The 288,358-nt window shown below is 42.3% G+C and overlaps 11 protein-coding genes and 1 long non-coding RNA gene across 20 annotated transcripts; 4 read left to right on the top strand and 8 right to left on the bottom strand.

Annotated features, from left to right (window-relative positions):
- Positions 1–11,602: 11,602 nt before the first annotated feature.
- On the bottom strand, positions 11,603–18,038 carry LOC121688180 (carbonic anhydrase 1-like). Its single transcript, XM_042067615.1, has 7 exons — positions 17,875–18,038; positions 17,370–17,567; positions 15,695–15,813; positions 15,238–15,330; positions 15,018–15,080; positions 14,745–14,900; positions 11,603–13,475 (listed from the first exon to the last, which is right to left on the bottom strand). Exons 1-7 carry the CDS (start codon positions 17,906–17,908, stop codon positions 13,356–13,358), a joined length of 783 nt encoding a protein of 260 aa, XP_041923549.1. The 5' UTR covers positions 17,909–18,038; the 3' UTR covers positions 11,603–13,355.
- A 4,528-nt stretch (positions 18,039–22,566) lies between these two features.
- Positions 22,567–28,925, bottom strand: LOC121688708 (metalloreductase STEAP1-like). Of its 5 annotated transcripts, none has more exons than XM_042068478.1 (6): positions 28,778–28,925; positions 28,056–28,188; positions 27,380–27,720; positions 25,050–25,216; positions 24,551–24,715; positions 22,567–24,441 (listed from the first exon to the last, which is right to left on the bottom strand). In XM_042068478.1, exons 2-6 carry the CDS (start codon positions 28,082–28,084, stop codon positions 24,211–24,213), a joined length of 933 nt encoding a protein of 310 aa, XP_041924412.1. In that variant the 5' UTR covers positions 28,085–28,188; positions 28,778–28,925; the 3' UTR covers positions 22,567–24,210. The 5 variants fall into 5 exon arrangements, with proteins under 5 accessions (XP_041924412.1, XP_041924410.1, XP_041924413.1 ...); XM_042068476.1 differs by having other exon boundaries at positions 27,380–27,728; XM_042068479.1 differs by having other exon boundaries at positions 28,056–28,905.
- An 833-nt stretch (positions 28,926–29,758) lies between these two features.
- On the top strand, positions 29,759–33,230 carry LOC121688710. Its single transcript, XM_042068481.1, has 5 exons — positions 29,759–29,968; positions 31,223–31,331; positions 31,446–31,565; positions 31,752–31,830; positions 32,170–33,230. Exons 1-5 carry the CDS (start codon positions 29,871–29,873, stop codon positions 32,259–32,261), a joined length of 498 nt encoding a protein of 165 aa, XP_041924415.1. The 5' UTR covers positions 29,759–29,870; the 3' UTR covers positions 32,262–33,230.
- A 15,953-nt stretch (positions 33,231–49,183) lies between these two features.
- Positions 49,184–51,586, bottom strand: dtx3l1 (deltex E3 ubiquitin ligase 3L1). Of its 3 annotated transcripts, none has more exons than XM_042068214.1 (5): positions 51,356–51,586; positions 51,114–51,198; positions 50,871–51,025; positions 50,253–50,467; positions 49,184–49,863 (listed from the first exon to the last, which is right to left on the bottom strand). In XM_042068214.1, the coding sequence occupies exons 2-5, from the start codon at positions 51,193–51,195 to the stop codon at positions 49,794–49,796; spliced, it is 522 nt and encodes a 173-aa protein (XP_041924148.1). In that variant the 5' UTR covers positions 51,196–51,198; positions 51,356–51,586; the 3' UTR covers positions 49,184–49,793. The 3 variants fall into 3 exon arrangements, with proteins under 3 accessions (XP_041924148.1, XP_041924147.1, XP_041924146.1); XM_042068213.1 differs by having other exon boundaries at positions 51,114–51,201; XM_042068212.1 differs by having other exon boundaries at positions 51,114–51,229; positions 51,356–51,585.
- A 12,777-nt stretch (positions 51,587–64,363) lies between these two features.
- Positions 64,364–71,849, top strand: LOC121688548 (soluble scavenger receptor cysteine-rich domain-containing protein SSC5D-like). Its single transcript, XM_042068211.1, has 9 exons — positions 64,364–64,449; positions 64,680–64,709; positions 66,185–66,499; positions 67,071–67,388; positions 67,631–67,945; positions 68,061–68,348; positions 69,815–70,138; positions 70,338–70,478; positions 70,784–71,849. The coding sequence occupies exons 1-9, from the start codon at positions 64,383–64,385 to the stop codon at positions 71,065–71,067; spliced, it is 2,082 nt and encodes a 693-aa protein (XP_041924145.1). The 5' UTR covers positions 64,364–64,382; the 3' UTR covers positions 71,068–71,849.
- Positions 71,850–72,905: 1,056 nt separating this feature from the next.
- Positions 72,906–73,087, bottom strand: LOC121688550. Its single transcript, XR_006024624.1, has 2 exons — positions 73,026–73,087; positions 72,906–72,992 (listed from the first exon to the last, which is right to left on the bottom strand). It is a non-coding gene; the product is annotated as an uncharacterized LOC121688550 (long non-coding RNA).
- A 13,360-nt stretch (positions 73,088–86,447) lies between these two features.
- On the bottom strand, positions 86,448–90,626 carry c1ql3a (complement component 1, q subcomponent-like 3a). Its single transcript, XM_042067736.1, has 2 exons — positions 89,900–90,626; positions 86,448–87,900 (listed from the first exon to the last, which is right to left on the bottom strand). Exons 1-2 carry the CDS (start codon positions 90,488–90,490, stop codon positions 87,721–87,723), a joined length of 771 nt encoding a protein of 256 aa, XP_041923670.1. The 5' UTR covers positions 90,491–90,626; the 3' UTR covers positions 86,448–87,720.
- Positions 90,627–94,142: 3,516 nt separating this feature from the next.
- On the bottom strand, positions 94,143–131,477 carry rsu1 (Ras suppressor protein 1). 2 transcript variants are annotated; one of them, XM_042067734.1, is made up of 9 exons: positions 131,328–131,477; positions 131,019–131,130; positions 130,147–130,197; positions 125,354–125,474; positions 122,138–122,256; positions 119,943–120,025; positions 119,149–119,263; positions 112,859–112,991; positions 94,143–95,590 (listed from the first exon to the last, which is right to left on the bottom strand). In XM_042067734.1, the coding sequence occupies exons 2-9, from the start codon at positions 131,125–131,127 to the stop codon at positions 95,488–95,490; spliced, it is 834 nt and encodes a 277-aa protein (XP_041923668.1). In that variant the 5' UTR covers positions 131,128–131,130; positions 131,328–131,477; the 3' UTR covers positions 94,143–95,487. The 2 variants fall into 2 exon arrangements, with proteins under 2 accessions (XP_041923668.1, XP_041923669.1); XM_042067735.1 differs by lacking the exons at positions 131,019–131,130; positions 131,328–131,477 and adding an exon at positions 126,802–127,638 and having other exon boundaries at positions 130,147–130,178.
- A 6,700-nt stretch (positions 131,478–138,177) lies between these two features.
- On the bottom strand, positions 138,178–196,081 carry cubn (cubilin (intrinsic factor-cobalamin receptor)). Its single transcript, XM_042068124.1, has 67 exons — positions 195,924–196,081; positions 194,907–195,036; positions 194,528–194,617; positions 194,250–194,288; positions 194,015–194,116; positions 193,747–193,850; positions 193,309–193,435; positions 191,683–191,851; positions 190,972–191,103; positions 190,117–190,212; positions 189,385–189,509; positions 188,685–188,871; positions 185,488–185,606; positions 185,141–185,375; positions 184,853–185,034; positions 183,856–184,018; positions 179,300–179,490; positions 178,904–179,060; positions 177,213–177,388; positions 176,606–176,771; positions 175,946–176,171; positions 175,632–175,762; positions 175,148–175,337; positions 174,758–174,918; positions 174,309–174,490; positions 173,947–174,103; positions 172,236–172,423; positions 169,627–169,786; positions 166,921–167,102; positions 165,503–165,677; positions 165,059–165,240; positions 163,907–164,063; positions 163,435–163,551; positions 163,210–163,323; positions 162,915–163,043; positions 162,568–162,700; positions 161,813–162,018; positions 160,701–160,885; positions 160,183–160,375; positions 159,733–159,930; positions 159,360–159,506; positions 158,831–159,021; positions 158,276–158,444; positions 157,907–158,081; positions 157,593–157,771; positions 157,079–157,288; positions 156,280–156,420; positions 155,857–156,044; positions 155,280–155,451; positions 154,823–155,026; positions 154,565–154,714; positions 154,319–154,440; positions 153,879–154,104; positions 153,595–153,782; positions 152,126–152,282; positions 151,706–151,855; positions 151,395–151,583; positions 150,040–150,169; positions 149,104–149,321; positions 146,444–146,643; positions 141,206–141,368; positions 140,840–141,048; positions 140,434–140,578; positions 140,047–140,228; positions 139,650–139,815; positions 139,114–139,349; positions 138,178–138,708 (listed from the first exon to the last, which is right to left on the bottom strand). Exons 1-67 carry the CDS (start codon positions 196,040–196,042, stop codon positions 138,601–138,603), a joined length of 10,890 nt encoding a protein of 3,629 aa, XP_041924058.1. The 5' UTR covers positions 196,043–196,081; the 3' UTR covers positions 138,178–138,600.
- A 332-nt stretch (positions 196,082–196,413) lies between these two features.
- Positions 196,414–203,418, bottom strand: trdmt1 (tRNA aspartic acid methyltransferase 1). Of its 2 annotated transcripts, none has more exons than XM_042067827.1 (10): positions 203,266–203,418; positions 202,493–202,602; positions 201,498–201,574; positions 201,214–201,285; positions 200,089–200,154; positions 199,561–199,630; positions 199,189–199,272; positions 198,699–199,027; positions 198,130–198,317; positions 196,414–196,743 (listed from the first exon to the last, which is right to left on the bottom strand). In XM_042067827.1, exons 1-10 carry the CDS (start codon positions 203,327–203,329, stop codon positions 196,643–196,645), a joined length of 1,161 nt encoding a protein of 386 aa, XP_041923761.1. In that variant the 5' UTR covers positions 203,330–203,418; the 3' UTR covers positions 196,414–196,642. The 2 variants fall into 2 exon arrangements, with proteins under 2 accessions (XP_041923761.1, XP_041923762.1); XM_042067828.1 differs by lacking the exon at positions 203,266–203,418 and adding an exon at positions 202,984–203,002.
- A 697-nt stretch (positions 203,419–204,115) lies between these two features.
- vim (vimentin) lies at positions 204,116–210,513 on the top strand. The gene is made up of 9 exons (XM_042067826.1): positions 204,116–204,805; positions 205,381–205,441; positions 206,712–206,807; positions 207,408–207,569; positions 208,224–208,349; positions 208,908–209,128; positions 209,324–209,367; positions 209,666–209,754; positions 209,993–210,513. The coding sequence occupies exons 1-9, from the start codon at positions 204,273–204,275 to the stop codon at positions 210,032–210,034; spliced, it is 1,374 nt and encodes a 457-aa protein (XP_041923760.1). The 5' UTR covers positions 204,116–204,272; the 3' UTR covers positions 210,035–210,513.
- A 52,425-nt stretch (positions 210,514–262,938) lies between these two features.
- LOC121688921 (calcium/calmodulin-dependent 3',5'-cyclic nucleotide phosphodiesterase 1C-like) lies at positions 262,939–276,362 on the top strand. The gene is made up of 4 exons (XM_042068833.1): positions 262,939–263,463; positions 270,496–270,549; positions 271,760–271,925; positions 276,317–276,362. The coding sequence occupies exons 1-4, from the start codon at positions 263,334–263,336 to the stop codon at positions 276,360–276,362; spliced, it is 396 nt and encodes a 131-aa protein (XP_041924767.1). The 5' UTR covers positions 262,939–263,333.
- Positions 276,363–288,358: the final 11,996 nt, after the last annotated feature.

Consider the following 288,358-nt stretch of genomic DNA (forward strand, 5'->3'; position numbering starts at 1 on the left):
GCAGGCCATCCGAACTCTGAACTCACACTATACTGACTTTGCACACATTCACTCCTCAGCACTCTCAAACATTTCCCAACTCTGAACTCACACTAGAACCCCCCCCCCACACACACACACCTACATGACTTTTAGCACTTTTACATCCCTCTCCCTATGCTACAGACCTTTTATTTATTTTCTTATTTCATCACACATCAAAACACACACACACACACACACATATCTGACTTTCTCCAACTTTTGCACATCTCCATAGAACTTTTTATTATTTTTGTTTTCTCCTCCATCTATCTACCCATGTCCTTGATTGCCTAGCCTTTCTGCGCGAGTGTTTCGTTGTACACACACACATACACAGTGGAACCGCTGGAGCTCGTCACATCACTTTGAGCACAGAGTAGGCCTAAGTCATCCACTGTTTTAATGTTACAGCAAATTCACTTGTTCAACTTGTTTGACAGAAAAAAATGACAAGTTGATCGCTGGTAGAGAATGTTGCCCACATAATTAGCATCTGTTTTTCAATGCTTAGCGTCATTGTAGCCTAAATTTAACAGTTTACCAGCTTGTGCTCTCTCCCTCACACACACACTCACACCATGCGTAGGCTGCATGCACACATGCAGACAATTAATAATGATTTATACGTATACTGTAGAGAGAGTCCTGTAAAAGTAGCCTATACTGTTTGTGAAGCTGTCTTACTGTAGAACTAAACATAGCCCTCTGATAAACTATTCAGAGATGGACATCAGAAATATCTTCCTGACCAGGGGCAGAGAGAAACAGTGAGGAGAGATGAGGAGGACGAGGGAGGTATGATAATTGCCCACATTAACGGTAACATTATGCTGGTAATAGCCACTCTGATTTTGTGTAGATTATAGGCTACATATGCAAATTATCACCAAAAGAGAAGCATCCTGCATAATATAAAATAAAGATTTTTGTTTTTGTTTGTTAGTTACTTTGCTTCCCTGAACTACTTGTTTTAAACGTGGATTGAGGTTTAGGTAGTAAAGAATCTGACTTTTTCTAATCTTAAATGGTTGCAGTAAGAGGATGTTGTTTGTAAATCTTTGAGGTGTGCATGTGCAAATAAATATCATTATATTGTAATCACGTATCTATCCTTGTATCTTTACCAGTGGTTTAATACAGTATGACAGTGACAATAATGATTTTGAAGCTTGTACCCGTAGGCTAGCCATTTATTTCATATTGCGTGCACATTTAATTTTTTTTTATGTATTTGGAGTTGGGGGCCTGCTCTAGGTCTAGAATCGCCCCTGACCAGCTTGTCTTTAAGAGGGGAAATTGTATATATATAAAATGTCCAGTCATGTGTTATACCAATATAATAGCTGTAATTAAACAAAATCGGTTAATGTGTTCTTTCATCAAAACAACTTGAAGGAGGCATGGGACGGCATGAAGATTATCACTGGCATGAAGAAGAGCAGCAGCTCTGTGGAGGGGGACCTGGACAGGGCGCACCAGTTGAACCACTTCTACAACAGGTTTGACTGCCCTGCTCCAGCTCCAATGACGGTGGTCCACCACCCCCAGCTGACTCAGACACGGCTCTGGTTTGCGTGCCTGCCCTACCCCCACCTCCCAGCCTCCCAGTCTCTCCAGCTCTGCATCCCGGTGACACCCAACGACCTAAGCCACCATCACCTCACGCCCAGCCCCCGCCTGACGCCTCCTTGTCTGTGCCTGTTGAGGTGTCCACGACTCTGGCAGCCTTAATAGGGACATCAAGGAGGTGGTCATCCCCCAGCCCCCACCCCCACACCCCCTCAATACCAGTGCAACACTCACCTCCATCATCACAGGCTATCGTACCCCCACCATCACTGGATATTGCACCCCTCCCCCACACGGCGATCACGATCTATGAGGTGACGACCTCAGTCAACAGCCATCAGACACACAGATCCCAGATGCACCCCTCCCCCTCCCCTCCTCTACACCCCCCATCATCACAACAGGTCTAGTGAGAGCCCAACTAAAGAAACTGCGCATCAATAAAGCAGTGGGGCCTGACAGACTGTGTCCAAGGCTACTCAAGGCCTGTGCTGCTGAACTGGGGGAGCCACTGAAGCACATCTTCAATTTGAGCCTACGCCTTGGACAAGTTCCAACACTGTAGAAGACATCATGTCTCACCCCTGTCCCTAAGAAGCCTAGTGAGCTTAATGAGACCTGTCGCTCTTACAATGGATCGACTGGTCTTAGGTATGCTCAGACCCCAGGTACGCCATGCACTAGACCCGTTACAGTTTGCATACCAGGAGAAAGTGGGCGTGGACGATGCCATCACTTATCTTCTACACAGGACACATTCTCACCTAGACAAGAGGAAAAGTGCTGTGAGAATCATGTTCTTTGATTTCTCAAGTGCTTTCAACACCATCCAACCCCTCAGACTGGGAGACAAGCTCTTGCAGATGGGTGTGGACGCTCACCTGGTAACCTGGATTACAGATTACCTGACCGAGCGACCACAGTTCGTCAGACTGAAGAACTGTCTCTCTGACACTGTGATCAGCAGCACCGGAGCGCCACAGGGAACTGTGCTCTCTCCAGTCCTGTTCACCCTGTACACATCTGACTTCTGCTACAACACCGAGTCATGCCACATGCAGAAGTTTTCTGACGATACTGCAATTGTGGGGTGTATCAGGGACGGGAAGGAGGAGTACAGGAGCCTGGTGGAGGACTTTGTGCAATGGTGCAAACTCAATCATCTTCAACTTAACACTTCAAAGACCAAGGAGATGGTGGTGGATTTCCGCAGGTCTAAGCCCACTCTGCTACCAGTCCCCATTGATGGGGTCAATGTGGAGGTGGTAAGCACCTACAAGTATCTGGGTCTCCACCTGGACAATAAACTGGACTGGTCAGCCAACACTGATGCACTCTACAAGAAAGGGCAGAGCAGGCTGTACTTCCTGAGGAGGCTGCGGTCTTTCAATGTGTGCAGCAAGCTCCTCAGGATGTTCTACCAGTCTGTTGTTGCCAGCGTCCTCTTCTATGCAGTGGTATGCTGGGGAGGAAGCACAAAGAAGAAGGATGTGGGGCGAATTGATAGGCTGGTAAGGAAAGCTGACTCTGTAGTGGGAGCTGAACTGGAGTGCATCACTTCAATGTCTGACAAAAGGACCCTGAACAAACTGATCAATATCTTGGACAATGAGTGTCACCCACTCCACAGCACTATTGTTAAGCAGAAGAGCCTGATCAGCTGGAGACTTCGCTCACTGCCTTGCACAACAGACAGACTGATGAAGTAATTTGTCCCCAGGGCCATTGAACTGTTCAATGCTTCACTTAAGGGAAGAGGAGAGATAGACTTCTCTGCATAGTCTGTCTGCCTCTTCACCCCCTCCATCATTTGGATACTGTCTGTCCACTAGCCACTTTTTACCACTGTCTTTCTGCCTCACTGTTTGCGTGCTATATTAGCACATTAGCACATATGCATAACCCCTCCCTCCATGCCACAGCCGAACTGTGGCCACACTTATACCTTTTCTTAAAATAGTTATATATATAGATATATAGATATATAGACTTATTCTTGCACTGTTGCACTGTTGGACTTACTCATTTGCACTATCACCATGACCACTATCACCATTGCACTATCACTGTGACACTCACTCACACAGAGCACCTTACCTTACCTTATTATGCACAGAGAATCACAGGCTCAGTCCCTGCCTCAGTCATTGCAAGCGCCTCTTGATTGATTAATCACCACTATGTGGATACTGTTTTTAGAATTGATTTAGATTAAGTGTTAGTATAATTTGTATTTTAGTATATTTAGTATATTCCTTATCTTTTGTCCTTATTGCTTAGTTGTGTTTTTATATTATATACTTTTAATTACTTTTTCTGCTGTTAGTGAATGTGTGTGTGTTGTCTGTATGCTACTGAGACCTTGAATTTCCCCTGGGGATCAATAAAGTATCTATCTATCTATCTATCTATCTATCTATCATGGTCATGCGATCATTGAGGGCAAACTTTTTTACCATTATGAGTGCACCATCCATGTACTTGCAGCGCACTTTATTGTCATAATTATCAGTGTGAATGCACGCATGTGAATGTATACACAGTGCTAGTGACTAAGCAAAGGATTCATATTATTGTGTATGAAAAATATTACATTAAAAAGGAAAAATGGTTGTACTTTTGATTTTTGAATACTTATGTTTAAAAAACAAGTAGGCTAGTTCTCTACTTCATCTCAATTATTTTGTTTCACCTTCATCTTTCACTTGTATTGGAGTAATATTTGACAAGGTGTATCTGTACTTTCACTTAAGTAAAGGAATTGCGGACTACTTAGTTCACCTCTGCTATTGGTTTTAACAAAATTATTTGTCAATATTTTGGCAATAGCCTATTTCTAAAATTCAACTTCGAAAAGCTTCGTTCACCCGATGCCGGTCACTGATCGCAATTTCAAAGATCGGGAAGGTTTGTTCAATCATTTTAAGTTTTAAATGCAGTAGCCTATCTGTCCCCTTTGGAATTATATCTCAGCCTATTATGAGGTCCAGTGCGTTATATCCTGGGATTCGGACGTGCCGGGTGGTTATGAGGAGCAATATGAGAGAGAAATTTGATGATCATTGATTGTTAATTTTGGACGTTAAGCCTCGTTAAGATTCGGACGTGCCGGGTGGTTATGAGGAGCAATATGAGAGAGAAATTTGATGATCATTGATCGTTGATTTTGGACGTTAAGAATAAACGCTTATGTCATCTTTGGCCAGGTGCGAGGGCTATCGAACGGGAGGCCCCTGGGCAACGGGCAACGGCCCAAATTTTGCTGTTTTCATGAATACAAAAGTTGGGTGACCCTCCCTCCTACACTAAAAAAGTTGGGTGACCCTCCCCTCAACAAAGAATAAAAAGACATGACCCTCCTCTATTTTCCTCCGGTGGTCCATTCCATAAATACCGAACGGTCCCTAATTAAACAGATATGTGCACAGATTTGAGTGTGCGGATGGTTTTTTTTCATCAGTTTACAAAAATATTTTATAAAATATTTAAAAGTAAGAGAGAAAGTGAGACAGAAAGAAACGGTGGCATGTTGTTGTGTCCTGTACTTGGAGCTAAGTGTGCGTCACTTTCTATTCTCACAAGCCTTTGTTGAAGTGATCACCATGTTGGAAGCTTATCTATCTGGGTGACAGCAGAACAGAATGAGGGTGACCTAGTTGGAGTGCCTGTACTCTGAACAGCAAGGGAACTCTCCAGAAGGAAGTCTCCCTTTCGGCACACCCTAGTGCTATCCTGTCCTCCACTCCTTGTCTTATCAGGGGCAATGGAGAACAACTGGGAGCTTTTCACCAACAGATAGTGAGAGAAACATACACAGGCAACTGGCAGACACCAGGAAACTAACTTATTTAACATAAATGGTATTGCTTTGTATTCATTTGTATTAATTGTGCTGATGTTTCTTTAACTTTTATAGTCTCCAGGATATTGAGTCATTTGATAACAGAGTCATTGGCCCAACCAGAGCATACAAATACAAAGAAGGAGCAAAAGAGATAGAGTGTAAAAAGATGGGTTTGTGGGCACAAATTCACCTTAATTTGCCCTATGTGCTTCTCATAACTGACCGAACAAATTTGACCACCACTTCACCGTTCCGCAGTAATGTCTTGTGAGGTCATGTGAGATCCATGCCCATCATAATACATAACTCTTGTTCTTGATGCATTCCCCACATGTTCAAGTTTCCCATCTGTGGATAGTGTGCAGCTGTTTTGATAAATGGCTTATACTTTAGCTGCCCAAAATCTCCAACATCCTGTTCTTTATGGCTTCAGTATCTAATGCACTGCTTGTTGACGGACATTCACTGTCATTTTTGAAGAATATTGTATATTTGCTTTAATATGGGGTTTGCCCTCCATTAAACCAACAATTCTTTTCTGTTCCACCACCACCACTCATATTACCCTCCTACTATATATGTCTTCTACAATCGCAAGAACACCTGATTGAAGTCAGCATACTCACAAAGGTCTCCATGAGCATGGTATGCATGACTGGAATGAGTGTTCCTGCAACTGAGACTTGAGCTTGAGTTTGTAATAGGGATTCCGCTAAGCCCCTTGTTGAGATTAATTGAGTGTTTGTAAACAAAGTCGTTCCCTCTCAGACTATATTGCTCTCAGAAAGCTAATATTCTTTCTTGGTCTTGTGTGACCACCAGTAAGGCAAATATTTGCATTTGTTGTAGTAACTTTCAGACATAACAAATGTTTTTTTAAAGGATTTGGTTAATCTGAAGTGGCTTCCAGAGGATTCATTTGTAATAGCAATACAGCTGATGTTTGAAGCTATTCTGTTTCAGCGGAGATGCAATTCCCTAGCACTGGTACATATCCTTTAGTTCACACGGATATGAGCCTGAAAAAAAAATACAGACGTGTCTTTGTAATGTGGTATTCTCAACCAAGATGGTCAATCTCTTTGGCTTCCTCTTTCTCCTCATCACCATGTGAGTGTGGGAAAGAGGTTGAACAGAGATAAATGGTGTTGTTTATTCAAATTGTCATCATTGTGTACTTTGAGTCTGAAAAGGGGTATGTTTTGTACATACCTAGACTGATATCATTGCCCTGCTGACTGTGGACATATTATACTGTAGTGTGTGTGTGTGTGTTCAGGGGCGCAGGAGCCACGGGGGATGTGGGGGATATGTCCCACGCAGTGCTGAAGAGACAGCCGTCGTCCCCCTCACTTTTGATAAGGAAAAAAGCCTTATAGGTACGCTAAATAAATAATAACATATAGGATTTGCGCTAACTGTAAAACTCCCCATTAACAGCATCACATCACTAACCACAGCCATCTACAGTACTGTAAGACTGCTCAATCTCATATTCACTCTGTTGGATATTTGAAGCCAGTTTGTCTACTAACAATCATAAAATGATCCAGGCTACTTGCTTAGCATAAATCATTTATCATCATCTTTATTTGAGGCAGGCTGGTATTCGAGGCAGGCTTTAGACATGCATTTCGTTTGGAGCGGCATGCATACCCGTAGGCTATCAAAAGCATTTTCGGTTTGGTTTGTTGCAATTTTCTGTGTGTTCTGGACTGGTAACTTGTTAAGCCAACACTTGTTAAGTTCTAACGTTGCATACATATTAACTGCAAACACACAGTGGAGAGTTGATTTGGTTTATACCAGACAATTTAAGTAGGCCTAACTAGGCTATTTGATCATGTAGTCTATGTTTGGATCATAGGGATGATGAATTATTCATGGCTTCATAAAATATCAACATCCCATGTTGCTTTTTTCTACCATTAGCCCAAGTAGTGACCAGTATTCTACCATTGGCCCAAGTAGTGAAAACAATTGTTTGAAAACAATCAATGGTATTATCTTAATATTCTGGCAAGTTTAAAATATGATGGTCGAAAGTGGGCCAGAGGTGGCAATCCGATATCTGGAAATCTGATCTCACTATGGGTTTGTGTTCACAATTTGGTCCCCCTCACTTTCAAAATATCTCCTGCGCCCCTTGTGTGTGTGTGTGTGTGTGTGTGTGTGTGTGTGTGTGTGTGTGTGTGTGTGTGTGTGTGTGTGTGTGTGTGTGTGTGTGTGTGTCTGTATGTTTCTAAGAATGTTTGGCATGTATCTGTGTGTGCATATGTATGTGTGATATGTGATGAAGTATGACTGTGTGACTTACATGAAGATACTCTGACATCTCATGCTGTGACAGGCCATCAGATACTATGTTGCATGTGCTAGTTTGCAGACTTGCACGCTATTTGCACTCACGCACACACATACACACACACACAACAGCAATAATGAACCAACACACACACACACAGAGAGAGAGAGAGAGAGAGAGAGAGAGATAGAAAGCCTGTTGATGGAATCACTGTCTGGACACATGTTCATTTCACCTTGAGCTTTATGTAGACCCTTGGAAAGTCATGTGATTTCTGAAGGGTCCTTTTTAATGTGACCGGACAGCTCAAGGTGAAATGGCCAGCCAGTTGGCCAAACAAGCAGAGATATAATCAAGCATTATCAGATAACCAAACAAAAGCCCTTTATGAATTTGCACACCAAAGGTCAGACTTATGAAACTTTTAATTAAGCTGCAACGTGCCCACTGGCGTATCGGTGAAGAGGTCTTTGAAAGATTGAAATGTTTACTCTGTACACAGGATATTGCAAAGGATACTTAAAATTAGAGTGTGTGATGGTTGGGTCCCTGTCTACTTTTGATCTGACAGCAAAAAAAAAAAAGTTTCAGAAGTTTTCAGCTGAAAAAGTTATTCCAAAATTGCAGTGGCAAAGTATGTCAGGCTTCAAGGTCATTGTTGTTCATGTCCAGCCATAAACTCATTAGCAGACTTTAGACTAATGCAACATACAGATGACTTCCCCAATCATTTCCCCTTTGTCTATCTCTGTGGTTACTGTGATACATGGATAAAGCATATACTGCCAATCCTCAAAGCCACTGTTGATATGAGTTTTCCATATACTGGCTTTATGTGCACCTAGCCATAAATCAACTCATCTAAGGTCCTCACTAACATTTATACTACAAATCTGTCTATGCTAAATACAGCATATTAATGCCATGCTAATACCACAAACAGCTTAGTGAAATATTTCATTTTAGCAATGAAATGATGTTAAATCAATTGTACTCCTAGAGGATGTTGACTGTTTGTTTTTGGTTTTACCTTTAATGCACTAGTAAAAGTGCTTAAAGTGCATAATACTACAAGCACAACACATTTCTGTGGAAGTTGCAGGGCATTCAAGGGCATTTTAGACATAGAATCACCAAATAAAATCAATAGTACTGCCAGGGACTAGTAAAATAATAATTTGCATTTAAACATAGATGAGTATAGTGCAGATAATGCTCTCTGTTCAATGCTAGAGCTTGGAATATGACTGACCAATTGATTTTCCTGTGTCTGTGGTGTGTCTGGCTTGGCCACTGAGCCGCACTGAATCTGTGACCTGCCATGGCTGTGCCTGGCGGACACTGCAGCCTGCCCTTGCCTGTGGAGAGGATCTCGCTCTGATGAGTAGTCACAGGGAAATGCACGGTCAGGTCTATTGACCGTGCAGCAACCTCTGCAGCAGATCCATACGAATCAGCAGCTTTAGGCGTCTGTGTGGGTGGGTGGATGGGTGGGTGCTGTATTTATGTGTTTCTGACAGTGAGACATTGATGATGATTCAAAATAGCAGCTGAGTCTCTCTCTCTCTCTCTCTCTCTCTCTCTCTCTCTCTCTCTCTCTCTGTGCACTTGAGAGAGCCCAAAGAAGATAGAATTTGTAGTGTGCTTTCATGCAGTTACTGTATGTGACATATCTTAATTTATGTTTTCTTCGTTACTTACATAACATGCGACCATATGTCGACATGTTTTCATGATGCATGTGTTAGACGTCCGTTACTGTTGTCTCATCTAGACAAAGCAACCACAGATTGGGCTACATACTGTATGCCATCCTAACACACACACACACACACACACACACACACACACACACACACACACACACACACACACACCCACATACATGACATTGCACAGTAGGTCTGGCAGTGTGAAACCCACTGCAAATGGCGCTGGGGCTTGCAGCTCACCGTCAGAGGCTGAGCGTACCAGCTAGGGCCATGTTTGCCCTGCAACATGTGCACAAGCTGATGGCTACTGCACTGCTGCAGGAGTGCCTCTGCTACAGACAGCAGCTGTGCTCTTCTGCTCAGCCTCTGTCTCGAACTCTACCCTCCCCCACACGCTACACACACACACACACACACACACACACACACACACACACACACACACACACACACACACACACACACACACACACACACACATGCCTGAGTCACTGGACTGCTGAGAAGAGAGATGAAACCAATTCTTACTAAGGTTAGATTGGGTAAGATGAGAGAAATGTTGCAACCACATTACACTAAAAATCAGCGATATTTCCATTGGAACTGTCGTTATTTTATTTAGAAATATGCCGACACTATCTTGAAAGTGAATGCCCACACATGAAGGAAGGTAATGGGAAAAAAGTCTTGCTTCCCTCTTTGCTTCTACAGTATGTTCAGCATGGCCTGTCTCTTTGTTGCCGTAAACAACAGGATGTAGACGTTAGCAAAGACTGGACCAGGAAGAAACACCTTCCTCTATGTGTGTCGGGGTGTAGAAGTCATTTAGTTAATGTTTTGTTGATAAATTGGGTCTAAAATAATTATAAAGCATTGTTATTGGTGAAAGGTTGTTTTATTAGCATAATTGTTCAAAATTAATTCCATAAAGATTTTATTTTTTTGATAATAACTAAATCTTTATCATGGAGACGTGAAATGTACCCCAAATTATAAAATGTATTATAGAATGATCCATATATATATATATACAGTTGAAACCAGAAGTTTACATACCCTTAGCATACAAGCTGACTAACAAGAGGAATAAAAAATCATCTTTTGGAAATTGATCTTAATACCTTAATTTCTTAATTAAAATAGCCCACATCATATAAAATAATGGAAATAAAACCATGCCAATCTCTAGGTATGTTGAAGGGTATGCGATGATGTGGGGCTTTTTTAATTCTAAAGGCCAAGAGAACTTTATCAGGATGCATAGTATCTTGGATTCATGAAATAACTGGCCTAAAAATCTGCCTGCCTCTATGGGAATTTAATGTAGGGGTATGTATTATGAGCACCTGCATTTTAAGGAAGAACATTTATTTATTTATTTATGATACATTATTTATTCACAAAGAAAATTGGTGTCCTTAAAGGTTGGATTTTTCAATTTCCAAAAGTTGATTTTTTTATTCCTCTTTTTAGTCAACTTAAACATGTGTATGGGTATGTAAACTTCTGGTTTCAACTGTATATAAAGTGAGGATGACATTAGCTGCTGAAGCCTGCTTTGCAATCTCCCAGGTCTGAGGTGTTCTATTAACTGTAGATCTAGACATTCTGTTTTTACTCATATATTTGGACAGTTTGTTGGCTTAGGGGCCCACTCATTTGATATCTTGATCAAATGTGGCTGTACATGTTAAGATGCTCTTATCGCTCACTCTTCAGAAAGGGGAAGTGTTTGTGTGTGTGTGTGTGTGTGTCTGTCTGTGCGTGGACGGTGTGTGCGTCAAGGGTGCTGTGGGTAGATTTGTTTTCTGGTGGTCATGTGATGCAGCATGCCTTTAGTGCTTAACGAGTTAACAAGTTATGGCATATGTTCAGGTCATGAGACCTCCTTGCCATGGATTTGAGTTAAACATGTCAAAGACAATACGGCAACTTTCCCTTTAAGGTCTTACACGTGCATACTGCATCATGTGTATGAACATCATGTCAAAGGTTAGTCAGGAGATTGTAACATACATACTACATACATGTACATGGTTAAATTTACTTCAGGGTTGTATAAACATGACAAGAATTACTGAGTAGCTCTCTTTCCTGCCCCCTTTTATGAGGTTGTAGGTCAATGGAAGTAGAACACCAACTCCAGCATAGTCGTAAAATATCTTTATTGAAAACCTCCTCTTTCCAAAACAAGCAGACAGCATGATGTACTCAGTGCAAGTCGAAATTCATGATCGGGCACAAACTAAGACATTCTGACAGACACAGAGCAACATATGATCTTCACTTCATTTTCTTAGACGTTCTGCGCAGACTTCTGGTCCCAAAGGCTAACATGAGACTCTGAGGTTCTAAGGACCTGGCGCTCCTGTTAAGATGATCAAGCTTATCTTTTGGCAGGTTTACCACGACCTTCACGTTAATGTAGTGCTGGGCTAACACTAGCCACATTGCAACTGCACAAAGCAGGGGTTACAACACAAGGATGGATTTTACCCCCACAGGGAGGAACACAAGAACCCAATTCATAACAACACCCAATAACATTCACTTTCAGTTGGAAAAAATACAATTTTTAGGAATCATGGAAAACAAAGAAATGCCATACATTTGTTAACATGAACTGTCTCTGTATTGTGAAGCCGCACAGACATCTATTGCACTTTGCTAGTCTGTAGCAATGATAAAAATCATAAAAACAAACAAGAAAGGGATTTGGAGATCGGAGGCACAAAGAGTATGAAGCTTTTCATATGATGAAATGCAGTACCAACTGATGAGGGGATTCTATGCACCACATGGTTCTGTGTGTGTTTGTGTGTGTATGTATGCACACACACACATGTGTGTGTGTGTGTGTGTGTGTGTGTGTGTGTGTTTGTCTGAGTACATGAGTGTACATGTGCAAGTGTGCGCATATGGATGTGTGCATGCCAAATGGGGATTTTTGCAAGTTTGCTTGGCCAAAACACCAGAGGTTTGCTAAGCTGTGGTGATCCTGAGGAGGGCAGTCAGAGATTACTACGCTGGCACCACGGGGGCAGGCTCACCCCCCCCCCCCTCCCCCACACCCTCCCAGATGGCCTGACAGCTAGCTTTTGCTCGGAGCGATGGTGCCCTGAGCTGGCACTGCGAGCAGACATGGCTGTCCTCTCGCATCGTGCTCAGCGAAAACATTCACGCCTCATTGTGCTTAGTAATTTTGCTTTTCAGCTTCATCGCCTCACTACATTTGTTTCCTTCCTCCTCCTCTTTGCTTGTTTGCTTTTACATACTTTAACTACAAAGGGTCTAAAGATCCACAACAATGAGATTAATAATAATATATTTTAATAATAATATTTAATAATATATTTTCTTAGCAAAAAGAGTGTACAAATAAAACACTTTTCAAATATTGGCACCAAAAATGCAGAATCCTAGTAAACCTGCCACAGTGGGACTTGAGGAATGCCACATGTCAAACTAGCGTCCTTCAAAGCACTCAGGCTGAGCAACACCACTGCCTGGACCAGATGGACACGTGGGAGAGGGGATGATGCCTCGGTCACGTTTGGTCACTAGGATCACCAGATCACTTGATGAGTATGATCCATGTCTGTGATCCATTTTTGCTTATTTTTCTTCTGATCTAGTTGTAGTGGTCAGCCAGAGTGGGTTCCGTTGGCAGGGCTAAGGGGATTACTGGTCAATGGAAGCACTGGAAGCACGGACAGGGTTCCTGTGCCCCGCGTCGCTCTTGAAGGAGGGTGGGGCACGCCAGCACAGCTCACTGTGGAGGACGGATAAATGCTTGGAGTTGGGAGGTGGGGTGGTGGTTGCAGGGGCTGTCGCAGGGGGTCAACTGGAGGACGGCTCCTTGGTTGGGGGAGGGGGGTGGAAAAGAGTGTGGGCGTCTGGCTTATTGGAAGGATGCGCGGACCTTGCGACCCTTCAGGGGCTGCGGGGGGCGGTAGTTGTCCACCATGCAGCAGGGGGCTTCTCCATCCCCAGAAAACATCAGGTTGCGGAACTTCTCCATCTGCACAGAGAGAGAGAGAGAGAGAGAGAGAGAGAGAGAGAGAGAGAGAGAGAGAGAGAGAGACAGAAGCAGAGTTCAGGAGGAAGGAGGAAGAAAAAGTGAGTAAAAGACAAAGACAAATACAGGATGTGAAAGAGGAGGTAGAAGAAATAATGTAAGAGATAAAGACGGAGAGGAAAAAAGAGATGTAAAGAAAGTCCATCAGCTGTTTAATCTGTTCCCTCATCTGCTTGGTCTTTCTGGCAAGAGGCCTTAAAGGCAACATGCAACATATACTACCCAGGAGAGTTTTTAGCCTGGTAGCCCGCTGAATCAGTTTCTAAGTATATGGTATCAGCTGACTACAGACGGCCTCTCCCTATTACAAAATTACAAGATGGAGGACCAACCAACAGACATACAGACTGATATACTCTCTGTCCTTTCCATGTCACTCAGCCTACAGCTTTTCAGCAGGCCACTAAGGGAGAGGAAATTAAAAATGGCCACCAGGGGTTTGAACACACACAGAGTATTAGCTTGGCTTGGCTTGTCTTGTCTTGGCTTGGCTTACCCCCCAGAGATGGCCAGGCTTCAGTCATGAAATAAACATTTGTTTGGGGAGTGTTAATTTTCACATGGCTGCAAGATAGCCATCGGGTCAGGGAGGTGAGGGGGAGGAGTGAGAGAGAGAAAGAGAGAGAGAGACAGACAGAGAGGGAGAACGCCTAGCTGACCTAGTGTACTGTAGTATCTCCAGTGTCAGTTACAAAGACAGAGCTTGGACTGCTAGGAAGGTGAAGGAGGGCCCTCAGGCATAATTACATCTCTACTAAATCTTGCTCCTACCTAAACCTCATCTGGGCTACATTTAGATGCACTAAATATAGACAGACATTCTTACTGACTGAAGTCTGTAGAAATTCAGAAAATGATAACCCATGGGGTATTTTAGGCCACATGAATACATTATCATGCAGACCCAATTTCCAAACCAAACATTTGCATATTCATGTGGGGAAGATTTTGTAGGAGTAAGGCGTTTAGGAATATCTTTTTCTGGGCCATAAATATTTTCATAGTTCTTGTTTTATTTGTTCTAGAAAGCCAAAGAAAACCCGTCCAAAACCACAGAGACAACATCCAGAAACCACAACCCAAAGAAATGTGCTCTGAACTAATTATTCATGCCACGTTAGGCGAGAATTTGCAAATCTGGAAAAAAGGTTGTAAAATGACACTGTATAGTGGCAGTGTCTAGCAATGAATTTCACAGTGCTTTCACTGTACCTGACCAGGGCTGACACTGATTGACTCCTTGCAGACAATCCAGGTGACACTCTCCAGCAGAGGAGGTGTGGTCAGGGAACCATCGTATGTCCAATAGTCCAGGGACCCTGGCAGGAGTATGGTGGGGTCAAAGTTTGCAAAGGAAGTCTGGGTGCTCTGCAGGAACAGACAGAAGCAACAGAGGTAAGAGCCATGTAGTTGCAGTGACTAACTCATGTCAGCTTTAACGTATCAGTGTTTATTTGTGTTCAAGGCAGTCATAGTCTGTCGTACCTTAGCTTTGATGCCATCAAAAGCATCAAGAAGCTTCTGAAGCTGAGGATTGTCAGCACCAATCTGGATAAAAAGTAAACCATAAATCAAAAGTTTAGCTCGCAGGGCACAGACAGAAAATGAACATGAGGCAAACGTGGCAAACGTGGCAAACACAGTGCAAACGTGGCCGGGAGGGGGCGGGGGGGGGGGGGGGGGGTGGATTCCCACCAGCACCAACCTGAAGGAAGACTCCGACCACAGCCAGCCCGTCGCTCTGGCTGGCAGCCTCTCCAAAGCTGGGATACTTGGTGTTCCAGTGGACCAGATGCAGCTGAGGCAAGAGCAGAGGGCAACGGGTTCAGACACAGCAGCTCTCCAGTTTTTGAACAATTTGTTTTCAGTGGCTTGGATGGACTACCACAAAAAGACTGAGACTAAATAGATTTTTCTGTGTGAGGTACAGACAGACAGTACAGCACACAACAGGCAAGAGGAATATGTGTATTTCTTTCAACTATTGAGCAAAGGAAATGTAACACGTCTTCAAGTGTTACACCTCGAGAAACGGAGATCTATGTGAAAACTCACCAGATTTCTCCTTTTAACACTTAGAAATGGATTATGGAGAAGTGCTTCTAATTCTGAGGTCAAGTGACTTCAAAGTATAAGACACTTCAAAGGGGGTTGTGCCATACCTCAGCGGGGTACTTGGTTCCGGCTACAGTGTGTTCAGAACCTTTGTCGTCGCTGGCCCCCCAGTGGAAGTGGAACTGCTTCAGTCTGTAAGTGCCGGAGATTGGGCCCCCGGTCAGAGCTGCCCATGCAGAGAGGAGCCGAGAGATGAAAGACAAACACAAGTACATATCAGTGACGCCGGTCGCAACCCCCTCTGACTCATGTCCTTTTGTTCCAGTTCTCATTTTACAAAAAGAAAAAACACAAACTCATGCACATACACATGCATGCTCACACACAGATGCACAAACAAGCACACACACGCACACACACACACACACACACACACACACACACACACACACACACACACACACACATACACATTCACAGGTACCACATAAAACCCACACACCTACATATTAGACAGTGCTCATTCATTAACAGACAAGCACTGTAAATAAAGCACAGTTATGGGCTCATTTTCATCTGTTGTCCCTTGCCTAATGTAGAATAAAACGAGATTACCTATCACTAAGGGTTAAAGGAGGTTTCTGGGGAGTGGGGAATTTACTAAGTGGAGTAAACGTAACATTGTATTTTTCTACCCAGTCTTGATATACTACTATGGCAGATCAACTCCGTTGCTTTTTGGGAAGACAGAAAAATAACGATTCACCCCCAATCCCTGACTCAGCCATAAGTAAGACCGGAGAGCATGTGTGTAACAGTGTTCTGCTGAATTTCTCATAATACTGATCCCACACTCACACCAATGCAGGCACACAAGCACCCTCTCTCCCCAAACAGCCAACCCCGTGCTTCTTTATGTTAGAGGTATACACAGCCCCTGTTACATAACAACTACAAGGTCAGAAAGATAAAGTGCCAGAGTTAAGATTGTATATGCTACCATAAGCGTTACATAACATTATTATGGCAACATATCATAAAAAAAAGTGTTATCATAACTTTCTGATTTTACAAAGCAGTATTTAGGCAATCTAAGCCGTATTATCTTTATAGATATATTGTCAGTTCTGTTTTTAATATTGTTTAGGAAAGGCAGCAGAATTATTTTCATTAATATTAAACCAGTGTAAACAATACATGTGTAATTTTTAGATAAATCACTGAACATAATCATGGAACGGAACTGTAGTGTTTCTAGTGTTTTGTTAAAGACCTTTGTGTTTCTATTTGATCATTAAACAAAGTAGTGGTCTGTTGTTGGAAAATTAATGTTTAACTCGTGCACTCAACCCACATGCCCAAATCGTGACCTTCGGGTTTTACGCAGTAACAGGAAAAGCTTACAGGTCAGTGTTTGTCGCATTAAATATTTTTTCATTATCACCGGTTTATGAATCGAGCAATTAGCGAAGACATTAGATTCTTCTTAAATACTTGTCAATTACATTTCTCTGGACTACTTACAGCTAAGTGGTAACATTTATACACCTGTTTTTCGACGGTTGTTTTTTCATGATCAGTCGGTTCAATTCTGCTGCACTAGCTTGTCGGATTGTCAGAATAACAACGGTTGCCACATTAATAAATGTGAATTGAATCATCACCTAATACATAGACTACGGATTTCTGAGATAATTTCTATGAAGAGATTAACAGTTGACATGGCGCTTTAATAAGGCGTCGAAGAGAAGGAAATAAAGAAAGGAAAGATTTTCCACAAACTTGAGCTATCAGTGTCGTCGGCGAAGGTGACTTGAACAGAATGGCCATTGTTGAGGATGTCGATGGAGGTGGAGGGATCGTACTTCAGTGTGAGCGCCTTCAGTGCGGCGTCAAACGCAGCCTCGCCAGGTACAATGTCAATGGGAGACTGGCGAGGTCCATTTGCGATCGGGAAGTTTTCACCCCATGTGTCGGGTCCTGCAATAGGAAAATGGAACAATTGGAGAAAGAGATGGCGATACCTATTTTGTGCAGACAACATGTCTATAAATCTCTCTCTATTAATATTGCTTAAAAAGAGAATATTTAAACAGAATGTGCCGATGCAATGTCACAGGACATCTTACAATGTCAAAATGACATTTAGGATTGCAGACAATTGGGCAACCATACCAGGATCATTCATTCAGTCATGACCATAGGTTTTTAATTCATTCTAAGACAGGCTCTACTCTAGGCTATTAAGATGCCTTTGAAGTGCCAGTGTAGCCCCACCGCTTCTCACCGTTGTCTGCTGCGTATCCCCATCCGTGAGACATTGTTACCAATTGAGCGTTTTCTCAATGTAATGCAGTAATCTCCTGAATTGCTTCAGCCTTGTGCGCGCACTAACAGTCTCCGTAAATAGATCGGCGAGGCTGGTTTATATAGGGTCCGGCTGGATGGTATGTCTCATGCTGAGGGGGTTTGGTCACACGACCGCAACAGCGCAGGAGGAGTTTTGAGAGATCGATGCTCTCTCTCTCTCACACTCTCTCACGCACACAACACGCACTTCCAGCGAGAGAGGGAGAGAGAAAGAGAGCGTCTGTGTCGCTCCTTTCTAGTTCAGTTTAATTTAGCAGGCAAGGACAATGTTCTCCACATCAGTAATGTCTTAAATAGGTGGGTGATATATAAATGTATGAATGTGTCTGACTGACGTCTTGGACAGATTGATGTAGGCCTATACAGTTCCATCTACAGTATCACTGACATGCCACCACCGCCACTCGCTGGTTTTCATCTCAGCTGAGACGTGCAACATGAGCCGAGGTCACTGTGGACACAGGTGCTGAACTGCTGCGTAAAATCCCTTTACATCCACCACAGCCTCTCTCTCTCTCTCTCTCTCTCTCTCTCTCTCTCTCTCTCTCTCTCTCTCTCTCTCTCTCTCTAAGCCAGAAGAAAATGCGCAGAACATATTTGACATGCAACACACAGCTGTTTTTTTTTTTTTTTTAACATTTCAAATTTGTAGTTGGCTAGTGCAGGGAAGCCTACAATATTGTGGGACAACAAGGACACCCCCCCCCCCCCCCCCCCCAGAACTGCACTACCCTATCCTATCCATAGTGTCTATTTATTTACAAATGTACATACTGTAATTACACCATATACATAGCCATATTCTACTGCTCTTCATCCTGCACATACACTTATTCTTCATACTATTATAATACTGTCTCTGCACTACAATGGTACTGTTACCACACTGCACATAGTTGTACTGTACATATCTGTCTATATGGTTCATACTAAATATCCATATTTATTCAGTTTTTCTGTAATATATTCTGTTAATACACTGCATATATCAATATTGTTCTTACTAATATAACTGCCACTACATTGCACATATCTGTACATGTTGTTCACACATTTTTCATATTGCATAGCTTCTTTTTTTACACTTCTGGTTAGACACAAACTCCATTTCGTTGTTTCTGTACTTGAACTCTACACAATGACAATAAAGTTGAATCTAATCTAATCTAATCTAACATTGTGTACACTGTTATTAGTCATTTTCTATACTTCTTACGCATTCATGATGGGGTCATTGAAACCCCAATGCATCCTCGTCATGTGCTCAACAGATGTCAAACTTGTGGAGCTTTGATATTATTTAGAGCTTTCCTGTTACCGGTTTCCCCCCATGAATTTCAAAGAGCCATATATGCTTTTGACCTTATTAAAGTGCTCCCCACATGTACCTGCACTGTTATGCTATATTGCCATCTGGTGGACAGCTAATATTGGGGCCGTGTGGAAGTTGTATGCTGATCTGAACAGGTATTACTTTTCTTAAGCCCTAAACAAATGGATATAGACATGATGTGTTAAAACTGTAGGCCTACTAAAGGCTATAGGCATACAGTAACGGTAGCCAGTAACGGAGTAAAAAAAAACACGACACATTCAAAGTGGTTTACATTCGGAGCATGTAACACAATAATAGAGAAGAGTCCGTCGTTATCAGTAACTCTTGCACCACAATTAAGTTCTAAAACATTTATTTCAGACATAATTTACCGCTCAATGGTGTTTTATGCCCCCAACGTCGTGTTCCAGGCAGCGCTGCCACCACTGATTTAAAGGCACCTAATCCTAAACCTAATCCCTTCCACACCCCACACCTCACCACACACTATCTCCAACCTCCTCTTACAACCCACACTACCCACTACACACCTCTTCCACCCCACTTACCACCGTGCCCTTAGAAACAAACTGGAAGAATGGTCATTTTCAATACACAAACCACTAGTTTTCATAGGAGATTCCAATCTCAATAGGATACCCCCCTTCACCCATCCCGATATACAAATTGACAGTTACCCCGGAGCCACCACCTACCACTTTGCCAAAATTTTACAGAAAACCACCCCCTTTCCCCAAGTGACGTCGGTGGTCTTGTCAGTGGGTCTCAACAACAAGGACCACGACCCCAAAAACACCAGCATCAAACAGTTCCTCTCTCTCTACAAACATGCTTCTACAGTTTTCCCCGATGCAATCATACACATTCCACTTATTAATTTCTCACCCCGCCTTACTGCCCAACAGAAGGCCAATCTCACTCACATCAACCACTTTATAACTTCCCACTTCCCCCACATCCCCACTATCCTCCCAGACACCTTCCACACCACCCAAGATCACATACACTGGACACCCCATACAGCTCATAAAATCTTTACACACTGGTGCCAATATTTACATTTTCAATAACTCATGCAGAGTTAATTAACCCATTACATTTAGACACTCCCAATTTAGTTTATGTTATCACCTGCACTCACTGTCACATGTTGTACATCGGGGAAACTGGACATACACTACGCACACGCCTCAAACAACATCTGCACAACATACACAAAAATACACTCAACACTTACCTCGTCACACACTTCCAGACGCACAACATCACACACTTCTTCTGTGGCCTTGAAGCCAGGAACCCAGGCTGGACCATTTTACAGAGGAAAAGAGCAGAGAGATTGTGGATTTTAAAACTTCAAACACTACACCCAAAAAGGTTTTAATGAAAAATGTAAAACTAACTAACTAAAGTTTTAAACCACTCTGTGTCTTTTTTATAGCTCCTCTCTTTTATCTCTTCTTTTTAACTTTTATTTTATTTTATTTGACTTTTAGATGGGAATAGTGGGGCGAGAACAACTGGCCAGTGCATAATGGTCAAAACAACTACTTACCAAAAATACATTTTAATTCTAATTTCCTAACCCTAACCTTAACCCATGCCTAACCCTAGTGCCTTCCAGGCAGCATTGCGTTGTAAAGGTATCACTGTATATATCACTGTATATAGTGTATCCTATCTGATAGCATTCAGGGGGATCCTAAACAAGGTGGGAATTTAGCGATCTTACTTGTGCCTGTTGCAGCTAAGATGTGAGTGGGTGGGTGAGTAAAAGTGCAAAAACTGACTTAAATCTAGTTAAAAATAGCTATAGGGTGCAGTTATTTTGGGTTGAATATTGATTGCATGATCACGTAAAACAGATGATAGGCAAATTATATTGCTTTAGAATGTATTCTAGTTCAACAAAAGTTTGTAGCTAGCAGTTAGGCACTAGTTCCGCTTAAAAGAGCACTGACCAAATGCTACAGGAGAGGAAGGGTGGAGAGAGAAGACGTGTGCGTAATGACCAATCTGTATTTTTTGCAATTGGTATGTTGTAATTCGTATTCTACAACTTTCACAGTAAACGATGGCTCAAGAGTGGGTTATTGTGCAGGTCAAGCCAGTTTCCTGGCAATTCTCTGTAATCAAGTTTCTTCACTTAACTGAGATCATCTCACCTCTGCACTCCCTTTCTCAGTCAGATATGTAAAGGTGCAGTCAGAGATTTTGCAGAAAGTCTGTTTGTGGGACAGGCTGCCCCCACTTTGTTTCCAGTTTTCGGAGCCTGAGCTGCCTATAGAGACCGTTTTTTTTTTACTGTGTATAGCCTCATCGTGAAAAGGGCAACTAGCAGTCGTGAGATGATTGCTGAATGTGAGAAAAAATATTATGGGCTTGAAATCGTGTAAAATCCCTGACTGTGCCTTTAACCATTTAGTGATTACAAGTGATTATTTTGCACAACAGTAAGTGATACTATTGTAGCCTAACAATTTATGGGTGGGTGGGGGCAGGCATGTCCCCCTCAAAGTATAATGATTACAATCTTACTTTAAGCCACAGGTTGGGGCTAAACATGTGACTTTTGATGACATTGGGCAAATAGCTTTCTCTGTTTTCTCCCCCACTATTCCATTCCCATGAAGAAAGTAATTGAATGGGATGTACGCCATTTCCTACCTATGTCCCTCGTATGACTAAATGAAATTTCAAGACTTTTCCAAACCTTTCAATGAATTTACGCAAATCGTTGAGGTCTCCGTGTGACCCCTACAAGTTTAAAATATTTTGATGTCGACAGTGGGTCAGAAGTGGTGGTCTGAGATCTGGAAGCCTGATTTCACTATCTGGGTTTTTGTTTGTTTTGGTCCCCCTCATATTTGCTAGCTTAGTTCAGTTACCAACTCGCTGAGGTGGGCAGGGGGGCGCTTTTCATGTCTATGCCCAGGGGCACACTAGCCTTATACTTACAGGTATTGTAACTAAGAAATTCCATAACTCAGTGGTTTGGGATAAAAATGTAATTTTAATGTAGATGTTTTAATTTAATGTTTAAATATAATGATGCCCAAAAATATACAATGAGGCTGTGGCTTTCTACCAGAGCCAAAGATTTCTATATTTTATACTGCCATCTGCTGGATGTATTACATTTATTAATAATATCAATGTGCAACAATCTGATGACATTATTGCTGGGTAGGCTAGCCTATTGCTCACTGCAATTTAAAACTTTGACACTTCATATGTTTAAAGTTATTCAATTAAATATTTTATAAACGTAACAATTGAAAAATATGTCATTTATTTTTACCGAATGTAACTAGGGTAAAGAACAGTTCATGACATAATATACAAACAGCACTACAGAATGAACTGTACATGTTTTTACAAATAGCAATACAGAATTTAAACCTTTTTTAGAATAAATTAATTCTAAACATTCAAGTTCACATACTGTATCTCACCACCTTTTCCACAATTTTAAATAGTTTGTTGAGATCTTAATCACCTGTACCATACTTTGTTTGGTCAAAATATCAACAGCACCACAACGTCTGAGGAGTCCTGTTCAAAGTGCACCATTTGTGTGCCTGTCCCTCTACAAACATGAGCATATGGCATGATGGCTTTGCATTTTGGTAGCAGGTCCCGAGCACTTTCGTTCTTCAGTTGTCAGCGGAGACTTGGTCCAGATAGGTAACATTGAAGTGGTTTTATTCAACAAGCTTACCATCTTCACATCATAGACCTCTGAAGTTTGCCTACAAAAAAACATCTTTGCCCATATAAGGAGATCCGGTATCTTGAGATTTTTCCTATGGGAAAATAACATGGGAATTTGGAATTATCACTGTTAAACTCTCGCGGGGACAAAGAAATCAAAAATGCAAACGTTTTGCTCTACAAACTTTTGTCCTCAGCCTTCGAGTAGATACTGTGATCTCTGGTACGTGAAGGTGGCACACTTTTATTTTTGCTACCCCAGAGCTAACTTGCGAAGCAACTTCCCATTAAGTTAGTTAGCAAGTTAGCTCTGGGCTAACAAAAATCAAAGTGTGCCGCCTTCATGTACTGGAGATCACAGTATCCACTCGAAGGCAGAGGACAAAAGTGTGTTCAGGAAAACGTACTGCATTTCAGACTTTTTCGTCCCCACACAGGTGCGATCATTAAAAAATCCCCATGTTATTTTCCCATAGGAAAAATCGGATACCGGATCTCAAAGATGGCAGCTTTTTTGTAGGCCTAGGTCTATAAGGTAGGTCTATGAAGGGAAGAGTTCTGAATGCCTCATTCTGATCTCACTGAATCACATGTTTCCAAACATTCGCGGCCCATAAACTGGGTTTTGTTATTTCAGTGTTTTTGCACTGGTAGCTCACATACCCAGATACAGCACATGCTGAAATTAAATTTTCACAAGTCACCTTTCATATAAATAAAGTAGTCACAAACTTGAGAGTTAACACAGGGACAGGCACTATTTTCAAGTCTTTGTCAGTATGACACTGCAATTATGCTGTGTTTCATAGTTATTTAACAGATAATAACAGCTTTGGGGAATTGTGCAGTCTTCAAATATGCTGCTGATCATACATGTCTGAGTATAATCAGCAACGTATTTGAATACTACATGTTGTTCTTTACAAAAGGGGAAGAGTCTCCCCACTATAATGTCTCAACACCTTTTCACTCCATGGATCATTTCATTATTAGAGTATGTCTCTTATAGTGCATAAGTTGCTTTGGACAAAAGTGGCCAAATCTCATAACCATAACCATAACCATAACCAAGCATCATCATGTTACAGGGTCCCATAGGGAACATACACTATACTGATTCATTCCTTTTAGCTGAAGATATTGCCCATGGTATGATGTCCATCCTTCTGGCAGCTACATAATGTCCTTTCCCCTCTCACCCTTTCACTGGGAGTGTGGCCTTTCCCAGCCTCGGCGAATCTGCTCCAGCCTTCGGTCCAGACATGGCAGTGACAGCACCATCTTGACCAGTAACACAGCAGCAGGAAGGACAGAGGCTAAGATAAAGGATGGTGGCGTGTACCAGACATAATGCTTTGGCTCCACCCACTTACGCCAACCAAAGACCAGCGCGTGAGTTGTGCACAAGAGCAGAGCAAGATATCCCAGAGTTCTCTGCAAGGCAAACAGAAAAGTGTGGAAAAATGGCAATAAATTCCTGTCATAAAGGAAAAGATTATGAATATATCTGTAAAGGCTTCCCACTTAGATGTTCCTTTGCTACCTGAATGCATTGGAACTCTCTCCAGTTGAAAGACTCGCTGACAGATGGTAAAGAGGACATAGCAATTACTGCTAGGACTCCAAGTCCCAGAATTCCAAGAGAGACATAGATCTCCATCCTCCAAACATCATCTTCTACCCATGCATCATCCTTATTCTGCTGTACCTATGGGAACAATCAATGTCTTTCTGAGTCTAAGGCATTTTATATGATAAATCCTATTTGGATATATGCATGTATGCCATTTAGTTCTAAGACATTCAACCAGCAGCTCAGTGCATACAGTTGAAAGTAAAAGTAAGTAACAGGGTGTATGTACACTACATATCTGACTGACAAATAAGCTCAAATAAGCAACAAAATACCTGGCAAGATGACAACGTTTCTTTGCTTGACCACAAGAACATAAGGTCAGACAGCATAACACTAATAGTAGTATGCATATGCCTCATATGATGAGACTGAGCTCATCATCCGATTCCGGGGGTTTGGAGCTCACCTGCTGGTAGGCCCAGTTGAGGAGCTTGTACCTGTAGGAGCGCCTCATGGGGTAGCTGAGGCTGTAGATGGCATGGAGTGCGGCCAGCAGGAAGGACAGTAGGCCCAGCTGCTTCCTCACACACATCCACTTCTCCAACCAGCCCGGGAAGTGACCGTACTTAGTGCCTGCGCAATGAGAATGATGTGAGGACTAGAACAGTGTTTCTCAACACAGGTCGGGCTCTAACACAGACATGCACGCACGCACACGCACATGCACACATAAAGACACACGCAAACAAACACACATGCGTGTATACACACGCACGCACGGACACATACACGCAGATACACAGGGATGCGCACACACACACACACACACATAAAGACACATGCACGCACACACACATACACACACACAGGCACACTCACGCTCACACACACATACGGACGCACACACACACACACACACACACACAAGGACGAACACACTCACGCACGCGCACGCGCACACACACGCACACACACACGCACATACTCACACGCAGGTGTATACCCATGGGCTTTTTCTTTTCTCTGATTGTTTAACACTCTGTAAAGCACCATGAGACGTGCTCTATAAATAAAAATTCAATTGAAATTTAAATATTTGAAGACGCGAGATGTCAAGCTAAAGCTAACATTTTTCAAGGAAAAATGCCTAAGAATTTAAGATGCTTACAATATACATGACTTTTGGGAAGCATGCCTGTGTCATTGCTCTATCATAATTTCACTATTTAAAATCTAAAACAATGTAGTCTAGTGGTGTTCTTACTCATCTGCAAAAATCGCCTTTAAATGTCTTTAAATGCCTTAAAAAATACAGACTTGTTTCTCAGTAGTTTAGGCTGGCTGTGTTCCAAGAGACTTCGCAGACAGTGCTGCACACTGCTGTACAGGACAGAACCAGCATCTGTTTACACGGCTGACCAGTCTGCAGTCACTTCCTTTTCACAATGAGGTGTGTCGGGCCTCATGTGTCACACCTCTTCCCAAAAGTGACAGACTCACAACTTTCTAACCAGCCGTTGATGACTCATACTAAAATGAACTGTAGTTATATGGTTATAGTCAACGGAAAATACTCTGCATGGATTACCACACACAAGAACTAACATTTATAAAAATGAATATTAAATATTTGTCTCTACATGACTTTAATCGTGTAATTCCCAAACAGATGTCAGACTTTCCCAGTAGCTCTGTTTATGCTTGCACTCGACTTACGGTGTGAGAGTGAATTGAGCAATCTGTGGTAAATATTGCACCATATTCCCACTTTAGCGCATGAACACTATCCCGTCTGGTGAGACTGCATGCTTAACTTCTTGGCAGACGTGCATGGGCCTCCCTTTTCCTGAGACTGTGCCGACAATACGCCTGTCAGTGTGACCACAATGGCATGGAGAGAATGCAGAAGCCTAAATTTACACTTGCTGGAGTTTAATTGCTACTCGGAGAAGAGCCAGCCATGTGGGGACAGGGCAAAGGTCAGCGTAAAAGCCAAAACGGCTTTACTTAAATGTGCAGATGACCCGTGAGGCCCGTTAACATAGGTTAAGTTGTGCAAGTTCACCCTTATAGGAAGAATGCAGTACTATTTGGAACTATGTATCAATATTATTATTTCTCTTTGGTTTAATTGGCTTTGGAAATTACTACTGTATATCTTTTAAAATAGGTTAATGTGATGTATGTAAATCAGTGTAAATCAGTAAAATCAACCTACTATTACTGGCCATTCCCACTGTACTACTGAGCTACAGAAGTGATTGCTTTAGGCCATGCAGCTCGCCCTTATGGTATTTACAGAACTTGAATCTTTTGTGTTTCAACAGAATAGGGACTCTTTTTCTAAAATATGTCTGAGACACAATGGGAGTGCAATGGGAGAACAACAGATAGGCATCACTTACTTTAAATACCGGTATATGCGTCATCTCACCCAATCTTTGTGTGTGTGTGTGTGTGTGTGTGTGTGTGTGGGAGGGACTGGAACTGGAGGGGAGGGACTGTTATTTAGGAACAGAGGTGTGATGTACTGTAGGTGGAAGTTAGCAGCTGACTTCTTTCTTCCTTTCTACACACTCAATAAACTACTGTGTTCAACACTGTTCTCATCTTACCACATGCTCTCTCTCCTACATTCACCTTCTCCTTCAGTCTTTTGTCCTCATTTTTCTCTCTCTCACACACACACAAACACACACACACACACAAATATGTTTTGTGTGTTCAACAGATTTTTACCTCTACCAATAAAAATGCTGCCATGGCCTAGTATCACCCCCAAATGTACTCTCTCACCTCTGCACAGTTGCAAGATGGCCGCCAACACGCCAGGAAGATACACTGTGGCCAGCAGGGTGATGGAGGTCCACGGCAGCACCTTGTTCATCACCAGAATGGGAATCTTGTAGGAGTCATTCCGGCTTTGGGTTACCAGAGGTTGCAGGACGTCCCTCAGAAGCGTGTAGAGGAATGTGGAAACCATCAGGGAGGTCATGACCTTGAGAGGCAGGTGCCACTGTGGAAACAGAGGTAGCTCCTGGAGCTGTAGACTAGTGGGCAACTCAAACTCCTCCACAGGGTAAGGGGACAGCAGTGGGTGCTGCCATGGTTCTCTCAGCAACTGGGCCTCTTGCTGTCTACAGACCTGACAGAGAGAGATAGAGAGAGAGAGAGAGAGAGAGAGAGAGAGAGAGAGAGAGAGAGAGAGAGATGGAGTCTGTCTGAGACATTCTGTGTGGTGCAGTATAATGGTATTCTGGCACTGTATAATAGCCTATAAGTAGCAATTGACACACACCAAGAGGAAATGTTCACATGGACAGACATTACAGTGATTCAATCAGTATACAAACATGTATTTCCCTATTAAACAGAACATGATTTTATCAGTCTCTGGGACTCTTTTGTGTAGCTGTTTTTGTTTTGACTTGAAATACCTGGAATTCATAGACTGTATCCAGCTCTAACATACCTCTGTGTTTTGTGTAGGTTTGACATCATTTACAATCTCTAAAAGTTCAAGACAGTCTTTAACATTATCCGTCACTGTTGAATCTGCTTGTCTTTTCTCCATTCTTTTTTGTCTTTTACCTGGAAAGTGTATGCTGAGAAAGTATAGCAGTTAGCACTACAAGGCAAATGAACAGCACATGATGGCTAGGACACAGCTGGCACAAAAATAACATGACATGTCAAAGTACAAAAGACATAGCCAGGAATGTTTCTACAGGATTAACTTCAGTTTAATCTCAGTCACAATGCCTCTGTCGTTAACCTAGAGCAAAAATAATGTGAGGGAAGGGGTGTATAGGGTACTCAACTGTTAGGGTATTACTTTGAAGAGCCTAACATTTTGCGCAAAGCTTGAGATTTGCATGACATTGCGTTATTACTTGCTTATAACATGCGACTGTGCTGGTTAATGATATGAATGACAACTTGGAAAACGATAAGACCGTGAAAATATACTTAAAAATGCATAATAGCCTAATTCCCACCTGTCCGTTATCAATGATAGAACGAGTTATAGCCTAGCCTACTCTGCTTCATCGTAGATAGGCTACAGTACATTGTTTTGAGTCAGACATAAGTGGTAGGTTTCAATAATTATAGTCTACATGTCTTGCCTTATTGTTACTACCGTTCCTTCTGTAAGTAATATCACCCGCTAAGTTCATTTGAGATCTATCTTACCATCAGTTCTTCCATCAATTAGGACTGAAGTGATTTACAAACCAGCCACCCAACATCCAGCAAACTATCGACCGTGAGGATTCAGCTACCCTCACGTTGCTCACGATTTCACAACCTCTCAACCTCAAACCAAAGTTGTAAAGAGTGACGCAAATATCGTAGGGTTCTATGGCAAGCGATTTTAACATTTACCCGTTAATTTTGACTATCTGGGATTAACATTGTAGATATCAACGTCTTTCTGACTAGTCGCAATTACATTTTGGATAGTTGGAATTGTCATTCAAGATATCTGTAACGTAATTGTGACTAGTCGAAACGTCAGATAGAGATATCGGCAATTTAGTTTTGACTAGGCAAAACTGAATTACAGATATCTGCAATACATATCCAGTCTAGTGGGTAAATGTTAAAATGGCTTGCCATAAGGGTTCTCTCTCCGCCCTAATGTTGCCATCTACCAACCACAGCTACCTCCGTCACCTAGCGGGCGACGTTGTAGTTTCTTTTTACGCAGAAGCATCTATGAGAAGCATAGAGGGGCTCTGGCAGAAGCGAACTTTGTGACCCAAACGTAAAATTAACAGAATTGAAAGCAGCATGGATGTACTCTTTTACACCCAAAATATTTTAATTTAATAAATATTGTTTTTGAAGACCTGTTAAAGCTTTTCAATGATTTAGCCTGGCCTAAATAGGCTATTAAAAGGGTGCAAACTCCATAGTCTATAATTCAGTTGCACTGTTAATAGAATTGAATATAGCACAGTAGATGTATTTTTTTAAGTATTTAGCCACCTTTGTAAACATACATGTAGAGCAATGGTCAGTTTCCCAGTAGGCCTAGGCCATCCTACCTTTCGCACATAGCCTAAAGTCTGTCCAAAAACAAGTAGGCTATCTATGTCCCTCTGACGATTTAAATGGTGTTTGTCCCAGACTTATTTCGCAGAGGACTCCTTGTTAATTGAATTTGGGCTCTTCCCTTCAGAGGAGAGAGAGGGCACATGACCATCCTGTGATACCGAAGCTCCACTGATGTATAAAGCTGCCACCCATCTTAGTTTGTTTACCATTGGACAGATTGGACATCATGCATCTGACCCGCTGGCTTATACTTGGCACTGTAATTTTGGGAATTGTGGTAATCTGTGATGCAGGACCTTTTCATGCTCAATGCAGAGTGCAATGGTAAGGTCGGCTCACTCTTTTGTCCTAACTTTTATTACTACAGGCAGCATAAGGGCATTATGGCAAAATGGCTGACTAGGTGTTAGCCTTACTTTGAAACTGATCTTAGATAGCTGCTCTTCGATATTGTGTGCTTGAGAATATTTGAACCACTAATCACAGTGGTGAGTGCCTTTGAAAATATTGAAAATGAATCTAATAGCATTATGGCTGTGACATAAAGTTGCTACGAAGTGTCATGTTGCTTATTATGTGTTATTTTGATGTTGCTAAATGGCAAATTTGCCTAATTGAATAACTTATTGAATAACTAACACTATAATTCATTTAATTTGAATAGTGAATAATCTGTAATGGTAGGAAGGTCAAATGAGCTACATCATTTCTGCTTTTTTAGACTCTCATGTTGTGTATTTGCCTTTGCCTTCAACAGTGCAGGCTGAATGATTCATGTTCTTGGCTGTCTGCCATGGTCATATGACAGACATCCCTGTCACTATTAACAAGTCAATTCATAATAAGAAAGGCAATGTTTACATTTTTTTTTGGCAGCACAAAACAGTTGGCAGGACAGGATATGAAGGCCAGTGTGCTGGTTAGGCTTAATTTAGGCATCTGCAGCCCACTGTTCACATGATTCTATGAACTGGTCAGTTGTTCAACCGACACAATACACTTTTGTGTAGCCCAGGCCAGTGAAAATTAGTTAATGGATCGACGTCATGGATCTAAGCAGGATATGTCGATCCATGTGATTAGCCATTTTTTGAAGTGTGCAAGATTGTAAATGAAGTGGGCTTTGTCACATTGTTTGGACATTCATTCCAGGTTCAATAAGGTTTCTCATGGGATGGTTGTTGTAAAGTACATGATGATTTAACCATTATACACATTACAATTGCAGTAGGCCCATAGTGTGATGAATACTAAACTCAGGCAACTTCAGGCTGGTAAATATAAAAAATGCCTTTGGAAACTTAAAAGAAGACTTAAAAGAGCAACTTAAACATGTTACAGCTGTAGTAGATTCACAGTATGAATAAGACACTTGTTAGCATTTAGTAATGATGCTGAATCAATGAAAAAATCCACCAGATGGCAGCATTTTGATTCATAAAACTATGCACACATGGGCAACTTGCATTTGAATGTAATTTTGGTCTGTATGCCTCTCTCTCTCTCTTTCTGTGTGTGTGTGTGTGTGTGTGTGTGTGTGTGTGTGTGTGTGTATGTGTGTGTTGTTACTTGTTACAGGTACTTTGGCATACCTTGTAGATGGGTATATGAAGCTTTGGTCTCTCAGATTAAGAAGTGGAGGACGATATCAGGCTGTACCATGGGAGGACAGAAGTGTCTGTATAAGGTGTGGAATGCCAAGATGTGTGTGGCCAGCAAGTGCACTAGTGCTAATACATTTTGCCTCCAAGGCGTGTGTAGATATAATGTGCCTTGTTCTGTGTGATTTGTGCTCTTCCAGCTCCAGTCAGCTTCTTCCCACTTCATCGCAGCCAAACACACAACACCAATGAAAAGCCATGTCGATGACATCACCTTCCACTTAGTTTCATTTGGATTCTTTACGCATTGCAGTGTTTCTGTAAGAATTATTTTAATAGCTGCTAGAAACTGCTCACCCAACTGGTTCTCATTGGTTAAATTGGTAAACTTGACAGAGAATTTGAATATGCTATGCAAACCGTAAACTTCAATGTAAAAGTACTCATCAGCAATACATGTCTGGTTGGGAAGAATAATAACTCATTAAGCTTTCTTGTCATCTTAGGGACTGTCAGTGTCAGAGGCATGGTATGCCATCAAAGACCATGGAGTGAATTACTGTAACCTCTACAACTTAATGGATGGTAGGAGTCCTTCAGTCTGACCATGATCAAGTTTACCTAGTTTGTTTACTTCACTGTAAATTTATATTCAATAAGAAACTGGAAATTCTGAAAGAAACAGTTCAAGGCAGCAACAAAGTGTATCTTACTGACAAAAATAAGCATTGCGGTGCAATACTTGAGCTGATAAAGTGTCTACTAGATTAAATGAAAAATCACAGCAATCAGACTGTCAAACAATTTGATGTGATACTTTGCAGCCTCATGTAAAGGATAGCATCATACCACATTCCTCGAGGGAAAACACTGCTTCTTGATTTTCCTTTGTACCTTTTCCACATCAATTATTATTGCCCACAGGAAGTGGACTGACGCAGGCTCGCGGATACCAAGAGATCACCAGTGACTTCATGTGTACCCAGCGCTCCTCTGCCAACTGCACACTGTACTGAGGGAGAACTTGGACAGTAATCAGCCAATGAGACTGCATGACTGTAGTGGGAGACCAGTGTTATTGCTTTCTTCCCTCGAGTGATGGCTTGCATTTCATTGTGACTGCACAGTTTTTTTTACTGTTTCATTTATATGGTTTGTAGCTTTATTTTTACCTCTAGAATTTTGCTGCTTTATGTTGAGGGATGATATGGTTAGTAGCCCACTTAGTGTGTATGAACAAAGTCCCTCTGCAAGGACATGCACTGATTTCTATGCTTGTATTTCTCATGATACCTTTTTATTGACTAAGGGCAGATAAAGAGTTAAAAGTTCACAGAAAAAGAATGAAAATAAATCCAGCTTACTATTTTTGAAGTGAGATGCCGTCTTTGTGGAGACATCGTTCTTTTTGACAGGTAAACCGCTTTTTTACCCTTAAAACCTGCAATACTTTGGAGAAAACACTCCCAGCTGTGTGAATTGCTGGCCAGCTTTTATTAGGAGCGCAATATGCTCAGCTGGGCATCGCTATCCATCACTGCAAAGTGTGTCTGGTTGTGGGGAGACCGCTGGCCGTGGGCATAGATGTTTACCCACACCTCACACCTGGGCATACTACTGACCACTAGGTGGCAGTGTGTGCCAGTGTCTCTGTTGGCTTCAAGTTAATGGCACTGAATGTAATTTCGGTCTGTTGAAAAGTGGCTGTTGCTCAGCACCAACTCAGTTATGATGTAAAACATTTACGTTTAAGCGGCTTTTCAGAAGCCAAGGAATTCCCCCAGTTATAAATATGTCCCGGACTCTAAGCAGGGATAGTGTCACTCTCGGATTTGGGGCTTCATGTGGGAAAGCCTCTAAAATGTTGAGAGCCTTCCAGACTAGTGTCAGAAACAAGGCAGGTCATGACCTTAGCATCTGTGTGTGTGTGTATGTGTCTCTGTGTGTGGAAGAGTGAGTGAGTGAGTGTCTGTGTGTGGGTGGGTGTGTCTATGTCTGTGTGCATGTCTAAATATGTAAATGTGTGTGTGTATGTGTGCGTGTGTGTGCGCGCGCGTGTGTGTGTGTGTGTGTGTGTGAGAGAGAGAGAGAGAGAGAGAGAGAGAGAGAGAGGGTGATCAAGCTGCAGGGCAGACAGACTGACTAGTGTGTGTCACCGAGATGAAAACTCACCTCACTTGTTAAGGGGAGCGTAATGGGAAGCAGGTTCCTGCCACGAAGTAAAAGAAAAAGGTTTAAAATGCCAAAGAGAGCACAGTGGGCTTTCTATTAGGGTGGAGAATATTACAGAGATTTGTCATTTTTACAGTACCATTCCAGTGTGCTGAGCCTAAGATATTAGAGCTGAAGGGCAGCCATTCTCACATTTTGAAACTTTTATCTGTTTAAATGAAGTCCTCATGGGCAAGAGATGATAGACAGTCATGTCCGTTAGAGGAAGTAAGTGTGAGGAAATGACATTAATATAACCATTGAAATGTCAGAATAGATGCTTTTTTACATTTTTTACATTTTACCATTTTGTCACTTATTATTTTGGTTTGATTTAGATTGGACTTTATTTTTAATAAAATTATTTTTTTTTTCACATGTATCAGTGAGTCTAGTCCATTGTCTGCTGGAGTCTCTAACTGAAACATACTGAGATCCCTTGGGTGTCTCGGTCTCTTGAATCTGACAGTGTGTCTGTATCTGTGTTCAAGTACATAGTCTTACAGACAGGCTCTCTCTCTCTCTCTCTCTCTCTCTCTCTCTCTCTCTCTCTCTCTCTCTCTCTATCACACACATGCAGACACACATGCACACACAGTGTAACACTGTCTACACACACACAAACACACCACACACACACACACACACACTACACTACAGTATAAATGTATGTCCACAGTCAGCAGGGCAATGATATCAGTCTAGGTATGTACAAAGCCTTTTCAGACTCAAAGTACACAATGATGACCATTTGAATAATCAGCACCATTTATCTCTGTTCAACCTCTTTCCCACACTCACATGGTGATGAGGAGAAAGAAGAAGCCAAAGAGATCATCTTGGTTGAGAATACCACACTACATACACACACACACACACACACACACACACAAAGGCATATATACCTGTCACACACCTGAAGCTGAGACTCATGACCGGCAGTGAATGGCAGTGAGAGAGACTAAAATCTTGATGGCTGCTTTTCCAGCTGGCCGGTCCATGCACCACGTGGTGTGATGAAATTTGCCACCGCGGAAAGGGCGAAAAATCCTCTCAAAACCAATTAAAGAGACCAACGGCCCTGGGGGCAGTGCGTGTCCAGCTCACACGGACCCACAGAGGAAGTGGGGAGAGGTAATCAGTGGCCCAGCATTGAACAATATTGAAAAGTGGAACAATAACACACAATAAATCACTCCAAAGGCTACACCATGGTTACGCATGGGCTCTCAAGGACACACAGGTCGTCCTCTTAGGTGGCGCGTAAGTGAGTGAACTAACCTTGAAACCAGGAAGGGAGAGATTTTAAAATGTATGTCATTCTTTGATATCTTCATTCAGTCTTTTTTTCCTCCGAGCTCTGAAGTGCTGTGAGCATCTTTCCTAAATCTTGTCGCATTGTGGAAGGAGACTTAGTGTAGCTGCTTTCAGACATAGGTTTAAGTCTGCATGTTCTGCGGATATCAAGCGGATGGGTCTTATATCTGAACAACATAACTGTACATTTGGATCTCCGAACTTTGCCGGCTCTTACACTACTCCTAGTATTTCGGACAGTTTACGTGTCTTTGTTTGAAATAAACACAATGTTAATGATCTAATCCTGACTGGTCACAATTATTTAACTCTATCTCACTTTTTAATGCATAGCTGACTATCTGGCTGAGACAGTCAAATACAAACAAGTCAAACTAGACAAGAAAAACCCCGAAACAAAAAAAAAAAAAAAAAAAGTAATAGCACTTCACATTGATGTTCTCTAAATGAATGCATGAGGTTTTGACTGTGAGGAGGGTGGGAGACAGCGACGTGTCTGCAGTCAGAAGCTATTGATCAGTCTGCCAGTGGGCCTCTCATTTGCTGTGACAGCCCATGGGCTTGGTGGATGAGGGAAATAAGACTAGTGGGGTCCCTACTTGCGACCCAGTCAAGAATGTTGAGGATCACCCTGCCTCTACAACCTTGTGTGTGTATGTGTGAAGGGGTTTGTGCATGTGCATGTGAGTTTGTGTGTGTATGTGTATGTTTCCAAATGTGCATATGTGTTTCTGTGTGTGTGTGTGTGTGTGTGTGTGTGTGCGTGCGTGTGTGCGTGCGTGTGTGCGTGCATGCGTGCGTGCGTGTGTGTGTGTGTGTCTTTGGCTTGTGCCTGTAAGTATGGATATGTTTGTGTATGTATGACAACACAGATTAGAGAAACAGATAAACATGGCGTCTGGCTCCATAATATCATCATGCGAACGTCACTCCACCACAAATGGATTTTCAGATGCTTGTACACCACTGGCACAGATTTAATCTGAACAAAGGAGAAGTGTTGTCTGCCTCGGGCTCTCAAGGATTGAGAGAGAGGGAGAGAGAGAGATTCGGCTTGGCTTTATCTTCTAGTTCTTAGTGGTTTTGAGAGAATACCACCTCCTTCTTTTTGTTCCCCTTCAAATGAGAGGAGCAACCACTGTCACAGCAAACCAATTGACATATACTGTATACTATGAACATTGTATTTCAATTGCAAGGACTTAAGGTTTTTAAGCAAAGTTATTATATACAGTACAGTTAAGAACAACATTATTCATACCCCTGGAAAATATGGATTTAATGTTGAGTTTCTCTTGACCAATATGTTTGTTCAGACTGAAAATGACACTGCCACATGGCTACCACACACCATTTTTCATAAAAATGTTAAAAAAGATGAAAACGCTTCTTTATCTGATTCCATGTTTCTACCACATTGTCTTGCATGTTCTACCACCTTTTGGCATGTGAGTGTAATTTTCATGATTCATTGATAAAGAGAAAATCAACATCAATATTTGCCAGGGGTACGAATAATTTTGTTCTTAACTGTATGTAGCCGGCTTGTAAAAAATCTGTCTCTGCACTCACAAAGGCATACGCCTCACTGTGATATTGCCATAAAACCACCCAAACCACTCCGCTCTCCTGAAAACATTTACGGGCATTTGCCCTTTGTCGTTGATTTATGCAGCCTTTAATGTGGCCAAAGTAATGAGAGAATGTCCTCGGCGTTCCCATTTCCCTTCCTTGTGGCACGTTGTGAAGATCGTATCAGCCTCAATTAGGCGGCGTGGCAGAGTTTCCCCTCGCCTCCTCTGAGATCGTCCAATCGCTTGCTCACGCCAAAATACGACCCACAATCTCCTCCTCCCTCCCTCCTTCCATCGGTTTCCTTTTTTATAAATCTATGGCACGGTAATGAAAACCCGCACTCACATGATTTCATTTAGCTGCCGTACTAATGGCCGGGGAAGTAATAATTACATTCAAATATTAATTCCGTGTTTCAGATGGACCCATGAATCACTTGAGCCAGCCATGTCGAGAGAGGCCAGCCATTCTTTTCTCTTGCCTTGCGCAGCGGCAGACAAATTAAAATGACAAATAATTGCAATTTCTCTGCCGAGGGACGACCCATGGCAGTGTTTGGAAAAACACCTTTCGGCGAAAAGGGTGGGGGCTGGAGGGGGAGGTTGGGTTTAGGGCGTGGGGGCTGGGGGGTCTGATTGGAGGTGGTGATGGGGGTGGGAGAGAGAGAGAGAGAGAGAGAGAGAGAGAGAGAGAGAGAGAGAGAGAGAGAGAAAGAGGAAAGAGTGGACGGGTGGGTTGGTGGGTGGGAGCATCCATTTGTTATTCCGAAGTGGGAAAGAGGGAGAGTAATGATTGAAGTGTGTGTGTCTGTGTATCCCTGTGTGTGTGTGTGTGTGTGTGTGTGTGTGTGTGTGTGTGTGTGTGTGTGAGAGAGAGAGAGAGAGAGAGAGAGAGAGAGAGAGAGAGAGACAGAGAGAGACAGAGAGAGAACGAGAGAGGAAGAGTGAGAAAGACACATAGTGTGTGTATGTGTGTGTCTGAATGTGAGTAATTCTATCTGTGCAAGCACGCATATTGCCTGTTTATACATGTGTGACAACACAGACTGGAGAGCGAGATTTACGTGCCATTGTGTGCTGTAATATCATCAACCAAATGTCACTCTAGCACACATTGTTTTTTCAGATGCTTGTGTAATATCACTGCATGCACTGATTTCAAACATCACTATGCTGCACAGCACAAATGTTGGAATGAGTGCTGTGGATTTTAATAATACTTTGTGATTCTTGATGTCTCTTGAATGAGACACATATTAAAAAAGAGAGAACGAGAACCAAATGTATTCCAGTTTTTTTTATTAAGATGTCTCTGAAAACCGGGTATAAAAATTCACTGGAGGATAAGAAACAAATTGATTTTAAACACAGGATGTCACAAATGCAGAGAATATTTTAACATATATTGTTACAATTTTGCTTTGTTCAAAACTGTCCTCTATCCTGCCAATAAGTGTAAGTGGACGAAGTAAAACTTTCTTAGAGAAAACAAGAGAAAGAGAAAGACAGAGAAGTGGAGAGGAGAAAAGAGAGAGAGAGAGAGAAAGAGGATGAGCAAGAGAAAAGAGAGAGTGATACAGATAGTATGAAAAGAGAAAGAGAAAGAGAGAAGAAGAGGGTGGAAAGAGAGGGAGAGATGGGACTCATTACTCCTGCGTCGTCTGTGGCCCCAGAGAGAGCCTGTGTCAGCCTGTCCGCCACTACAGCGACAGCAAGCGTCCAAAAGAACTTCCTTCCTGTCAGCCGCCCAAGTCCTTCCCTTACTCCCCATAGTCAATAACTGTCCCGCCCAATCATGCTGGCCAAAACAATTACAGTGCCGTGGCCATGTCCACTTAACTCACAAACACTGGGCACTGTGTAGTCTTCTTTCCTCCTGTTAACAACATTGCGAGATCAATAAACAGCAGAGACTGGGAGACAGAACTTGACACCTAATTACTGTTGGACTGTGTAGATATTGTCGTTGTAATCATCACAGCCCAACAACCTTTGAGGGGAGTGCATGCAAAAATTGGCAGAGGTTAGAGTGACTGTATTTGCCATTTAGAGTAGCCAAAAATAAACTTTTGTTCCTCTCCCGGCTGAAAATGTCTGAATGTAATGCCACTTGTGCGAGCACTGAGTGCATCTGCTCTCAACAAAAAAAAAGGGAAAAAAAGTCCTTCACGATCAGAAGAGCTCTCATCAATCAAAGATATTGCATTCACAAGATAGAAAGATAAAGAGATATATAGAGAGAAAAAGAAAGAGAGAGAGTGGAAAGAGGAAAGAGAAAAGAACGTCTATCCACTCAAAGGCTTACAACAGCAGGACCCACAGGAGGCCTCTCAAAATGGGATCTGGATGTGGCCTCACTTCTACCCTACACCATGAGAGAGCAAGCACAAGAAGAGAGAGAGAGAGAGAGAGAGAAGGAGAGAAAGAAAGAGAGAAAGTGAAAGAGTCAGAGAGTGAGAGAGAAAGAGAGAGAGAGAGAAAGGACAGATGGAGATGGAGAGAGGTGTGCCATGTGCTCTCCCCTCCATGGCTCCACCTTCTCTCTCTCCCTCTCTCTCTCTCTCTCTCTTTCTCTCTCTCTCTCTCGCCGGTCCTCAGGCCCATTCCTCAGCTTCTCCCCCCAGGCTCCTGGCCATCCGTCACCGGCCGCCCGTGGGCCTGAATATCCTTAACCTCCACGGCCGGCCACCGTGAACCGCTTCTGCTGAGTCGGAGCGCGTGATTGCATTTCCGTGATGATGTCTTCGAAAGGCATAGAAGTTGAGGGATGAAGAGCGAGAGAGGGGGACAGAGAGAGAAAGAGATGGAGAGAGAGGAACAAAAAACAGAGGGAGGAGGAGAGAGGGAGGAGAGAGGGAGGAGTGCTGTTTTAAAGTGAAGGGCGGGATGTATTGCCGGTGCCATCTGGATGTTCCTGCGCAGTCCATCACTCAGAGGCGCTGATGGAACAACACAGGCCTCGTTTAGACTCTGCTTTAAATGCGAATGCTTGCTTTTCTGTGCCCCCCCCAGCCCCAACAACAACAACAACAACAAAAACAAGTAAAAAGAAAACATTCAAAGCCCAAGAAGCCAAAGTGCCCAGACCTAAAAATCTGCCACAAGCACAAGCTGATCAAAGTGTTGTGTGGGTGGGTGGACCCATATACACATAAAGATTAAGTGAAGAGAAAGTCTTCTAATGGTTGTTCTAATTGTTGTGCCTTACAATTTAGATTCAGAAACTCCGGCAATAACAGAATTATGACAAATTCTTTTAATGACTGTTTTGATAGATAGATCGAGTCTTTATTGTCCCATAGGGATAATCATTTCCAAACATCTTCTTTCATCATGTTCCATAGCACAACATATATAAAACACATATAACATGTAACACATATCCATCCACCCCTGTGACATATCTCATCCACAGTATATAAAAACACGTAACACATATATCCCATCCACCTATGTGACATATATCTCATCCACCCAGCATTACCCATCCCCATTCAGCACAAAGACACATCACATTAAGACACCCACATAGACACATCCAGTGTGAGAAACTAGCAACTGAGGTGATGGTGACAGTATTACAGCTTGTTCAGCAATGTGATGGCGGTGGGGGCAAAACTTTTTTTGAAAGTGGCTTTAGTCAGTTCAGTGCTCTGTATCTGCGGCCTTATGGAAGTACTGTGAAGAATTGGTTCAGGGGGTGGTCTGTGTCAGCTGCTATTGTATGTGCTAGGCGTGTGATGGCTGTGTCATTCATGTCTGATAGGCTGGGTGTGGGGAGACTGATTATCTTGAAGGCAATATGTGTGATGTGTGAGTTTGTTTTTACAGGTGGCGGTTAGCATTGTGTAGAAACAGGGTGAGAATAATAACATATCATAAAATATGTAAATATTTTATATTATATAAATATAATATGTAAATATCATAAAAAAAACTCATCATTGATATATAACATATGAAAGTTGTTGTTTTCATTGTTACGTAACAGAGAGATGACAGAGACCCATTCCACCAACAGTTGCCAAAAACAGAAGTTGTGGTTCATCGAAACAGAGCACCGTGGGTAGCCGACCCCATCAGTCACAGGCTAATTGCGGTGATTTGTGACGCCCAGAGGCCTCACTCCCCCTGACTTGCCCCATGCCAGGACTCGCTCCATTAATCACAGGTGAGCAGCTGTCACTGTGTCCGGCCAACCGGCCGTATCATCTGCCAAAAGCATAGATAACCCCCGAGAGCGTCGGAGGAGGGCTCTGGTCAAGTTGACCTGGGGTGGGGTATTGTGGGGGAGACGCAAGGTCACTGCCCTGCGCTAAACAGAGGCATGGCCCGGGTGACCTTCGTGGAGGTGACAGGTGAAACCACGGGTGGTGACATGATGCGCTGATTAAAGCGCTGTTAGCATTGTGAAACAGTCAATATGGAGTACCTGTGAGCCATATTGACAAGTTATGCAATATCAGTTTGCGCAGTAATGTATATATCAACACTGGACTAGATCACCATGCTCATTATCTCACCTTTAAGACAGTAATACGGTAGCTTCCCGTTCTCTCTTGATTTGCTTCACTCTGTATCTCATTCTCTTCTTCTACAGAAGAGCTATTTAGTGGCTCATATTATAATCATTATGTTGTCTCCACACCATTTAAGCCATTCAGGTATCTTCACAACTTCAGAAAGTAAGCTGGGAAGAAGATGAAGGTAAGGGTTGGTAAGAAAAGAGGAAGGAGGCAATAAGTAGTGATGGCAAGTGAGAGAGTGAAACGGAGGAGAGGTGAAAAGGGAATCTGAGGAAGGTAGAGAGAAATGAGGAAGTCGTGGGCATGGGAGTGAAAGATCGTAAGGAATTACGAGACAGTGAGACAGTGGAAGAGATGGGACAGATAGCGTGAGAGAGAGAGAGAGAGAAAGTGAGGGATTGAGAGAGAGTGAGACTGAAAGAGAAAGAGAGGGATGAATGCTTTACATTTATTGGAGCTGGGGGAGCGGGTAGAGCTGTCAGTGATTGGTTGGCACCATGGCCTGGTTTGAAGGTTATGTGAAGCCTCCATCATTAAGCAGACAGACTCACTGTCAGGAAGCATATCCTCTTTGGGTTTCCCCCCTGTCCTCTCCTCTCCGCCTCCTCTGGCCAATGGAGAAAGAAATGGACAGAGAGAGAGAGAGAGAGAGAGAGAGAGACAGAGAGAATTACTTGAGTCATTGTGAGGAAAATCCATTATTAAGGTATGAAAGAGTGGTTGTCTCCATTTCAGACATATATCCTCTTAAGGAGGTCAGCAGTCCTGAGCTTCATGTCAGAAATGGCTGTTCAAGAAAAAGTACCTATTTAATGTCATGTGGGTTAGACCATTAAATATGAAAAAATATGACTTATATAAGACTTACAAAGAATACATACCCATACATGGCAAATAGATAACAGGTAAAACTGTAGGTCAAGGTAATGGTTTGTAAATTTACAATATGTAAAAGGTTTGGTAAAACTGCAGCCATGTAGTAGGCCTAGTTTGTTTCAGATTGCTACATCCATCTATTTTGTAATAATTACTTGCTTAAACATAATCCCTTTCTGTCATTTTTTGTATTCTCCACCATGCCCTTAGAATCTGAACCTCCCACTCTTTCATAACATCTTAATTACTTGTCCTTAGGATCCTGTTCTTGACTGGAAAACTTCTTTCTCGAGGTACACAAGGAAAACAAGAGTCAAAGACTGGAGGGACCCATTCATGGACATTCAGAATCCAGAATGCCTTTGCACTGTGGTTTCCAGGAGTGACTTTAGTCTCAACATCCCTTCATGCCTCCCAAAACACCCATCATGTTTCATGTTTGTTTTTGCCAAAGTTGGCCTTGGTGCTGTGTGAGTTTACTTCACACAAGCAATATTACACCCATTAATTATTCATTTTCTCGCTGAGAAGCAAATCTTCCACATGGCGTGACCTTTTGGTGGCGGATCGCCAGCCCCTGTGTGTGTGTGTACCTTTCCTCATAATATCTCCTCAGCCTTTGCCCACGCGCACACATTTATAAAAAGACATTTAACATTAACTGATCAAATAGGGCCCCATCAAATAAAATATCATGGCATCAATTCGGCAGTGTACACTGGAAGGTCACTGATTCATCGATGAGATATAAGATGACAGGAGTTTTCAGTGAGTGGAGTGGTAACCCAGGACTACACTCTATGAATTAATAGTGGTTTATGTTTTAGTTTTGATTTGGATTTCTTTAAAGAGCACTATGATTCATGCTGTCATTCATCACTATGTGTAAGTCACAATATTAGAGAGTGGTAGAGGAAAGAAAAGAACTCCAGAGAGAGATAGAGAGAGATAAGAGAGGGCAGGAGGGGGAAGGGCAACCATCACATGATATATGAAAAGAAACATGATGGAAAAACAACATAAAATGGCTCTCAGCTCATTCAGTTGGAGAGTAATCTGGGGCTGTGTGACCTTCAGGTTGCCAGTAAGTTAGAATGAACACTCATTCACTCAAGCTAGTTCGAAACAGAAAGTCCAATGACAAGTAGAATTAATCGATTACAGAGCTGGCTGAACTTTTCCTCACTTTCACTAATTCATATGCCACTGACCTGAACATGGAAAAGTTATTGTCAATGCAATCACTATGCAGTCATGATTACTAATGCTACTTAATCTAGTACTGCTGGAGCTGTTGCTGATAGTAAACATGGCAGTATACTGATATGATAATACTTTGCACCACACTTAAATTTGCTTTGGGATTATGTTAAAGCTTGTTGTGGTCAGCTATGGTCAGGAAGTGCAAAATTGTAAAAGTCTCTAAATTCACACACAAATGTAGGACAAAGAGTGAGAAGACAGAAAAGATTGAGAAAGGGGAGAGATAGAGAGGGAGAGAGAGAGAGAGAGCACAGACGGTGCACATACGCTGTTCTGTTTGGTCAATTGGAAAGGAGGGAGAGAGGCCGGAAGAAAAAGGAGTGGGAGTAAAAGAGGAACAATGCGACGGCATCGATTAAACGGTGGCCACTGTGCGCGACAACACCTCTGCCCCCATAGTTGGGTTACCGTGGCAATTTGTCACCTAAAAAGCCATTAATCATCAGGCCGCAATCGGGTGTCCAGACTCCCAGATCCAAGCTTCTCCTTCTCTGCCATGGAAGCAGAACCTCACGTGTGTGTGCACCAACAGAACAGGCTCTCCAAACTATCTGGCCACTTGTGATACACTTCACCATGGCAGAGAAGGGCGAAGGTGACATGATCACCTCCCCTTCTCCTCTCACTCTCTCTGTTTGTTTGGTACATTTCCTCATAAAATACAATACCAGCTTGGTTTACTGGTTTGCAAAAGCGTCAACCGGAGGACTCCATAACAGCACTTCACAACAGATTTATTGGGATTTATATGGAGCCTGTAATCTTCAGCAGTGGGTCCAAATAAGAAGACAGGGTTGTTATGACCCGCAGGTCTGAAGTCAGTCTCTCGTTCTGTCTCTCCTCATTCCCTGTGTCTCACAGTGCAATATTGTCATTAAAAATGACAAAAGAATTCCTTTTTCTCCACATCAAAGAGAATGTGGATCTGCAGCATCAGTGTTTACAACATGGATGACATTAAACTGAACACAGACTCCCTTACACACACCACCAGGTATTATACTGGACATGAATGCACATTATTTGCTTTTAAAAGCTTATGACATTGAGAGGCACTTTATGCTTTCCTTGATCTCATCTTTTAGTCTTCTATATCAGGTCCTTTCACACTCATGTCTATGTCCTTATGTGTGTGTGTGTGTGTGTGTGTGTGTACCTTTCCGTATTTCTTGCCTTTCATTCCATTGCGATCCCTGGAGAGGCACGCTGGGCTGGGTGAAGTCAAAGCCTTATGCATCACTACAGGGGCAGGGAGCACTCATATGACCAGATTTCTATCTCAATAAAGACACGGCTCCATCACCCGCAGGCTGGGCTGGGCTGGACTGAGCTGGACTCTCACAGGCCCCACCAGTCCCCCTTCTCATGTGGGAGCCCAAAAGTCTTGGAGCTGGACAAAAGGCAGAGACAGCATATCTTTCTCCTCCATCTTCCGTCTCCTCACAGCCCTGTCTGCTGGAGCTGAACACAGAGAGAGTGAGAGAGAGTGAGAGAGAGAGAGAGAGAGAGAGAGAGAGAGAGAGAGAGAAAAAGAGAGAGAGGTGGGGAACAGACTCCCTGTGCTTATCAATGGGCCACATCACTTGTCCTTTACAAAAGCTCCTCTCTATAGGGGTGCCTGGAGGAAGATAGTATATACATGCTGATCAACTGTGAGTATGTGCTTTTGTGTGTGTCTGTGTGTGTGTGTGTGTGTCTAGTAGGTAGTAGGAACAAACACCATGAAAAGGCAGGCTTTGACCTTAGGGGCACTATGTGCACACAACTTATCCAGACACCCCATCTCAGACTCCTTTTGTTTTTTTCCGGCAGTCTGTACGGCAGACATGGGTCCATGGAGGCCTAGGCTGCATGACAGGTCTCTGTTGAGTGAGCTGAAAAGAGCACAGGCCAAACAGAGGACGAGATGATGATCTGGAGCCATGGTTGCGGCGAGAGCATAGATAAATGGGGCAGGAGAGGCCGCAGGCTGGCAGGGTCCATTCAGCAGCGAAGGAGTGGGCCAAATTCCGTCCGCAGCATCAGGACCAGATCAGCCCCCAAAGGCTCTCACCCAGACTGAGATCCATCCCCTTAAAGATCAGGACTGTATTTCAATTCTTTGCAGACAACACTCTGATAAATGAGGTGGAGTTTGAACGATTTCACTGTGATATAGGACAGATTTGATTGAAAGCGTCTGATAACAATGGTGAAACCAACTGTAGATGTTAGAATTGACACAACAGAACCCATACACTCTGTTTATGCATAGTTATGTAGTTTAGGAACAACAATGATAAGATGGCGTGTTTAGAGATATGCTTTATTGGCTTCCAATATTGCAATAACTGTACAACTGTAATGTTATAGACAGAAGAAGTAGCATGTCAGCCACTTTTGTCTCTGACCCCTCACTAGTGCCTTAATCCAGGTCCTAGTGTCAGTCCTATTCCCCTTCATCCTAGTCTAGACTCTAACCCCTCACTGATCCCTGTGTGTACTGTCTGTTGCTGAGCCAAGGTTAGATGCTGATGTTGATGCTGACCTAAGTTACACTTATTGATAATATTTACTTCTTGGGTATATCTTACATGTAAGAGGTCTTCCATTTTGTTTGGACTATGATATGTCTGTCCGTCTGTTTCCGGAACCAGTACCTCCTATTTGAATAAATACTGTAAACAGTTTAAATCATCCCTCTTTCTCTATTTTGCTCTTTTTAACACATATAGCCATGCGTGATGGCAACTTTTGTACAATAACTTCTATTTGCAGAAAAGGAACTTTTTCTCCATTTTTATGCTGCTTCAGATAAAGATGTCGCCTCACTCTTATGCTCCCTCTGGGGAGTAAATCGCTCCCCTCCGCCGGCGCGTGCTTCCCTATGAAGGTGACCTCATCTTTAACATCAAAAACATGCTGTGTAAACCAGGCCCCTTGTCACATAACTTCTCATTTCCGCTCCTCAACGGACCAGAGTGGTAGCGCTTCCTGTCGCCTCCCCGGCTCCGACAGCTGAAAAGTCCCATCCATCTCTTTGCCCAGATTTATTGCTCCATAAACCATTTCCTTGGTAAAATTGACTTCTCTCACCTTTGTGGCTGCACTATCTCTCTCACTTTCTCCCTCTCTCTCTATTTTTTAGCTTTCAAGGGACACAATCACCCGATGGCGGACCATCACTTTTCCCTCACGCCGACAGTCTTTATGGGGGGCAGTAAAAACAGGCCACATTGTGACAGAAATGGGAAGTGGCTGGGTCTGTGAAGCGCGGAGCGCATTGGATTTTGATGGCGCGCGGGGTCTCGGATGACACCTTGGCTATGAAAACCTGTGTCCCCCCTCGCCTGTCTGTTCCATGGTGGCTGGGCCCCCACCCTGTCAATGCTGCGCTCAGCTCCAGAAGCCCTCGCAAGGCGACAGACAGACAGGAAGTCTCCATTCAACAACACACACACACCAGCACTTTTGATTTGACGCGCCTGTGTTTTTCTCCTCCAGCTTTTCTTTCGTCTTATTTTTTTCTTTTTTTTTTACACTTGGTGACAATTCCACAATGCTGCCTCCAACTTTGAGTTCTTACTAAGGTTTCCACCCTAGCTGAGAGCAATGCAAGGATACTCTCTGAACCCTCTTCGAAAAAATGGGTAGTTAGACAAACAGACGACTTCAGAAACTAATCTTTATCACACCAGCACTTGGGGACACGACACACAGCCCCCACCTCCCCAAAGGCATTCCCCAGAGCGGTAACACTGGTTTAATAATCTCCATAGCAGTGATCAATAATTCACTAGAGTCTTGATGACTTGTTTGGCTGCACTGATATGGGTGGAATTGGAGAATGCCCCATGAGGTCAATTCCCTTGGGTGTGTAGGAGTTAACAGAGCAATTAGTTTATGCTGTTTCACAAATCATTAAAAACACTGACAAGATGCTAATACACTAGGGAACAAAATTTCAGCTCTCACCAATACAAGAGATACAGCCTCACCGATTGAAGTTGAGGGTTGTCAAAAAAATCCTTTAAAAAAGTCTAAACATGTATTTTCAGTAGGCTTACCAGATATTCTATCACATCATAATTAATATTTCATACGATTTATTTTGTGCAGACTAACGTGGGGCATGTAAAATGTATAGATTGTACAAGAGCAGAGAATGGAACCCTTTTATTGGAAAGAGTTTCCAGGAAAAAAAAGTTGACTTTTGGTGTTTGGTCATGAACTGTGAGTGGGAGAGTCAACGACATCCATCTTCGACGCCGGCAAGTCTGCACTTTTTAATTAACAGCTCCTGAATTTGCTTTGTCTTCTAAAAAGGATCAAGTCTAATTGTGCTCCAAATTAAAGGGCTTAATGAAAGCAGCTCTCGAGCCCATTCATCAAACCCAACACTAGAAACGGCAAACTGTTTAGGCCAGGTAGAGAGTAGAGTGGCACTGGAATCAGAAGTAGATGAACGGGAGAACTAGATTTCCATTGGGAGGTGCAGTTAGTTAACCCCCTGACAACAGTTAGGCCTGTTGGTTAGTTAGACCTGCTCTTTTAATATAGGTGTACTCCAAAGAGATGGTCACACACACACACTATTCTTCCACTTCTACAGCAAATAGAACTTAATTTAAATTAACCTAAATGTAACATAGTCCCTCTGAAATAGTTGTAATGACTAGCTAGCACCAAACTGAAGTTACTAATAATGCATGCTGGAATGAACTGTTGTACACCACATTTTGGACTGTAGCCTATGTGTGTGAGTGAGTGTGTATGAGTGAAGATTTGTCAGAGTCTTTACTGGTGGTGTTTTCTCACACTGACAATAAATTGGTTAAAACTCAGCTACCTCCAGAGACAATTACTTTTTGCTACTTTCAGGGCCAGGCTAGCATGGTGATTGTATTACAGTCACCATATAAGCGCACCACTTGTCATGGACAAAAGCCAGAGTAGTAAGACAGGATTTGGAGAGCACTAGAAAGCATATTTACACTTGAAGACTTCATCCTACACAGCCTGCCGGTCAATACCCACCCCCCACAAGGCAAAGCTCCAGTCACTCCTCTGGGTCTTTAGTGAAGCAAGAGGACAGTGACAGAGAGCAGGGAGGGAGACAAGGGAGCTTGGATGAAGGCTGAGGAGTGTTGGGATTCGAATGGTGGCAGGTGGTAGTAGTTGGGAGAGGGGTTTGGCTGAGTGGATGGGGGCAACAGGGAGGGTGTTGGGGGGGATTGGATAGCTGTCACAGCACCAACGGGCCTGACAGTCTGGACTGATGAGTTGGTGCGGCGCGTCCAGGAGAAAGTGGTTTAAGGGCGTCCGTGGAGATGACAAAGGCCTCTGTAATGGGCCCCGGGAATCCGATTAGACTTTATTGTCTGTGTGAAGCCCAGGCAGTAATTCAGTTTGAGGAGAACAGAAAGGCTTCCGTCATCGACAGGAAAGTTCACACTCTGCAATCTGGACGCATAACGGGCATATGGGGAAAAATAACAATAAGCACAAAGCTATACAGGCAGAAAGAGACTGGGACTGAGGCAAAGAGCCAGTCTCACAGAAAAGAAGTGCAGAAATCATAAGTCTGCTGACAATGAAACATCTTAATCCTGGTTGTTTTTACAATGACGACTTTTCACATTGAAAGGAGATACTGTATGGCATTTAATTAATATGGCACTTAAAAGTCAAGAGGAATATTGTGCATTATGTGTAATTGTAATCATACTATAGCAACACAATTCTCTGGCAAGTTTGAGAGAAAGTCGTGACCTTCACACAAAATGATATGCTCTTTCATTTGTCTTAAAGTTACAGGGTGCACTGTCAATTGCTTCAGTAATAACAGAGGTTGGCAAGTAACATCTATGATTTGTTGATTATGAAAATTAAATAATTCACTCTGTCTACCATGTCACCGAAGCATGTCCTGCCTTGAAACATTCAAAAGCAGTACCACCTCATACTAAATGTCCTGCTGTCAAGCTCTTAAGAGTTGTGAGTGTGTTCACTCTTGACAGGCACAGGGACAAGCACAGGTGACAACCTAACACAGAGAATGATGGCGGCCATGATTGGTGACACCACTAGAGGGAGTGACCAAGCAGCTGTCGAAGCTTCAGAAGACTGAAACTTCCCAGAGGAACATACCGAAGTGCTGAAGAAGTTAATAAACAGTCCATGACAAGAGAGTACATTGGTGCATCAGTTTTGCAGAGGCTGACTTTATTTCAGTGTTTGGTACGACCTGCATGTGAACATGTTTTGAATTTTGACTTACATCAGAGTAATCCCTAATGCAAAAGACATTTATTCACTACATTTCGGCCAATGGCATCTTGTCTGATCTCAGAGGACATTGAATAGCTTTGTAAAAACCTTACTTTGCTTCAAAGCAGACCAATAACCAAAGAGCCTGTAGAATCTACATAGTCATCCAGGTACAAAATTCACACCTCTCTCTCTCTCTTTCTCTCTTTCTCTCATAAATACAAACAACTAATCAGCAATTAGTTCAATATTTACATATATATTTACAAAGTAGCAACACATACAACTGCTCTAATATGGATTAAACAGCAATTGTATTTTAATACAACAGAGGAACACTTGTTTCCTGACATACCTCAGGCTGATTGTTGTTTCTGAGACTCCTCTAGACAAGCCAATAGATTATGAGGTCCTTTGTTTAATGGGCACTGTTTAATGAAATGGGCATTGTTTAATGAAACTGCGTCACTTAGTCACATTCCTTCCTGTGTGTTCTGTGTAAAGGTTAGGGTTGTCATCTGTCTGAAGGCTCTCACTTGATCCCCTTGTCTTTCAAGAGTTTAACCACTTTGGTGAGGTAGTCTGGATCTGGATAGCGAAGGCTAGGCAGAAAAATAAATGTGCATAAATGAATAACCAAGTCATTCCTCACAATTTAAATGCTTTTTCATTCATTTGTTAGATCAGACATATTTGTGGGCAACATCCTCTGAGATGTAGAGAAACACTACAAAAGCTCTAATGTAACAAAAGATATACCTACAGTAGATATCAACTATAGTTTGTATGCCAATCAGCTAGCTTCGGATAGTACACTAATATACCCCTAATACCTCTTCACTTAGCACAATATTGAATACATGCAAGTCAATGGCAACAAGTGGTTGCGGATGTAATGATCCATTCAAAACAACTCACTCCACACATAGCACCTTCAATTATATAACACTATAAAAAAATAATAATATAAACAATATGAGCTCTTATTTACCTCTCTGGTCCTGACTCATCACAGCTGGTCTTGAGTGGAATGTCTGTGGGAACCACAGCCTCCTCCCCACTGCTGTCAGTTGCTACCGTAAACAGCAGCTTCTGCTGAAAAGCTTTCTCCAGTAGTCGCACCACCGCGGCCCCTTTAATATTCTGAGGCAAGAAGGTCACTGTCTTCAGCCCATGATACTTCTCTCCTGGCCTGGGATGTTTCTCCTGTAGCATGTGGAAATATGTTCACAGACAATCAGGCAATATCATGAACTAACTCTCTGTTTTGTTAACAGTAGGCACACCAATCTGGCAAACCATCGGGACATTTACCTGACTACTCTGACTTCTTTATTCAGCTTCGAGGTATGCTGCTTCAGTTACATCATTTTCTAAGTATTCTAAGTAGTCATCTGTCTTTGTTTCCTTTTGGCCGATGGCAAAAGAGCCAACTGGAGTAACCAGACAAACCACAAGTTAGGATGGTATGGAATGTACCCATGCCTTCTAGTGTTTTGCTCAAGATGTGGGCGGAAATATGCAGTCATTTCCCTGCGTGCTTCATGACACACATACAAAACTATAGTATCAAATCATGTAGATAATCACATAACATTTTTAAACGTACTGTTTGTATTCCATCCGCAAATGCAAAGTTGATCTTTATAGTGTCGTCTTTAGGGTAGCCTGGCAGACTCTTTCTCTCATGTTGTAGGGTCATCTCCCCCTCTGGTTGGTCCCCCACAAGTTGAGTTCCATACCGTCCCTCAAGGTCCTTCTCCACTGTAAACAAACAGTGTATGAACATCCGAACAACAAAGCAACTTCATGACATGAGAAATAAAGTTAGCGAGACATGTGGTTACTTTACCTTGCTGCTCGACTGACAGAGGGCCCTTGCCATCGACGTAGCGGGTGCAATGCATCTTGTCCTTGCTCTGGGCAGTACCCATGGTCTTCTAGACTGGAGTGACCAAAGTTACTTGTCTTCACCCATAAATCAAGGAGAAAGAGAAAGGGAGAGCAACTCAAAGTCAAAAGAAGAATAACTTTTAAATATCTTTATTTTTCTTTTAATTCTCAGACTCAATAGAAATAAAGCCTTCTACTAACCTCAGCTGATACTAATTCAATTGGTTTCCTTCTTCTGTGTTCACTTTCACAGAGTGCTCACATACAACCACAGTCACACGAACACACACACACACACTCTCCCATGCACATTAACACACCCTCTTAGATCATTATCATAGTAGATGCTATTATCAGGTTTTGAATGACAACCCAGATGATCTGAAGTGGGCGTAGCTTCCTTCTGGTTTCGAGTTTGACCAGGAGTGTGTGTTGAGAGAGTCTGATAGAGAGAGAGAGAGAGAGAGAACAGGGTGTGGCCGAGAGAGGATTAACACCTCCTTAGTCTGACCAAGTAAGGAGGTGTGGTCAATGGCAAAAGTTTACCAGAGAAACAGATCATACACATTTTCTTCAGTATCGTTAACCTCCAGGAGATGAGGACTGTATTGGCTCAAAGTCTAAAATATCATGCATCATCAAGTGGGATGGCTATTTGGTCTGTGATTGTAAACTGTATTAATGCTAAAATGAAAAGCTGTGCAGAGAGCTTCAGAATACACCTCAAATAAATGTATTAAAGGATAATTCCGGTGTGATTTTGACCTAAAGTGTGTTGAAACATGATAACGAGTGTGAATGTATGTCTCATTGCTCACCTCGGCTTGTCCCCTGCACTCAGAAATCTGGCGCTAGTTAGCCAATGCTACCAACAGTGTTTCGTTGTGGTGCCTCGGGCATCGGCCTAGCCATGCAAATAAATCACTTTTACACCATTTACAAGGCTCAAAGTAGCTCCATACTTCATTGGTAGACTTCCGAGGGCCTTGCCATTTAAAACGAGACATAGACAACTTTTGAAAAAAGCACTGGTAGTTTATTTACAAGACGATTTATACAGACAGTACCTTAAGGAATTTTACCGTTAGACGCCATCTTGAATTTAGTCACGATAAGTCGAGCGATGTGTACGAACGAACAGGTATGATAAGGGATCAGATTCCAAAAATAATTCCGTGAAAATGCATGGATTCCAGTTGCTGCTACGGCTAGGCCGATGCCCGAGGCACCAAAACGAAACACTGTGTTGGTAGCATTTGCTAACTAGCGCCAGATTTCTGAGTGCAGGGGACAAGCCGAGGTGAGCTATGAGACATACGTTCACACTCGGTATCATGTTTCAACACACTTTAGGTCAATATCACACCGGAATTCTCCTTTAAGGATAGATAGATAGATAGATAGATACTTTATTGATCCCCAGGGGAAATTCAAGAGGCAACAAAACAGGCAATGGCTTGTTTAAGTTTACATATTTGTTTTTCTTTTGTTTTTGTTTGTTATGTCTTTATGGCATACCTCCATGTGAGTGTAATGTCACAAAGAAAGAGGCCTGGTGTCCATGTATTGAAACTTTGCTGCTCAGTATCAGTTTCTGTGCCAGCATGTCTATATCTAGTCTGTGAAAGCTTTGGTGCAGATAAGCCCATATGCTTTGAAATCCCAAGGATTGTGTCAGTGTATACAGCATTGAATGGATTTATCAGATTTCTCACCGAGGGGAATGAGAAGCGTCCACCAAAGACGGTCCACAGTGCTTTACTTGCTTTGCTGTAATGGCAGAGATAAACAACCCCAAGCTTACACAGGAAAGCCTGGCTTGATAAAACAAAGTCCTGGAACATCATGAAAAGTTATCTGGCTAAAACCACCATGGTGATGTTCTTCAGCAGAGTCTAAATCCACAAGCTTTTGGAGGGATATGTGACTCTGGTGAATTTTGGACTGGAGAGAGCTTAGTTACTTTCTTTTGATACACACTTTGCTTTGTCAGTTGAATAGAAGAAGAAAAAACAAAGAGAGAATCCGCTGATGGCTTGCTGACAGACACTACCTTTGTTTACCTTTTCTCCAGTTTTCCCTTCTCCATCCCTCTCTTTTCTCTTGAAACTGACACTCTGCTTCACCCCATCCCCTCTGTTGCATTTCAGGCTGTTTTCCGGAATGTTCTTTCCTTTCATTTCCTTCCCCCTGAGGGTCAGCTGGACGTCAACAGATTTGGCCCTCTCTGACGTCCCCACTATTCATCACAGTAACTGTCCCCCACTCCATTCCACTTTAGCATGCAGATTTGATTTGGCCCCTAAGCCTTCCAGACTATAAGGTGTGATCTATGTCTGTATTTGTGCATGGCGGGAGACGAGGGAACCATCAGAAGCACATCTCATTCCGCAGAGTCCATTCTCAATTGATATGCTCTCTGTAAGGTCCTCTATGGGGTTATGAATTTTTATCTTATATCTATGGGGTCAAGACCCCGCAAATGGGGGAAATGCAGGGCAGTGGATGTGTGTGGTTCTTTTGATGATGCTGGCTGACAAGCGCTGATAGAGTGGGGACTGCTGCTAAATTTTCTGGTGAAATTTGGTTCAGTGGACATTGAACTGACAACTATTAGTGGGTGAGATACAGTTGGGAATCATAAGGTCAGTTCTCTCTACCATTCTCTGGTGCTGAGTGCCTTCTGATGCTCAGGCTCCTATGCCCAGGCTCCCTCACAGATAAAGATAAACACAGACTGATCCACATATACACATGAACACACAAACATATAAACAAATACATTCACACACAGAAAAGGAAACAAGCAAACACAAATGCTCAGAGGTTAGATACAATTGATAAAGGAACACATAGTAATAAGTAACAATGCTAAGACAACAATTTCAACATTGCATTCTCAGATTTTAAGACACATAAATGCAGTGGGCTTGTTTGTGTATGTATCAAAAAGAGTGAGTATGAGAGAGAGAGAGAGAGAGAGGGTGAGAGAGAGAGAGAGAGACAGATACAGAGAAAGTAAAGATATGGCAGACTTATTAGTTCTGATGAATGGCATAATCATAACAATGAAAGGAAGGATAGGAAGAACAGGTTCTTAATGTTTAATTAATGTACTTTATGTTCTAATGTTGTAATATCACGATACAATGAAACAACAGTCCGTGTGGCTACAATTTCTCAGCATGATAACATCACCCCCCAAATCAGATGAATGAATCAGATATCACCATCAACACATCAGAGGCACAGTACCCTCAATCCATTGCATCATGCCTCGCTTAAAGGGCATTATAGCCCATATAATAGCCCGAGACTAATCTCATTCGTCCTTTGACTGAGACTCCACAGCCCTTGGGAACCCCCTTTTTCTAATAAACCAAGCGTCCCCTCCTCCCCTCTCTGGTCCGATTAAAGCAGCAGACAAGCCCCTGTTACCTCTTCACACCTGCCACTGTAAAGATCTCATTAACCTTGGGGGACATCACCACTGTCCTCTGCTCAGTCCTGACAGCTTATCAAAACACACATAACATAGACTGCACACAGGGCAAAGAGAGAGAATTAGAAGACCAGAAAGATAGAGGGAGACAGAGAGGGGAAAGAAGAAATATTCAAATCTCTGCTCATTTGGGAAAGTATCTCATTTAGTAACTTTTATGAGGTTGGCTCATTAAAATAAAATCCCCCTCATTGAAACAGTCAAGTGCAAGTGCAGTGGTATGGTATTATGTCTTTATGTTTGTGCTTAAAATTCTCTTAGGTCAGAGACAGATCCCTGTGGAGCAACAGTGAGTGCCAAACAAGCAGCAAAAAACATCCTCCCATGTTAGTTTTTCGTCCAATTGCTATTGTGAATTGAGAGATAAGAAAAAGACAGCAAAGATGATGTTGCATTGCACTGTGTTACATTCATCTATCAAGCACACACACTGATAGACAGACACACACTAAGACAGTCTACTGCACATGCCAGAACATTCCTTTAGGATTCTTTTTTTTTAAGTGGTTGGGGAGCTGTAGGGGAGATCAGCCTCTTCTGCTGAAATATCTAAGCACTGCTGTGTTTCTATGGCAACAAAAGAGTTGTGCTAGTCATAGTTTAAGCTTAAAAATGAAGAAATATGAAAGGGGGGAACCAAGGTTTTCCAGGAAGCTGAGGCAGGTGAAAAATGAGAATGACAGCGTGCGACCATCATTAAGCACTTGTGGGGAGGGCTGCCAGGTCTCGGGAGAAGCCCAGGTACAGCACGCGAGAACCTGTTCTCAACCCCTTATCCAAAGTGCCCCTTTGAGAAGGCCTACCCGTGGCCTTTTAATAATTTAACAATTAGTACAATTAGCCATCAACATTTTATGATAATTTATGAAATAATAATTCAGTTTGCGTCACATTAATTGATTGAACTTTTGGTGCGTTCATGATCTGGAAATAGGCCTATGTAGAGGGAGAGCAGATACAGTAGCTAACAAACGTTCAGAAAAAGTCCTGTTGGCAAATTTGAGGAAAAGTCGGTAAAGGGGCTATTTCACACAATTTGAGGGTGCTGAATTAAAATATTTTGTTTACCAAGCTCAATTTTGAGTTTTAAGCTTGCTAATTAGTATAATTAGCATAATTCACATACTTTCTGGTTTTGCCATCAGATATATACTCTTTATGTATCAGATATGTTGTGGGACAGGACAGGAATTACCCCAATGACCCTCAAGTAGCAAATGAAAATAAGCTCAAATTAAAATATAAATTGAAATAATAGCTAAAATTCAGTATGATGTTTAGAAGCAAAATATGGTAGATTCCTTGATAATAAATTGATAGAATAGTAGGTGACTGCTCATTTTTCTGTAGAAAGTATTTTGTCACTAACTATTATGAACAGTTGTCAGTCTTTACAGAGGATTTACACTGTATTTTTTTTTACTGTAAAGGCGACTGTGCTTGCCTAGTTAAAACATCTCACTGGTGCTCTTTCCTATCATTCAAATCCCAGCCATGCAAAAAATGGAAGAGTGTGCATGTTTGAGGGTTGCTGAAGAGTGCTATGGAGATTGCATTATTTGCAACAAATTTAGACTAGATATCCATTATAATGCAACAAAAAGAAACATTCTCCAGTGCATCATTACTGCATATGATGCTGAAAGGGCTTAGGACAAATCCTCAGCTATGAACTGATTAATGCCCCTGTACTGTAGCTATTGCAGATAGCGATGGTTATTTGTGAAATGGAAATAAGTCCTCCTCACTCAAGTGCTGTCTAGCAATGTGGAATGTCCAGTAGTGATCACTGCAAAAACTGCTCATTCAACACTGGTAATAGATGCTCAAGATCTAGTTATGTCTTTAGGGCACCCATCTGACTGCAGCACATTTAAGAAGTATGCAGGAAAGTTTGTAAGAAACTTTTGTATTGTTATTTGGTATTTGTTATGTGGTAGCAAATGATGTTGACTATCAAAGAAATAGACCTAATGTAGGAATGCACACAGATATTGCAACAGATACGCTCAGGCCAATTCAAACTTTTCTCATCTGTTGTTCCTCGTTGGTGGAACACACTGGGCAGGGTCATCCCTCTCCATTTTCAAAAAACTCCTGAAGACCCAGCTCTTTAGAGAACATATCCTCTCATAGCACCACTTACAACAAGTCTTGCTGATCCTAGCACTTACCACCCATCTTGAACTGACACTTAACTGTTTAAAAACAACACTCACTGATCCACTTATTCTTACTGTACTCTACCGTTTTTAAATTGTCCTAAAATTGTTGAGAGAATTGCTTTAAAACTTAACTGTTACCATGTTGTTAGTCGCTTTGATTAAAAATGTGTCAGCCAAATGTAATGTAATGTAATAATGGTGTAGGCCTATCTGATTAAGACCCAAAGAGTGGTTGAAATGTACTTATTAAATTACACTGGGAGCAAAGAAGACTATCTTCACTTTTTTCCCTTTGCAACTGTCAAAGAAATCCCATAAACACAGGAAGGCCTAGGGTAGCCTCTATCAGATGGCCTAAAGAGTAGGCTCTTCTGCATAGCATTAAGTGATGTTGCATGCAGTAATTTGAACACTGACCTTGATCTAGCCTACTTTGGCTATTTAAAGGTAATTTATTGCCAAAACATCACACAATATAAATGAGCTATAACAAACAATAAATGACTTAATCACACACAAACTACTATTTTACTGACTACAAAAATAATAATTATGTATAGGAAGTTTAGAAGTTTGAATTGACCAAAAGTGCACCAAATTCAACACAAATGACTACACTTGGAGGAGGCCTGCGTCCTTTCTTTTCCAGATATTTTAGGATTTGGATATCGCTTCAGTATCGAGTATCAAGATATTTATGGCAGGTATTGTATCAAAGTCATATTTTTGGTATTGTGACAACACTATGCCAGAGCCACTCTGTTTTCTAGATGTCGAGGATCGGAGGCTCTACCACCAACAAGTGAAGCTGCTCAATGGCATATTAGAAGAGCACATTATCAAGCTCTAGTATGGAGGCAAGCACACATACCAAATCCAGTGTTACTAGAAGTAAAATGTTTTTTACTTGACGGTTGTTGCTGACGGTAGATGCAGTTCTGCATTAGGCTTATTCCCGCTATCTAAGTTCATATGTACTGTAGGATATATTCTGAGTTAAAGGTTATCTGTGCAATTTGTTATTGTGATGAAATGCATTAAACACCATGAGTGACTCACTATGTTAGCAATAAAAATATGGTTGTGTTTTGATTAGAAATTCCGAGTCCTACTCAAGGAACTTCAAAGTATTTCCCATATAGTAGCCTTTTAGTAGCAATTCTAGACGCACCCTAGCGGCCGCAAATTACATTTGCTTCCAGGGCTAGCCTTTTAGCTCACAACACAGTGAAAGTGAAACTTGGAAAGTGGAAGTCTCTCCACCGAGTGATACTTACTAGGCTACATTAGATGCACAATCAATCGCGATTCGATGCAGGTAAAAAGTTACTATCAACTAGGTCAGTAACGAAGGTAATTTTGCAAATGTGGCGACAGCACACAAACTTGTGCAAAAACGTTTAGTAGGCTAGCCTATGCACTTGTGGTGATAGCCTACATTAATGTGAATTGCGGACTAACCAAAGAAAGTAAAGGAGATGATTTGCACCAAATAAAGGCTGTGGTTGTGTTTCTACAACATGTTAGCACAAAACGTAATTTTTATCAACTATGACGTCCATGGCATGTTTATATGTTTTTCATAATTAATCAAGCAGTGACATGTGGTTTAATGCATGGTAACATGACGTGAGTCAGACAGAAGATGAGCCTGTCTTTAGTATCTTATTCGTGAATCCTGTACCTCTCAGACACCCCCGGACCCCTGTGTTATTGCGATTAGGGTATACAACCATACTCTACCTGCACTTGATAATGCTTCTTTGCACTTCTGGTTGGATGTCAACTGCATTTCATTGGCTCTGTAGGCTACCTGTACTCTGTTAAATTACAATAAAGTTGAATCTAATCTAATCTATAGGTCCAAATCTGTTTGGGTTCAGTTTATGAAGTGTTGCTACAGCATAATACTGTTTGTTATTTATGGGGGGAATCAGTATTTTTGGTATCGGTGGGGTGGGGTCGTCGGTCCAGTGGTGGGCCGGTCCAGGAGAAAATTGCCAGGGCCGATTTTTGTTCCCAGTCCGATCCTGCTGCCATTTCTTCTTGAATAAAGAAAAAGAGAAGAAGCGATTAGCCTACATAGCGCGTTATTAGCCTACTGGAGTTGCACATGCTGGGCAGATACTCTCAGCAGTCCCATGTGTTTGCTTCAGTATAATGGGGGGGGGGGGGGGGTCAGAGTAATTCGTTACCAGGGAAAGTAACTATTTGCGTTACTGTTACAAAAAATAGATAGATAGATAGATAGATAGATAGATACTTTATTGATCCCCAAGGGGAAATTCAAGATATTGCAGATCGACAGACCTAGTTGACCTCAGCCTGTGTCATAGGTTTTTGTTGTGAGGCAGAAAGATCTAGCTTTTGCTGCTTGGAGGACTTTGCTCCGAGTCCTTCTTTGCTAGTGGATGGCAAGCTATCATCTGTGGTGGAGGTATCGGTGTTTTTGGCCACTATAGCTTTAGATGCGTATGTGAGATGCTTCATTAAATTAGAGTTGCTTACGACGAATGTCGACAAAGTCTTCGCTCCTGGACATAATGTACACATTACATGCACGTTCTTGCCTTGATGAATTTGAAGTAGTGCTTATATCTCCACCTTGAAAAGGCCAACTTTTCGGATTGCTCTTGACCTCTGCTGTTTCATCGAGCCAGGGTGCGTTTGGATTACACAGTTTATTCAATCAATGCATTTAACGTCCAGTAACGTTAACGGCGTTGTAACGATGGGAAAAGTAATTAGTTAGATTACCCTGTTAGTGAAAAAATAATGTCGTTACATAACGCCGTTCTTTTAAACGGCGTTATTCCAAACACTGGTCTTTATGAAAGACCAAGGCGATGAATCTCCTGATTCATGTAAAAGTGATGTTAAAGTATAATGACTGGTATTTGACTGCTTTTGCACAAAGTGATGCAACGCAGAATCACAATGTCTGAATCAGGAACTGAACCCAGGCACCCATGTCAGGCAGTAAGGTTACCACTCCACTTCTACTGTATGTCATACACTTATCTAGGTTTGATTTGTCTGTATCTCTGAACAAGAGGAATCAAAAGACTTGTGAGTGTATGTTTTGAAAGAAGGGTGAGGGCCTCTGAGACAGATTTGTTGTGGCGATGTGTGAAAATCTTAACATTATGATGAGGCGATTTTGAGAGTTGAAACACTGAATCTTGTCCTTCTTTACCCTAGTCATCTCAGCAGCAGATGACCATGGGCACATGAAGGCTCTGTCTGCAGCATCGGTGATTGGTCAGATGGCTGGTTCTTCTTGGGTCCGGTTGTGACTCAGCAGAATCGATGTAGCTCTCAGCATGTTTTCCAGCCATGCATTCCAGCCTGCTGCCAGCTCCAGGTATGTTGCACATTTCTGCTCTTATGTGCCATCCATGCACCCCTCCCAGGGTACCATATCACCTGTTTGGCACCTGACATGACAATCTCCAGGCAGTGGGTGATGTTAGCCACTCACCTCAGGCCTACATAACATAACCCACATGTGTGTTACCCTAAGGACGCAGGACAATTATGTCTCTGGCAGCAGGTAACTCATATATCCAGACACAGGTGACATTGGGAGTAATCTTTAGGGTCTGTGTCCATCAACCACATTTCTAACGCTGTCAGCGCCCTCAACCTCATTTTCAGAGCGCTTCATTCAGAGCCCTAACTCAATACCATACAATATGCTGAAAGAGCACTAAGAAGATATTTTGTAATAAAAGGAAACTGTTATGGTGACACTCAGTGTACTAGGCCATAATCCAACCCTCTGTATGCCTATAACCATAGAGTCTGAAGGACTACAGTCTTAGAGTAAGAGGAGGAACCAGCATCTCTCTTTTCAGGGAAATACCATCCCACAAAATATAAAGGTAATGTAGAGATCATTTTCTCCATCTCCCTCATGTACTAGTCCACATCTTCCACTTTATTAGATCTACAGATATTGGACATGGTGTGTGTGTCTGTTAGGTGGGGTGAAGAGACGGTGTGCAAACAACCCACCGAGAAGCGAACAATTACCCAACTAGCCCCTCAGCACCTCAGACACACAAACACGAGTCAAAGCTGCTCCTGTGCCGGTCCTGAACAACCTCTGTGGGTAAATAAAAGAGGCGTGACATTAATATAGCCTGGACAAGTGCGGTGGCTGGCCACAGTCTTAATCAATAGGCAGTCTTTTGTGCGAAAGCGAGGAACCCCAATTATCTGCCTCCCCAAAGGGTTTATCTCTGTGGCTGACCAGGTAGTTCAGTGGGGCCACTTGGCCAAGCAGGTTCAATACTTTGCTTTCCAGCGCTGTGTTTTGTCAAGTGACACAACAAAGCTGCTAATTGTGAGATGGTTTACAATGCTTCCTTCGCTCTGCTTGTGTAGCCACACACATTCACCCCACCTTTTTCATTCTACTTGAGTTTAAATCTCTAGCATGGGATTTGTATGCCTTGTTCACTTACACAAGGTAAGGGATTTCAGCCCTCTCTGTTAAGCACGAGATCCACTCCTAGCCTGAGGCGATTTTAGCAATTCCATCAAAGGCAGCGGTATAATTAGCAACAGTCTGATGTCAGGACTTACGAGCAGTCTGTTGTGAAAAATTAGGGGAAAGTGCCAAATAAATGGACAGCGCTCCCGCGAGCTCTGCTCGACGCATCTCGACAGACAACCTGATTCGCCCTGTCCGCGTTGCCAGCGGCTGCCTCTGATTTATCGGGTAATTCAGCTTTCACCAGTATGTCCTGGGCTAATTAAATGCATCGCACTCCATCCACAAATGTCACAATTGATTTGTCTTTGGTGAGCAGTGACTTTATTTCAATCTTCACGCGGGGAAGATGAGAATCACAGGAAAAAAAGAGTGTGTGTGTGCGTTTTTGGAGGGGGTATGGGTAGATTTTCTTTTTTCCACCCTTTCTTTTTTTTCGCAGGAGGGAGTGTAGTAGGCAGGTGTAGTCTCATTACACCTTGACATTGCTTCTTTGCAGTTAACCTGCACTCTTTCCTGCTTATCCTTCTGATCGATGTGTACAGTGTTGTGTAAAGAGTGTTTCTTCACTAGTCACACTGCACTTGCTGGACTGTAGCCTACTGTGTGTGAACGTGTGTGCATGTGTGTATTCTTGTGTGTGTCCACAGAACAACAAATCCTCAGAACAGCCAACAGTCACTGGGTAACTGAATGTTCTACCTCAGTGCAAGCAATGGGCATGACCAATCTCAGACCATGATGAACCATTTGATCCTGTCTATAGGCTAAAGTGGAGTGTATTTTAGGTCACTGATTTTCAGATTTAAGCCAAATGAAGAAAAAATACATCCATTCATACATTTCACAGCTCAGAGATAATTGAAGATTTAAGTTCACATTCAACAAAGCCAGTCAATGTCACAAGAGACATCTTACTCTTTTAAAAGAGTAGCAAGAAAACAGAATATCATCCTTTTTCAAGATCTTGTTCATCTCTTCTTCCATTCTGCTGTCTATCTACAGTACCTGAAGACTGATCAGCTGGAACACCATGTCAGTGTTCTTTCGACTCGCCACATGGTGGTCATGGCAACAAATTCAAGAGTGAGTCCACTTGAGAAGTGATGTTTGGGATTTCATGCAGCCCCTGTTGACTTTTCATCAGGACCACATGGCTATTTATGTTTTTTTATTGGTAGAATTCTTTCATATCCTGTGCCAACTTATTTCTGGTCATGTAAACACAGGAGATATTAACACACCAGACAATACCCCTAAGAGTGTTCGCTATAGGTTTGTGCTCTGGGTCAGATATACTGTATATCACCAAACTAGATTTGTTACCTACTTGTGTCAGTGCCCACTGTGGGGCAAGTCTGAAGTATGGGGCACGTCTGAAGCAAAGGTGGTCATAATAGCATTAAAGGGTGATAAAGAGAATCTGCCAAAGAAGAGACTTTTTGTCCAAGCACACTCCATGAAATAAAAATGGTTATGGCAAACTAACTTCACTAACATGTTTCAGAGGTGCAGACAATTCTGTACACATCACAGCATGATGTTGAGGGTCAACTTCCATGCAATATGCCAGTTCTGAACTATAATGGAGCTTCATAGAAGAAAAGGTCATTTTTCATTTAATTATTGTACAGGAAACTGGCCCCAAATCTGAGAAGAAAAGAATCTTTAGGCTCTACTGGGAGATGACTAGGCATCTTTGATAACAAGAGCACTGTAATGTGTAGCAGATGGCTTCATAGGAGGGTGAGGGATCTGGATAGAAGTATCACTGTTGAGCCTCTCAAACCCTGCTGAGGCCAGTGACAGTCCCATACAGCCCTGCTACATGGAAGACAAAAAGGTCCCCTGGAAGTCCTGCAGACACGTTGGCCTGCCTGCTAGCAGCTTTCCTGTTGTGTTCCTGGGCTGTGTTAACTGCACAGGAGAATGGTTTCACATACTGCACAACCCTACCTGCTGGCTACCATTGCACTCCTCCCCTAAACCTCACTCCAGTCTAGATCATGGTGTCAATCTAACTTGATTTGCATAGCTTTGTAGCTGGCATTAACCACCAGCAGCATAACGCGAGTTAGGTCCCACTAATGTTTTACTTGCTCTTACCCTATTTCCTCTTTCTTTCAAAAAGAATATATATATAGGAACCATGGAACAGTCTACTATTTTGCAAACAAAAACAAAATAACACTGTATCCACAAAAATATAGCATGAAGACTGCACCCATTCAGTCAAACAAAGAAATTAAAATGGATCATTCATGGTGTCCTCAAAATCTGTGGTTCTGTTAATTGTTCAGTCAAGCTTTTATCAAGTGGTCCGATAGATTATTAGCATGGGTGAACCCAAACAAATCTGTGAGCAACTCACAGGAACCAATCACATCCACTTATCTGGCATGGGGTGGGCTTTACATGATGACAGAGAGAGGCTTGCAGTTAGCAGTGCATTGAACCATACCACTTCTCTATCTAAACTGAGAATGGTCTGGTATTAACCAGGCTAATGCATCCTGTCAGCCAGTAGAACAAATTTTGTCCACGAAAGTGGCTTTAACTTTCTGTGACTGTCTGAATCAGGGCCATATATGGAAGTGGCCCAAATCAGAATTGAAACCTGCACTGTTCATACTTTTCTGACATGAGATATGAAAAGAAAGTAAAAAACTGAAAGAGAAATAAAAAACTGATTTGGCCTGTTAATGTGAACCTAGCCTCAGACTTTCATCAGTCTGCATTTACATCTGAGTAGACTTTTCTACCCCACACTTAGTAGCATTTGTTTTTATCAAAAATGGTTCATTAAAAGGCTTTAAGAATTGCAATTCCCTTTTTATGTTTTCCTTTTTGTTAATTTCTCTGATCTTAAGAGAGCTTATCTCTTACTCACTCCACTATGGCAAATGAAAACAGTTTGTCTTTCTTGTTTTGCTAACAGGAAAGCCACAAAAACCAAAGCAGAAGTGAAATCACAGTTACATGTATATAAATATATAAATGTAGCATTAGGTCAGTGTTGATTCAGTCAGCTACTTCACTGACAAAAGTAGGCTACTGCCAAAAATGCATGCATTCGCACTGAAGGGAGCTTCAATACACAAGATGTGGAGTTTTGCTCTCACCCTGATAGGTAAGGCACACTGGCAGGCATATGAGGTTTTTATTTTATACATAACATTATTGATAGAAAGCGAAACAGGAAGCCTCTGCAGTATTTTTCATGTTATTTTAAAGTGTATTCAGAGTATTCATTCATGTGTTAAAAACAAGTTGGCCTTGTGATGAAATCAGTAAATCCAAACCTATCAGGTAACTAATGATGTACATTAATATTTTTTTCTTTTAAAACACTTTTGACAGGTTACTTACTGAAATTATCAGGCACAACAAGTAAGTATTTCTCTATATATTTTGGTATGACTAACCTACTGTAAAAACTGACATTAGCCAGTGATTAAAATCTTTGTTTGAATGTTATTTTTCCACAATTAAAAAAACATGGCCCCTAGTACAGAGACAAAAGATCCTATATAAAACAGAATTCTTAGTTTAGGTTTTAAACTGAAGAAGGGTGTTTCATAAATAGGGTCAGTCAGAAGGACTTGCCATTTGCTGTTCTCAGAGCAATCAGCCTGGTTCACCTATTTGAGCTCAATTAACACCAATATAAGCTTTGGATCGTTCTCTCATATCTCTTTCTTTCAACTTAAAGGAGAATTCTGGCGATTTTCACATTGATCTCTGTTTCTCAAGGTCACTGAGTACTGTCGGTGCTACCTAGTTTGAGTTGCTGCAGCTAACAGCTACAGCAGCCAGTCAGTTACAGTGCTACACTCTGGGGGTATGAACATGGGGATCATGAACATGCCCCCAGTGTAGCACCATAGCTGTCTACTGTTGCAGCAACTCAAGCTTGGTAGAACCAATTTGTTTTGTTTATTTTCGTATCGACAGTACTCAGTGACCTAGAGAAACAGAGATCTACATGTATGTGAAAAAAAATCTCCTTTAAGAAATAGCCTTCCTATTGTCTCAGCCTATGAAATCCAATTTAAGTTCAACTTCATCTTAAGTTTTACTGTTTTCTTCTTTCACTGCACTGATCTGATTGGTGTATTCTTTAGCTCATAATTTCTCTTAAAAGGGGTTATTGTTTGATGTATAATTGGCTCGAGACAAACAAGACAAATCTAGTTCCTCTTTCCATTGGTTGAAGGCGTATTGTCTGACTCTTGATCTTCATTCCGGAAAGAAATACTGACTGCTACTCAAGTATGCATTTTGCAAGTGCATTAAGCAAGTGCATTTTGATGGGGCTGTGACTAACCAAAAAAGGGTGGGATACTCCACCCTCCTTCCCCAGTAAAACATGCTCACCATACCTCCTCAAATGGGGCAGATATTCAGATGTTTCCTTTTGATGTAATGGTGTAACCCTTCTTCATGTTGACCCATTAGTAATTTAATTTCAAGGGTAATACAATTTTTTAATAAAAAAGATGCGTTGGCCCTATTTAAAGCCACATGTGTGAACCCAGACAAACCTGCAGTTGCATTTGAATTTGCCCTGTAGCTCCGTCTGGCAATTGTATAATTCACAACGAGTTTTATGATTATATGACAAACTACTTTGGCCTTACCTCAACAATGGTTGCAGGCTTATCACCATCAAAGATAAATATACAAATCAAATTTATTTCTCAACCAAAAAGGACAAATGAGCTGTTGCTCAGGTTACTTCAACATAACATTCTGTAGTATTTGTAGTCTACGTAAATGTCTTCAGAAACATTTGAAGATTTTTTATATCAACTGCAATGCATTTAAAATGTCAAATTTATTTATTTATTTATTTATGTTACTAGGTGGTACACAAATCAGGGTGGTCAACGGGAACAACGGCTGCTCTGGTAGAGTTGAGGTCTACCATAATGGTGAATGGGGAACCGTTTGTGATGACTCCTGGGGCCTAGATGATGCTCGAGTTGTGTGCAGGCAGCTGGGGTGTGGAAGAGCAGTCTCTGCCCCTGTGGGTGCCTACTTTGGTCAGGGAAGTGGGAAGACTTGGCTGGATGATGTTAGGTGCTCTGGTAGTGAGAGCTCTATAACCGAGTGCAGACACAGGGGGTTTGGAGTAGAAGATTGCAGTGCCATTGAAGATGCAGGTGTAGTGTGTTCAGGTACAGTATGAACTATACTAAATACCTGCTGGTACTGACAGTCCTCTGTGATCTTAGGAAAAGTCATACACAAGAACTGATATAACACCGTGGCAAAATGTGATTGTAAAGTTAAAATTGGCATTATGTGTACATATGTGTATGTTATTTATAGTGCAGAGTGTACGAAAGACAATGGTTCATGGATGAAATTTAGGTTGTGCTTTCTCAAGTTTCTCCATGTTTACTCCTGGCGAAATGATGTTGAATGGTTTGGTAATCAGAGCCTACCAGGAACAGTTACTGCATTTCCATCTCAAATATATGATTTGCCATATGTGTGTCATTTTATAGTATATGCTTATAGATTGCACAAAATTGTTAAAGACGTTCGTTGAAATATCATTACATAGATTCACATCTGTACTGCACAAACAAAATACTTTTAAAAAGCCTGGTATAGCTTTTAAACCAGTTGAACTCATGCCAATTGGAATATCATGTTTAGGGCTTTTCGCAATCATGGCATGTTTGGACAGAGTAGTGATTGTGAATTATGATTTAAACAATATTTTTTTTTTATTATTTCAAGGTGATGTACCTGTGCTAAGGGTAGTCAATGGGGACAATGGCTGCTCTGGTAGAGTTGAGGTCTACCATAATGGTGAATGGGGAACAGTGTGTGATGATTCTTGGGACCTGAGAGATGCTGACGTGGTATGCAAGCAGCTGGGGTGTGAAAAAGCGGTCTTTGCCCCTGGGAATGCCTACTTTGGTCAAGGAAGTGGGAAGACTTGGCTGGATGGTGTCCGTTGCTCTGGTACAGAGAGCTCTATAACAGGGTGCCCGCACAATGGGTTTGGAGTAGAAGATTGCAGTCCCAGTGAAGATGCAGCTGTGGTGTGTTCAGGTACAGTATGAACTATACTAAATACCTGCTGGTACTGACAGTCCTCTGTGATTTTGGGAAAAATCATACACAAGAACTTAAGTAACACCTTGGCTATTTAAACCTCCATAGTTTTGATAAAACACTACTTATTCAATTAAATGTTAAGAATGCCCATGTCCATTTTATTATGTGTATATGTAAAAAGTTGAACCCCAAATATTGAAACAATTTGTTCACATTTGCATTTCCTCAATATGCAGTTGGTTCCAACATCAGGCTTGCCAATAGCAGTGGCTACTGCTCTGGCAGAGTGGAAGTCTACCATAATGGTGCATGGGGAACAGTGTGTGATGATTCCTGGGGCCTAGACGATGCTCAAGTTGTGTGCAAGCAGCTGGGGTGTGGAAAAGCAGCCCTTGCCCCTGGGAATGCCTACTTTGGTCAGGGAAGTGGGGAGACCTGGCTGGATAATGTTGGGTGCTCTGGTACAGAGAGCTCTATAACGGAGTGCTCACACAATGGGTTTGGAGTAGAAGATTGCAAGCCCAATGAAGATGCAGGTGTGGTGTGTGTAGGTGAGTCACAACTAGTGAGTCTGATTTGAACTGATCATACTGATCTTTTAGAACATTAAGAACAAGAAGACTTAAACCGTTTTATTCCTGGTCTTTATTTTAATCTGCCTTATAGGAATTATGAAGACACCAACTCTTACCCTCCATACCACAAACACAGCTGTTTTACCTGGGGAGTCAGCAGAGTTCAGATGTGCCATAACGTCCCATAGGCCGATGACTGCAAACTTCCGACTGTATAGAAATGAAATATCTACACAGACTGAGACAGCAGATAAGCAGACAATCACTTTCAGTCTTCCTAGTTTATCTTCTTCACACCAAGGCAGCTACACGTGTGATTACTATTACCAGAGTACACTCACTGCCAGCTCCAAGAGCAATGCGATCACAATTACAGTTGGTAAGTGTATACCAAATCATATACTATCGCATGATTATTGGCCAAAGGTTAAGCACCATTCATTGAGTATATGGAGTCGACATCTGAGGCCTTTTGTTTTCTTGTTTTTCTTATTAATACGGTGTATCTTCACATACAAGATAAGTTATCAGGGGTCAAACATTACGCATTATCTGCTTCATGTCAACACAGCGTTCATGTGGAATATCTATTTACTCTGGGGGTGGTTCATTAATATGAATATCTGCATTGGCAGTTTCACTTTCCAGTCCAAACATTATTGCGTCTGCAAGAGGCATCACCTGGGGTCAAGCAGTTCAGATGACTTGCTCCATCTCAACACAGCACTTGGGTGGAGTGTTCACTTTGAACAAAGTCTCAGGATCATTGATAGAAACAAAGAGAACCAGTGTCAACTCTGTCACCTTCACCATTCCTCAAGCAGACCTCTCTCATGAAGGCTCATACTACTGCCAGTATCAGACAACAGTATCAAGACGAACCTTTACTTCCCCACAAAGCAACACCGTCAGCATTTCTGTAGTAGGTCAGTAATCACTCACAAACTGCTATCACAGCACAAGTTGACTTGATGTGTTTACTGTTTAATTCAGTTTCTAAGTGTTAAGGGTGGTCCCCTCAAAGCAACATTGTTAGTATTTCTGTTGCAGGTATGCACAAACTGCTTTCATATTTTTGATGTTTACTTTAGGCTATATGCTGTGTGCACCTGAAATGTTTCATGCACCAGAGCCTACCCATGCTCACCAGAAACTCAATGCACAATACATTTGCATTTATTGTGGCAGTGAAGGTTGAGTGTATCTCTTGCTAGGGGTCGATGTTACTTGCCACTTTTGATAACTGGAATATTATGTGCATTCCCGTTATAAAAATGGTGACATATCTTTGAAACTTGAGTTACACATTCATTATCCAAGATTGTGTCAAATCACAATGACTGTGATTTGACAGTCATTGTTTGTGATTACTGCACTTGACTTGGAATAAGAATAGTAACTAGAATGAAAGCTGTCGAAGGTAATATGGGCTTAACATTAGCTAACCTACCTTATAGTAGTAGTATAGCTAATGACTAACTTGAATAACTTGGCTTATGAATATAAACTGAGGAATCAACAAGAATCATTTTTTACATTTATTATTTGCATTTTTTACATGACATTTATTGTCATCTTTTGCACTCAATAATGCACTTTTTTGCGCTCAATCACTGCACTCAACTCAGAATAGTTATAGGCCATTCTGAGAATACTATGCTAGATAACTCAATCTTATCTTCATCACCTACCGGCTAACTCCACCTACAAGCCATTGTGTGACGCATGCCGTAAGGAAAGTCGCACTCTTTGGTGGGAGGGGTTTAGTGATCACACCTGATTGCCAGAGTTACAAAAACTTCTTAGTGCCATTTTAAAGTATTTGCATATTCTGCTTATTTCTAGTGAACCTGCATCGACCTCGTATCAACTGCACTGCTGCAGATGGAGGGCTCTCTTGGGGTCCTCAGGGGCCAGAGATCACTAAGGGCCACAACTTCTCCATCGCCTGTTCCACCCAACCACAGTACCCTGGTGGAGTTTTCCATCTGAGTTTCTCCGGATCCAACCGCACCATGTCTCAGCCTGCCATCAACCACTCCACTTCCTTCTATTTTCCAGCTGCAGATTATTCCCACCAGGGTAACTACAGCTGTGTGTATCAGGTGGATTTATCGTCTCGTCAGTTCTACTCCACAGAGACAGACAGGCTAACTGTCACCATCAGAGGTACAGCAAAAACATGAACAAACATACGAACATGAGATTATTATGTATTTTGTGAAAGACAAATGTTTTTTTTATATTACAGTATATTGTATAATAATAATAATCATGAAGCCTACACTCAGAAAATGTGATGTAGTTTGATTTTATAACATGGCCTGTTGTAGCTCATAATGCGTATATGTATGATTGCACTCCACAGAGTTTATGGTCCCATTCATTGCTGCTGGAGTGACTGGTGGTGTAGTTTTACTTCTGATCTTTGCCTTGGTGTGCATCTTTTTGGCTAAGAAGGGACAGAGCAAAACAAAGGAAGCATCTTGGAAGTACACTAAAGGAAAGAGTACGTTTCTAATTGTTTTAGAAGTGTGTCAGCATAATCCAGACTCATTGGAATAGTGGTTCAGTTTAAAAGAGAGCAATAATGCTACGCTGCTGACTCACGCTACATTCATTGATAAACTTGTTTCAATCACTAAGACCTTCATACGAGTCTGTTCTGTACTTTTGAAATGCATTTGTGGAGAAAGAAACATCAGGGTGTATAAACTGTTCTAGTAGTTATAGCCTTTTCCACTGAAAAAACAGTCATTATTAATGTTCACATTTGAAATGTGTCCTTTTTGTTTTCTGTTCATTATGTCACAGCAAAAATGAACACCTATGGGAGCAGTAAATCAAAACAGAATGAAGACAAGACAGGTGAAGAAGATGAAGAGATTTACCTAGATCCGAACACAGAAGAGGATGACTATGAAAATGTAGAAATGGAAGACCAGGATGACTATGAAAATGTAGAAGTGGAAGATCAAGATGTCCATGAACAAGGAGAAGTGGAAGACCAGGATGATTATGAAAATGCAGAGGACTACATGGGTGTGGAGGAACTTGATACAGGATGTCAGGATGAGGACATTTATGCTAACTGTTAACATTAAATGATATTTGACTTTATGTGTGGATATCGGTGTGCTTAGAGGCGTTCTCCTAGTGGCAAACATAACAACAATTAGCTAGTTGCACCTGGAAAAATGTCAGTTAAATAAATGTAATGTCCTTTGAAATGTTTTCAGGTATTCTATTTTTCAAGTTTAATATTATATTTTATTAAGATTTTTCTTATTTTGAAGACATCACACAGCCCCACATATTTATTTCTTATCAAAAACGTACACGATGCCATGTTTGATGCACTTTGAGATAAAGCTGTAGGCAATACTTAAACTTTTGGGTAAACGTGTGGTGATAATATAATATTTAAAATGGTATACTGAATGTTGTATTCAACTTTTTGTTCAAGTTTTACATTTCTAGAATGGAGAATGTATGGATTTATGTACACTCTTAAAAGGAATGTGTTGTCACTATCTGGACACAGAGATGTGTTAAAAACAACACAAGTTGTGTTGTTTTCAACACATTTGTTTTAAGAGTGTACATTTATTTTGTGTGTGCAAGCATATATATTTAACATATTATCATACAATCCATTTGCACCAGTGCTTTTTGAGCCTATATTTAAGTAACTTCTTTTTTACAGGGTAATGTCAGCCAATGTTTATTTTTTCTGTTGAAATCCTTGTGGTTATCACACCATCCCTCTCCTCTGCTGCAATCAACATGTTCTATAACATTTAACTTAACATTATACAAATGTATTTGCATTAGTTTCCATATCTTAAACGCTTAAGCTGAAATAAACAGTTTTCAGATATTTTGTAGTGTCATTGCAGTGTTTAGGAATACTATCATGATAGGCAGTCACATCAATTAGGATCTAACTAAGCTGAGTTGTCAGTATTGGAGCTTAACCAGCAGATCACAATTATTTCACACTTCCTTGTTAATATCTCTGAGGGGAAAAGCAGAAGTGATACTGAGAACATTTTCTATGTTCTTTTTTGCCTTACCCAGACCACAAAGTCTAACTAAGAACTTTTTAAGCTTCACAAACAACATTACCTACCGGTAATATTGCAATTTGAGGTTCTGGGGTTACCAAACAGTTGAAATAAAATGATTTATTCACTTAAAAGCTATTTACACAGAGACAGTTCAATGTTTTTAATTTTCACTTGTATTTTGAGCAAATAGTGATTTTCAGAAAAGAAGCCCAAAGCACTTCTTGGAACTTACACAAATAGAAAGCCTATGCGGAGGTCACATGATGGAAGTGAAACCGATTAATCTTTTTTTAGCTTGCTGACTGTACAGTCAACCAATATTACATTACATTACATTACATTTGGCTGACGCTTTTTAACCAAAGCGACTAACAACATGGTAAACAGTAAGTTTTAGAACAATTCTCACAATTTTAGGACAGTTTAAAAAAACATTAGAGTACAGTAAGAATAAGTGCGTCGGTGAGTGCTGTTTTTAACAGTTACTTGTCAGTTTAAAACAGCTGGTGAGTGCTAGGATCAGTAAGACTTGTTGTAAGTGTTGCTATGAGAGTAGATGTTCTCTAAAGAGCTGGGTCTTCAGGAGTTTTTTGAAAGTGGAAAAGGATGTCCCTGCCCTTGTAGGAACTGGCAGTGTGTTCCACCAATATGTAGCGAAGGGTTAAAAACAGGGGCGTAGCACCAAATTCTGGGCCCTATGCACAAGTGGTGGCCATGCCCCCCCCCCCAACCAACCAACTAACCAACCACCGGCTGTAAGCATGAAGCATGAGGTTCACAACTAACTACTATCTAATCACACATTGAATTAATCTAACAACTCTTATATGTACTGTATAACAGAAAATAATCTTATTACCCAAGACTTCACTGAATTTCTGTTTTATTTGAAGAATGTTTAAAAGCTAGAACATGAAATGAATGAAAACACTTTTGGCTGAGAGAACAGCTATCTATACAAATTGAATACTTTTGGCTGAGAGAACAGCTATCTATAGCTAACTGAGTGTGATGCGTTTCACAAGTTAGCTTTGCTACTAATTTGACAGCCTTTACTCTTGAACCTATATAACATTGAGCCTACTAAGTTAAGCTATTAGCTCATAATCATTTTCGAATTAGTAGGCTATTGAAATGTTGTGGTAGGCTATAAATCAGGCATCATGTTATTTCTAATTTTGTGTTAATGCTGTTTTAGCACTGATAATCGCGGATTCGCGGTGGTATTGAAGTGTTTTGTAACCTTCAGGAGTTCATTTCATTTGTAGACTATTGCTTTCACATTGGGCTCACCTTTCTTGGGAAAGAAGGCTGTTAACACTTGTTTTCCCTCATTTCTTTTTTTTCTCCCTTTCTTGCCTCTCTTTTCTTTTCTGGGAACCGGATTTAGCTTTCTTAGACTTAGACATCTTCACACCGTGACCGTCTGCATCAGGGGCGGAGCCAGACATTGTAAACATTCGGGGCTTAGCCCATTTAATTTTTTTTTTAAATAACCCCTTAAATAATGACTTCTAGTGAATTTTGTGTAAACTAATGGACACATTGAGACTTACAAAATGTGAAACTAACATTCAACAGATTCAAGGTATCTGACTGGCACTACACTGTGTAAAATTATAGTTTTGGGTCTTTCAAGAGGCAATATCTGTTCATATCTGTTTAGCATGTACTTAGTTAATTAAGCGTTTCTTATGGTTTGTATATTATAGTATTTGTTTATTTTCATTAGGCTATTGTTTGATATGACATTATTGTTTATTATTGCTATTCTCCTTCTTCCTCTTCCCTGATCTCATCTGTGTGACAAATATATAGAATATCTTATACTATAATATACATAATATCATGATATAATTACAGTATGGCCAGTCATCATGATACAAGGGTATTTTAGAAGGAATGCATTATCATCTTGACATAGGCGTTTCTAAATTATATTAATTTTGTAATTTAGCAAGATTATTCATAGGTTTCATCAGGTCCCTTTACACAGGTGCATAAAATCAAGCACCTAGATTATGAATGCAGACTGCATGGTGCTTGATTAACACACTTATGGAAAGGGCCCTTTCCTCTCAATATATCATTGTAATGTTTTTTTTTTTTAGTTAATAATTAGTTAGGCAGCCAAAACAACTTAACATGACTTTTATATTTATGTGGACTTATAAGATCTGTGGTGGTGGATAGGATATCAACAAGGTTTTAAGGTAGGCTAACAGTTAACATTCTTTTGTGCAACATATGACACTGAAAAGTTGACATGGGCAGATAACTGTTGATGGGTTTTTCTGACATTTCAAAACAGTGTAGCCTAATTTATTACAAGACGAGGATCACTTTGTTTTGGGAGCTGGAATTTCTTATTCTGCAGTAGGCTTAGCTAGCCTATGAGAGTACTGAATTTGCCTTTTCCGCCGACGAACGAGGACATTTAACGTTAACGTTAAGCATTTAGGGAGCTAGCCAAGTAGAAGCTAGCCTAACGTTAGCCTGCCTAACTGACTGAAAGCTCTTAACGTGAAATCACCAACCTGAAACAACATCATCCGTCAGTTCACTGGGCGATGCTGTTGCTTGAACGAAGCTGGGTGGTCTTTTGAAAAACTTTCTAATATCCATAACGTTTCAACAACAACAAGTGTTTTATCACAGACTGTAAAAGTGACAGACTTCTGACAGAGCTTTTTGGAACACCGAAGCCATGACGTAGCGTTGTCAAGGCAGCATTTTCACTGGATCTAAACAAATCAATCTAACCATTGAAATCACCATAGCGGATAGCCCAGAGACCTGGCATATATTGTGTAGCAAGTCAAATTATTTTTCAATATTGGGCTTTGCAAATAAGGGATATATTTCCTCAGTAATAGAGCATGTTGTGACATTTATAGAGAAACCGAGGGGAAGTTATGTTGGAAATAAGAGTTGCCGGGAATTTAAAACACTAAAAAAAGATTCGGGGCTTTTGAAAAAAGATTCGGGACTTAAAGTGCGTATGTCAGGTTAAAAACATTTTTTGACAAATGAAGGGACATGAAGCAAGATAGTAGTGAGTAGGGATTTTTCGTGAAAAATCAACTTTAAATACAATAGAACAATATTTACAGTTATTTTTATAACTGAATTTATGAACATTCCAGACACAGTGATGACCTCATAAGAGGGAGTCCAGCAAAGTTGAGCTTAGGGGAGAATGGGTTTTAACTGCATTTTCTTTTACATTGATAAGGCCAAAAATGTTCTTTATGACATACCAGTGGTTCATAAGCATGAGCCTGACTGGTAGGGACAAAGTAAAAACTGAATAGGCTACAACATTTAGGTAAATCATGGCCATCAAATCATCAGTGAGAAATTGATTAGAGGTGTGAGCAGGATCGGATCACTAGTAGTATGTATCATGGCTTCAAAATGGCAGTTGTGTCATTTGCCATCACATAGGCTTATCATATACACAAGTAGAATCAGTAAGCAAATTAATAGCCTGTCTAGCTAACATTAGTTGATAAGCAGATGTATATATATAAAGAGCAAATATGTGGTAGCACATACACTGATGGTTTTATAGTCAGGTCTCTAAAGCATATATGCCCATGGTTGGCTGAACACAGAATAATGAGTTGCTTACTGATTCTACTTAGTTTAGGCTATATAATGGCCTATATGTGATGGCAAGTGACACAACTGGCATTTTCAAGCATTGCTACTTACCCATATCCTTTTCATCACATTTTAAGATCAATAATGGTTGCCAGTAAAGAAAATATGCATCAGGATATTTTTATGTCAGGCAGGTAGTAGACTCTAGCATGACATACTGGAATGAAGTCATGTTTTTGGCCTCATCAGTGTAAAAAAACCTACTGTATGATCCCTTATCCCATGTGTTTTAATTGACCAACTTTGCTGGACTCCCTCTTATGAGGTCATCATTGTGTCTGGAATGTTTCCTGGAATGTTCATTAATTCAGTTATAAAAATAACTGTAAATATTGTTCTCTTGTATTTAAAGTAGATTTTTCAAGAAAAATCACTACTCACTACTATCTTGCTTCATGTCCCTTCATTTGTCAAAAATGTTTTTTAACCTGACATACACACTTTAAGCCCCCTAAGCCACCCCCTAGCTTCGCCACTGGTCTGCATTGCCGCTTCAGCAGAATGAACGTTACTTCAAAAATGCGCCTAGCAGGGGAAGGCGGACTGAACCATTTCGTGCAAGGGAGAGGGTGCCTACCCTCAAACAATGTTGGCTTGGACACAATTTAATACATCAATCAACTGATGCATTTACCCAAAATATTTGCATCTATATTAGTTAACAACATTTATTAAGATCTTTAAATTAAGGAAATTATTTATTAAATAAAATTCAACTCCTTAGGGGCCCTCCCCCACTTGGGGCCCGGGTAATTTATTCCCACTTGTCCCCCCACTACGACGCCCTTGGTTAAAAACACTCAATATTACCAAGCAGACCTACAATATTACCAAGCAGTATATAAACCGTTTTTTTATGTAATGGTATGGCACAAAAGGAGTTACATGAATGGTTAATGAAGGAACACCTACACATACAGTATGGTAATATGGTAAGCCAGTTACATGTCTGCCCAGTTATGTACAATAGAAAACTGGTAAGCCCAACCCCTGAAAAACCTCCATTGTGCCATCATCCCTGCAGCACTACGACTGTACACAGCGCACAAAGCAAGGTCCATAAAGGCATGTTAAAGGGACTTTGGTTTGGAAAGAATGTGGTGGGGAGGGGGGATTCATACCAATCAACCGACAGTGTCATGACACATGAACCCTAACCCAAAACCTAACCCTAACCTCTAACCCTATCCCTAACCCTAAACCTAACCCTAACAAAAAACGAATGACGCTTAATGACAGAAGCGTTATGTCATAAACGTTTATGACTTGTTTATGACACTTGTTTATGTCACTCTTATGTCGATATTGTCAAGTAAAGTGTAACCGTATATTGTTCTATTGCTTAAGCCACCTATTGACAGGTTGTGACTAGATGTTTGTGGATGACAGAGCTAGTTCTTAAGCCTGTCATAAAAGGACTCTAAAGACTATTGGGGCATTTTGGGGACATGTGTGAATGGCTAAAATGTGGACGAAATGTTTTTCATAAAATTGGATTGGATTCCAAAGGTACAACAATATCTCTCACAAGGAATAAATGAGATCGGGATAGGAGAATCGATATGAGTGGGGTGGGGTGGGGTGGAGGGGAGGGGGGAGGGGGACACTATGACAAATGTTCTTCTGCCATCAAGTCCTCCGTAACTGAGCACAGCAGCCTCTTTTACACCCTGACAACAAATGGAGATATCAGCGATATTAGAACAGACAAGAGCTGCTTTAAGCTACTTGGCACAATTTGCTTTGAGTTAATAGTCTCTGCTGCTAGAGATTTGATAAGCACGGAGTGAAGTGAATCACATCCCCGTCCAAATAGTTCCACAGCACTTGTCACATTTGATCAACTCAGTGCTCAGGGAAAGAGGTTTGTGGTGTGTGTGTGTGTGTGTGTGTGTGTGTGTGTGTGTGTGTGTGTGTGTGTGTGTGTGTTAGAGAGAGAGAGAGAGAGAGAGAGAGAGATTTCTTGTATGCATGTCCTTGTTTATGATTTTTTGGAAAGGGGGAAAGTAGAAGAGTGAAATGTCTGTGATGTCTGGGAGGTGGTTTGCTTCTCTTCTCTGAATTGCAACACCTGATAAATTGACTTACAGTCAATCTAACCTATTGTACCCCCCCCCCCCCTCCCTCTATCTTTCTCTCTATATATATATATATCTCACTCACTGTTGATCTCATGTAACAAGGGAGAAGGTGGACCAGGGATGATCTGGACATGCTCTCCGCACACAATTCTTTTTTGTGGGATCAATCGAAATCCAGGAGGCTTGGGGCCTACCAGAGCCTGCTCTCTGTTGAGTTTTAATCATTCTTTGTGAACAGCTTGTTAAAACTAGTGTCACCATTTCACAACATCTTTTTCATTCTAGTCCGGAACAAAGAACTGCATAGCACATGTCCTTCATATGTGTTTATCTGTCCTTCACTTGACCATATACCATACCATCAAAATTAATTTGCAAAAAGATACCACCTAGTTGCCTGACAAATCATACCTCAAAGTGGCAAATTGGTGCATATAGTGTTGCTTTAATCTTATTCAGGCTGGTGAGGACTGCTACTGCTTTTTATCCACTCAGGATTTCCAAAATCAGAAAACCAGCAGCTGGACACCCCAATGAGACTGTTATGATGATGGATATGGCAGACCCATTTGACTTGTGAGCAAGATCAGTCATATCAGTGAAAAATCATCTAGTTAACAGCCCTGATTAGCACTATGCAACATTTTCTTTTTAATATCTCTAATATAATATTTTAGAATTTTAGAATCTTCAAATTCATTATGATGACATATGACCATGTGATGGACAGAAATCCAGCATTTGCACTTTATGTAGTTCTGTCTTCAAGGCCAGAGCACCCTATAAAATATATAATAATAATATATGGGGCAGCCGTGGCCTACTGGTTAGTGCTTCGGACCTGTAACCGGAGGGTTGCCGGTTCAAACCCCGACCAGTAGGCACGGCTGAAGTGCCCTTGAGCAAGGCACCTAACCCCTCACTGCTCCCCGAGCACCGCTGTTGATGCAGGCAGCTCACTGCACCGGGATTAGTGTGTGCTTCACCTCACTGTGTGTTCACTGTGTGCTGAGTGTGTTTCACTAATTCACGGATTGGGATAAATGCAGAGACCAAATTTCCCTCACCGGATCAAAACAGTGTATATACTTATACTTATACTTATACTATACTATAAAACAATTTAAGGAAAGACACTTTTAATCTCAGAGCCCATAATACATATTAAGATTTTATTTTGAATAATTAATTGTTGCGGAGGAAACATGTTCTGAGGGACACCAATAAAGAGGAGACTTGAACTGTAGTTAAATGGGTTTATGGTTGAGGGCCCTGGAGCTAGAGGGACATGACATTAGGTGGAAGGCTCAGTGACATTTCATCCCCCTGCCCCCAGTGCAAATGAGAGATCCCTTATCGGTTAGGGTAGCCATAATGAGATCACATGGTGATCATAAAATTCTTATTATATTTATTCATTATTTCAACAAAATAATTGTGAAATAATTTTGCCTAGCCATTTCCTATTAAGAACAGCTGTGTCTGCAGTCTTTGTGTGTTTATGAGTTTTTCTCTCGCTCTCTCTCTCTCTCTCTCTCTCTCTCTCTCTATCTCTCTCTCTCTCTGTGTGTGTGTGTCTAAGGTCTCCAACTTTGGGCTTTTGTAATACACAATAAGGCCAAATACAAAATAAATGTTAACAATATCGCAGTAGATAACTGTAAATATTAAAACCAGAGTTTTTCAATGCAGTTTTACAAAATGTTAAGCATGCATATTAAGTTTCTTAAAGCTGAGCTGTGCTTAAATTATTCAATGCATGATTTCATAACAGACCAATAGAGTAGCAAATAAATGCTAAATGTTAAATATAGCCTTACCTGTAATGATGTACAGTTTAGATCAAATTGGAGAGTTGGATTATAGGATGCTCCAGAACTCACACAAACGGAGTCTTAAAGGAGCCACACCACTTCTTTGACAAGCCACTATGGCATATGAAAGTGATTCTGTTGATGTTTAGTTTTGTTGCTACTGTGCTTGGAGGACAGCTGGTAGGTTTAGGGCAAAATTCAGCACATTTTAGTCGTATCGCAATAATGCTGATATTCGTGATCATTTTGGGTAGCCTACTATAATCATGATATCACATTTTCATGCCGTTTCTCTAGTGGCTGGTAAAAAAGTTGAGTGGCTGGTAGATTTTGGAATCCACCAGCCACAGTGGCAGGTGGAAAAAATATTGTGTGTGTGTGAGTGTGTGTGTGCGCGCACATGTTTAAGTTTTCTGTTAGAGGGTGTCAACTCTTCACACAAGATACCTTGTTTGAAAAGACACTTACAGATTAGTTCCATATGTGACTGTGGGGCACAATCGTTGATCTTTCCACTGATTAGTCTTTTCATGTCTTACCTCACCCCCCCCCCCCCACACACACACACACACACACACACACCTCTCTCTCTTTCTCTCTTTCTCTCTCTCTCTTTCTCTCTCTCTCTTTCTGTCACCCCTTAATTTGCAACTAGCTGTGTTTTGATAATAGCTGCCTATGATCTCTGATCACAGATTTAATAAACTACGGTATGTCTTTATTCACAACCCTGAGAAGTTATAGAGTGAGCATTTTTTTATTGAGTGCCTGGAGTGCCTATAGACTCTAACTGTAGTGATTCTTGTTTGGCGCCCTCAGTAAGTAGCACAACATGTCAGCTTTTATAAATGCCCCTCAGATATAATAGCACTCAGAAATAACCATATGGATTGATTTTGCCCTTCTTCCCTGGGTTTCAGGCCTAGAATCTTTTGATGCCTTTTTGCTTCTCCTGTTAGATAAATGATACACAACATATTCCCATGGCACTTTGATCAATTTGTATCGGTTTTTGTCTTTGAGACCCCTTTCTCAGTAATGGCACCAAGGGGTCCCATCCCTCTCACTCTTTCACCCCATCTAATTCTCTCTCTCTGTCTCTCTCTCTTCTCTCTGTGTCTGTTTCTATCATACACAGACATTATGCATACTGTTATACTTATATCTTCCCATTGAAATCAGCTGACTATTTTTTTACATCATTCATTCATCCACAGCTCATCATAGGGCAGTCAACTCTAGAGCGGGAAAATCCTACTGGTTACATCGTCTCTATTTTTCTTTCCCACAAACATTGTTGACAGAGGTATTTTTAGTGCATTGCTCTGGGTCTAATTCACTTGAAAAGAAAAAAGGGTGAGGTAAAGAGAGAAAGCATGTGGAAGCAGAGAAAGAGAGAGAGAGAGAGAGAGAGAGAGAGAGATGAAGAAGGAGAAGAAGTAGGATAGGGCTTTTCTGGGCCAACGTGACAGGCCCAAGACAAAGTGGGAAAAATGGGAACAGGGAATTTGAGTTGATTGTTTTACCTTTTAGTGCTAAATTTGTTCAAATGAGGTGTGAGAGATGCTCTGTGAGTCTAGTTTGGGTGTGCCAGAGAGAGTCTAGTTTGGGTGTGCCAGAGAGAGAGAGAGAGGACAGAAACTCTCTCAACAAGCTCTTCCTCTTCAATGCTAATTGGGGTGGTGTAGGAGGCGGATTGGGTCCCATTTGAATGTGATGGACTGCTAGTTAGCCAAGCAGGACAGAAGGAGGCATAGAACTGAGAAAGGAGAAATGTGATTGGTGTAGCAGGGGGGTTCTACCCGCAATCGCAGGGAGAATCCAACACATGGAAAAAACCCAGGTATGGGTCAGCCGCAGTCCTTCATTCATGATGTTGAGTCTGTATGAGTGAACAATATTATGACTATTGCCAGCCGTATGTCCTCTCTCTTCAATGCATTGTGGATTCTAAAGCATCCAACTCTGGGTTCAACTTTGTTGTTTGCGATTGTATAAACCTCAGTTGAGAATTTTTACGCGTACAGAGCTTAATTACGTTTCCACTGACATGGACCTGGCTGGTTGTAATCACTGAATGATCTGCATTAAGGTAACTGATATGGTGATATGGCAGCAGCCCTTAATGGGATTCATGTTTCATATCAGGGCACTGGATTAAGAGTGCAGATGAGCAGGAGTGGCTTTCATTTTCAGATTAAGGGTGACCTTTTAATATGTGACATTTTCACAAGACCTGCTCTCCATTAGCCCATAAAGAGGCTTTAACTGAGGTTAGCTAGTCTGAAATATATCCTTTTTGTTCCTTTCTGTTCTGGGTGATAGAAACAAAAAAGACTATTTTATTTGGTTTTATTAAAGCTATATATTGAAAGGCATGTAACATTTAAGTGTTTCATCAGCTCAACAGGATGGTCTATCAAGGTTGAAAACAGACAATAATGTTATCCACTGCACATCTGGATGAAACAAATCGAAGTGTGCACTTTGAGAAATAATAAGGATATCTTTTCATATCTCTTCCTGCATGTTTACCTACTCCACGCCTCCTGTGTTTAAATTTGCCTTTAAAAAGATTGTCCTCGCTCTCCTCCAGCAGTCTCTCTATTAAGTCCAGATGAAGTGTAGCTGCTGCATATGTTTCACTGTCCATGATCAAGCTTTGGCTTGTGTTGCACCACGCTTGTCAGTCACTTAAGACAAAAATACACCTTTTTTGACGACTAACTGCATAATATGAATATAAATGTGCAATAACACTGACTACCTGAACATCTGTGGGTACTCCACTAGGGCCAAACGAGTTAGGCTGATGGGTTGCACCTCTCAGTTATTCAGCATAAGATCTCCAGACTCAGTGGGTGTGTGTGTGTGTGTGGGATGGGGGTAGATGTATGTTTGAGGTGGGGGCGGCGTCTGTGCAGAGCCGTGCTGGTGGAGACAGACGCCCTAACGGGGCCTGTTGCTTTATTAATGAGTGCTCAGGGACGCGGGACGCTGCTAATGAAAGGTGCAACAAGGGCGTCTGAACAGGTGGCCTCTCAGAGAGGATTCTGGGTGATGGATGACGTGCCACGCTGGAGCAATTACCAACATAAACTTTGTTATCGTGAATATTACAGTTCTTGTGAATGTTACAAGAAGAATGAGGTGTGTTGGATAAAAGCACTGGTTAGTGTTTCTCTGGTTGTAAGTGGAGGTCAAGCCCCAAGCTTTGGCTGAATATTCTGTAATGTATCATAATCAGAATGGGGTATGTCTGAATTCTATTTATCACTCTCACATCACTCACAAGTCATCAAGTTCAAAACATTGGTTAGGGCCTATAAAGTAAGTAATACTAATAACACTAAACATCCTGGTCTAGATTCACTATCTATGAACAAAAAATGACTAGTGTCACCACTGATTGGCAAGATATATTTTATAGAGGTCCCAGATGGATGTGAGTGAAGCTAGGCGGAGCTAAGCGGAACGAAATTCATCTGGCGAGAGTCAGGTTATGGCCTTATGACGGTGTAATTGCACTGAGTTGCACTGTTTCACACGTTCTGATCATTTTCTGTCCACAAACAATAAAAGTAATGGAAGGCCCAGACCCTGATGACCCTCTTCCTTTCTTTTGCATAAATCTTTCTGTTTCCATCTCATGTCCTTTCCCTCTGCTTGACATCCTCTGCCTATGGGATACAAACTGAGGGGTGCCTTTTTGTGTCGTTTTTGAGCACATATCGTAATGGTATAAATCCTGATATAGCTGGGCAGAGCAGTACTATATTTGTTGTTATAACAGTCAATTAACAATATAATTAATTTCCTCAAATCACAGACTGACCTTAAGTGATTGTTCCCATTTCCATTGTTTATCAGTGAATTTCTATAGTTTTAAAGATGTATCCTTGTTTTGATAATGAAAGATAAATGCCCATAGAATTAAAGATGCACTCCAGCTATCAATTAATCCCTAAAAACGCATCTTAGTTCCTGAAAGACACATATTCCTATGTTTTTTTGTGAAATAATCTCTTCATGGATGAGAAAAGGCTATGCATCTTTACCACTCTGCCTCATCTCAGATGTGGGGAACTAACCCGCCCAACACTGTATACAACTCTGCTTGCTGGACAACACAGTTTGATGTAACCAAAGGCTAACAATGTAATGCTAATGTAAGTAACTCTGACATTCTAGCTTACTTATCTTGTAAAGCTAAAGAGCAGATACGTGTCCTCAGAAAACAATTTCTCCAGAAATTATTTGTGAAAATGTTGTCACCCAGACAATTAGGGACTGTTCTGATACATTATTTTGAAACATCAACTGCCTTAGCCTTAGTGTTTATACTCTTGTGATAAGTCTTGTAAAACATAAAAAAACACCTAATGGACATGTTAAAAAAGGTTAAAGTTGATACTTGTCAAATTGGGTCTTAAAAAACTTTTGTCTAAGTGGAATGAGCAACCTATAGGTTTGCTTGACACAAAAAATAGTCAGATCTCAGTATTGATAAATCATTAGTTTGTTGACCACTGTGTTGTGAATGCAAAAATCTAACTCAGGCCCTTGATCCATCACAAACATCAGCTATTTATGGCCCACAAAATCACATCATGCCAGCAACAACCATCTACAACACAAAACATTTTATCAATAATCTACTAGCACATACTGTGTTATTATCTAAGTTAAAACTTATAATTGATGTTCTTACTGTACCAAGTGCATGCTTGCACCAAGTTTTACCTTTAATTGCTATGAAATGGGTTCATTAATGGTAAGGTAGGCTAACCATAGCTAAGAATCTTTCCGATGCCTTCCCACTGGTACTGACCACAGGCAATTTGTTGACATATCTGAGGTTAAATGGCGAGGGCTGGATAATTGGAGGAAAAGGCCAGTCCTTTTCCAAAGAAACGTCTGCTGTGATTTCTCTTATTACCTCACAGCTGGCCTGCATGATCAAAGGAAGCAACTTGACACTATTAATAAAGTCACTGTAATCATCAGAAAATGGAGTCAAAAGTTACTGATGGTATTACAGGAATATACCATTTCATTGTCAATTTGGATACACATGATGGAGCCTTTTTGGGCAGTGTGTGTCATCTGCAAATGTATCTGACCGTGTGTGTGTGTGTGTGTGTGTGTGTGTGTGTGTGTGTGTGCGGGTGTGTGCGGGTGTGTGAGCAAGAGTTGGGCTGGAAAGAGCCAAAGGAGGAAGAGATGGGGAAGAGTTTAAGGGGAGGATATTCCAGCTCAAGTGGAGCACCCGTGGAGGGAGGAGGAGTAACAGGGGGAACAGCCGGCACCTCATTAGTGGGTCTGGGCTTGGGCAAGGGGATCAGAATGGCTCTGTATATCTGCAGGGTCATTTGGAGTAACACACACACACACACACAAACACACACACATACACACACACACGCATACACACATGCACCCACACACATGCACACACACACACACACACACACACACACACACACACACACACACACACACACACACACATGCACACACACATACATGCGCACACACACACACACACACACACACACACACACACACACACACACACACACACACACACACACATAGGCACAATCACAGGCACATGCAAACATGAAACAACCCACTCACAAAATTAAGCACACACCTAAAACACATACATGTATATGCTCATACAATGGCATGCATGCACATATACACATACAGAAGCATGATAATTCATTTACAATGCAGACAGATACACACACAGGCATCTACATACAGCATACTGTTCATTCATACACACTAACACAAACTAATGCACACTCTCAACTCACTGAAGATGCTGACACACACACACACATATTTTAATGGTATAAATTAAAATGCTAAGCCTCTTTGCACTGGGAAATTATTCTCCAAGGGACTACGAATGTTGGACATATGACCTGCTGTTCTGTTCCTCAAATCAAAAGAATGACTTCTCATTTTTTAAAGGAGTCCCAGTCCCAATCCCAGCCTGGACCCCGAGACATCCCAGGCCAGACTGGTCAACCATCTGGGCTGCTAACGAAGATGTGGAGGTGTGAATCTTATGTCTCCTTTGTCCTCCTCCCTAACACTTCTCTCTTTTGCTCTCTCTCTCTCTCTCTCTCTGTTTCTCTCTCTTGCTCTCTCTCTCTCGTGAGTTTCAGTCGGCTATCCTCGCCATTTTATGGCTCTTCAAAATTGTTTTGAACTGAGGAAGGAAAGCAAATCAGTCACTGAGATGGCATACAGTCTCAAGTACTGCTCTGTTTTAAAGGAGGACAGTCTCAGGAAAACAGTGAACTAGGCAAATAAATAAAAACACAGAGAGAAATTCATAAGCCCCAAGGCTGAAAACCCACACTCCAGTACTATCTCACACACACACAGAGAGAGAGAGAGAGAGAGAGAGAGAGAGAGAGAGAGAACACTGCAACATGCAAGCCTGTTCTAAATACATTGAATTGATAGATATAACAGGCATATTGTTTTTTGTTCCTGTAAAAATGTGCCAACCTCATTTGCCAAATAATGTCGCACAAACAGTTGCTTTATAAACCATCAATAAAAACTGGGAAGTCCCAGGTACCTCTACCAACTTAAGATTCGTCAGTTGTGAATAAATTACTAAAAATACTGTCTATAAACCTACCACTATACACATCCTATACACCTCCTACATACCAAGTCACAGGCAATATAACATGCCTGTTAAGGAAGAGCCGTGATTTGCATTTCCCAAAATTCTGATGCACTTTCTATTGTGTGAAACAATTCTACACCCACCAGAACAACTTTTCCACCTCGACAGAGTTTTGAGTGTGACGTTTTTTTATTATAGCGTAATATACTCTACATACATTGCTGTAGCACTGTGCTCTTTGAACATTTGTACATTGAAGGGGAGAGAAAAATAATCACTACACTATTTACATATAAAATAAGTAGCAATATCAACAGTCACTGTAATTCTTCAACTCTCAGTAAGATACATACACATTTACATATCCAAGCACTCAGTTTCTGCATAGGGCTTTCAAGATCACTTGAACTGTTTTTTCCCATTGTATAGCGTAGATATGTTGGTGGCAAAGGGGGCACGAGGACTTGGTCTTTACCCCAAAAAGGGGATTGGAACTTTCAGTACATTCTGAACTAGATACTGTAGGTCTACTGCAGGTAAAACAGGGAAAATGATGGTTGTGCTTTAACACCTGGCAACACAGACACATCTGATTGTGATGTACTGTGTTGATTTGTTTTTCCCAAGTATACAATACTATAATTATTCTCTTTTAGGGGCCCATCCCAATGGCACATATTCATAATACAGATGTATTAACAGCATGTATTAGTAGCTATTTCATTAGTGTTCCAATTGTGTTGAACAAATTCCTCTTCGTAGCTTTCAAAATGTTGGTTTAAAATATTTTCAATAAAAAATAAAAGGAGAAAAAGGACAGAATCAATAGTAACCTCATCTATAATGAGCAGCCTATTGTTGAGGTTCACTAATATTTAATGTTTGAAAGGTTACATAGGAGTCTCCTCAAACTCCTCAGAACGATGTCAGAGTTGCCAGGTGTGAAAACATCATATCCTGTTATGACAAATAATGGGTATATTCAAGTTATGGTTGCCTTCACTGTCAACATTATTGCACATATTAATTTTAGACTCATATATGATTAAAAAAAATGGTAATTCTGGTTCATTTTTTTGTCAATTCATCTACAGGATCAGAGAGGCCTGTTCACTCACCATTGACTTGTTTTGGTGACTGACGGCCAACAATATCTGCTTGACTTGCAAACACTTGTTTTGACATTTCTGCCGGTAGATATGTTCTCCCCAATATAAACAGTGCGACTATGAGCCCCTCGAGTAGAATGCTTCTGTCCCGCCCTCAACTCTCATAGCTTTTCTGTCCGCCTGAGGATGCTCTGCCCCACCCACCCCTGCTCACTAACTCCACTGCATAGTGGAAGGGGTGGTAGTGGGGCTATAGGCCAAGGGAGAGAAAGACAGAAAGAGGGGGAAACTGAAAGAGAGGAGGGGAGGGGGAGATAGAGGTCCATGGGGGGCTGAAGCATGTGACACGTCTCTTAATCAGCGTAGATGATGAAACCGGAGAAGGTGCTGTATTTATTATTGTTGCCTCCATGGGCCTTGCCGCCATCCAGTTTAACGTAGACCTCATCCCCCGGCTCCAAGTGAAGGACGGCACTGTTGCTGGCGTAGTCATAGTTCTGATCAGCATCTTGAGCGATGGCACTGGCTCGCACCTGTGAATGGACATATGAATTGAATAAAATGCTCCATTCACATTCCTTAATTTTAAAATACATTCATAAATATACTTGCAACAGACTGATTCAAAATCCAAGTGACCCATGAAAGATCTGTAATTTTAGGAGGATATCCTCCCGAATGTCCAATGGAGGTTGAAGAAACCATTTCAGCACCATGGCCAGCGCCATGATAATTTTTTTGTTCAGTTTAATACATGCCTTCAAAACAGAGAGGTACTTAAACTAATTGTTTGTTCAGTTATTGGTTACTGAGAGGTATTGGCTACTTTGTAGCTATAGGCCTCCACAAATTCCTCGAATTGATTTACATTAGAAATAAAGCAGGCAGCGGTATCTTGAAATTGATAAGGTCTTTGCCATCAACGCATATGCTAAAGGAAACGTTGATGAGGAGATTTCACATCATCAAGTTTGGGAAATATGAATTAGAGTGCGATCCTTGCTGATTAATTTATTTAATATGTAACGTAACAGACAGTATTTCATCACTTGAAAGCATTTCCAAAGTTGCGTCCCAGACTTTCGGGAGGTAAAATGTCGCTTTCAGGCTTAGATTGCAAGTGTAGGGAGTCTAAAACTGTTTGTGTGAGAAAACCCTTGTACTTTGCTTTTGTGTGGTTCTTGGAAACTCAAAATTAAAATAAGACAATAGGCCTAGAGTGGTTTTATTTCAGTTGTGTTTTGCTTTTTAAAAACCGACAAAATATCCTAATTGCGACACTTACTGTAATAGGCTAGTCGACCTGTGGATTAATCTATTTTTTTTGTACAGTAATTAGTAATAGGAAATGCTAGAACCACTGGGTTTTTAAAGGCATATATGTGATTACATCAAAATAAACAAAACGTCCATAGAAATATCTCCCTAAATTAGACACGTTTAACCACAGGCTTTGCCTGTCACATTAGCAGGGTGTAAAGGAAATTAGATTTAGCCCTCCACAGACGGAGCAGAGTCCCTTGTGCAGCGAAGCGGTCATAAGGCTGACAGGGAGGAGGGCGCTGAGAGGGAACGCTTGACGGGGTCGCTTCTTGAATCGTAGACAGAAACAGTCCCATAGTGACGCCGGGTGTCCCCTCTGAGTGTGTGGATTAGACATGCCTTCAGGCAGTTGTGTGTGCATTGAAAAACAGCACCGTGGCATTCTGAGAAGTTTTAAAGGCTGCTTTAAAGGTTAGCCTACTATAAACAGTTTCTCCACAGATGGTTTGACTCATGTCTGTACAACACATTAGTATTATCATTATTATTATAAGTATTATAGTTATTTATTACCATGTTTTAATTCAATGTTATTTTCATTCATGGGGTAGGGGTGGGGGTGGTGGGTTGCAAATGACACCTGTAGTAACAGTGGCCAAAAAGAGACTTTCCTCTCACTTCGCCATACCCTTACTGCTAAAGACCTATTTTTTATATATAGAATTAGGACACTCATAATAAGTCAGGATAGCCAACTTATGCTTAACATAGACTTAAAAAAGGTGGATAGTGACACGTGGGTCGGGAACGAAAAGGACTTTCACTCTCAAAATGTCCCGCCACGCTTCTGTAGAACCAGAAATGTATATCCTCAGCATTAGCCTATATCTACATACAAAAACACTCCTGGTTAAGCCGATTTGCCCGTTACAGAAAGAAGTCACAAGAGGGGAATGAAATATGCTGTACAGTTCCATTCGCCACAGATGAGAAATTACACTATTGTCACATGCCATGACAACTGTAAAACCAACAATTATTGACCAAAACACCCTTTCATGTGGGAATGACATATACTTTTTTGATCTCGGTTTCTAACAAAACATTTGCGCACACTTGGGTAGCCTACATCTCTGCGCAGCACGGGTAAATAAATGATTAATTTAAAGTAGGCCTGTGCTTTCAAAATATTTTTTTAGGATCGAAAGTGGGCTGTCGAACAACAGAAAACAGATATATAAATGTGTACAGCCTTGCAAGGTAACTTACCTGTGTGTTCTTACAAAGGTCTGCCCACATGCTGGTGCCATCCCCGCCGCGCATCAGTACATGATAGGTGAAGAAATATATTCCCGGAATAGAACAGGTGAATTTTCCAGTTGTTGGATCGTAATGGTTGCCCAGGTTCGTGACCACGTCGTCGAATTTTAACACCTCATAGCCCTCGTGTTGCTTCTTAAGGCCTGCGTAAAAGGCGATTTTTGGAACAGTACTGTAAGTCGCTGCGCTGATCGCCCCCGCCGCGACATTCGGTCCTGGTGGCCCAGGTATTCCGGGGCGCCCCGGATCTCCCTTTTCTCCGGGTGGACCTGGTGGACCAGGTGGTCCCGGTTCACCAGGTGGACCCCGAGGTCCCACCTTTCCCGGCCGCCCCGGTTCCCCTTTCGGACCTTGTATAAAAGTAGGTAAAGACTGCATGAGGTTGTTGTCTCGTACGGTGTCTGCAGCTGCCGTGCTTGTCGGAGACTTGGTGCCGTATGGATCGCACACCATCCTGCAGGTGCCAAGCATCTCATAGTGCGCCGAAGTTCCAGCTGAGTTGACCAAGACCGGGATTAGGATCACCAGCACCAGGACCATGACGACTCCTAGCACCCCTGCAGCGATCAGTCGCTTCCTGCCGACTAACCTGGTCAGCGCAGGGCGGTCCTCTTGTCTACTTTTGGGCGAAATTTTGCTGGTTGATGGGGACCCTTCTAAGAAAAAAAAGAGACCCAATTTGCTTTGGCGTTAATGTTAATCACCCTTTTTGGGCCAAGCCCCAATCGTTTTTTCTTCCTCCTCCTCACTTTTTGTGCTGATGTTTGCTTATTCTAGTCTCACCAAATCTGAAAGTTCAGCCCTCTTCAGGCTTGTCGCGATCCAGTCGTCAGTGATTTAAGAAAAAACACTGCCTTCAGCATCTCTCCGTGTCTCGGCGCCAAAGCTCTCCAACCACGTGTGGGTGCGCCTTGTAAAGATTAAGAAAATAACACAAACTTCAGCGCCGGAAAAGCGCGCTATCCCAAATCCACTAATTCTGGAGTCAGACAGAATCCCCCTTAGCCTTTTTAAAGTGTACCACTGCGTACAAATACCGAGTTGGATAGCTGGGGAATAACACAAGGGAAAGGCGTTAGTTTGCTTTCAGGCGGAGGTAGATGTCATCGAGATCTGGAGAGCTGGATGTCTCTGCCTGTTTAGAGTTGTGAGCGCAGCGCCTGAGCAGAAGGGAGAGGGAGGGAGGGAGAGACCGAGGCGCGCAGTCTTTTAAGAGATGGAAATGCTGCCTGCCCACTGCCACCCTTGCCGCTATTTTGACACATTTCCCTGCCTGACAGCTGTGGAATCAGTATCAAGGCGAGCGCTTCACTATTAGGCAGAGGCATGCATCACGAGCAATTTAAACGCCTTTTGTGATTAGTGATATTAGAATCGTGATTATAACCATGTGCTTAAGAAGAGAGTTATAAAAAGAACCGACAAACACATCACAAAGACTAAAGGGACCGATAATTCGTCTGGAAAGGTTACATCAGTCATCGTTTTTTTGTGTGTGTGGAAAGTGCAGAAGGAAGTCAGACTAGTTATTGATGACACATTAATCAAACCTGTGTTCTAGGTCAGCGCACTTAGAAAATATCGGAAATGTTTCTCTATAGCATTGTACAAGTCCCTGAAAATGAGTTCTGAAGGTAGGGACGGATCATTAAAATGACATTTCTGCCAATATCAAACTTTACAAAGATTTATAGCCCCGCCGGCGCGCACACACAGATAATTTTGTCCACACACACAAATAATTTAAAACCATTGCTCACTAACTTGAACAGTGTGTATTCTTCACAGATCTGAAGAAGTCGTTATCGTTAAAGTCGGTGACGTGTCAGGGCATTTTTAGTTGCATTGTTTGACATGTGGGCCATAGGATTACCGTGAGTGAGTCAGTACAAAAAATCTGTGTGGCTTTCTGGCTTTTATCTCTGAAAACTGATTTCGACTCCTGATATTCACTGAATTTCGCAAAGTTGTTATTTTGTTAAGAACGATATGAACCCGTTACATTTGCAGAGCCCTTTAATGGGGTGGGGCATCACATTACATGTAAGCTAGGCATAGCCCCCTTGTATGCCCTGGACACCCATGTAATGCCCACCTAGTCTCGCTGCCCATTAGGTGGCATGGAGCATGCTCCCCAGCCGATCGCAACCGCTCCAAGTCTCCCTCGGTCCCATAAATCAAGCGCGAAAAATCAATGGATTTCGTTAGCAAGGGAACCATTGTGTCCTTGAGACAGTGAGTTGCATAGAGAAAAGATGCAATCAAAAGCGAAAGAAAGAGAAAAAAACACATCTGCACGGGAAAGTGAAACAAAAGGCTAAAAAGTAATCAGAGTGACCAAGAAAAACTATACAGACTGCATTATCACATTTTTGAGTGGAGGTGAAACAGTGCTTTTCTGAAAAGGTCAGTTAGTAATTGTTGTGAGTGATCTTCCATAATGAGCCATTGCATTAGGACTGGCATCCATTTGAACCTTAGGAAGAAGATAAAATACATTGATTCAAAGAGAAAATGTTTGAATTTTGGTTACAAATGAACAGCCAGTTTATATTTTCACTGTGAAACTTGATCCTCAATGCCTTTATATCCTAGGGTTGTAGTACAAGTGTGTGTGTGTGTGTGTGTGTGTGTGTGTGTGTGTGTGTGTGTGTGTGTGTGTCCATATGCGTGTGCATGTGCTTTTGTCTTCGCCCTAAAAGAACATGATGTGTACAAGTAACAGTCAACTGTTGGAAAGCTCAAGTATGCTGAAGAATAGAGGGAGGCAGGGAGCAAGAGACAGAGACAAAGTGAAGGAGAGAAAGAGAGAGAACACCTAAATATCTGCAGGAAAATGTGTGAGGCACCCCCTGCTTCATCCTCTGTGCTTCCAAATTGGGCCTGGAAAGGTGGACAGATGTGCCTGCTGTGTGTGTGTGTGCGTATGGAGAGAGAGAGAGAGAGAGTGAATGTGGAGGATAGACAGGGCCCCTCACCGTGTCTTAGACAGATTAATAAAAATTCAGAGGAGCCATGAGGGACGAAGGTGTTTGTGACGACACCTAACTTAGGCGCACCACCCTTCTCCATCCCTGTGAACACACACACACACACACACGGATGCACACTTGAGTGGAGACAGAGTGCTCAAAGGTCAGCCCTCACACATCTAATCTCCCGTCATAGCCTGAGAGGTCCATGGCATGGTGTCCTGTGGTGGGATCACTTCTGGAGGTGTTAGATCCCTCATCCCCGTTTCACCTCACGGGCCTCTCTTCCGCTGCTTAGCTCTCCTCCCACCTCGCCACTCGCTCCTGTCTTTCTTCTTCCTCTTCACCCTTCATCCCCTCGTATTTCTCAGAACTTTTGTCCTCCTTTCTCCCTCTCCTTACTCCAGTTTGTGCACACTCTCAATCATTCGATTTTTTTTCTCTTTGCTTGTGCTTTGCTTCCCTGAGAGTTCTGTGCTATAAAACTGTTATCCAAAATGATCTCAAAACGCTTAGGGATGCTACATTGCAATGTTCCAAGAGGGGACTAGGTAGCAGCAGGGGAAGTAGATATCGTAAAACTCCTTTCTACTAAATATCTATTAGTTTTGGGGGGCTCCCAAGGTGATGTAATTGATGGGGGGAAACAATTTGAACTTACAATTCTTGAATCATTGTTGAGGTTAACACGATATGACTAAGAGTCATAGAGGTACAGTATATGGTGGGATTCTATTTTTATATACATCATCATTCATCCTGTTCTATATGTATTGTTGTCCTAGTAGTATTTCTGTATTTTTCTAAGGAATAACCTGTATGGTATCATAAAAAGAGCCAAAACATTTTGTCTTTATTATTTTGTCTGCAGAAATATGGCATTGTGCTGAGTCACTCGTCACAGGTCTGAAGGTAAACGTGATGCTCTTTAGACCCCAGAACTTCCTCCTTTTCCCCAGTCTTTGATGCTTAGTCTTTGATATCCTCCCCCCACTGCGATAGGTCATGCTATGTGACAGACCGATATGCTATCCTGCACTTCCTTTCAAACACCTCATAAAGAAAAACATTTGTATCAGGAAGTGTTCAATGCTGCCTTGGCCTATTTCACTCTATGGGGTAGAATAACATTATCCAAACACTGTTCGTATTCATCAAGATTGCTTATACAAATCAGAAATGAAACATTGAGAACAGAGAAAAGGAGACAATCTTCCATGTGGATTGCACAAAAATGATTGCTTTACTTGAAAGGCAGCTAAAAAGTAGACATGTACAAATACATACGTGGGTGGCACAAAGTTCAATGGCACAGAGTTAAAAATGATTACATTTGGTCATCAGAGTGTTGATGAAATGTTTCCGGACCCTTTTCAGAAGGCAAATATTTATTGTAAAATAAGTGTAACCTGACCTGATTAAATCATTTGAAGTCTGGAATAAACACAAAGTCTTACTGTTGTCTCAACTCAGACACATTCAGAAAGTAGTGGCCCAACGAGAATATAATGACTATACCCATGTCCCGAAGGGCTTACCCCTCTGTTGAACTTGGCCAATGGACATGACCAGTCCATTGTTGGAGCAACATGTCTGCCATCCAAAACAAAACGGTGGAGCTGGGAGTATGCAGAAAACAAGCAATTTTCAACATTCCATCAAGCGAAACCATTCCGATCTGTCTGTAATGGCTGACAACACCAAGCAGGGGAATGGGCAGGAGGCAAGCCCCCCCCCAACCCGGCCCTATCCAAACCCCCCCCTCCCCAAAAAAAACCTCCCACCCTCTTGGGAGACTGCACACAAAAACCTCTTCGCAGACGGAGTTAAGATCCCCTAAACCCCGACCAAAATCCCCCTCTGCTTATGCAACAGCCTTGCCGAGCAAAGCCCGGGTGCGGCGAGACGGAGGCAGTGACGGTGGTGGTGGTGTTGGAGGAGACTGCTCTAGTGAGAAGATGGCTTTTCTGATGGCCTTGTTTGTGTGGGGCTCGGATCAGGCCGGGGTGGGGAATCAGATAATACCCTCCACCTCTCCAGAGAGGCCTAGGAGAGATGCTCTTGTGTGGCATATGCAATGGATACCAAATAATTAGCACCTCCAAGAGCAAAACAAGATCTTGGAACAGAAAAACGAAAGTTTGCTCAACTTTTACAGCATCAGCAACATAAGGAATTGCAGGACTTGTTTCATGGTGCGTGGAGGTTAATCTCTGCACAAATTGCTTTGGCTTCATTTACAGACGTTTAGACTTGCGATTGCTTGCATTCAGCTGAAGGCCACTCGTTACAATAGGGGTTGAATAAGAAGGTTCTTTTGTAAATATACAGACATTTGAAAAATAAAGGACTGCTTGAAGCTTTGAGTGACACAGTGAGCGGCAGTTAAAAAAACACAATAAAGTGTAACATGATTAATACAACACATACAAGCCGTACAAAATGTAGTTTTTTTTCTCTGTGTTTGTTGGATAAATAAATAGAAAAAATAATGGGGAAGGCACATGCAGTGAGGTCCAGCGAGGACAGGCTCCGGCGTTCGTCTTGGCCATTCGTCGGTCCCCCTCACTTGTTCTTGGCGGCCAGCGGCTTGCGGCTGATCTTCTTGGTCTTGTCGTTGTTCTTCTTGGGGGGTTCTGGGTTGGCCTGCATGTGTCGGCCGTAGAGACTGTGGAGAGAAGAACACACACGTTTCAGGGTCCACACCTCAGCTGGGAGGAGGGGGGGGGGGGGTATTATTGAAAAGCTAAACTGAAGCTAACAATGTGGGAGAGGAAGTGCCCGTGATCTCGCACCGCTCTACTGGATCCACAACAGATCAGGACCATATCCACAATCATCTGACATCTGGCTATAAATCACAAACTTTGCTCAGGTATGTGGAGATCTGATATATCTTGCTCTTGCTATTAAAGCAGTACATTAACATTACAATTAAAGCAGTACATTAACATTACAATTAAATTGCTAGAGCCAGCAGCTAATGCAGCCAGGCAGCTACAGTGCTCCCAGAGTGTAATGCTGTAGCTGCCTGGCTGTAGTGAAATGTACTTCGGATTGTATCAGAAATCAAATTGATTGAATGAGACAATGCATTAACAGTACAAAAAGTACAAGAACTAAAGGCCAATATGCTGTGATACAGTCATGTAAAAAAATATTAACATCTGACCAATTTCTAGCATTTCGAAAATATTTTTCTTTGATTTAGCGTACACTTTGTTGCAAATAATTATGAAATTAATTCTGAAAAGCATGAATACAGTCATCCTATCACCTTTTAGGATTGGAATTAGAATTGATGCACATCAATATAAATGAACAGTTGGGAGTGAAAACGCCCATGGGCCACCATCATATTTCCATCGTGATGCTACATCAAATGCTGTTCGAGGCGTGGAAACCAAACAAGATCTCATTGATGATGCAGCGCAGGCAGATTCATCCTCCACAGCCTGCCTGTTCAGTTCAGGGCTCAACAGAGCCAGCTGTGTGCTATCCTGCAGCAGAGAAGCGCTCCGAGCACAGAGCTGCCATTATACTGATATAAGGCCCCAGCACATACGCCCTAAGAGGCCAAGGGGAGAGGAGAAGAGAGAGAAGACAGAAGAGATGTAGAGAGAGAAAGAGAGAGAGGGCGAGGGGGGGTCAAAAGAGAGAGCAGAGGGAAAGAAGGAGACACAGAGAGAGTGAAAGAGAGGAGACAGGCAAACAAGAGGACAGAGAGACTGAAACGGGTGAAGGAGGCTACGAGCCATTTCCAGTCCACTGCGCCTCTCGGTGCGAGAGCCACTCATGGCTTCTGTAAAGTGACAAAGAGGAGAACCGAGCGAGCAAGACAGAGAAAGACAGAGGGGGGAGGGAGAGAGGGAGAGATAGAGATAGAGGGAGGGAGAGAGGGAGGGGAGGGGAAGGAGGGATGGAGAGAGAGAGAGGAAGAGAGAGAGAGAGAGAGAGTAGACATAAGCCTGAGAGGGTCAGTAAAACGAAAGCTGGTGCAAACACGGTCAGAAAACAGGGAAATAAAGAGCGCGGAGCATCAAATAATGAGTGTGCTGCACGTGTGCACACTCACCAACCACAGAGCGGATCAGAGAGGGACAACTGAACTAGCCAAGAGGGTTGTGATTCGTGGCGAGGGGGGCCTGGTGGCAGAGTCCATGTGCTGGCTGTAGAGGGCACTGATTGATGCGCCACACCGCCACGCCCCACTCCGGGCCCCGGTAATAAGTGGCACTGATTGGATGTTGACAAAGTGGCGTATAATTAGAGTGGCTCTGGAGCAAGCACAGGCCCCGTCAGGGATGGCCCTTCCGCGTAATTAAAAACTGCCATTAAACAGGGGGCCAAATAAATCTAATTGCAGCACAGGGAAAGGTCAAGTAGCACCTCCTAGTGTGCCTAGTGAGTTCATATCAAATATTTACCACAGCATGGAGGCGGTGTGTGTGTGCGGTGTGTGTGTGCTGTGTGTGTGTGTGTGTGTGTGGACTGAGGAAAGAGATCCATAAATACACACACAAACATCTTATTTGTCTTTAACACACCAAGTAATGCAGAGGAACTGATAGAGCAATTCGCACAGACATTCCCTCCACTTCAGGCTCAGATATACTTTGGTGGACACGGATATGGACATATGCACATTGGTGTTTCAAAAGTATTGTCATTTTACTGTTGCAAATTGCCCCTCACACACAAGCTGCACATCTCTACGTCATGTGAATCTACAGCAAACAGCTACTGAACAAGCTACATTTGTTTTACAGGTCTCTCTATTTTCTCTACACTTTCTCTTCATAGACTTTTATTCCTCCATCTAGATAGATAGATAGATACCTACAGTAGCTTTGATTATCATTGCTAGTAATCTAGTAAATAATTTGCTGAAGCAGGAGTTAATGAACATTTCATTGCATACAGACCGTGCGGATAACTAACTTGTGTGCAGAGACCATATGCAGACCGTGTCCGCAGAGGTACACTCTCATCTTAAACCAATGCATCCAATTTCACTCAAAAAGCCATAAAACCGCTCAAGTTCTAATCTTTTCAACTTTAGAATTCAGAAAGGCAGACCGAAGTAACCATACAAACTTCTTACTGTTTGAATCTTCCTCACTAAAATATACTCCTCTCAAACACGGTATGTGTATAGGCCTATGTATATTGACTATATCAAGTGCATGTTTAGAGAAAACTATCATGAGCATTTTGCCATCATTTTGAAAATGACACACACACACACACACACACACGCAGCCTTCCGGCAGACATGGGCAGCTTTCCCTGTGCACCAGTGACGATGGGCAGGCAGTGTTAAATGTCTGCTGAAGTGCGCTGGAGAGGCTGGCTGCTCTTTCTCTCCAGGGCTGCTTGGCTGCTTGTCATGACCCAGCTTCAGAGCTCTCCCCTGGGGCCCGCTGGGGCCTTAGTGCCCCACCCTCCTCCCCTCTCCCTACGCCTGTCTGCCTGCCTAGTGCCCCGCCCTCCTCCCCTCTCCCTACGCCTGTCTGCCGGCCTAGTGCCACTCACAGTGCAGGGCAGCGAGGCACAGAGAGAGGACCACCCCCAAGGGGCAGGCACTACAGCAGACCCCACAGGGACCTCTCAAGACTGAGAGAGCCAACCGTTTGACAGACAGCTCTCCATCTCGGCCTGCCAGAACACGCGCGCACACACACGCGCGCGCGCACACACACACGGCAAAAATTCTCTGTCACGATGCAAGCTATGCAATTTTTTTTTTTTTTTTTTTTTTTTTTAGATATATTTAATAGGATTAAGCAGATTCTTGGTTTCCAGGCATGGCAGAAAATGTTTAATTCAGCGTGGTTCAAATCAAGTTGCGTTTCATGGAAGATGCTGATGCAGAGGCTCAGTGCACGTCATCTTTCCTTTCACATGGGACATGAGACCGAAATGGAGAGAATGAGGTAGAATGAGAAAAGAAAGAATGAGAGAAAAGAGAAATGAAAGAGAAGAGAAGGGAGGGGCCGAAGAGAAAGATGCCAAAATCCATCTTGGCAAAGCAGGGCCGTGTCAGTGTCCAGTGTGAGCAGACAGAATAATTCATGTTGTTCGATATGTAAATGTACATGTGTCACAACAATCCAAGTTTGTTTGCACAACTTCATCACCACAAAAGAAAATGGTCCATCCCAGCAACAGAGATCAATCAGCAAAAGATGGATCACCTCTCTAAACTGATTGATCACGTGCCAACACCACGACTCTCCTCGATAAATGTGATTTGATGATGGGGAAAACTGGGGTGTGGGTGTGTGTGTGTGTGTGTGTGTGTGTGTGTGTGTGTGTGTGTGTGTGTGTGTGTGCGTGCGTACACACTTTTGGATTTGGTGTTTGTATTCACACACGCACACCAATACACCTGAGCCGTTGCTATGGTAATCTTTACTTCTACTTCAAATATTTAGTCATGGTACTACCAACCTATAGGATAGAGAGGCTACACTCACAAGAGAGCTGAAGGTCTATGGGCTTCTTACAAGGTTTCTTCAAGAGTTGCACATAAACAGCTGTATGAGAGTGGGAGTTGTCCAGGAGAATAGTTGGGATGACCATTCTATTGTGAGTAGGGGATCTCTGGGTTAAGATGGCTGGAAATCACTGATAAATGTATTAATTTCTTAAATGTGTGAATTAGAACTGTTATGAAGAATGTTTATGTAATACTGCAATTTCTTTTAAATCAATAATGACATTTAATTGGAAGTGATGAGATGTTGTGGAGATCATACTGTACATAAAGCACTGGGTGTGTTGTTTATGTTAACTTTGTTAGATTTGAGTATAGGGTTTTATATCTGTAAGCATTCTTTATCTGTGATAGGATTGACCCTGCTGTATTGCTGTGTTAATGTCTCCACCAGAGTATTCATTCAAGAAGGTGGACGGGTTTATTTGGGAGCGTGACAGGGCTGACCGGTGTACTTGTGTTTTGTTGTGTTGTTGTTTTTTTGGGGGAGTTGTGTGTGGGGGGGGGGGGGGGGGTTGATGTTGGTGCGGGGCATATTTATTTGTAAGTGTTTGTGAGGGTTTATTTGCGGCCATGACAGGAGTGACTGTGCTCTGCCCCCGAGGTGCTCTTCTGCCTCAGGGGCTGCTCGGGCTAAATGTGCCGGGAGGGATCAGTGCTGACAGATGCACGTAGATTTGTGCGCCCCGGCCGGGAGTAAATTGGCCCTGTTTTACATCAAGCTGATACGTACGTGTGTCTGTGTGTGTGTGTGTGTGTGTGTGTGGAGGGTGGGATCACTGAAGCGTTTTTTTCTCTGACAGAGTCCCGGCGGACTGACATGGCTGAGGAACATGCTGGGAATACTGAAGAAGCTCGGAAAGCACATGCCAAGAGCCGGGCTAGTCAAGATAATCGGTGGAGCCAGAAAACCGTGGATGGATTGGGGAGGAAAACTGCTCTTCAGAAAGCAGCAAAAGCCCTCCTCCCCGAGCACTTTTATCACTCACAATTATATCACAGTGGACCCCTTTCACTTGATGAGCAAAAGTGTCTTTAACTCCTCTAAATATTTGTTCCCAGTGCCTCTCCTTCAGATGATTTTCCACCAAGCACTCGATAAGAAATAGAGACAGGGATCTAGAGCAAGAGAGAGAGAGAGAGAGAGAGAGAGAGAGAGAGAGAGAGAGAGAGAGTGTGAGTGAGTGTGTGTGTGTGTGTGTGTGTGTATGCTTGTGTGTGTGTGTGTCAGTGTCTGTATGTTTGCCCTGGGTTGATGTGGTCACAGCATAGCGTTGTTATGCCACCAGTCCTTCGTCCCCAGCACGAGCTAAAAAGATTTCCCATTCGCCTGACTAACGCCCCGACGAGCACTTAGGGCCAATTAAAGCGAGCGACTGGAGCAGCCCAGTTAATGGAATCTGATTCCTGATGTGGCCTCGCAGCTCTTTACCTCCTCCAGCAATTCCACTCGGGTTAATTAATCTCTGTTACAGACAGCGAGGCCTGCAAGAGTGTCTGAGTGCCCACACATGCAGACACCTTATTCAAGCCTAAACCACAGAGCATTTAGAAATCCACTTGTGTGATATCGACAAGATAGCAAACTGCGCTAACTGGGAGCGCATACACTCACACATGCACTGTACACTTAGGACATGCAATATCCACCTCTCTGCTGTATCTGCTTAAGAGTTATATTTTAAGTGTAATTGCAGTTTAAATGAGTGTGTGTGTGTGTGTGTGTGTGTGTGCTACTCACATGATACATGTGACAGAGAATGGATGAACACTGATCAGGTATCAGCCTAGCATGTGCTTCCCCCATTTCCCAAAATCTTTCCGGAAAATTCCGATCATCCAACCCTAAGTTCTTCCTTAATGAGCTTCCCCTGTCCATTGCAGGGCCACTAAAGCATAGTCAAGCTTTCTAAGCATTTTCTCACCCCAGGGACTCCACTGCCAGAGTACATATGATAACTACCACCATATATCAAGACAAAATGTATGTGCATGCACATACAGCGTATATATAGAAGGACGTATACTGTACTAGCTTCTAGTCTATGACCCAGCCCTCAAACAAAGCAGCTATTACTCATGTTACATACAGCCAATGCTGGTAATTATCCCCATGACGCCGTTATTTCTGTGTGTTAGTCGTTATCCTCCCATTCATCACTTATGCCGATTACCTCAAGTGAACTTATTGATTTGCTCATTTACAAGATATGATGAGGATTTACAAAAAAAAAAAAAAAATAAATAAAGATGTCCTCCTTTAAGGGCTTTCAGTAGAGATGCGATAAAATGTAGGCACTGGAGGAGAAATAAGAAAAAACAAAATCAATATCCGGGACTGGAATGAAAATCCCAAGGTTTCCAGAAGGGCTCGGTGTGCCCCAGATGCGAGGCTGCCGCAGACGCAAACCTTGAGCATCTCTGAGTGGATGACAACATCCCTGTTACCTTTAAATTAATCAGGCACGGCAAGGTCCTTTATATTTAAAGGTCAATCATAGTGCAGCAGAGGCAAGAAGATATGTTAATTTACAATGCTAATGTTAATGTGAAATAAGATAAAGTTATTTTTTTCTCTTTCTGAGAACAATACAAGCTATTACAGGCCCTTGAGGGTGTGCTTAGAATTATCCATGGCCATGAGTGCTTGTGTGACCCTGAACAAGGGCAGTACTAAGCCCATAAATAGGCAAATGTGGAAAACAATATTATTTGTACAGTGTACACTGCACAAACATTTAGTTGTGTACTAGCAATGTCTTTTGTAACTAGCAATGTCTTTGAAGCTTTTTGTTTCCACAGTTGTGTACAGACAAACATAAACTACAGCGTCCAGCACATCTTGGACAGGGCAAGTGAAAATCCATGGCCCTGCTTGAAAAGATTCAATGATGATAACACACTCACATGACTCACACACACAACTATCACCCCCCCACCCCCGGCCTACTGTTTTCATGCTCATTTGTTATGTGGGTAATATGACAAAAAAGAAAGTAAACCTGCTCAAATATGTTCAACATCCAGTATTTACTGAAAGGTGCATAATTTGAGGTGCTTGCCATCCAGTGGCAAATTAGATGGGTAAATTTACCCCCTTCATAAACTTTTGTTTATACTCAAAGATTTTACAGTAGGTCTTTATCTCTGACCACTTTCAAGCCATGGCCTTTTGAAATTTTTATTAAAAAATCCAATGGTGTTGCTTTCTTAACCCTGACACCTAGTTTGCCAGGTTTAAAAAAGTTATAAGAGGAAAATATTTTTACTTGATGTGAAACACATACATAGGCTTACCTGTTTTTATGCTTTTTTGTTTGTTTGTAATATTTATTTTATCCTTATTTTATTTATAAGCTAAGGTTGCTAGCACAGGTGACTAAAAATAGACAAAAAGACTTGCACTTTCAGTTTGTAGTTTTGTGTTTGAAAATACAGTATTTGAGAAAAACATTGCATTTTAGGAAATAGCTGTTCTTTTTTTGTATTATTATTCTTTAACACTGACATGGCCCTCCAATCAGATGACATTGGCAAACGTGGGCCCCGGCTTATTTGAGTTTGAGACCCCTGCCTTAGGGGATGATGGAACATGAGCCTCTAGTAGCACGTGGACATCCACAAAAGAGCCCGCCTCTGCCACCACCAACCAAACCAACTTCACCAGAATAGAGAGAAGGAGCACAGCTACACAACTACCGAGCCGGCAAGAGAATCACAGTTGACGACCCCAATCGGAGGTTCAGTGCAGCATTGTGCATTGTGCCTAGAAACCATTCAGGAGTTGGGTATGAGGAGAACTAACTGCAATGGTCTCCAAGACCAGCAGACTAATATATCTGCAATGGGGGGACCTGTGGGTGACATTTAACACAGTGGCGAAGTGCCTGGCAGGGGGTGGAGGGGGGGGGGGGGGTGCTGGTTAGGGAGTGGATTGTGGTTCTTCCCCATACGGGGGCCACTGGTTGTTGACTCTCTCTCTCTGCGACATGCCACGCGCTCACCCCCCTCTAATGAGCCGTCTGATTGATAACCTATAGGAAGCCAGCACTGCAGAGAGGGGGCAGGCTGCCAGGGCTTGGACTAATGAGAAGTGATGAATTCTCTCTCTCTCTCTCTCTCTGATTTCGACCCTTCCCTAGTGCATCTATTCTTCTCACAATATAGTTATAACTTTAATTGTAAACTCACACCAACGGTATCAAACACAACAAGTGTATTTGAAGACCCAAATACAATCTCTTTCTCTCTCTCACACACACATACAGAATTTGAGTTCAAGTCATCCAACAAGTGTACCACACACACACCACACACCACACACACCACACACCACACACACACACACACACACACCTTTCCTGGGTGGGGCTCTTTCCCTTGCGGCGTGTGGCTGCTGTCTCCTGGAGCCTTCGTCTCTCAGCTGTGCTGGAGTCTCATTAGCGAGGCCCGGAGAGGCTCAGCGCTCCCGGTACAGCTAACACATGCAGGCTGGCCATGCACAAATGCACACAAGCCCCGGAGAGTTAGGACTGAGCAACGAGGAGAGACCCAATTCAGCTAGTGTTGAAGGGTGAGAGATCACCCATCTACACCCCCCCCCCTCTCTCTCATTCTGTCTCTCTCTTTCCCCCTTTCCTTTGGGTGTCTCTTCCTCTCCTTCCCCTCTACCTCTTATTCTGGGTCTCTCTCTTCCTCCCTCTCTCTCCTTCTCTTTCTCCCTCCCTTTCTTCTGAGTGGGTTGCGCTGAGTTATCAACAGATGCTAATTGACCGACAGCACCTTGTCCACTGGTCCTGCATGGGAGGCCTTCATGAAATGTAATTCAGTTTAACGCTGGCACACTCAAGAGCCCCCAAAAGCCTTTCTCCTGTCACCGCATGCTTGAGCGAAGAGACATTTGAAGAGAAAAAAAAAAATCCTCTCTCTCGCTCTCTCAGCGTGTCCACCACTCTCACTCTCTTTTCTCCTCTCACCCTCCTTCTTTCGCTCTGAATATATGGATGGTTTTTAATAGAGGAATTTCATTTGGTTCTTTGATACTTCAGAGTTTTAGGCATCTTGCATTGCTGCTTGCTCTACATGCAAATGTAAACGCAGTCCATGCAAGAGCAGTCATCGCTCCCTTTGTCCTTTGTGCAGAATAATACATATATAGAGATCACGTAGATCAGGATATATAGATCAGGAAGTTAGACATCATGGCCTAAGCATGGCAATGATCTGTAATGAGGGCAATGAGGTTTGGAAAAAGAGGGTAAATGGAGGAGTCTCCTTTGAATAACTGGTGTACAGTAGCTCTATCTAATACTCCTGAAGACGGCAACTCTTCATAACGAAACACAGAGACAGCAATTCTATTGTATGTACCTCTATGTAGTATGTACTGTAAGCCAAATGCACACTAGGAAAAGTCACAAATTGGTCACTCATCACTGGCAACACGCCGCCCACCTCCCCTCTTTTACTCTGATACATTCTGTTATCTGCAGTAAAATCTGATGTCTAAATATCCAGTTCACATACTTTGTGAGCCATCTCTGCTGCTACACTGATGCCAAAACAGAGTAGGGTTCTTGTGCACAGACACTTGCATTGTGTCCCCTGCCACGATTGCACACTAAACAGCCATTGACTGCATCAGCCGTCTTTGTTCGTCTGTGATTCCCATTGTAGCACTCAGCATATTGTCTCCACTCTCTCCATTTCTCACATAGTCCCACAGGTCTCCGCACTCCGCTCTACTCTTTCCTCTGACCGTCTGTTCTATTCACTCTGTTTTTCTCACCTCCATCTCTCTCTTTCTCTCTCTCTCTCTCGCCCTCTCTCTCTCTTTCATGGCCTGCATGCACAGTTCTTTCTATCTGTCTGTTTTCTTGCCACTGGTTCCTCTTCTCTCCCCTACAGCTCATTCTCTACCTCTTTCCCCTACTCTTCACACACCTGTCTACCTGTTTGCTTACTCGACTGCCTGCCTGCTGCGTCTTCTCAAAGTCTATGTGCTTTCCACCCCTTCTCTCCTCTGTCGTGTCCCCATCCTTCCCTGGTTCCTGTCTCTTTCACTTTTTTTGTCCCACCCTCTGATTCTCTCTCTTTCCCTCTCTCTCTGTGATAGGGTGAGGCCGCAGACAGCTGGGCTGACAGAGGGGTTGCCCAGGCTGTTCTCCAGGGGTGCACCCAGCCCCACACAGGGGACACGCAGCCCTCTGAGACACTGACGAGGAGACCAAACCTGTCTGGATGGCTGACACGGACGATGAGTCAGGCAGAACAGAAAACACACACCAGCACCCAGTCTTTTTCTCAGAAACATTCTAGGACACACACACACGCACGCACACGCACACACACACACACACACACACACTCCTTTTCCCAATATATAGAGCTTTGGACAACAAACACACACAAGCTCTCATGCATTCACAATCACACATTCCAAGCTAGAATGATGGGCATATGAGCATCCAAAAAAGTTCCAAATAAATCTTTTTTTTTTTCTACAATGCCAAAGTGAAATATGCCTGAGATCTATGTGAACAAAGCTGACTAGCACAAAGAAAGGTTGTTTTACATGACATGTAGTACATATGAAGCTGATAAGATGTAACTCCTACCCCCACACCCTCGAAAAGCGTGGGAGAGACAGAAGACAGGAGGAAGAATAGGAAACACACACTACAAGAGGGCGGACTAGGAGGAAGGTACCGGAGACAGGAAAGAGACCCGGGTTAGAAGAGAGAAAAAAAAGAGATAGAATACAAAAAGGAGAGGAACAACTATAGGGGAGGAGAAAGAAAAGAGGATGGATAACATTTACATTTTTCTAGTCAAAGTGTGATTAAAGGAGATAGTAGTAGGAGGTATAAGGAAGAAGAAAGGAGAAAGGAAGTGCATGGCAAGTGCATGTTAGGAGTGCTGGGTTGTTACATGTGTGGAGATGTGTTAGGATAGGCGGTATTGGCAAAATAATAGGTTCTTCAAGAGCTTCTTGACGATAGAGTGGGACGGCCCTACTCTGGTGGCACTTTGTAGCTCATTCCACCATCTGGGAACTACAAATGAGAATAGTCTGGATTGCAGTGTGTCAGTGCCAGACAACATTCCTTGGAGAAATGCAGTGGCTGAGGAGTAACATACAGTAAGCCTTCCTGAGAATATTTAAGTAAGTGGGAGCAGACCCAGCAATCACTTGTAGGCAAGCATAAGATATTTAAGCAATATAACAGTGGGAGTGGGAGTGGCGATGGTAATGGATATCGGCACGGTTGTAATTCGGCTGTAGGTACGAGGCCGAAGGACGAGTACCGAAGGCAATTAGAGCCGTGGAGATATCCTTTACTATCCCCACTCCCACTTGTGTCATATTGCTTTTATAGACCCTTTCAACAATAAAAACAAAAATAATGCTTGAACGTTCTATTTGGGCCCCAATCTACTTCCTCCATTGACTGTATATATAGAACTATATACAGTCTATGACTTCCTCTGCATTAAGATAACATATGGAATGTTAAAAAGGAAGTCTTGTGGGGCCAACTATGATGCTGATAATGGAACTCTCTTGAAAGGGTCTATACAAGAGTTCCATTACCAATTAATTTAGTTTTAAGATACAAAATTGTGTTTTCTTTCGTTTATTTAGATTTTTGTTTGTTCATCCTCCACCAACACAAATAGTTCTAATCTTTAGCCTTTTCGTTTACCATTGCCAAGCAACGTAACACCAGTCGACACGTACGTTGCTTGAAAGTGAACTCGAAAAAAAAGATTCAACATGGCGGAGCTAACTCTAAAACGGCAGTAGTTCTGTATTAACAAATAAGTTCAGTGTTTGTGCCCTTATATTTTGTAATACATAGCGAAAAACTATCACAATTAAATCTAAAAACCCAGGTTTTGTGACCAAAAAATAAGTCTGAGCTCATTAACAAGTTATCTGCCAGCCACCTACTGTACTTTCCGATTTTCTCACTCCAATTTTTATGTTGTGCTGTATAGTTTGTTTAGTTGGGAAGACCAGCAGTTCAGTCTTAAAAAGGTTTAGCTGGAGGTTGTGTTCCTGCATCTATGTGGCTATGTCAGACAGTCAAACTGAGACAGGTAGAGTTGGGTGTAATCTGCGTAGAAGTGATGTGAGAAGCCATCTTAGTGGATGATAGGGCCCAAGGAGGTGGTGTACATGGCAAAGAGATGCCATGTGGGGAAATGCCTGGAGAGAAGGAGTGGCAAAGGGTGAGGATGACATGGAGGGATGGAGGAAAGAGATGAAAAGAGAGAAAGAGAGAGAGGCGTTTAATTACGGAGCTGGTTTTTCAGTTGTCCACCGACAGCTGTGACGCGCACGTGTGTGCGTGTGTGCGTGGCAATCGCTTTGACTGCTGGGTATCAACCAGCGTTTAGCGTAGCGATGAATAAAAGATGGCCAATGAGGAAGGGGGAGTTGTGTGTGCGTGTGTGCGTAAGAGTGTGTGTGTGTGTGTGTGTGTGTCTGTGTGTGTGTGCGTGTGTGTATGAGTGAGTGAGTGAGTCAGTGAGAGTGTGTGTGTCTGTGTGTGTGGTTGGGGGGGGGGGGGAGGGGGGTTGTAAGAGGAAGACTGGAGTGTAGAAGAGGAGGAGAAGGGGAGGAAGGGGTTTACGACATGTTAATGCATTATGAGCACGCAGTGGCTTCTCTCGCCGCTGTCCGTCAGCCCAAAGATCCTCCTGTCAGGTTAACAAGCTGCTGCATGAAATATGCATGGCAGCTGTCTCCTCATTTTCCCCTCTCTCTCTCTCATTCTTATTCCTTCTCTCTCTCTTTCAGAGATCAGCATTCTCCGCTGTAGAGCGAGAAAGAGAGAGAGAGAGAGAGAGAGAAAGAAAGAGAGAGAGAGAGATTTATCAGTGCATTTTCTCATTGCTCCGTCTCAAAACTGCTCAACGGACGAGAGAGCACATTTCCCCCGGCCACTAGGCTGCGGGCTACGAGACACAAATCTCCTCGGGAAAAGCCATTAGGCCAGAGCGGAGCACCGGGAATGCCGGGTGTTATTCCCACAGACAGGGGAAAAATCATTTTTAGGTTACCGCCGACTTGCTCCGTTTATCAGAGTTGCAGTCCTGGAGTCTGGAGTCTTGAGAAAATAAGCGAACAAGTGCCAAAGCAAACATGGGGCGCTTGGAGGATGAGATCTGCACAGGTGGTACTGTGGCTCGCCTGTTAGAGTATTAGACTGGCCAGGGCACTGATTAAACGGATGCCTTTGATGTACTGGAAGAGGCTTTGGCTGAAAGCCCACTGGTCCACCTGGTGACTCTGTAGTCCAGCGTGTGTCACAAATGACCAACATTCCTCATAAAGGCTCAGAAAGGAGACAGCCTGCGGGGGGGGGGGGGGGGGGGGGAGCAGTGATTTAGGAGAGAGAGGGAGAGAGAGAAAGAAAGAGAGAAAGAGAGAGTCAAAATAATAGAGACTAAATGAGAGTGAAGGATAAAGAATACATGAAAGAAGGGAATATAGAGTGTTACTCTGTGTTTCTGTGTGGGTGGGTAGGTAGGTGTGTGTGTGTGTGTGTGTGTGTGTGTGTGTCTGTGTGTGAGTATGTGTGTATGTATGTGACAGAGGGGAAAAAGAGAGAGAGAGAGAGAGAGAGAAAGTGACAGTGAGAGAGAGAGGGAGGGAAGGGGAAAGCGCAAGAGTGATGAGTTCTTGGAGTTGAAGGACATTAAGGTGTGAATGAAACCGTTGGTGCGTGCTGAACGTAAGCTCACACCTTATGTTGGAGAACACACATCCACACCTACCTACCTACCCACCCACACACAAACACACATCCCCCCACACACACACACCTACAGTACCTACCCACCCACACAGAAACACACACACACACACACACACACACACACACACACACCTACCTACCCACCCACACACAAACACACACACACCTACCTACCCACCCACCCACCCACAAACACACACACACCTACCTACCCACCCACCCACCCACAAACACACACACACCTACCTACCCACCCACAAACACACACACACCTACCTACCCACCCACCCACCCACAAACACACACACAGACACTACACTATGACGCATAGAAAAGGGTCCGCCAAACAAACAGTGGAGGCTTTCACCCCATCTTTTTGCTGTGGTGAGCTGCAGAATACAAATGCACAAAAGAATGTAAAAAAACACAGACTGTTCTTTAAACCACAGTATAGCTTAGCCCCCATTGCGAGTCAGAGAGTCACAGAATTTAATGCAAGACCATCTGAATGGAATATCATTTTGAGTGTTGCATCATGTGTTAGAATAGACCGGTCAAGCTGACATTTCAGAGTCATTAAGCTCTAAGGCTTTACTTCAGTGGATCCAAGCAACCCACTACGCCAAGAAAATACACAGGCTATGAAATTTCTTCGTTTTTGCTATTAAATCACTACTTGAACCATATTTCTTTTTTTCAAAACTGAACAAAGGAGGACTTTTTTAGGCCATTTATTATTCAAATTCACTGGAGACGCAACCTTTCACCAGGACTAACCATGAGGAATGAAGAGTAGACATATCCGTCTTCATGTAGAACTGCTGCCATGCTGTTGTTGTGTTGGCGGAAGAGCATGCTTGCCAACAGAAACAGGTTTTACATCAACAACTGAGAGGTAACTTGCTTTCTTTAAAGTTAGAGTCTATTATAATACCATCTTTGTCTTTTTTTTTAAATATATATTTTTGGGTCTTTTTATGCCTTTTTTAATGAGATAGGACAGTGGAGAATGACAGGAAGTGAGTGGGAGAGAGAGTCGGGGTGGGATCCGGAAAGGACCACGGGGCGGGAATCGAACCCGGGCCGCCGACGTACGGTGCCCCCAGCCAGTCGCACCACAGCCGGGGCCACCATCTTTGTCTTTTAAAGACACAAGTAGCTGGTCTTGCCAAAGACTGAAGCACTGAGAAAGAAGGCCTCTCTCCGCCAGCCATCGATCAAGGTTTATGAGTAATGAGCCAAATGAAAGATCGTCATCGTCAAACAGACGCTTGCCGGCCGGTGAATGAGCGATTTATCGCCTTGCATCGTGTCCATGACAACCTGCTATTAGATAGATTGGCGACGCAGACGGGATTGACTAAACGGCAGAATGGCCATTCATCAAAAGGCAGAGAGGCCCCACTGCTGGATCAGCTAGAACAGCTGTAGCGCGCGCACACACACACACACACACACACACACACACACACACACACACACCTTAGGGCTGATGCTCCTACTGTCATAAACACATCTGAGTGGAAATCAATGAACAAACCCCTCAGAATGCACAACTGCGTGTCAATAAAGCTGAATAACTAGGCATCATTACCAATGGACTGCTGGCAACTGTGCTTTATGCTGCTAATGGCAGTGTCTGCCTGTTGGTATGTCTGGAGGACAGCTACTGTTCTGTACTATGTCCACCTGTATTTGCTGATTTGAAGCAGTAGAGAGTTGGAAGTAGCAGACAGTATGGGTAACAAACGACAGAGGAGATGAGGGAAGCCAAGTAACTGCAGGCACACACACACACACACAGTCAGATAAAACCACAAACAACAACCCAACATGGTATGACAACAATCCAACCACTCACACACACACTCCTTTCTGGCATGAACACACACACACACACACACACACACACACACACACACACACACACACAGCTCTGCTGCGGTGCGGAATCCAGATCGGGTGCCTTGTGTGTACGGGCAGACAGGCTGCAGCGGCGCAGCTCAGGGAAAGATCAGTTCCAGCGAGTGGTTCCTGTGCGGCACCCAAACACACGGGCAGCTCAGCGGACAGCTAAATGATCAAACACAAGGATTTTCCTCTCCTGGTGCTGGGGGGGGGGGGGGGGGGGGTGGGGGGTTGGGAAGGGATTGCCAAAAAAAGAAACACTACAATTTGTTCACAAACTTCCTTGTCCTTAATGGTACGTGTGCACACACACACACACACACACACACACATAGATATATACAAGGCCTACTTTTTTTTTACGTGAGGCCTCTTCTCACTAAGAAAGGGGGCCATAATGCGTTCCAAGGGGACCAGCATTTGTAAATGTGGTGCTTCTGAAGCTGGGAGCCTTCATAACAAGCTAATCACGTAGCCTGTTTGCTCAAACCGCCAAAGCTCTGGACTTACACGTCGGAGAGCCCCGCGCGGTGTTTGATGGAAGCTTGGGGGACACATGACTGAATTCTTCTGTCACTTCGACGAGACGCCAGCCTCAGGCTGTAGGACACTAATTGGTCCAGTTCTGTGTTAAAAATCTGCACTCTTCTCATTTTGTTTTTCTTTTCTTTTTTGCCATGGTTCTTTAACTGACAGCGGATCGACTTCCTGGATTGGTCCAGAAAAAAAGTGGGGACCAAAATAAATGTGGCCTGCATGAAGGGGACTAAATTTAGTGTTAATGTTCGTCTAAAATTCAAATATCTTCGGACAGTCAGTCAGCCATTTACAGAGCCATGTCCTCCCACCTTCCCAAAGGGAGTGTGCGTATATATGACGGAACAGTAGAACAGTAGTGAGAATGTGTATTAACGTGTGCGTGCGTGCGTGCGTGCGTGCGTGCGTGCGTGCGTGCGTGTCTGAGTCAGTGCTTTGCAATCTAATGTGTATCCCCACTGGCTAGCTAGACTGCCATGTCACTGGCATTACTGACTGAAGCCATATTAGCCTATCCATCATATCCTGCGGCCGACCCCCCTGGAGGAGAGGGGGATTGTGGGATGCATGAGTGCAAGCTGGGTGGGCGCGGGGGTCACAGCCATAGGCAGGCGCCGCCACCAGAGGCCAGATGTTATATAATCATTTGCCCGTCAGTCAGGTCAGGGCTTAAGGGCACAATGGTTTGGGGAGGGGAGGAAAAGAAAAGCTCTCACTCAATAAAATGTCTCTAACTATACACCCCAAGTGCATTTCACAACAAAAAAAACAAGCATACATACAAAATTCAATTCTGTAATTTACTTTTACGCACGCAGGCAAACACAATATTTATAAAGCAAAATGATTTTAAGGGAGTTAGGGTTTCCGAAGTGTGCTGTCAGGAAGAGCATACCAGAGGCTTGCAGTGAGCAGGCCATTTTGTGACAGAAAAGACAAGGTCTTGATGATGTTCTGAGTCCACTTAATTTAAGATGACATCCACAGTCACTGGAGTCAGTATTCATTAGTCTAAATGAATAAATGAATACATAAAATGATGACAACTCACACCCGCATACACACACTTTTTTTTCTTATGCTAGCTTGTGTAACATTATGCCTGACACATGTGTGGTGTACACGCACACACAAAAATATGATTTTTCATGTTGTGCTCCATCACTTGTAATATTTGCAGTAGTATGTGTGCTGTAATTGGAAGAGGAGGGGGTGGAAGACTTACTACTTGTAGGTCTCGGAGCGGACATATTCAAACACATGGGACACACCCAGCTGGAACTGGTCAGCAATGGGGGTCACCCAGGGGTTATTCTCCGCCTTGAACACCTGCTTGGGTCCTGTCAGGTCCAGGTTACCTGTAAGAGAAAGACAGAGAGAGAGAGGGAGAGAGAGAAAGCGAGAGAGAGAGAGCGAGAGAGAGAGAGGAGGGGGCAGAGGAAGAGAGTGAGATACAGGGAAGGAGAGAAAGATCATAACATTTACCAAAAAAGTACATGTAGCCCATGGTGAGCAAGATTTGGACCGAATAAAAAACAGAAACTGTGTTGACAGCAGAGAGAGTGCAGGAGCAAGGCACTATGAAAGAGGGAGAAAAAGAACGAGAGAAATTATAATAAGACCGGGACGGTCGAGGTGGTGAAAGGGGTGGGGGTGGAGGGGGAATGGGGGGCAAAACGAACATTTTGACAACGTTAGCAGCCCGGTTTGCAGTCCTAATATGGTGAATTGTAGCACACAGGGGGGCTAATTAAATAGCTGCTGATTAGCGGCTGCTGGAGGAGCTGTCAGAGTGGACGCTGGAGTTAAATGCCGGCACCACGCCTCACGGAACTCTGGCGAAAGAGGGCCGACAGTCATTTGCCCGCTAATCGGCCCTCCTACAGTTCAGTTGAGTTCGGCTCGACTCGCGCCTCTTTCCTCCTGTTCTTTCCTTTTGTTCTTGACTGTCTCTCTGCTCAGAGCGCTGCATGCAGAACACAGTTTTTCCACAGAGAAAGTTCTTCAGAGGAAGTAGTTTTGATTTTATGGCTAGTGTGAGGACACAGCATCTGCTGCTAAGCCCAAGCTGTAACAATGCATGTGAATTTGAATCCAGAGATGTTCATTTTAGTTCGGGGCTCCTGCTGAGACAAGGTAAATAGACAGCATGGTCCACAGTCACTTCTCTTCAGGAACAAGAGCATTAAGCGACCCAGTGGTATCCCCAGAGTTTTGGCTACACCGGTCCTTTTCTTTGGACACCACCTGTTTGCTCTCCATCATCCCTTCTTTTCTGCTTCTCTTTTCTCTCACCTCCCTCCTTTAAAAAGGGGGGCAAGTGGGGTTGGAGGACAAAAATAACAGGAGAGGTCTTAATTAACTGCAAGAATCCTGACAACATCTCCCTGCCTTCTCCTTGGGTTCCTTTTTCTGCTCCCACTTTTCTTGGTATCCTACCCACACTTTCCTTCCTTTTTCTGCTCCCTCCCTCCTACTTTTTCCTCTCCTCTCCTATTCCGCCACCCTCTCTCTTTCTCTCTCTCTCTCTAAGTTCCCCTTCACCTCATTCTGTTCCCTGTGCCTTGGTCTGTGCGCATCACTGCACATTGTCAGTGTCCTCACTCTCTGATTCTCTCTCTTTTCCTCTTCCCTTTCTTGCTCACTACCCTCTTCCCTCTCCCTCTCCCTCTCTCTCTCTCACTCTCTCTCTCTCCCTCTCCCTCTCCCTCTCCCTCTCCCTCTCCCTCTCCCTCTCTCTCTCCCTCTCTCTCTCTCTCTCCCTCCCTCCCTCTCTCCCTCTCTCCCTCTCTCCCTCTCTCTCTCTCTCTCTCCCTCTCTCCCTCTCTCTCTCTCTCTCTCTCTCCCTCTCTCTCTCTCCCTCTCTCTCTCTCCCTCTCTCTCTCTCCCTCAGAGGTTTCAGTGGCAGGTCTAACGAGGCTGGGCTGAGAGATTGGGATTAGGCAGACATGACAGAAGGGGTCCTAATAAGCTCCCAGACATAACCACACACACACACACGGCCCCCTGCGGCATGAACCGGGTATATATCTGACTTAGCTGACCTGAAGCACCAGGCCAAATCCATTTAGTCACATGATCCTCATCAACCCAACCAGCAGACATGCAGTTATTAGCAGGGGCAGCGCGCACACACACACACACACACACACACACACACACACACACACACACACAGACACAGACACACACACAGACACACACACACACACACGGTGGTGGTGGTGGTGGGGGGCTCAATTACTATTTACTCAATTATTCATAAGCACTTAACAACAGGTTAACACCATTAATTGAGCATTTATGAACAGCTTATACCATAATGGTCACTATCATCAATATATGTTGTTACCAACAAATAATGGTCACATCAAGATGCTCTAGGAGGTTAATGTCAACATATCAACCATGCTCTGGGTAATCTATTCTTTGGTCGTTGATGGCTTTAGATGATGCTTATTGGTGATAGTTGTCTGTTCCTGCACTCAAATGCTAACACAAAGAGCTAATCAGGGAGCATTCATAGTGAGAAAATGACTAAATGTTGATCGTGATGTGGTCATCATAATGTAAATCAACATAAGATTAATTTCATGGTAATAATGGGGTGTATACAAGGGTGTGTATGTGTGTGTGTGTGTGTGTGTGGTTGGGGAGTTCGAGTTATAAGCCATACTTTGAGCCATGAGTATGTGAGTGTGTATGCATGTGTGTGTGTGTGTGTGTGTGTGTTAGCCAGAAAGAGAGAGAATATGATCTCTGGTGACCCCTTATGGGTTCGTTGAAGCGTGGACAGAGGAGCAGGTGAGTCCTACTGCTTCAGGTGAGGAGATGAGGCCTCGGGGTCACACCTGTCTCCCGCTCAGCTGTCTAACCCTCAGACTGGAGAGGTGTCTCGTTGACTGTCTACGTTCAGATCGGTCTTCACCCGACTGTCTGTATTTCCACGTCTGTCTATCTACAAGTCTGTCACACTCACTCTCTTCCACTTTATTAGTCCATCTAAACCTTGGCTGCCCATCTGGCTATATATCTGCTAGCACCACTGCCTTTATCTCCATCTATCCGAATATGCCAAACAGTATAAATGGCAAAAAAAGGAAAAACATGGGCAAGCTGGTCTGACATATATGAAATTAATAGATGGCTAATTTTGAGTGTGTGTGTGTGTGTGTGTGTGTGTCTGCTCTGCCTGCTCCGCTGCACTGCCAGACATCTGAACTCTAGCCGTCTGAGCAGGCAGAGGCTAGGGGATATGTTTTTCTCTGTCAGAGGCTTCGTGTCTCTTTACACACACACACACACACACACACACACACACACACACACACACACACACACACACACACACACACACACACACACCTCTGGGAGCCAGCCAATCATCATGACCCCTCATCCAGCCTGTCTCCCCAACAAAATAAACAAACACACAGACACACATATCTTTGTTTGTGTTTGTTAACCATGTCCATTGGCTCTCTGTGGCATGGCAGCCTGACCACTGACTTGCCAGCATGTTCAACAAGATGTGAAGCCTGACAGAACAACACACTAGGAAGCAAGACAGAATTTTTTTCCCCTTTGTTCAATAAATCCTAAAGCACCATGTCCTATATGATGCTATACATGTTTAAGATGTAGTGTCCATGTAAATCAGCAATTACAACAAAAAAACAAATAACACCTGCATCTATCTATAAAGCAAGAAGCGTCTGTGTCTGTGTGTCCGGATGTCTGTGTATGTGTGTCTGTGGGACGCATATCTCGCTGACCATTTGTCAGACTGATGAGGATAGAAGCAGGGCTTTGGCAGACCTGGATCAGTGTAGGTTACACGGGTATAAACTTAACATGTCTGACCTCAACAATAAAGTGAACTCCGCGGATTTTGCAACAACACGCCACACATGCAGGTATGCAGTGGCTCTTCAAATAGACACTTTGAATAGCCCAGGCTACTTTGGACTGTCTTTGGACTTTGAATAAGCAAACGACAATTCCAACTGCAAGGTCCTAAATTGAAACGAGCGATGATGGTCCCGAATTAAAGAACGTCTCAGAATGCCACACATGCAAAGCATAAGCGACAAGCAATGAGTGGCAGGCAGAGTCACTTAAGAGTCACAGTGTCACTTATAGGCCACCAGAGACTGTTTTTGAGTCACACCGTTGCAAATTTCATATGATGAATCATTCCACAAAATGGTTTGTTTTCTCTATCATCAAGTTATTCAATAGGCTAAGCATATAGCCTTGACTCAAAACAGCTGTTAGGATTATGTCATTTTGATTTGTAAAAAATGTCACATGCAGCCATGCTTAAATTCTGCTCACTTCACATTTATTATATTATATTTATTACAGATAATTATATTATCTGTAGGCCTATTCATTATTGAATGCTTACCTGGAATTATGTTTTTCCCTAGCAACCTATTCTTAAAGCAGGCCTACCTGCAGGCATGTAATTGGGCTACAGGAATAGCATGTTTGAACGGGCACTGCACTAGTTTGATAAATGAACCGTACATTTTTCAGTAGCCATAGGTGTATAGATTTCTACACAAAATCTAGGCTTTTACTGCCTGATATATCCGATTTTGTGTACCACGCTCAGAGTTTAGTGCTGGGCTGGTGGGTGCCTATACCCAACCTTTCTCACGGCACATCAATTGTTAGCCCGAGAATTCTCGTCACAATTCAAAATTCCACTGGAGCTCCAAGCGGATTTGTACACGCAGCCTTACAAGGCTGTTTACAGCTCTTCGAGTCACGGTAAAATGTAATTTTTGGTACATAGCTAATTTAGATACACTTATGGTGTGGGTGCTTGCGTTTCTTTAGAAATCTGCCATCTTGGTTTGTATAGAAATTAAAATTAAGTGACACATACACGTAAGAGGTAGGACATACTGATGGTGTGTCAAATGGATTCATTGTAAACAACCATGCAGGAATAGCCTTATCAACTTGGGATCCATCTTATTTCAAACATGGTGTCCACAAACAAATCAAATTGTGTGTGTGTGTGTGTGTGTGAGAGAGAGTGTACAGTATAGCCGTGGTTAGACCTGTCGGTGGGTTATGTGAAGGTGGGACTTTATGCTGGTTGTGGATGAGAATTGGGGCTAGACAACAAGGGCCAATTTCCCATTCATGGATTAAGCCTAGTGTTAAACTAAAATCTTTTTTTTTTTTTTTCAAAGGAGATTTTTTATGGAATTTCTCTTTCAATCTAAGACTACACTTAATCCATTTATCCATGTACAGAATCCCAAGTGTCTAGAGACGAGTCTTCAGACTGTCTGCATGTGCAATGATCCAAAAACGCGCTTAAAATTTGGTCTCTTCAGAATATCAGTGCACTTTCAGGGCCAAAGTACAACTTTCTCCACATGCACCTCCATATCCATGAAGTCATCAATATACATAGTGCTTTAAAAAAAAAAAACAGTGATGTGTTGGTGCAAATAGAAGCTGAAACTGTCCAGAGGATGTAGAGTAAAATTTTATGGCGCAGTGGTGAGTGAGTGAGTGAGTGAGTGAGTGAGTGCGTATACTCTAGTCTGTGCAGCCTCAGAGATGTGTTACCTTGAAAGAGAGGAAAATGCAACACAGCAGCATGACTTCTACACCTCACATATCCTCCCTGCCCTTCCTCCCAGCTCTGCCTATCTAACTCACACACTTTATACTGGTCTTTCCATCACTCTCACGTGCTCCATTTATTATCAGAGAGCACAGATGACAACCACTACTTGGCCAACTAGTGCTACTTATGAAAGTTTTTTTCTGTTCTGTTCCCCATACTTATGTCATATATTTCATACTATTTTTTAAGTGACACTGAGTTGTGTAGATATGTGTGTGTGTGTGTGTGTGTGTGTGTGTGTGTGGGCAGCCGTGGTTGCCGTGGTTAGCACTCTGGACCTGTAACCGGAGGGTTGCCGGGTCGAGCCCTGACCAGTGGGAATGGCTGAAGTGCCCTTGAGCAAGGCACCTAACCCCTCACTGCTCCCCGAGCGCCGCTGTTGTAGCAGGCAGCTCACTGCGGCCGGGATTAATGTGTGCTTCACCTCACTGTGTGTTCACTGTGTGCTGAGTGTCTTTCACTAATTCACGGATTGGGATAAATGCAGAGACCAAATTTCCCTCACGGGATCAAAAGAGTATATACTTATATATATACTTAAGATGTAAGTGGATGTGCATGTGTGTGTGTGTGTGTGTGTGTGTGTGTGTGTGTGTGTGTACTGTAAGTATTACCCAATCCAGACAAAATAGAGTGTACAAGTATTAGTGTGTCTGTTTATGTGTGTGTGTGTGTGTGTGTGTGTGAGTGTGAGTGTGTGCCTGTGCCTGTGCCTGTGTGTGCTTGTGCCTGTGTGTCCGTGTGCTTGTGTGTGCGTATGTGCGTATCTGTGTGTGTGTGTGCCTGTATGTGTGTGCTTGTGCCTGTGTGTGTGTGTGTGTGTGTGTGTGTGTGTGTGTGTGTGTGTGTGTGTGTCTTACCCAGCTCAGGGGGCAGGACTGTGAGGCGGTTGCCCTGGATGTGCAGCTCCTTGAGCTGGGCCAGATCTCCAATCTCTTTTGGGAGAGAGATGAGGTCATTATCCCTCAGACTCAACTACAGAGAGAGAGAGAGAGGGAGAGAGAGTGAGTGAGAGAAAGAGAGAGAGGGAGAGAGAGCGAGAGAAAGAGAGAGGGAATACAAAGGGGAAAGCAAAGAGGAAGAGGACAAGGAAGAGAAACAGAATAAGGGAAAGAGGAGGGGGAGAAGAGAAAGATAAAGACAGAAGTATGAATACCACACAAACACAAAGCCATGTATTTGTGCTTTTGAGAACTATACAGAACATTACTGTAGCTATCACACACAGACATACACACAGTAGAAGAAAATGCAGAAAGACTAAGTAGCACAGCCTTACACAAACATAACTTTCACAGATAAAAAGGTCCCTAAAGCGGCTGAATGTAATTTTTCATAAAACACAAGTGTGATTTATCTTGTATTGTCCCCATTGAGAGCGGTGCAGGCGCAGCCTCTTAACCAGCTACAGATGAGGCCTTAAATCAAGCCCAAAACAGCACTGATGAACAACACACACACACACACACACACACACACACACAGCATTGAAACACTGAGGCACTACCAACACACAGACACACATGAATACAGCCACACACACATTCACATGTCCAACACAGAAACGTACACAGACACACACACACACAAGAGACACAGACACACACAAAAACAAAGGCATTGATTTTGGGGTGAATTTAGATGAATTACTCACAATCTGCAGCTTGGCCAGTTTGCCGATGTCGGCGGGCAGGACCTCGAAGTCATTGTCACTTAGATAGAGTGCACGCAGGGTGGCTGAAAATGAGAGAGCCGCAGGTGAGCCACACACGGGTCCTACAGGCCTGCCTTCGCCACTGCCTGGTCAATAATGCTGTTCAGCTCTGATCTACGTAGAGTGGCGTGAGGCGATTGAGGAGTAGTTGACATAAACACACCCGAACATATACATGCATACATGTATTGTTTTAAATCAATGTAATGAACATTGCAATACCATCACACACATGAGAGGGGAGAGTAGGAAATTTAGGTGAAGCTGATGGGGGTGCTTGCATTTTGTCAATGGATGATGGCTTACAGGAAGGATTGTAGCACTCATGCATAAGGATGTCAAGGGTGCTCAAATTAATAAAAAGGCAATATGGATTTATATTTTGTTGCTGAGGAAAAGGAAAACACACACACAGACACACACACACACACACACACACACAGGTGACAGAAAATATAAATGTCTACAAGCCTCCACAGAGAAGTCTCTTAACTGCCACATGTAGTTAATCTTCAGTACAGGAGTCAATGGTAATGACCTAGGTCTGGTGGAACTTGCCAGTTCAGTGACTGAATCTTTATACAAACCTTTAGGCTTTCAATAGCCATCCAGCGGATTGTCCACAAAGCACCGCTGACGGATTCTTCCCTGAAGGCTTTTACTGGCCTGTACATCTTAACTACATCGGAAGAGGTGGCAGGACCACTTTCAGACCTGGCTGACGCTCTATGTAAACCTTGAGAGCTGATGGTCAATGCAGTAGTGAAGGCTGTTAGACTGTCTAAACAAGCCAGACTCATTCCTCTCCTACACCTGATTATAGGTCAACTGACCTTCATCCATCATTCAGTCCCATTCATCTATGCCCTACACAGACCATTCCCTTATAGAGCATGCATAAACACACACACACACACACACACACACACACACAGACCACTTACCAACATACTTATCAACACACACAGACACACACACATACACAGCAGATTGTCTTTAATCACCCCAAGCTCATTCATTTCATTAATCAGATGTGTTTTTAATTTGCTTTGTGCATCACCGCTGGTATCTACTGCTGCTTGTCCAGACCGAGGGGTGATAAATCAAGAGAGAGAGAGAGACAGAGAGAGTGAGTGTGTGTGTGGCTAGTAAGGGGGAGATTAACGAGGACCATGGCCTAGCCTCTGTCCCTCTGCAATCACAGTAGCTGGATTAAACTAACAGCCCATTAGCAGCAGTCTCTCTCTCTCTCTCTCTCTCTCTCTCACCCACACACACACAATTTCACTCTTCCTTCCTTGCGACCTCTCACAAAACACACACACACACACACACACACACCTGCAGCACTTAATGGCGATGTGATGAAGATAAGGAGCACATCTATAATTATGATCATGCTCATGATGCTGATGATGATGACGACGATGATGCGGGTAATGTCAAAGAGGGTAACGATGTGTATCAATATGGAGAATAAAGTACGCTAGGGCTGAGAGAGAACGATGGCAAGAGGGATGGAGCTAGCCACTGAGCGTGTGTGAGAATTTATCAGTGTGTGTGACGGTGAGCGGGCGTCAGAGTCTATGCGTATGAAGAAAACATGTGAGAGGCAGAAACAAATGACATGTCTTTGACAGGGAAGGAGGGAATGAGAGCGAGAGAGAGACTAAGACTGCATTCAGATAGTCTTTTTGCTTAGGAAGGTTCCTATCAGAGTAAAATGCTCTGGAAATATTTTGTGATCTTAAATTGCTTAGGAAAGTTGCATCAGTACATCCATTTAAACCTCCTTTAGCAGAGGGTACACTCATTGAAGAATCATTAGTGAAAGGAATGCAGAAAGCGAAGCCCCACAATTCCTTTTCTCCAGGTAACAACAACTGGTGAACGTGACACCCAATTTCTTATAATTAAGGAGACTTGGATTCTCTGCTGAAAGAGAGTATGTGCATAACAGGGAGAGGGAAGAGAGAGAGAGATGAGTGTGTGTCTGTGTGTCTGTGTGTGTGTGTGTAAGAGGGAGGGAGGGAGAGAGAAAGATAGTGTGTGTCTCAGTGTGTGTGTGTGTGTGTGTAAGAGGGAGGGAGAGAGAGTGATAGTGTGTGTCTGTGTGTGTGTGTGTGTGTACTCACTGAGGTAGAAGAAGTTCCCAGGCAGAGAGGACTCATTCAGGTTGTTGTAGGTGATGTCCAGCACTTCCAGCGCTGGCAGAGAGCCAAAGCCACGGGGCAGAGTGCTCAACCTGTTCATCCTGCACACACACACACACACACACACACACACACACACACACACACACACACACACACACACACACACACACACACACACACACAAATATTAACGATCACTCTCACAAGCATGCTAACTTTTTAAGGTTCTCCTAAGGCTCACATTACAAGGCCAACATAACAGGCCAAAAAGGTTTGAAAAACGCAAACTGTGATTTACAATTTGTGAAGAGAAGAATGCAGGTCTGGTTTTTCACATACAGTTTCAGCTTAATAGAGTTGAATTGATGAATGCACAGTATGTATACAGCTCTTTACATTCAACCTTCAGATACATTTCCCTTTTGACCAAAAAATCTAAATGAATCTCATCAATCAAAATCATCATCAACTTACTGTATGCTAAGTTTTGACAATGAAAATTATTAAAAACTAACCATTTTCAATCAAAGGTTAAAAACAATCCAATTGTTCACATTGTGTTATATTTTCATTCGGTCACACACACACACGTGTGCAATCACAATAAGGATCGATAGCAGACACACACAGGCCGCCTGGCCCTCCGCTGAACACACAATCAGAGACAGACAGGTTAAAATGCCTGCAATCAATAAACACAGTAAAGATTGATGGAGAACAGATAGCGGCACCACGCTGGTCGATAGCACACACACACACACACACACAGAGAGAGAGAGAGAGAGAGAAAGAGAAATGGGAAGAGATGCACAGATGAGATGCAAAAACTGCATACATGAAAGGGAGAGAAAAGAGGACAGAAAGAACAAGAGAAACAGAGAGAGAGAGAAAGAAAGAGAGGTGAGGAAGGAGAAGGAGATAAAGAGAGCAGGTGAAGAAAGATAAGATATAAGAGGAGCAAGGGAAAAGAAGCACTGATAAAGTTCAGAAAAAAGCCTCACTATGTTAACACTAGATTAACACTACCACGATTAATGAAATACTGTATTTTTATCCTCCTAAACCCCAGGCCCACCAGTGCCCATTTCATAGAGGGGCTAAACACATACTCAATTACCAGTTCTGCTATTGGGTTCATCTGACCCCTGCAGAGGTCACAATGAACACACACACACACACACACACACACACACACACACACACACACACACACTCTGAGTGACACAGGGAGCTGAAGTGAGTGAAGTAGTGGAAGAGGGCTGTCTGCACACAGTGCAAAGAGGCTGTGAATGAAGACACCACCACTTCTCCCACAAATCACCCCCCCTGATTAACCAGCAACGCTCCAACTCCTCTCCCATTCCCCCTCACCCTTTTAATTTCCCTCTCTTGCCATCTACCCTGTCTTTTCTCTCTCCCTCTCTCTCTCTCAATCCCTTCCTCTATCATTCCTCACTTATTCTTTCTCTCTCTTCCTCTCTATTTTCCTTAATTCCATTATCAGGTATTCGCCTGTGTGTAGGGATGACACGAAGGAGGTGAAGTTGGGAGCACAATCTTGAGGTGCATGTTTGGTTGGAGAAGGAGGAAAATAAATAAAATAAACAACACGCACAAATTGATTCCAGTGTGTGTTTGCGGAGTAATTACAGGGCGGCGGGGGAATTGTTTTTGACAAACTAGATCAGGTACAAACACACGGCCAATTGCACAAACACACACACACACATTAAGAGGAATGCGGGGTGCTGGCAGGAATATGACAGGCCAGCTTATGTTTTTGAGATTACAGCTGGATATGAGGCAGGTGACAGTAAATCGATGGGGAGTATGAGACTGTGAAAGGCGGCGGGAGATTGGCCCCGAGTCTTAATCCCGCGTGACATTGAGCAGGGCACCATTCCATCTGTTTGTGTGTGTCCTTACTGCGCGGACACCTGGGACTCCGAGACCCTACAAAGACGTTGGGCACAAAGGACAGCTGCAGGCCGCTCGGCACAGCAACAGAACAATAGGCCAGCGGCCAGACACACACACACACACACACACACACACACACACACACACACACACACACACACACACACACACACACACACACACACACACACCTCTGAGGGGCACCAACAGTGTTTGGGAAACAATGGGTTTGCCGTTCCAGTGTTAACAACACTGACGGTCACCCTGCTCTTATGGCCACTGAAGGGATAATAAGGACGAGTCAAAGAGTGCTGGACAAAAACCTCCACTGTCCAAAGTCCACTGCAGGTTCTTCCCTTCTTTAAAAAGTTAGTTTATCCAAGCAAAAGGTATGCACTGGATGGTTCGTGTTAGCACTAAATTACCCCCAAAATCAACTGTTAATCACCTTAATCATCTGATCAAAAGATAATAAAATAACTGCAATTAACTGAGGTGATCTAGCATTAGATGTAGTGAAATCCTCCTCCTCCACATAAATCCTGCAATGTTTTTCACATTGCACAGTTTGGATTTGTTGATTCCGAGGAGCAAGGTGCGGCGTCCTCATTTCCCTGCACTGCAACATTATCCCTCCAGCTCCAGGGGGAGCGGTGTGATAACATCGCCACGCTGATAACTCGGCACATGTGGACTCCGTCAAACAGGCTTTTCGCATCCACACGGCCCCCGTTTAGCGGGAGTTAATTCCGCCACGCCAATTGAAGGATGCCCCGGAGATAAAGCTGCCGTGTACTGGAGACGTAGACAAGCTTCCGCCCCGCGAGAGAGACACTTAATTGTAGTGTTAAGTGATTAGTGACACAGGCGCCGACAAGAAAATAACACGGGGATCCGATAAGGCTGGCTGCCGAGTGGCTAAGACAGGGATGTTGTACAGAGGCGCTGCTCCATTAGTGTTCAGAACGGGGCCTGGATGATAATTTGAGTGTAGGAGAGAGGCGAGGAAAGGAAGAGAGTAAGGGAGGAGGAAAGACAGGATTGATGTGGAGGGAGAGAAGAGGAGAAGAACAAACAGAGGAGGAAAATAAGTGAAAGAGAGAGAGAGAACACAGAGAGTGATGGGCACAGGAGGAGAGCGAGTGTTAAGAGAGAGGGTAGGGGGTAAACAAGTAGTTCAAAACCATAAAAAGCAAGACGGAAAATGAGAGAGTGCATGAGAAAGAGAGACAGGGAGGTGGAGAGGTGGGGGGTTGACGGAGGCGTGCCACCCACCCCAGGTTGAGGTGCTTGAGCTTCTGCAGGCTGCTAATCTGGGTGGGAAGCTCCTCGATCTGGTTGTTGAACATGTTGAGCACCTCCAGGTTCTTCAGGTCCGCAACGTTCGGGGGCACAGCTGCAACAGACAGAGGGAGGGAGGGAGGGAGGGAGAAATGGCATAAGGGAGGGTGGGGGAAAGAGAGAGAGAAAAAAATGATGAAGATAGCAACAGACCAAAAGACGTTAAAGACAAATATTGAAACCCTTTTCTCCCAACAACAGGATTAATTCGCCTCGTCCAGACGGGCATCCACAATCCATCACTGGCTGCTTTGCTTTTGTTATCGACAACGACAGAATCAATCGTTCCCACCCTCTCCTCGCTCACTTGCCCGCTCGCTCCCTCCTTCCCTCCCTCTCATTTTGGTCCCAACATGAGGGACGAGGCCTGGCGGGCGGATGGCCGGACACACACACACACACACACACACACGTATGTGTGTGTGTGTGACCTCACAGGGCTTAACGAGCTAATTATCAGCTGGAGGTGGACAGACGGCCTGTCTTTGATGGCTCAATTATGGGTTGCTGGGCTGGACAGCGATTTGACATTTTAATGATGGAGGTGTTTAGCATGGAGACTCTCCAGGAGGCTGTGTCTTTCCTGGGGGTGGGGATGGGGAGTTAGAAGGGTGGGTGCGTGGGTGGGTGGGTGCGATGGGCGTGGAGTATGGAAGGAGGGGAGAGGTGTGTGTTCGGGTGGAGACAGGGATCAATGGGGATAACAGTCCCTCCATCCGATTAGAGGCTTGATCAATGGGGTCCGTATCAGGACACCAATGCCGTGACTATACACACAAAACACAGCCACACACACACACACACACACACACACACACACACACACACACACACACACACACAGTGCATGACACGGGCCTTCTCCCCAGAGATCAGTACATGTCACCACACCCAGTGCATACTGATATCACATTAGCAGGTTAATCCTACAGAAACTCATCTACCTTCACATTCAGCCTTCTATCATCAAAAACACAATAATATTCAACAGATTAACAGAAAAACACACACAGGCCAGAACGCACAGCATACAAAAAATTTTATACACGCACACACACACACACACACACACACAAACACACACACACACACACACACACCAACACTATCCCAGCTGCTTTAAATGTAAAATATTGCTTCTTTCATCTAATAAAAAAATGCATCTAAAATAAAACTGTTTCAGCATTTAGCAGAAATATACAAGCACCAGTGCTGCAGTCACTGCATATCCCTGTTTTACAGACAAAGGAAGTCAATTTTATGAAAACAAACACACATGTTGTCTCCTAATGAGCTTCTTCTCAGCAGAGGAGCCCAACCAGCATTTAGGGGCTTTGGGCTTTGCACTAGTGGCACACTGGGGTAACATCAGAGAGACAAACCTCTTCCTCTATCGCTGCACTTCATCCAGGATTTATAAAAATCAATGCCATTTCTTTAGTGGTCACAACGGAACTGTAAATGCGCTCGGAATCAATGCGGAGTAAGGCGAGTGAAGTCCCCAAAGCTGGTGTCCCAAATCTCCCTCTCTGACGATCTCTCTCTCTCACACACACAAAAATGCACAAACATGCAGATATGTTAGTACTTCGGGACACACACACACACACACACACACACACACACACACACACACCAAATGTATTCTTGCCCAATGTAAACAAACAAACAAACATAAATAGATACAGTTACTGAAGTTTCCAGCAATTAATAACACACACTATTGATCAAACTCTTCCCTCTCAGTTTTTCATTTATAAATACAAAGCAATAATAAATGTTTTGCACATGTGTGGGATATTGATTATGGAAATCTGTCTGTGTGGTTTGCACAATATGTCGAAAAGGTAAAGGCAAGAGCCTGGTGAAAAAGGCAAACAATGTAGGAGACAGACAGACAGACAGACAGACAGACAGACAGACAGACAGGAAGAAAGACAGAAAGTCAAGCAGAAAGAAAGAAAGAAAGAAAGAACCTGTGGAAGGTGTGCTCCCATGACAGTCTGTGCTCTTTAATGGTCAAAGAGATGGATGGTAATAAGAGGGATCTGGCTAAAGACTGGAGAGCAGCGAGAAACCCCAACCTTTGCCGAGCTGATATCGCTCCATCGCCCTCTCTCTTCCTCTCTCTCTCTCTCTCTCTCTCTCTCTCATTACCGTGGTTGGGTGTGTTAGCGGATCATGTGGCCTGTGAGCCCGCTCTCTCCTCTCGCTCCTTTCTTTAATGAAAGGGTTCCAAATGTCAATGTAATTCCTGACTACCTTGAAAAGTTCAAAAAGACGACACTTCAGCCTCCTCTCCAGCTCACCCCCACACTTTTTTTTAAACGCAGGAGGGACAAGAGGAGCTGACCTTGAGGAAGAACACGAGCACATGTTGGGGGGGGGGGGGGGGGGGGGGGGTGCTGAGGGAGAGGGGGGGAAAAAAAGGAAATGATACAAAACTCACTAATTCACATTCTGCACCGTTGTGTTGTGACTAAATGCGTAATCCACGACTCTCTGATACACCCAAAGATAGCATTTCGAACAACAAAGAAATGTTTTTTTTTTCTTTGGTTCGTCTATTCCGCTGAACTCCAAATTCAAGCAAAAAAAAAAACTCCTGCAGGTGATCGGCCATGGATGAACCTCAATCTCATTAAAACGCTTTGATCATCTCTGAAAATAGCACCTGACAGGATAGCAAACGCTATCGCACCCATAGATCGCCACCGAGATCTGATTAGGAGACTATTCCAGTAGAAAAACAAACAGAAATAGGGGGAAAAAAAATATCAAGGCAAACTATTTAGACACCCAAACTGTCTCGGTGTGCATAGCTGAGAGAGATATGTGTTCCCAAAAGAACAAGGGTGGGTCATTGGTCATTATCTGTCAAGTAAGATAGAATCCAGAAAAATGGCTGCTGCATAGTCTCAGATTTGGCTCAAGGGTTTCCTACATAATGCTAAGGTCCCAAAACCTGTGAAATATTTTTGTTCAATTCCAATGTTTTCATATTTTCTTTGCCCTTGGATTTTTACACTCTATCTTGGGAGCCATGTTTGGACATTAATATCATAAAAGCATTATTCATGCCTACCCAAACTTTGTAGGATGAAAGACAAACATATTCTCAGTCTGACAGGACCATTATAAATATCTACTGAATGCTCGTTGATTTCATATAAGGCTGTCAGGTTTGGAACAATATGCAAAAATGAGCAATGCTGAGGGTATTATAATTTCATTTTCTATACCCACATGGTATTATTTTGTCTTGAAATACAATATTTTGTTAATGGTGTGCCAATATTTGAAGCATCCACAATGGCCATAAATTGAGCTACTTCCACACAGATTTTCAAGTTCCTACGAACTACCTCACATGATTTTAGTCTTTTAAAAATAAGCAAAATATGCAACCTTCCATTGTTTTATCCTTAATAACTCCATCCGGGGCAGCCGTGGCCTACTGGTTAGCGCTTCGGACTTGTAACCGGAGGGTTGCCTGCAAGCCCCGACCAGTCCAGTGCCCTTTAGCAAGACACCTAACCCCTCACTGCTCCCCGAGCGCCGCTGTAGCAGGTAGCTCACTGCGTCGGGATTAGTGTGTGCTTCACCTCACTGTGTGCTGAGTGTGTTTCACTAATTCACGGATTGGGATAAATGCAGAGACCAAATTTCCCTCACAGGATCAAAAGAGTATATATACACTATACTATACTATACTTCTATCCATGCCCGTTATATGCTTAGAACTCAAATGTTCAAATATAAATAAACAAATATATTCACTCAAATATAAACATTAATAAAATGTTGCATTTAAAGAAAGAATAACTACTGATATCAAATGCAAAAATATCAGAAATGTTTATAATTCCCTCAATGTCACTCTTTTTACACATTTTTCCAACTTTAGGGAATTGTACAAAATCAGTGAGTATGCCATGCACACTTTCAATGGTTCAGTCATACTGAGAATAAGTTTGTCTTCCATCCAAAGTCTAGGCTGTCTATGAACAATGCTGTTCAAGATGGCCAACCCTTCCTTCCCAGACAATGTGTTTGTCAAACAGAATATCAAGGGCTGAAAAAATATGAAGACGCAGAATTTGAACATACATGATATATTATAGACAATGATTGAACAAAATCTGACACAGTGCAGCAACAGACTTATCTAATTTGGCATGAAATGACCCTGCTTTAAGCTGTACACTGTCAGGATGTTATCAGGTAAAACTACTGCTTGAAGTTGTTCAAGTTGTTAAACTGCTTAGTCGCAGGTAACAACACTTGGAGGGCCTGCCTACTTAGAGTGTGTCTGCCCTCCTGTGGTCAAGATTGGAATAATAAGGAGCACAGAAAGAAGAAAATCAGTATTTCTCATGACAAAAAATGCCATGAGTCCTTTCAACTTCAATCTAACTTTTTTTTCTTTTAGCTCAGTGCATTAAGAGAGTTCTGTCCACAATGTTCAAATGCATTGTTTATCGGTCATGTTCCTCTAAGATCCCCTTTCTATTATCATGTCCTCTCGGCTCTCTCAAAAATATCTCTTGATAAGAAAAGATGTGTTTTCACCATGGAGGCCCATTTCTCCACCATATCAGCACAACATAAAAGCAACATCCAGTGTACAAACTAAATTACTTTATATATTATCAAAATTCAACTACAAGTTAGTACTGTGACTGTATAATGTCAATTAACTGCTTCAAAACACATCAATTACTTACTTGTTAGCTTGTTGTGACTTAGCACCAACTGAGTGATGTTGGACAGAGTAACTGGAAGAGAAAATGCAAGCCAAATCATGTGTGCAGGACAGGTATGAGTCCACATTCATAGACACTCATGTATTTACAACAATAACACTGACATTCCTTTCTCAGATAACATTCTGACATCTCAACATGAAATGCACAAGTAGACTAGATCAAAACCATGTCCTAAACTGGTGATATACATTTTTCGGTAACACTTTACTTGACAGTATCGACATACTGTAACAGTGACATGACACTGTCATGACACATGAACCCTAACCCTAACTCTAACCCTAAACCTAACCCTAACCTGTTGACAAAAAACGAATGACACTTAATGACAGAAGCATTACGTCTTTATTATTCATGACAGTGTCATGTCACTCTTATGTCGATACTGTCAAGTAAAGTGTAACCCATTTTTCAAGTATTCTCTTGATTTTAGAACCATCACAAAGTCACAAGTACACCAATTATTGCATAGGCCTATTGAGCTTTTATACAGAAGTCACCTCTGCTATTTTAAGGACCTCCTCATAGACTTGTCTTTATATTACACGTCATGGGTTATGACATAAGACTGTCTAGTGTATTCTGACATGGAAAATGTAAGTCAATGGTAACTTTATGAATAAAGAAAAAAGTAACCTAAAGCAATGGAGTGAGTCACTTGCTCATTCCTTAGCCTTGGCTACTTGATTGAGTTACTAACTTCTTCCTTGGATTTACATTTCACAAGTGGTCACGGTGTTGGGTGTTCATGCAATTTAATGTTCTAGGCCTACACTAGTTCAGTTGTAGTTTGAAAATAGATTTAGATGTCGATTTGTGTATTCACTTACACAGTCCTGGGACGTCCAACATGTTTGATATTCCCCTGTCACACATATCCACCTCGGGCAGATTTTTTTCCCGACTCTCCTCCACGATCTTCTTTAAAGATTTGGACATTTTCTTGAAAGAAGCAAACAAAACAACATTTAGTGCAACTGCGAGGACACGCGTTAAGACATGCAACAGCAGTGTAAATAGAATGCTATCCATAGTATACAATGTAACATGGTGGGGAAGTTAGCTTGGTGGCTATTTGGGAGAGGATATTTGGATGGACATGAGTGTAGTTCGAAACGAAACCCGTAGCTAATATTTACCTTGTCGATTGGAATGGATACAAGAACACCTTGGGTTACAAAAAGGAAAAAGGAAAGGTCCCCCAAAACTATTTTCTCTATTTCCTAGACGGTCCTTTCGGCGAGACTCACACCCAACCGGAAGTTGATATGACTGCATTAAAATTCTCCACATTCCATAAAAGGGCACTTCCTACATCCACAGAGCAAGAAGGCTCAGCATCCAATCATCTTGGCTACATCCATGTCGTAACGCGCGTGGCGGGGTTAGTGTGATGGCCGTATCCTATCAGAAGGCGCGTTGTGCCATGCGAGCGCGTTGTTGTACTTCACTCGGCCAATGACAAGATTAAAAAGTTGTCACAGAAATATGCTCGGCGGTGAAACAATGTGGACAGGTTTATGTTTTATGTTTTTTTTTTTTTATATTAGACTAGGAAGTGGACACACTTAATTGTATGGGCGGTTGAAGCATGGCTTTATTGTGGCTGGAAAGTGTTATTGTGCAATGGTTCAAAGACGGATTTTTGTGGATTTTAGTATCTTGTCAACATGTAGTTCATAACATAGCCTACTCCTTCATAATCCCATTGCTTTGCCAAAGTAAAATATGTTACAAGAATATTCGGACATGAAATAGCCTATAGCCTGACAGTTTCATAGCTTATAGCCTATTACACACAGAAAAAGAGTAAAGTATTGTGTGAAAGTGAATTTCCCTACAGAAACAGGTGACATTAACTGTCAGGGAGATGAAATCATTCCCTCATTTTATAACAGATTTTTACAGAATCCTTGATAGTGTAGCCCTAAACAAAAGTCAGAAATAAATCCTCTGGACAAAAATGGAAAGAGCTCAGCTCACCATCAAATAACTGCATAGGTGTACCCCAGCAGTCGTTTAATCCCCCATCTGGTTAGCCTACAGGTACTCACCTTCCGTGGAAGACACATTCTTTGGCCTGAGTCCTGCCGTCTCCAAATCCAACCAAGGCAACCTGAGCCTCTTCCTCCTACTCCTCCTCTCCCTTGTCGTGCATAAAACTCGAGCGCGTAGTAGAGAGGCAAATCAACACGGCTCTCCCAGCAGAGTGAGGTCCCTCTGGGCTGGGTTGGGCTAGGCTGGGCTGTCTTGGTGCTGGATCCCTAGATTGTGTTTCCCTCCCACTCTCTGTCTTCTGCCTATTTTACAAAGTTGTTTCTCTCTCTCTCTCTCTCTCTCTCTCTGTCTCTCTTTCTCTCTTCCTCTCACTCACCTATTCATGCAACTCTAAATAACACTTGCCCTGTCTCCCCACCCCCTCTCCCTCTCCTCTCTCTCTCTCTCTCTCTCCCTCTCCCTCTCCTCTCTCTCTCTCTCTCTCTCTCTCTCTCCTCTCTCTCTGTCTCTCTCTCTCTTTCTTTCTTTTCCCTTTGTACCCCTTGTTTATGATTCACTTGCGTTCTCTCACTCATGCAAGCACGATAGACAAACATGCTAACCATCCCTTTGTTCTTACAGGAGGGTCAGTTATTACTGTAAGAGCCCTGAAAAACAGAGGGTCCTATTTTTAGGAGTGATTATATTTGGTGAGTGGCAACAGATGCTCCCAGAACAGGTGAACTTTGCTTCAGTGAATTCAGGTCTGTGTTTTGTTTGCACTGTAAAATCGTTAACTAAGGCAAGACCCATTGCAGCTAATAAAATTAAAGATGGAGCTCTATTTCATAGAGCACCTGTGTTTGTGTGTGCATCTGTGTCTTTGAATGTGTGTATGAGTGTGTGTGTGTGTGTGTGTGTGTGTGTGTGTGTGTGTGTGTATGCATGTGTGTAGTGTGTGCCTGCATGCTTTAAGCCTGCAGAGGATCGGAGGGTATTTGTGGGGATCACTGTGTAGTGACACTGACCGTGTCCCAAACTGTAAACAGTGTTCACTGGGATGCCACAAGCATTCATCCGTGCATGGTGTCTCCTCTGTTCTGATTTATGGGCTAGTTTCAGAGCTTGTGCCAGAAGAAGCCCACCATGAATAGATTCAACTGCTGCACATTGTGGGAAAAAAGTATTATCCTGATTGGTTATTTGGTAGTGGATTTCTCTCTCACACACTCTTTAAAGTGTGTGAGTTTATGGGGTGTGGTTAGAACCATTGGCAATGTCACCCAGGAAATACAACACAATTTATCTTGTGTGGAAAAAAAGGGACAATAATTCTTCCACACCATGCTTGGAATGCACCTCACATTCCAAGTCTGAAATGCTTGTTAGTATGACAGTGAATGCCATGCCAAGCTTGCTGTGCCACCGCTGCGCCTCATGTCTCATCCAATGACAGTGGTCCGACTACATTGAAACACATTTAAGAAATACCCAGAACCTAGCTTGTTTGTTTTGCTCTATTCCCAAGGTCATTAACCCGGCTTCTCCAGCAGACTGTTACAACAAGGGGGCTTCTCACGCCCTCTGACCCTGCTCAGTTAAAAGATAACACAACACCACTTTCTTCAGCTGCCTTCAGAAATCCTCGCCGCTTGCCCATTTGCCATCAACTTAGCAGCACCAGCCTTCTACATAGTATTTGACCTCGCATTTAAAGGAGGGGAGAAGAATAGAATAAGGCAAGTCTACACAAACCTGCTTTAAAATCCATCCTTTGCTCTCGATAAGATTTATCCTCCAGAGTGGGGTTGGGCAGGGCATTGATTGCTGGAAAGATTTAGACACGCTTTTGTCCCACTTGCTTTTCTCTCTGACCTGGTTTAGCAGCCATCTTGGACAGCTGCCATCCAGGATAGATGAGTGTGAATGGGGAGTAAAAGTGGTCCGTGCGCTGGCATTCCTAGAGGGGGTGGGGGAGTGTGTAACTACTGTTAGGGTCTTGATCTTCAGAAAGGGATATTCATATTCACAGATGGACTGTATACGTTTGATGACTTAATGGTGATTAAGTGTTAATTGTTTCACTTGATTGACTCATCTCACACTCCTCATGATGGCTCTCTCTTGTCCTTACCCTCTGCTTCCCTTCCTATGGTCTTTCTACACATGGTTAAATGAAGGAAGTGAGGCTATGTTTGATTTCATTAGATTGGTCTCAATGTGTGTGGTAAAATGGTTTCTGTCCTACAGATAATCTCTATTGTTTGATCCCTATCAACACTCTGAATATTCTGTATTTTCAATGTTTGTATGTTTTTTACATATTCTCTTGCTTGTAACTTTAGATTATTCATTTTACATTGATCTGTGTGTGTAACTTTGTCTGTGTAACATACACATTGCAGTTTGAATGTTATTCCTCATTTTATAAGTAAGTTATTTTAGATAAAAGTGTCGCTAAATGAACAAATGTAAATTAAGTTACGTGTAAATTGGTAATTTGCATCTGACAAATACATTGTGATACTCTGATCTACATTAGCCTCTGCTGCAATTATAACATGGTTGTACTAGGTAATGGTGTTACAACAATTCCATTAGTTTGAATACCATAAAAAAGGCTTGAGGCTAATCACCTGGGGTGGGCAAGCTGCTGCATAACTGACACATTATATATAGCGGTGTTCATTTTATCAGCATCACCGCTGGACCAGATGGTCAAACTGAGCTTGCACAGTCTGAACCCCTGTTGTTCATGTTCCAGATATAGTCAAGGCGGTGAGTATAGCAGTCTGTGACAGTAATGTAGGCAAGGCAAGTTTATTTATATGCCACCTTTCATACACAGAGACAATTCAATGTGCTTTACATAAACAAAGGCAAAGAATAGTAAATTATAGTAAATAAAAGCATAAAACAACAATATAAAATTGTTTGAAAAGACATACAGTGCAGTGAACATATAGTGCAGCTGATTCAAATTATATGCATTTGATCAGTTAGCAGAAAGCATTTGAGAATAATTTGGTCTAGATTTGAAACTGGAAACAGTTGGGGCATTTTCAATGTCTGGAAGTTGGTTCCAAAACCGAACCGCATTGCAGCTTTTTGCTTCACCATGTTTAGTTCTGATAGTGTATGTTTCTCCTGTGATCTGAGAGGTCTGACAGGTGTGTATTTCTGAACCATATCTGATATACAGTTTGATCCTGTCTCATTTAGAGATTTATAAACAAGCAGGAGTGCTTACATGTAAAAGTCAATTCACTGGATCCCAGTAGAGACTTGAGTATTGGAGTAATGTGGTCAGTTCTTTTATTTTCTTGTAAGAACTTTACTTGCTGCATTTTGTATGACTTGAAGCTATTTTATTTTCATTTTTTATGAAGGCCTGTGTAATTCATGTTTTCACATAAGAGATCTTAGTTTGGCAATGTTGTTGAGGTGGTATAAAGGTTGAATAATAGCTGCCCTAAGATCGACTCCTGGGGGACACCAAAGGTCAAGGCTGTTGGTGTTGAGTTGCTGATGGCAACAAAGAAGCTTCTGTCTGTCAAGTATGATGATGAGCCATACTTGATGAATATATCTGGCAACCCAACCCAATGTTCTAATCTGTGTAAAGCCTGTGCCCATCTGGTAGAACCAGTACATGATGTTTCCGTGGAATACCCCTAATGGCTCATGCAAATACTGATGTGGACATTATGAAAAGTGCGCTCTCTTCTCTCTAAGTGAGCTCTCTTCAGCACCAACCAGGAGGGGGGCAAGGGGGTTATAGCCATAGACATAATATACATAGACGCCGCATTGGCTGCTGGAAACAAGAAATGCGGCCGCCATCTTGGACCGGTCATACTCCTCATTGCGTTGCAGCAGAAAACACAAGATGACAGCACTGTGCAGCATGTTCCTGCTCAAATCGGCGGACCATACTCGGGGGATTTACTTTTCACAAGTAAGATTTAACATTACCGTACTATTGGTTGTATTTTGTATTTTCGAACAATGTGGCCTGTATCATAGCTACATGTATGACCTTTGCAGCAAGAAAAACCGCGTGAAAATCTGTTCGGTATTCAGTGAGATATGATTAATTAAGTGTGCTGACAGCTCATTGCACCGGCCAAACAGATTACACTGAGTGGAGTGGATGACCGGTCCAAGATGGCGGCTCCAAATCTCGTCAGCGCTAGTAGGGAGCAGCGGTCGATGCGGCGTCTATGTATATTATGTCTATGGTTATAGCCATACAGGATTATTTGTGATTTTGTTGTTATTTTGATCTCTGTAGCCCGTCAAGCCCAAATATACTTTTATGCATCTAAATACTTATAAACTTGACCTTTACCTACTCAAGCATGTATGGAGAGGTAACATGAGCTAATTTAATGTTGCTATGTATAACACAGCAGGTTGCAGATGTCCCACATGCAGCAATGCTGAAGAAGCATGAAAATACTGTATGACTTTGAAACGTGAAGGCTGTGGATCGTTCATACAAGCTTCGTTGAGTTCCTGTTGATATCTGGTGCACAATGGGAAATAATTCAAAAGGATTCTAGTTACAGTCTTGTAAATAACGAGCCTGTAAGATTCCCAGTCTTTATAAAATCATAGTCTGTGACAGTCAAATTTGTGCATTGTCTTTAGATGTGATCAGGGTGCAGATTTTAGGGCATGGGCAGCATAAATCTAAACTTGCCATGGCAAAATCCAGAACCGACCTCCTAGAATAATTGGTTCTAAGGAGACAAGGACCAATTTCTTTGACAGGCTGTAGGTATCCAAAAGAGATAACCACTCAGCGCTGTCCTATTGCGTGCAGAGGGAATTTGAAAGACAACCGATTATCCCGCCCCTCGGACTGAGCACTGTGAACGGTGATCATAGATTGTGATACATATCGCTATCGTTTTATCGCCCAGCCTTAGGTCTAGCCTGGCTAGCGCCACCACTTCTCAATGAGACGTGGTCTGGGAACCAAACGTTCATTTTCTCGTATTTGAAAAAAATGCCCAGATCCGTTTATTTGGTGCCACGGATGTCTATCAAATGCGTCTGTGCATAGCTCATCATCGTCTTGCTTTCCCCCCTGTTCTGTGATTGGTTCCCTATCTCAGGCGAAAATTTGCTCCATGGTCTCCAGGCTGCCTTAGCAGCGTGAATCAAATCGCGCACAAGGCAGCATGGGAACACCCAGGCTACCTTAGGTCAGAGGCACCTTAAACCACACAGAGCTGCACACACACACACACACACACACACACACACAATCCTGCCACCTTTCAAACACCTGCCCACATCCCAAACACACACTGTCTTGGCAGCATTCTGCAGACGTCCGTTTTAGCGTCAGTCTCACTTTTCAGTTTGATGGACCCCCACCCCCAACCTCCAAGCTCTCCCACCCACTTTACCCATTCCCCATCTCTTCCCTCCACATTCTCCTATCCTCCAGCCACACAGTGGTCTGATCAGGCTGTCTGTGGAGCAGTCAGAGCTGTCAGAATGCGCTCCGAGGCTGAGGTCTGGGAGAGCTGCTCAGACACAATGCCCAAATTATCCCTGCCAGCAACGCCAGGAATTAGCCATTCTGTCGAGAACCTCTCAAACGCGATGAGAATGCATGAAAGCCTCAGCAGGGTTAGGCACATATGCCAGGGTGCTAATTGGATAATTTTTCCCCCAATTGTGATTTAGTGAGTTATAATTAATGATATTCACAGTTCTAGACCAATTATGGCTTCTTGTTTGGAAAATATTTTAGATGTTTGAAACATTTCACAGATGATTTGTGCTATTTAGTGGCTTTTGGCTCAAAGGTTTTCGATGTACTGAGAACAGTTTGATGACTGTGAGAAGATCTGTGAAATGTTGAGTCCTTTCATTATTAGCTTTTTCTGTGTAAACAAGTTGGAGAGGCTCTGTCTTAATTCATTAGTTCAAAGAGCTTTTTTACTAATTAAAAAAATACTATGCAGACAATACTATGCACAATGCAGACCAAGCAACTTTTTCCAATTTTATTTTTAAAAACAAAAACATTTTACATGTATATTTGTAATCATCATTATTTACACACAATTTTAGAGGCTACATGTATTTGGAGTTTGATTTTGCTTATTATAATGGTATAGGTGAGTGAGGTGAGTAAAAATTGTGGTCAGTGTATTCTGTATGGCTGGAATAACTGAATTCTCTGTACATTAAAAAGATTCATTTGAATGTGTGTATGTGTCTGTGTGTATGTTTGTGTTTGTGTGTGTGTGGGTGGGGAATGTCACTTACATATCTCTGTTAACATCCTCTCTTCTCATCTTAGCAAAAAAGGCTGACAAATCACATAAAATACGATTTTTGCCATCAACAGCTAATGGATGTACAGTGTGTTACTGAGTGTGTGTGGGTGAGTGTATATTGGATACAGTGTCCTCAGCTGCTCCATGTGAGCCTGAATCCAGACGGCAGTGTAGCGTACTCGGCGTGGAACTGGACATAGACATGATGTGAGGAGGCGGTGAACGGCGCAATGTTCGTCTCCTACAGAGGAAACACACACACAAACACACACACACACACACGTAGATGGCCTGTTACTCTTTATGCCAAATTGCCCAACATACCACCCCCCCCCCCCCACATGCCCATTCAGGGCAGCCATTTCCATTTCATTTCCAGGAAACACTATTGATACGCCGCACTGTTTAATCTGGAACTGACCTCAGAAAACAAAAAAAACACACACAGAGGAGCCAGAGGTTGTCTTCCTTAAGCGTAATTAACTCTACTGTGAGGTCCAGACGCATCTATTTTAGCTCTAAGAATATTCTATTTGCATAACAGGTTCTAAAATAGGTAGCCATTTTATAGGAAGTGTGCTTTTAAAACATGACTTTGGCCTCATATGTAGTTATTTTCTTGTAAAGAGTCTCATTGGTTACGTACCGCTCCACAGTAAGGGCCCACTGGAGGGCTGTTGGCATCCGGCCCGTCGTACAGCTTCAGATAGTTGCTCTCGCAGCTGCCTGGGTCGTCGATGCTGATCTGGGCAAAGGTGACGGTCACTACACGGCCGCTGGGTGCCTTGATGCCCCATTCACAGTGGGTGCCATTGACATAGGTGCCAGGGAAGTTGGGACTGGTGAAGGCGCCGTGATCTCCATACAGTACACCACCGCAGCCTGATCAAAGGTTAGACATGCATCAATTTATCCAGAGACATGCTTGTACACACAGTTGTGTTGGAAGAGCACAACTGAATCAGGCATTTCCTTTTTAGGGTTACATTTTTTTTTTGAGGTGTTTGTCTTCCAATGAATTGATTCACACAAACACCAACAATCATAACTGGCGCAATTCATAAATAATTCACAAATTTACTCACAAATTATGACGCAAGTCATAAATCATTCACACATTTAACAGGATGACACTACCCAGTAGTTACAGTATACATTATAGGACAACAATCTTGAGTGTACCCTGAGGGGAGGATGTCCAGGTGATCTCAAAACCATTGCGGGCTGAAGAAAAGTCACTCTTGAAGTGCAGGAAGAGCTGATTCGTCCCAGGGAAGACTGGATTGGGCAGCGTGGAGCCACAGTACTTGCCTAGCAGTGGGCCACTGGCTGTACTGCCATTACGCACCTGGCAAACAAGACAGACAGATGAGCAGAGAGCAGGGAGGATTGCCCGACACCCAAAGATGAAGTGGGAAAGAGAGGTTAAGATTGGGAAAGAGATATGTACAAAAGCAGTCTGGAGACCAGACACATTTGAAAGCATTTTAAAGCGCATTTGAATTTGCTTTGGCAAATCCATGGATCAGAATGGTTTGGTGTCAGCCTGGCCAGGAGAAGAGTGAGCTCGTGGGCTAACCTCGAGGAAGTCAAAGTTGCAGGAGGTGTGAGGCTCCAGGTCGAAACTGCTGAAGAACAGAGAGATGGAGTTGTTCTGTGGGGCCAGGAGGACGATGCTGCAGTCAAGGTTGTGTGGGTAGACATCTGGCCAGCCGGGACTCTTCAGATAACCATACGACTGATTATATGTCCTACTGCATCCTGGAGAACACACACACACACACACACACACACACACACACACACACACACACACACACACACACACACACACACACACACACACACACACACACACACACACACACAGGGAAGAACCAGAGCAGGACAGTAGTAATTCAATCTACCACTCACCAAAGGGTTCTACTCTTAATGGTTCAGACTATACCAAAACGTTCATCTTTACCTGCCACCTGGTAGGTGAGACTGAAGCCATTCCCAGTCATGAAAGCATCTGATTTGAAGGTGACAAACATGGAACGTCCATAGCTATAGAAATCTGGGACAGAATTGTCTGAACCACAGAACTTATGTGCCTGTCCATAATCTCCCTAAGGAAACAACAAAATTAATACACATCACTTCGTAACTCTATACAACAGAAACTATTCACCCCTATATATATTTGTATACTTTTCTCTATAACCACTAGATGGAGTACTCCCCTTTGTGACTTGAATGAATTGTAAAAACCCAAAGAGAACAGTGGTGCATTGCAAGTATAGTTAACCACCATCTATGCTCTTTATTCCCCCTTTCCCTTCTGTCACAGAGAGCTCAGATGGTTCTGTTCCCAGGCCGACATTCCTCACCTGGGGCCAGTCCTTGAACTCCAGGTAGTTGCGGTCGCAGGTCTGGCTGGCCTGTAGGCGGAATTGCTGCACGACCAGTTTGATGGTCTCCATGGAGGGTGCGTCCAGTACCCAGCGACAGCTGGTGAAGGGCGGGTAGGCGTTGGGGTACATCGGGGACATGATTGTCTGTGGGGAGCTGGTGGCATTGAAGACCCCACCGCACAGGACTGGAGAGAAAAAAGAACACACTCAATTTTGGTCCTGGCCTAAACAGTGTGACTCACACAATCCACAAAATCTGAGACAAATTTACATGATTGTATATAGATAAGGAAGGGACTATTTGCTGTGAGCACAGGTCCAAGATTAGGGGGAAGAACGTACGGTCCACAGCAGTGTAGGTGGCATTAAAGCCGCGTCTATTCACTGAGCCGTCCGACACAAAGTGAATGGTCAGGAAGTTCCCGGATGAGGCAAAGGAAGCTGGAATGATGTTTCCACAGAAGGTGCCCACAAGAGGGTAGCTCACACTGTCACCATCGTACACCTGGAGGAAAAGGCCAGTGTTGAATACTGGTACAATAGGAAGTAGCTAGCTAGCCAGGCAGAGATAAGCAAGTATAATATTTCACAATCATCAGAAATTAGAGTAATCACATCGTATTCTGATTCAATTCCAATTCGATATTTATTTCAGACTCACAAAATGCAGCATAGGGAAAAAAAGATGAACTTGTAGAATTAAAAAAGTGAATCATACATAGGCTATATGACTGTGCATCAAGACCGATCATTCAAATCAATCAATCACTCAATCAATCAATTCAACGGTATAGATAGACTCAAATATCTAATTTATGTATGTTTGTCTTTACAAACATACACATGCCTATTGACGTGTTGCCTGAACACCAACCGTATGGACCACAGAGCGGTAGCACAAAACCAATACGTCTTACAAGGCGAAAACACAGAAAGGCTAGATTCAGCGCTAGCTATCAATCTGTCTGACCTAGAAAATATGATTAGGCAAATTAGGAAAGAAACTGATCTGGGCCCAGTTTCCGGAAAGCATCTTAAGCCTAAGAGCGTCGTAAAGCCCCTCTTACGAACTCTCCAGAGTTCTCGTTACCGGCTAAGAGCATCTTAACAGTACTTCTCACTGAGGTCACCAATAGGACATACAGAGGAATTACAACTTAGAATACATAATCCAATGTATGTTACCATTCTTTATTGTGTTTACCTGATGAATCAGATTTTAGCATGCAAAATAGTATAGCCTACATTTAATGGTCATAATAATGTGATGAAAAGCGGACAAAAATGCAATCCAGTTATGAAACGAGACGTTGCCAGAATAGTTTGCCATTATCTTTGCTAAGTGAGGGATATATTTTATTAGGCCTATGAGGTAAAATCAGAGAAAGGAACATGTGGTTTAGTCTGTAGGCCTAGTACTGCATCAAAATCTAAGCCTACATTTCCTCACTTTCTTACTCGACTTCTTTCTTATCTTCAAACATGTTCTTAAGTGACACAGCGAAAAATTATTGCATGGTGCAACAATCTAATCTTAAATAATTACAATTATTTATGTCTGTGTATGGTATATAACCTACTTGGGATGCTTACATGCAGATGTCAAAGTGTTTCTATTTTCGTATTGATGTGAATTAATGTGTAGGCCTAGATCCGAAGTTTAAACAGTAGGCCTATAGCTGTGACGTGCAGTCACCTGACATCACCATCAAATCAGAAGATATTTCAGAACTATTAACTTAGACAGCTCCCCTTAAGAGCATCTTAAGAGCAGTGCACGCGCGTTCACGCTACGAGCATGTTCGGGAAACAGTCGGAAAAACCAAACGAACGATCGTAAGATGAATCGTAGAAAACCCTCTTAAGAGCGTGTCTCCGTCGTTATCGGGAAACTGGGCCCAGGAATTGAATCGTAATGTTAAACCAGTGGCCTTGCAACCTATTCTTGAATTAAGTTCACCTGAAAGTGTGGAAGTGAATGAATGTGCTGTAGGCTAACAGATGTTGAACAATGTGCTGGATTACTAAACCAGATTGCCCTGACCTCAGAAATACTTGATGATTATTGAATGTGAATAAAAGAATGGAAAATGAACCATAACTGCAAACAATGACCTCATAATAAATAATAAAGTGCGATGAATGAAATGTAACAATACAAGTACTTTAGTAGTCTGACATTGTAAAGTTTAGGGAATTATGTAGGCCTACTATAAGGAATTGTAGCCTATGTCTCAAAACTGTGAAATGGGTAAAGTGCCTTAAACTGTTTAAATGATTGTATTCAGATTACATTGTGTGAAGAGTTAATGCAATAAATGTTTGTAACTTGTTAGAATGCAACCGATCTCTTTTGTGATGACTGTAAAAGTGTACATTGTTAAATGTAATGTGTCACATTGTTATAATTGTTGAATGTAAACTGTTTGTGAAACTATCTGTAAACCTACAGTGCTGAATGTAATGGTAGCATCTCCGAAATGTAACCCGGAGAAGTAATGTGTGTCATTTTAAATTGTTGGGTAAGATCAGTGACTTCTAGAATGTATCAGCTACCGTGAGAATATTCCCAGCTACCGTGGGAATATTCCCAGCTATTGTGAACCTTCTAGAAGGTTCTTAACTGTCGTGGAAAAGTAGGATTGATTTGTCTTAGGAATGTGTGGGGGAGGACAAGTCTAACTAGTATAAATAGGTAGGGATGCACGATATATCGGCGGCCGATATATTATTAGCCGATAAGTGAAAAAATGAAAATATTATCAGTCCGATAACAGAATTCTGGCCGATAATTTGCGCCGATATTTTTTAAAGTCCTAATTTAGGCCGTCTGGCTACACTGAGCTGCTTGAGCTTGGTTGGCTATACTTTTTCCTCAATATAATGTCAGCGGTGTGAATGTATTTCACCACTCTAACAAAATCTGTGGATATGCGTTCATTTGGGAATCTGTGCATCTCAAAATCCTCTCGTGAATGATCCGCCATTTAACCTTAATAGAGCGGAGCTCAGTCCTATCTAGAGCCGTCTTGTGCTGGTGTGTTTTCACTTTACCGCGCGGTCGGGGAAACAAATAAACAAACTCGTTAGAGGGACGAGTACATAAGTAGGCCTAGTTCTAAGTTGTGTTTTAGTATTATATTTGCATTACTTTAGCTTGGGTTTTGTATTATTACCTAGAAATATGCTAACCATTCGTGCTTCAGTTCCAGACAGGTTATCATAATAAGTTATTAAAACCTTCGGGGCTAACTCCTTTCATTTCTGCTGCAGCAGGTTGTGCGCAACAGAGTAGACGGACATAAGATACAGTCTGAGGAGTTGCAGCTTTATTCAGTTACCCGCAGTTGAAACTAAACCTAAGTTTCCCTCACAAACTCTGATTTGGTCGATATACAGTAGCTTATTCCAAGCTGAGCCGTTTATGAGCGTTTAGTCCTAAATGAAAACGATTCAAACTCTCTAGCCCAGTGGTCTCCAAACTACGGATGGCACCTCATTTTGGGCGGCCCCCCAAACATGTCCGTAGTATATAGCATCCGGCCCGCACGGGAGTACAACATCGTCAAACTAAAACCTTCGCAATTTCCCCCATTCATTCTCTATGGCGAGTCTTAACAGTACACATGTAATACTCTTTCTGTCCACCGGTGGTTGTTTTGGCGCTGTTTTGCGTTTGCCATCGAAAACGGAATGAAATGTAGGCCTACCTGCAAACAATGTAAAGGCAACAATCTAATCTTAAATAATTACAATTATTTATGTCTGTGTATGGTATATAACCTACTTGGGATGCTTACATGTAGATGTCAAAGTGTTTCTATTTTCGTATTGATGTGAATTAATGTGTAGGCCTAGATCCGAAGTTTAAACAGTAGGCCTATAGCTGTGACGTGCGTTTGCCATCGAAAAACGGAATGAAATGTAGGCCTACCTGCAAACAATGTAAAGGCCCATTCACACCAAGAACGATAACGATAACTATAACCATAACGATAAAAGCGTTCACACTGAACAACGATAAACAAAGTCTCTCATTGTGTTAATAAATGTGAGGGCTAAAATTCGATGGGTTCTGATTGGCTATTAGCATTTTATCGTGAAAATCGCTCTGAAAGTGATCCCCGACGATATCGTTCTTCATGTCATTATCATTATAGTTTATGTGTGAACGTCGTCATTCATATTAACGAGAACGATATTTATTTATAGTTATCGTTATCGTTTTTGGTGTGAATGGGCCTTAAGAGGCCTATGCTGACTGCATCAGTGCTCAAAGTATTTTAAACGTTTATCAATTAATTGTTAACAACTAACTAACTTCTATTCAAGTCATATTTCTGGGACTTTCTGGGATAATTATTTCTATTTTTTATTCACTCGTTCAAATGTTCATACAAAGAGTTCACAAAGTTCTCAAAGTGGTAATTTCAGACCACTTCAGCACTTCATAAAATTCTCATAGTTTGATAACTTTAAATTATTTGTAGGATATTCACAACTTGAGCTGTGTATGCAAAGACACAGAATTCAGAGTTCACACATTTTTGATAAAATATACTTTTGGGACTCCCTGCTAATACTTTTGGGAATGCAACTGTTTTATTATTATTATTATTATTATTATTATTTAATTTTACACTGATATGGCATGATGACAATATAAACACAGCTAACAATGGTATTAAATTGCAATAGCCTATGATTAAATGTAATAGAATATTCAACTAAGGTAGACTGCTGTTGTTCACAGCACTAAGCTATTTATGGTTACTGATATACAACTACTCCGAGTCTCTTGCCCTCTCTTGGAGCCAGGCATATTGAGCTGGCCCTCGGAAGAAAAAGTTTGGGGACCACTGCTCTAGCCACTCACTCGCAATTCACTGACGTCAGGTTCACTTAAAGGAGCCACACATACTGTAGGGCTAGGCTACTGTTATGTTGTTGACTGCCGTACTGTTGAGGACCATTATGAGTTCTGTCCAACATTCTGTCCAGGTAAAATTACTGCAATAAAATTATGCTTATTAAATGCTTTCCCCAAATCACTTTTCACAAAATGCTTTTCTGAGCAAGAAGTAGCCTATAACCTGTGTCTCTAGATAATCTCTAGGGTCAAACATCTTTGCACGTTAGCCAACTGTCCGAGACCTAGGCGTAGCTACTCCTTATCTAATAACATCTCAATAAATCCACCACGGAAGCCTGATCAACTTCCAAGGGGTATATAAAATAGGAGTAATAGGTTATCTGCGCCGCAGAGGGAAGACGTGCAACTTTGCTCGACAGTAGGTCCCTGCAACCTGCAATAACCTCTTGGGGGTATCGTGGGTCTTAATTGCCTAGGCCTGGGGTTACGTCTGAGAAACGGCTGACGTTGACTAGGTTCTGGGGGTTACCTGCAGGGGGCAACACACTATACAAACATATACTCTGCTGCAATTGTGTTGTGTCTTTGGGTATACTACACTGATATAAAATGTTTAAATTATCTACTGTAATAGAACAGCACTGTCAACACTAATGAGACCATAGTTTTTTCAGATCCATTTATCCTTTATAAAGTAGAAGTTTTACCTTGACATAGTCATATCTGCAAGTGCTGTCTGACTCGAGTTCGAAAGTACTGAATGTCAGGTTGAGAACTTTATTGGTAGCTGCTGCAATGGTCCACACGCAGTTCAAATTATACTCGTACATTCCATCCATGTTGATGTCTGGAGAGCCAAACATGCCCTGGGCGGATGACAGGTACCCTCCACATCCCTGCTGAGGACCTGGGGGAGACACACAGAGAAAGAGCAGAGAAAGAGAAAGACAGAGACATTGGGAGTGTCAAAGATGGTGTCACGCACAAAGGAAATTATGAGAGGATATGCTCCCCCTTCACATTAATGGGACATTAGCTTCTACTCTCGAACACCAGATGGCACTAGAGACACATGTTTGCATCGATTTGTCTCTCTTAAAAATTATAGGGAGTTGACAAAGTACATTGTCACTACAGTACATACAGTACATATAACTCTTAGTTCATAGATTGCATCGTTACTGTAGTACATATAACTCTTTGCACGCACTACAGTCCATGCCATGACCATGAAAATTAGGAGAGGAAGGATTTGCTCCCCCTTCACATTAATGGGACATCAGCTTCTATTTTTTAACACCAGGTGGCACTAGACTCATTTTATCATCGAATCGTCTCTCTCAAAAATTATAGGATGTTGACAAATTGCATCAGTACTACAGTACATATAACTCTTAGTTCATAGATTGCACGCACTACACATTACAAAATAGGTTTATACCTAACACAAAGCATGAAACAAAATATACACAAAACATAACCATGCAAACACTGAGGCTGCCCATGCCATGACCAAGCGGTCATTCAATACTACTGACATTTACTGTTGTAAATCTAACTTCCGAAGCCTATGTTATGCAATCCAGTCAGCTCACCGCTGTCAGAGGACAAGCCTCCTGAGGAAAGTGAATTCCTGATGCCTGGGAAAGGCAGGGGTGGAGTCCCAGTGGGACCATGATGCAAACAAAATAAACATTCTTAATATAGCAACTCTTTAGTTAGAAAGAGTACTTAAAATAGTTATTAATTCTGAAGCAAAAACAGTGCCATTTATAACAAAGGTCTCTAATGAGATCCTACTAAATATTATAAAAGTGCAAGAAAGTTTAGAGCTATTTCAAACTAAAGTGTTACCACTTTACACTTTTTACACAGAAGTTGCTAAACCTACAGGGATGGCTAAAAGTGCTGCTGAAAGTGCTAAAATGTTAGGTGAAGGGGAGTTAAGCGGAGCGGAGATCTATGAGCACTGGAAACCACTCCCAGTCGGCCCTGGCCATCTCTCTGCCTGGCCTCTGACAAAGCCTGCCTGTGAGGGGGCTGGAGCCTTTGTGTCACCCTGCTGAAGCACCGGGGGCGCTGGCGGGGGCCTGTGAATGTGTGCCATTGTGCCCGCGGGGCAGGGCTCCTGTGAAGCAGCGTGCGAGAGTCGGGCGGGGGCCGTCTGTCTCCGGCTAACACAGATGAGTGCAAGAGCCCAGTGGCTGAGAGCAGAGGGCTCTGGGCACCATCGCCGCTCCATCTGCTTCCGCTGATGTTATGACGCGCGCGCACACACACACACACACACACACACACACACACACACACACGCACACGCACACGCACACGCACGCGCACACACACACATAGAGAGAGAGAAAGAGAAACAGAGAGAGGAAGGGAAGGAGAGAGGGAGTGAAGAAGAGAGAGAGAGAGAGAGAGAGAGAGAAAGCAGCTTCATGCATACAAAAGATGCTTCTGTTAGAGAGGGGGGGGCATAAGCTATGACAGCAATGGGCACACACATCCATGATCCAGACCTTGGGTCCCTCACTAAAGAGTACAGAGGGAGAGGGGGGCAATTGCTGGGCACCAGCAAGTGTGACTAACTCTCCAAATATGCCCTCCTGCCCCTGATTTTACGGCCAGTACCCATCAGGAATGAGTAGACAAGTTGTCACACATTGGCACTGCGTCAGCATGTGTGTGAAGGAGATCTGAGTGGACAAGGACTGCGAACAAGGGTCGCTCTCAGATAATAACCGTAATACAATTTGGACTGGGTGGCCTAGTAGTGCTTTGGCAGGCCGCTGGAAGTATGGGTAATTGCCCTGTAATATCTGTTCTTGACATAGAGGGATAAAGCAAGAGAGATCACGCTGTAGGCTGCGACCTTATTTGTAATCCTACAATGGCATCAGTCAGATTGTGAGCTGTGAGTATAATGCTGTCAGTGAGAAGTCTTAACACATAACCGGTTGGTAGTCCGTCATGATAACCATGATTTAACTATTACTTTTTAAACACTTTTAAATTATTGCCCTTTTATGCTTTTATGTACTATCACCTTGTGTGTTTTATGTTTTCTTCTTCTTATTATTATTATTATTATTATTAGTTTATTATTATTCTTTACTTTTTAAACTATTCTTTGACTATTGCCCTTCTATGCTTTTATCAGCTATTTCTGTTTGCTATTGTTTATGTAAAGCACATTGAATGACCTCTGTGTATGAAATGCACTATACAAATAAAGTTGACTTGACTTGACTTGACATGAGAGATACTAACAGCATTAATCATAAGAAAGTTAAAGACATATTGATATTCTAGGTGTTGAGATAAAGATGGAGGGAATATAGGAGTGTGGCATCATGAATTGTACCTAACGTCTCGGCATAGGTTGCTCTCCAACCACGTCCTGAGACTGATATGTCAGTCCTGAAGACGATGAACATCTGATTGGAGGAGGAGCGGAGTCTTGGCGGAAGCACGCTCCCACAGAACTGCCCCAACAATGGAGCCAAGGTGTTCTCTCCATCATACACAGCCACATAGTCATAGTGACAGTTGGACGAGGCCTCCAGATGGAATGTGTTGAACCTTCAGAACAGGGAAGTGAAAGAACAGCACAACATCTTAAAGGACAATAACACCAGATATGGTACCTAACTTGCGCAAACTTTCAACTTTAACAATGAAGCCCTCAATTTTTAGACTGATTACGGGAAATTGTTTAGAAATGTGGAGCTAAAGATAAATTGCCAGTTTCTGACAGGCATACCAAACATGCCAACTACCATACATAGAGTTACACTGTAAAAGGTATAATACAGATTGCACCAAAGAACTGTGTCTAAATATAACAGTGTTCCACAGTGTTTGATTAGTAAGGTGAATAAGGCCATAGAGGAAGTGCTTCCTCTCTCCCACTGCCACAGACGCAATGCACAATGGCCAAGCTGTATTTCCCTGGACTGCACAAAAAACTTCCATCTGCTGAGGAAAACAGCTATTGTTGCCTGTCTGCTTATGGGAAGTGAAGTCAAAAACACAGGGGACAAAAACATATAATCTAATTGTATTAAAATGCCAAAGTAGCAGCTTAACAGCTTAGACTTCCAACTCTCCCAGAAGCTAAGTATGTTCAGTATATTCTTTTAAATATACTGTTTATTTACAGTTAGGCTTTATAGCCCTTCAATGTAGGGTGTGACTAGATTCACTGATATGGTAGAACTAAAGAAAGTAAAATATGAAACAATTTGTTTTCTTTCATGCCCATCTCAGCATTGCTGTTTTTATTGCATGTCTCACTCACTTGAGGTCAATGACACGGTTGTTGCGGACCATGATGTGGTAGGTGCAGTTGATGTTGTGATGGTAGTCAGAGAGGGAGAGGGTGGGGCTCTGGACAGTCCCAGCAGTACCATTAAAGATCCCCCCACAAGCTGGAGCAAAAGAATGACATAGTCATCGACTGCTTTCATAATTTACAGACTAGACATGTCCCGTTTCATTATAAACCACACATTAATGTACCGTTTTGTACTGTTTAATAAAGGCATTCATTTTGAAGTGTTTGTGAAGCAAAAAATGGTCACCAACAGCAAACAATGACATTCAGATCCCTGGGTTTTTATATTGTGTATTTGATCCCAGTGCCTCAGAGACCCTGCTCCCCTGATCCCCTATCTTCATCTTCAAACCCAGCCATGTTCGATGAGCTGCGCTTTCAGACGGCCATAATGGTTGCTTTGTTTGATGGCTGAAAGGGTGCTGATGGCGTTTTGAGAGGAATGTGGCCAACTCTATTAGTGTCACCACAATTAAAATGGTCAGAGTTCAAAAGTGGAAATGAAAGATGCGAATGTGAGATGAAATTGTCTTTGTGTAGGCTGTGTGTGGTGTGGGGGTCTTTTTGCAAACCTTTCAAAAACGTGTGTTTGAAAATGCACAAATGTTTGTGTGAAGCTATGTGTATTTGGGTATATGTGTGTGTATTTGTGTTTGTGTGTGTGTGTGTGTGTGTGTGTGTGACACTGGCATTCCCCCACGTATCCACATATTCCCCATGTGCGGGGTCCTCTCTCTCAAATCCCCTCTGATTGTTCCAAAAGCGCAGCGTCTTCCCATTCCGCACATTCCCCCATTGCAGGGGCTCAGCACAGCCCGCCAGCATTCCTCCCCATCGTAAACACCCCCCCCCCCCCATGCCCAAGCCCTGGCCATCAGTGCCAAGGGCTGTGCCCAGAGAGCACCAGCAGCTAAAGCTGTGGTGAGAGGTCCATCACCAGAGCTGATAGCCTGACCCTCGAGTCCCAAATAACTGCTGACACATCCGAGCTGGTCTCTAGGTCTCTGGTTAATGCACAACCCTTTTAGATCACTGAATGTAAGACTGACAAACCTCAGGACTCTTGCATAAGGTGTCAGTGAGTGAGGTCACACCATGACAGCACCTAAGAATACTGTATCTCCATGTGTGGTCTCTAAAGAACACTAGTCTGTTCAACTGCATGCACAATACTAATGCTTCATACGTGTATACCAATAGATAAAACAGTTAAACACTAGAAACCTCTTTTGGTCATTTGACAAAATACTTATCACCACAACTAAAAAGAAGGCCTGTCTTTTGTTTAATTTGGATGGGTGGTGTCAGGCAACACTCACGGATGGCTACGTATTCTGCCAGGAAACCCTTGTCCTGGACGATGGAATCCGAGTAGAAGTTGACTAGCATTGGGCCAAACGTGGAGAATCTTCCGGGGATGGTGTTGCCGCAAAGAGTGGCCATGGGGTTTCCAGACATGGAGACACCGCCAAAGATCTTCACTCCATCATACAGACATGTGGAGTGAGCTAGAAACATCAAACAGAACATTATAATGACAAGGAAACATAACAGTTTGTGAAGAAAATGCACTTCATTATCAAAATTCGATTAATATGACAGTGTTAGCCGAACTAAAGGACTCTCCTACATTCTATTTGGAAGGTCTGGAATGACAGGACAATGACGGTCTGCTCTCCAGCGTTAAGCAGGTAACTGCAGTTGGAATAGGAGGGGTAGTTCTCAGGGTAGTTAGGAGAAACAACACGACCCTGGGATGCAGAGAAGTTCGCTCCACAGCCTGAGAAAATGAGGTATAAAAGGGTTAAAGGGGCCCATGGAGAATGGATGGACTAGTAAATACATAGTATTATGCTATTTGCGGCATACAGTAAAAGTTCATTTTACTAAGCCTATTATGTATACTGTTCAAACAACGAAGAACATGAACATCCATAGGTTAGAAGGTTTTACTATTCTCTTGTCACATTTTGCCACAATTCCTCTTCTGATTCTTCCTCTTTAGTCCAGTGATTGAGCTCTGAGAGGAAACGTGTGAAGCGGCACTTACGTGTGATGTAAGAGAAGCTGAAGCCCTTGCCAGCACTTTCTGAGGACTGGAAGCGAGCGGTGATGACATTGAAGGGAGCGATGATGCTAGGTGGTGCGGTGTTGCCACAACCAGTGGCCAAAAGCCCAGTGTTCGTCTCCTCATCACCAGACCATACCTAGAAAGAAATGAATTGGATGATATAAGAATTTGTATTTATTTAATGCAAAATCTCTAATGTTTGAAAACATCTGTCATGTGTCAAGTGCCTTTCCATAGACAGTTTGAGTATTTCCAAACTTAATGGCATGATTTCTAACAATGCTAGCAATTTTCCCCTTTAAAAACAGCTGAATAACTCATAACTTTTTAGCCAATCTCATTTCTGTTACTATAGTTTACATTTCTAGTTTAGGAATAGGGCAATTCCATGCAAAGGTCATCCTTTCCATGGAAAAAAAAAGTTGTGCATACGCAAATAGAACTGTTGTTCAAATCTTCATTCTCCATCTCCTACTCCTGCAACTCATGTGCATGTAAATGAGTGTGTGCATATGTGAGTTTGCTTTTGTTTATAAGAGTGTATGTGTGTGTGTGTGTGTCTGTCTATGTGTGTGCATGTGCGTGCCTGTGTGTGTGTGTTTATGTGTGTGTGTGTGTGTGTATTGTGTGTTTGCATGCATTCATGTTCCCTGGTGTTTCAGTAACCCGGGAATCACTGACAAAATTGTCACAAAATTGATGATGGTAAAAGAAAAAAAAATATTTCTTTTTTATATTTTAATTGACTTGTCCTGATTCTTCCTGTGGATCTTAGTGGGCGCTGAGGAAGCAATAATTTCATCGCTAGTTTTTCATGATTACTATTTCAATTGTTTCATATCAAAATTCAGCACTTAATTATGTGTTTTATGTAGTTTGTTGAGGACTGGTTGAGACAAGTCACATCCATAACGTGAAACCGTCACATCCATAACGCCAGTTTTTTTCTACATAATGAATTACGAAAATGATGCATAGTTTAAAAAACACACTTTTTGTGTTCATTTAAGTCTCCTTCATGCTACATATATCATAGTTTCAGCAGTTTCCTTCAAAATTCACAGAGTTTGTAGAAAACCTGTAATCTCTCACAAAAGTGTGTATATTTCATGTCACATCCATAACGCTGATAAAATGCCTTGTATTCTTAGGATGAAAATTATTATATAAAATTTGAGGATTTCTCAGTATTCAGAGGACAGAGGTTACATTAAAAGTTATGCAAATTAATTCACTGATACTAATTTTGCCCCCACTCTAAGGCATTTTGTTTACCAATATGAGTCCAATTGTCACATCCATAACGCTGGAACTGCCCAATAACACTAAGCTATGTTGCATTCTTACTTGAGACAATTCACCAAGAGCCAGTCTTAGTTTTAGTCAGATAATATAGTCCTGTGCTATTACACTCTCTGGGAAGTGGCAAAGTGGTCTCCATTACCTACCTTAATAAAGCTATTCTGGCACTGTCCACTGGAGTCTGGGATCTGGAACTCGCTGTTGAAACTCATCTCCAAGTGGTTCCCTTCATGAGCGATGACGGTCCAGGAGCACTCAACATTGGTTGGGAAGTTCTGCGGGTAGTTGGGGGATTTGATGATGCCAGTGTCCGCATGAATAATGCCACCACAACCTATAGAGACCAAAAGAGTTCAGAGGACTTTTAAGATAACCTGCAGATAAACTCCAGTTTGAGAAGCCCTGCACTGAATGCTGAATCCTTTTGTACCTGAGGAGTCTGCAGACCAAGTGGCAATGAAGCCTCCACGGTTAACTACGCTGTCAGCCAGGAAGACTATGGCTAGCTTGTTGGACCCTGATCGGACTGTTCCAGGAGAGTTCTCTCCACAGTACTGTCCAATAACGGGTGAGCCTGGGGATCCTCCATTGAAAATGGTGACAGAGTCCCAGTGACATGTGCTATGCTCTTCCACATGGAAGTAGCTGAAAGTGAGCTGCACGGAAAAACATATGTTTTAATGCTGTATGCATAAGGACAAAAATAACAGGTTCTGCACATACTGTACACATTGAAGACAACACTGACAAATAATGAAGTCTTGGCCACTTGCAGATACAGTAGCTCAATTAAAACATAAATGATTCAGTTTCAGGACATTAATGAATGTTTTTGGGGGTAATGCTTTCAATGTTGAGTGTGCCACTCACAGTGATGGTGTGGCCCTGAGGTGCCTCTAAGAGCCAGGCACAGCGGCTGGGCCCGGGGTAACTGTTTGGATAATCAGGACTGGTGATCGTTCCACCCTCTCCGGTTTGCAAACCACCACATTCTGGACGAGTGGAAAGAACAAACACATCAACCAATGGTCAAACTGTCTGTGCAGTTAGTCAGAACACAGTTGTGGGATATCTTACAATTTAGAAAAATAAGAAATTCCTGAGATACCCGCCTACCTGAGAAGTAATATGTTGCCTTAAAGCCCAAGTCTACTGTAGCACTGTCAGTGAGGAAGTGAACCCAAAGCTCTGGAGTGAAGACCACTATTGGCACAGCAGGAACTGATTGACCACAGAAGCGAGTCAAAAGCTCCCCATCTGAGTTTCCTAGAGGAACAAGTAGAAAACAAAACATTTTAGTATCTTCATCTGTTGTCCCCTAATAATATCACAGTGCCCTCTTTGTCTTGGAGATGAAACTGCAATTTGACTTACCCAGGCGGAATTCGATATAGTCGTAATCACAGGTTTGATGATGTTCCAAGTGTAGGTCATTTATTATAATTACGATGGAGGAATTCACATGCTGGGGATTCTGAAGCAGCCACTCGCAGTTCAGCTTGTTGGTGTAGTTGCCCACGCCATAGTTTGGTGATGTGAAGTTTCCTCCATCTGGGCCTATGATCAGATCTCCACACACTATGGGAAAAATTAAACATGATGTGCAAACATGTGAGTACAACCCAGAAAGAGAAAAAAAAGTGAAAAGTTAAAACCTGGTCCAAATTTCACATTCAAGAGCAAGCAACCCATACAAGCAAGACAATGCAAAGCCCCATTCATCTGTCACTACACTAAAATCACATGAAAATTTTAAAAGCCATATAAACACTCTGCATTATTCATGTTTCTGTTTTACATTGTGGTGCTCCAAAGAAAACGCTCCCCTCACCTGCTTCCTCCTCGGACGAGTAGTCAGCACTGAAGCCGCCATTGGAAACGGAGGAGTCCGTGCGGAACACAACAGTCATGGTGTTCCCGGTGGATTTGATCTGAAAACCAGCGGGAACAGTGCCACACAGTCGCTCCAGGTGCGGGGCATTAGACACAACACCATTGAAGACCTTTAAAAAGCAGAGACCCACAGCATTAGCATTACAGAATATTTTATTGCACTAGAGACCGGCTCTTCCTTAAACTTTTATGATTACATTACTGCAGCATCAGTGGTGCAACAAAAATCTGTCCAACATTCTGAAACACTGTTCCCTGACCAATACTAAATTAAATCTATCTCTCACCTGTCTATAGCACTGAGGTATGCTGTGTTCTTATATTGACTAATACAAGAAAAAGCCCTGCAATATCCTAAAAACTAAATCTATTTGTCCCCTCTTATGCTACCTGTAAAGATAAAGATCATTACTCACAGGATATTCCAGAACCCAGAAAACTGTGTAGAACCATAACCAAAAACCCTCATAGCATGCTTTTGTAGAGGTGCATGGACACGCAGGAAAAGGCCTTACATCCACATAGTCATAGTTGCAGGAGCTGGAGCCCTCGCCCTCGAGCCGGAGGTCGGTGATGGTGAGGGTGACCCTGCGGCCATGGGGTGCGGTGATCTCCCAGTGACAGATGCGGCTGTGGGGGTACAGGTTGGGGTAGTTGGGCGAGGAGATGGTACCCGAGGGGAGGTTGAGGTCCCCTCCACATTCTGTCCGTCAGAGAACAAGGAACAAAACTGCTTTTGCAAAAACTGACCACACTGAGACAGACAGAGAAAGAGAACAGAGGGGACTCTGTGCCACTGCACCTGCCAGTATGGATCTATGACATAGCTGGACAAACGTGTGAAATGAAATGGGACACAGGGAACAGGAAGTGTGAGAAATCAGGGGGAGGAAGGAAGTAAGCAAGAAGAAAGAGTTTTTATTAGGAAGGCCACCCACCCTCCACGCTAGCCTCGAATGAGAGACTGAAGCCTGGTGCATTGCCACTGCTGTCGCTGACAAACTTCACATAAGCAAAGCTGTCGCCAGTGTCCACGGGAGTGGGCAGGCTGTTACCACAGTGCCTCCCCAACAGTCGGCCTGGAGAGAAACAATGGAGAAACGATCAGCAAGGAGCTCATATAAAGGACAAAAAAAGATTCAATGCAGATATGGAGCATAGCGTTAGTTCAGGCAGGCCACAGAGTCTTGCCACGGAGTCTTGCCAGTTCCCTGTCTGGCTCAGCTGATTACCAGCTGGCAGAGATCATTCAGAGCGCCTTTAAGCTGCCTTAGTCTACCCTCTGCCTGCCGCTTCTCTACAAGCCTTTTGCAACCCACCTCCAACCTATCTCCTCCTCATACTTCTGACTTATCAATGTTGTCATTGATGTCTGCTCTGTTCTGTACCCTATGGGAGGTTTATCTTTGCTGCTCTCCCTGCCTTCCCATAGGCTTTCTATGTTTTCACATGGAAGGAGCAGGGGGCTCCCAGAACAGAGCATACCGCCAAATGTAATATTATGCAAAGGGTAAATAAAGCTATATCTTGAAAAAGTGGTCCTGACTGAAATAATACTTTGTTACAAACACTACTATGTTGAAGGAACAATATGCATAATGTCATATTGCACAGTATAGTGGTAATATAACATTAAAATATTATAGATTTGTTGATGAGGCAGGTGGTGTAGTAAATAAAAGATTGTGTGTGTTGTCTCTTCCTATCTCTGGGAGATGTTTGTTATTGTGCGCTCACCCGAGGCGTTGTAATCGCGGATCTCCACATAGTCACTGGAGCAATCAGAGGAGCTGGTCAGGTTGAAGGAAGTGTAGCTGAGGGTGAGGTAGTGGCCAGTAGGACCGTGCAGGTACCACTCACAGTTGGACCCGTCAGGGTAGTTGGCATTTGGAAAGCCTGGGCTTCGAACTGTCCCATGCTGGCCAATGTATGTGCCAGTACAGGTGGCTGGGAGTCAAAAGGGACAGTTATATCAACCATGTTAAAACATCTTGAGTTTAATTTCATTTATTCACATCTACTCTCTGTTGTATCAGGTGCAAATACAACTCATAAAACTACCAGTATACAGGTATACAGATATATTAAGGAGGCCTTCAGGTACTACTGTATACTGTAAGTAAATGCCACTTGCAATTCACAAAATCTAACTTTGTATGTATGTCTGGTATGTCTACCCTATGTCTCTATCTGTGCATTCTTTGTACACATGAGAAATTCAGTGAGGTAGATTTCTTGAGCGCACACTCACCGATGGAGTACTTGACCTTGAAGCCCTTGTGCGTGATACTGGTGTCGGTGCGGAACCTCACATACATGGCAGCGCCTGTGGAATGCTGGGTAGATGGCCGTGTGTTTCCGCAAAGCCTGGCGATGAAGCCTGAATCAGAGCTAGGGCCGTCGCGGACCTCCAGGTAGTCATACATACAGCTGTGAGAGATGATGGATCAGTCAGGTGGCGGAGCTACATCAAAAATTGGCACCAGAAACATCTCCACATTTGGCAGAAACATCACTTCACACATCCTTCACAATGTCAATTAGTGTGTCTCCTTAGCGTCATACTCTGTATTAGGCTCAATGTAAAAGTCATCCTCAAAGTCCAGCTGCACCGCCTCCCCGTTGGACACCGAGATGACCCAGATGCAGTCGATGTTCTGTGGGTAGTTGGAGGGGTAGTTGGGTGAGGTGATGTAGCCTGGTGGATCTGAGTCTCCCAACGGGATGTGTCCTCCACAAGCTGTCAGAAACACAAATGGTCACTCACTTTACATATCTGAAGGAACCCTGGTGATAGTAGAAGTAGAACTAATCTGTTTATTGTAGGGGAGATTGCTAAACCAGACAGATTCATACAGTAAAAAACTGAACAAATTTCACCAATGAGTACCACTGGTCGAGTGGAAAAAGGTCACAAAGTGACAAAACCCTCACCCTGACTGTGCGCCTCAAAGGTCAGCTTGAAGCCTTGACCTTCATTTGAGCCGTCCGAGACGAAGCGCACATGGAGGTTGTTGTCAGTGGTCTGGACGAAGGACGGGGGATTGGATCCACATAGACGGCTACCGAGAGGAGGAGCTGATGCGTCCGGCCCGTTCCTCAGCTGGGACACACACCAACGACTTGTAATGAGCCCAGTCACCCCACACTGTCTACACTTCATAATGTACAACCTCTACTATCGGCTTCATCTGGAATTATGTCAGTGTCACAGAGATATGCTTTATAAATACCCAACATTACACCTGACAATGTGAATCTGACACAGGCACACCGCTGGATGATACCCATATCACATAAATAGTCAATACAGCATGATGCTTGGCAGTACACGAGTGCACTGATTTGGCTTTCAGCACTCTCCATTGTAAAACATTACTGTCCAGGAGTAACACTACTTCCTGATTAGGAGAACAACTTGTTGGCAGGCGACCATCCTATAATCATACCCAACTTACTTTCTTTTACTCTCTAATAAGATTTACTCACCTCCACATAGTCCCCAGAGGTGCAGCCGGTACTGAAGCCCTGCACCTGGAAGGGGCTCTGGAAGTTGACAAACACCCTGAAGCCAGGGGTGACCATCACGTGCCAGCTGCAGTCCTGGTTGGATGGGTAGTTCTCGGGGTAGCGAGGGGTGCTGATCACCCCACGATCTGTGTGGATTAGCCCACCACACCCTGTCCATAAAAATATAGGTAACGTAAACATAATGAACTGGATAAAGTGGAGTGCATAACTAATAACTGAGGCATGTCTCAGGGTTCCCACTCAATTTCATTGATACAGATGTCAAAACCTCGACTTTTCAGCTTATTTTCGGCTTATAAGCGCAAAGTTGCTTTAAAATGTATACATTCTTTTGTTCACAGCTGAATATGGGAATTATATTCCAGTCAGGCAGGACATTTTGAACAAAAACAATGCATACGCCTACAGGTATGTACAGTATATCATTATGTAAAGCATTCATAGTGTGTGACATCTTTCTTGAATCTGGCATGGGCTGAACCATCACCTCTAGAGTAAGAGGCATTGAAGCCCTGCCTCATGACACTGCTGTCAGTGGTGAAGCGGATAAACATGGCGTCCCCTGTGGAGTGGATCGATCCGGGCAGCTCTCGGCCACACAGGTTTGCCAACAGGGGTGACAGGTTGGTCTCACCTGAGAAAACACACAGTTGATCAATTTAACAAATGTGATGGGTCATTGTATTGTTATTATTACTGGCTAAAGACAACAGATGACAATACAGCTAACTCTGGCTCATTTAAAGTCTATGTCTATTGATCAATAAGCACTGTCCCAAAGACCACTGTCCTTATAGAAAGAAAAAAAGAAAGAAAGAAAGAAAGAAATATTCTATCTATTCTGGCCTCATCTCTCTTACCATCTCTGATGACCAGGCTATCGAAGAGACATGAGATTGAAGACTCTATGTCCATAAACAGTAGGTTCAGCTCCACTATGGAGTCCGGCGAACGGATTACCCATGAGCACTCAAGGTTATTATCATAGGAGCTTGGCCAGTTGGGAGAGAATAAGAAACTGGGTGTGTCCTGTGGTATAAGGGCTCCACCACAAGCTCCTGGAAACACAAACAACCATAAGATGTAATTACTTAGATGTAGGTAGATGTAAGTAAGTACACACACACACACACACACACACACACACACACACACACACACACACACACACACACACACACACACACACACACACACAAACACAGAAACAGAGAGAAACAAACACATACACATACCTATCAAGCAGCACTACAGTCATTGGTAAGACACCACCTTCACTGTTGAAACATTGCCAGGTATGATTACCCTACCTGGAGCAATAGTTGGAATGGGCCCTGTGTTCTGGACAGCCGTCCACTCGACGAGGAATCCTCTGCCCCCGATAACGGTGTCCGACCTGAACTCCAGTGTCACTACGCTTCCGGAGCTCCTCACTGGATCAGGCAGGGACAGGCCACAGAACGTGCCCAGGGGTATGGCATGCACGTTGGGTCCATCAAATATCTGAGAGGTACACAGAGGCAGAAACATGAATTTGAATTTTTGCTATATGCCCATTTAAGGAAAACAACTCAGGACTGGTTAGTGCAGCTGGTTAGTGCAGTTAGCTGGTTAGTGCAGAACAGCAGTTGAAGTGTAACTAACCATGATAACAGTCTTGAGTGAAAAGCTATATATTTTCTGGCCATGAAAGCTTTGTATTGACTAAGTAATGAAATACTCTCAGTTAATATTGGATTTTGCATAGGAATTTTATATGAGATCATGCAAGTCCTGGCCTATTGAGAAAGCACCTAAGCTTGGCAAAGAAAAGCTCAGAAAAGTATACCCTGAGGTTGTCATAGTAGCAATCATAAAGATCCTCGATATCAATATCCAGGAAGCGGATGTTGATGTAGTAGTCAGAGTCCACAGAGATGGTCCAGCGGTAGTCTGCGTTGTTGGGATAATAGGCGTTCGGCCACAGCGGCGAGGCTATCTGACCCGTGGAGCCAGTGAGATCATTCCCGAACACTAGAAAAGACGATGTTATGGGAAGTTGAAAAGATAAATGCAGGTAAAGGACCAAGGTCCCCAAGATTTCCAGAAACTGAGAAGCCTAATTTGAATGATTGGCGAAGTGCATGTGCCAAGTCTAACAAAATTTAATTTAATAACTAGGCACAAATGTACCATGAGTAACACATTAAAAGTAAAGTATTGATGAGTCAGCTCAATGCTCCCACATGCAACATGATGGGCTGTTAAGAACTTTGCACTTTGCCTGCTGGTGGCCATGAATGATGATATGGTCCCTATTTTATAGAAGAGGTTTAAATGGTTAAGGGTTGATTCTTGTGTGGGGGTATAGGCATTGATCTGAAAGACCAGATCTGTTTTTTGTGTTTGTAAGCCTTAACCAAAGGCATTATGAAGTGTTAACAGAGTATAGAGAGTGTTTGTCACACAGTAGTATGTCCACTATAATCGCTGTGGTGGTGATTGTTTTTTCAGATGGATAAGGAAGTCCATCAGCCATTAAAACAAAAGATGCCAGTCTTATGCTCTCTAAGGGCTCCTACACACAGTTGCGTTCCGTCAACGCATGCCAGTGGGTGTTCCCGACGGTAGCTATGCAAATTACTTGAAGTATAACTGTAATTTGATTGGTTGGTGTCGTCCGTCGATTCGCTTGATTGGCCGGTGCCGTCTGTCGGTGCAGCAACAGCTGAACTTCTCAACGCGAGCGACGGAAGAAACGCAACGGACCCACAATTCAGTTCGGCAACAGATGACGTGAGCCCATGTAAAGTGAATGAGATGCGTCTCCAACACTGCAACGCACCCAACTGTGTGTAGGAGCCGTAACTGAACACAAAATACAGTTTAGCACCAGCGTTAAACTATATTCGTAGACAACCATTTGAAGTCAGACCACATGAGCATAATAGAAGTACTCACAGAGAGAAAAGGTGGCTCTGAAGCCAGCTCCACTGACCGAGGCATCAGAAACAAACTTGACCCAGAGGATGTGGCCCATTAAAGAAGTGTAGTTGGAGGGGAGGGAGCTTCCACAGAAGCGGCCAATCAGAGGTCCGGTGGAGTTTCCCTCACGGATCTCCACATAGTCATTGTTGCAGTTGGAACTTGCCTGGAGCTGGAACATTCTATCAAAAAGAGACGAAAAAAGCAAGCTCTCATGTACAGCAGAATCACAATACGCAATGCAATTAGCCTAGAAATCTAGACGCACCCTAGCAGCAGCAAATGTAATTTGCAGCCAGGGTCGTCTAGCAACTCTCCGTTGGCTTGCGAGCTGGAAAAACCAAACTCTAGTCAGGCCAATCACATCGTGTAGACAGTTGGTGGGCGGGCTTAACATAATGATGGCAGAGTTGCTACAGTTCCACATGAATTCCCTGCTACTTGAGAATAAAGAAGATGGATGCTGCTGCTGGCGAACAGCGCTCTTTGAATCGGCTTTGGCCGCGACTCGAGTTAAGCTTTTTTAAGTTGGCAAAAGTTTGATCTACCAACTAGCTCCGCTGGTGGGAAAACGCATGGGACTCATGGGTTGTAGGTAATTTGAAAGATAACCATTTATCAGGCCCCTTGGATGGAGCTGATAGTGAGTTCCCAGACCCTACATCTTGATGTGGGTCTGGCTCGTCAGGCAACAATGCAATTATATTATGAGAAGAATCAAGTAAGCTCACGTGAAAGACAGTTGCAGTCTGTTGCCAGGAGAGCTGATTATTTTCCACACACACTCGATGTTGGTAGGATAAGCGTCAGGGAAATTGGGACTGTTGAAGGCACCAGACTCCATGTGGAAGTTTCCACCACAACCTGAGAGACAGATTGAGATAGAGAGAAGAGAAGAGAAGAGAAGAGAAGAAAAGAAAAGAAAAGAAAAGAGAAGAGAAGAGAAGAAAAGAGAAGAGAAGAGAAGAGAAAAGAGCAAGACAGGATATACCAAAAAATTATTCTAGCCTTGTCCAGGGTATGTTGAACTCAGATCACATTTCTAATTTTGGTTTGAAAAATGTTCTTGGTCTCCTACTTGAAGTAGAGCCAGAGTATGTGGCTCTGAATCCCTTCTTTGCGACAGAAGAGTCAGAGATGAAGTTGACGACCAGTGCATTGCTGAATGATGTGATTGGGTGAGGGACCTGTACTCCACAGAATGTTCCTGAGGGACAAATTCAAGATAGATTGAGTTCTGGTATCACAACAGGCTTCTACAAATTCAACTCGACCAATTCTGAACTGAACAATAACATTTGAAATAATACGAAAGCACAGTCTTGAATATTGTGGCCTCCTTGTTATGATGAGAAGTCTGAAAGTATTTTTACCAACTGTTGGTGCCTGGGCGTTATCCCCATCCAAGACCTCCACAAAGTCATGGGAGCAGTTACCATTGATCATCTCCAACTCAAAGTCAGTGAATGACAAGGTCACATGGTTAACTACGTAGAGTCAAAGTTAAAAAGAACAGACACACATGAATATCAGAATCAGACTAAAACAGATAGAATGGATGTGAAAAGTGAAGTGCACCAATATCAATGGCTACTTACATGGTTCTTGGGCTTTGATGATCCAACTGCACATCTGATTGGCTGGATAAGCGTATGGATAGCGAGGGGAAGCGATGGCTCCACCAACGTCATCAGTTGTAATAGTGGATCCACACACTGCAACAAAACACAGACATTCAGAATGTCCACACAAGTAACAGCAATGTAATGATGAGAGACCAACATATATTGCATATATATCCAGCATATATAGTAATTCTATCTGGTATCTGGCATCAGGTAACAGCATTTATCCACTGTAGCCAGATTAATTCTTTATACAAGTGTAAGTATGTAAATATGAAACTTAATTATCACATGGTCTTCTGTTTGAGTAAAAAAACAATGAGTTGCAAGAAATACTGTTATTTCCCCCCTTTACATTAGTAAACAAGAACATAGCATGTTTGTCTGCCCAGGGCAAGCGAAGAGAAAGCTCATTTGATTGAGCAGGCCTTCTCCTCCTCCTCACCCTCGGAGAACTGGGCACTGAAGCCGCGGTGGGTTAAACTGTTGTCGGATCGGAAGCGCACATGGATGACTCTTCCTGTGGAACGGATGGCAGCTGGAAGCACCGAGCCACAGACCACCGCCAAGAGAGGGAACTCAGCACTGGGGCCATCATGGATCTGTGTCACAGAGGAAAAACGTGAGGAGACAGGAACACAGAGGGGAGAGAGAAAGAGAGAAAGAAAGAAAGAAAGAAAGAAAGAAAGAAAGAAAATGCAGGGTTTGGTCATGATGCATGCCTTTTAAAACATTTAAAATTCAGTTCAAATGGTACAAGATGGACATGAATACCAATCCCTGTCTTTTTATTTTTCTCTAGATCAGACCTAGTCGTGCAGAGCCTCACTGCAGGGCCTTCCACTGACCACGCGGTCAACGACCGACTGGACTACTGTTCATACCAGACCACAGGATGTGACCCAGTGCACAGTAGAAGACAAAAAGCAGAGGAACAAGAGGATACTCAAGCAATGTGGATTGGTGGGGAACAATAAAATTAAAAGCATGCACTGGGTCATTGGATAAAAACTTTAATTCATCAAATAGAATTGAAAAATAAAGAGTCCAAATAAAATGGATGGTGTATAAAATTAACATGAAATGAGGTGACTCATTAGTTGGAGAAAAAAAACATAGATAACCGGCCAGTGCTCAGACAGATGAGGAGACTGTGGTCAAAACTGATAAGTGGTGACAGACATCAACTACTATGCCAGTTGCTGTTCTGGAAGATGAGTACATTAGTGTCATCTAAGACTATGGCTGTCTGTGGTTAGAGTACGATTGCCAAAAAAATGCCAGGACCATGACCGTGCAAAATGCAGTGACGTGAGGCTATTAAAAATTGTAACCGCAATCAACAAGGACCCCTTTATCTGTTCAGTTCACATCATGCTTTTTCTGCTACTCACAGAGGGCCCTGGTTTGAAAGGACTAAAGGCCTGTCTACACTTCAATCGTTAACTATAATGAGAAGTGTAGACGTTCATATAATTCTAGTTAAAGCTGTCTTTATAGTTAAAGACATACTATAGCTATATATATAGCTATACTTGAAGCAATATCTAGGTGTCATTCATATATTTATGTGGACATGAGAGACATAGCCACTCACTGCTACATAGTCCCAGGTGCAGTTGGATTGGTTCTCAATGTCCAGGTCTGAGAAGTTGAAAAGGACCCGGTGGCCTTCATCCACGGTGATGACCCAGGAGCAGTCCACGTTGTTGGGGTAGTTGTTGGGGTACGATGGGGAGTGGATCTCTCCACTGGGAGCGTTCACGGCACCACCACAGCCTGAGGAAGTCCACAGGGGTATATGTATGTGTTACTTTTTTGTAGTAAATCTATGAGGACTACTTAAGTGGGCTGATCTAGCATCTGTTTTAGGTGTGTGTGTGTGTGTGTGTGTGTGTGTGTGTGTGTGTGTGTGTGTGTGTATGCATAGTGTGTATAGTACATATGTTGCTAGAACTGAATATTGCCTGTGCTCTATTCCCAGTTGAAAAATAGCGTGTGTGTTTAAGCATGTGTCATTGAATGTGTGTGTAGTGAGCACCTCCATGGATTTCCTCATATTTTGCACTGAACCCACGACCGCTGACGTATGCATCACTCTTGAAGCGGACAGTCATTAGATTGCCTGTGCTGGACACCACTAAGGGGTTTCCAGGGGGACGTGTGGTGCAGAGTTGGGCCAGACGTGGGGCCGACTGGTCAGGTCCACCATATACCTAAGGGTCAAGGTTCAAAGGTCAGTAATTTTTTGGTGACATAATAGCTTACATACATAATAAACATATTTTCAAAAATACTAATATGGAGACTGATACAGCACAGCTATTAAATGTATGTAAAAAAACTGCAAGAGCAATGCAGAATGCCTGTCTGTTACCAGAGTACAAAACTTTAAACTATTTTTTAAAATGGCCACTACAAAGACATGTGGACATTAGGGGATGGAGAACACTGCCTCAATTCCCCCAAAAACCAACACCCATATCTCTGAGGAAACAGGAAGTGGCTGGTTAGTCAGTGAAGGATTGTGGGTAGTTTCTGTGGAAGGTGGTGTGTCTGCAGGCCCGTGGTGTGGCTGTGGACTGAGCCGCTGGTAAAGCAGGATCTCTAAGCTCCGCTTTCTGCCCCGCCAGCTTCAGTCAGTGTTCCGGTGGCAGTCAGCATTCCACAGGGCTGAGCAGCACAGTAGCTCTCTCTCTCTCTCTCTCTCTCTCTCTCTCTCTCTCTCTCTCGTTCTCTCTCTCTCTCTCTCGCTCTCACACACACACACACACACACACACACAATCAGATACCGTACCTGATCGGATATGATAACACATTCATAAACATTCTCACCCTCACACACAGGAGACAGTCAAACACAATGCAGCACACGTATTATTTAATTTTTGTCTTAAAAATATTTAAAATACAAACTTATTCATATCTAGACTAAGAGAAACACAAAGGTGCACACACACACACACACACACAAAGCTGTTGATGAATGGATTTTGTTTCTCCCTCTTCTCTCTCTCTCTCTCTATGTAATTTGATAATTAAATTCAACAGCAGCCAGTAAGGCTTTCATTTCGGATTACCTCTGATTACCAAAGTTCCTTGGTTTCAGAGGCTTTTGCAAGCCACCTCTTACTTTGTCCTGATTATATTAGTGAATAATTATTGCACATAATGTACCCAAATATGAAGAGTTTGGTTCCAAAACGCTATAACCACCATTTTAATTCATTTTCATATGATTGTGTCACATTGATGACAGTTTGAAAAGTTGTCTTCTCTGATGCTAAATTCATATATTTCCATCAGACTGCATGTGTACATATTATCTTCATGTTATCACTTACACTTAGCGTGTGTGTGTGTGTGTGTGTGTGTGTGTGTGTGTGTGTGTTACTTGGGTCCACAAGTACTAAATGACATTAGACAGAGGCCGGTAACTCCCTCGGCTTGGCCGTACCTCCAGCAGGTCGTAGGTGCAGTCAGGGTGGTACTCCACATCAAACTCATAGATGGTAAGGGTGATGCTGGTGCCAGCGGCGGTCTGGATGTACCAAAGGCACTCCCGGTTCTCTGGGTACTTGTCAGGGTAGCCTGGACTGGTGAAGTTCCCATGTGGTCCAAGGAGGTCCCCACCACAACCTGCAGGGGGTAGGGTTGGGTCAATGACACAAGCAGGTATTACCCATTCCTCCACATTTTTATGCTAGAAGAATATTGACAAATATTTCATGCGAGTCACATTCTGTTTGCGTGGAAATTGAAATTCAGATTAATAAATTCCGATCAATTCCCTGTCTGGCCAAATATAATCCCACATCATTGATAATTCATTGGTGGTCCATTTCCCCAAGTGATCAAATCTTGTTGGAGAAAGTTTAATGCATCCAATAAAAGACACATTAAAATACGTAAATGTGTACATCATGATTCATTCAGAGTCTTGTATATGGGACTTATGAAAACAGATGTGAAAACATCCACACACGCACACACACACACACCACACCCCAGGGAGCAGTCTGGGCAGCTTGTTTTACAATGATCTAGGGAGGCCTACTGTATTCCTCCTTACTGCAGTCAGATGCACATGACAAGCAATATCAACTCAGCTCTCCTCAGAAGGAATTCTTAGGAGCACAAAACCTGTCAACCTTGACACCACTCAGAAAAGTGAAATTGTTGTTGTTTTTTCCAGTCAGCACCATCTCTGACAGTGAGTTCTTGTCACATTCCACTAGGAGCAAAACAACCCGTGGTGGCATGAATACCCTCCTCACGGCTCTCCCGTGAGTCGGAAAACATTTTCTCCTTTTTGCAACCTTTCCAATGCTACTCTTCACGGTTTGGGACAGTGGAAGGATATTGTGAAATGTGCTATCATACTCCACCAACAAATCACAAACCTATTCAGGGGAAGATGTGTCTCTCGTACATTTACAAACTTTAGATACAAAGACACACACACACACACACACACACACACACACACACACACACACACACTAGACAGAACCCTTCTGTTAGTCAGGATGACCACTGTTCATTATAAATTAAGTTTCTTGCATATTATCCTCAAGACATTACTCTCACACGTCTCAGTGGTCATATCGGGCCGGGTAGCAGTACTTTACAACAAGCCTTAAGTACAAACAACAGCCACCACACCCACATGAAGCACTGTGACTCAGTGTTTGGACACCTTTACTCAATGCCAATCCTCAGTGCTCAAATAAACACACTAATGTTCACACTAATGTTCCTAAACACAAGTCTACACCATATTCCACACATATCTACGGGTCAGAAAGGGAAACAAAAAAGCCCCGCACCTGCATCGTGCACAAGTAACACTTTCAATCTGTCCACTGATGGCATAGTTTCCTAGTGATTAATCTGTATATCATAAAATGGACAAATCAACAATAGCTGTTACAGGTCTGTGAGTTTTGTAAACTTAGACTACAATATCAGTTAAACACAGCACTCTAGCTTCAGTGAGGAGTTAATTTTCTTCTGATGGAGCCTTTGGTTTCAGATTTTCCACTGTCCATTTCTGGAAAACATGATCTGGGAGGGAAAGAGCCCACCTCCTCATAGGTCATACATTTCCTCCAAATTAGGGTTTCTTTTTTAAGAAAGTCCAAACGCCACAAAAAAATACATCCTGAACAGGGACCAGCTGGCAGTGAATGACTACTGGAGGCCATGTGATTTTGGGTGTGCGTTATAGACAGAGAGTATGAAACTTGATGAGTGTGTGTGTGAGAGAGAGAGAGAAAGAGAGACAGAGAGAGAGAGAAAGAGGAGAACAAGGCAGATGTAGTGGCCTATGTTTGTGTGACTGCTGGTTTTCCTGTATGACGTAACTGGTCACTGCTTTCTCTGCCTCCTCTGGGACATAAGTGGCCATATCCCCACATGTCGTATGACATCATCATCCTGAGACGGAATGCTAGTCCTTGACCTCAGCCTCTGCCACCATCTGTTCCAGCACAGAAGGTGCATTGCCATTGGCAGTGTGGACCGCGCCTCTCTTTAGCAATCGGTGATTGGGTAACATTAAAGCAACACCAAAGAGTTTTTTGTACCTTAAAATAATGTTTCCAAAATCGTTTCAGTGGTTCATCAACTTGTAACAGGGTAAACGGCACTTCTGCATTCGCTTCACAGCCCTCTATCGGCTATAACCGCACTATGTAAGTTTGCTAGATCGGGTAGCGGATCTGTAGTTCGATGGAATGAGACATAAGAAACTACAAATTTGACTTGCATCTGATAGTACATCGTACTTTCATAAATCGCGCAAATATTCTACCTTGTCTATGGACATCGTTATTTGCAAAGCCGGTGCTGGATAAACAAATAGCATGCGTGCGACAGAGGGAAAGATCTTTGGTGTTGCTTTAAAAAGGGAAAACCCTCTGAATGTTATGGAAAAGGTTTGCATGTCTGGAACATTGAGGCTGCATTGGAATGTTTCAGAAGGGCAAAAAAACAAAAACAAATGGTGTTTAATTTTCCTTTTATAAAAAAAAAGGAACAGCCCTTCAACGGAAACAAGATGATGACTAGGTGTACAGTAGTAAAGTATGTGGGCCATTCTATAAACCTCTATATCAACGATGAAAGCTGGATCCTGGTATAGAGGTTATGAGGGTCTTACCATTCTGGTACCAGAGCATCCGGAAGCCCGTGTAGGACACAGAGGAGTCGGACTGGAAGACCACGTGCAGGCTTGTGCCAGTGGTCATACTGGCAGGAGGCGGGGTGTTACCGCAGTAGGTGCCAATCAGAGGAAACGTGGCATTGGGCCCATTGTAAAGCTGCAGAGACAGAGAGGAGGCAGGTCAGAGCTACATCAAGTTTACCTTGAGAAGAAGTCATGTGGATTAAAGGGTTAAGTTTGAAACCAGCCACAAACACGACAGATTGTGAGATGTAAATGACAATGGCAATGACAGAGTTACATGCTTCCTGAATTCATACTACTGGTAAATTCTTGTGTTGAAAGAGGATATGACCTAAGGTAAGACTGAAAGATGTAATCATCTTCAAAATGACTTTCAAAATGACCAAGATCAAACTAAACAAAATATGTTTGGTTACATCTCAGGCCAGATAAACAATAACTACTGTAGCTTATTTTAAGATGGATTAAAATGGCATAACTGTGTCCATGGTGTAGAGATGATAACAATGAGCCTCTTCATCTGGGTTTTCTACGGGGATCTTACATAACAGAGGTCAGTGTGAGGAGTGGAGAGGGGAGAGATGCTCTTTTACCTCTGACACTCACACGAGACAGAGGAAATGGAGACAATATCTCATTCTGTGTGTGTGTATGTGTGTGTGTGTGTGTGAGAGAGAGTGTGTGACAGAGGGAGAGAGAGAGATGAAGACAGAGAGGGAGAGAGAGAGTTGAATAGACAGAGAAGGTAAGACAGAGTGTGCATTCATTCTTGTGTGGATACAGTAGTTGCAGGGGAAGACAGGCACACAAAAGAAGTGACAATTCCATCAACTCCATTTCACATCCGCTGACAGTTGTCAGCCCTGTACAACAAAGTGTGCCTGATAAGAGATGGCTATCTTTCCACAGTACAGAGTATGTCTGAGCTGTGAAGTCATGTTCTCCAGAAGAGAGTGCACAGACTCTTTACAGCCATGACACACTTCTTTCCACTCCAGACAAGTGACAGCACGAATATCAGGCATGACACTATGGGAAACAAAACCTCTGAGTGAGGGCAACAGTGCATAAACATAAACAACCTGTTCTTATCTTTTTCATTCATGCTTCATTTTACAATATTAAATACAAAGCATGACTGTTTTGCCATAACCGCAACATTTCTCTGTGCAATTTAAATACTTTAAAGCCCCCCCAAAGGGCAGATTTAATAGAAGAGGGAGCAGAGAATTAAGTGAGAGGATATGAACACAAAATGATTACCATCTCTCTTTCGCCTCTGAGGTAAAATGAGCTATATTAGGAAAAAGCTTTGCAGAGCCCAGAGCTCCCAATGTCCCAAACCCCCATTAAGATGCAGGGCAGTACAGTGGGGGCTGGCTACTGAGGCAGATGCTCTCCTATCAGTGGGGTTATTAATCCCTTTGATTAATGCAGCCAAATGAGAGACTTGATGGCTGCCATGAACAGAGAACATCATATTCATCACAAGATAGGAAGGGGAAAGCTACATAAGGTCACTGCACATCGCTTCTATATATATGGGGCGTAAACCCTCTACTCTATTTGATATTTCATTTGTCTGACAGTGAATGTGAAATGGCCCTCACATGCTGATGAAGTCCAGAAGAAAAGCTAAAGCAGATAAGGAACATAATGAAATGACTTCTTGTGACCAAATAGGAAGAAGCTTTAGCATATCTTGTTGATAAAGCAGTGCAAGACGTGCAGAGGGTAAGTTATTTTGCTACAGTTGTTTAGTATGACTGATGCAGTAACTAGAGAACACATTCCAAGCACAGATAGTCATCCTGTTGCAACACACTGCATGACATCATCACAGGGGCGGGAAAGCGTGTGGGGTAGAGAGGCTACAGCTATAGCCAAAAGCTTTCAGTATACTCTAGTACACACAGACACACACACACACACACACACACACACGCGCGCGAGAGAGCACGCACATATACGCACACAAATAGAGAGAGAAAGGAAGTCTGCACATGTTTCCAAAACCGTGGTCTTAAGTTACCCTCATACAGGGGCCCTATGATGTCATTTGTGTTGGAGTAACCATGGAGACTGGCAAGACAAGGAACAACTCTCATGCACTATTGTGGACTGAGTTTGTCTGTGCGGAGGGGGGGGGGACTAAAAGAGCCTTCCGAAGAGGGGATAAACTGTAATTCCATGAGTGCACAAAAAGAACAGTGGCGATGTGAGCGTCTCAGGGCCTTTCATTAGAGCAGTGGCCTAAGACAAGAGCTCTGCTCTGGAATCCCGACGGTATAAAAGAGAGAAAAGTCTATAAAAGCCTTGGGGAATGATTCAGTCCCTCATCACAATACAGGCCTCACAAAGGCCCTGGTGAGGGCCCACAAATGGTCTGCGAGAAAGTTACTCTTTATCCTTCAGGACTTTGTTTTCAATAAAGAATGCTGCTGCTGAGTTTTACTTTTCCCCTCCATAAACTTTAAAACTAAATTGTAGAATCTAACTTAAAATCTTGGGGTGGGTGGGTGGAATTTGGGAGCTTGGTCTGTAACACTAGCTCATGTTCACAGTTGAGGGTTGAATCTCACCTTCACATAGTCATACTGACAGGTAGAGGTGGGCTCCAGGTCGAAGGCCATAAAGGTGTAGTTGATGGTGTTGCCCATGGTGGTCTGGACGGTCCAGTTGCAGAAGGAGTTGTGATCGTAATTGTTGGGGTAGTTCATAGACTCTATGTAGCCCTGGCTTCGGTTGGCTACGACAACACCCTGGCATCCTATGAAGAAAGAAAAATCAAACAGATAGTTATTGTCCAACCAAAAGATTGCAGGAAGAATATTATTTTCCCCACTATAAAAATACTTCAAAAGAGATTCATGAAGTATCTTAATTAATGCAACAATATTCTCCAAAACTTATATTTTAACGTTTTAGCTGCTCAGTTTATCTATTGATTTTCACAGTTTTTAAAATGTCCCAAAAACACACACATACACTAAGTACCTTCTTTGGGCCAGTGTAGTGTGTTTGTTTGCTAAGTGGTATTGACCCTGCCGCAAACCCCTCTTAAGTGCTTTGATTTGAGAACAGCAAATGCCAGTGGAGTATGAAGCTGGAGCCAAGTTGGCAAAAGCACCTCTGGGGAACAAAGGAAGACGGACATTCCCGGACTGACCTTGTAGCCTCGGAGCCACTACTTCCAGAAAGTTCCATTTGAGAGGGCTCTAAAGAGCACAAAGGCTGCACACTGCCTACTGTTTGTCATTTTAAAGAGGGGTTCGCCTCACTGCCAGCTTCGACACCAAACAGGCCAGGGCCACACAGCTTTGCCTGAGCCTCTGGGAAGCCACGGTGCACTACAGAGGTGAAGCATGGAGCATTCTGTTCAGGGGAAACTTTCTGCTATCTCTGATAGAATGACTGAACTCATTTGTACTTCATTTGTATGTTGAGAAACCTATGTGTTAGGGCCGCTCCCAAGGCCACTACATTGGGGGCTCTACCTTTGTCCTCTTACACTGTTTTTCTCCCAGCCCTTCTGTCTCTCTCTCATGCACTCACCACACCATCTCATCAAAGAGTCTATAGGCTAAAGAGATGTATTACAGTCGACCCTCAACACCTCAGCGACCAAGAGGAGCCAGTGGAGCAGCAGGATGCAGCATTCATGACGTGATGCAATGCTCTGCCTCGGTTTAATGAAACCAATCTATCTCACAGGCACTACACTGTCAGCTGGGTTCACCCCGTCATCGTAAATAACAGGCTCCTATTCACCAGGAAGGTGGGTGCAGAGTTAGTGAAGGCATGAAAGGAGTATAAGAAATGGTACCCCATACTAAATACACTGTTGAAATGTTGCTTACCTATGATTTCCATCTTTTAAATTTTATATCTAAAATGTGTGACAAAGCTCATGCGTAAATGCCCTGTACACAGCTTTATGTGTTTTCACTCGTGTATTTCTCGCCAAAATCCTTTGAATAGACCCAACAGTGCATGAGCGACCATTGTTCTGCAGTAATGTGGCCAACAATAAATCAGGCGTTTAAATAAAGAGCTTTTAATCTGAATGAGAAGAAAACATCACAAGCTGTGGGAGAATGGCCGCTGGTGTCTGGGCCATTACAATGCATGCTCACACGCTGTCACAGTGTGTCTTTCAACTCAACACAATGTGTGTGTGTGTGTGTGTGTGTGTGTGTGAGAGAGAGAGAGAGAGTGTGTGTGTGTGTGTATATGTGTGTGAGTGTGTGTGTGTGTGTGAGTGTGAGAGAGAGAGAGTGTGTGTGTGCTTACTGGTGGTGTATGAGGCGATGAAGCCCCCTGCATTGACGCTGCTGTCTGTCCGAAGCTTCACATAGAGATACTCCTTGGTGGAGTCGATGGGAGCAGGCAGCTGAGTCCCACACAGCTGAGCCAGCTGAGGAGCATTAGTGCTGTTTCCATCATACACCTGGAGGAGGAAGAAAGGATAAAAGAATAAATGAATGAATGAATGAATGAATGGATGGATGGATGGATGGATGAATGAATTTATAGGAAGTGGGTAGACACATGCAGATAGAAACAGTCAGTAAGAGGTAAGAAATAAGAGACTACAGAGCTCCCTAGACTGCCATCCTCCACCCTAGACCCAAAGCAGGTGCAGCTGCACTCACTGCCAGGTAGTCGTAAAGGCAGGAGGTGCTGCTCTCCAGGTGGAAGTCCACGAGATTGAGGGTGAGGCGGCTGCCGGCGCTGGTCTTGATGAGCCAGTAGCACTCAGTGTTGGGGTGGTAGGGCAGCGGGTAGTTCGGCGAGGAGAAGCCTCCGCTGCTGGTGGTCAGAGTGCCTCCACAGCCTGGGAGAGGATGCAGAGATGGACATAGAGAGATCAGGCACCACAGAGAGTGTCATGTTTTCACAAACACACACACACACAGGATTCACATCAGGCCTTTGTATAAAAACCTGTACACAAAAGTGGTATATGTTGACTTTGACAAACAAACACCCACACACACATGTTCCACATCAGACCTATGTATAAAGACCTGTATATAAATGTCTGCTTCCACAAACGCACACTGTACACACACTGTACACACTCACACACACACTCACACACCTGTCTGTGTGCCATCCCAATGAGCACGGAACCCCATAAAGGTGCGGGAGGAGTCAGATCGAAACTTGATCCACAGCCGGTTGCTGTGAGAGAACATTAAGGGTGGCTTGCTGCTTGCACAGTATTTTCCAATCAGAGGGGACGTTTCATAGCCTCCATCCCTGCAAAGAGCAGATAATTTTAGTGTGAAAGCCCCTGGACTATTTTATTCCATTCCATGTATCATACATGGTATGGTATACAGAACATATCTGCATTACATGGTGTTCCCTATTAAGATAATAACTATTGTGTCCATGCTTCTATTAGTAAATGCAAATTTGTATGTGTAGGCATATTACTAAGCTATTTACAAAACTCTTCTATACTATCCATTATTCAATCACCTACCTGATCTCCACATAGTCAAAGAGGCAGTTTGGTGTAGAACCCTCAAGCAGAAAGTCTGTGAAGTTGAGCATGATCTGCATGTTGACCCCCACGATGATCTTGAACACACACTCCCGGTTCAGGGGGTAATTACTTGGGAAGTTGGGGGAGAACAGCTCCCCTGTGGGGCTGGTGAACACCTCACTACAGTCTACAGGGGGAGGCAATGGATGAAGATTAGGAGTGTAAAACTCTAGGCTACAAGGTTGTCCACTTACACTGATATGGGGGGTATGTTAATTCTGGATTTTACCAGAAATCATCAGTGGTTAAAATTATAACAAAAATAACGTCAGTGATTAGAATTTTAATAAAGACGGGAACATTGTGTGCAATGCTATGGCTTTTCCACTGCTAAGGCTAAATGACACCAACATCTGCCAGCTCCATTCATGGGATAAATCTTCTGGCGCTCTGATACTGGGCAGCTGTGAAGTCGTGGTACCTGTGGTGGCGTTGATTGACACATAGCTGGCAGCGAAGCCTTCTACCGCCTGGCTTGAGTCTGAGACAAACAGGACAGTCAACATGTTGTCTGTGCTGGTCAGAGATGGAGGTACGGACCGGCCACAGTACCTGAGGGGGGAAAAAGGTCTTGAGTTGGCTGTTCTGCATAGGACAGCAGACAGAGAGGAAATGACCACTGATGGCTAAACTGGAAGTATAAGAACCACACAGAAATCGAAAAGGAAGAGGAAGATGATGACGATGATTTTGATCAGCCAACAAACGTTGCTTGACATGATGGCGGCTGCCTACCTCCCGAGCAACGTCCCGGTCTGCGTTGTACCGTTGTCGTACACCTCCACATAGTCGTATCTGCAGTCCGTGTTGTACTCCAGGTTGAAGGAGGAGAAGGACAGGCGGACGAGGTTGCCGGGGGTGACGGAGATGTACCAGGAGCAATTGGCTCCGTGTGGATAACTGGTGGGGTGACCAGGACTGGTGAAGGAGCCACTGGGATCTGTTAATGTGTCTCCACAACCTGGCAGAGGTATTCGTATATAATTGCATGAGCAACAAATAATGGTGACACTTTATTTGAAGGGGCGTGCATAAGACTGACATGCCACTGTCATAACCATGACATGACACCTGTCATGAAAATAAAATAAAATAAAAAACACTAATGACAAAAGTCATAAACATTTATAAAGACTTCATGTCATGACAGGTGTCATGTCATGGCTTTGACAGTGGAAATATCAGTCAGTCTTATGCACAGCACTTCAATTAAAGTGTTACCCAAATATCCTTTATCCCACACAACAACTGTAAGTGTCCTTACAGTGACCTACACATCATGTGAAAGGGACTGTACAAGCCTAAAACATTTCTTCAGTGACCTGTACAGTGTATGTGAGAAATGCATCTTGTGAGAGGTGCGTACAGATATGTGGATGGGACCCAGCTCAGTACCTTCTATAATGGAGGTGTATGCAGCAGTAAAGCCATGGTTGGAAACGGACGAGTCTGTTTTGAAGCGGATGTACATTGACCTCTGAGTGGACTGGAGCATTGGAGGCATCTGGTCTCCACAGTATTGGCCAATGAGCGGAGAGCTGGCTGAGGGCCCATCTCTGACCTGTGGGTAAAATGGGATTGTTATGTTATTGATTATTATAAATGTTGAGCAGATAGTAAGCAAGGAAGTTTTTATTTGAATGGCACATTTTATGGCGCAATGGCCACACAGTGCGCTGCACACAGGCACAGACAAAGAAAAAAAACACAAACACTTAATATTTAATTGCTATGTGACGAGACCTTTTGCACTCCCTTTCTTTATTCCATATATTTTCATTCAACTTTGTAAGGGAAACAAAGCATCTTTTTGTTACACAGGACACAACCCATGAGTTTGGGCAATATCATTCATTTTACATGAAATCAAGTGACAGTAAGCAGTTGTTTTGATCAGTGATTAGTGATGCAATAACTCTTGCCTCATTAACCATCTGTTTGCAAGACCAGTAATAACAAGGACAAATGAAGTGATGGGAATATATTTCTACATTGGTCATACCTCAACAAAGTCGTACTGACAGCTGTTTCCCTCAACATCAAATGTGAGGAAACTAAGGGTGACGGCATAGCCCGGAGGCTGGTTGATGACCCACTCGCACTCCTTATTGTGGGGGTACGCGTCAGGGTGGAATGGGGTCCGGATCTGACCAGTGCCCGAGAGGGTGCCACCACAGGCTGAGGGAGGACGCATTATTAAAAAAAAAGTTACCATTTATGAGTGCATGTGAAACACAGACATAGACAATACAATAGAACTACTATCTAAATTCAAACACCACTTTAATAGCATTAGCAATGGTGACATTTGTTAGTCACTACCACGTCATGCCTATGCGCTCATTTTTCCTTTTTTTCAGTTGCTCTCAATTCTTTCTCTCTCTCGGCCTCTCTCTCTCTTTCTCTTTCTCTCCCTGTTTTTTGCTTGGCTGCGTGATGAATATGGATGATTTCATGTATATGCATGCTGCTCTGAACCGCGCCCCTGTTAATCACACATGCAGGACCCCAGGCGTGTCAGCATGGGTGTCAGAAAAGGTGAGGTCTCGGCAGCGGAGGCATAAGGGGAGGTGGGGACAGAATGTGGGAGAGAGCCCGTGAGTGCAGTGTAGGGAGGAGGGAGAGAAGAGAGTGGAGTGTGGAGCTATGAGGCATGGGCCACTTGAGAGATGGATAGGGGGATTTAATGGTTGGGGGGGATTTTTAAGCAGACCAGCTCTGGTTGTCCTCTGTTGCTGAGGAACAGAGCAGAAGATCAGAAGTGCTGGCCAAGCAGAAAAAGCCTCTATTAATTCAAGAGAGGTGGCTAATCTACCTTGCACTGGGAGTGGTAGCTTTACACACACACACACACACACACACACACACACACACACACACACACACACACTAGACTCACACACACACACACACACACACACACACACACACAAACATAGACTAGACTCACACAGGCAAACACACACAAAAAATGCAGACAGAGAGAAAAATTGAGGGGTTGGCTAGATTTTCCAGCTCTTTCCAAACTGATGTGGTAGACAGATCCATAATCTAAATATCACACACTCCAAACACACACTCCAAACACTTCAATATGACGGGAAAAGGTAATGTGGTAAAAATAGAAATGGCAAAGTGGTTACTCTCACATAGGCTACCCATCAGGGTATAGTTATTGTACTTTCAAAATGTTATTACAATAAACATTTCTTATTCACTGAAATGGTATCTGTACATGTAATTGCAGATACTATTTTCCCAGTCAAATAGTTGATGAAACTGTGGTATCCGATATGCATGAAAGAGAATTGCAATACTATTGAACATACATTTAACCAAGAACCAATGTTTTTTGCAATGCAGTCAGTTAGATGTTGATTCAGTCTGTCAGTCATTTCATAGCAAAAAGTAAAGTGACATCGATCTTACAGAGAGATTTCCCTCATTAAATATGCACTTCTTTATGCTGCATTGGCCAGCACTATTTCTACATTGTTTGCATATGTGATTCACTTCAATGTAAAAAAATGTAAAACTATTGAACAATGTACTGTATCTATGGCACTAAATTATCCTTTGCAACTACTAAAATCTTATTTTCAGTGGATATTTTCTTTGAAGTTCCTCTAGTCTTAGTCTAGGCTTAATCCATATTTGGGAAACGGGTCCCATAAGTGGGTTCGAGTTGCTCACCGACTTCATACATGGCCCTGAAGCCAGCCAGGGAGACGGAAGCGTCAGACTTGAAGCGGATCCAGAGGCTGTTGGTGATGGAGGTGATGGGGGCAGGCAGGGTGGAGCCACAGTACTTTCCTATGAGGGGGTCTGTCTCCCCTGTACCATCACGGACCTAGAGGGCACACACGAATGTAAAGCAGCAGCGCATCAACAAATATCTGTACCCTCTGAGATTACACAAGTCCCTCCATCTGTCTCTCTCAAGCAAACACCAATGAAGGATTAATAGCCTAGTATACACATACACAGACATATTGAAACACACTACCCAGCTATTCAAACAACTCAAACCACACACACACACCCACACACACACACACACACACACACACACACACACACACACCCTACCTCTACATAGTCAAAGGTGCAGGTGCTGTGGCTCTCCAGGTTCATGTGTGTGAAGTTGAGGGCCACAGTGTCGCTGGGGGGCATCCTGATGATGTAAATGCACTGGCGGTTGTGGGCATAGTCGTTGGGCCAGTTGGGCGAGATGATGATGCCCTCACTGTCTGTGAATATGCCCCCGCATCCCGGGTCAGCTGAAATATTCATGCACACACAAACACACACAAATACAATGATGTTACTAACAAATAATTGATTTACTAAAAATCCATACATATTGATTTGTATGGCCTCACATGAACATTTAAGTACCAAAAAACATACACAAATACAATGAGAGACATATTTTGTATGCAAGCAGATGTTTAAATGTCCCACCAAGTATCATAGACAATGGTGGGACACATCTCTTCAGATAACTACGTTTCCTGAGGATGACCTCAGTGCAATGTTCTTCATCATGAATACAATCTTGTCAGTCAAATACAAATTTGCAGAGGTAGAAAGTAACGAAATACATTTACTCACGTTACTGTATTGAGTATTTTTTCTGTGTATTTTGTATTTTTTAAGTAGTTTATAAAATCGGTATTTTAAATTTTACTTGATTACATTTTGAGTGAAGTATTGTACTTCGCTACATAAAAAATCCCATCCGTTACTTGAGTAAAAAAAAAAAAATTAAGTTAAGACTAACGAAAACAGAAAGGGAGAGAAAAGCAATCGCGCCCTAAACCACTAGCCTAGTGATAATGATCAGCATGTAGCCTACAACAGGACATGAATCAAGCTTTCTGAAAGTGATGGAGATGGAGATGGATCACGAGATGCATCAGATTACATGTGTAGCCTAACCTATGAAAGTGTATTTTCCGCTATTTCAATGGGTTGTCTCAGTTCGTTTTTGCACTAATGATAGCGGAGATATTCAAGCAAACACCATGGGATTTCGTGTTTTTACGTTTGTGCTTGCCTTTCTTTGGAAAGAAGTTTATTAGCAGTTGTTTCCCCTCATTTTGATGTCTCTCTTTTTAGTAACCTGACTTGCGACTCGCAATGCTCAACTAAATAAACAAAAGATAGACTACCTTATGAATCGTGCAGGCGGACTAAACCATTAAGCTCTTTAGCAAGGGAGAGTGAGAGTGACCTTAGACAGTTTTCACTATGTTTTGTATACAAAATCCAGTCAGTCAAACTTTAAATTTCGTCTGACATTCATTTTGACATTTAATTTGGAAGTTAAAATATTCAGGTAAAATAAATATATGGTGGACATATATATATTTTCAGTAATTAGCTTAAACGTCCTGTGAGTCTATTCGAATTTTTCACCACACATTATATTAACACACATATAAAAAAATCCAAACATAAGAGTTATGTGTATTAAAGTGGAATGACACAGGAAAAAAGTATTGAACGTGCCTACTGAAATTTCTTCAATAGCCTACTTTGTGGAAAAGCCTTTGTAAAGACAGCTTCAAGACATTTCCTGTATGACAAAGCTTATTAGTCACAGTATCAGGTGTGATTTTGGCCCATTGTTCTAAACAGATTCCAGGGGTCCCTCTTGTGAATCCTGATCTTTAGTTACTTCCAGAACTGTTTAATTGAATTTAATTGAATTGGCTGCCTTCAAGTCTTTCTGGAGCTTTCTCCGAGTGGTCCTTGGCTCTTGGATTTGACTATCCTTCTGACTCCCTGGTCAGAAATATTGCGAAGAGATCCTGCATGGCAGTGATGTTTCTTCCACTTGCAGATAATGGCTCCCATGCTGCTTACTGAAGATTCTGAAGTTTTGAAATGCATCTGTAACCAGTTTCATTGATATGTTTTGCAACAATAAGGTTGCAAAGGTCTTGGGAGAGCTTTTTGCTTTTATCCATCATGAAATATTTCTTGTGTGACACCTTGGTAATGAAAAACCTTTTTATAGCCCATCAATATACTAACCAAGCTTATATTAATTTGCACAGATAGAAAGGATAACTACTCTAACTACTTACAGATTCCAGCTCGTTCCTTCCCTTTCCTTGCCTTAGTGCTTTTTCTTAGCTTGTTCAATACTTTTTCCCTGTGTTATTCCACTTCATTACACATGAGTTGTTTGGATTTTTTATGTGTGGATTACCTGAGTTATTACTAATGCCTGGTGAAAATGTTGTATCCCCCGTATTCCACTTTTCAAGGGCCCTCTCCTCCATTGGGGCCCTATACTTCCCACTCTCCCCCCCAGTTCGACGCCCTTTAATCTGCTGAACCTTCTGCTCGTTTCCAAATATTAAAAAAAAAACTCTCTGCAACTCAACATTAGCCTGCCTGCCTCAGCTGCCTGTGAGGGGCTTTTCAGTTGTGCTGGATTACTGTTCACTGCAAAGCGACGCAAGGATGAGTGCAACTAACTTTGAAAATCAACTACTGCTCAAACTTAAAGGAGAACTCCATTTCTCAACGTCACCGAGTACTGTCGGTATAAACAAAACTGAAACAATCGGTTTTACCTAGCTCGAGTTGCTGCAGCTACAGCGCTACACACTGGGAGCATGAACATGGCTGCCTTAGCTGCTGGCTGCAGCAACTCGAGCTAGGACCAAAGTCCTTTTCAGGCAAGTACCTCCACTCGGCGGCCATATTGCAACACTTTTTGGGCACTTATCGTGCATCTATTTCGGCAGAAATGCGTGTGCGTAAGGCTTCACGACACCAATCTTGCTCCAGCAGCGAGATCACAACAGATGATTGGCATGATGTCTTCACAGCACATCACATGATTGGCTCAATGTATTTTACAACACACCACATGATTGGCTCAATGTATTCACATGTCAACGTTTTGCCGCGGTTGTGATATTTGTAGACAACTGACTAACCCCCTGCATTACTATGGAGGATTTTTTGAGTGCTGTATCTCCTCATTAGAAAGTCTCTGGTAAAACTGGTTGTTCTGGTACCCCCCCCCCCCCCCAAAAAAGGTAACTAAGTAACTTTTTTAGTTACTTACATTTTAAACGAACTACTTTTTACTTTTACTTAAGTACATTTTCAGATCGGTATTTTAACTTGTACTTAAGTAATATTTCATCAAGGTATTGGTACTTTTACTTGAGTACAATATTTTCGTACTTTTTCCACCTCTGCACATTTGTCCCTACACTAGCATCCACAGATGACCCATGGCTGTTCGTTGACCCATAACAGGTAGTAAACTGGAGACTAAACACTGCATTTATTTCAAAGCACACCTAAACATGCTTTCAACACTGCAAAAACTGCTTATCTAACAAAATCTAACCAAGTGTTATTAATCTTATATCAAGATAAAAAAGACTAGTTGGTATTGTTTTCAGTATAAAGAGACTTACCTAGCGCTTTCTTGTGAAAACATTTGACTTAATTTAAAAAAAGATTGACTTATTTTAAGACATCTCATCCTGAAAACAAGCAAATTTGTTTGCCAGTGCGTTAAGCAAATTTGTCCTAAAAACAAGCAAATTTGTCTGCCAGTGCGTTGAGCAAATTTGTCTTGATAAGACTCCTTAAAATAAGTCAAAGTCTTCTTAAATTAAGTCAAAATGTTCTTTTGAGAGGGCGCTAGGTAAGTCTTTTCATACTAAAAACAATACCAAATAGATTTTTTAATCTTAATATAAGATTAATAACACTTGGTTAGAATTCATTTTTTGCAGTGAAGTATTACTCAGTTGTACAGTTGTTCTGTTGTAAAATCACAGACAACATCTACAGTGTTCTTTTTTATTATCAGGCTAGGAAGGAAATTGCATGTCCTGCATCTGATCTGTATCCACTGGTGCGTGTGCCTAGTTCTGTGTTTAAAGTGTCACTCGGGTCACACTGCAATTATTGCAATACAAACAGACTTCTGTGAAAGATAAGACACCATCCTTCCACAAAAAAAACAGCATAGTAAGACATCTTCTTTCTTCATTGTCAGGTTAGCTAGATAAGGACATTGACTGGTTGTTATGTTTATGGCTCTCAGCTGTAAACTGAAGCAAGACGTTACACAGCTCTGTTGGGAGAGTCACTACCGTGAGCAGACACTGAAAACTAGCATGGATGCCTATCCTAATACTGTTATGCCCTAAGGCTAAAATTTACTGCACATTAGCTGGACATGTGGTAGAATCCCCTGTAGACCCTAATATCATTCTGAAATGACTCCAATATTCGCAGGATGTGAAAGCAATACACCTTTCCATACATTACTGTAGCTTCACTCAAAGGAGAGTGACAAACTTCTTTAAACTTCATTTAACAGTTCATTGAGTGAAATAATCTTTTAAAATCTACATTTCATAGACAATTAACACCACCAATTAACATTCTGGGGTAACAAACAACACTCGGTTCAAACACTCAGTGATTTGATGAGGGCATCAATTAATCAAACAAAAAAACCCCAACAAAAACAACAAATAAAGATGGTCAACAAGTAAACAATCACCAATGAATTAAACAAAAAATGATAGTCAAACTAGGGGAGTGATATTAGCAGGATATTCAGGACATACGCATCAGAGAGCTGCAGTACTCACATGGTGAGGTGGTGTAGGTGATGTGGAAGCCGCGGTCGCTGATGCTGAAGTCGGTGTGGAAGTGGATCCATGCTGCTGGGCCGGTGGTCTGCAGAGGGGGTGGAGAACCCGTGGTACAGTGCTTCCCCAGCACCGGATCATCAGGAAGCAGCCCGTCTCTTATCTAGTTCAGTCCACAGCATACACCAGCGAGGTGAGAATGTTTGGAAACAGAAAAAAAGATACTCAGTTGATTGTATATTCAATACGTTTAGATACACAAGATAAGATTTTTTCTTTAAATTCTAATCAGACTAATTGCATTAGATTCTTTAATTAGCAGCAGCAAAGCTTTGTAGGCCCGCATTGTGTTTCTACCCTCACTTATTTTGTATCGCCTTTTCTAAGGGCCAAGCAGTGAACCCATTGTGATTCTTTCTTTTTGTATTATTCAATGAAACTTGTTGCTATAGCTTTGACACAATGGCATCAAGTTCCCATGGTAACTCTGGACTACTAGGTTTGGTCCCCTCATAAGATAATTGACCTATCGCAAGCCCCGCCCATCGAACGCGGATGAGCCAATGGCAGTCCAGTAGCTCCGCACATGTAGATAAAGTCCGACAGCTTCACCTTACGGCTCCATAGAAATGCATTGGAAGCCGTGATTTTTTTCCCGTTTTTATGGGATTGTATAGTGATGTAAATGGAAAAGGGACGGCCAAACGACATGTGTGGGATTAACGCAACACCGATACACAGAATAATGGCTTTCAATCTTGATTATGCTTTTTTGTTATTATGTTAAATTAGATTAAATTATCTCCTCCCAGCTCTCCCCTATTTTAAGCAAAGGGTTAAGCTTACTCCTTAGTAATTTTTTATAGAAAGTGATTTCGAATATATAACCCTTTTAACTAAGGTTTTTTTTAGGTTTGTAGATGTCACATCCCAGCACACACTGATCTGGGAACAGTAGATGTAGTAGAGTCTGCCACAAACTCATGCTGACTCTCACCTCCAAGAAGTCAAAATTGCAGTCAGGATGTTGCTCTATACTGAGCGTCCCGAAGGCAAATGTGATGAGAAGCCCTGGGTTCACATTCACTGTCCAATAGCAGTCTCTGTTGGGTGGATAGTTGCCAGGGTAACCAGGTGAATTGATGGAACCATAGGTTTCAGTCAGCTCCCCACCACAAACTGAGGAAGAAAGACACAACCAACGATTTAACGATTCAATTTCTGCATTAGTATAAAATGACATCCCTGTCTCACACCAATAATGTTACAAAAAAATGGTCCCTACCAGGTGTTTTAGACTCCCAGGAAACAGTGAAGCCTCCAGCATTAATGGAGCTGTCGGCACGGAACCAGAAGTAGAGGGAGTTGTGGGAGCTGAAGAGCTCTGCAGGAGCGGCGCTGCCACAGTATTTCCCGAGCATGTGGGCAGAGGCACTTTCACCATCATGGATCTGCAGGAAGTCAAACTGGCAGGTGGCGCTGTTCTCCAGACTGAAATAGGGGAATGTGATCCTAATAATCTGAGAATACAAACAACAATGCACAATATCAATATACCGTAGCAATTAACAGCTTTTACCATGACATGAAAGTGACACTGTAAACCTTGAAGTGTGGGCGGGGTATGCAAACCTTGCTTGAGTCCACCCTGATGACCCAGGCACAGCTGACCTGGTGTGGGTACTGATCATGGCCAGGGTTTGTGGGGTAGCTAAAGGTCCCAGCAGGACCAGTGAGGACCCCACCACATGCTGCAACACAAAACAGTTCTAAGACTAAGAGGGCGTAGATGGATACAGCATACAGTAAACGTGCAATTGCTGCATAATTACAGGCAACATAATATACTCAGAATAAACAGAACATCACAGGTGGAAAGTAACGAAATACATTTACTCACATTACTGTATTGAGTAGTTTTTCTGTGTATTTTGTATTTTTTAAGCAGTTTATAAAATCTGTATTTTAAATTTTACTTGATTACATTTTGAGTGAAATATTGTACTTTGCTACATCAAAAATCCCATCCGTAAAAAAAAGTTAAGACTAACGAAAACAGAAAGGGAGAGAGAAAAAAATCGCACCCTAAACCACTAGCCTAGTGATAATGATCAGCATGTAGGCTAGCCCAGTGGTTTTCAAAGTGGGGGCCGGGGCCCCCTGGTGGGCCGTGAGCCGGTGCCAGGGGGGCCTCAGCAAGTTGGAAGGAAAAATAAAAGAAACAAAAAATAAATACATTTGAAAAATTTTAAATATACCTTTTACTATGAGGGTTGTTATACAATGCCATTAGAATAATTTGTCGCATATCTGAACATTATATTTTTCATGATAATGACTGGGAATAATAGCAGAGCCGGACAGTAACGGAGCACATTAACTTGAGTACAGTACTTGAGTACAATTTTGAGGGATCTGTACTTTACTTGAGTATCATTTTTGGGGAGTACTCATGAATTTACTCAAGTACATTTGAGAGGCAAATATTGTACTTGAAAAATAGAAGAGATCCCTTTGCACAGCCAACTTAAAAAGGTGCTGGTGGATTGCAGGTTTTAAAGTTCATATATAAAAAGAGGTGGCCACCGCACACTGTTATATTTCTTAGTGATTTTTATTGAGCAACGCGTTTCGCCAGTTGCTTCATCAGGCAAGTGAGCGTGTTGAACGTGCCTACTGACATTTTTTCAACTACTTTGTGGAAAAGCCTTTCCAGCTTCAAGACATTTCCTGTATGACAAAACGTATACATGGATTTCTATGCAACGTCACGAAAACATGCGTGCGCAACCAAGAGGCAGAAAGCACCATAGAACAGCATAGAGCAATGCAAAAGAGCAAAAGAATAAAATTAGTTTTTGTGCTGAAAACTGCACCAATGGTTAGAGAATGTTAAATATGTTCAATATCCCTAAGGGAATGCATGTCTTCGCCAAAAATGACAAAATACGATGTTATATTAATAATGCAAATGAACAGCAAACTTTGAAATATAGTCTGAAATGAGATGTTATTATCATTGAGACAACAGGGGTATACAATAAAATCCGATTGTAGCTTACAGCAGACGACTATTTAGGTTAAGTTTATAACGTTGTGGACGGCCACCAAGCGTCTTCTGCCTCACGGCTGCGCGTGCATCTAGTTTTGTTGGTAAACGGGAAACCCGTGTATTAGTCGCAGTATCAGGTGTGATTTTGGCCCATTGTTCTGAACAGATTCCAGGGGTCTTGTGAATCCTGATCTTTAGTTACTTCTAATTGAATTTAATTGAATTGCCTGCCTTCAAGTCTTTCTGGAGCTTTCTCTGAGTGGTCCTTGGCTCTTGGAATTGACTATCCTTCTGACTCACTGGTCAGAAATATTGCGAGGAGATCCCGTGCATGGCCAGTTGATGATGCAGTGATGTTCCTTCCACTTGCAGATAATGGCTCCCATGCTGCTTACTGGAAGATTCTGAAGTTTTGAAATGCATCTGTAACCAGTTTCATTGATATGTTTTGCAACAATAAGGTTGCAAAGGTCTTGGGAGAGCTTTTTGCTTTTATCCATCATGAAATGTTTTTTGTGTGACACCTTGGTAATGAAAAACCTTTTTATAGCCCATCAATATGTAGGCTACTAACCAAGCTTATATTAATTTGCACAGATAGAAAGGATAACTACTCTCTAACTACTTACAGATTTCAGCTCGCTCCTTCCCTTTCCTTGCCTTAGTGCTTTTTCTTCTTTGTTCAATACTTTTTCCCTGTGTTATTCCACTTCATTACATATGACTCTACTTATGGAGTGGATTACCTGAGTTATTACTAATGCCTGGTGAAAATGTTGTGCCCCCCGTATTCCACTTTTCACGGGCCCTCTCCTCCATTGGGGCCCTATACTTCCTACTCTCCCCCCCAGTTCGACGCCCTTTAATCTCCTGAACCTTCTGCTCGTTTCCAAATATAAAAAAAACTCTCTGCAACTCAACATTGGCCTGCCTGCCTCAGCTGCCTGTGAGGGGCTTTTCAGTTGTGCTGGATTACTGTTCACTGCAAATTGACCAAGGATGAGTGCAACTAACTTTGACAATCAACTACTGCTCAAACTTAAAGGAGAACTCATTTTTTTCACATTTTTGACATTTCTCAACGTCACCGAGTACTGTCGGTATGAACAAAACTGAAACAATCGGTTTTACCTAGCTCGAGGTGCTGCAGCTACAGCGCTAAACACTGGGAGCATGAACATGGCTGCCTTAGCTGCTGGCTGCAGCAACTTGAGCTAGGACCAAAGTCCTTTTAGGCAAGTACCTCCACTTGGCGGCCATATTGCAACGCTTTTTGGGCACTTATCGGGCATCTATTTCGGCAGAAATGCGTGTGCGTAAGGCTTCACGACACCAATCTTGCTCCAGCGGCGAGATCACAACAGATGATTGGCATGATGTCTTCACAGCACACCACATGATTGGCTCAATGTATTCACAACACACCACATGATTGGCTCAATGTATTCACATGTCGACGTTTTGCCGCGGAAGGGTTGTGTAGACAACTGCGTTACAAACTAACCCCATGAATTACTATGGAGGATTTTTTGAGTGCTGTATCTCCTCATTAGAAAGCCTCTGGTAAAACTGGTTGTTCTGGTACCCCCCCCCCCCCCCCCCCAAAACTAAGTAACTTTTACTTAAAGTACATTTTAAATTAACTACTTTTTACTTTTACTTGAGTACATTTTCAGATCGGTATTTTAATTTGTACTTGAGTAATATTTCATCAAAGTATTGGTACTTTTACTTGAGTACTGAACACACACACACACACACACACACACACACACACCTTGTTGGGGTGTCTGGCACTGTGGCCCTGTCCACTGATTGGTGCAGGTGCAGGTGTAGCCGTTGATGCCATCTGTGCAGGTGCCCCCGTTCTGACACGGGTTGCTGGCACACTCATTCACATTCTGGTCACAGTTGGTGCCCGACCAGCCTGGGTCACAGTCACATCTGTATCCAGTAGTGGTGCTCTACAAACAAAGGGAAAGAATAAACATAGGAACATAGGAAGAATACACACACTGCACTGTAGAATTGTATGGTTTAACTAACAATTTACAATTAACTAACAGTTAGTGAGTAGTGAAGCATTGTTACTAAAACGTATCTGATATGCTAATTAAATGTCCCTTGTAATAAGGGTCAAAGGCCTGTGCGCTGATACTGTAAAAATGTAAGTGTAAAAAAAATAAAAAGATCAAAAAGCATATATAATTTGAATTTGGGATTGTGTGATCGTATGCCACACCAAGAATGCTGTGAGTGTGTGTGTGTGTGTGTGTGTGTGTGTGTGTGTGTGTGTGTGTGTATGCGTGTGTGTGTGTGTATGCGTGTGTGTGTGTGTATGCGTGTCTATCTGTCTGCTTGTGTAAACCACTGATCTGTAAGCATTCTTATAAGATCTATGGTGTAAGCATCCACACATATGTGCTCACATATGATATCTGAGGAAGCAACTGCTGCTGAGGCAGACGCACACTCACCACACACTGTCCATTGACACATGGGTTGTTGGTCTGACAGATGTCACTGACTTGAGTGCATCCTGTGGGCCCATAGCCATTACCCTGGTACCCCGGGGGGCAGGTGCAGACAGGGGTGGTACTTCCTAGAGTAGGGGAGAAAGGACCGGGGTACTTTTAAAATTGGCCACTGAAACATGATACAGCCAGGGGAAAAAGCGACTTCTTTTTTGACAAGAAATTAATTTGAAAGTAATTAAAATATCACGTTTACTCTGTGTGTATTGTGTATGTGTGTTTATATGTGTGTGTGTGTGTGTGTGTGTGTGTGTGTGTGTGTGTGTGTGTGTGTGTGTGTGGCAACAACAGACAGTAAATAAGATGGAGGGTCAGTTAAGCTGTAAATGCCAGTGTTAGTGTCTTAATAGCTCTCCCTTATCCAGATTACCACCGGTCACGCGCCCTCGTAAAAGAGAAAAACGCTACTGTAAGTGGTGCCAGTGTTTGTGCAAATGACTGAGGCTGTGTGTGTGTGTGTGTGTGTGTGAGTGTGAGAGAGAGAGAGAGAGAGAGAGAGAGAGAAAAAGAGAGAGAGCGCAAAAAGAAGAAAAACAGGACAGACATTAGACCTTATCACACCCATGCACAGTGTGTGTGTGTGTGTGTGTGTGTGTGTGTGTGTGTGTGTGTGTGTGTGTGTGTGTGTGTGTGTGTGTGTGTGTGTGTGTGTGTGTGTGTGTGTGTACTGTATACCTGGAACTGCAGTGCAGGTGGCCAAAGGATAGCAGCCTCCATTGTTGGTGGCACAGATGTTGGTCTGCGTGCAGGTCCTGCCATCTCCCTCATAGCCTGAGCACAAATCAATAACGTCAATGTGCAGTCAATCACAGCAGTGACAGTAGAGGATACATGTCAAAGCACTGGGATGGTGTCTGAACTCCCTAAGGAGGGTGGTTTTCGAGTAATGAGTGTAGTGGGTGGGACAGACAAAGAATGAAATGGAGAGAGAAAGACAGAGAGAGAGAAAGGGAAAGAGAGAGGAGGGGAGTGTAGTTAGAGAAAGATGTAGCAAAGATTGAGACAAAGCACGTAAGAGAAATTAGATAAAAATAGATGAGATGGAGAGAGAGAGAGTGAAGGAGGAAGGGAAAGGATGGGTTCATGATTGGGTGAACTGGAGGCTGGACATCTGCTTGTCATTACATTCATATGGTGGGGATGAGTCAGCACTCTGCCCAGCGCCAACTGGCATTCGACCACACCAGGACAGAACAGCAGTTGTTTCTGCTTCAAACCTTTAATCCCTATAGCAGTACCACAAAGGAGAAAACTTCTGACTCCATCAGGGATAGTCAGGCTGATCCCAAGCAAAGGTAAATACACCCAGACGTGAATGATGACAAAAGACAAAAGCGATGGTCCTGGATAGAGGCCTCTACACATACAAAGAGTGAGAGACCAAGTGAGAGAGAAGAGAAGGATAGAGAAAAAGAGAACAGATTATGAGAGCTGGGCAGACAGAAGGAAAACGACAGAGGTGTGTTGATGGAAATGATGGAGAGAGAAAAGAGGGGATTCAGGTAGAAGTAGCGCGAGACAGTACTGTACCTGGAGGACACTGGCCACAGTGAAAGGAGCCCATGGTGTTAAGACACTGCACCATGGGGGAGGTGGAGCAGCCGCCGTTGTTGGTGTCACACTCGTTAACGTCCTGGCAACTGTAGCCATTGCCTTGCCACCCTGTTACACACACACACACAATAAACTGTAACATGCCATGCCATACTAAGAAAGAGAAATAGCCTCAGTACAGACTTGATTATACACTAAATGTGTGTCCTAGAGACTTTATGGATGGCACAGATGGTGAAGCCCAGTCTTTCTAATTGTTCACTGAACATTACCATTGGCAAATCTAACACCTGGCCCTAACCTTATCCATACACTGTACCGTGATTTCCCAACTATTAGCCGTGGCTTTTACATTGATTTTGCTAAATTTCTTTGGCTATGAGGTTAATACACGGGGGCAGTTAATATGGTATTAATATGGTTTTGTTTCTTTTAACTTGCATAAAATACTTTCTTGCAGCTTATACACAATGTGTCTAATACACAGAAAATGATTGTAGTTGAAAGAGTTTCAGCAGATGCAGTAGTTTGTTTCTAATTAGAACGTCTGCAGTCTACAGGGGACCGTCGGATTACAATGTGTGTCCCCGATGCCTTGTGACAGTATTGAGATCTGAGGACAGGGTGAGTGTGTTGGGGAAAAAGCTCTGCTGCTGCTGTGGTGTGTGTGTGTGGATCAGGCAGTACCTGCTGGGCAGGCCCCGCAGTAGTACGAGCCCATAGTGTTGAAGCACTGCACTATAGGGTTGCTGGAGCAGGGCTTGTTGGGCAGGTTGCACTCATCCACGTCTGCTGTGCAGGCGGGGGTGCCCGGCGGAGACATCCACCCAGCATCGCAGATACACTTGTACTTGGGCTTAGGAAAAACACAGAGGTTTAGGAGAAACACAGAGGTATGAATGTAAGATACACTTGTACTTGGGCTTAGGAGAAACACAAAGGTATGAATGTAAGATACACTTGTACTTGGGCTTAGGAGAAACGCAGAGGTATGAATGTAAGATACACTTGTACTTGGGCTTAGGAGAAACGCAGAGGTATGAATGTAAGATACACTTGTACTTGGGCTTAGGAGAAACGCAGAGGTATGAATGTAAGGCGTGTGAAGACTGACTTCCCTTTTCTTTCATCACACCTCTCATTTCAGGCTCTATCATTATCTTATCTTTTTTTCCTCATTTCTCATCCAAATTAGAGATAACCTGGTTAAAACCAGACCGCTTCTCAAATTTCAAGTGAAATTGAAAGTGGGTATGGAAACGTCTAATTTCAATTCCAAAGAAAATAAACATCCATATCTGTTTAACCCTGTCGCGATCAGTGCAGCCATTGGGTGTGTTGAATGCATTGCTCGATCTGTTATCAAATAATCCCATGCCGGAAAAGCGATTGTGATTGGGTGTCAATAGCCTCCTTGCCAGACTGCAAATTTGCTTACAGGTTTATTTGGGTTCTCCCAGGCTAAATTAGAGAGACAGAATAACTCACTTTATTTCTATTGTTGGGTACATATACAGTGCAACTACTCACCATTACCCTATATATAATGCCACTGGATTAAACCATTAATCTGCATCACTTCAGTCATATAGCCATGCATAGCAATTGTAAAAGAATTCTGAATGATCTTATACTGGTCTATGGATAGGACCTTCACATATATTGCTAATCATTTAATTTAGAAATATGTGAGTAATAGGTTTGCCATTCATTAGGGCATTCCATCCATTTTGGTGTAATGGGAATGAGTCATCAATTACACACAGTGACATTCATTAGCTATTCCACATGTCACAGAGATTGCCAGAGTAGGTAAGGGGTGTTGCACCAGCAGTGCTCAGGGACCTTCAATTTATTGCATGAGAGCAGTTTTCTTTCCTTCAATTATGCATTTAGCTGCAGTAAAAGCAATATTATGTGTCTGCATGAATAAGTGCCTAAATCGTTAAGGTGCATATCTAGAGCCCAATTTAATATGGTGGCTGCACAAAGAGACCTCACGATTAGCTAAGCACTTAAAAGCCTCAGGCAACTGACCTTTGGCAGTGACTTTCATCAAAGAGGTTTCGCAAATCCAAATTATTCTAATGCCAGTGGGCTCACAGGAGATCATTTCACTTCATGTTTTAAGTTGTTTGCTTTCCCAAAAGGAAAATCTAAAGTGTAAGCAGCTACAGGGATAATATGCCTTCATTAAATCTACAGAGAAATGGATTCAAAAGACCAACTTGTACTGTGAATCAACATTTTCTTCTCAGGGGAGTCTAGTGCCCTAAAACATAATCAGTTGGTTTGCTCTGTTGGTTGTTCTACCTGGTTTGGTGTGACACGGTCAGAGTCGATGCACACCCCATGCTCACATAAGTCCTGGCTTCCTCCTGCACAGTCATCATAGCGGGATGTGCAGTGTGGCCCGTACCATTCTGCTGGACAGGTGCAACTGCACAGAAAATAACAGTGAGACGGTAGCATACACCTCTTGATCTGCTCAGTAACAAGTGGAAAGAGTGGACAGAGGGCTGAGAGCTAGCCACTAAGAGCTCCCAAAAGAGAGTTTTTACTGAAACAGAAGGCACTCACATTGCACAAGCAGAACCCTGAATTCAATCTGTAGACCACTAAGAAGTTAGTGGCCAGATTTCCAACTGGTAGAGTTAAATGTTATTCTATTGCTAAGTCGCTTTGGATAAATGTGTCTGCCAAATGAATAAATGTAAATGTAATGAAAATGTTGCATGAAGATGAACATACGTGTAAGATCCTTGTGTGTTGACACAAGTGGCGCCGTTCTGACACCCTTGCGTGGTTCCAACATAGATCTGACATTCATTCACATCAACATTACAGTTGGGACCCTGGATAAACATAAGTACACAAATGACATTATTTGTGTAATTAAAACACAGTCATAAATTCACATCAAAGGGCCAACCTGTTTTTACCAAAGAAAAAAACCTTGGGTGATTACTTTGATTATGGTCAATTCTGTCAGAGTACATTGCATGAGTCAGTCACTTACCTGCCAGTTCTCTGGACAAATGCAATAAAATGAGTCCAGCAGGTTTAGGCACGTGCCTGCATTCTGACATGGGTTACTAGTACAGGTCTTCCTCTGTACTGTCTGTTCATTTGAATGAAAGAGAAAAGAGAGCTCAGTGATCAAAACAGAAAATGGCTCTTACTGTCATTCAACTTGGGTTTGAGGCCATCAAAAATTTTGCTTGTCCAAATATCAAAATATCTAAAGTATTTACCTGTTCAATTGTCTGCACCTTAGTTTCAAGAGTTGTAACCTGGAATCACAACAAGCGTGGAAACAGCAGTGTTAACCCTTAAAGGTGTAGGTTTTTGAACGTTCTAAGTTCCGCAACAATTGAAGGTTCTACAATTCTATGTTGAATTCAATGAACCCAGATATTCTTTAGAACGTTCCGGTACTCCTTTAAGGGTTAATAATGGCGATGGCAAAGTGAATAGGGCATTTAAATTCTAAAAGGACAAACAATTAAAAATGGAGGTGGTGGCATCTTACCCTTTCTTTGACTTGATTTAGCTGGTTAGTTATATCCCCTCCGGGACCGTTGGTCTTTAAGTCATCTATGTCTTGTTTATTTGTTTTAACCTGGAAGCAGCAGAGGAATTCTGGGATAAATGTTGCTGAGTCTATGGCACATTATACTAAAAAGAATGTGTGATATTGAACACACTAGGTACTGAATAATAAAGACTGAACATCGCTGCTGGAAAGATATGCGTAATCCAAAAAAAAAATTACAAAGCATTGTTATTTTTCTCGACACCACGCGGACAACAGCCCAGAGCTTCAAGTATTAAAATAGTGAACTGAGTATGTGCATATTCCACATGGTTGGCTTTTAGTGTGAAAAGGGGAAAGGTGAGGCAGGTCTTACCTGATTCAAGACCTGCGTCAGGTCCTCAGTCCCAACTTTGACACTTCCTGAGCCGCCTGTCTGGAAGCGGATGTCTTTATGATCTCCAGTGGAGAATATGAGATGGCCACTTTCTGACACCATACGCGGCCTACAGGACATGAAACCATTACAGAACACATTCCACACAACATAAACATACATGAAAGTAATAAAAACAGATTAAATCAAGACACAGGTCAAACAAGAGTTCACATGAAATATCTGATGTCCTGAGTGTTAATCAATCATTGCAGCTATCATGACTTACTATGCTTGCGAATGATGAAAACATAATGGGATTACAATACAGTATGATGCTATGCTATACCACTGGTATACCACAGTTATACCATTATAAATGCAGTTTGCCCCTTGCATGCAGTAAAACACTTGTGCAAGTTATGGGTTTATGGCTAAGGCATGATACCAATGTGATGATGCTGGTTCTGATGCCGGCCCTCTCTATTTCCACCACATACAAAAAATAAAATAAAATCAGCAACAATCATTTCAAATTTTGGTTTTGCAAATTATTATTTTCTTCAATCACAAATTAATGAGAAAATAATGAATTCCAATGGTACAAAGTTCACCAGGTACTTCTAAAATGGTTCACCAAACAACTAAATCAGCATTCTTCCATAGTGGTATAGATTTTAACAGTATCAGTTACTTACACATCCTGTTATTTAACTTAACTGGCTAAAAAAGAAGCTATAATTTTTCGTGGAATATGGCATGCCCCAATTTCAACATTGCTCTGCCAATTTATCCAATTTGAATAAGAACAATAAACACTCTGATAATAGAAACACAAACCTAATAGCACCTAATAACACATGCTCTAAATCTCTAAAATTATATTAGAAAACTAAATTGATCATTTCCATCTCCTCATTGATTGATTGATTGATTGATGAGTACTGGCAAACTGGTCACTTCACTCTGTTTCCAAACCTATTAAAAGAAACTGGAAGCGTAATGCTGCCAACTCACTGGTCACTGCTGATGTCCCTCTTGCTGCGGCTCCTCGTCTGTTCCCCCTGCTCACACTGGAGTCCAGTGAGGAAGAGCAGGGCGAAAAGAAGCCATGCTAGCCGGTGTGTCTGAGCCATGCTGACAGAGCTGGTCCCAGGACGCTCATCAGACACTTCTGCACACTGGTCCCCAAACCACGATCTAATGCCCCTCACGCTGCACAATGCCCTTTGCCCCCTCAAACACCCTTCTACCTGTCACAAACATCCCATAATAGTGAAATGGGAGGAGGCCCTTAGATTTGCAGAGCTGCTATTTTACTTTATTGGGTTACTGTCTGCAGTCCATCACATGATTTTAGAGATGAGTAACCAGCATGAAGGCCCGAGGCCTGTACCAGAGGGTGACACTGACACTAACTGGGAGAAGTTACTTACACATTTGTTTTCTGTTGTTGCTTGGTACTCTTCTCTTTCCATGTATAAAAATGAACTGATCACAATTGTAAAACATTTCATTAAAAACGTTTTAATTAAATAGTTCATTCATATTCGTCAGACCAGCCATATCTGTACAGTATACAAAAGGTGCAATATATTGTAATAGACTCTGGACATACATTAGAAAAGAAATGGAAAATAAAATGTCCTTTATGCTTTCCAACCACTGCCATAAAAAGAGTGTCCAAATCCATGATATTGTTGTTACTTCTACTGATCCCACAAGCTCAGTTCTGGTCAAGACAGCATCACTTTGATGAGTTGGGCCACCACATGGACATTCAGACTGTTCCCCAGCACCCGGTAACACTGTTTCACCGAGACATCCTCTGGAAAAGCTGACAAAACACAATCACACACACACACTATAATGCAAAACCTGTTATCAAACAAGTAAACTGGGTTTGTGCTGTCTGATCTATAAAGACGATTTATTGATGGTCATCATCTGAAGGATGTGGTCAGAAATCATTTCAGGAACTAAGATGGATGGAGAGAAAGAGGAGAGACGTGGATGCAGATGGGCAGCTCCCTCATAGATAATCAATGCAGCGGTCCTCAATGCACTGCTCAGATTCCTCTTCCCCTTCCTCCTCTGTAGAAGTATCTACACACAAGAGCTTTTTGAACCCCTCCCCAGAGACTACAACCTGGCCTGGCTAAGAAAGAAGTCAATATCCCCATTCACCACACCAGAGACGATGCGTTTTCCTGCGGTAACTCCAGATCCACTTCAACAATTAAATGTCTTTTCCTCACAATCCCTTCAATTCAACTGGGCCTAATTGTGGCCCAAAATAATATTATCCCATATTTGGATTGCTGGGTTTGTGGCGTCACAAAAGAAGAATTAGCAGGTTTGGGAGGAAAGTCTCTGCTACTATACCACATTATCAGACAGTCACACAGTCCACCCCCTAAGGGTATTTAAAGGCTAATGCACTGATTACCCAGTGAGAAAGGGGTCTCGGGAGGATAAAATGAGTCTGAATGTGGTATTTAATTCACCACTACATTTTAATGTCCATCAAAGCACCTTGAGTGGATGGAAATAGAGACGCCAGCCCTGTACCAAACTCCGACCATGGTAAACAAAATCAGGTATTGTAGGCAGTAAATGGTACCAAGCCAAACCAGATTTTGTCCACATCTAAATTTTTCTCGCTACTGAAAAATGTAAGGTTCATCAAATATTATTTTGGAGTATAAAAAAAATATTTTTTTTTTCTAATTTTCCGACAGAAGGGGCGGTACTTCTACGATAGGTGTATAAGGATCTGTTTTCACCCATCATCTGACCTGCTATGCCTCTCTTGCAAATTCCGCAGAGGTCATATTACACCTGGTTACTCTTTAACTCACACAAAGTGAGAAAACTAGAAAAAGGCATCAACACTGGCAACGCTACTCCACTATAACAACTAGTTGTCCTAACTCTTCAAACAACCGTATTAAAGCTAAAACATAGCCAGAACAGATGTGAAAGGGTCAGGCTACTGTGTGTGCACTCCATGCATGAGATGACCAGAATCAGTGAAGGCCAAACACCTCAGACCAACGAATTGACGAATTGACTTTGAAAAGGCAGTTGATTCAGTTGTGCTTTCCCAATATCTAAGGTTTCATTTTGTTCATGGGCTTTCATCTCTGCACTAGGATTCTCTCTGTGTGTGTGTGTGTGTGTGTGTGTGTGTGTGTGTGTGTGTGTGTGTGGTGAGACTCACTGAAGTAAGCGGGAAAGCCCATGAGATTAGCAATCTCTCTGGGAGTGAAATAGCGCAGCTTCAGTCTCTTCAGCCGCCTCAGCTTCTCCTCCTCTGGCTGCAGCTCCAGTGAGCGGAAAGCCTCCTCCATATCCTCCTCCACACAGGAATGCAGCACTGAGCCAGTGCCCTCAACATAGTGGCCATACCTGTGAGAGCCAAGAAAATCATATTGGCTAGAAATCCTCTGATTGGTTGGCCGTCTAATGCGAATATATAACCTTTTCACCGGTTACCAAGGAGATATTCAGATATTTGCACAAAATTGAGAAGATGAAATGTAATTGCTTCGCCCCTTTTCACCTTGAGGTTCACATGAAAATCCATGACTTTATGAAAATCAATAAGAAGACCTGTGAGGCTCTAGGAAAGCTAGCATGGAAGGATCTGATTGTATTCACAATGGTCATTGAGGACACCTTCCTGATACCCTTCAACTTCAACAAGTAAAGCCTGTGTTTCCATCAGAGTCATAAGAATCATATATAGTGCATAATCCCAATCAAAAAGGCTATATAGGGTAACCGTACCCTTTTGTGAAGCACACAGATCGTCTACATGTAGGCCGCACAATGTCCATGAGCAAGGCATAGCGCAGAAGGGTTTTAGGGGGGAGCAGATACTGCTCCATGTCTCCTCCATCTTCTTCCTGGACCTCCAGGAACTCCTGTATCCTCCTGACTGACTCATCGCTGTTCTGACCCATCTTCCTATGGGCGTCCTGGGCTGTCTCCAGCTTGTACAAGATGGTCCCATCCTCTCCATTTGTACTGTCTAGACACTCAGAGGGACAATCTGGCACCATGGTGGTCTCTGAAGAAGCATCATTACCAGAAGACGATGGAAAACTTTCCAAAATCTGCATGGGAAAACATGTCACTTTACTGAATGACCAAATGCTTAAGTCATACTAAGCATATTTTTTATTATGATCACAAAATTGATCTATAAATGCTGAAATATGTGAAATATTTGTCAATTATTATTCAAACATCATGATAGAAGACAATTTAACAGTACCTCTGAGCTTATCTGGAATGTGAAGGAATCTGGAGGTGCTTTTGCTATCAGGAAATAGCGCAGTCTTGAGTTTGGTATTCCAAGCTGTGAACCAGTCAAACATCAGCACTTGATGTACAGCCAAGTGACCTCAAACACACACAATTAATGTAATGAAACAACTTTAGATAAGTTTTATTAACAAAGTATGAAAAAAAGATTCCTTAAGTTATATTTTTGGGCTTTTTAGCCAGAGATGAGGTGTGGGTTCCGGAAATGACCTCAGGCCAGACTCAACCCTTGGTCCCCTTAGACCCGAATAGAAAAATGTGATTCTGTTAATTACCCTGATATATCACATGACTTGAAAAGAAATAGAACTGTGCTGCTTACACAAGTGGGTGTGAGCAGCAACTCCTGGAAGTTGTAGCCACAATCCCTGAGTGTCTTCAGCAGAGCATCTCTAAGAACAAGTTCACGAGGCAAATGATGAATTGAGCAATAAAACCAAAGTCACCAAAAACACCATCTTAGTATGGGACATCAGAGACCAAAGAAAACGACTTCACTGACATTTTTATTAAATGTCTACCAAATGTGTAAATGAAGGGAAAGGGTACAGTATGCATTCTAATCAGCCTAACTGTTCCATAAAGGCTAACTGTAATAAAAGTTCCAAACGAATCTAATTCTAATGGTGAAATTGCACTTTTAATGAGTTGATTCAATTTAAGATGTCCGGGAACAACCACATTTATTTACACAAGTGCACAATGACAAAAGAATCTAAGAAGAGAACATCCTGTCCTAGGACCCCACTGGCTGACATCTGAGTTTCCATGGTAACCACATTCTCTCACCCTCCCCTTTCCCCTGCCTAAGTAAAGGAAGGAAGGAAACACCCCAGTCTCCCGTGGTTACCTTGCACTGGATGTCTCAAAGCCTTTCACGTTCTCCAGCAGAATGAAGCGTGGCAGTTTACTTAGCCTGTAAAGAGGCAGCCTGGTCAATTTTCCCCACCATTCTTTCAAGGTCAGATACATTCCTTTTAGTTTTAAGTAAAAAAAAAAAAGATATGTGCACAGTCATATAGATATATTCAAAAGACCCTATTTCCAATAAAGTTCGGATGCTGTGTAAACTGTAAAGCTATCATTTGTAGATCATACAAACCCTATATTCAATTGAAAAAAGACTACATATCAATTGTTGACATACATAAACTGTTGCTTTTCTGAAAAACGTATGCTCATTTTGAATTTGATGTCAGCAACAAAAAATTTTGAATTCTTGAATTTCCCCTGGGGATCAATAAAGTATCTATCTATCTATCTATCTATCTATCTATCTATCTATCTATCTATCTATCTATCTATCTATCTATCTGCTGTCATATTCTTGCCCAGTATAGGATTTCAGCAGCTCAACAGTTTTGGGTCTTTGTAATCGTTTTTCTTTTTCTTTCCTTGATGCACACAGTGTAACAGGTCTCGACTGCAGGCAGGTCATTTTAGTAAATGTACTCTTCTACTATGAAGGCATACTGTTGTAATATGTGCAAAATACAGTTTGCCATTGTTTTCCTGTAATACTCAAGGTTTTCCTGTAATACTCATTCAGCATTAATTGTGCTTTTCAAAATGTGCAAACTGCCCATGCCATAGATAGATAGATAGATAGATAGATAGATAGATAGATAGATAGATAGATAGATAGATAGATAGATGCTGGCTTTTGAACTGTGTACATATAGCCAAACAAGGCCAGGATAACACAGACATAGTCAAATTTGTCAGTTTAAACATCTGATGTCCATGTCCTTTTTGCAACTAAATATAGGTTTACAAGATTTGCGGATTATCACATTCTGTTTTCATTTACATTTTACACAGCATTCAATTTTTTTCCCAATATGGGATTGTAAATGTGGTGATCATACCATCTCATACCATGCTGATGAGAAATAGCTAGGAGAGGAGCTACATATAAGCTTTATCTTTAGACTAGGTGGAAGTAAATACGAGAGGAGAGATTGATCTGGCTGACCTTGGCAGGAGGTCAAGGATGTACAGGAAGCTTTTAGCCCTTGGGTCAGATACATCACCTTGCAGTCCAATACTGTGGAATAAATAAATTAATAAACACAATCTAGTTTCTTTATCTTTTAGACCTGTTATGCTGAAGCATATGATTGATTACAGATTTGGGCTAGAAACCTTTCAGCCTTATCTTATAGCGCTTAGACCATAAATTATATAACCAGTTATTACAAAAGCACTTGCATCACATATATGATATACATGTATCTACCTCTCTGTCACATAACCTACCGTGTGAAGGGTTGACATGGGGGACTCATCAAAATCATGTCAAATCCCAATTTGTCAAACTCGTTTATAGTGATTCCCTATGAACAACAACAGGAGACATGTCAGGCCTTCCACTGCCAGATCACCTTATTGATGATTAGCCTGTCTGCCAATTCTAGTCTAGGTGTACAATGTATTATACAAGTTGGGTGATAATGTCTACTGTGTTCAGTGGCCTACATATCTGTAAAAGAATCCTGAGAAGGACCTTGTACAACTGTCACCTTAATGAACTCTGCAATTACGAGACTGTCATGAGATGCAGTCAAGTAGTTCAGTAAAAACAGTTAGCAAGCAAAGTCCATGAGACCTATGAATCACTTTCTACTATTTAAATGGATGGTATTTTCTCCTTCCCTCAATTTACAATACAATTACATATAGAGCTATAGAGCTACATGTGAGCAACGTTCTTCCTCTCTGTGTGGAAAAAGAGAGTGTGTGTGTGTGTGTGAGAGAGAGAGAGAGAGAGAGAGAGAGAGAGAGAGAGAGAGAGAGAGAGTGTGTGTAAGAAGCTTTTGGTGGTGTAATTATCCTTCAGCTGACCATGCAACAACAAGGAACCTTTACCCAACACTAAACATCCAAAGTTATTCTTTTACTCAAAACATCCAATTACAGTGTGTGTCATGGGATGTATTGGGATAGGTAAAACAGGAAAAGTTTATGTTTTGCAATATACCAGCAGTAGATCATCTTGTTAAACATACACCCACACAGAGAATTATATTTTTAAGGTCATATCACATCCACATCATATCTGACTAAGTCTTTCTAGGTAACATAATCCCATATTTAGCTAGACAGAGACATTTTCTCAGAGATATTTTTACAACTCACTGTTTTATTATTCTTTACATGACCACTCTAACTTCCATAAGGAGTCCAGGATCAGAGAGGTCAAAATGAGGCCTAATACTCATTTTAGTACTGATGGAAACTGATGACTGACTCACCTCGATGGTCTTGGGCAATAAAGTGGTGTTGGGGAAATTGTGTTTGTAAATGTGATTGGCTGTTGTATTGACGTCCACAGCAGCCACCACTTCAGCCATCACTCCACTCTCTGAAAAGTTTGAGCAAACCAGAATAACCATAAGTGGAAGGGTCACTCAGTACTTTGAACATTTGATCAACACATTACATAAATGTATATAATGCATACATCTACCCAATGTAAAGTTAATTCATATTCCCAAGAGATCTAAAAGTATACTATCTGATGTGCCATATTGGGTGGAAGTAAGATGACAAATGTTGCTGTGGATTTTGTCCATAAGCAAGTACTAAAACGAGCAAATGATTTCCATAAAATGCCAATGTCCTCTCGCTGAGTAACTTGCATTCTTCCTTAAAGGAAACAGTGACACCTGTTGTAACTCTACCCCAGGTGTGAAGTGACAGGTCAATATAGCCTAAAGTTACACAGTATGCTTTGCCTGCTTACGCAGCTGACTTTACTGAGACACTTTCCGACGACATTCCCATCGCGTGACATTGCACCAAACATGCATCGCTTTTCGATTCTACTCTCAACACAGAGCCCTATTCCAATGTGGCCATGACCCACACGTAAAAGCTAATCATCAAGTCTTGTCAGGTTTGTTAGTTAGCTAGTTAGCTGGCTGGCTGGCTCGCTGGTTAGACTCGAAGTTCATGCTCAGATACGGCTTCTCCGCGTTTCTAACTTAAAGCTGTTGTATGTTTGATAGTGGTAAAAGAAACCTGCCTTTCAATGCGTAGTGCATTCCACCTATCCCACTGTATAATTCTAATACACGCAAACCATCCATTTCACAATCCAAACAGTCTGAAGCGCTAGGGTCCTCCTCCTACAGCTCAAACTAGCCTACTTGTAAACAGTCACACGTGGGTACGCTTCAAGCTATACTTCCGTCTGGATACAAGAGCCACATGAAAGGTTCCGGATTGAATTACGCACCGCCAAATGCTTGCCCGTTAATTTGTTAGATACTTATTATAATATAAGGCTATGTCAATCTTTATTATTAATATTAAGTGATAGGCCTAGAATGTATTAGTCTGATGATTTTTCAGGTTGAGGCTTTGCATAAGTCTTGTTTTGTGAGACGTCTGTCCTTCTAGGCTAATTTGGATGTGCCCCAAGCAAGTTTCCACAGTCATAAGTCTCCTCTCGAAGCAGGAAATGTAGACTGGTGTTTTTTTGTGTTTTTTTCGTTTACCTTAATTAGATCATGCGAAAATCAGATTTCACACAGGAAACAAGCAATGCAATTTAATGTGCTCAGAAAACTAAACAAGATATAGGCCTTAGTTAGATCGCAAATCTGCTACACCACATTGTCATTTAATGACTTGAATGCCTATGCAAAATGTCAAATGCAAATGTCAACAACGAATGCGCAGTGAAAAATCAAATACTTTTTATTTATTAAAGATAGACTCCACCTGCCTTTGTCCCAATATGGGATCGAGAGTTTCATGCCCCACCCAAGCCTTCGTATCAGCTGTGGTTAACTTACGTAAATGCAGTTGGCCATTTGTTGTGTGGAGCTTAACCACAGGCTGCTGGTTCTGTCAGTCACTCTCTCTGCACCGTTATGTTATTTGCATAGGGAGGGGAGTATAAATCCGCTCTCACACTCAGCATCAGTGTTGCTGGGGCAGTAGTTGATTTGTGCGCACGGAAAGCTGGTAGGAGGGAAGTATACGCGATAAAAAAGAGAAGTAACTCAAGCACTGAAGGATTACAAAATGTCAAGATCCACGGTCCAGTCCTCTTACAATAGGATGTTCGGTAGGACCGAGCAGCGGCCCTCCATGACTCGTTCTACTTACTCAAGTCGCCAGTACTCCAGTCCAGTACGCTCTTCCCGGACATCCTACAGCGTGTCGTCCGCTCCCCCTAGCATCTTTGCCAGCAAGACCAGCAGGCTCCGCAGCAGTGCCATGATCAAACTCAGCAGCGATAATGTGGACTTTGCTCTCTCCGATGCCATCACAGCGGACTTCAAAGCGAACCGGACTAATGAAAAGGCAGAGATGCAGCACCTCAACGACAGGTTTGCCAGCTACATCGATAAAGTTCGGTTCTTGGAGCAGCAGAACAAAATTCTCATCGCAGAGTTGGATCAGCTTAGGGGCAAAGGTATGTCCCGCGTCGGGGACCTGTATGAGGAGGAGATGAGGGAGCTGCGCCGTCAGGTGGACCAGCTTACCAACGAGAAATCCAGAGTCGAGTTGGACCGGGACAACTTGGGAGATGACATCCAGAAGCTTCGTGAGAAGTATGCATGGTTCTATCTATAGACCTAATATTTTAACACAACTATAGGAAGCGTGAAAGTATGCGCACTGGAAAGTACATTTTGTCCTGTCGACAAAAGACTGTAGTGTAGTAACCTAATGTAATCTATTGGATGTCGTTGGTTATGTTCATCAAAATAATCGCTGCCTATGATGTAGTCCAGTATTCTGTATCTCAAAGGTATATGAAAGAAGAAAGCAGGCTATTTTGTTTTAAATCACATACTGGAGCCTGGTATTTGAAAGAAGAAAGCAGGCTATTTTGTTTTAAATCACATACTGGAGCCTGGCTTGGTTTTGCTACCTGGTTCAAGTTCTGCTCTGATAGAGAAATTAGGATTGTGTGAATTAGCATTGAATGAAACCTTTACATTTTACCCCTAGTGCCCGAAGCTTTTACATTTATTGTATTTCGTTTCCATGAACTTCCTATAGAAACGTGGGTTATTTGTGTAGGTCCCTACCATAGGAATATAGGCTAGTCTGTTAAACACATGCAGAAGTGGGTGTGGCTCATACAACAAACAGTTCTAACACTGTCAGATGTCATTTGCAGGCTGCAGGATGAGATGCTTCAGAGAGAAGATGCTGAAAACAACCTCCAAGGCTTCAGACAGGTGTGTTACAGTATGTGTTCACTCCAAAGCATGGTGGGGGGGGATGTAAAATTATCTAGTTAGGTTGACAGCAAGGCACACCTTTGAATAGTTGCTGTTATTCTGCTGGCTTGAAGTCAGCTTAGTTCAAATTCCATCCATCTCAGTCACCGCTGTCAAGCCAGGCAGACACTGTGGCCCAATTTGAGCCCAGATCAGTCAGTTAATTACATTAAGTCATTCCCATAACTTTTGATTTAATTGGCTGAATTCCTATAACAACATTATTTTCCCTCAATGCATTTTTTGAGAAAGCACAGAATGAATGAAAATGTAAAAACCAAACCAAAGTTTAAGGGTACTGCTTGCCATATTTTTAAGTGTACTGAGCGTTGATGTAGATCCTGAAAGAATGTACAAAGTGCAAACATCTGTTGGAAGCTGTTCAACTGAGGACGACGCCCAGCACCTAGGAAACTGGCAGGATCTGGTCAGGCTGCCACCCAGTGTTGGTTTGGCCAGCGCCATTTAAAAGGGCTGCTTTGTGGCAGCAGGAAAGCGGCTTCTCCGTCGGCATTGTTTCAGAGCTGATGAGGAGAGGGGGGTTGTGGGAAGATGACAAGGCAAGCTGTTGTTCTGTGTGTGTGTGTGTGTGTGTGTGTGTGTGTGTGTTGTGTGTGTGTGTGTGCGTGTGTGTCTAGGGGTGGAGAGGTTGGGACTGAAGAGCAGAAACAGTGAACTAAAGGCCTCAACCATTGTCTGTCAAGAGGGCCTACTGTGTAGGGCAAGCTGCTGACTTTGTGAGGAGATGTACTGGCTTCTAGTTAACTAGGACTCCACATCAGCAAATAGCCAAGTTTTTATTTTGTTTCTACATACCAGTCACACTTAGCAGATTGTCATCCCCAGATCTGTGCTGTACTGTTGTACAAATGTGGCGCTTCCTGTGGCTGTGACTTCCTGTGAATAATAACAGAAAGTCACAGAGATGGTGCTTAAACCTACCCTTATCTTGGCCATTCTTCTGTGAAATGGGGAAAAAATGCCCCATCCCTTTTGGTTTTCTCTACATGCAACATTACATATTACCTATCAATTTTTTTACGACCAACAGAGTTATTCAATTCAGGGTGGTACTGTAGTGGTTGATAACTTTAACTCTGGATGAAAGACTGTAAAGTTCAGCCTTAACCCTGGGTTTTGGACTATCTGTCTCACTTGTATATTCTGTTTGTGTTACACTTGTCTCTGTGTGTGTGGTGTGCGTGTGTGTGTGTGTGTTTGGTTGCAGGATGTGGATAATGCGGCCCTGGCCCGTCTTGACCTGGAGAGGAAGGTGGAGTCCCTGCAAGAGGAGATCATCTTCCTGAAGAAGCTTCATGATGAGGTGAGGAAGGACACAGAGCCGGCAGGCAGCCTCCCCCTGCGCCGCTCCAACCACCTGACCCAAACACCCTGTCTCTGTCTCTCCTGGAGCAGGCTGCCTTAGGTCAGCCAATGGCTGACAATCTCACCGGGAGTTGAGAGCATAATGAGATTGGCGGGTAGAGTGGGTGGGGCACCGCCATGGTGATTATACGCTCAACGGAAGCGGCAGTATTATGTCAGAGGGATAAGGAAGGAAAGCAGCTGTCTTCCCGAGAGGAGACTGTTCATGTTTAAACATCCTACCCAGGAAATGCACGGGATAGAAGACCAATTAATTTAATTTAATGGGCTAAAAAGCCATTGGACATTATGAGGACAGTCAGTCACCAAGTTACATTGTTTTGTCTTACAGTATCACTGTTGTTTGTAAATCCACAAGATAAAACCTTACTGAAAATCAAATCTCTGTAGAAAAACGTAGGACAAAATCAGGAAACATTTTCTTGAATATGCATGAGTGAACCAGGCATGTGACCTCTCATTCCCTGTCATAATACCCCACATACCCACAACCCAGACCATGTCTTAATAATCCATCTCTTTCTCTCTGTCTCTGCAGGAGATGTGTGACCTTCAGGCTCAAATCCAGCAGCAGCATGTTCAGATTGATATGGATGTGGCCAAACCCGACCTGACCGCTGCGCTGCGGGACGTCAGACTGCAGTACGAGTCACTGGCTACCAAGAACCTCCAGGAGTCCGAGGACTGGTACAAATCCAAAGTGAGTGTGTCAGCATACACATGTGTAAGACCGTGGGGATGATCTGTCTCTCTAGAGGCAGTATGGATACATTCAAGTGGCCTTCTCTAGAGGATGTGTCCTTAAGTGCGGAGCAGATGGTGTGCTTGGGCCACCATCAGGCCCTGAAGGACATCTGGACACTCTGTGAGAACAAAAGACGTTTCCAACCCCCATCCCCCGTCTCAGATCACAATGAGAGGTGAAAGTGTGACCTGGGAAGAGTCTGCTGCCGTGATCTTTTGTCTGCGAGGTGGTTCCAAGGAATTAAATGGTGGCATTTTTCCAAAGGAGATCAAACCCTTTTTAGCATGTGTAATCCAGGGAGCGTGTATCTCTCTCTCTCATTCTGTGTGTGTGTGTGTCTGTCTATTCTCTCATGATGCTCTGTCCTTTAGTACTGTGCTCTGTCTTTCTACTTATATATTGTGTGTAGAAGAAGAATAAGGAGCATGAATAGAATAAGTGTCATTTTTCTGTAAAGACTAGATATTATTATGGACATACACTATGAAGTATTTTCTTCATCCACAGCTTTTTATATTGCCATAAGAAGATACAGAAACACATACATTACATTATTGCTTTAATGCTCTCTCTATCTCTCTGTCTCTCTTCTGACCTCTTTCTGTGCAGTTTGCGGACCTGTCTGAAGCAGCTGCTCGTAATACTGATGCCATCCGTCAGGCTAAGCAGGAAGCCAATGACTATCGCCGACAGGTGCAGGCTCTCACCTGTGAGGTCGATGCCCTGAAAGGCACGGTGAGTCAGCCACCACCACCATCAGCATCCTTTATCCTCACACATGACAACTAGTGCCACCACCACCATCAGCATCCTTTATCCTCACACATGACAACTAGTGCTACCACCACCATCAGCATCATTTATCCTCACACATGACAACTAGTGCCACCACCATCAGCATCCTTTATCCTCACACATGACAACTAGTGCCACCACCATCAGCATCCTTTATCCTCACACATGACAACTAGTGCCACCACCACCATCAGCATCCTTTATCCTCACTCATGACAACTAGTGCCACCATTGGAGCGGAAAGAGGGCTCCCAAAAGAGATGTAAGTTTGGAGGTTGGGGGGGGCTTGCTAAAATTGAACATGGTACAAGACTCTTATGCAACCGACATTTTGCTTTGTCACGGTCATGAACAACGTGAGTCGGATGAAGTTGAATAGTGCAGATCAGTTAAGAGCAAATAAGAAAGGAAATTCTATTAGTGCTACAAATATTGAAACAAATATTTATATAAAAAATAATGTTAGTTTGAACTGTACTTTCTTTTCTTTACCTTCAGAATGAGTCACTGGAACGACAGATGAGGGAGACAGAGGACTGCTTCTCCAACGAGGCGGCTGGTTACCAGGACAACATTGTCCGCCTGGAGGAAGACATCCGTAACATGAAGGATGAGATGGCACGCCACCTGCGCGAGTACCAGGATCTGCTTAATGTCAAAATGGCGCTGGACATTGAGATCGCCACTTACAGAAAACTGCTGGAGGGTGAAGAGAGCAGGTGAGAATCTGCCACAGCGTCTCTCTGATCTGCATTACACCGTGACCGTATGAGATGCCATCTTTGCCACTTGAAACAAGTTTTAAGACTGTGAATTCAATTTTTGACTATTTGGCTATTTTTGACTATCCTATTTTGACACAATTATGATTCTCTCTTCCATGTTCTCACCTTTGCTCTTTTTTTCCTTTTCAGAATCACCACTCCATTGCCCAACTTCTCTTCTTTTAACTTGAGAGGTAGGTATTGTTATTGACACAATAGTGCATACATGACACAACACCTTATTCTTCCTCTCAGAGATCTTCACAGCCCTTATAGGGCAGTCTGCTCTACTGCATACCAGAATAGGTCAGACACAGTTTTCAAGCCTCTGCTCTTAAAATCTCCTGAATTATAAATGAGTAACAGAAGTCTGCACCCAGAGTGATGTAACTCAGAAATGGACCAGTGATTGGGCCGCTTACTCTCTTACTTACAGCCTTTTGTATTATCATAGGTTCTACACAAAAAACATCTCATTCCTTTCATTTTTAGAATCCATGATGGAAGTCCATGGAAGACCAATGATGGACACCATGCATAAGAAGGTGCTGATTAAGACTATTGAGACCAGAGATGGAGAAGTGAGTGTATACAGTACCCAGCACCAAGACAATAGCAGAGGACATGACATTCAAATCCATTACACTAGCATTTACTGTCCAAAATAATGTGTCTAGAGTCTAAGTAATGTTGACTGTTGCTTGAGTTTGGTGCATGTTCTGTGCCAGTGAGTTGAGTCCTTCTTTTGTCTCTCTGTTGACATTTGTCCCTGCTAATCATCACACGTCTCTCTATGTCGGAATCCCTCAATCCCCACAGGTGATCAATGAGTCAACCCAGAACCACGATGACCTGGAATGAGCCGCATGTGTCACCTGTGATGAAGAGGAGGATGGAGAGTCTGAATAGGGTTGGGGAGGGGGGTGCATGAGGAGGCAGAAACTGAGGGAAAATAGAGGGATCAAGGAACGTCAATACATATGTTGTTCATGTGAAACTTTCACTTAAAAGTCAACAAAAAAAGACAAAAAAGAAGAAAAAAACAGCTTTAAAAGTGCCTTTTTTGACACGCTAGAAAGATTGGACCAGTGTTTTGTTAGGGTAGAGCAAAGTAGGCACTCTAGAGCAGCAAACCAAGCAGCTTTACTGAATGTTCTTGTTTACCACGCAGTCTCTAGTTTACCCTCCACGAGTTAAGGCCACAGCAATACTTTTGAGAAACAGTTTGTTTTTTTACTGTTACCATTTACCAAAATTCTAAATGAATGAAACAAATGTTTTGTGTGCACACCACGACTGTCTGTGCTTCTACCAGTCAATAAACTTTTGAAAAAAAACAATGTTAAGAGAGCTTTCATTTGGACCGTAATACAGCATAAATGCATGTTTTGCATGTTTTCTTTATTACTTCAGTGTAATACCCTGAGTGCATCTGTAATAATTCATTATACATCCGTCTAATAATTCAGGAAGATGTGGTCTAGATGTTACACTTTTAACTATTCATTGTCTTTTGGTAGACAAGTCAAAGTTAATTTTTTCATGCTTCAAAGACAGAAAACATTTATGAGGCCGTGGGAGAGGTGATGATGCCTCTTCACAAGTGCATGCCATGCATCTACCAGTGGCACTGAAGAAAAACCTTTAAGTCGTTTTTCTTGACCAGCATCCAAACTGGCATTCCAGGTTTAAAATTGCTTTCTTCCAGCCAAAGCCTCTCAAAGGGAAACAAGTGAATGACCACACAGTTTCAGCATGCACCATTGTCATATGAAGGGGCTTAAAGTATTTTATTTCGCCCCCACAATAAAGGGATTAATGGCTGTTTTGGAGCAACAATTCATGACATAAAATGCATAATGACCATCTTGAATACTCACAAAAACAAAGATGCACTGGCTAGGTAAAGGTGAATGCAACAGGAACGGTGAAGTGTGCAGCCATTGCAGTAGCTGCTCTGCCTGAGTCTCCATCTCCTCCAGCCTGGTCATATGTTATTATTCATGCAGTGAGTCTCCAGTGCAGATATCTCACCTCCCAAGCGAGTGACAAAGCATCCTGAGCCTTTGCTGATGTCACATGGTTCCAGAGGCTCCGTCCCACGACAGCTGGAGACCCCAACTCTGGAGAAATGTGCTATTCGCCTTATTCACCGGATGGCCAGCACGAGGCTAAGGGGTACACTAGCCATTACACCTCAGTCCAGCAGATGGTGGTGGTAATGTACTCTGTTTGCAAACTGCCAAAAAAAAGCTCACCAAAAAGAAGGTGGGGTTCACTGGCCTGTTCTTCAGTGAGTTTTTTTTGGCAGTTTGCAAACAGAGTGCATTACCACCATCTGCTGGACTTAGGTGTAATGGCAAGTCTACCCTTTAGCCTCGTTCTGGCCACCGGGTGAATAAGGCAAATAGCATTTAGACTCCCATGACATCCATGACTGAATTTAGGGAGAAAGATATTAACCGTCAGAGAGAGGTGATGATGTGCTGTATTTACGCAATTCATTATTCAGTATTATTAACCACACTACAAGTAAATAATTAAAATGTCCCTGAAGCCCTATTGTATTATAGGCTACATTATGGGGACACCCCATTGTGTCTTATTGACATCGGCAATACAAGCATGGCAGTTGAAAGTCAGCCTGCAAACCTGGTGATTTTGGTTGGAAACTGTGATGAATTCAGGGACTGAATAAACTGTGTTTACTTACGTTTAGCCTCCACTACATCCATGCCCAAGATGTGCCGCCTGAAATGCACGGCTACATAAACAAGTCTTGCACACAGGAAGAAAGCTGTTGGGTCTTTTTTTACATTTTATTTTATTCTTGTAAATAAAATAAATGTTCTTTGCATCATGTGAAGCAGACCTGTTGGTTACAACATAATAAACTATTTTAAATGTAAAGCATCCAATGCATATCGGCCCCATGTGTCCGAACACGAGCATAATTTCTAAATTTTGTCCAAACCCGACCCGACCCATCGGGTCCCGTCGGGCTCGGGTCGGGTAGCCACACTCTAACACATACACAGATAAACCTCCTCCCCCAAACACTCATTTAGCCCTCCCACACATATACCCCCCATACACAGACTCCCCTCCTCTACACACACCATTTTGCCCCATCCCCCCCACCCCGTCACACATACCCTAACACCCCCTCACACACACACACACAGACAAACCCCCCCCCCTCACACCTCATTAACCCCCCCCACCCCCCCAATACCCCAGCCACCCCCCCCTCCAACACTCACACACACACAGATACATCTCCCCCACACACCCGCCACCCCATACACATACCTTGTTCGGTTTCGATACGTAAAAGCCTTGCTGAGATATAAGCTCATTCCCTAACTCTAGCGCCCCCATAGTGGTTAAAAGTCAACATAATTGTTGACAACATATTGTTTTGTACATCCTCAGGATTTGGTCCGAAGTCCTCATTTGGTTTCGATAGGTGAAAGTGTGGCCAATTATAGCGCCCCTAGTGTCAAACTTGTTTAACAAACCAAATTTATTGTACGTCCTCAGAATTTGTTCACGAGTAATTTTGCTAATTACAGCGCCACCTAACGGTCAAAAGTCATCTAATTTATTGAGCCTCCTCCTAATTGGGTCCTGTTTCAGACCAGGTGCGTGAACATCGCGTGTCTTTTGCATGTCAGTTACGTGGCGGCTACGTGGCGTTTTCTATGTCTTTCCTAGCGTTCATGGGCATCAAAAAAAACTTTTTCCCAGTGAAAACGTTATCATTCTGCATCATTCACGTTACGTAATGTGTGAGTCTGAGGTCAGAAACTGGGGCTAGATTTTGCTAATAGCGTTGCCCAGTTAGGGGCTTGTCATCACTTTTGTCGTCACTTTGTAGTTTGTTTGTAGTCCATATGGCCTTTCATGTCCAACAGTTTTAATGACACTTGAAAGCTGCATATCTTTACTTCACAAGCGTCTTACACTATATTTTAAGCAAATACAGTTGTTTATTTAGGATTAGTGAGCGTATGTTTTAACCTATGTAGTGGCATCCATGTTTGTCTGTTAGGATCCTGCCTGGATGGAGTGACTTTGTGCCACCCTGGTGGCAACTTTGTGTAGTATCCTGTGTGTGCTGTGTTTGCCTGGTTCCCCATGTGCTTTGTGTTACCTGCCTGGCACCTGTCTTTGTCTCCGCCCCATCTCCTTATTATGACCGCCGCTAGCGAAGCTAGCAAAGCAGTCATATAGTGATTGTTAAAGGGTTTTTTTTCCCCCCGTCATCTACTTCCTGAATTTTTGGTCAACGATACCCGATACCCACTAGACTTTTACGGAAAAATTTAGTTTGGTCCCCGGGGGCCACTTCCCCCCCACGCTGGGCCCCAGGAACCGCAAAAAATGCAGTTTTTCCTAAAGAACTACCTGAACTGTGGCACCGAGGATGAAGAATTTTTTATGGTATGTTGGTCTCAAGGGCCCACATCAACCTAGCCCATAATCACTCATTTGTGATTTACACCCCCCGGTAAAAATGAAAATGCAATATCATTCTGCTTTCATCGCCCCTCTCTTCAGCTAAGATGTTCAGAACTGCACCAAATTTTATGTGTATGATTAACCTGACATTATCTGGGGGTATACCCCATATAGTTTCGTAGAATTTCATCCATGGGGGGGTGGGGGGGGTCTAAAAAATTAAGTTATGTGTACATTTAGTGACTGTACACTCATTGGGCTGTAGATGGTGGTGCACACATATACACATGCACACACACACAGGCACGCACATACTATCAGTATCGGCAATTAGAACGGCCGATACATAATTACAAATTCAGTAGGATTAAAGGAAAACCAAAAACCAAAAATCATTATTTGGCTGCATTTTAGTCGTTTGTCCACCAGATGGCGCATCGTTGCAGTGAGACATAATTTTGTTGGAAGTTAATCTAAAGTGGGTTGGAAAGACACGCTTCCTAGCCTACAAGGACAACACTGTAGTTTACCGCAGAGAACGTCTAATAAGGGTAGGATGATTTTCACATGAAATGTAATTCCCATTTCTTCTTGAAGCCAAAATAAATCTGAGAATGTTTATCAGACATGCTTGATTTTAACTGCAGGTACGTTAATCTTATACAAGTTGTATCAATAGCCTACGACCTAGGTAAAATAATGTTAGGCCTACTGTTAGCCAAGTCATGATGTCAACATTGGGGGGGACCAAATCTGTGGTGGGGTCTGAGGGCCATGCAAAAAATATTATTAAAAATCACAAACAAGTCGTTACGACGTTTTTTCCAACTTGTGTGCCGTCGCCACATTTGATTTCTACGTTTTGCCTGCATGGATGCGTGATTGAGTTCGCATCTAAATAATATGCAAGATGCAACAACCATTTCTAAGAGGCCTATAAACAGGGTAATTCCTGGCATTTGTAGTAGCATATGAATGCATTATTTATGTTGTAAGATATGTGAAAGAAATTAATGACACATGCTTGCACAAATTCATCATTTAAAAAAAACCTTTTCACTTTCGCTATCATTGCGACAATAGGTTACAATATGGAAAATGTTTCAAAGCTCCCTTTGAGTCTGATCGGCTCCAAAAATGTATGGGATTTCCTTAGCCTGTGCTACACCTTTCCAACAAGTTTTGTGAGAATTGTGAGCTTTTGCGATATTGTTGCCAGCCCTACCTCACCGCAGTAGGGTCAGAGAGGGTTAAAGCGGAGCTAGTATGGTAATCAAGGATCTTTGGTAGGGTGCAGTAAATGGAAGCTTTTGACGCCACTAACGAAAAGGAAAACGACCAGGTCAAACCACTCAGGGGTGTAGGCTACTCTGGAACCATCACTAGGTCACTAATTTGTGCGTTATTTATGTTTGATTACATTTCAGATGGTGGTGGTTGTTAGTTTCCTCTAGAGTATTTTTTCTTTATTTATTTTTCTATGTCCGTATATTGGGGGGGGGGACATTTTGGTCATATTTGAATATTGGGGGGGACACGTCCCCCTCAATGTCTATGGTGACTACGGCCCTGCTGTTAGCATTGGTTGAGTGATGAAGGCCAGTTTGATTAGGCTATTGGTGTATTTGTAGAAAACCATAAATGCTGTTACCAAGCAAATTGATATCAGCGCTGTAAATTGTATCTTTCGACTGTCATCTTCTTTTCTGACCATATAGTCTACAGGAGCTAAGTGAGTTAGCCACAACGCATTCGCTAACGTGATGGTTTTCTAATGGAAAATATAGGCCTACCTGAAAGATAACCTGTCTATGAAGCATCCTAAACAGGCTGGGATATTTCTGCTTGCTAAATAGGTTTTCCTGCTGTTGATTCGCTCACAGTCCTTGGTGGCCCTGTCAGTGCAAGTGTTGCATTAAGTCCACAAAAAGTCTCAAGCATCTGAGCTGACGTTCATTCCCAAACACAGCTACTTCAATCCTCTATTTTCAAACATTAAGGAAGAGCATGGCTCAAAGTAGGCCTAAAGTAACTAGGGCTGAGACGACGTAATTGACTAGACATAAATTCATCAAAGTGAATCATTTGTGTCAACTCGTCACAATGTAGATTTATTAACGCACCCGTGATGATCTACATCTCCATTCAAACCAAATGTTTTAGAGCGCACTTTGAGAGACATATCCAGGGCAGGGCTGTACCTGTTGCACGTGCTACAAAAATCATTCTGTGCAATGGATGATTTACCAACGTTACGTCTGATACAGTTTTATGGCTATACATGCGTGAGACTGAGACGCTTGTTTGTTTGTTTGAAGTGCGTGATTAGGTTGTGAGAGGTGAATCGGTGTGCTTTGATTCCAACTTGGTAGTTGTAGTCTATGCGATTAAAAAGCCCGTCTGTGAAGTATCCAAAAAATGATCACTTTCATTATGGCTGCTTTAGCCACAGACCTTCAGCTAGGCTACCGTACAGTGGGCCCCATTTAGAAGTGGCCACTTCATTCACGCTTTCTGTGATTCATGCAGCTGGGTGAAATGTATTACAACTTTTCGCCAAGAGGTGGCAGCTTAAGTCCGCTTGATACTGTAAGCCAGATGTTTTCAACCACTGGTCCGAGGACATTGCTGGTGGTCCATGACTATGGATTCAGTAGCCTAGTTGCAATGTGGAAATCAGTATTTTTCCCAAGAACAATAACGGACGCAGCTCTCAACTTGGCCCGTTAAAATGTGAACAGTCTAGCGACGCATTTCATGAAGGCCCTTTTGGACATGTCAGTTATTTGTACCACTGGTTAGATGTAAAACTGCATTTCGTTTTAGACTATTGGTATTTAATATGTGCATTGACAATAAAGTTGAATATCATATGAACTAAAGATGACTAAAATCTTGCAAATGTAGAAGAAGAAACATTCACAAAATCCATAGCATGACCTCTCTTCTTGTAGCTGTTGAAAACTGCATGGAAATGACAGGGATTGTTTTGTTTGTAAATAAATAAATAAATAAATAAATGTAAAACTGATACCTTGTGCTTTCCCCAATTACAATGTAGCCTACAGGTGTACATGACCTTTCATCAGTCCAGTTGCAATGGATGAACTGTGATGAACTGCCCTACTTGTGATTGTTTAGAGATTTTAAAGGTTTTATAACAATGCTACAAATTTTTTGGCTAGTGCTACAAATCTATTCACCTTAGCAGCGCCAGTAGGCTACTTGATGTGCGGCCCGCACACACACACACAGGCATGCCAAACAAGGATACACAAAAGTTTCAAGAGTGGGGGATGGAGTAGAAGATAGATACAAATTGATTAGTGTGAATTATGTTCGTGGAACGGATGTACAGGACTGAGCGGCGGTCATATTTTGTACGCTATGCGGTACATCTAGTTTGGTCTGTGCTTCCTGTCTTGTTAGTTTTCCCTCTGTTTCTGCCTCCACACCTGTTCCCCGTTATTGTCTCGTTGATCTCGTCGGCGGCGGCCTCTCTGCCTATTAAAACATCTCTTTATTTTTGTATCAATAGGAAAATAAGACCTTTATTCCAGACTGACATTGTTGCTATTCCCTTTGTTATTCCATACTGGAATGGTATAGTAGAGAATATTCCTTGGAAAAAAGTGTGGTCCTTGCCTTTTAAATACATTGTTACTAATAAAGTGAAAGAAGTTTCATTTAGACTAATACACAGGTTTTACCATGCAAAATCCTTCCTTAAAAGATACAAGCAGGATATTGAGTCTAACTGCTCGTTTTGTAATAGCACTGATGAAAACGTGTCACATCTTTTTTGGAATTGCCCCCATACAGTGAAATTCTGGTCAGAGTTCCTAAAATTAATTCATACAGTATTAATCCCAGATTTTTCATTTTGCTTTAAGGATGTTTTCTTTGGTATGTTTGACTTTGAAGCTGAATATGAAGGTAAACACTTCATTATCGATCTTTTATTTCTATATACTCAATACTACATCCATAGGAGCAAATTCAGTGGTTCTAAACCAGTGGCTGGCACTAGGCTAATAAAATGAAATTGAAATAAATCAATCTGAATCTGAGCCCTCAACATAATCCTCTTCATCGTGTGGTCATTCAGTGAAGGAGGTGGAGACCTCCAGCAAGATTAAGATTAAGAAAGACTAAGATGACAATTGAGTTGTAGTATGCTACATGCGTTATAGGCTATTTGTTGGTCTTCAGAGACAGTGTGTGTATTAAACTACATAAAACATTTTTTTTAAATGTTTGGGGTGCCTTGAGATTTTTCTTTCATGTAAAGGGTGCCGCGACTGATAAAAGGTTGAGAACAGTCTAAACCATTCTTTTCTGGTTTTATAATTGAGTTTAGAGATTAGGCCTACATTGATTCAATTAGGCTACTCAAAAAATACTACGGCCGTAAGAACTCGTGTGTGACCTCAAAGGTTTATTAATGTGTCCTTTTTTTCTGCCTATACCACCCTGTCTACCTAGGCCTATTGTGACTGTGGCTGTACCCCTGTATGTTCTAGCCTATCTGATGTAATGTTGTATGTCATTTGTTCTGTGTATTTTGTGTTGTATTTGAGTAATGAACTGTACAAGTAGGCTAAATTAAAAAAGTCTCTTAAAAAAAGGGTCTCTTCGTTTTCTTCACTGTTTTGAATGGAAACGCTTCCAACAAGCTTGCGTGTTATGTGAAAAATAGGCGCCGGTAGGCTATAGCATGCAAGCGTTCTCGGCGCGGGAGGGACAAAAAGACAAATTATCTGCACCCTCTAGTTGGGTCATCTATAGCAGTTCCGTGACCTTGGAGAGCGAAGGTTCGTTTCTCACTAGATTTGTCATCTATAAAGGTTAAAGAAAAAAAAATAGCCGGGGTGCCCCTTACAAAAATGTGGAGAAATTTTGTGAGAGCCCTATATCCAAAATGGCTGCCGTCAGCCAAGCTGGAAATTAACTTTTTAATGGTTCTGCCCACAGTGCTGCATTACACATTGTTTCTGAGACTATTTGGGTCAAAAAAATCAAAAATGGTGTAGATTTATTGATTTGACCTATTTTTGACTCTTTAAATGTCAATTTTTCAAAATCGTCATAGAACTGTAATATTACTCCAATATTATCAGACTCCATCTGAATCTGTTGAATCTTCACACTGACTCATTACATTACATTACATTACATTTAGCAGACGCTTTTTTAGCCAAAGTGCCTTACAACATGGTAAACAGTTTAAAGCTTTAGAACAATTCTCTCAACAATACTAGAACAATTTAAAATAATGTAAAAAGGTAGAGCACAATAAGAAAAAGTGCATCAGTGAGTGCTGTTTTTATACAGTCAAGTGTCAGTTCTAGTCCAGTGGTAAGTGCTAGAATTAGCTAGTTTTAAGTAGTGCTACAAGAGGAGATATTCTCTGAAGAGCTGGGTCTTCAGGAGTTTTTTAAAGATGGAGAGGGATGTCCCTGCTCTAGTAGGAACTGGTAGTGCGTTCCACCAACAAGGAACAACAAATGAAAAAAGTTTGGATTGACCTGAGCGTACCGGTGGTAGAGCTAGACGTCTTTCGGCTGAGGAGTGCAACGGTCTGGCGTTAGCGTATGTCTGTATGAGGGCATTCAAGTAGGTGGAAGCAGAACCGGATACTACTTTGTAGGCAAGCGTTAGAGACAAATTTGATGTGGGCAGCCATAGGTTGCGGGGTAACGTGTGCCCTTTTGGGTTGGTTGTAGACCAGGCGCACCGCCGCATTCTGGATCATCTGAAGGGGTTTCACTGTGCAGGCTGGAGACCTGTCAGGAGTGTGTTACAGTAGTCGAGTCGTGAGATGACTATCGCCTGTACCAGGAGTTGGGTAGCATCTTGAGTCAAGTAAGTCTTGATTTTCTGTATGCTGTAGAGTGCGAAACGGCTTGTTGGTTGTCGAGAACGACTCCTAAATTTCTTGCAGCCCTGGTAGGTGTAACAGACAGGGAGTCAATTTTAATGTTGATGCCATGGTTTAGCTGGGAGGACCAGCAGTTTGGTTTTTGAGAGGTTTAGCTGGAGGTGGTTTGCCTTCATCCATGTAGATATGTCTGAGAGGCAATCCAAGATCCATGCCGAGACCAAGGGGTCATACGGTGGAAAGGACATATAGAGCTGTGTGTCGTCTGGATAGCAGTGGTATGGGAAGCCAATGCGAACGGATAATCTGTCCCAAAGAGGTGGTGTAGATAGCAAAGAGAAGAGGGCCCATCACTGAGCCCTGGGGGACCCCTGTGGTGAGATAGTGAGGTGTGGACAGCTGTCCAAGCCATGATACGTTGAGCATTCTGTGAGGTAGGATTCAAACCAGGACAGAGCAGAACTGGAGATTCCCATGTTAGAGACAATAGAGAGAAGGATGCGGTGATTAACAGTGTCAAAGGCAGCCGTTAAGTCAAGCAGAATGAGTTCTGATGACAGAGCAGTCGCCTTGGCTTCCTTTAAGACTTCTATTACAGACAGCAGAGCCGTTTCGGGTGAGTGGCCCCTCTTGAACCCAGATTGATTTAGATCCAGAAGGTTGTTCTGTGAGAGGAATTCAGAGACCTGTTTGGAGACTACTCGTTCGATACCTTTGGATAGGAACAGAAGGAGTAAAGCAGGACAGTAGTTCTCAACTTCAGCAGGATTGAGAGAAGTTTTCTTAAGTAACGGTGTTACCCGGGCCGTTTTGAATGCTGTTGGAAACGTGCCAGAGGTTAGCAAAGCATTGATCACGTGTGATAGCTGGTGTGATAGACGGGCTGATGGACTGAAGTAGGCTCATAGGTAGGGTCCAATGAGCATGTGGTTGGACGGCTACCTGTCATCTCACTCTCGGAGAGACTCCTCTTATCATCACTGCTACTCTCATCTGAGCAGTCATGAGGTGTGACTCAGAGTCATCATCAGGTGGGAGACGGATTGTACTCTTATTCTTCAGTTTGTGCCATTTGGAAACTCTGGCCTGGCCTGCTGAATAAGTGTACAATCCATGTCCCATCTGATGATGACTCTTTGAATCTTCATATGGAAAGGACAAACTACCTTACATATTTCTAACCTGATTCTCGCCAGATGAATTTCGTTCCGCCTAGCTCCACTCATCCATCTGGGACCAATCCATTGGAGTGTTGCTTCAGAAGGCTGGGCCTAATCAAAAAATGCTTGTATATGATTGAATAAGCCACTTGTCCGTCATCTATTGACGTGCTACTTCAACCACTCACATCGAAGCCAACCCGTGATGCTGATAACAGTCTCACAGTCGCTTCTACGCTATGTCACATCTATGAAACTCCCGCCCTGCGTCCTGATTGGCTCTACCATACAATCTCGTGCTGAAATCACTCTCAATGGAAGAGGTCCCAGATGGATGTGAGTGAAGCTAGGCGGAGCTAAGCGGAACAAAATTCATCTGCCGAGAGTCAGGTTAACATATTTCCAGCTCCATTACAACCTTCAAAAGCATCCTTCTCCCATTGGTTACGCCTGGGATCTAGTGAACGGAAAGTGTCGACCAGTGCGTCACACCCCCTTGCCCCAGCAGCTCACACCTCATGAAAGCTCAGATGAGAGTAGCAGTGATGATGAGAGGAGTCAGTGTGGAGATTCAACAGATTCAGATGGAGAGTGTTTTTAGTTAATTCAATAAATAAATCATAATAAATAAATAATAAAACAATGACAGACATCTGATGACCTATGTGTATGTTGTAATTTTGCTGCCCATAACTGAACTCAGTTTGAGCAGAGCTTCCATTTGAGCCTACTGTAATATAACAACTCTATGACGATTTTGAGACATCGACATTTAAAGAGCCAAAAATTGGTGGCCATCTTGAATTTGAAGGTCAAAAATAGGTCAAATCAATAAATCTACATCATTTATGAATGTCTTGACCCAAATAGTCTCAGAAACCATGTGTTATGCAGCACTGTGGACAAAACCATTAAAAAGTTAATTTCCAGCATTGGCTTACGGCAGCCATTTTGGATATAGGGTTCTCACAAAATGTCCCCACATTTTTGTAAGGGGAAAGCTAATTTTGTTCGTTAACCTTTATAGATGACAAATCTAGTGAGAAACGAACCTTCGCTCTCCACAGTCACGGAACTGCTATAGATGACCCAACTACTCTGCATCCAACCACGAAGAGCTATCGACACTCCCACCCAGCGTTTTTTTCTGTGTTACTAATACTTACAGTTTCATTTTCCTGGAAACGACCGCTATATCTATTCGTGAACACTCAAGGCGTCTGAAAACTCCTGGATAAACATGGGACTGCATGAGTAGCCTTATTCTAATTCATTTTTAGTGTTTTTCAAAGGACTCATTGAAAAACTTTGGCCTAACGTACCTTTTCAATTGATTAACCAGTCTGACATTATTTACATTCTAGTGACAGCTGCAGCAGCAATTCTTGCGGGAGCAGGTAACTTTAACTTTATTTTCCTTTAATTTATGTCTTTTTGTATAGAAGCCCGTATTCACCACTTAAAAAATATGTAGGCCTATCTCATATTAGATAGGCTAAATGAGATACAAAGTCATAGGCTTAATTATGAGAAACAAAGTCGAAGATTCCGAGATTCGGAAAGTCAAAATTATTGAGATTTGCGGCCAGTGCCTAAATTAAAGGAGCACTAGAAAAACGCATCATTGCGAAAGTGAGCAACTACACTTCACAGCACCAAGCATGACAGCTCTTTTTCTGATACGTCATTCTGCTCCTTTTCCAGGGATGGATACTTTGTAGTTCTAATGCAGCTATAATGTCTATAGGGCCTACACTCGTTTGTGCTTTAGCCTACATGTCACACGCACACCAGCAGCTGCATCTGCATCTGTAGAATAATATCCAGCTTCCAGATCACTAGACCGCATATGAATGTGAGTGCCTCAAAAGTGGGGGTGGGGGGTTGGGTAAAGAATATTCTATACATTACATATTGCTATTTGTATTACAGTAAGATCATTTGGGTGTTTGCTATGTGTTTGAGTTTTCTCTTTTTCACATTTTGGTTTGGACATTGTGAGATTGTGAGAGCTTCAAGCAAAGACCAAATCTGTATCATAAGGTTATCAGACATTTTTGAAGATGGCTGGCCTATATCCAGCCCATTTTCAGAACTTAAACAGTTCAGCCCATGCCTGAGCCCTGTTACATTGCTTATTTTGTGTGCATTGATAGCTTACTCTTAAAGGCTGTCAACAAATTTAGGCCATCATAATAGCCTACTCAGATAATGGTATGGTAGCCATTGATACTTTTAGCACAGACCAGCCTTTTAGAGCCCATGTTAAGATTGTCTTTGTTGGACCAAACCATAAACTTGTTTGAGACAAACAATATTTCAGACAACATTATTCAATTCAATATACACTAGTTTGCATGTGCAAATTTGATTTCAAATCTTTTAATCTGCACTCTAGGCCATGCAGATTCTGCTGTTTAATGGGAAGTGTTCACATTAGCCTACATGTTTAATGCATAACCTGGGTCAAAAGTGACCCGGATGTCTTAAAATGTGGAATATTTTTGCGATAAATTGATTTCATCATCCAGTATTCCATGAATTCCTCAATTAACTTGTTTTTAACCATTACATATCTCTATTTTCATTTTTCCATTCTTTATTTTTAGAAAAAGTAATTTATGTATCACTACCCCTTTAATGCGCAACATGGGTCAAAAACGCATTCATTTAGGAATTTATTTATTTCATCAGTCAATATTCCAGATATAAATGTAATATCTTGTTTTTGATTATTACAAATCATATTTTTTTACTTTTTCCTTTTTTACATTAACAACAACACAGTTTTTTCATTGCTTCGTCCAGTTTTCAGACATGGGTAAAAAATGACCCGCATTCATTTCCCATGCTTTTTCATACATGGCTGGTTATTCCTTTGCTATATCTAGTGAAATAATTTTTGTATCATTGAATATTGCAGTTCATTTTACAGTTGTTCAGTAAAAATATTTTTGATTACTTCAAATAATTACAAATATAGTTTTTCTATTACTAAATCAAGTTTACAGACATATGTCAAATGTGACCCCTGTGTGCACTTTTAATTAGAAGCAAAAACAAGATATATTAAAACAATTAGGTTGTAATCGTTTTAAACAAAAGTCCCCAAGTCCCCTCAATCTGTCAGACTTGCCAACTGCAGCTTTAAATTGGGTAGGCTATCTACAGTATTAGCTAACTTTACGTCTAAGTTAGCTCAAGTAGTGTGAAAAATTGTAAAAAAGTACACCACTAAGATTACCATTAATAACTTAGTTTGTCTTCATCCTGAGATGTCTTTATTTATTCTTCTAAGGCGGAGTGGCTGCGGCACCAATGGTAATTACAGTTATATTCTTATCTTATATATTATAAGAGAAACAGAATAAATATGGATATTCAGTATGAACCGTATAGACAGATATGTACAGCATGTAGTTATGTGCAGTGTAGTAACAGTAACATTATAAGAGTAGTAATAATAAGTGTATATGCACGATGAATAGTACAAAAAGCAGTAGAATATGGCTATGTATAAGTATAGTATGTACATTTATAAATATAAATAAAACACTATGGGTCCTTCTTTAGTCTCCTTAGGAAGAAGATGAGGTGAGGCCGGTGAGCCGTCTTGATCAGGGTAGAGGTGTTGAGGGAACAAGAGAGGTCCTTAAAATATGTGGATTCAGTAGGGTGACAGGATTCAGCCAGAAACTTGAAGCTGGTGACACACTCCACCTCAGACCCGTTGATGAGAATGGGGGTGTGTGTGTGCTAGCTTTTAACTTCCTGAAGTCCACAATGAGCTCTTTGGTCTTCTTGGTGTTGAGAGCTAGGTTGTTGTCAGTGCACCACGATGTTAGGTGCTGGACCTTCTCCCTGTAGGCCATATCATAGCTGCCACTGATGAGACCAATCACCATAGTGTCGTCTGCAAACTTGACAATGGTGTTAAAGTCATGTACATGTGTGCAGACGTAGGTGAAGAGGCAGTAAAAGAGAGGGCTCAGCACACAGCCCTGTGGTACGCCAGTGTTCAGAGTGAGGGTTGAGGAGGTGTATTGATGCCCAGTTCACTGTGTTTGGTGATCAGTTTCCAGGGGATGATGGTGTTGAATGTTTAACTGAAGTCAATGAATTACTAATCACTAATTGTAACAAAAGTGTATGTATAACCATTTCTTTTATTAAAAAGATATTCTGTCCAAAGGAACCTGCAAACAGTGTCTTTTTGTATGCAGGTGCTCTTGGGGCCCCAGCAGCAGTGGCGGGTACCAGTGGGACATTGACCGGACTTACTGCGTTAGGACTCACTCTGATTTAAAGGAGTAATCTGCTCTCAAGACGATGACCATCAGGAGTTTCTATTATTTTTGGTTAAAACGTCTACTTGCAGTTAATTAATACATAACCCGGGTCAAAAGTGACCCGGCCGAGTTTTCATTTTCCATACAATAAAAACATTTTAAATTCCTCAATTAACTTTCTTACCATCACACATACTTTTCCCTTTTTTACCTTTTGAGTAACTTCATTCAACTTGAACTTTTTATATATCAAGTAATATTTGTTTGTAAGAAGGGCGAACTCTCCACATACCTAATTGGCCACATCTTCCTATGTGGCATGACACGTTCTTTGCCCAGGTCCTAAGGCTTATAATCAGGGTGTAATTAGCAGTGATGTTCGTAGGCATCAAGAGTGCTTATAAGGCTTATAATCAGGGTGCAATTAGCAGTGATGTTCGTAGGCATCAAGAGTGGAAACATCCAGCACATTGGACAAAGGCACTATGGGCCCATGGGCTTTCTCTGTGAGCTCCACTTACATTAATATGTGTGAGTTATCACATCCATTTGGCCCACTCCACATTTTGTTTTCTTATAGGCCTACAGGATAACTTTACTGAGTTGCAGAACAGCTTTTTCTATAACAACAACTTCTATAACTACCGGTAGTTCTATAGCACCATAACACAAAAGGAGTTATATAATAACTAAATGGATAAAATGGGTCAGATGGTTCGCTAGTCCCTCCCTACTCATGTATGTACACTGTATAGTGAAACCCTTTCAGGTGGCACGCCTAGTCTTCAACCAACCTAAAAGGGCATGTTACCCCATTACTTAGCAAGTTTCACGGGCTACCTGTTGCTGCCACCAGATAGATAGATAGATAGATAGATACTTTATTGATCCCCAGGGGAAATTTAAGAATTAAATTCAAATTCACGAATGCTTGACTATGAAGTAAGTTCTGCACCCACTTAAATGCCTCATACATGCATATTACCTCCCAACCGTTGCGCTCCTCCAATGAACAATGTCTGGCTCTGCTACCCAGCTCTTCTCTGCTAGCATACCAGCAACTATTTATTGCTGCACTACTTCTATGCGAGTAGTACTTACTGCGTCTAGATTTCCAGGCTAGCGTATCGCATCTTCCTCTTCACAATACCATAGATTTTCTATGGGGTTAAGGTCAGGTGAGTTTTCTGGCCAATTAAGATCAGGGATACCATGGTCCTTAAACCAGGTACTGGTAGTTTTGGCACTGTGTGCAGGTGCCAAGTCCTTTTGGAAAATGAAATCTACATCTCAATAAAGTTGGTCACCAGCAGGAAGCATGAAGTGTTCTAAAACTTCCTGGTAGACGGCTGTGTTGACCTTGGACCTCGGAAATCACAGTGGACTAACCAGCAGATGACATGGCACCCCAAATCATCACTGACTGTGGAAACTTTACACTAGACTTCAAGCAACATGGATTCTGTGCCTCTCCTCTCTTCCTCCAGACTCTGGGACCTTGATTTTCAAAGGAAATGCTAAATTTACTTTCATCAAGGAACCTAACTTTGGACCACTCAGTTGCAGTCCCGTCCTTTTTGTCTTTAGCACAGACGAGATGCTTCTGATGCCAGAGGTGGAAAGTAACGATTTACTCACGTTACTGTATTGTGTATTTTGTATTTTTTAAGTAGTTTATAAAATCGGTATTTTAAATTTTCCTTGATTACATTTTGAGTGAAGTATTGTACTTCGCTACATCAAAAAAAAAATTGAGTAAAAAAAAAAGTTAAGACTAACGAAAACAGAAAGGGAGAGAAAAAAAATCGCGCCCTAAACCACTAGCCTAGTGATAATGATCAGCATGTAGCCTACAACAGGACATGAATCAAGCTGGCGCCATGCAGTCTTTCTGAAAGTGATGGAGATGGAGATGGATCACGAGATGCATCAGATTAGCCTAAATTATGAAAGTGTATTTTCCGCTATTCCAATGGGTTGTCTCAGTTCGTTTTAGCACCAATTATTGCGGAGATATTCAAGCAAACACCATGGGATTTCGTGTTTTGACGTTTGTGCTCACCTTTCTTTGGAAAGAAGTTTATTAGCAGTTGTTTCCCCTCATGTTGATGTCTCTCTTTTTCCTGTTTTGGCCTTTGTTTTTAGTAACCTTACTTGGCTTTCTTGGAGAAAGACATTGCACCAGCAGCACAACAATTCGGTCCACTAGCGATGCTCAACTAAATAAACAAAAGATAGACTACCTTATGAATCGTGCAGGTGGACTAAACCATTTAGCTCTTTAGCAAGGGAGAGTGAGAGTGACCTTAGACCAGTGTTTCTCAAACTTTTTTTCTGGGGAGCCACTTTTTAAAAATGACAGACTATCGCGACCCAACTCGTGACTGTGGTAGTTAACAAACTAGACAGTTTTCACTATGTTTTGTATACAAAATCCAGTCAGTCAAACTTTACATTTCATCTGACATTCATTTTGACATTTAATTTGTTAGTTAAAATATTCAGGTTAAATAAATATATGGTGGAAATAAGTATTGAACGCTTAATTTGTTTTTCAGTAATTAGCCTAAACTTCCAGTGAGTATATTCGAAATTTTCACCACACATTATATTAACACACATTTAAAAAATCCAAACATAAGAGTTATGTGTAATAAAGTGGAACGACACAGGAAAAAAAGTATTGAACGTTCCTACTGAAATTTCTTCAATACTTTGTGGAAGCCTTTGTTTGTAATGACAGCTTCAAGACATTTCCTGTATGACAAAACGTATTAGTCGCAGTATCAGGTGTGATTTTGGCCCATTGTTCTTAACAGATTCCAGGGGTCCCTCTTGTGAATCCTGATCTTTAGTTACTTCCAGAACTGTTTAATTGAATTGAATTGAATTGAATTGGCTGCCTTCAAGTCTTTTTGGAGCTTTCTCCGAGTGGTCCTTGGCTCTTGGAATTGACTATCCTTCTGACTCCCTGGTCAGAAATATTGCAAGGAGATCCTGTGCAAGGCCGGTTGATGATGCAGTGATGTTTCTTCCACTTGCAGATAATGGCTCCCATGCTGCTTACTGGAAGATTCTGAAGTTTTGAAATGCATCTGTAACCAGTTTCATTGATATGTTTTGCAACAATAAGGTTGCAAAGGTCTTGGGAGAGCTTTTTGCTTTTATCCATCATGAAATGTTTCTTGTGTGACACCTTGGTAATAAAAACCTTTTTATAGCCCATCGATATGTAGGCTACTAACCAAGCTTATATTAATTTGCACAGATAGAAAGGATAACTACTCTAACTACTTACAGATTCCAGCTCGTTCCTTCCCTTTCCTTGCCTTAGTGCTTTTTCTTAGCGTGTTCAATACTTTTTCCCTGTGTTATTCCACTTCATTACACATGACTCTACTTATGGAGTTGTTTGGATTTTTTATGTGTGGATTACCTGAGTTATTACTAATGCCTGGTGAAAATGTTGTGCCCCCTGTATTCCACTTTTCAAGGGCCCTCTCCTCCATTGTGGCCCTATACTTCCCACTTTCTCCCACCAGTTCGACACCCTTTAATCTGCTGAACCTTCTGCTCGTTTCCAAATATAAAAAATGCTTCCTGTTTGCTACCTCAATTGAAATGCAAGAGAAATTCAAGAATTGAATTGCAATTTAAGAGCCAGTTTCAATTCAATTCTGGAATTTTGCACAAGCCTGTTGTGCTGGATTACTGTTCACTGCAAAGCGACCCAAGGATGAGTGTAACTAACTTTGAAAATCAACTACTGCTCAAACTTAAAGGAGAACTCCGGTGATTTTTCACATAGATCTCCATTTCTCAACGTCCTTATCAGGCAAGTACCTCCACTTGGTGGCCATATTGCAACACTTTTTGGGCACTTATCGTGCATCTATTTCGGCAGAAATGCGTGTGCGTAAGCCTTCACGACACCAATCTTGCTCCAGCAGCGAGATCACAACAGATGATTAGCACGATGTCTTCACAGCACACCACTTCATTGGCTCAATGTATTTTACAACACACCACATGATTGGCTCAATGTATTCACATGTCGACGTTTTGCCATGGAAGGGTTGTGATATGTGTAGACAACTGCCATATTGGCGTTACAAACTAACCCCATGCATTAGGCCTACTATAGAGGATTTTTTGAGTGCTGTATCTCCTCATTAGAAAGTCTCTGGTAAAAGTAGTTGTTCTGGTACCCCCCCCCCCCCCCCCCCCCAAAAAAAAAAGTAACTTTTACTTAAAGTACATTTTAAATGAACTACTTTTTACTTTTACTTGAGTACATTTTCAGATCGGTATTTTAATATTTCATCAAGGTATTGGTACTTTTACTTGAGTACAATATTTTCATACTTTTTCCACCTCTGGTGATTTCCTGTATTCTGGTGCATTTTGGGGATGGCCAAAACTAAATTCAATCAGATTCATAGCCTACATCCTGATTTGTTGATATTGAGGCAATGATTCCATGCAAAGGCTTGGGCTTCAGGGCCCCCTGACCCCTTGGGCCCCTGGGCCTGGGCCCGGTAGGCCTGTGCAGTAATCCATCCCGAGCCCAACCATTATCGATCAATTGCACTCACACCCATAATCATGAAATGCCTGGAAAAATTAATCCTCCACCTCATCCTGACAACCGTCAGACAACACCTGGACCCATATCAATTTGCATACAGACCCAGATGAGGTACGGAGGACGCAGTGGCATGCCTTCTCCATCCCATCCTTCAACACCTACAGACACCTGGCAACTTTGCTTCAGACCTTTTCATTGACTTCAATTCCGCCTTCAACACAATCCAACGTCACCAGCTCATCAAGAAATTGCATCACCTCATCATCCCCCCACCTCTCATTCACTGGATCCATAACTTCCTCAGCAACAGACCGTAGACCGTGATAATTGACTCAACAATATCATCAACCATCATCACCAACACAGGGCTGTGTTCTCAGCCCCTTCCTCTACAGACTATACACCAACGACTGCAATAGCCCATCTCCCGTCACTACCTATGAAAAGAAGATCAGGATGACAATGTCCGTCTTCGCGACACTAAAGGTTCGGAGCCCAATCCACCACTGAGTGACAGTCAAATTACTTCTTAATTCTCAGTCGTCTTTATTGATCATTAAGTCTTCAAATGACAGCAGTTGTGAATTAGCCTGACGTTGTCATACTCAAGTTCTAGTCAGAATATGAGTCTGATACTGCTCAATTGGGACGTAATTATGGGGAGTGTTTCAACCGATACAGGGGGGGAATGCCTCTGCACTCAATTGGATAGACCTAACCAATCAGAGCAACGAAATAGCTTACCGTGAGATGTAGGAAGAACACACTAACCATCCTTCTTCTCCACATATACCTTAACATTGTTTTCTGGTCTTGAAAAAGTTATTGTGCCATCAACAACCGTTAGCGAAATCTAAGCGATACGTAGCAGGGTAGGCTATTAGGAATTAGGATTTCCCCTCCATTTTTTAAAAATAATTCCGTTGAACACCGATATGCTACAAACATGTTATAAACAGCTGGGGAAGGCTGTCACAAATCCCTCGAACAGATGATCAATCAGAGATTTCAAACGAACAAGTTTGAACAACAACATGTCACAATGCAACACGCTGTTTTCCCTTGATGAAAGTGAAACCATGAGTTTTCCCACATCTCAACTTTGGCCAAAGTTTTCAGAAATAATCGTTTTCAGTGATAAAACCTCATTGAAATAATATGCATTTTTCCATTGGGGTCTTAGAAGCCATCTGTCTCCTAGCCACAGCGTTTTTGTTGCGAACAAAATCAACCTAAGTGTGCTCAGATGACGTGATAGACGAGGCGCTGTTGCTCACCTGTCCATCATCATGAAGCCTGATTTGATTGGTCCGAACAGCTTTGGTTCGAGCATAGTTGCTCTAGTACAGTACGTTGTGTTTGGAAAATAGGCTCCCGCTAGATTTTCATGTAAAAATTGTTTTTTTTTTGCATATTTTGCTAAAGGAACAAGATTTTTTTGTCTTCAAATGTTCACAATCCATCTTTAGTGTTTTTATCTGTATGTTTTAAAATAAGCGATTACATCTAGTCCAAAAACTGATTTTCACATTTTCTTCTATTTTTTTGACAATTAATTCCACTTTTTGCACACAAAACCCGCAGATAATGTAGAAAGGTTGTTGGTTCTAAAACAATATCCATAGTTTTCAAACTTTGAGTGTCTGAAAAGTGTAAAAACACCTCCTCTTTTGTTGCCTATGTCAAAAACTATTTCTTAATATTTGATTTCCTTGATGCTTTCCTTGACCTGCCATGTCATTCTGTTGTCTACCTTAAAGAAGCCCTATGCAGGTCTGGTTATTCCTTCGCTGTTTCTGGGTTTTCGCCTGATTTGGGCTGCCATTTTTCCTGACATACACTGTAGCTCCCCCTGCAGCTTCGGTAGCAAGTGACTGCTACGCTAAACCCCCACTAGCTAGCGAACTAGCCATCAATAAACCAAGCTAAACACATAGGGCTCACAATAAAACGGTTGAGCAAACATATTGTTCAAGAGACTATCAAATCACATTACAAAAACGATAACTCAAGGGAAAACATTGGTCAGACACTAAACCATGTGCATTTGCTCTCTTTAATCTGGTACGCCCTCCAAATGAGCCTGGGACAGTTGGTCAAGGCTAAAGTTAACACCATCTTGGTCACTGTGATGCTAAGCACCAGTCCTGGTGTGGACTATGGCTACCCTCAACGGGTCTCCAACTGCAGGGTTACTGAGGCCTGGCTCCCTCCTGATACCCCTATGAGGCTGTGGAGCAGCCAGTGCTGATGGGCTGGATGAATCTTGACTGGTGGGAACAGGTTTAAGCTCGGAGCGATGCATGGTCTTAAGGGGGCCCTCCTCCCCATATTGCCTGATCTTATAGTGTGTGCCAATTCCATTCAGACACTCCACAATTTCATACTTGGCGGACACCCATGTATCCTGGATTTTGTGGCGACCATGAAAATGGTTCTGGCAAAAGAGTGTACATGTACATTACATTTAGCAGACACTTCTTGACCAAAGTCACTTACATACTGTACCTCCAGTATTTCCATGTAGGTGGTCGACTGGTAACTGGCTTCTGACCGAACATCAGCTCGTATGGGGAGTGCTGTGTGGACTGGTACATGGTGGTATTACAGGCGAACAGGAGCTGAGGGAGCAACTGGGGCCATTTACGCTTCTTTTCAGGGGATAAGGTCCTGAGCAAGTCATGAAGTGTCATGTTGAAATGTTCACATTGACCGTTCCCCTCTGGATGATAAGTGGTGGTTCTACTCTTTGTTATGCTGTAGATGTCACATAGGTGCTTCAACAGCTCCCCCTCAAAGCTGCGCCCCTGATCAGAGTGGATTCTCCTTGGCACGCCATACACATAAAACCATCTCTCCGTTAGAATCTTAGCTACGGTGGAAGCTCTCTGATCAGGGGTGGGAAAGGCCTGGGTCAACTTTGAGAAAACATTTGTGACTACCAAAACATTCTCTTGTCCTGTGCTAGCCCAATCCAAGAGAGTAAAGTCAATGAAGATTATCTACAAAGGCTTAGTGGCTAACAGATTTCCCAAGAAGGTTGTGGCTTGGGTTGTCTTGCTTTAGCAACCTCACAGTGCTCACACTCAGAACACCACTTTTGCACCTCATGCCACATCTGGGGCCAGTAGCACCTCTGGCATATCAAATCTGTGGTCCTGTCCACCCCCAGATGGCCATGGTTGTTGTGTAGGCTAGTGAGCACTTCGACTCACAACACCTTGGCCAGTAAAAGCTGCAGCACTGGATCCCTGGAAGGAGCAGCCTGGATCGCTCGAGACAAGGTCCCATCCACTTCCTGCATCTGGGGCCACTGCTTTATCAGCTACTGGACTTCTCTTGGTTCACTCCACTTGTCTTAACGGGTAGGTGGTCGTCCCTGTCGCAAAAACCACAGGTATCTGGAAATACAGGGATCAGTCCCTTTCAGGACTTTCAGGTCTCTTTTGGTTCGACCAGGGATGGTGTCCACCATACAAGATTCTTTCATCCAAGAGTCTTGGATAGGTGCAGTCGAGGCTTACATGTTGGCTATGGCAACGTCCAAGCCGTATGGGGACATCCAGGCCGTGTGACACAGTGTTAGTGGGGCTGGGAAGCCTAGAAAGGGCATCGGCATTGCGATTAGCTGTCCCAGGACGATATTTGATGTTGTAATCAATGAGGGCAAGCTGAGAAACCCAGCACTGTTCCAGAGCACCCAGTTTCGCTGACTGCAGGTATTGGAGGGGATTGTTGTCAGTGTACACGGTGAACTTGTTGCCCAGGAGATACTTGCATTTTTTTCTGTGATTGCCCACTTGACTGCAAGGAGTTTGAGTTTCATGGCACTATAATTTGACATGTTCCTCTCACTTGGCCGCAAGCCCCGGCTAGCAAAGGCTATTGGTCGCCGTAACCCATCCTCCTCCTGTCACAGAACTGTCCCCAATCCTGCATGGCTTGCATCCGTCTCTAAGATAAAGGGACGACTGAAATCGGCATAACCTGGGACTGGCGCTTGAACAAGCCATCCTTTTAAGGCTCTGAATCCAGAAAGTTCTGAAGGCAAACCTGAACCTGACTACATTCAATGTTAACTATCCAATAGTCAGATGTCTCTTTTTTTTGTAATTGAAATGTATGCAAATTAGTGTATAATTAATGAGATATTGTTAAATAACATCCATAAACATATATTTTCAGAAAACTTGTAATGCAAGAAAATATTGTCTCTACATAAATAATCAACTAGTAAAGTTTCATAAGAATATCAAGGAGTTACATTTTTTACCCTATTCACCCGTTCTATGTTGCCTATGGAGGCCAGTTTTAGGCCGCAAATGCTAATTAGCAGGTTTAAAACTAAATAATCAGCTAAGTAAATATGATATTCAGAATTAGCACCTAAAATTAGGCAAAATACCCTCTTTACCAGTGTTTTCTCACATTTGACCCCCAAGTGATAGTAGTCCCAGTCTTAAAGGAGAATTCCGGTGTGATATTGACCTAAAGTGTATTGAAACATGATACCGAGTGTGAACGTATGTCTCATAGCCCATCTCGGCTTGTCCCCTGCACTCCAAAATCTGGCGCTAGTTAGCCGATGCTACCAACAGCTTTTTCAATAGTGGTGCTTCGGCATCGGGCTAGCCATGCAAATAAATCACTGTTTTACACCCATTTACGAGGCTCAATGTATCTCCACACTTCATTGGTAGACTTTCGAGGGCCCTGACATTTAAAACGAGACATTGAGAACTTTGAAAAAGCACTGGTAGTTTACTTACAAGACGATTTATACAGACAGTATCTTCACGAAGTTTAGCGTTTGCAGCCATCTTGAATTTAGTCACGATAAGTCGAGCAACGAGTAAGAATGAACAGGTATGATAAGGGATCAGATTCCAAAAATAATTCAGTGGAAATGCATGGATTCCAGTTTCTTCCAGTAGCAGCAACTGGAATCCATGCATTTCCACTGAATTACTTTTGGAATCTGATCCCTTATCATACCTGTCCTATCTATAGGACAACTGAAACAACATAAACTGTTGCTGGAAATATTTTATTCCTGTTGGCTATACCTTCCTACATTGCTGGTACATTTTAGAACAGTAGAGCTATATTAGCCTACTCATTCCCTTTAGTGTCTTTCAGTAGCCTATAGGTTATACATTAGTTGCCTTGTGCATGAATATGACTTGACGTTTTGTGCCTATTTGATTTGTAAACAGACAGGCTAGATGCAAAATAGGCATAGAAGATGGAAATAGAATGCAGAATAATATCAGGAACTCTATTTTAGTAATGGCTTTCAAATTAAGGATAATTATTGTGTGTTTAGGAAGAGAACGAGCATGGATTAGCCTACTTCACTTTTCTGAAGTTGTGATTGATGTAAATAGGGCTTATGCCTACGTCAAGTAAACAGAAATCTGCTGCAACCCCCAACTTCAAACATGCATCAGTAACCCCCGCTAGTCTAAAATATTTATTATCGTAGGTCATGAGGGCAATGTGCCGGATCCTAGATCCTGAATGAAACACACAGGCGATGTTACTGACAAGATGCCACTCAATAATGAATAGCCAGTGTTTCCGGCGTTTCCCTGCACTTTTAACCGGTCTAGCCCTTATCAGACGCGTGCCAGTTTGCATCAGACTCTACTCCAGGGGGATATACTGGGTTAACGAAGTGGAAAAGTGAAACAAGTGAATCCGCTTACAGTGATGACGCTCTCTACGTCAAATGGCATTTTCCACATGAATCATAAAAATCAGAATGAAGAGGAAGTGATTTTTCAAAGGACACGGTAAAATGTTTGGATTTGTACCACCACCGCTGGTCGTAGCCTATGCTTTAGGCTAGTTTCAACCAGCATCTAGGCTACACTAAGATAGCATTACAGTTATTCAGAGCAATTAACCCAACTTTTATAGTGTCACTAACGATGGGTTCAGTAACATCAGCCTTGAACCAAACCGGGAACAATATTGTCGAGATTGACATAAATCCGGACCATGAAAGGAGTAACCACCTCAGACGGGAACATCGCCCAGGAGCACATCAAAATGCTGGCAGCACGAGACCGTCGCTCTCCGAGGTTCTGAATATACCGAGATGCGGGAGAGTGGCGCGAACTCTGAAGACGGCATCGGTGGCCCAGGAAACTGTGGGCAATGGTGAGTGAGTCTATCCACAACACACAGTATACTTCTAATATTATATCAAAAGTTATTGATATGCATGTCTATGGACTATGCATGCATGTCTATGCAGCCACGACTTCGAGCAAAGATCCTTATTTTTCGCCAGGTTAGCAAGAAGTTGTGAGTTGTGTTAGGTAGGCCTATGATTTCTATGTTTTTCAAGGGAAAAGCTTGGTGGTCCTAACTTAATTTTAGTTATTTTTTCGTACAAAGCTATAGGCCTACCTTGAAACACTGAATCCTTGAAAGTTGTTCAACATCGCCATGAGTGTGCTAGCCATTCACGCCAGCTGTGCTTTAGCCTAAAGTTGATAGGGTGTAAAATGGCCATTCACTGAGTTTAGCATGCAACATATCTGAACCATTGTATTTAAACACACACAAACACACACACACGTACACAAAGACTGTTAATGTATATCACTCAAATAACAAATGGATTTACTTCACACTTGCTAAAAACTCACTTAGCAAACAATTTAAACAACGTGAGGAGGCTACTCTCTTTGCATGATTGCACTCTTTAAGTAGTTCCATAGCATAGTAGTGTGTAGCATTACCACACTCACTCACTCAGTTTGAGAAGAGAGTTTGGTTACTCTACATTTGAAAAAGGGCACCTACTGGATGTCACGACATGGGGCTCCAACCTCACACAAAAAGCTGATGTGTCAAGCATGAGCCACTGTGCCCCATGAAGAATGTCTGAATATAGAGGGCCCACCTCAGAATGTTGGTAACTCAACTAAAAAAAAAAAAGATGGCAAGAATGGCAGATGTTGGTAACTCAACTAGAGTTGAACAAGATGGCAGAATGTTGGTAACTCAACTAAGAAAAAAAAAGATGGCAATTACAAAGCATGATTATCACACATGATTATGATGTGAAAGTCCGGCTTCAGAAAGGAAAAGTCCTGTCACATTTTGGTTCCAACCCTTCGCTTTATCAGCTGAATCTAATTAGCACAATTGTTAAGCCAGCTAGATCAGCTAATTCGTGCAGTGTTTTTCAGCCTTTTTTGTGCCACGGCACACTTTTGACATTTAAAATGTCCCATGGCACACTAACATCCTGTGTGAAGAAAAAATAAACATACAATAGCCTAAAATTTCAAATAATACAGATATGGCCTTATTATGGCTTCTATGCAAGACCTGCTCAATAAAACAAGCGCCCTCTGTTTCATTTGTAGGTGATTATATCTAATTTAATTGTTGTTATGAACTGGATATGTGATGATTCTGTAAATACTGGACATGGGGCCCCCGTTGAACAATGCCTGCATACCACAAATAGTGCAATCATACAATCAATGAGAGCATGTCGTTATAAATTCTTTGATGCAACAGTTGCTTTTCTGGACCATTGAGTGACATTTGGGTAATTTTCTGCGGCACACCTGATGATCTCTCACGGCACAGTGGTTGAAAAACACTGAACTAGATGTACCGCAGAGCGGTACAAAATATGACCGCCGCCCAGTTCAGCACATTTTTTCCACAAAAATAAATCTCGCTGAAAGGCATATTTGATTCTATCACTAAATTGCATTGTGCACAATCAATTCTCACTGGTATCTGCTAGACAACAAGTACCAAAACATGATTAGTTCATAGATTTCACATGTAAAATTCATTTTATACAACCCCACCCCCATCTTACCTGTTCATAATTCTGAGAAATTCTTGAATTGTGTGCATGTGTGCGTGTACATGTTTATGTTTATGTGTGTGTGTGTGTGCAAGTGCATGTGCTTGTGTGTTTGCCTGTTTATGTGCCTGTGTGTGTGCATGTGCATGCATGCGTATATATGTCTACTGTATGAGTATGTGTCATACGTAGGATTGCTGTGAATGTATGTGTGTGCGTGTGTATCTGTTTATGCACATGTGTGCATATGGAATGGGTTTACATGACCCCTGGAGGCAAACATACGCAAAAAATTGGTCATCCTAGGCCCTACGGTTCTCAAGATATTCACAGAAAACTGTGTCTGCCCTACCCTCCTTTCGGGGGGTCCAGTCCAGCGGGGGGGGGGGGGGGGCTACAGATCAAAACGAAAAGCGATGGTTCCATGCTATCCATGTGGGGTTACATGCCCACCAAATTTTGTGTACCCCGGTCTTTCAGTGTCCTGGGAATCCTTGTTGGTGTATGGTCACTAAATGTACACATAAATTATTTTATTGTAAGGTCCCCCATGAACGAAAGTCCACGAAACTTGGCATGCATTCGGAGGGTGTCATAAGGATCCTACACTTTCAATTTCGTGCAGTTTTGACCATGTCAGCCAGAGATATTGTGATGAAAACACCTAATGTTTTGCTTTTTACTAGGTGGCGCTATACATGAAATAAGTGGTAATGGGATAGGTTAACATGCCCCCTTAAGACCAACATACAAAAAAAAGGTGGACCTCCTAGGCCCTACGGTTCTCGAGATATTCACAGAAAACTGTGTCTGCCCTACCCTCCTTACGGGGGTCCAGTCCAGCGGGGGGGCTACAGATCAAAACGAAAAAAGGAGGTTCCATGCTATCCATGTGGGGTTACATGCCCACCAAGTTTTGTGTACCCCGGTCTTACAGTGTCCCGGGAATCCTTGACGGAAATTTGGACATGCGAAAAAGAAAAAAAAAAAAATCTGACTAAACCTATATGATGTTGCACATTTCCAACAGCGTTCAAAATGGCCCGGGTTACACCGTTACTTAAGAAAGCTTCTCTCAACCCTGCTCAAGTCGAGAACTACCGCCCTGTCTCACTCCTGCCTATTCTATCCAAAGGCATTGAACGAGCAGTCTCCAAACAGGTCTCTAACTTCCTTTCACAGAACAACCTTCTGGATCCAAATCAGTCTGGGTTCAAAAGCGGCCACTCTACCGAAACGGCTCTGTTGTCTGTAACAGAAGCCTTAAAAGAAGCCAGGGCGACCGCTCGGTCATCAGTACTCATTCTGCTTGACTTATCGGCTGCCTTTGACACGGTTAATCACCGCATCCTTCTCTCTATACTCGCTAACATGGGAATCTCCGGTTCTGCTCTCTCCTGGTTTGAATCCTACCTCACAGGACGCTCGTTTAACGTATCATGGCTTGGTCAGCTATGCTATGCAGACGACACACAGCTCTATCTGTCCTTTCCACCTGATGACCCCTTGGTTTCAGCACGGATCTCGGATTGCCTCTCAGACATAGCTACATGGATGAAGGCACACCACCTCCAGCTGAACCTCTCAAAGACTGAACTACTGGTCCTCCCAGCTAAACCTACCATACATCACGACATCAACATCAAATTTGACTCCCTGTCTGTTTCACCTACCAGGACTGCAAAAAATCTAGGAGTTGTTCTCGACAACCAACTAAACTTCTCAGATCATGTTGCCTCAGTTGCCCGGTCATGCCGTTTCGCACTCTACAACATACGGAAAATCAGGACTTAAGATGCTACCCAATTTCTGGTTCAGGCAATAGTCATCTCACGACTCGACTACTGCAATGCCCTCCTGACAGGTCTCCTAGCCTGCGCAGTGAAACCACTTCAGATGATCCAGAACGCGGCGGCGCGCCTGGTCTACAACCAACCCAAAAGGGCACATGTTACCCCGCTGCTCATCCAGCTACACTGGCTACCTATGGCGGCCCGCATCAAATTCAAGGCTCTAACGCTTGCCTACAAAGTAGTCTCCGGTTCTGCTCCCACCTACTTGAATGCCCTCATACAGACATACGCTACCTCCAGACCGCTGCACTCCTCAGACGAACAACGTCTAGCTCTACCACCGGTACGCTCAAGCCAATCCAAACTTTTCTCATCTGTTGTTCCTCGTTGGTGGAACACACTGCCAGCTCCTACAAGGGCAGAGACATCCTTCTCCATTTTTAGAAAACTCCTGAAGACCCAGCTCTTTAGAGAACATCTCTCATAGCAACACTTACAACAAGTCTTACTGATCCTAGCACTCACCAGCCGTCTCAAACTGACAAGTAACTGTTAAAAACAGCACTCACTGATGCACTTATTCTTACTGTACTCTAATGTTTTTAAATTGTCCTAAAATTGTTGAGAACTGCTCTAAAACTTAAACTGTTTACTATGTTGTTAGTTGCTTTGGCTAAAAAGCGTCAGCCAAATGTAATGTAATGTAATGTAATGTAATATGACCGCCGCTTCGCTGCGCATCTCATGATTATCACATCACTGCATGACCTCTGTTATTTTACTGATGGGCCTTATTTAGATATCAGGGGTAAATACTATGGTATATACTAGATATGTCAAAGTCAAGGCCCCCGGGATGATATTTGATTAGTATTAGAACCGGCCCGCAGGCCACAGCCGCCGGCTGCTGTTTTGCGCATCAATACTCCATTCCCCACAATGCAACGGTAGCCCACAAACTCACTGCGGCGCCGCAAGTGGGCCTCGGCTTCATTATTCATCAGTATTCAGTCAGGGCAGATGTCAACTTTCAGCTACCCCCCTCCCCAGTGTTGTGCCTGAACGCGTTCATTGAACGAAAGTCACTCGTTCATATGTATTTTGAGCGAACGTAAACTGAACGTACTGTATTAGGCTACTACTGCCTGATGAACGTTACTGTGAACTCGTTCATTCTGGTGTCTGTGAACGGCACACTCTTTCAGTTTAACTTCGTTGAATAGGGTGCCAGATTTCTACAGAGCCTCCCATGCGAAAACCCGGCTAAAACACACCGTAAAAAGGCCTTAATATGGCAGCATGCAGGTCACCATTTGTCAAACTATGGGCCGCGGTCCGCAATGTGGACAATGGTCTGCAGAGTGAAATTATTCCCGGGCCATCGTCTGATAATTTGCTGCGCAATTGGTCAAGGAGCCGCGGACAGAAAAAGAAAACAAACATTTCTGCAATTAGTAGGAAATACTTGTTAATTTGGTGTCATCAAACATAGAGGCATAGAATTAAGTTGTGGTATGAGCGTTTATTCAATGCATGCGTGTGCACGTTGGTAGCAAAGCTAAGCTTCAACCTATTGGAAGGCTAATTATGAAACGACATTTAATAGAACGACGTGGATTTATGCAACTTCCATAAAAAAACAGAGCACAGACTATATAAAACACTGTTTGGCATTAAGTATTAAAGTCAGCCAAAAGCTATTAATTAGTCTTAGTTAAAGATAGCTAAAAATCTCCAGATCAGTGATTTACGCATGATCTGATCCGCCATTTACCATTCACACAAGCTGGTATTTTGTCTCCTGAATCCTTACATTCAGGCATTCAAATTAAATGTAATTAAATAGCATATAAATATTCTATCAGTGTATGATGCTTGCATGAGGGAAACATCCCAAAACAACGGCATTCATATAACTGCTGTTGTTTTGAGAAGTATTTCAGTACTCTGATGTGCATGTTTTCACAAACTTTTGTGAACAATCTTTGCACTTTAAACATTGACTGTTTTGAAGTGCATGTATAGCAATATAGTATAAAAATAATAATAATTGTGATATCATTATGATAATTTAATGGGGGGTGGGAGGAGGGGGTGGGTTCATGTAGGTGGGCCCTATGACCCCAAAGTATGCCTTGACTGGGCCTCAGGTCAAAGAAGTTTGAGAAAGGCTGATGTAGACGACAAAGCAACAAGGAGGCATCATATGATCATTTAAACAAGTTTTATGACAAGGTCGGTGAGGATGGGAAAAATCGTACATTTGTGCAAACTTTGCCCGCACTTCAGTCACAGTCATTATTCATTTAATCATTAAATAAAATACAGTACACGTCTTGGTTCAATAGGTTACGTGCAGTCATTTTAATATGTTTTAATAAACATTGAACCAGTCCGGCCCTCGGCTTGTAGCAAATTTGTTTTTTTTCACTTGGGCGTGTCAGGGTTCTGTTTGCCCTGTCGGGACTTATTTTTCGATAATGACTGGCATTCTATACATTATCTGCTTATTACACAGCTACTTGCCAAAATGAAAAAATAAACTCCACACAATATGACTCTTTACATTTATTTGTTACCGTTTCAGCGTGGCTTTTGCAGAAACAAATAGTTCAAACACACGCTGAACTTGAATCAAAACATTCTTTAGAACACAGAAGCTGTCTGCTTTCACTTTTGAATGAAGTTCCATTGCAAGAAGTGACTCGACTAATTGCGGAGTAGTATGAAAGACGTGAATTAGAAGCACAAAACCCATTTTCCTTGACAGCGGTCTGTTATACTTAGCAATGGTCTGTTATCGAGACATATCAGACCACCAAACGTTGGGAAGGCCCATTCAAGTGAATAGAGCATTCTGCAGCATTGTGAAGAGCCGTGTAATAACACGTAATGATTGTCAAGTCAAGTCAAGTCAACTTTATTTCTATAGCACATTTAAAAACAACTGAGTTGAACCAAAGTGCTTACAAACAAACATAAAACAATGACAATGGTACAACAACAATATAACATGGGGGGAACATAAATAAATAATTGAAATAATACACAAATTGGTCAAAAATAAAATAAAGAGTGTGTGTGTGTGGGGGGGGTGGGGGGGGGTATTAAGGTAGATTAAAAGCTTGGGAGAAAATGAAAGTCTTTAAGTTAGACTTAAAGCAGTCAATGGTTGGAGAGGACTTAATATGTACAGGTAGGCTATTCCAGAGTTGGGGGGCAACAACAGAGAAGGCTCTATCACCCTTAGTCTTAAGGCGTGTTTTGGGGATATAGAGAAGATTCTGAGATGAAGACCTAAGTGATCTTGGAGTGCTGTAAGGAATTAGTAGGTCACCTATGTAACCTATTGTGCCCTGGTTTTGTGCCTCAGCATTCTTTTGAGGCCACCAACTATTTCATTCCTTTGTGTTTTCATTGCCCCTAATGAAGCAAACATGCAAATTGTCGGTTGGACCGATCAATTAAAATAAAAATGATTTCTTTAAAAAACAGCAGGACATTACAGGATGCATTTGACACCTGAGTGCCCCCTGTTCCCCATGGCAGAGACATGCAAGCAGCAGGCATCCACATCTGAAGGCTCTCCTCAGTGGTCCATCTACTTCAAGTGCCACACTCATCCATAAATATGAGTCTTCATTTTGGCACTTTCCATCCATCCCCTTCTCTTGTCCCAGCTCTGAACCATTTCTTTCCAGGTCCATTTCTTTAAATGCCAGTCTAATTAGCCCTTAGTTTTGGGAGTGTATGCCTTCTAATTATGTCTCCATAGTTACTGCTCTGTGTTCAACATTGTTTTGTTTCATCAGTGTTCCATAAGTGCTTGTTGTAGGTAGCTGGCGATGATGATGATGAGGTATTGCTATTTTTAAGTATAGATCATAATCACCATCTTGTGGTTAAATGCGGGACTGCAAGAACAGATTGTTAGCAGGGTCTGGCAGTGCCTAACAGTATGCTAAATTCATCAAAAGTGGCTGTGTGTGAAAATATGTTGCATTGGATTACCCTTTTGACAATTTGAAAGCCAGGATGGTGTTTAACAATTATCACTTTCTTTTGTTCCATTCCAATATATTGTGAGTGAGATTTATTAACTGACATTTGTTTTAGACACAATGCAAATAAGTGGGTTGCACATGCCTTTTCAGACTGTAATCTAATTAACCCGAGCTAAACTACAGTATTTTCTAAACTTAATTGAACAAGTTAAAGTGGCAGTCAAAGTGACAATAATATTTTGGGAAGACACAACTGCAACCTTACTACTCTAGTGGCTTTGTTACATTATACCTGTCAGGATCCTCACCTGGACTTTAGTTTTTGGCTCCCCCTACCTGTCAATGTGATGACAGTTCTTTGTTTTGTTTGTTTTGTTGATCTAGCCATGTGCTGTCATGTGCCCAGAGCCACTCCCATAAACTTATTTGGGCAACTTCCTGTCCTTGTTCTTTTCCCTCCATTTTTTCTGTTCACCTGTCCCTTATTGTGTCAATCAGTTTGGGTATTTAAACCCTGCCTGGTTTAGTTTAGTTTGTTGGATTGTCACAGTTTATGTTGTTTGTTGCCTGGCTTACTTTGTGAGTAAAAAGACTAACTTTTCTCCAGTTCTGGACCCTGCCTGTTTTGACCAAGCCTTCTGACTGTCGTTTTGGATTGTTTACCTGTACCTGTCTGCCTATGAACTCTGCCTGTTCCTGGACTGTGTTTTTGCCTGCCGGTTGATTTAGTGATTTGTTCTCTGCCAGTTAGTGATGGCGAACTGAAGCTTTCTGAACCAGTGAAGCTTTCAATCCAATTGTATCGAAAAAAGGTTCAGTACTCGAAGCTTCAGAACTCTGAGGACCTCGCTGGTGAAAGTTAAGGATAGCATTGTGTCACGAAGTGTTTCAGACATTAGCCATGAATGTTTGAGTCGAAGATGAATAAATATTGAGCATGAATTATTAAATAAATGTCATAAATAGGCCTAACTAAGCCTACTTTGTACCCTGCATAAATACAAATGTAATTGCCTTCTCTACAAAAACAATAAAGGTAGTATTTTGGCTGTGAACATTTCTTGTATTCGTAAACAATACATAAATTTAGAAGGGAGATGAATAAAGAATGGACATGCACATACATCGAGAGTCGAGCGTGCTGATAATTGAGCTGAAAGCCCGGGCTGTAAGCTTTCGTGTCAGCAGCACTATTGAGTCTGTTGGCTCTTCAACAACCCACAACGGCGCTCCCCGTGTTGCGCAACTTTAATGCTTTGAATTAAATTTCGAAGCAGTCACGTGGGTGTGTGTGAAACGAAGCTTTGGACGTCACTGATCACGTGCTTATCACAAAACAAATCAAGCTCCGATACAAAGCTTCACTCCAAACTGGTTCATGTCTTCGATACACGCTTCGAAGCAGGGGGTTCACGGGTAACATCACTACTGCCAGTTTGACTGGATCTGCTCTTGATTCCCAATCTGTGTTCTGACAATACCATTACTTGCTGTAGGACTATATATATAAAAACTATATATTATATGATTTATGTATAAGATACTAACAGGTACTTGTTCATAATGGAACTATATTTATAAGGAGATTCAGGATGTATTGTTGTGGGTTTACCATAGTCAACTTGAATATTGTGTCCCTTTGTGAGTGGGCAGATGGCGAATGCCTGAGCAATGTGATAGTTGCTTCTCTGTGCCTGGTCTTTAGCCTGCGTGACCTCTTGTGTGGGATGGTAAAACCTATGGCAGGAGAGAGGATGTTCCGCAGGGCTTTACATCCATCCATACTAAGGGCCAGTGGCAATCAGGCCAAGGCTGCCTTTGGAGACGGCCTAGTGTGCTCGGCCCTGATTGACATACACCCACGGACCTCTGTGCAGATCACTTGAGTATGGCAGCAGCTTGCGTCCTGGTGTATTGAATTTATTTCCCATTACCCAGGTCAAAGGTCAAAGCTAATGGGTCTGGCTCCTGCCACAGGCCTGCTCTGCACAGTGCTATGCAAATTATCTGGTGTCTATCTTGTCAGCTAAAGAATATATCACCACTTTTGTTGAGGGAAACATAATTTATGAAACAGGCATTCCTTGGTATAACTAACAGTAACATAAGATTCTGCAAATTGGCAGTTATTGCAAAATATGTGTTCAATACATGTAGCCTATCTGTACTTACATTTGTGCAGTAGTATTACATACATTATCTGATGTGCTTTGGCAAGTATGTTTTATTAAAAAAATAAAAATAATAATAGTGAATAAAATTGTGGAGCAGCTCCCTACACTATGTGAAGGGTTTTCCTAGATCGCATCACATACTGTATGACAAAAGGAAAATGGCTGAAAAATCATTCAATAATAAGGCTCTATTGACCCTTACTCTACTGAGTTCTAAAGAATGGAAGAAAGACAAAAAGGAAAGAAAATCCCTCTGGCTTCAGAATGAGATGCTCTCCCATCACATTAAATTAAGTCACGGTTAATGTTTCAGATGGAGTAGAACAATAATAAAGCAACAGAGAAAAAGGAAGAAAGAAAGAACGATTTTCTTAATGGTTTCCCCAGAGGCACATGCATGCATGAAGACGACACTGCAGAAAGGCTCAATCAGGTTTTCGTTAGCCTTTGTATGTCAGGGCTTGGTGAGACTGCATCTCTTTCTTTCTTTTATATAAGTAAGTCAGTACAAAAATAACATGTACATGAATATATCCAATCTCTGTGCATATGTGAACTCTCTCTTTCTCACACACACACACACGCACACATGCACACACACACACACACACACACAGAGACACAGTGGGGAAGTTGTGGGAAGATGACAAAGCAAGCTGTTGTTCTGTGTTTGTGTGCGTGCTTGTGTTTATTATGTATTTAGTGTAAGGACTGACACTGTGATGAAGCTTTAATTGACAACCCTTCTTTTTTGGGAAAATCCTTTGTTTATCTGCTAATAGGAATAATGGCAATGCAAGCATGACAAAGCCAGTTCATTACTGCCCTATTGTTAGCAGTGCTGTGAAGACCTTATTAAGCCACACCACTCTGACACTTAATAGCGGTGTTTATAAAAATGTAAGCTCTTTGTCGGATCTATAGTACGACCACAGACTTGCTACTCAGCTTTAAATATTTGTTTCAAACTCACATACGTCATTGGAATCAGTCATCTGGTCCATGATGTGATGTATTATGGATGGGTGCATTTGTTGACATGATTTGTTACTTTGTTGACTTAGTTGACTTTGTTGGCAAGGCCAAGGTCTCTGTTAAATAAGTATGCAGCCAGTTAGATGTTGTACATGGGGTTGTTAGAAATTACTCCAAATGAGGTTATTGTACATTGATTAATGCTAAGAACTTGTATTTGTTTTATCTAAAACACAAATAGACTTGGCATTGTAGAGTACAAATAGACTTGGCATTGTGGAGTATGCTCTTGCTGTCCCTTTTCACCTCCTTTCACGTTAAGGGGGGGGTTCACATTACCCGCGCAAACGGCAGTGCTGTGCTATGAAACAAAATATTTTCAATGGCTTGTGCATGCAAGAACTGGTCTGCCGTTGTACTGAGCAAAGTGCAGTGCAAGTGGCCGCGGCAAGTGACCGCGGCACACTGTAAATCATACTGTAGGTAATTTGCGCTGAGCCCAGCGGCAAGCACAACAAAAAACCTTTGGACATTATCTCAAACAATGGCAACCTAGTGGCGAGCAAAGTGCATGCCGCGTGCAATGTGAAGTACTTAGAGGGAATTGCCCTGTCAACTGATACACTTTGCACCAGGCTGAGTAAGTATGTTAAGACAGTCACTAACCTGGCCTTTGTTACAGTAAAGGTTTGAAACACCCCTGGCTTCTGCCACCTTGAAAAGAGGTAAGGGAACACCAGACATTGTTAAGGGCTGCACATTCTCAGGTGTCTCAGGTGCCTCAGGGCTTGTGGACTTGGTGTCTGAGGTGTGGTTGTGTGGAGCTGTGAAATGGCATTGGTCTCTGTGCTCAAGCTCAAATGGGTTTCCAGTTTGGTAAGGGATTGTGCAGAGTGCAGACAGGCATACAGTTTTGAAAGCCAGGCTTGGGAGTCTCACATATTCAGAGTCTCAGAGAGGCTTGTTATTCTGATTGTATAACAATGAAGGGAACTTTACTGATTCCAGTTGTACTGCTCAAGGTTTTCCCCTTTTCTTTTTTCTTTCTTTCTTTCTTTCTTACTTTTTTGTTTGACATAACGGGGGTGTTTATATATATTCTTTACATTAAACTATACCCTGGTTGTAGTTTTGAAAGCACTAGTGACAGACACAGCACAACAACACATTTGTTGTTGTTATGCTTAGTAATGGCTTCTTATTCACTCTGAGTCACACTGTTACCTCAAAATCCTTTAATACTGATGTGAGCTTTTTTAAATTGTAGTGTCCATTACCTAGATAAATAGCATTTACTCATCTGTGCAGATCACTTCCCGAAATGAGAAGCAAATCACTATAAGTGATCTAATGCTTTACACTTTGGGTTTTTGAAAGACACTCTCACTACCTGTGCGCCGTGCACCCCCGTTGCTATGGTAACCAGTGGCGATAAGAGCGCAGGAGGGAGTTTGAAGGGCCAAGGCCCTTTTGAATCGACAAGCTGCCGAGGAGATATTGGTGCTAACTGGCAGATGGGAATCTTTGGAGTGCACACACTCCCACTCACAGACGGTGAGCCGGAGAGGGAGAGGGAGGGAAGCTAACCGAGTTGAACTCGGCATTGTGTGCGTTTGAATGGTGTGTGGGCAAAGGTGCATCCGCAGCTCTCCACGCAGTTCGCTAGCTACCACGTGGTGCAGTTGCGCGCTGAAGCACTCGCTTGTTATTTTTGCTCACATGGAGCTGCTTTTGCTGTAGATTTACAGTTGAGAGCAGTACTCACAGGCACCTCACTCACAGTACCCACAACGTACACACTGAATCATATGTGGAGAATGACAAGACTGGAGTACTTGCTGTTGAGGTTATTGGGTATTTGTACAGTGTTTCCCACAGAATGTAATTCTATTTGTGGTGGTAGGTTTGCAGAATTAACTTGAATGCAACAGTTTTTAACAAATTAGCACAGCATGGTTATGATGCTAACCAGATTAAAGCACAATTTAGTACAACCTGGAAAAACATTGTGTGGTGGTCAATGTTGATATTGTGGTGGGCCGCCACAAACAAGTCAATGTATGGGAAACACTGTTGTACATGAAATAGAAAGATGAAGAACAAGCATTGATGATAAAATATAGCCTACTTCAGACACACAAAATGCAAACTGATCTAGTCACAATGCACCGCAGGTCATTCACCTCTATAAACATCTACTATAAAACCTTTTTGTGTGGTCATATTGACCACTTTCCTCATAACACACCAACCCTCTCCCCCTTTGCCTTTCTCTTAAAATATGGCCTGACCAAAGGTGAGTTTGCCTATCTCTGTGACAGATGGGATGAGATAGGTTTGTATAAGGTTATGTGTAAATAAGGTGTGTGTTTTAACAAACTGTTCATTAGTGAGAGCATGACTCACTGTCTCTGACAGTAGCGAATAGACAGAATATTAATTCTGAAGTTATTGCTGTTATGCATGCTAAGCTATTATACATGCAAGGTGTTTTGTCATTAAAATGTTAGCTTTACTGAATAAAATGCTTATACCTGAGAGATATTGTTTTCTTGTTATACTTGAGAGATACTGTGAGATGGCATGAGGCACACTACATTTACTGCATTTATTTAGGCTAAACCTTAAACTCCTCCTGATAAATCGACTCTTGCCATCTGTTAACCAAAGGCCCTAATGATTAGTTTCTTACTGTAAACAAATCAGACAGCCATAAATAGGACATCCATGGTTCAGTAGGCCCCCACTCCTGACCTCAGGCTCCTTCCCTGTACAGTTTAGGTGTTATCGGTGTGGTCACTAAGTGACACAGGAGTGGAGAGCCTTGCCTTGAGGTGCCTTTGGGCCAGGTGATTCCGGACAATACGGCTTTAGAGAATCTGTTTACCCTGGTCATGTAGCTTGTGGTGCATGCTGTTTCCATGGGATAAAGGAAAAGCAAATAGAACATTATGATTATGATTATGTTTTAATGAGTACAGCGATCATGCTTCATTTGACTGAAGAGAAGTCTGTGTCAGTTCTGTGTTTTTGTGTGTCTCATAGTCTTTATTATTACCACAGTTACACAATCCCCCCCCCCCCCCCCAACAATTTGTAATAATTTCGTTAGACTTCACCATTCCACACAAAACATTGGGGTAGATTCACCTAGTTTGATTTATTAGTGATCTTCGTAGTTATGAAAGAGAGTTGGATTGGTGTACTTTGTTGCACTTGACATTAAGATATGTCATGCATATATTTGTCCCTGATTACATGTATTACATGTAGGGCTGTGCGATATGGGAAAAAATGAATATCCCGATACATTTTCTCAATTTCACGATATACAATTCATATCTCGATATTTTGAAATCTCCTTTAAAGGACCCCATGAAATCACACTTTTACCCTTTACTGTTTTCACTACAATCCCTGCAGATTATATACCATTCTTGGTTAACTTCACAGGTAGTATCCATCCAAAACATTTTATATTTGCATAGTGATTAACCACAATTGAGTTTTATTCCAACAAAGCAGAAACAAAATTACAACAAATATGAAATAGAACTGAACAGAATTTAAAGTGCAATAAACTAAAGTGCAATAAAGTGCAAACATTTTCATTGTTTTGAAAACGATGTCGCTAAGGTCATTTGACGGGCTGCTGGTGGAGGGGTTTTGGCAGGTGTACATGATGTTCTTACAGGGTATCTGCACATTTTCCAAGAGCAAATTTAAAGACTTTTAAGACCTTTTCAAGACATCTAAATATAAAAATCAAGACTATACCACAGCAAAAAGATACATACGACAACTTAAAACTGTATTATGCAATAGTTTTTTTTTCTACTAATTTTAACCCCCACCCAATTTCGGATGTCTACGGAAGTTACCAAATGTATTTTTGCAAAAGAAAAATAATTGTGTGTGAATTACCTTTACAGCTAGCTATAAATGCCCAATTTTAGGGTCTGGGCTGCATGCTTTTGAAGCTGGCTGCAGTGTTCGAATTATACCGTGAGCTTCGGGGGGTACAGCTATTTCGACTGGTGACGTCACTCTCCGTTTTATATATGTTGTGAATTTAGAATTATTTTCCAATTAGGCCCTGACCTTATATTATTTTACAGTCCTGTACTATGGATGGACTTTGTGTAAACCCCTAGTTTGAAAATACAGGAAGTAGAATTGTGTGTGTTGTTTCCGCAAATCTTTAAGTTCCTGTGTAAATGTACAGTGGGCAGTGCTTCGACTTGGCCAGCTTCCCTCGCGGTCCGCGCGCGGGATCACGCGGCATCACGCGACTTTAATTTGTATTTTTCCAGTGACGCTGCAACGACGCGGCAACAACCGGCAGAGGTCTCAAGTGAGCAGGGTGTCTCGTAAAAAGAAATAGAGCTGGAAAACCCTACACAGACTTCACTACAGACTTTAGCAGACTGGTTTAGAAATAATTTAATAGCCAGAAATATGCCTGCCCTGCCCTAATAAAGAAATATTTGGTTAACGGTGCGTGAATCCCGTTTGCAGCCGTAGAAGAAACGCAGGACAAATTAAACATTCTGGTTTTCTCCGAGTGCAACGATGATAGACAGACATCATTTACACAAAATATAGAGCATATTAACCTCCGTTGCTCAGCCAAATGTCTTCCTGTTACGTCCTGTTATCACGGAGTTACAGGCGATAAACGATTTTTGATGGTCACAAGTTTACTTCATTAGCGTTTATTTTTTTGATTATTAAAGAGTGTTTTTCATTTAAAGGCTTGACTTCATGCTTATTCAGAAGAGAATTTAGTGCTCTCCCCAATCACAGACGTTCACATTGCATGTTTGTTTGTAATGGATGCAACCTCGAGATACGCTTGTCATAGGCGCCGATACCGTGGGTGCTCCGTCTCTCGGGCACCCACTGAAAACATCGAGCACCCACGTGTGCCAGCTTACAGTCCCGGGTAAATTTATATTAATTTAAAATCAAACATCGCAGTTTATGTTAAATTCAGCATCTCTCATAATGTGATTGGATATGTTGCTGTCAATTCCCTACTCCATATACTAACCACCAATGAGAGGGTCTCTCGTATGAAAATTCCTGACACTTCCCATCTGAAGAATTAACGCAAGGCTTTGTCGGGTCTTCAGCCCCGAATGTTTAAAATGTATATAGCCATGAATATCATTTTAAAAGTAGTCTGACAAAGCTTATTGTTTTGTGACACTAAACACTGGTACCTCATAGACCGTCTATAACATAGCCTAGGTGGTCGCAACTCACAAAAGTAAAGCAGATAGAAAGAACTCACGCAAATCTAGCCTACAACACGCAGACAGCTTCATGCGCAGGGGAGAGAGCGCGCGCGCACAGGTGCTTTATGATTGTTGGCTTCTGATGGTATCTTGCTAATTCACTGAACTGCATTAGGTGACACAAATGGTATTGCCTTTATCTTATAACTCCTTGTCTGAGCTACTACCAGGCCTATGGTTTTCAAAAGTCAGATGTTCTCTGACAAAGACATTCGAAAATTAAGAATGTTTATTGACTTGAAAAATACACTAATTTTTGCGAACTCCCTTCATTCAACCCTTGAAGACATCGCGGTCTGGTGCGCTATCAGTGTTGCGCGGGTTTGGTCACAAGCGGCCCGCGGTCGTCCGATATTTTAATCAACCCGACCGCAACTCGGACCGCGAATAAACGGTCGGGCTTGTAAGGGTTAATTACGACAAAATTATACCCGACCCGCGATCCGACCTGCTTATTTACAAAATGTGTGCTTTTGGTTATAGCCTGCATGCAGTGTGACAGGCCATTTCTGTAAAACAAACTAATTTAATTGCGAAACTTTATGCAGTAGAACTACACGCAGTAGGCATGCAGGACAGAATGTTTGCGCAGGAGAGAGAATGAGAATAAGAGCGCAAGCACGCACGCAACCACCAAGGATTAGAACACTAGGATAAGATTTGAAGGCCATGGACATACATCTTTCTTTCGAAAACAGAAATGGTGAGGCAAGGTATTGGCAAGAGAGATACATTGCTGGTCAAAACGTTAGCGTAAGAACTGGTTTATAATGCTGAATGAAGCACAAAGCAGATTTACTAAAGCACATCCACTGTTTAAAGTCACAAACACAACGAACTAAGGTAACTTTTATGCATGCGCGAACCTATACATACCGGTAGATATGGCTGTGTAGTCTGTGCCATAACATTTATTCCTGCAGGCTGCCCGTTTTGGCTGTCATACTTTTAAATGGCTTCGCAAGAAGTAGGCCTACATAGACCATAACTTGTACTACTGTCATCTTCTTTAAGAACTTTTCCCAATATTTCCCATAGCCTATATCGCTTTTCCTGAAGGGGTGTCTTTATTATTTTAACTCGCGTCTTCAGCTTCTTTACTGTTGACTTTACTGTATTGCTGCTTTACTGTATTGATGCTAGCCTTCTCGTGATATTTTAAGTAGGCCTATTTGTAGATATAATGTAATATATATTTAATTAATTTTAACTGACCCGCCCGCAAATGACCCGAATATCATTAAAATATTTTGTTTATGACTCATAGCGGTCATCCACAGGCGACCGCTTAATTTCGGGCAGACCGCGCAACACTGTGCGCTATGTAGATCGTTTCTTGTACCATTTAATTTCTCAGAATTTAGGTCTACTAGGCCTACAATAACGTCATCACCAAATACATCCTTTATTTTTAGTTGATCAACCACAAAGAGTAGCATAGGCCTACTGTGCGCAGTGCATTGACGACTGTAGCAGCCCAAGGTAACCAGTTGTTGTAGATGAGAGGCAACCCCTTGTTTCAGATAGCCTGGACAACATGTTACCTGGGTGTTGCTTACGTTATTAATTAATGGTAGCCTACAATAGTTAATTGATTCGCGTAACATAGTAGTTGGCTCAAAGAGTAGGGAATCAGGATGGAGAGAGTCACGCGTGTATTGCTTTTGCGGGATCGAATCCAGTTTAATGCTAGTTTTCAAAACATATATTTTTTTACATGTCTTTTGTCCGAGTGGCTAGGGCTGCACGATTATGGCCAAAATGATAATCACGATTATTTTGATCAATATTGAGATCACGATTATTTATCACGATTATTAATTAATTTTAGTGAGAAAAATATTTTTTCCCTAAACATATTGGACTTGCTATCTGGCTCACCCAAATTCTTCCCCTCACATTTACTCCCCTAAATTACTGCAAATATAGATTTGACTGCGACTTCCAAACTTCCAAACAAATGTTTTGTGCGTGCTACTTTGTTAATATTTGGGAAAACGTTAACAGCCCACCGGGAATCCTCCCAACGCTCCCCATTAGCCACTTAAGCTCTGCTTCTTGTTCATGAGTTTACTGTAATCGTTTAGTCCAGGGGTGTCCAAACTTTTTGACTGAAGGGCCACATTGGGTTTTGAAAATTGGCCAGCGGGCCACACACAAATAATAATAATAATAATAATAATAATAATAATGTTTTGTATTATTTAAATGACAAAATAATTTTTGTAGAAAAATAATTTCTTAAGAAATACTGTTAATTTGATGCTGTTTAATTCATTTATAAATGGTGCACTGTCACTTTAAGACTCTTTGCCAGCTCCACTCAAATAGCCTATGGCTAGTGCTGTGCCTATAGCTGTGCCCTCTCACAGTTTAAAATTGGTCAGTAGTGGGAACTACTGTTGCCATCGCCCTCTCTCCCACGCTCAAATGCGTCCCCAATTAAATGGACTAGCATAACGTAGTTAGATCTGCTGCAATGGAGATACTATGTATCTCGATGTGACAAGCTGTTTTGACATTGACATTGTAAACGTTCTCTAAGAAGAGTGTAAAGCAGTTTGTAGTAGCCTAAAGTTAACCACAACGTCGTCTATCGCTGGAAAAAAATAGCGAGCGGCCTATGATAAACTAATAAATGCTCGGCGGGCCGGATTAAAGTGCATGGCTGGCCGCAGTTTGGACACCCCTGGTTTAGTCATTCGTTGATATGTAAAACACTGACGTGTAGGCTACATTTTCATTATTGTTCACTCGTTTTGAGTAGGCTGTGTCTTGAAACGCATATGCATTGTAGGTTGCACATGAAGCTTATAAAATACATGAATAAAATTCACGGATCCCGTCGTTAGCTCAACTCTTATTACAGTAGGCTATAGGCTATCGGAGGAAGCAAACAAGGACTAAAGTTAACGTGATAAAAAAAGGCATGTGTGGTTTACGTCATGTGATGTGTTTCACGGTATGAGTTGAGAGCCCTGCTTTGCTTATATTTTTGGTTAACTTAACTTGCCTGAAATCAGAAATATTTTTGAACAATGGATGATCCGCTTCGAGGGACAAGCTCTTGGCCTTCTGCTGTGCCACACATTTGATTTTTGATCGTCGTTTATTGTATAGTCTAACTAGCCTACTAATAGTTAACATAATGTCAATAGTCCACAGTGCATCAGGCTGAACAGTGCAGGGAACAGCTGTCATTGGTAGGCTGCATGCAGGCACATGGTCAGACAGGTTTAAGGAGCGCTTGATTTGTTTTGTAGCGGAGCGTTCTATGGGTTGCCAGGTTGGTTCTATTGGTAGAGCACGCATTTGAAATATCGCTCGATCACGCAAATTTGATCGTGGGAAGCCAAAATCGTGATCGTGATTAAAATTCGATTAATTGTGCAGCCCTACGAGTGGCTGTAATGTAGCCGAGCCCCTAAAACAACTTGTTTGTGAATGTCTGACAACTGCTGCTGCGCATGCACGCGCAGGGAAACCAGTAGGTGGAGAAACGAGAAGGCACAACACCGGAACGATTTTAAGGCTATATCGCATAGGCTACTCAATGGTGCTATTTCACACGCATTATAGCGACCCCCACTCACTGGGGTTAGGTGGAAGGTGTTAATAGACGATTGCCGTAGCCTACAGTGGACTAGGGCTGTCAAAATTGCTCAAAAATGACGTTCGAATATCCCCTCTAAAATAAACACATGTATTCGAATATATTGGAATATCTAGGCTATATTATTTGCGCATTATGTCAGTGACGCGCATCATGTCATCTGTTTTTTGTATGGTTATTGCTTGACAGGGGGGATCCCAAGCAGCTTTCAGCCATGGCATTTCCTAATTCACCAGACACTGATATTCAAAATGTTGAAACTATTTCAGCATAGCCTATAAGCAGTTTAATTAAATGTAATGTTAGTTGTAAACAAACGGGCTACTTGGTGAGGCTTGGCCTCACAGATGCGCTCGTGCCTTAAATGGCAATACAAATATTCACGATAGGCCTAAGTTATTAATTGACCGCCTGATTCATGTTGGCTGGGGGGCAGGGGGGGCCATCAGACATTTGTTCCCAAGGGTCTATGAATTGTTAATCCGGCCCTGCCCCCAACGAACGCAATTTTCCACCTCTGAGAAGTCTAGAGGACTCCTAACTCACTAAGACCTACTTACTGTAGGCTGCGCAAACCACAGGCCTTTTCTTTGGGCAAGCCTGCATTCAAGGCAGGCCTTCTGTTGAAGAATTTTATATAAATCCTGCGCTAACAGTAATCCTCCTACCCCCCGCTACCACAGCTGTGAATAGTGTGGCATGCTCACGCTTTATGTCTCCTTCTTGCAAACTAGGCCTATAGCCCAACCATTTACGTCTTCAAAAAATAACAACTTGCCAGATATGCCTTCATATCTTTGGGCTTCATTCAGCATTTTGTTCTTCCACTGGAAATTACTCTTCTACATTTGCTGCCTGCTGCATCCTTTCTGTTTGTATTGTTTAGAAAATGTTTTACGTCTTGAGTTAATGCATTAAACATTGTTTGCTGGTAACCAGCCACAAATAGCCTACAGATTCTTGCGTGCGTACATTCTGTCCAAAATGTGCCCGTTCTATAGGCTGGCCAAGTGCGTAATTCTGTGGCATAAAGCAGATGTATTTGTTTATTGTACAGAAAAATAAAAATAACCTGTCAAGCAGTCAATTAACTACATTGCAGTCAATAAGTAGGGCAAATTACGAAACCAAAACGTGGGTCATAGTTGTCTAAGCCTCTGCTGTGAGGCCAAACCCATGAACAAAGACGCATTGATATCTGCAATAGAGTTTTTTTTGGCGAAACAAGCTCACAGCCGAACGAGTCATAGCACTGAAGGGAGAGGCAACTATGTGATCTCCCCACGGGCCAATGGATGTACTGTACAAGTTTTCTCATGTGCCTACGATTTTTAATCCAGTGTTTTGTCAAGTTGCAAAATGCTATTCGTTTTAACAAATTTTTATGATAGTATGAAGTACTCTTTGTATAGGGTACTATCTTAATTGCTTTATACTCAATACTTGACCAATGGCTTTTGCATCTGTCTATTGAAAGTGAGAATGTGGCATGCGATCTACTGTGTAGGCTTCATAAAATAAAATAAACAGATTTGGGTTAAGATTTTGACAACAATATTGACATCGTTGTTTACCTATAGTTTATCTTTTGTGCAGATCATATTATCAAAATCAGAATCAGCCTTCTTGGCTTGGTTTGCGTAAACTAACAAGGACCCCCCCCCCCCTCCATTAAAATCAAAGGCTACATATTCTTAGCTGACTAGTCAAAAAGTGCGCACCACCTTATTATTATCTGCAGGTGTGTGACTTACTTACGTGCACATGGCTGCAAATTGACTTTTAATTTATGTATTTTCTGCCTTGGGCATTTTAAAATATGGATGCATGGTGGTTAGAAGTGTAAATATCAATTAGAAACCTAAATATATTTATAATTATTAATTTGCAAACAAATAACTGGCGTCAGTGACGTCTTTGACATGAAGATCCCTGGAACTATGCTTCTACTAGCATTCTACCACAGGTTGAGAGGTGTAGTTGTAACTACACAACTTTACGATAGTGGTTGTGAACGTTCTTTGCTACTATGGTTTTGGGAAACACTAGTGTAACGATGCATTGGACTATGTAAGTTCCAAATATGAATGTAATTCTGTGGCATAAAGCAGATGTATTTGTTTATTGTACAGAAAAATAAAAATGACATGTCAAGCAGTCAATTGACTACATTGCAGTCAAGAAGTTGGGCAAATTAATTTACGAAACCAAAACGTGGGTCATAGTTGTCTAAGCCTCTATAGCGTAGCCTGTTAAAAACGTCGCAGAAGTCTACCCAAGGCTACAGATTAAATCTGAACAGTTATTTCTCTACTGGCTCAATTATCACACCACTGTTTTGATTTGCGTAGTTGCGTTAACCCAACACTGACAATAATGTAGACAGCAAATTTCGATTTCGATTTTCGTTACCACCGTGTAGTCAAGCCTTAAGCCATACCCAAGTAGCCTAAATCGAGGTAAATCGAGCTTGTTCAGAAGGGGCGGCAGGCAGAGCGATGTACAGTGGCAGAGCGACGCACAGTGGCTGAAAGTGGTACTAAAGCTTCACACAGCTTTCACAAAGCTTGCCCACTGTATTCTGCGTGAGATTCGTAGTAAAGACGTTAAGTTGAAAACACTTGCCTTGTTCTTTCACTATAAGTTCATTACATTTTGGTACTGAAACCCGGGACTGCAGACTGAAGATTACAGTAAGAATCGATGAAAGCTAGACGGTAACGAATGGAATAGAAGAAAGAACCAAAACGGAAGATTTGGAAACGGAATTGGAGGGTATGTTGGAATATGAAGAACACATTGTTACCCTGAGATCCCGCACAAAGATTCTCATTGACAGCGCATGTGATGAGCGAGGGGATAATAGTGGAGCGGCTAATCAAAACAGAAGAGCTGTGAAACTTCCTAAATTAGAGATTGAGAAATATGATGGAGAAATTAGCCAATGTCTTGAATTTTGGATTCAGCCATACACAGGAATGATACACTGTGCAAAAGAGAGAAATTTAGTTATTTGAAATCCTACTTAACTGGAGCTGCAGCAAGGTGCATCTCAGGACTCACTATGACTGAACAGAATTATGATGCAGCAGTGCAGTTGCTTTCAAACTGTTTTGGAAGAAAGGACATTGTTATCAGTTCACACATGTCCAAACTATTGAACTTGAATCCTGTGAAAAGATCGACCGATGTGGCTGCACTCAGAAATCTTTATGATGAATGTGAAATACAAATTGGAAGTTTGGAATCCCTAGGTGTGCACAGTGATACCTATGGTTCACTGTTATGCCCTGTGCTACTACAGCTGATACCAAATGACATTGCTTTAGATTACACAAGGTAGACAGACTCTGATGAATGGAAGGTGCCTGAACTCATTCAGTTTCTCCAGAAGGAGGTGCAAAGCAGAGAGAGAGCATCGCAATTGACAAGACCAGATGGTGGACAGGGAAACAAGTATGCTCCCTTTAAAGACAAGTATAAAGGAGCTAGCTTGGCCACAGCAGCCGCATTACACACAGTAAGCAATGCTCCTCAGACATGTGTATACTGTAACAGTCCCACTCACAACCCAGAAAACTGTCCAGATAGCACGTTGACCACTCGAAAGGAAAAACTCAGAAGTCAAGGGAGGTGTTTTATATGCTTGGGCCCAAAACACATTGCAAAATTCTGTAGAGTTGAAGGCATTTCTTGCACCATATGCAGTCGTAGACACCACCAGTCCATCTGTGATCGAGCCGAACCACAACCAGATATTAACAACTCTGATGCTGTTTTGTGCTCTATATCCAGTGAGGTGAAATGCAACGACCGTCGCCACAACACTGTATTGCTTCAGACTGTCAAGGCACAGGCAGAGGGCCCAGGTGGACAGAGTAATTGTGCGATGCTTGCTGGATGGAGGAAGCCAAAGAAGCTTTGTTCATGCGGGGGTAGTCAAAATGCTTACACTGCTAGTGGTGAAACAGGAGACACTACACCTTCATACCTTTGGATCTACAGAGCCACTGACAACAAGGCGTAACATTGTGAAGGTGCTACTGCAGAATGTGAGTAACCCGCATCAGAGGATTGAGATTGAAGCAGTCGAGACCCCTCAAGTGTGTGCTGCTCTCATCAGGGTCCCTGGTGAACGTGTGCAAAGAGAATGTCAGAGAAAGGGCTTGTATCTTGCTGATTTTACACAAGAAAAGGCAGGTAGCCCAGAGTTGGGAGTGCTAATCGGTGCAGATTTTTATTGGCAAGTAGTATCTGGCAAAGTTGAGAGATTAACAGAAGCTTTAGTTGCCATTGAAAGCTGCCTTGGATGGGCTGTTCAGGGACCAGTGCCGTCCTCCAATGTAACCGGCACAGCATGCATGCAGATTTGCACAGGAAGGGACATGCAAATGTCAGAACAGCTACAGTCCTTCTGGGAACTGGAGTCTTGTTGAGCAATTGTTGAGCAGAAGATAGTTTGGGAGGGAGGTTACAGCAATCCGAGTGATGAAACAGTGTTTACCCAAATTCAACCCTTCCCATAACATGTAAGGTAAATTGTCCTCGCTAGTATGATTAGTTTCTTTTAACTTGTCGGCCAGCCAGCCAGCCAGCCATGGTCATATGACCATTTTGAAGGAAAATTGACTGTGAACCACAAGTGTGAAATCATGTGTGTAAGCCTATATAAAATGGAGAGTGACGTCACCAGTCGAAATAGCGGTACCCCCCGAAGCTCACGGTATAATTTGAACACTGCCTCCGGTTAAACCATAGCGATCTTGCTACTCAATGTTTTTCTAAGGTTGGCTATCACTATGTTACAAAGGCAGTGAAATATTAGACAAATGTATGGTCAACCATCGCCAACCGTCGCCATATCAGGCGTTTGCAGCCTATACTATACATTATTCATTAGATTATATCCTGAATTGTTGGTATGTGATGCATTTAATTACATGCATTATTGGATAACATTACATTTTATAAAAAAAAAAAATCAGTACCCCCAAACTATTATTTTCATCCCTTTTGGGAGGGTCCAAGTCTCATTTAGGGGGTACGGACCCCCCCAATACCCACCTTAATTCGAACCATGGCTGGCTGTACATGTTTGGTTGTGCTTACTGGCTGAGGCTGACTGTTCTTCACCTGTGTCTGTACTAGCCTAGGCTAATTGCCAAAGACATGTGCACTGGACTGGATTCCCTTTAATATTTTTTTCAAAGTTAGACTAAGCTATTTAAATATTTTAATAGGCCTACTTTATATAATTTACTATGTGCATATATTGTCCCATATGCAGCACAGCAAATTAAAGTTAATCCACTACTTTACATTGTGCATACCAGTTGTATCTAAACCAACCAAAGCTTGACTGAAACATTGTAAAACCATTGACTTGTTTTAAATTAATTAAGAGACAAGTCGTCCTCGCATGATCCTGCTGAAAACTGCTGGTTTCATCTCAAGCACGCACGTATTATGAACGCACGTTTTTTTATGTAGGCTAGCCAGTGGCCGACATTCAAAAAATATGCGGTTATATTTCACAACTTTTGCGAAGTAGGCCTACTGGGAAACGCTGGCAAACAAGCTGCTGACAGATATTACAGGTATAACTTAGATATTTTCTTCCCTATAGGCTAGGCCAGCAACACACGCTGGAAAGATGCAAACACTTTAGGTCGCACTAGGTTTCGCTTTAGGTCGCACTGTCTACGCCGGTGTTCACGCTGCAAATCGAAAGAAGCTAGAAGATAAAGTTCCCTCCCTTTCAGAACTACAGGTTGCACGGGATTGGTTTGTGAGTGACTGAGGGGTAAAAAAAAAAAAAAACACTTGCGTCATGTTACTGCCTGAGGGAGAGGGAGAAAGCTACCGGAGATTGTTTTAAACACGAAAGTCTCGGCTGCCGCTTGAAAAATGTATGGCAATAAAATACTCGATACATACGATCTACTAATTTTATATATCTCACAAATCTATTTTGGAGATATATCGAGTATATTCGATATATCGCACAGCCCTAATTACATGTACCCTAATTACAGTATTTTTTCCTTGTTACAGTCATGTGCCAAGACTACAGGCAACCCTATCATTAGTGAAAGCCAGTCTGTTCTTTCTGAGTCATATTCACACCATTTCACTTCCTAAGTCTAAGCGATAATGCTCCTCTGTCACTGAGAGAAGCCCAACACCCTCTTCAGAAATAATTGGTATGAGAGGGAAAAAAACACCTGTGTCCTCTTATGCCCAAAGAAAAGACCAAAAACTGCTTCAGCTACTTAGGTCTTTTTACATTTTTGATAAGAACGCAATGCTTTGATGGGTGTTTTTTTCCTTAGAATTGTATATGGGGCTCAACCATTGTTAGCAGTTTTTTGTTGTTGTTGTTGTTATTTTGTGTTTTATCAGAGAAATTGAGAGAGGCTGGTGTGGAAATATAATCTAAATAGTTGAAATATCTTAATAGTCCAGATATTTATTCAGAGCAAATCACTATGTCACTAGACTGCTAGATGTGACTTGATCCTGCAAATCACTGTCCTACTTGAATAATTTAGCTTTTTCTTCAGTTTAATCCATCAAATCACTGAGAGTTACTGTACTTATGTAACCTGGAACACGGACAAGCAGTCATAAAAGACAAAAGGCAACCAAACAACACAGTTCACTGTGTTCACTCCATTTCTGTTTAAGCATTAGGAGTGGGTTAAGCATTAGAATACGTTTCCCATTAAAATTTTATATTTTAATTTTATGCCAATAAGTCCGTTCTTATGATTCAGATATTTAATGATTCATAATGACATATGGGCTATTTTAAACCCAGTCTTAAAATATAAGTGTTATTCTGCAGGGACCCTGTGGTTAGTGGCGTGGTGCGGTTAGCAGTTAATCAGCATATGGACGTGTTAATTAATGGCGGTCTGCGTCTCAGGTGAGAGAGATAAGGCTGTGCGGTTTCTGTGACATCCCGTAAGGCAACACCCGTGACGAGCAGCCATATCCATGATTGCCATGGTGATGTGGTTAGCCATTACCCATATACTGTACCTATCCCGCTCTTCAGCTTTAGTGCCCCAGCACCTAGAGTGTACGAACTGCCATAAAAACAATTTGTTATGAGGGTTTTCCAACATCATGTGTTTATATGTGTGTGTGGGTGTGTGTTTGTGTGTGGGTGCGTGTTTGTGGGTGTGCGTGGGCGCACACACACTCGTCAACCCTCTCAGGTCGTCCATTTAATGCTTAAGGGGCACTCAGCGGAGTACAATATTTTGGTTAGGCTGTCGTCTGGAGACCGACACTGTTGCTGTGTCGCTCGTAGTAAACAGAGCAGAGCATACAGATGCACCGACAAACTCACAAAGTAGTCTGTCAACAACCCTCAACACTCAAACATTTGTAAACTGTCCTGCAGGCATGTAAACAAAGTGGATAAAAATATGTATTTACAAACAGACCACAACACATTCTTGGAAAAAAAGATAGTATTTTACAGAGCAACACACACTTGTACACACACAGACCCAAAGCCAGATGCTGTGTGATGTGTGCTTTCTGCTGCGATACTGAATGAGTAAGCACGTGAGAGATGGAGAGGGAGGGGGGTGGTCAGCAGTGAGAGTGAGCAACAGGGTGAGAGAGCGAGAGAGGCAGTGTGATCAACTGCTGTAAGAGCTACAGCACTTGAAGACTAACATTCAAAAAGAGGCAAAGAAAGAAGGAGAGAAGAAGAGAGCGGAGGAGAGCGGTCTGCTTCGTCTGGGTGTTTCAAGTCTGGACATGGGCATGGAGTTTGGCCTGGGATACGACTAAGGAGAGGACCCAGGATGGACAACTGAGAAAGATAAACAGACACACACAAACACACACACACACACGCAGGCTCTGGGGAAGCCGTCTTCTTCCTTCGAGGGGCACCTCCCCTGAGTACAAAATCAAACAGCAAGGTTGCTTCTCTTTGCACACCCCCGCACACACAAACACACACACACACACAGACCACCTTGCACCCACACACAGCGGTACTCTGCGCCCTGCACTCCTTAGTGAAGTAGGGCTAGCGTGAGCTGGAGGAGATAAATGGAGCACAGTGGCCGTGTGCCTGGAGGAAAGATGGCAGAGCCCAGCTCCAAGAAGCAAGGATTTAAAAAGTGCCGGAGCGCCACGTTCAGCATCGACGGCTTCAGCTTCACTATTGGTGAGCAGAAGGGTGTGTGTCTTGAATGTGTGTGTTGTGTGTGTGTGTGTGTGTTGTTTACATGTGTTTGGGATGGTGTGCTTGCACTGAGTACACATGGGAGTTTGTGTTTGTGTAATTAGTTTAATTTTTAAGATTTTTACTTTGCTAGACATAACAAATGGATATTCTGTCACACAATAACTTTGCATATAGTTTAAGTGTAGTTGATGCTTTTGTGGTGGTGGCTTGTGTGTGTGTGTGTTGGGGGGTACTGTGCTACTGGGGAAATAAACATGCGTTCTTATTTCACACCTTGTTGCCAGCAGTGATTTCTTTATCTGCCAAACCTGCGTGGGCTGGGTAATTCAATGCAACACTGGGCATTTATTCTCAGTGCAGTGTGTCATGTGTCTGTATAGTGATGTGAGTCTACATTAGTGGAGATGAATGCCAAAAACAACATTTCAAGAACATGTGTAATGTGTACAGTATGCCTTTTTTTATCCATTTCAGGTGTCAATTGTTCAAATGTGCACTCTGCTCGTCAAACCTCTGCTTGTCTTCCATATTTTATCTGATAATGCAATGATGACAGAAAAGCACTCATCTGAACACGGTGTCGATTAGCCGCCTCTTCTCAGTGTTGGATTTTTAGAGGTCGTCTGAACAGAATATGATTACATAAGTGCCTCATTTCATTCTCTTTTTGTTCCTACAAAAAATGACTCACAACCACTTCTGACTTCCCTTTCTGGCTAAATTATCACAACCCCTTACACACTCACACACTTTTTCAACTGATGAAACAGACAAACAGAAAATGCACTTGTGGTGTTTTGTGAACACGCGCTTTGAAAAGAAGTGAAGACAATGGCGACTAAGTGGAAGAAGAAAGCCATGACTTGTTGTCAAAGACTATGGAACGGCAGTAATTACATCCTTTTCAAAGGTCAAGTGGAGTGGGTTATGTAACAGCGCAATCACCTTGTACAGAGGAAAGGGCTGGGGTGAAGAGAGGGAGAGAAAGAGAGAGAGAGAGGATGAGAGAGGGACACTGATAATGAGAATGTGATCCTTGCTGTTAATCAAATCATGCTGATGAACAGCAGTGCTGTTTGCCTTCTGTCATCCTTGTCACTGTCCATACAGTGCACATAGAAGATCATGTTTGTGACAGGCAATTCTGCTCACACCAAAGCCCAATCTCCTCTCTGTCTGAGCCTCTTGAAGAACAAGAGCAGATGATGATGTTGTCCTGTTGCCCCAGGGCTATAAAGAGACAAGGTGTAAGTCATCTCTCTCTCTCTCTCTCTCTCTCTCTCTCTCTCTCTCTCTCTCTCTCTCTCTTTCATGTCTGTAGGGCTTCTCTTACTTAAGCCTGTTGACTTTGCCATGTCTTTCTGCATCTCCTTGACAACTCATCACGAGAATCTGATGTCACTTCTCTGGGATTCAGGGTTCACTGTGAATATGTGTGTTTGTGTGTGTGTGTATGTGTATTTGTGGGGATGACTGTGTGTGTTTGTTTGTGTGAGTATTTGTGTATGCGTGTGTGTGAGGGCAAACAAATCAAATCGGTTGTATTTGTCTTTGTGAAGACACATTAGTGAGAGGGTTAGATGATCATGCCTCTTAGCTAGTCGCGGGTCCTGAGAGTGCTAGGGTTGCTGGGAAGCGAGTGCTAACGCGATTCCCTTGGCAGTGGAGGCGATGGAGAGGGGTTGAGTGGGTGGAGGTGGGGGGTTGCTGGGTGCTGGAGAGAGCAGGACAGAGGTGTTGCCTGAGCCCGGCTCCCCAGGCGCCTAAATGTCGTCACAGCATTAGAGGAGACATCCATGGGGAGTCATTATCGCTAATGAAATGTGCTCCGTCATCCTCGCCCTGTCTTTTGCGCCACACCTGCTCCTCGTGGCAGCCAGGCAGTCGTAGCGCGGCCACACTTCTCCTGGAGACCTCCTATTTCCCCTCATTAACCACCACCCCCCACGGGCTGGCAAAGTCCCACTTAACAACCTGCTATCATGCTCCCTCTCTCTCTCTGCTTTTATCCCCCTCTCTTTCACCTGTGCTTTTTCCACTCTTCTTCCACTCTCTGTCTTAATATACTCAAATATCTTGTTTTTTTTTCTTTGATATCACTTTCTGTTTTTCCTCTCCTCTGTGATATGAAACCATCATTCACTCACTCACCTCCTTAATCTACTGTGGAATAAACTTAGTAGGAGAGCAATTGTGCCAAAACAAGGAGCTCTGGAGCCCAGACAGTAGATTTGCAGATTTAAAGGTGCTCTAAGCGATGTTGGGTAATGTCACTTCTGTTGACATTGAATCAAAACAGAGAGCTACTGTAGCTCGCCCCTCCCTCCCATGCAATTTAAACTCTCTTGAACGTGCATCTAGTCAGTGAATGTTTGCTATGGTCCAGGCTGCACTGGACTGTTTTTTTTGTTGCTGTTTTTAGAGCCTGGGCTGTCTACAGAGACCGTGTTTTTTTACAGTGTATTCAGGGGACAGACAGCTACGGACGGTGAGGAGATGTTTGCTGTATGTGTGTAATGTTTTAGCTTAGAAACCACATAATCTTCTTCATAAACATCGCTTAGAGCACCTTTAAACAGAAATTATTTAGGCATTATGTTGGTAGACATAAACTCCTTACAGTATTGTGGAAAGGAAAACAATACAAAAGGAAAACATACAAAACACACTTTGCTGTGCACCAATGTAATAGATTTACTGTATAGGTAAATATTTCTATATATCCTGGCCCTGTATATTTCCTTGTTGTTATTCCATTTCTGTCAGAAATGGTAACATTAAATTCTTTTACATTTAGGTGTATGTATTACACTTTGTCTATTTGAGTGTTAATGTTTCAGTTACAATACATGTTTCAATTAGCCTGGCCACACCAACATAAATCTCCTTCCAGGGACATACTAGTCTGCCATTTGATCAAACATGTTTTTGTGCTTTATGTGGAAATTTGCTAATTATTTTTTGGGTTCTTAGGCTACAATCATTCAGTAGGTTTTAAAGAAGCTTAATCTAAAATATGGTGCTTTTATCCACAAGACTAATAGGCCAAGTTAAAGGTTGAGTTAACCAAGGGATTGTTTGAAAGCTTGTTGTCCACTGTGTCTGTAGATGTGTTTATTTAATTTCAAGCGGTAACTATCGCGGAGAATTGCAGTCTCCATTTTCAAAAAACTCCTGAAGACCCAGCTCTTTAGAGAACATTTCCTCTCATAGCACCACTTACAATAAGTCTTGCTGATCCTAGCACTTACCACCTGTCTTGAACTGACACTCAACTGTTTAAAAACAGCACTCACTGATGCACTTATTCTTACTGTACTCTACCGTTTTTAAATTGTCCTAAAATTGTTGAGAGAATTGCTTTAAAACTTAAACTGTTTATCATGTTGTTAGTCGCTTTGGTTAAAAATGTGTCAGCCAACTGTAATGTAAATTAGAATGATGGCATTTGATTGGGATAGAATGTTCCATAAAATTATTAGCAATAGTTTTTAAGTATTTTTTTACAATTCTTTGTTTACTTGCATAACCAAGGCGTCATTTGAAAGCTTGCTTTCTTCTGTGTCTGTAGATGTGTTTATTTAAGTTCTTGCACAAACTATTGCGGAGATATGCAGTCAGATTAGAATGATGGCATTTGATCGTGACTGCGTAATCAGTTTAAAAGGGCTATTTTTGCATTGTTTGAACATAACCTGTGGGTTTCCAGTAGCTTGTTGACCAGGTTGAGCACCCAGGTTGTGATCCTTGGACATCTTAGATTTAATTTTTGTACAAAAACCTTTTACACCATCCCATGTCTGACTTCAGAAAAAATGGGTGTTTTGCCCCCTGGATACTGGCCGACTGTGAAAACAGACCAAAATCGTACAATGTAAGGCCGCTATTAATTGTCTTCAGCCAAAGAGAAACAAAGCAGACTAGAGTTTCCACAAGGGGAAAGTTGTTGGATAGTTAGATTTTTTTGGGAAGATCACACAATCAGTCCAAAATGTATTATGTGTTATGTGAACAAAAGCTTCGGAAAAACATTTTAGCAATGGTGTTCAAAACCTATTAATACTTTTGTGGATTCAAACAATTTCGCTGTGAATTGTGCATCAACGTAATTAGATGCTATAAATGCACTTTAATGAGTCATTAGAAAGCTCAGAAACTTTAGTTTTTTGTAGCTTGTTGCCTGGGAATAATTCTTGCTTTCTGTTTCTAAACAAGAGGTGGAGATTGCCTCTGTCTCTGTCCTCTCTCTCTCTCTGTATGTGTGTCTCACGTTTCTCTCTTTATATCTGACTGTCATTCAAACTATCATTTGACTCTTTATTTCAAACAGATGACAACACATAATCATCCCATTTGCTGTACTCCCTGATGAGAACTTCAGATCCACAATGTCATGTTCAATACAATACAAAATAGTTTCTTGTAACCTCATTGGATTCCTCCCTCCTTGTAACTATGAATCCATTGTTTTTTTATGTAACATAACCTGCTATTAACACCACCCAATACAATAACTGGTAAAGACAATTAGTGAGAAAAGTAGGATTACCTAGGCAGGCACCTGACAATTAATGAAAGAAGTTATCCTGATCAGCTAAATTGTTCTTCTTTCTCTAAGGCCATCTGTTTCCATTACTGGTATGATAACAATATTTCATACATTCATATTTACTATTGCAGGGCCCATGCAAAATGTGCCCCTACCACTAAAAAGTGTGCCTGCAGGTACACTGTGTCCAGTGTTGGTTGGCATATTTTTGAGGTCAAGAGCCACAAAGTGTTGTCCTGATGATATCACATCCAAACAACTTTACACTTGACGCCGCACTCACTTGGGTGCCACCAAGTGTGCAGTCGGTTAGATGAACAGTTTGAGAGATATGCGGCTAACACCTAGATACACGTAGACAGAGCTCGCTTGCTTTTGAAATGGACATTTTCAATTATAGCTATAGAAAATGAGCTACCGTAGTGAGGTTCGTGAAACGCGTAGCTGCCATAGTAAAAAAAGGAAGCGTTATCAATCGATACTGTACATCCAGATCCATCAACATAAAAGCTATACTGTACATTTAAATAAACTCCCCAGGTTTTTAGCACCTATTTTGTTTGTTATTCAAAAATTATACTATTCCATCAGCCAGCTTGAATGTGTGAAGAACCAAAACACATCCAGTAGTATTCAGCTGATGGTTAAGCTCTTTTGCAACACTCTTCCTCATGCCTTTCATATCGTGAGCTTCACAAAAGGCTAGATGTGGGCTTTTGTTGTAGGGCTGCCTGAAGACGGTGACCTTGGCTGGCAGCGCGGCGCATGCCTGCCATTCAGAGCCGCCAGAACAGAGTGTGAAAGCACATCTCTGCCTGAGCCGCGGCCTTCTACACTTCAACACCTATACACACACACCTCCATCCGCACAGGCTGACCTTCAGACACTGTTCCAGCCTTTTACACAAATATCAGTGCTGTCGCCTTCTCCTTCCCACTCAGGGGAAAGGAGGGAGCGAGAAAAAAGGAAGAATGGAAAGAGTGAAAGAAAGAGAGAGAGGGAGAGAGATGCATGGAGTAGCTCGTAATTGCCTTCTTGGTGCTTCCTTCTTTCTTTCTTGTAATTCTGGTTCTCACTGCATCTTTAATAAAGGCACTTTTCCTGTTCAAGGCTCACATGGAGAAGCATGGCCTTTGTGTCATGCTTTAATAATACAGTATAATATTGCGGCAAACATATTATATCATGTGAAGGGGAATATCAAGCCTAGTCTTTCCTTGGGGTTGGTACGCACGTCTGGCTGATTTATCAGTGCTGATGAGGCTCATGGTCATGCACGCTCAAATAAATAGTGTCTCATGGAAATATATATCAAATGCTAAGTTCCTTATGCACTTCAGGGTCAATGTGAAAGGGCCTTACTTAAACTTATGATAGCTTCCAGAGCCTGGTTTAAGCAGAGCTGTGCACATTATTTCACCAGAAGTTGGTTGATCAGTGAAAAACGTCACCCTATCAGGCCAACAACATTTAACACAAGTTAACTCAAAAGTATTCCCGTTTCTGACCTATATTACTGCATACTGTCATGCTGATTTTCGTAAATAAATGAAAGAAAATCATTAGGAATTATAGATGCATTTGATCATATTATCTAATGGTCTAGGTGCATTATAAGGCTCTAGTTTTCATGCGAACATGTTGACAGATTAGTAAAGTAGAGAAGTAAAGTTTACTGTTCCATAAGGAAATCGAGTCAGACTTCTAAATTGAGATGATACTCACTCACACTCACACACACGTTTTTAATTTACATTAAAGTGGATAATATTAATGAACAAAATATGAATGTACTGTAGCATTTCATCTTGCACTGCTGGGGCTGATGCCTGCACAGGTGCTAGCCTAGTGATTTTCGAAATTAGATTTCAGTCTTTTTTACATGTTACATTTCTACAGTGAAGTGAAGATGCAGTCACAATTTGTTAGTGACATTGTGTGAACATCCCAGTATAATACAATGTAACAATACAGTAGTATTTCATATAGTGTCTGTTTAAAATGATAGTTAATAGGATCATACAGGCCATGGCATACTTTACTGAGTTTTCCAGATCTCTCGCATTGTTTACCATTTCAACTAAAGCCTTAGGCTGCCTAACTAAGAAACATCCTACTTAATGAATCGTGTTGAACTGTTTGAACGAGGATACTCGTTCCCTTCATACATTAAGGTAAACCTGTGACAGATCTCCAGCATGTAGGGAACACGTTGAGATGTAAAAGAAGGTAGAACTATTCATTTTGGTATCCTAAAAAAGGTCAAGCCCAAAATGCCTCAACTCAATCCACTGAGTCCGACATTTCTCAAGCGCCAGCCGCTTTCGTTATGCGTTTAGGTCCTTGAGCTATAGTGTTTTAAATGTGTTCCCAGATGGACATAAGCAAATGCTATGACCCCAGGGCACATTAGGTCTGACTCACCCCTCAACTCCCCGCTTCTCTCTCTCTCTGCCTGTGTTTCTGTCCACAGTGGCCAATGAGGCTGGACAGAGCAGCAGCCCACGGCCCCGGAGCCGATTTGCACGTAAGTACCCACAATACAAATTTGTGGATTTACAAGAAAAAGATCTCTTAGAATATGTAGGGCTGAGAGTTCTGAACATGAAATCGGAAATACATTTCTGTGGTGAACAAATAGTGAATGAGAGTAGCTGGAAGCTGCTAGGTAGCTACTGTAGGAGGAAACTGAATAATTGTCCCTGTTCATAAAATGCCTTATTGACCATTGTGCAATAAAGCAAATCATATTAAGATTGTAATAAACCTGGAAATTAAGTTTTTTTTAAACCAGTTATGACTGATTCATCACCCTATGAACCTGATCTACTGTAGTTTCCATGGCAGTGTTATCCAGAATGATGACTAGATGGCAGCATCACACAGTGCACAAATGTAAATGTGTATGGCCTTGTATGTGATTTAATTCATGTGCATTTGTGCATGCATCCGTGTATAAAAGAGAAAAAAATAAAACATTGTGTGTGTGTGTGTGTGTGTTCACATGCCTGTGCACTGATGTGTACACAAATCTGTACATGTGTTACTGTATGAACAGATCCACTCCCCCCCTGCAGAGATAAATATGGTCCATGGCCCTCCTGCTGGGCCTTAACTCTGTCCTCATTTAACACATGATCCTGGATCACATCTCTGCTCCCACAAACCAGACTGCCCCAACCTCATAGAAGTATATCAGCCTAATGCATGTGTCTGTTATTGCAGGCCAGTAGGCAGTAACACTGGCCTCAGATAGACTATGAGACCCAGTCACATCTCACTGTCCCCCCAGACCAGAGGGATAATCAGGCTTGGCCTCGCAATCTGCTCTGTGTCATGGTTTGCCACGCTCCACTGTGTAGATCCAACAGCAGGGGGGGACAGAGACACACATATCAATCCCCCTGATAGCCATAAGCCTACGCACGGTTTCACACAGCGAATCTCTAGAAATGTGGGTGTTTTGTTTTATGGGACAGGTTGAAGTGCCTCCAACGTGTTTCCCTGATGACTTAAATGCTTGAAGCAATAACACATAATGTTGTAATTTATTTCCAATACTTGTGAGTTCTGAATGGAATGAAGTTATGCATTTGTGAAATGAATGAGAAAATGCTAGACATTTATGAACTTGGAGTCGGTTGTGCACTGTGATTTGGACATGCAATTGTATGGCTTTCTCAAGTACTCCTGATCACTGTCAATGAGTGTTTGAGCGTTTGTTTATTATGTATCAGGCTCAAAGTCCCAGAATGCATTGTGGAATGCCATTACGGCTGGCATCGGCATCAAGGACAAAGACAAGAGGGGCATCCTCATCGACCCTCGCAGTCCTGAGGAGATCCTGGCTGACGAACTGCCCACTGTGGATTCACCAGACGCCATGGAAAAGACCGCCATCAGGTCGGGTTTAAGAACACTCAACTCTATTAAGACTCTATAATTCAGTTTATTTCCTCTGTAAGTTTATGGTTGAGGTATTTCAGCTAAATGTCTTAAAAACTATGAGGACAGGTTTCTCTTAAAGTACCAGAGTTTTGACAAAGTGTTTACCGAGTGTAGACTCGGTAGACTTTGGTGTCCGGTTTACCTTCAAGACTTGATGCCACCATGTGGTGATCAAGAATGTGTCCTGGAATAGTGTGCAGGTACTAACATAAGGAGTAAGAGTTAGTCCCACAGGTAAGTTTTGTACCAGTTAATACTACCAGTTTAACTAATTCAGTATTACAGATGTTATGATGTAGCTCATGATTTGCTGTGGTTCTGAATGAGAAACATTAGATTTTTGGAGACAATGCTTTCTATTACTCACTCTATTACTCAATTGATTTCGCCTCTTTACGTCTAACTCTACAGAGGGTTTTTCTGGAACTTAAGATGGGGTTCTTAAAATTGTTGGGGAGCTGGGATGTTTCTGTGGAGAAGATCTAAACACAGAACTGTAACTGTATCAGTAGGGAAATGCTAGATGCTAAATATTAGTTTTCAGAATAGCTTATATATGCCATAATATAGCCTGAAAGGCTTTGGTTGGGCTTACATTCAGGTTAATAGTTTGTGAATGTTTTTAATGATATGAAAAGTATATTGCATGAAACCCCTTGATTACGTAATGAACAACACAAGAGAAGCAGAAGGCTTCTTAACATAAAATGGCACTGACATGGCAACTACAGAAACTACAAAATCTCCTTCTCTCCCACAACACCACATATGCTATGAGTTTCTTCTTGTTGTAATGGACCTTGGCTCGGTTTCCTGCCAGTGCAGAGTCTGTGAACTGCCGCTGATTTGCTCTTCCTGTGGACTGCTGTCAAACAAGGCAAATGTTGGCTTAATGGACAACCTGTCTCAATACACATCACTGGGCAATAGATTGGAGAGGATTATAGCACTTCAGTTGTGTTCTCAGTTATGTGTGTGTGTGTGTATGTTTGATCACCTGCATGTTGGGATCTTAGAAACACAGGTGGTACCACCTGATTGGAGCGTATTGATCGGTAGGATTGTCGGTGGATTGACGTGTTCAAAGCTCAGCCAGGGCTGACGTGTTGCGGAGCCCAGACACCACACCAGAAAGAACTCTTTTATCTGATATAGATCTCTGTCCTCCTGTGCCCTTTGCTTGCATGCTTAACAAAGGAAAACAAATGCTTCATTTTCAAAGAAAGATGTGAACTTAAAATGAATAATGTTTTCTGAGAAAGCAAAATTGATAGTGTAATTATATTTATTTGTTCCCAAACCGTATGGTTTATTGAAAGTCTTTGTACTTAGTTTTATGATGTTGTTTGAGGTTGATGTTTTTATTCATTTTATCCATTGCCTCCCACTTCACCAGAATATTTTCATTTGATTGTGTTATTTTATTTGTGCTTCTGTACACCATCACCTCTACAGAGAACTGTCAAAAACTACAATGGAGAGTCTGTCCTTTTGCTCAGACGATATCATCAGTTGATACTGTATTATGCTGATGTTTGATTCATGTAGTTGTTTTTCTGACCTGTTTTAGAACCCCAGGTGTCTTGACGGAGGTCAAGAGCAGAAGTGTTAAGTTATTGATTCCACTTGAAAAGTAATAACTGGAGAAAGATCTCTATAAAATACAGCGTGAAGCCCTTGTAACACCATGCAAATATATCAATATGTTGGAATCCTCCTTATGTTATTGCAGTGTACTGCAGTCTCCTAGTAATTTTGTGATAAGAGAGTGAGAAAGGGATAGAGGGGGGTGAAATTCTGTAACGTACAGTTACTGTAACGTCAAAACTTTCTAGGGCACCAAACACAACTGTATGTCAATTTGATGTCCACATCTCACAGGCTCATGGTAGGCCTCTTCATCTCTGTGAGGTCATTTCTAATGGGCAAAATTCATATGGGAACATGGCTGGGGGAGCCATCCCACTATGTCCCAACCACAGACTGTAAAAAATATCCCGCTTGGAGTCCCCAACTATTTCCCACTATGACTGTCCAGTCAAAACCCCCTATTGTCTATGACTACTCATTGTGTGTGTGTATATATGTGTGTGTGTGTGTGTGTGTGTGAGAGAGAGAGAGAGAGAGAGAGAGAGAGAGAGAGAGAGAGAGAGAGAGAGAGAGAGAGAGAGAGAGAGAGAGAGAGAGAGAGATCCTCCCCTGAAGTTGGGCAGGGGTGTGCAGTGACTATGGCAGTGTGGGAGATGGGATTTTGATCATGTGAGATGGAGTGAAAGATAGTGTGTGAGGGATGAGATGTTTCTGCGGTGGGTGTGTGATGTTAAATCACTGCTAGGAGAATGATTGTGTATGTGTCAGAAAGCACATGCATGTGATATGTTTGTGACTGTATGTGTGCAATATAATGCCATTGCAAGCAGGACTGACTTCATGCTATGTATTCAGAATTTGTGGAATTACAGGTGTGTGTGGTGCTATGTGTAGGACCCATTAGTGATTGTGATGGCAGATCACATGAATGTGCAGGGTGTGTGTATGTGTGTGACTGTCACTGGGTAAAATATACTGACTCCTGTCACTGGGCAGACGGTTTAAATGCAAAATAATTTCATATGACCTTTCAAGCATTTTCAGAGATTAGAGGAGACTATCATGCTGTGTGTGTGTGTGTGTGTGTGTGTGTGTGTGTGTGTGTGTGTGTGTGTGTGTGTTTGTGGGCTCGTTCATTTGAGTGTGTATCCTTTTAGAATTCTGTAGCATGGTATCTGCAAAATGCCGATTTGTATATAGCTGACCTTGTATAGTGTGTGCCTGTCCATAATCGAAATCGTGGTAAAAGCCAGCTCAAACAACACCTCAATCAAAATAACACCTCTTTGGGTTGGTAATCCCACCACAATCATGAATATAGTGCAGTAGAGCTTTCAAACACACAATCACACTCAAATTCTCACACACTCTTATCACACACACACACACACACACACACACACACACACACACACACGCACACACACACACACACACACACACACACACACACACACCACCCACGCACACAAACAAACACAATCAAAAACATCTGGAGAGCTTTAGTATTGCACCATCAAACAAACAGATTGTAGTTGTTTACGTGTTCATGTCTAGCTTTTTTTTGGTGTATGAACGCAGTCCATGAAGCCTCAGTGGACTAGGCCTGGCCTTAAGGAGCCAGGGGTTATACCCTAAACCTCCAGAGGGGGGCCCTAATAGTAGAAATAAATCTGAACTGCTAGAACATACCACAGGGATACACTGTCACAATACCGTTTGCTCTGTTCCCTTCTTTCTCTCTCTCTCTCTCTCTCTCATGCATCACTTGACAGGCAGGGGACATTAGGACAAGTCATAATCCATAACAATTACTCTGTGGCTAAAGTGATCCGTCGATTTGAAATGGCAGACCGGCTCGTATAATTCCCGCCATTAAAGTCCTTGTGAAAAGGGACAAGAGACTCCTATTGTCTGGAGAGGTAATTGTGTGTTTTTTGAGCAGCAATTTAATTCTCCTCTTTGTAGATTTCTGCGTTTGCTTTTAGCCAGGAGCTATGGAGTGCAGTGTGTGTGTGCACAGTGAGCCAGAGAAAGAGTACCTCACACACACACACACACACACACACACACATATTCAAACATGAAATAATACAAACATATGCACAAACCAATGCATAGATGGATGCACATTGATACACACATACATAAACACACTTACTTGCACACACACACACACACACACACACTGTTCCATGTCCACACACAGGTCCACAAATATACAGTACTGTAGGTATGCATTGCATGCTTTGCTTGCTCACTTGCACAGTCTAAACACACACACGCACGCACACACAGCATTGTCTATTCATCCTCCTGTGTAAATGACTGGGCAGCGGGTGAAAGAAGAGCCTCTGACTGGTTTGGGTCTAGATGAAGGATGCGGGGCCCAGTCTGTGACGTCACACGTGTGCTATAAATAGCCCTGCCCGTAAACAGCGCTCTGCTGAGCTCCCTAATGCTCTATTAACGTTCTTTTCTGTGTGTGTGTGTGCGATTATGGCATTCACAATGTGACTCATTGATGGGTTTTGTGTGTGTATGTGGGGGGGGGTGGGTCTGTATTTGTGTGTGTGTGTGTGGGGGGGGGGGCGGCTGTTGTCTGTGTCTTGTGTGTGTGCGAATTTGACCAATGTTTGTGTAGTGCGGTAAGTGGTGTAAGGTGACATTCCTCTTTCCACCTATGAGGCAGTTCCTCTGTGTATGCGTGCGTGTGTGTCTGTGTGTCTGTGTCTGTGTCTGTCTGGGTCTTTCAGAAGCCAGAGATCATCTTCACTGTGGGAAGGTGAGCTGTCCTACTGAACTGAATGAAGAGGGATTTTCTGATTGTGGATTTTATCGGTCGGCAGACCACCAGTAAGGTTGAGCTGGAGAGAAGTTACAGAGTCTCTGTAAACATACCCCTGTACATGTAAGGTAGGTTCTGCCCTTTTCTTTAAGAGTCCAAAATAGGCCTGTCCTAGATTTTTACATCTCCCACTTATCCTTTATCTACAATATCATAAGGGTTTAAACTTCAGAGTTTCCGCTAGAAAAAAATGATGACATTTTGATGATATGCCGGTCAAATATCCTATTATCCCTTCTTAATTAGTCAAATTGAGGAAAACTGGCTACAGTATGTAGCTTAAAGAATGACATAATCAGGCTGTATAGAATGCAACATGTTCATTAGCCTAACTTAAACATGCCTAACAAGATCTAGCCTGTATCTTTTCATGGACAGCAAGAGTCCGCTTCGTTCGTTGTTTTAAAAAGGCTACGTTGTTTGTTGCTGCTACCCACGTTATCTCCAGTGGTGACTGTTTAACTTACACAGATGCGCCCACACAAGAATGAGCGCTCACACCACTACCCCCTAATGCTATGCCTCTTTATTTGATAACAATAAATTAAGAAATGTTTCCTATTCTGGGAAATGTTTAGATTCTTTTTCTTTCGCCCGCGGTTCAATGATACCGTTTAATTGTGCCAGAAATGATCCGCGGACCAGTAATCGCCTCGTCGAGGAGGCCCTAACCCTGCAGATCATAGACAGAGAACGCATAGGCCTACTGTATACTTTGGGTAAAGCACACTTTGCATGTCCAGTGTACACGGAGAACTCCACTTCCAGTCACTGATTCCGACAGATACGCCCGACACTTCTGCTTTTTATCTGGTGGTGGTGGAGTTGACCGGACATCTAAGGCTTCAGACGTTACCAATTTATCATCATCCATTGCATCTGGCCTCTGAAGAAACTTTTAAGGCTAGTCTGCCTGGGCCTGGCCATGTTTGAACAGCCTCACTCATTTGTTCGTTGTTTAACATGGACGTTTTAAGCGTGCGCTTCCTATTTGAAATGCAGCATAGGCTATGAGTGTTGTTTAATAGCTTACTTTTCAAACGGTAGAGCCTGTTCATTTAAAAACATAGCCAGAGGACGGATAATATAGGCTTACATATTAAGGCTTATTTTTTTTTTTTCTAATCCCACCTCCAACCCCCCTCATTGGGGGACTTTTCCTGTCCTTCCATTTTTTTATTTTATTTATTTATTTATTTATTTTAAATGTGTTTTTTGGTGTCTGTTTTAGTTATCTGTTGAAGCTTGAAACGGATACAGAGTAGCCCTTACATCTTTACAAACAGAATACAATAAAATAAAAAATAACAAAATGACCAGTAACAAAGGAAAAATATAGCTGCAAGCAGCAATGAGGGGGCCAAGCAGTATAGGCCGGAGTAGCCACGGTGACAAGATAGAACTCAGCAGACACCCGGGATCAACAGGGCTGAAACAGGGCTGAGTATTGCCACCGCCTCCGCCAGCCAGCCCCCCCCCCCCACCTAATCACCCCAGCCCGTCCCATCCCGTCCTGCCCTGCCCTGCCCTTGCACGCACACATTAGAATTAACTGGATGGAACATGTTGTCATCAGTTTCACATCAAAAAGTAAAAGATTGATTGAACACATCAGCAACTACACATCAAAATGCAATATTGCTAATTGCAGCACCCCCTACAGGTCAAAGGTCACCAAATTTTTTGAGCGTCCTCCTAATGGGGTCATGAATATATGTAGTAAGTTTGGTTATGATACATGGCAGGGTTGCTGAGATATGAGCTCACTTCCTGTTTGGCGGCTTTGCCGCAAATTTCGATTGGCTGTTACAGCCGAATGCTTCTGTCAATTGTTCCAAAAAGCAATGCACTGATAAGGCATGGTCTGAAGATGGTCTCTGCCAATTTTGGTGAGGATCCACTGAAATTTGTGACCTGTGAAAACTTGTACGTGTGTTTGATTAAATCCAATATTGCGGCCGAATCAATTACGATTACATCACAACTTGGCTTGGGCCGGCCTAAGGACCTCCAACAGTATTACCAGACACCACTAGTGCATTTTAATTCTAAGCACAACTGCAGCTACAGGCCAAAAGGCATGTTTCTTAATTACAGCGCCCCCTAGAGGTCAAAGGTCACCAGATTTCTTGAGCCTCCCCCTGATTGGGTCCTGAGGCCATGTATTAAGTTTGGTTATGATAGATGAATGGGTTGCTGAGATATGAGCTCACTTCCTGTTTGGCGGCTTCGCCGCAAACTTCTATTGGCTGTTACGCGTGAACGGTTTTAGTTCCGAAGACCAATGGCATGAGGCATGGTCTGTAGATGATATCTGTTAAGTTTGGTGTCAATCGGACAAAATTTGTGACCTGTGAAGACTTTTTAGTGTTTTTCGATGAAATCCAAAATGGCGGAAAATCCATCATGGTGGAAATTCACGTCATAGGGTGAACTCGGCTTGGTCCAAGGATTCCAACAATACCTCATTTTTGACAAACGGCCATACGGGTCAAAAGTTACGTGTGTGAATGCACATCCAACTTTGGCCTGTTGGTGGCACTAGAGCGCTCGAGATGCCGGCATGAATCTTGGTGAAATTAATCATTGGACTGTCCCCAATCAGTGTGCCAAATTTCACAACTTTTTACCAGACGGTTCTATGGGCTGCCATAGACTTCAATGGCGGAAGCATAATAATAAGAAAGCTTCGCTGCTTGGCCCCCAAATATATAAAAGGCCACCCCCCCCCCCCACACACACCACACCACGCACACACACACGCACACACACGCACACACACACACACACACACACACACACCCTACTCCCAACCTCAAAGGGACAACAAATTCCTGAATCATACAGCAACATGTTGGAATAGTCATTCTTTTCTACCTGCTCCATCCTTCCACTTGCTTTATTTTACTCCGTCTTTCTGCATAATGCACTTCCTTGGATTCATAGATCATACATTCAGTTTCACAGTAAACTTTACCGTGGTTTTTAAGTCTCCCTATACTCAATTCATGTATGTCGGTTGTTTTGAAGATTAAGATTTTCCCTAACAAAATAATGATGTTCTGAAGAGCGTGAGCTTCCGCTGAAAGATCACCCAGAAGCACTGTGAGAAGATCCAATCGCAATATTACATCATAACCCAATAACCACCTTTCCACTTCAATCCAAAACAAAGCAACTGGTGAGCAATACCAGAATAAATGATCTGTTGTCTCCTCCTCCTTACAAGAATCGACAACTTGGTGTTAACTCCTTCCCCCAAATCCATAAAAAAAATTTCGTAGCTAAATACTTATAGATTAATTTATATTGAAAATATCTTGCTCTTGTATCTATTGCTGTTCCATACAAAGTTGTGAAGACTTGCTTCCATGATATTGGTATGTCTAGCAATCTTTTTAAAATTAGAATTAAAACTTACTAGTGGTGTCTGTTAATACTGTGGGAGGTCCTAAATCCGACAGACGTGAATTTGTGACGTCAACATAATTGATCCGGCTGCCATATTGGATTTAATCAAAAACCCTTAAAAGTTTTCACAGGTCACAAAGTTTATCCGATTGTCACGAAACTTGACGCAGATGATCGTCATACCATGATTCACAAACGTATTGCTTTTTGGACCTATATTCAAAACCCGTTTCCTGTGACGACCAATCAAGTTTGGCGGCAAACAGGAAGTGAAGTGATATCTCAGCAAGGCTTTCACTTATCAAAACCAAACTCGGTCTATGGACTCACGAGCCAATTAGGAGGACGCCCAAGAAATTTGGTACATTTTGACCACTGTGTGGTGCTATAATCACAGGAAGTATATTGCTAGTCCACACGTACGAAACCGATCTTTTTTTCCTCCGTCTTCCCTGAAACCGCATCAAGAATATTTGCGTCCAAACGGATCGATCTCAACACGACTCAACACGTTACTTCATACCCCAGGCCTATAGGTGGCACTGTTTCTTTACAGAAATTGACCAAAGTTTGTGCTTTACAAACAGACAGAATAAGCTATGACAAAATGGCTAGTGCAAGGAAACCAGAATTGTTTGTGTGGACTGATGGTGAACTGTCAACTGTAGTCAACTGTAAAACTAATAAACTTTATTTTACGGTTTGTGAAGGGTGCAGTCCCGTCCTTTATATGGCTAACGCAGGTAGGCCTACTAATCACCTTTACTTTCTTTGGTTGTAGTCCGTGATTCACATTAGTTTTGGCTATCACTAAACGCAAGGCTTACCCAAGTTCTAGGCTATTCTGTCGCCACATTTATAATATTGCTATAAAACCTTCGTTAGTAACAATATGTTGCCTGCATCAAATCAAATCGAGCATTTGCAATCAGTGTGCTACCATCGGCTTAACGTGAGTTCTAAGCGTCTTTGTATGCTTATATCTGATTTCACTCGACTGTGAATGCATTTATATATGTTGTAAGACATGTAAAATAAATGAATGACACTGGCACTACGCACAAATTAATGTAGCCTGAACTTACACCGCACTTTCCTAATAACTTAAGTTCTCTCGCGTCACTGACAGTAGCTAGAATGCATTAAAAAAAAACGGGAAAAACAGTGTTCAGTCCACCAAGTCATAAGCTATCGGCGCTGCGCAGCACCAGTTGTGATATTTATCTTATGGAGTGTAATCGTAGGTACTGTCATGTATGAAAACTAGTATTGTTAGGCAATACTATAAGTGCAAGTCCAGGGCAGCTGAGGTGACATCATCGATACGCAAGCAGGATGTGCGGTTTCGCTGTCTAAACGAATTCAAACGGGCTACGGTTTCAGATTTCTCCACTCTGGGACCAGGTTTCAGAAAAGTGCGGTTTCGGGCAGTGCGTTTACAGGATTCGTTTGGACGCTCGGCCAAGAGGAAGCAAAACCTCTGCGTTTAACCTAAAAAGCGTCTCCGTGTGGACGGGCCCATAGTCATATTTCAGCAACGCTTTGACATAAAAAAAACAAAGTCAGTACGGAGGAGGCTCAAAAAATTTAATGACCTTTGACCACTAGGGGGGGCGCTATAATCACAGGAAGTGGGCTCATATTTCAGCAATGCTTTCACGTATCGAAACCAAACTTAGTATATTGACTTGGGACCTTATCCTGAGGACACAAAATAAATTTGGTGACTTTCAACAACTAGGGCGGCGCTAGAGTAACAGAAGTTTAGGTCATATCTCAGCAATGCTTTCACGTATCAAAACCAAACTTGGTTCATGGACTCAAGACCACATCCTGAGGACACACAATAATGTTAGCAACCTTTCACCACTAGGGGTGCTATAATTTGCAAAACTTTCTCGTATCGACACCAAATTTGGTACATAGACTCGGGACCACATCCTGAAGATGCTCAATATATTTAGTGACCTTTGAACACTAGGGGCACTATAATTATCAACACTTTCTCGTATTGACACCAAACTTGGTATGTGGTCTCATGACTACAACCTGAGGACACACAATAAATTTGGTGATGTTTGAGGTATGCACATGTATATACACGGAGGTTTATCTGTGTATATGTGTGTGGTGGGTCGGATGGGAGGTTAATTGGGTGTGTGTATAATGTAGCAACATTGTGTTGCCATGACAACTCCTGCTCAACTGCTTGGCCCCCTTATTGCTGCTTGCAGCTATATTTGATTGTATTGTTGCAAAGTACATATTCGCCCATATACTTGTGTTATCTGTGAGTATGACATAAATCCCCTTTCTTCCTTTATAATATCTTTTACAAACATTATACCTTTTTCAAACATTTGCTTCAAGAACATTGTGGCACCTCCACTCAGTATATTAGAGTTAATCCATAGCATCTGTTGTAAAATAAAGGCTTATTCTCAAATTCAGATTGCATTAGGGGACGGGATTATTAGCCAATTTCAATTGGACAATTTGACCGGAGAGATTTAATTTTGTCGGACATTTCATATTTTTTCGGCCAATGTCCGGTAATTACCGGACAACGGAAACCCTGGTTTTAACAAATGTCAAATATTGATGCTGAAATGAATGTTTATTTGTTTTAACCAATGAATATAGTAATATCGGTTATGATAATGCTTATGTAATGATTATGGGATGGGAGAAGTAAGGCTGGTGGATGCGTAAGGGATACTAGTGTACGTGAAGCGCATGGGCATGCTTACCGAAGGGGAGGCCAGTGAAAGAGTGCTGTCACTACGGTTGAGTATGCGCTCTGACTGCCATACCAACGAGTGTTTAGTACCCGGAGACCTGGGTTCAAGGCGGGGCCGAGCACCCTTTAATCGACTTTGTGCTCGTCAGTGCGCACCAGACTGCACCAGACTGTGATTGACAGTCAGATTTCACACAGCCCTGCTCTGATCGGACCAGAAGAACCGGGAGCTGTGGATTTTTGCAAAACAAAAAACAGGCTCTAGGTGGAGGTAGAAGTGCTGGGTTTTTTCTAAAACTGGCTGATTTATGTTGGTCTGTCGGAGCATAGTGTCGGTTTAAGTGAATATGATCAAAATTCTTGCCAACTGCTGCTTTAACCTTATAGCTAAAGACATTGTCAAATTAATGTACAGTATGAACTGTTCAAGGTGCTGGTCAGAATTAGAATGCATTGTGCAGTGCGGATGGTGGTTTTCATGATACCATAACAAAAGGTTGTGTTTGGATAGTAACACCTATCTGGCTTTAACAGTAAAGCAGAGAATGCCTTACCCTACAGCAGTGTCACACACACACACACACACACACACACACACACACACACACACACACACACACACACACACACACACACACACACACAAATGTTCACATCCAAATGCACTCACACAGGGGAGCAGCAACTGTGAGAAAGCCCAACACAAATGTCATGTCAGCAGGGACATCACATCACTCGCCTGTGGTGCAGTGTGAAAAGGTGTGTGAGGGACTGTAGAGGAAGACAGAAGGAACGAGAGTGGGACAGAGATGGAGAGAGAGTGAAGAGGCAAATTGAAAGACTGGACTGAGAAAAACACTCTCAGAGAGAGCCAAAAAACCAGACAACCTTTTCAGCAAGGGTCCACCTGGACTGGGTAGAAGTTGTAAGGCTGGGCCAACGGTCAGCCTCTTGACAGCTCGAGGCCTTGTGTTGCTCTCTCTTCGGGAATCTTCTGGGGGAAAGCCTGTTGAGGCTCCCAGCTGGGATTGTGCTATGAACATGATGACACAAGGCATATATCTGTATGTTATCAAAAGAGGTGTCTTCTCTCTACTGAGAGAGGGAGAAAGCTGTGAATGTGTTTTCAGAGGGGGCGAGTTGGAATAACCTCTGTGTGAGTGTGTCAGATGTTCAGGGACTGAGATGACAACATGGTAAATGTAAATATGTGTTGCCACTGGTAAATATAGTCTTGCCTGTCTCCTAAGGGTGTAAGGGCAAACTCACTCAAACTGAACCATTCAGCATTGGTTTCAGGCAAGCTGGGGATGTTATGTGGTGTCAAAAATAAATTGATACAGTCTGTACATTTTATTTTTATAGATTGGATTACATTCCAATTATATTATCCCAATGCATCAAGTTGCAAGCTAGCTAACTTATACTAGCTGTATCTTGAAGCCAGAGCTCTTGAGTTTTAGCACGTTGTCTTGCTAGGTTTTTTTTTTAATGAAAAAACAAAAATGGATTTATTTTATAGACACATGATGGAATCACAGAATGAATTACTGCACTCATTTCACCTTAATGTGATCATTGCAGTTTCCTCACATATCATTTAGACTGTCAGTTAATCTTTTGTATGTTTTTTGAATCCAGACAGAACATTTTGACAAAATTTCATAACCATATGTAGTTGAGCACCTAACCATTAAAAGCACAATGACGGGAACTTAAACGAAGCCACTGTTAGAAGCTGAAAGCGTTGGTTAATGACCTACCTACAGACTCGAAATCCTAGATCAGGGAGGAAACATTGGAATCCAGAGCAAATCAAGACCTCAGACACATTTTATTACGTTTCTGTCACCTACTCATGTTGATTGACAGGGCTTCCCCCACACATAATCTTATCGGGAAAAGCCATGACTAATGTGAAGGAATTGAGACTGTGTGGGCTCGCTCTGATTGGTCTGTCCATCATACTTAATGTCTCAAATTACTAAAGGTGACTTTTGCCTCAGAGGCAGGGAATCTCAAAGACTCAAAAACATGAGCTAAAATGTGTCATGTAAAAAGGGATTGTTCTGCAGCCAATGTGGTGGGAGGTGCTCAATATCCTTTGAAGTTCTGGAGATCATATTTGAAGTATACATACTTCAAATATATTTGAAGTATACATACTTCAAATATAGGTTCCCATATGTGCAGCTATTGCACATGAGAGAGGTCTCTCAAAATTATCCACAAAGGGAGCCTGACAACTTCAGGACATTATCCATTACAGAAGCCTGATAACTTCACACAGTTTCTCAGTTGAAATGCAGAAGATCACAGCAGATTTGTATTTCAGTCCTTGTCCTAGTGTATGTGCAGCATATGCATGTGTATGTGTGAGGGTATAGGTACGTATGTGTGTGTCCACAGCACCTGCTGGATTGTGGGGCAGAGGTGATGGGGGTTGTGACGTGTGATTCGCTTGTCTCCCTCCCTCCCATCAGGCAAGCAGAAAGCCATCTCCTCCGAGCCACCTTATTGCCTCTTGCTTGAGGGAGAAAGAAGCGCAGCAGGACCCCCCCCCCCCCCCAACACACACACACACACACACACGCGCCTCATACCCCACCCGACAGTCACCTCCCCGCCCCGCACTCCATGCTCCAAATGAAGCCATTATGTCTCGGATCTCGCTCCTGCAGGTGGCTTCTCCAACTTATAGATGCGTTGACCTTTTCATTCTCACCTGACATGCCCATCTGTCTGTCTCTGTTTTTCTTTTTCGCTCTCCATCTTTTCCTTTCTCTCCCTTTTCTCCCTCCAGTGGTTTGAAAGCCACTGAAGGAGGAGCATGTGCAGATGTGTTTATGTTGATGCTTATCTCAAACCTGTCAGACACATAGACCTTTGTGGAGTCATTGATTACATCCCTCCCTCCCTCTCTCTCTCTCTCTTTCTCTCTCTCTCTCACATACACACACACACACACACACACACACACACACACACACACACACACACACACACACACACACACACACACCTTCTCTCTCTCTCTGATAGGGCCTGTGATCACCAAGCTTATTTTAGTGAAGAAACCCAATTTTCCAGTCGACTGGTGCCATGCACAGAAAATGAGCTCAGAAGCAGGGCAGCGCTCAGAGAGTTGCGCTGAGATGGAGATAGACATAGAATGATAGAAAAGAGGAAAATAGATACAGATGGAGATAGCTGTAGAATAATATAAAAGAAAAAGACAGAGTCCATATAGACAGACATAGACAGAGGTGATGGGAGAGACCACCAAAATGGAGACGGATAGAAATATAGAATGAGTGAAAGGAAGGATTATTATTGAGAATAGAAATATGGAATGAGAGAGAGGAAGGATTCTTATTGAGGATAGAACTATAGAAATATGGAATGCAAATATAGAACTATAGAATATTTATTATAGAAATATGGTATGCGAGAAAGGAAGGATTTTTGTTGACAAACAGAGTGAGTGCAGCCAGTTGAGGTCACTCTGGCAGTCAGGCAGTGCATTGGACAAGGTTAAAATGGGTCCTGAAAATCAAAGTTGGGTTAAGGACACGGGGCAAAGTCCCATTACATGGGGATTTGGATACAGCCTGTTGTTATAGACTTAAGAGCACAGGCTTAAGACTGCACTCAAAGTGTGTGTGTGTGTGTGTGTGTGTGTGTGTGTGTGTGTGTGTGTGTGTGTGTGTGTGTGTGTGCATGCATGTATGTGTGTGTGTTTGTGTGTGTGTGTGTGCATCAGTGAAGCAAAGAAACCCCATTCTGTTTTGCCAAAATGTCATTTTGGAAGACTGAGAGGTCAGAAAACTCACTTTATTCTAGTAAAGTAGAAAAGTAATTTGCTCATTAGTGGCTACACCCTGCCAATAAAGATGTCTCCACTGATTATTTAAAAAGGGTATGAATAATTTTGGACATGCCATTTTTCATAAAAATGTTAAAAAACACTTTTTTTATTCCATGTCTCTACCACATTGTCTTACAACCTTACATTAAATCAATATTTGCAAGGGATTTGAATAATGTTGTTTCTAATTGTACATGCCTTTAATTAAAATAAAAACAAGCAATATAGAGTTACAAATAAGGAGGACATAATGGATATATGAAAATATTAACTGAAAAAGTTCTAGCACTAGCATACTTTTTTTGCTGATGACACTGTATGTCCTGAGGGACAATACACAGCTGTCCACAGCAGTCATCTAGGCCATATACAGCATACATGTAGCTCCTGATAACACCCCATGTCCCAAGCCATATGTGTTTCATATAATTTTTATGGCGATCAAAGAGGATTCCTTTGTGGTTTGCTTCTATTTTTCCTGTGTGTCAAGAAATTCTATAAAGTGAAAGTTTTGCACGTGCAACATTTATGAAGCAAATGTTTACTTTGCTCCAATTAATGCTGCACGTTTCTTTTTCATCCAAGAGCAGACTGCAAAGGTTCACAAAAAGTTCATGGGTTAGGGTGTACATGTAGGTTATTAGACTTCAAACACACAGAGACATCTGCTGATTGGATAAAAATGAGAGAGCTTACTAGGGAGCTTATTGACTTCTCTCTCGATTTTCCTCGACACCATCACCTGAGTCTTTTAGTCCTATGTTAATGACTACCACATATACCAATCAGACTCTGGTTCCACTGATAACACAGTTGCTGGTCTTACTAATAAAGCTGTGTTGTATTGATGTCTTACTCCTTCAATTTAAATCTGAGGGTGTTACTGGTAAACACTTTCTAAAAATAATATTGCATTTTTTGAACAAAGACTGTGTTGCCTCCTGCTGTCCCTCTATCAAATGATGTTATGTTTAAGTACACATGCTGTACTGTATAGCAGGACAAGGTACAATGAGCTTAACTGGGATAGAGTGCTTTATGTTGATATTAACCTTTACGAACACCAGCTACTGCACATATGATATTATTAGTGCTGTCAGTTAAACGCGTTATTAACGGCGTTAACGTAAACCTATTTTAGCGGCGTCAATTTTTTGATCGCGAGATTAACGTTCTTTTTGGTGTAACAAACTTTGTCGTTTTTTCACAAGCTGTTGCAACAACTAGTAACGTTAGAACAACAACAGTAATATGAACGTAGCCTTTTTCCTACAACTAGGTGAGATAATTGGCTATGCCTGTTATACTGAAGTTCCACAGTTAGCTAGCTAGCAAGCTAACCGTTTTACATGGGATATGGTAAGTGTAGCTAGTACGTGCTGAATGGGTTGTAATGTAGCCTACATAGTTTCGACATGAGTAAGTTACATACACATAATTCTTCATAACTGCCATGTTAGTAAAATGATTGAATGGCCTGTAAATTAATAACTAGATGTAACGTCAAGGTGTGATTAGGCTATCTGTCTTTCCCATTGAAATCAATGATATAATGTTAACTTGTTTTCCTCTAAAATGGGGCGTGATGCAGATTAAATGTAGCCTATCTTTATGATGATGCACCTTTAGTAGGCTACGTAAAGGCATGCTGCACACACTTGTTAGCTTATGGCTATTGTTATAGCTATGGCTATAGCTTATGGCTATAAGCTTGTTGGCTTATGTGCCGGCCAAAGAGTAGATTCGTATAATAAACACCAACGCAGTTCTGAACTCCCGGTCAGCTGAATGGTGTTTTAAATTGCTGTGGACACCGATGCCGACATGAGTGCGATGCACTCTGCTTTCGACATTCATTTACTGTAGGCTACATTAGATTCCATTCTTTTCAATACAACTCTGCATACCAGCATCGCACTTTGCCGCCGTGT

The sequence above is a fragment of the Alosa sapidissima genome, chromosome 17 (assembly GCF_018492685.1).
Source record: "Alosa sapidissima isolate fAloSap1 chromosome 17, fAloSap1.pri, whole genome shotgun sequence".
Lineage (NCBI taxonomy): Eukaryota > Metazoa > Chordata > Actinopteri > Clupeiformes > Clupeidae > Alosa > Alosa sapidissima.

Excerpts from the sequence above, each read along its gene's own strand:
- rsu1 (XM_042067734.1), bottom strand. The coding sequence starts at position 131,127 with ATGTCCAAATCTTTAAAGAAGATCGTGGAGGAGAGTCGGGAAAAAAAT. Across the intron at positions 125,475-130,146 it reads AAGTCACAACAAGCTAACAA|CTGTGCCCCCGAACGTTGCG; the intron begins GTAAGTAATTGA and ends TGTCTGTTGCAG. Across the intron at positions 112,992-119,148 it reads AGTCCTGCCCCCTGAGCTGG|GTAACCTGGACCTGACAGGA; the intron begins GTAAGACACACA and ends TTTCTCTTACAG.
- cubn (XM_042068124.1), bottom strand. The coding sequence starts at position 196,042 with ATGGCTCAGACACACCGGCTAGCATGGCTTCTTTTCGCCCTGCTCTTC. Across the intron at positions 163,044-163,209 it reads CGCCCAGGCACCAACAGTTG|GAACATTCTGTGGAGTACAG; the intron begins GTAAAAATACTT and ends TTTGTCCCTCAG. Across the intron at positions 155,452-155,856 it reads GCAACTATGACTATGTGGAT|GTCTTCAATGGTGTTGTGTC; the intron begins GTAAGGCCTTTT and ends TGCTTTTTAAAG.
- trdmt1 (XM_042067827.1), bottom strand. The coding sequence starts at position 203,329 with ATGGATGGTTTGCGTGTATTAGAATTATACAGTGGGATAGGTGGAATG. Across the intron at positions 202,603-203,265 it reads AATGCACTACGCATTGAAAG|AGAGTGGAGTGATGGCTGAA; the intron begins GCAGGTTTCTTT and ends CAAACTTTTCAG. Across the intron at positions 199,028-199,188 it reads CATTCCAGATAAGCTCAGAG|ATTTTGGAAAGTTTTCCATC; the intron begins GTACTGTTAAAT and ends TTTCCCATGCAG.
- LOC121688708 (XM_042068476.1), bottom strand. The coding sequence starts at position 28,157 with ATGGAGAAAAGACAAGCAGATTCAACAGTGACGGATAATGTTAAAGAC. Across the intron at positions 25,217-27,379 it reads CATCTTGCAACTGTGCAGAG|GCACTAAGTACGGTCACTTC; the intron begins GTGAGAGAGTAC and ends CTCATTGCGCAG. Across the intron at positions 24,716-25,049 it reads TCAACTGGGCCTACCAGCAG|GTACAGCAGAATAAGGATGA; the intron begins GTGAGCTCCAAA and ends TTGTTCCCATAG.
- LOC121688710 (XM_042068481.1), top strand. The coding sequence starts at position 29,871 with ATGCATCTGACCCGCTGGCTTATACTTGGCACTGTAATTTTGGGAATT. Across the intron at positions 29,969-31,222 it reads GCTCAATGCAGAGTGCAATG|GTACTTTGGCATACCTTGTA; the intron begins GTAAGGTCGGCT and ends TACTTGTTACAG. Across the intron at positions 31,332-31,445 it reads GACAGAAGTGTCTGTATAAG|CTCCAGTCAGCTTCTTCCCA; the intron begins GTGTGGAATGCC and ends GTGCTCTTCCAG.
- LOC121688548 (XM_042068211.1), top strand. The coding sequence starts at position 64,383 with ATGCATGCATTCGCACTGAAGGGAGCTTCAATACACAAGATGTGGAGT. Across the intron at positions 66,500-67,070 it reads TGCAGGTGTAGTGTGTTCAG|GTGATGTACCTGTGCTAAGG; the intron begins GTACAGTATGAA and ends TATTATTTCAAG. Across the intron at positions 67,946-68,060 it reads TGCAGGTGTGGTGTGTGTAG|GAATTATGAAGACACCAACT; the intron begins GTGAGTCACAAC and ends TCTGCCTTATAG.
- LOC121688921 (XM_042068833.1), top strand. The coding sequence starts at position 263,334 with ATGGAGCACAGTGGCCGTGTGCCTGGAGGAAAGATGGCAGAGCCCAGC. Across the intron at positions 263,464-270,495 it reads CACTATTGGTGAGCAGAAGG|TGGCCAATGAGGCTGGACAG; the intron begins GTGTGTGTCTTG and ends TTCTGTCCACAG. Across the intron at positions 270,550-271,759 it reads GCCCCGGAGCCGATTTGCAC|GCTCAAAGTCCCAGAATGCA; the intron begins GTAAGTACCCAC and ends ATTATGTATCAG.
- LOC121688180 (XM_042067615.1), bottom strand. The coding sequence starts at position 17,908 with ATGTCTCACGGATGGGGATACGCAGCAGACAACG. Across the intron at positions 15,814-17,369 it reads CGACGACACTGATAGCTCAA|CTCTGACCGGGGGCCCAATC; the intron begins GTTTGTGGAAAA and ends CTGCATGGGCAG. Across the intron at positions 15,331-15,694 it reads GAACCAAGTACCCCGCTGAG|CTGCATCTGGTCCACTGGAA; the intron begins GTATGGCACAAC and ends CTCTTGCCTCAG.
- c1ql3a (XM_042067736.1), bottom strand. The coding sequence starts at position 90,490 with ATGGTCCTGGTGCTGGTGATCCTAATCCCGGTCTTGGTCAACTCAGCT. Across the intron at positions 87,901-89,899 it reads ACCTTTGTAAGAACACACAG|GTGCGAGCCAGTGCCATCGC; the intron begins GTAAGTTACCTT and ends GTCCATTCACAG.
- vim (XM_042067826.1), top strand. The coding sequence starts at position 204,273 with ATGTCAAGATCCACGGTCCAGTCCTCTTACAATAGGATGTTCGGTAGG. Across the intron at positions 209,129-209,323 it reads CTGGAGGGTGAAGAGAGCAG|AATCACCACTCCATTGCCCA; the intron begins GTGAGAATCTGC and ends TTTCCTTTTCAG. Across the intron at positions 209,755-209,992 it reads TTGAGACCAGAGATGGAGAA|GTGATCAATGAGTCAACCCA; the intron begins GTGAGTGTATAC and ends CAATCCCCACAG.
- dtx3l1 (XM_042068214.1), bottom strand. The coding sequence starts at position 51,195 with ATGGGTACTGCCCAGAGCAAGGACAAGATGCATTGCACCCGCTACGTC. Across the intron at positions 50,468-50,870 it reads TTGCGGATGGAATACAAACA|GAGAAACATCCCAGGCCAGG; the intron begins GTACGTTTAAAA and ends CACATGCTACAG. Across the intron at positions 49,864-50,252 it reads GATGAGTCAGGACCAGAGAG|CCTTCGCTATCCAGATCCAG; the intron begins GTAAATAAGAGC and ends TTTTCTGCCTAG.